This window comes from Crinia signifera, chromosome 1 (genome assembly GCF_055691185.1).
Source record: "Crinia signifera chromosome 1, ASM5569118v1, whole genome shotgun sequence".
Lineage (NCBI taxonomy): Eukaryota > Metazoa > Chordata > Amphibia > Anura > Myobatrachidae > Crinia > Crinia signifera.
In genome coordinates this window covers 256,700,159-256,914,896 of record NC_139217.1, presented here as the reverse complement: position 1 = coordinate 256,914,896, position 214,738 = coordinate 256,700,159, and the positions used below count along the sequence as shown (strand labels likewise).

Below are 214,738 nucleotides of genomic sequence, written 5' to 3'. Positions count from 1 at the left end.
AAAGTGATGGCTTCCCAATCAATGCCACCTCAGAAGATGCAGGGAAATCCCTCTTCATCAGGAATGTAAACCTAAATACCTAATATCCAGCATTAGCGCTCCATTAAATATCTCATCTCACAGTCTGAAAGCTTGGTATCAAGCGCAGTACAAGAAGAATGACTATAGTTCCACTGCACTCAACAGGCTATGGGAGAAATGTAATAGGCTGAGATATTCAAAAAGTGAGAGATTTGGTAAGAAATCTCCAGGTTTTTTTTTAAGTGGCAATCATTTACACTACAAAACCAGTTTGATTTTGCAGTGTATATGATTGCCGCTTAAAAAAAAACCCTGGAGATTTCTTACCAAATCTCTCACTTTTTGAATCTCTCATCCTATTACATTTCACCCTATGCTACTCATTTATTGCTAGCAACTTGTTCTTAAAACTCATTGAGCTATTTAGAAACAGAGGCACATTCAGACAAATAACTGTACACACATGGTTTACAACATATAACACAAAACCATTGTTTAGTTACCTGAAAGATCTGCTCTCTTCTTAGAAACTGTGCTCAGTGTAAGAAAACAAAGTACTTAAATATTTCAAAAACCTCACTTTATCTTCATACTGAGCCGGCCCAATGGTATTTGGATATATTTTCGCCCAGGGAAGTTTGGGATTTCAACGTAAAGAAAAAACAATGCAGAAAATAAAACGTTAGTCGTAGAACATGATCATTTTTTTAGTCATAAATTTGGCATGCTGAAGGTACAGTAGCCATAAAAATGTGTACTGTGTTTGTGTACGGGTGACTAAAGTCAGTTTGAGATTCATGTAATATGTGTGACAATATCCCATCTCTATAACAACAAACGTATTCTCTCAGGGACAATATAAATGAGTCTTCTGGGAGCAGGGGAACCTGCTGATCTCTGTTCGCGTGGCTTTGTACACATAGCCCAGAGCCCACATTCTTTTGTATGAGGGGCAGGTTGGACAAGTTATGGTCCGATCAACTTGACTTCGAATACAGTTACCTTATCACCCAGGCAACAGTTTATCATTACACTTACTCCTTGTCTACAAATTCAGTGTAGAAACTACCCTTTAATATATGTATATTGTTCCTTAGCGGTGCCTACAAAAGAAGAATGCAATAATAATGACAGTGAATAAAGGACTTATATATAGCAGAACAGGTGGCACTCAGGATGACTTGCCATCAATAGAACACAGACACTGTAGGTGTATATCCACATTTCCGAACTTGTGTTTAATAGTTCTTTTATCAGGATAATATTGGATAACATAAGCTTACCTTATATACAAATCGCCACATGTGCAGGTGACGGAAGCCCATCACAGATGTCTCAATCAAGTACAAAAACCGTCACCATAGTAACAATATACAACAAGCCTAAAGACAACACAAAGTGTTATGTTAAAGCAGCCTCCAACCAGGATTAGAAACAGTAGAGGTTAGCGGTAACAAAACTGATACAGCCAAACGTACATTTGTAACATCATAAATATTTCACCATTGTTTATATTTAAACTTAGTTTACCACTACAATATAGTAAGAAGTCAGATGCAAGGAAAATATCGCAGGCATGTATAAAGAAATATATAGGGAGAACTAGCAGCTTAATATAAAAATACATTTGTGACAAACAGAACATTATAAGGGGTCAATTTTCTAAAGCTTATAAAAATTAAAAGAGGTCACCCATAGCAACCATACAGAATGATAGAAAGAATCTGATTGGTTGCTATGGAAATCATCACCTTTTTTTTTTTTGGTACTCTTTACCTAGAAGGGCGCCCATCGTGGTGATCGCGGGCATCGCGGGCAGTACATTAACGGCCGCGACGCGATGCCCGCGATCACCGCGATTTCCCATAGGGTTCAATGTTAAATTTTGTGCTGACCGCGATTTTCCATTCAATGCTTCAATGGCCGCGATTTGGCCATAGGAATCAATGTTAAATGGGCTACAGAGCCCAAATAGGCACAATTAACCCTTAAATGTCCCCCCAAATTTGTAACGCCACCCCACGATGCACGCCAACCCGAATCGTGGCGAGCGCAGCGAGCCCGCGAGGGGCGGGCTTCACAGGTGTCCGTGGCCACGCGGACACCTGTGAAGTCCGCGAAGGGATGCGTTTACCTGTGAAGGTATCCGCGTCCCCTCGCGGGGCTCGCTGCGCTCGCCACGCTTCGGGCTCGGTGGCTCGCTGCGCTCGCCACACTATTCTATTCTCAACTCCACGCCGACGTGGATAGTAGGGCATGAAAAGGTCGGAGGACGCGTACCGCCGCCCCTCGCGGGCTCGCTGCGCTCGCCACGCTTCGGGTTGGCGTGGATCGTGGGGTGGCGTTAAAAATTTGGGGGGACATTTAAGGGTTAATTGTGCCTATTTGGGCTCTGTAGCCCATTTAACATTGATTTCTATGGTAAAATCGCGGGCATTGAGGCATTTTACATGAAAATCGCGGTCAATCAGCCTTTTTAACATTGTTCCCTATGGGAAAATCGCGGTCATCGCGGGCAGCCGATTTTTATGTACCCGCGATTTACCCGCGATGCCCGCGATTTTTTACCCCCGACGCCCGCGATTCCAATCGCTGGCGCCCTTCTAGGTAAAGAGTACCTTTTTTTTTTTTTTTCAAAAGCTTTACAAATTTTACCTCTAAAGCATGTAGACCTGGAGTTTCATGTAAACCTCTAGGTGGCAGAGCGGCAAGTTTAAAATCCAACGAGGCTCAAGTTGTAGTAATTTTGTATGATCTTTCACCACCTCTTATTTAGGGAGGAATATGATCAAACAATCCAATGCAATAAAGAGGCTAAACTATATTGAGCCTCTAAAAAGTGGTCACTGTGTTTTTTCAGTAAACACTTCTAATTGCATTCCATGTGCTCTTTAAACATCCTGACAGTTTTACTGTCATAATATAATGACAGGGACAAGTAATAAGATAGATATCAAACTTTTATGCTGTCACACATCAGACCAACTTTCCTCCAAATATCCAACTAGTTGGTTGGATGGAATAAAAAACCTGGTACTGGATAGGAGCAAATGTAATTTGTAATTAAGTCATTTGTTTCCCAAATCTGAAAATGGACAACAACTGTCACTCAATGTACTGCAGTTGGACCTGTTTGATTTTAAACAATTTAACTGAATGTTGTTGACCATTCTCCTTAGTTTGTGAGCAAATTGCTTATTGGCATTTGCCCCCATACAGTACCAGATTTTCAGTCCAACAAACCAACTAGTTGGATGGTTCGAGGAAAGATGGTCTGATGTGTGGCCAACATAAAGAGCTGCAAATCACAAAGGGGCAGATGTATCAATCCGCCTATAACGTTTTGTAAAACATGGGTCCCGCTTCTCCAGCATAACATGGAGTAGTGGGCACCCGTTATGGGCAGATGTATTAACCCCCTCCCAAGCCGATAAGGAGAGCTATTATGCCCAGTGTGAACGGCTCTCCTTATCGGCTCCCCACGGTGATTTGCGCATGCAGCAGTGCGCCCCCCCCCCCACCGGCTGGCTCTAATGGGCATGCGCGACATCTTGCTAAAACCGCGAGCCCAGGGCTAGCGTTGTCCCCACAGTAGGGGATAGGACAATGCTAGCCCTGGGCTGGCGAAGTGGCCGATTTAACACCTGGGCTAAACACTGGGGGGATTACAGGGGACAGCCCCACCGAGCGTAACTCGTCGGGCTGTCACTAGCGCAGGTTAGGTGCGCTAGTGATACATGAGCCTCGACGTAAGCCCCCCCCAGGTAACCAGCGTTAAGTGCATTTCTGCACTTAACGCTGGTCCATACACATGCCCCAAAATGTTTAATTGGAAACACTACATGTTATAGAATGTCTAAAGAAAATTTCACGTACCATTCAGAATGAGCAGGGCCTCTTTTCTCTTGGGATTTTCCTTCTCTTACTTAAACCATCATCAATAGCACCAAATCCTGCCGTTATCTGCCACCCTGATACCTATTTTAGTGTTGTCTGCTGATGTAGCTATCGTTATGGTTATGTATGTATGTGTGGTGGCCTGTGCACGAAGGGAACGGATTCCCCTTACCTTGATACTTCAAGGGCGACTCGGGTTCATCCGTTCTTCGGTGGACGGGAGAGAGACACGTCGAGGAAAGGGGACAACGTTCTGCGGTACAACTCAGGTTTATTATAAGATAAAGACGACCTGTGCCCACTTACCCTCACGGCACAGCAGCACTTGGGACTTAAGGCACATTAACAAGTAACAACAGTTATGAATATGAATCTGGCACTATTAGTATTTACCGAATAGGACAGTAAGGTGTGACAACCTAATCACACTACGCATGTGCCCACTAGGGCTTACAGACTCCACGTGTTCAAGGTACCGTGACGGTTTTCGGGGTCAAACACCCCCGCTTTGTGGTTACTACTGGGTCAACTAGTCTCCACGGCACCATCAACACTGGAGGCTACCTTTGACATATTTACACATTAAACCGTGCCTGGTATACCTCAACAACAATTACAACAGTAGGTAACGATTTAACTGGTGCACCAGTGTAACTCTCTAACTAATAACCAGAGGTGACGTCACCTTAAATATAATTTGGTCCCGATCTACCTGCCTACAGGGTTTAGGAGATACCCTTACAGCCAGGGCGTCTGGTATCCATAACAGTTCTGGTTAAGCTTATATCCTCCTGGTGTGGAAGACTATTTAAATGCAGAGGGCTCACTAAATTTAGACTTCAAAATCCCATTTAATTGTAGCGAGGCAGTACCTCAATTGATCTACAAGATGGCGGTAACTCCACACCAGTCTAGGAAGGGGTCGGTTCAAGGGTGCTGTGAACATGTAGTCCTTCTCCTGGACCTGAACTCCCCAGGGATCCCCCTTTTATAGTTTCCCCTGCAGCTCACTGGGGAAATGTAAACTATCCGGCTTCAGGGAGGGCCAGGATGGAAGGAGTGCTTTTCTGTGGGGCCAGAGCCTAGGCACAGGTGGGTAGGGGTGACTGTCAGCGGGACCAGTAGATTGCAAATACCTGTAGGCGGCTCACTGGTGCAGGCTCCCGCCCGTTACGCGTTGCTGCTCCGGGATCCGCATCCTCCGCTTCAGACCGGCGGCACACTAGTGTGGGCGCCACAGCGGTGGCGTTGCCACACTCCGTGGCCCCTCCGGTCCCCTCTTCTGGCACTGGTAAGGATGGACCAGTGCCCTGCAGACGCCGCCGCGTCTTCCTCCGCGATGACAGGTTCGGGTGACGCGTCACTCGGCGTTCTTCTCCTCAGGCAGCACGCAGGAGCCGACCGACTCCTGGCTCTGCACTCTCCTTCTCCTCCGGCTAGCATGCACTTCGGGTCTGTTCCTCCTCCACTCGGGGGTACGCCGCACTCTGTCCTCGGGTCTCTCGTTTCTCAACCCGCCAGACAGCACCGGGCTCACGTGAGGGTCCTCTCCTTTCTCCGCCCCTCCTTTTTCTCCTCCTATCTCCTTGCTCCCACACCTGCCTGTCACCCCAAGCGTGCGAAAGTCCCGGGGAAATATTAACCCCGTGTGTCCTGCACTGAGGTGCGGGTTACTATTAACCCTTGGTGACCCTGAAGGGGTTTTGGGGGCACCACATTCACCCCTGCTTTTTCGGATGCGTGTCCCCGTGCATCATAACACAATAACTAACCGTCCTTTTATGCTCACATGACATTTATAACGGTAACAATGACAATTTACAATACATACAACAAGTTATGGAAAGGTATCTAATCCTGGTACCGCCGGGGAAGTGTACCTCGAGTACTTCTTTCGGAGCGCCTTAGCTCAGGCTTGGGGGCCACCTCCACGGCCGCGCGAGGCGCGAGTAATTCAACTGGCGGCCTAGGCTGGGCTTGCCATGGCATAGTGGACCAGCCCACTGCCATCAATAGCTCGAGAGGGTCAGTGGGCAGCGGAGGCAAGAGGACTGCTTCAACATCCGGCTCTTCATCCCCATCATCCTTTGATGCCTCTTCTAGCTTTTGATCCGGTCTTGGGAGGAGCCTGCGCTGACTTTGGCGGACCGATGCTGGAAGGACGCTGTCGAGCCTCGAGGTCTGGCTACCCGTAACTTTCAACATGGACTCGACTTCGACTGCGTGCGAGTTCAGCCCCCGCTTGGGGTTCACTTCGGTATGTGACCGCTTATTCTTCATTGGCTCACTCTGCACTCGAACCTGAGAGCTCTGTTGGCCACATCCGTACGCTTTCCCATTACTTCTTCCTACCCCATCTTCTGCTTCCTTGGGGTACATACCATTCCGTTGGGGTGGATCTTTCGGGGGGTAGCATCGTAGATGGATTCTGTGACTTGGGCACTTCCAACAGCGCTTTCTTCTTGCGGCATATTGGGTGCCTCTGACTGGAACGCCACCAGGGCCGGTGACGTTGGCTGCCTGGAGGCCCTTTCCTCCCTTGATGATGTTGAATTCCACCGGCTCCCCGGCCCCAAGACTTCGATAAAAATCTCTTGCATTTTTCTTCTCGATAGCTGTAAAGTGGACGAAGATATCCCTTTCTGTATCAGCACAATTGATAAAACCGTATCCCCGTTGTACATGAAACCAGACCACTCTTCCCTGGTTCTTTATGCGGGCCGAAGGGTAACGATCTGATGTGGCAGGTACTTCACTTGCAGCCATATAGCATTGTCTGCCGTAGCAAGCCTGCCCATCTTCGGGAGCTGGACTTAAGCTTCCTGTCCTCCCCGAGGCTCGGCCCTCGACCTCGGGGCATTGGGGTTTAAATCTTCGCCCTGGTCGCAATCTCTCTCTGTGTGTCCGACCTCCTGGCTTCGGTGGTACATCGGACGTCCCTGCCCATCAAACTGGTCGGGAGGCTGCCGTCCATACTCTCGGGGCGGTCTTTGTCTTTCGGCTCTCCATCTTGGTTTGGCATAGCTCGGTGCCTGTGAACTTGCCATTCGGCGCATTTCTCTCTGCATCTCCGCCATCCTGATGGCCAGTTCCTTCATTTGTTTCTGGAGCGTCTGCATCGCGTCTCTGTCGGGCTGCTGGCCACCTTGCACCGCTAAGTCTTGGGTCCATTTTGCCCTGTCGGTGGTACTGGCTGTGGCTCCAGTTGAGTTCGCTCATTCTTTGAAGCCGATCAGTTCTGGATACTCCTCTTCCCTATTTTTAGGGTTACCAATGATAGCGAGGGCAGCCGTCTTGAAGTCCCGGAAGGTCTTGCCAGGCATCTGCGCCCTCAGCAGCCGTAACTGGATCTTGACATTTTCTTGGGCCACCCCTTTTGAAATTGGACTGTTAGGGCCTCGTCGGCGTTTCGCACCTCTTCCGGGTCCACCGCTCTAATAGCCTTTAACGTCTCCTGTAGGCTCAGGGCGTAGTCCCGTAGGGACACATTTGGCCATTGCTTGCGGGCATACAATTCCATCTTCAGCTCAGGGATGGTCTTCATTTCGAATGTTGTGAAGATTTTCTTTAGCATGTCTGTCGCACTTTTTCTATCTTCCATCGGCCATGAGGCCACTTCTCTGCGTGCAGACCCCGTCAATTGTCCCATTAGTATTTCCACCTTCTGGTGTTCGCTAGGTCTATATAGCCGGAACGTGGATTCTATATTATTCCTGAATTCTGCGAATGGGGTCTTCTGTAATTTGTCGTCGTCTCCACTATAGGTCGGGAGCCACGGAGCTCCGAAATGGTACGGCAGGGTGATGGCCGTGGCCGGTGTTGCATCTTGTGTGTCTTGTTGTTCTTGGTTTTGTGGATTTGCCGGTTGCGCCGCTCCTCCGTCTTGCTGCTGCTCCATTTTTCACTGAGTTCTCGCTCTCCTGATGCACACGGATCCTGTTCGGTTTGACGCCAAAAGAGATGTGGTGGCCGGTGCACGAAGGGAACGGATTCCCCTTACCTTGATACTTCAAGGGCGACTCAGGTTCATCCGTTCTTCGGTTCTTCGGTGGACGGGAGAGAGACACGTCGAGGAAAGGGGACAACGTTCTGCGGTACAACTCAGGTTTATTATAAGATAAAGACGACCTGTGCCCACTGACCCTCATGGCACAGCAGCACTTGGGACTTAAGGCACATTAACAAGTAACAACAGTTATGAATATGAATATGGCACTATTAGTATTTACCGAATAGGACAATAAGGTGTGACAACCTAATCACACTACGCATGTGCCCACTAGGGCTTACAGACTCCACGTGTTCGGGGTCAAACACCCCCGCTTTGAGGTTACTACTGGGTCAACTAGTCGTCACGGCACCATCAACACTGGAGGCTACCTTTGACATATTCACACATTAAACCGTGCCTGGTATACCACAACAACAATTACAAAAGTAGGTAACGATTTAACTGGTGCACCAGTGTAACTCTCTAACTAATAACCAGAGGTGACGTCACCTTAAATATAATTTGGTCCCGATCTACCTGCGCGCAGAGTTTAGGAGATGCCCTTACAGCCAGGGCGTCCGGTATCCATAACAGTTCTGGTTAAGCTTATATCCTCCTGGTGGGGAAGACTATTTAAATGAAGAGGGCTCACTAAATTTAGACTTCAAAATCCCACTTAATTGTAGCGAGGCAGTACCTCAATTGATCCACAAGATGGCGGTAACTCCACACCAGTCTAGGAAGGGGTCGGTTCAAGGGTGCTGTGAACATGTAGTCCTTCTCCTGGACCTGAACTCCCCTGGGGTCCCCCTTTTATAGTTTCCCCTGCAGCTCACTGGAGAAATGTAAACTATCCGGCTTCAGGGAGGGCCAGGATGGAAGGAGTGCTTTTCTGTGGGGCCAGAGCCTAGGCACAGGTGGGTAGGGGTGACTGTCAGCGGGACCAGTAGATTGCAAATACCTGTAGGCGGCTCACTGGTGCAGGCTCCCGCCCGTTATGCGTTGCTGCTCCGGGACCCGCATCCTCCGCTTCAGACCGGCGGCACACTAGTGTGGGCGCCACAGCCGTGGCGTTGCCACACTCCGTGGCCCCTCCGGTCCCCTCTTCTGGCACTGGTAAGGATGGACCAGTGCCCTGCAGACGCCGCCGCGTCTTCCTCCGCGCTGACAGGTTCGGGTGACGCGTCACTCTGCGTCCTTCTCCTCAGGCAGCACGCAGGAGCTGTCCGTCTCCCGGCTCTGCACTCTCCTTCTCCTCCGGCTAGTGTGCACTTCGGGTCTGTTCCTCCTCCACTCGGGGGTACGCCGCACTCTGTCCTTGGGTCTCTCGTTTCTCAACCCGCCACACAGCAACGCGCTCACGTGAGGGTCCTCTCCTCTCTCTGCCCCTCCTTTTTCTACTCCAATCTCCTTGCTCCCACACCTGCCTGTCACCCCAAGCGCGCGAAAGTCCCGGGGAAATATTAACCCCGTGTGTCCTGCACTGAGGTGCGGGTTACTATTAACCCTTGGTGACCCTGAAGGGGTTTTGGGGGCACCACATATATATTTGTCCTCAATTGTATTCAACTGTAAATCACTGTTTCCTGATTTGCTTATTCTTTAATGTACTCTGTAACTGGGCTTGTTTTGCCATATAAACAAGGGCATAACTACCATAGGTGCAAGGGGTGCAGCTGATATGGGGCCCAGAGCTGAAGGGGTGCCATCTTTACTGTCTAAGTAATATGTTTTACATACATATATCACCATCAGTTGCTAAATAGGGGGCCCTTACAAACTTTTGCTATGGGGCCAAGAATATCAAGGTTCACCCGTGCATATAAATAAAGGATGATATGGCTGCCTGGCATAATAGAAGTATATTTAGAAGATTTAAGGCCTGGATCACTGGTAATCATATAGACCATAAATTGTTAATAATGTACTAGCTACAATATAGGCCCTTATTCTGGTCGGTGCGAATATATCCGCGTGCGTTCGGGGCGCCGATGTTTTGTGTCTGCGCATGTGCAGAGGCGTCTCTGCGCATGTGCGAGCGGGGCGTACGGCCAAATCCCGCATGATATGTGGACACTCCGAACAGGGGGTGGAGAGGGGCGTGAAGGGCTATTTGTGCTCATTACCATATGCATATGCCCCGCGTTTCATGGGCGTTCCCATGCAAACTCTGGGCGTACGTATGGTAATGCGGCCGTGACGCACGTGTAGGGGGAGGACATATGACGTCGCCGGATGTCAGCTGCCCGCCCAGATCCCTGCTTTTGGACGGAAAAATGTCCGTGTGGTCTGAGGTTGTGGGAGCTGGTGGAGCACTCGGTCCTGCATTTGATGGTCCGAGACCATCGAATGATGGGGGAGGTTCCCTTAGATGGAGGAGGCGTATTCCGTGTAAAATACACGTGCGGTCCGTTCGGCCAGCTTCTTACCGCGTACGGACGGAGTTGGCGATCCGTATGGAAGGCGGGGTTTCGCACGCACGGTCCTGGCCGCATAATCGGATCCGGCCGCACCGACCAGAATAAGGCCCATAGTGACTGACACAAAGAACATGTGAGATACTTTTGGTATTTTTAGACTTCAAAAGCTGTTCCCACTATGGGTGCACTTGTCGGCAGTCGGGATTCCGACCGCCGGGATTTCATACTGATCTCCTCTAGGTACCTTAAGGGCTCTGCCTCAGTACTGCAAGGAATAGCCTATCTGTTGCAACTTTTTAATCATAAGCTCTAATTGCTCTTATTAACACTTAACTGTGAACTTGATACTGCTAAAAATCCTGGCTACGCAACGACTGCACACATCAAAATCAGAAGACAAATAATCTAAATAACTGGCATATTTATAATATATGCAGTGGTTTAGTGCCTACAGGTCCTGGGGCACCCACACCACACTCCCTGCCGTATGTAATCATAATTTCCTCTCTGATATGTCATAGGCTGACGCTGCAGACAGATTTATGCATGTGTAGTAGAGAAGAATATGGGAAGAGGCATCTCATCTGTGGGTACCGTATAGTCCTTTGGAATTGATATTGTAGTTCTTTGCATATACTGTAATTCTTTAATCTAACTATTCCCAGATTTATCCTGTAGTTCATGGTCTGAGGGCTAGATGTACTAAGCTAGAAAAGTGATAAAATGGAGAGTGATAAACTACCAGCCAATCAGCTCGTAACTGCCATGTCACAGACTGTGTTGGAAAAAAAACAAGTAGGAGCTGATTGGCTGGTGGTTTATCACTCCATTTTATCGCTTTTCAAGCTTAGTACAACTGGCCCAAATTGATTAATGTCCAAGATGACCACACATTAAAACAGGTGTGTGCACTCAACTTCTGGCAGCTTTCATATAAGCAAGTATTTCTGCAATTAGTGGAACACTAGAAGTACTGGACAATTCATTAGGAGAGAGATTGCACCCCAAAAGCTGATGATTTTTCAGTTTGTCCAATCCTACTCATGTAAAAAAAAGTGTGCGTGTGTGCTAATCTTTTTTTTTTTCAAATATTTTATTACCCCTTTTGTTTAACACATTTCTATAAATATCTCAGTTCCGAAGCATAACAGATATAACACCATGTGCACCAAACATTTTATCACTTTCCGTACGTATGTAGGGGATCCATAAATCACATGAATTCCGTGAAAGATACTTCGGGTGAAATCTAATAGGATGAGAGATTCAGAAAGTGAGAGATTTGGTAAGAAATCTCCAGTTTATTTAGCGCCAATCATTTACACTTCAAAATCAAACTAATTGCTGCTTTAAAAAAAACCTTGAGATTTCTTACCAAATCTCTCACTTTCTGAATCTCTCATCCTATTAAATGTCCCCTTTATCTCTATAGGGTCTTCATAATGCTAGGATTTATAAATAGGAAAATATACTTAATAACACAACCAAACGTATGTGCAGTCTAATAAATATAACAATTATCGTCCAAATTTGGCAAATTAGGTTTTACATTTATCATAAAACATTCCAAAATACCAATAAATGTAAAGTTAACAGTGCTTAGCAACATTAGTAATACCATCACTTAAATCACTCCATAACTGTAATACACACACACAGCAACAGTAGTTCTGTTTGCCTGCCTGTCTACTTCAGTGCCACTAAGTACTCTTTCACACCGCACCTCGGACCTGGGATATTGCCGGGTTGCAGTCGTAATGACCCGGATCGAGGTATGGTGTAAAAGTCCTTGTGAATTTCCTCCTTGATCGGGAGTAGTCCTGCAGGCCATGTCACCAGCAAGACTGACACCTCTTCTATCCGAGAGTCATCCGAAGGATCCTGCAGCGCTATGCCTACTACTGCCGCTGCTGCTGCTGTTGTTGCTGGGAGTCGGTCATCATCCCAGAGGGGAAGTTGTAAGTCGTCTACGTCTTTCACTAAGCAATTGACCGTCCAACAGTCGTTTGCCATGAGGACGAAATACGACAGCAGTTATCCTATAGAAAAGCGGATAACTGTGGCCTTGACAGCTATGTTGGTGTAATGGTGCCCACACACGCACCAATCCCGGCTCCCGCGGCACCTCAACGCACAGTACAAAAAGTATGTGCTGCACATACTTTTTGTACTAGCTTTTTATCGCATAGCATCGCATCGCATGCACATCGCATGCACAAGACATACGATGCGATGCTATGTGTGCTAGTTAAGCACAGAATGCACGCCGGGATTGATTTTAGACGTGCGTCTGGTGTCTGCCATCAGTGGAGTGGGATTTAGACGGTTGATGGAGGTATTGTTTCCCAGGTACCAAATCCCATCTAGATTCCACTTTACTAGGCAGGCGATACCCGTCAGAGTGTCCTCAGTGCCCTGAAAAATGCAGCTGTACCCACTGTCCACTTAACTACGGACATGTGGACAAGTGGATCAGGGCAAACTAAGGACTATATGACTGTGACAGCCCACTAGATAGATGCATCGCCTTCCGCAGCAGCTTCTTCCAAGACGGGCTACGCTGTGTATCACCGGTTTCAGGAAGAGGCACAACACCGACAACCTCTTATAGAAACTGAGGGAAATCATCTCCCAGTGGCTTACCAACTTAGACTCTCCTGGGGATTTGTAGTGTCGGACATCGCCAGTAACATTGTGTGGGCATTACACATGGGCAATTTCCAGCATGTGCCATGTTTTGCCCACACAATAAATTTGGTGGTGCAGCATGAATACATCATAAGTGACAGGAGCATGCAGGAGATGCTTGCGGTGTCTCGCAAAATTTGCGGACACTTTCGGCATTCTTCCACTGCCCGCCGAAGGCTGGAGAAGCAGCAAAAACTCCTCAACCTGCCCTGCCATCAGCTTAAACAAGAGGTGTTGACGCACTGGAACTCCACCCTCTATATGCTGCAGAAGATGGAGGAGCAGCAAAAGGCCATTCAAGCCTACACGAACACCTACGACATAGGCAGAGAAGCGGGGCTGCACCTTACTCAAGCGCAGTGGAGGCTGATTTCCGTGTTGTGCAAGGTTCTCCAGCCATTTGAACTTGCCATACGTGAAGTCAGTTCTGACACTGCCAGATTGAGTCAGGTGATTCCCCTGATCAGGCTGTTGCAGAAGCAGCTGGAGAAAGTGAAGGAGGAGCTAAAGCGTTGTGATTCCGCAAAGCATGTAGCTCTTGTGGATGAAGCCCTCCATACGCATTGCCAAGATACGATGGTGGTCAGTCTGTTAAAGTCAGAGAAATACATTCTTGCCACCGTGCTCGATCCTCGGTTTAAAGCGTATGTTGTGTCTCTGTTTCTGGTGGACACAAGTCTACAAAGGTGCAAAGACCTGCTGATCAGGAGATTGTCATCTGAAGGGGACCGTGACACGGCCACAGCTCCTACTTCATTTTCCCCCACACCTGTGGCTGTGAGGAAACAGCTGCGATTTCCCACACAACCCGCTGGCGGGGATGCAGGGCAGGCAGGAGGGAGTTTGGACATCTGATCTAAAGGACCTGCCAATGATTGCTGACATGTCTACTGTCTACTGTTGCTGTATTGGATGCTGTCACCATTGAAAAAAATGATGGAGGATTACTTTGGTGACAGCATCCAAGTAGATATGTCAGACAGCGGCGTTACTATAGCACCGCAGCCCCCGCCACTGCGCGGGGGGGGGGGGCGCTGTGCATGTGGGGGCGCTGGGGGCTGCGGTGCTATAGTTACACCCCCCCCCCAATCTCCCGCAGACTTACCTATCTCGCTGGTCCCGGCGGCTCGGTTCTTCTGCTGAGGACCACCACAAAATGGCCGCCCCCATATAGCATACAGTTCTCTGAAACTGTCTGCTGTATGGGGGCGGCCATTTTGTGGTGGTCCTCAGCAGAAGAAGAACGGAGCCGCCGGTATCAGCGCGATAGGTAAGGCCGCAGGGGATTGGGGGGGGGTTTGCATGGGTGGCGGGGGATTGGGGGTGCTTGGCGGGGCGGCGGGGGGTGCGCCCCCTCCCTAATGGCGGGGGGCGCCCAAATCTTAGTTATGCCACTGATGTCAGACAGTACTTACCTGTACTGGCAGGAAAAAAGGCAGTTTGGAAGCCCCTGTACAAACTGGCTCTATTTTACCTGAGTTGTCCCCCCTCCAGTGTGTACTCCGAGAGAGTTTTTAGTGTAGCGGGAAACCTGGTCAGTGAGCGGCAAAGGAGGTTGCTTCCGCAAAATGTGGAGAAGATGATGTTCATAACAATTAATTATCAATTATTCAATGAAGACCAGGAATTGCTTCCAAAGATTATAAAGAGACCTATTATTGTGGAGTCCAGCGGGGACGAATTGATAATCTGTGAGGATGGGGAAGGGGGTGTGGAATCAGAGGAGGAGGATGACGAGTGACGATGACATCTTGTCTCTGTAGAGCCAGTTTATACAGGGAGATATGAATTGTTTTTTTTGTGTGGGGGCCCAAACAAACCAATCATTTCAGCCACAGTTTTGTAGGCCCTGTCGCTGAAATGTTTGGTTTATTAAAGTGTGCATGTCCTATTTCCGCATAATAAGGGTGGATGGGAGGACCCAAGGACAATTCCATCTTGCATCACCATTCATTAATCCCACTGCTGAGAGTCATTGATATGTAAGATAAGTGGACTCGTCTTTAATCACATACAACTGTTTGCGCTCAAGTGGTAATAATCACAGAGCTGAGCAATCCCACTGCTGAGAGTCATTGATTGCTGCACGAATCGCCCACTGCTCCTCGGCTGGTAGTAAACATGATCAAGCCAGATAGGGGTCTTATTGGATATTAAACTTTGCATGTAAGTCAGGTTGAAAGTCTCGCCTAGCTTGCTATAAAAAAGAAAGTTGATGCAGTTCTGTTGGAACCTCGTAGCAGATCTCATTGCTGCACTAATCGCCCAATGCTCCTCGGCTGGTCGTCGCCTGGTTATATCTGGTCAGTAGGTTCCACTACTTTGCAGCTCCGCAGTGCAGCTATTGCATAGCTGCACGAATCGCCCACTGCTCCTCGGCTGGTGGTAAACACGATCAAGCCAGATAGAGGTCTTTTTGGGGCCTGGTTTTTAAACTGCCATCCTGCCTGCTGCTGCAGTGCCACTCCTAGATGAGCCACATGTTTGTGCCGCACACTTTTCTGGCTTAACATAGTTATCCAGCTACCTCGGTGCAACCTTTTGCCCTAAAAACAATATTGTGAGGTGTAAGGTGTTCAGAATAGACTGTAAATGAGCGTAAATTAATGTTATTGAGGTTAATAATAGCGTAGGAGCAAAAAAAAAATAATAATAATTCTATAATTTTAGCAGTTTCTATGCTTTAAAAAAAAAATCAGAACCCAAAACCTTAAACATTTAGGGGGTGTTTTGGCAAAACCCATTAGAACCCAAAACCTGAAGGTAATCAGAACCCAAAACATGAAAAGTGCCAGTGCACATCCCTAGTATGTACACCCTATTATGCCCCGTACACACAGTTTGATTTGGTCTATATTTCTATTAGATTTTGCTTATATAAGCTAAATCGAATCAAAATCGAATGGACATCAGTTTTCAGCCGCATTCGATACCGATTCGATCACGCATCAGGATCGAATATTTTGAAAAATAGACTGTGCAGGAAGGCTATATAGTACAGATATGTGCTACATAGCCTAAATTGAATGTATTTTGCTTGCCGTTCGATTCGATCCTAATTGAATTGGGATTGAATCGCAAGAAAAATGTGAACACCCCTTTAGATAGACATAGAGATGGAAATAATGTAGTAATTTATCTTGATTTTATATTTTTATTCAAATATAACAAAAAACATGTTCTGATTCAAATAATTATACACTCAAAAATTACACATAACAGCATAATCATTAAGAAACATTAAAATACAAAAAGTAAACATAAGCCATACAGGTGAAAATTGTGGTTATCTCTATTACCTGTCAAACTTTTGTAGGTTCACTTTCTCATGTATACATTTTATATACAAAGAATGTTTCCGATTATCTAATATCATTCTAGAAGTTTTTCGATCAACATCCTCTTTTCAACATAGCTTACATATACCCCTTTCACATCACAAAGCCGAATTGGATCCGGGATCGCAATCCCAGGTCCGACTCGGCTCCGACCTGGGTCGCCCATTATACAGAGGGTGACCCGGATTTAATCCTTCTTATAACCCGGGTCAAATTGCCGAGTTGGTCGACCCGGGTTATACGCTGCAGTGCTTTCACACCACGACCCGGGTCCATATGTCACCAACCTGGCAATGACCCAGGTTCCGAGGTGTGATGTGAAAGGGGTATATAAAATTCACAGTAGATTTTCATGGCATCTACACCTCTATGATGGGAAATTCCATACTCATCTCATAGGACTAGTCATTGGTTTACTAGCTCTCTTCCATGACCGGATCTGCTAGTAATCAGTGCGATCAAGTCTGAATTAGCCCCAATATACAGAATGATTGCTGCTAGGATCAGGCAGGAATGGTTGTGATGTGCTAGAAATGATTCTGCAAACCTAATTAGAAATCATGAAGGTCTCTTCTTGAGATGTGCCCTTCATGAATCTGACCCGTCTGCCCTGAGCCGCCAGTGCTTCACGGTCTCACACATAGTACATTTTTGATCCTCTCCCTGAGATAGCCACACCCGCTCCAAGTACAGGGGCCCAGCAGAGCTGTTGGCAGCCATGCTTGGGCATACACACTTACCAATCTGTCACCTGATATGTTTCACAATAGAGTCAACTGAATATGCTGACACACTTTGACGTTATATTTAATGTCTGCTGCAGCCAAACTATTTTTCAGTCATTAGATAGGCCATGCACACAGCTAGATGTATGCTATATCTGTATAATACACAACCATCTGGCCCATCAGACCTGATTTGTCTGTAAATTATGTAAATCACAGGTATATGGGGGTATACACAAAATATTGTTAATCTATCGGACTAAGAATACATGTGTCTATCCAACCTAAGAGGGCATCAGCTTAAATATTACCTCTTATGTTACTCTGTCCTGCAGGACAGTTCTGCAACGGTCTTATAATTGTAAAAAGTAAATACAGTATTAGATTTAGCAAGATTTATTGAGGGCATATAGATTACATAATACCAGGGTGGTAGCAGACACAGGGCAGTATGCACTAAGATCCGCAGCCCCAGTCCGCCGCACATCGCCGGGTACCGCATAGCTAATTATTGCTTATGCACTAACATATGCGCTAATTATTGCAAAGGATAGCTCTTGTGTTAAGAGCTGCCCTTTGTGTTGCAGTGGCGATGTGCAGCGGGTCCCTGGCAGGTCCCGGCGGCTCCCCGGTGATTCCCCAGCAGCTCCCCCTCCTTCGCTTAGCCGGTGCTGATGCTGCTGCAGGGCGGGCTGTCTTTGTTCTCCCTGTACCCGGAAAAGGATGTACAGTGCAGGGAGGAGGAAGTCACTGGTCCAGGCAGCACAGCACTGTGCTGCCCAGACACAGGTGAGGGGGGGGGGGGGGGTCAGCAGGGGTCCGTGGGAGTTCGGTGTGGTCCGACCTCTGCAACTGGCACGGATGTCCAGTTGTCCAGATGTCCAGAATGGGTCATGTTGGGAGGTATGCACCAGCCATTACAGTAATACTGCTACAGGCACATCTGGTTGGCATATATTTTGTAGGGTAAGTATATCCAAAACATACTCCCCATAAAACCAAGAGCTAGGTTGGATCACATGAAAATAACACACACCCAGCAATAATAAAATAACATAACATAAACCAAACATCCTAAAGTTTTGTACCAGGCGATAATAAAGGTAATTAGGCTACAAGATTAGAATGGGGTCTGCTGCCATCTCTGAGCAGAAAATGGCCGCCTCTGCATTTGTCCCATACGTACAATAACCTCTTCCTCTTCTTCACTGTGTATTGCAGTTCTCACCACAGTAGTTGTTCGTGTTCTCTCATTTATGACATTTATCTGATAAATCAGAACTACAGCCAAAAAGGTCCCCAAAAGCTAGTAAAAAAGATGAATGTATTATTGCTACGTATAGAACAGATTTAAAATATGCATTTTCAGAAATGTAGTAAATGTGAGTGTGCATGTTTCTGGCATACTTATACCCCTTTCAGACATACGCAAAAATCCCAGGATTTTTTCACTTGCATGCACATAATCCCGGGACTAGCGTATGTCTGAATGGCTCTACCCAGGATTTTAGTAGACTAAAATCCCAGGTCCTGTTCCCCTGCAATCGACCCAGGATTTTTAAAAACCTGGTATTTTACCGGGATTAAAATCCTGGGTGTTATGTCTGAAAGGGGTATGATATAAACAAGGAGTTCCATTTTTATTTGACACTATTTACCATAGGGTTACCACCCGTCCGGTATTATTTAGGACAGTCTGGCACTTAAGACAGGCATCCGGAGGGGTAGCATTCTAGCTGCCTATTCCCGGACATTGTACAGTTCGGGAACACCCCCCCTCCGGACCGGTCTTAATTTCCCAGACGAGTGGTGGTAACCCTAGGTTACCAGCCTGTCTAAATGACAGAAAAAAAACCAGTAAGGACAGCACGGGCGGCTGTGCACACCTGAACAGAGCAACAATTGAATTGCTCAGTCAGGCTCCATATAGTCCATGTAGACTCCAATCTTTCAAACAAGGGGCCCATGCAAGTATGGAAGTGATGTGATAAAATATGCCTTCCTCCCATTTATGGAAACTTACATTTTTCAGGGGTGATATTGGTGGTGATCACATATAATAATAGGCATTACCAGGGACATACTGGAGCTGTGAAGCAGCTCTGGCATGTTACTCTGTGTGCACATAATAAGGGGGCATGGCAGTGCATCACAGGGGTGTGGTCACAGCTCACGGGGCATGCCACAAGTGGCATTGTGGAACTTTCCCACTGGGCTTGTACGAGTTCTCACAGAGTTATCATATTCATGTAGTCATTCTGAAAGCAACATATCTGTCATTATAGAAAAATTCATGTTAATGACTTGACTGGTCTTGGTCCCAGGACAAGTTTAGAAAACTTAACTGGAAAAAAGGGGGACCTTGTACAAGGGCGCTAGAAAAGACTGAATACGTCTTTTATGGGGCACTCTTTATTAAATTGATTGGTTGTATGTACATTGGGTGCCCCCAAATACATCACCAAATGGAGCGTGGTTTACCAGGGGAAGTCCCCTATAACCTCACTCCGGGGGCATGCAGCTCCTTCTCAATGATGGAGCCGGTTGCTGCAAGTAAATGTCACACTGCAGCACCCAGGTCCTGTCACTGTGGAGGAGTCAGCAGCACCCAATGGAAGGGTGACACCTGGTGCAGCCACACAAATATACTAATGAGGAAATTCAATTTGCAGACAATGACAGCAGTGTAGACACCACAAGGAAGAGGTTCTCCTGGGAAAGGGCCTGGCGTTAAAGACCTACTGTATAAGCAGACCAGAGGAATAATTAACGCTTATTTTTGCTTGGACCCCACACTACAATTTAACCAATAAATACCACGAATAGCCCCATTTAAAATATCTAGTTATGTATTAGTTAATCGAGCAAACAACATAGTCATTTACCTCTAGAAGGATCAGTCCCATTGCAATGCCTCCAAGGAACAACAGGTTCCCCCGACACCATCCTGCAATCTTGTGTAAGCAGCCTTCCACATAGATGCGATCTTCCACGTGCCAGCTCCTAAGGTTTTGTGTGTTATACCCACACATTGTATTAATAACGATCTGGAGAAAGACAGAAATACTTGGAAAGGGAGGTAGTTTATGATCAGCAGGATTAGGATCTGTAATATTTGTCACAGGGTTGCACAAGCACATGTTACGACCACTGTAAGATGACAGCGGGACAATATGTCCTAACTACCTTCTAACATTTGACCTCCTATGTAATAAAGTTAAAAGTTTAACTTTTTGTCATAGAAATGTTTTTTTTTCTACTTTTTTTCAAGTATTAACTCTTTTATTTTACCTACAATGAGTTATCAAACATTGAACATGTTTCTTAAGGGCCCTTTTACCCTAGGATTACATTTGCAATGGGATCTGGGCGGGGTCTACCTCCCAGGATCGCTTTGCAATATGCAATTCTATCGACTGGGCAGACGGAGGGACGGCGGCTCTGAAAGGAGCCCGTCCCTGCAAGCTTCTCAACCGGGTGCTGGGGGTCTGTGCATGCGCGGTTAGCGCTGACTCCCAGCTGACCTGAGCTGACCACCCTGACGGAAGTGCGGTCTGTAGCTCATAGGCTACAAAGGGCTACCACCGTCCCTGAATGGCGGCAGCCGCTGCAATGCTGCCCAATGTTGATACATTGGGCAGCATCACATCCCACATAGAAACCTATGGGGTATGCGACCGCGAGCGAGGCAGGTGGGATCTTCGATCCTTGCTGCGGTGCCTAGTACATACATTTGGGGAATACCTAATATTTGTGGCTAATTCCTAAACAAACAGGTGTTTAAGGAGAATTAGCTGCTAATATGCAACAGTAAAAGGACCCCTTAGCCACTGAGTCTCCATCCTTAGGGCACTTTGAGGTGGTTTGGGAATGGGATACGGCAGATCCACTTGATGAAGAGGGGTGGTCATTCATAAGACAATGTATCGCAAAAATTATCTGTAATACCGCATTATGGAAAACTCCATAAAGATATATACAAAGTGGTGCTAAGGGGACGGGCATTGTGCAGGCAGCGGGCGGCTGTACATGGTTTGCTAAATAGCCTTCCTTCCTCTTAAAAACTCTTTTGGAGGCAATGTGGTTGAGTTGTTACTATCTGGCATGTGTGGCAGGATTCTCCATGGGTCTGTTAGGTCTCCAATCATATATGCAAGGTCCTTGTGCTAGTACTGACTTATTGGTTTTATCATACTTAGGAAATATAACAAAAAACTGGTACAACATATTTGCACTGCTGCAAGATTTCAAATAGCGGACGTTTGGAAAGCTTCTAAGTCATCATGTTATAAGTTAGTGATTTGCATTTTGCGATTTAGCATTTTGCCTCATATGCCTACAGGCTACGATAACTAGTGCAATCTGCAAATGTGGACCGCATTTACATGGCAGTTTTCTGCAAGTTCTTATCTATGAAGGATATATTTGTTATCCTTTATTACAACTGTAATATATTGTCCCAATGCTAAAAGTTCAGAAAAATACATTTGGAAATAGTAGTTTCTGTATGATGTCTGGAACAAATCACAAAGATTAAGAGGCCACAATGGGGGAAATTTACTAAGAATACGAATACAAATAATTGTATTCGTATTCTTGCTACGAATTAATACGACAGCATACCTCGTATGCAAAGTTGTGTTCCGGAGGGTTATTTACAAAGCAGTCAAATATGACTGCTTTGTAACCCTCCGATGTCGTATTAATTCGTATTAGCTGGCCGTATATATGGCCGCTAATACGAATTCGTACAGGCAGTCTGCATGGATCAGTCAGATCCGTGCAGGCTGCAAGGTGTAAAAAAATATATAAAAATAAATAAATAAATGAAAAAAATCAGAGTGGGGTCCCCCCCACAGCCATAACCAGCACCAGGCAGAAAATTAAAAATCAGGGAACCCGACAAATAGGGGTTCCCCGACTTTTAACAACCAGCCCCAGGCTCCAGGTCCGGGGCTGGTTCCCAAAATACGGGGGACAAAATGAGTAGGGGTCCCCCATATTTTAAGAACCAGCCCCAGGCACAACCAGCCAGCAGGGTAATGCCACAGCCGGGGGACACTTATTATGTAAGGTCCCGCGGCCAAAGCATTAACCCTACCGACCAGTCAGCCTGGCCACAGGTACCCCTTTGGATTACAGCGGATCCTGGACTCTTCAGCCCTGGAGCCCCGGACCCGGACCAGCCCCGGAACCAAGCCACCGGAACCAAGCCACCGGACCGGACCCAGGGACCTACCGACGGGCTCAAGATAGGTAAGTATCAGTGTGTTTGTCTAATGTATGTATTAAACTTTTATTTTTCTGGGGTGTCAGTGTGTTTATTTAACTATTTCTTGTACTGTGGAACTACAAGACCCAGCGGGCCCTTTAATGCCCGCATGCTGGGACTTGTGGTTCTCCAAGTCCCAGCATGCGGGGGAGGCTTGCTGGGACTCATAGTTCCACGGTATAAGACAATAGTTTTTAATCTTTTTTTTTACACCATTTTATCAGCCCGGTGGCCACCGCACAGGGCCACCGGGGACAGCACCAGGCTTCAGCCTGGTCAGGTAAGTTCTGGAGGGGGGGACCCCTTTATTGGGGGGGTCCCCACTCCCCCAGGACCCCTGGCCAGGCTGACTGGTCAGTAGGGTTAATGCTTTGGCCGCGGGACCTTATATAATAAGTGTCCCCCGGCTGTGGCATTACCCTGCTGGCTGGTTGTGCCTGGGGCTGGTTCTTAAAATACGGGGGACCCCTACTCATTTTGTCCCCCGTATTTTGGGAACCAGCCTCGGACCTGGAGCCTGAGGCTGGTTTTAAAAGTCGGGGAACCCCTATTTGTCGGGTTCCCTGATTTTTAATTACCGCCCCGGCTCTTTCAGCCTGGTGCTGGTTACAGCTGTGGGGGGACCCCATGCTGATTTTTTTCATTTATTTATTTATTTATTTATTTTTACACTAAAGCCTGCACGGATCTGACGGACCCTTTTTGTTCTTATATAATGTTTGGAGAATGGACATAAGCGCTGCCTGTATTCAAATGAAAATGTATTTTGTGTGTGTGGTGGTAAAATTTGGGAAAAGTGAGCTGTTCTAATGGTCAGTTCTGGGAGGTTTGATGGTTCCTCTTAATTGGTGTTTTATTCACACCTATATGGGGTTCCCCTTAGTAGGGAAATTTTCATCACATTGGGGTTCAGGTGGTCTGTACTAGACTCCTTTACACTCCCATAGGAATTTATTTCTCTGTGGCCTATGGTCTCCCGTGACTTGTGATGAAAATGATAATGGCATAAAATTTAATAGTTTGTTTTTATAGTCAAGTGTTGACACGTAGGAGGGGAGCCTTAGGGGTTTAGGGCGATTCACTATAAACCCCTTCACAATCCCATAGACTCTAGGTGAGCCTATGTCCTCTCCTGGCTGTGCCTATGTCTCCCTTTTTGAAAAAGACTGTTACAGCTGAAATGTGTTGGTGTTATATACACCAAAGTAAGGCACCAACTCATAAACCATATCGCATTCATCAGTGCACATATAAGAACACGCCAGGGAGAAGGGGCTGCGGCCACCACCTGTTCCCTCAACACTCGCGAGAGCTACGAACAGCAGCCCACAAGTCACAGATGGAAGTACAGCAAACAGGGACAACGGCACAGACCAGCTAACCAGCACCTGGCCAGTGTCAGATGCTGGAAAACAGCCATCCGCCCGCCAAACGAGGTCTGCACTAAAGACCCACGGAGGCAAACGCAGGGCCAGATGGACTGACCCCAGCCAGAGGCTACAAACCGTGAGTGCCAAACAGACTGCCCACCACTACCTGCCCAGTGGGACTCCGCAGGCAGGAACAGTAACTGAACAGGGAGACATAGGCACAGCCAGGAGAGGACATAGGCTCACCTAGAGTCTATGGGATTATAAAGGGGTTCATAGTGAATTGCCCTAAGCCCCTAAGGCTCCGCTTCTACGTGTCAACACTTGATTATAAAAACTAACTATTAACTTTTATGGCATTCACATTTTTATCACAAGTCACAGAGGGAGACCATTGGCCACAGAGAAAAGACCTACGGGAGTGTAAAGGAGTCTAATACAGACCACTTGAACCCCAATAGGGAATCTCCCCACAGTGATACTGTTACGTAAATTTCCCTACTAAGGGGAACCCCATATAGGTGTGAATAAAACACCAATTAAGAGGAACCATCAAACTTCCCAGAACTGACCATTATAACAGCTCACTTTTGCCAACTTTTACCACCACACACTCAAAATACATTTTCATTTGAATACAGGCAGTGCTTATGTCCATTCTCCAAACATTATACATCTGAGAGGAATCTTTTAAATTGACTTATATCCAAATGTAGATGAGCCCCAAAGCAGTAAGCAACAGCTACTATACTTGCTAAAGTCACTGATACGTGTGAGGGATTGTTCATCTATTGTGTTTTACACGTGTTTCCATATATTGTTTTATCACCAATGGTGGGAACGGCGCTGATCAGGGCTGCCATCATGAATCTTGGGGCCCAGGATTAATTTCCAGTCCGGGCCCCACCTCCTCACTACTTACCATAACCCTGCTCCTTCCACTGAGCTGCAGCCGGAGGCCCCAGCTTCAACTCAGGATGCCAGCAGTCAATTAAAATGCAGCACCGGCTGGTGAGCCAATCAGAGCTTGCGTACTGGCAGCCACTCTGATTGGTTCAATAGTTGGTGCAACAATTTAATTGGATGCCGACATCCTGGGTTGAATAAGCCTGCGCTCCGGGACCTGCTTTGTTCAGAGCACTGAGCAGCGGAGGCAGTCAGGGGGATTGCGGTGGGCAAAATGAGCTGCCGGTGCTCTTCCAGAGGCCGGGCCCCGGGACAGCTGTACCCACAGCTCCCCCCTATTGGCGGCCCTGGCGCTGATGATTCAGTGTAAACGTATCTATCTCTCATTCCTTTTTTTCCCAAAAAATGGAACAGCTGCATAATGTGGGCTAGGTGAAATGAGGGAGATTGCTAGACTAATCAGAGAGAGAGAGAGAGAGATTGCTACTATTTCAGGGAGTTTTCTATGTAGCGCATAGTAGCAGTGAATTTCAGTTTTTTTTTTACCTGTCTTTCTTCCTTGACACAACAGGAGTATGGCACCCCACACCTCTCCTGACTTGGATTTGTGTCTTTACAGGAGAAGTATATATTCTGGGACCAGTTTTGGTAGTTGTCAACTCCACAGCATTCAAACTACAATTGAAAATCAATGAAACAATTAAGTTAGCCAATTAATAAATACATTTGCAACTTTACATTGTTTTTGCTTTGCATCATGCATTTGAATGAAGTATGAAATGAAGGTACAGTAGTACGGTACTGTAATGTAGATGTTGCACTGTACACGTGCAGAGGAACCAGTGACAGATAAGATTGTGGAATAGTAATAATAGATTAATAATAGTAATAATAGAAATCATCGGCATTTGCAGCGCTAGCCATGTAAAGCAGTAGGGGGCCATGTAGAGCAGTAGGGGGCCATTTATCATATTTAAACATACATGTGATCAGGCATGTAATATATGTGTTGGATGGTTCCCCCAGGGATTGGCAGCATTGAATACAGCCTAACCATAATCTTTCCCTGTCTAGTACCTAAACCTAACCTGTCCCGTATACTGGCAGTCGAGAAACTGGCGCTTGCACCCTTACTGATGCCAGAATTCCAGGGGAAGTCTTCCCCCCTAGTATTTATCAGCACTCAGACGCTGTCACAGATCCCTGCTGCAGTGTGCGGTGGGTCTGTCACTTACCTGTCTGCGCACTACCTATCTCCATGCTGGAGAGTGGCAATAGCTGGCAAAGAGTGCGGCTGAAGTCGCGAAGAGTGCAGGGAACTTACGCACATGTCTGATTCATATGGTGCTGCAGTCTTGGTTCCATTATTTGGGAGTAGGGCAGGTGCGTCTTCCAATCAGGAGAACAGTCTTCTTACAGTGTTTTTTGGGTCTTATCTGGTAACACTGGTGTTCTGCGCTATTGTGTATAATTGGCTTCTCCTCTCCGCAGTACTTCTGGATCCATTCTGCTCTGCTGATCAGTTTAAGTCCCCTCTTAGACACAGCAAGGTTGACATGCTGTGTTGTTTTAGGGGTGCAGCAGGGACTATTCTACAGAATGTTTTGTAGGTGTGCCAAGCCCAGGCTCCGCATCTTTGGATGCAGATTTTCTGAGCTGGGCAGAAGAGTTCTGGCAGACAATCTCAGTAAGCTGAGGCTTACTCAGATGGCTGAAGACTGTGCCCATTGCAATGGATGGTCTTGAAGGCTTACATCGCCCATACCAGAAGCATGCGGGTTAATATCATAGCCCACACCCAGATTTGTCAGCAGGATAACCAGAAATAAGAAAATAAAATATGGGCCTTGCTCTCTAAGGGCCCCCTAGCCATTGATTACAGCTGCAGAGCAACATCACACTGCACGACTTCTTTAGAAGTTTAGAGGTGAATTTACTAAGATCGGAATGATGATGGGATGTTGCCCATAGCAACCAATCAGATTATACTTCTCATTTACTTAGCACCTTCTAGAAGATAATAGATATAGGGCGGGATGTTCTAACATCCGCTGCCCTGTATCGACGGGCACCGCATTCTTAATAACCACATATGCTTTAAGATATGCGGTTATTAACGCAAGGGACAAGAGCGATAAGAGCTGTCCCTTGCGATGCGGCTCAGGCGCTGTACTTCCGGGTCTGAGATCCGGGTGTCCCTCTGCGCATGTGCAGAGTGCCAGGTCCGGCCTGCTGGGAGGGATCCGTGACAGATCCCTCACACAGTGCTGCGGTAAGAAGCCAACAGCGCTGGCACTGCGGAGGTGCGATAGAGAATACAGAAATGCAGTAAAAAACACAGATAACGGGGTTTTTACAGCATTTCTGCTTTAGAGAATCCCGCCCATAATCTGGACAAGCGTACAGCTCCAGAGCTGGGGCTACAGCCCAGTCCAAAATTCAAACAGGGGAGCCACACCAACTGACTGTAGGTCAATTCAAAATGGCAGTTGGTGGCAGTTGCTGTAGCTCCCCTATTTGAATTTTGAACTGCACTGCAGCCCCCCTCTGGAGCCGCCCCTGGTCTACATTATGATGACTATGAATAGAAAAGGTCCAAATGCACAATACAAGCCAACAAGGAAACTGGTAGTTGGAGAGTGAGACAAAGCATGCAATGGCCAAAGCAAGGCTGTAGTGTATGAGAATGCTTTATATAGACTTGAAGGCTTCTGCAAAGACAATACAATGAGTCACAACTGGAGCTCATTATCAGTCAGGTGTCAGCAGGTAGCCAGAAGAATGTGGGGTACATTAATCTGTGTTGTAAGAATTCCTGGTAAAAGTGAGGAAATGCAATCACCACAGGCATGCATGAACATAGCTGCAACATTCATTCTACATACACAGAGAAGCTAAGCCTTATGGCAGGAAAGTTCTCATCACGGTAATACCAAGCTGCTGTGTGAGTGTTACTTCATGACCTTAAAGCTAGTTGTTTTCTGATACGATGTGCTATATTTCTGAGTGCCTACACCTAATTTAGGACAATATCAAGCCCAGTTTCCCTCTATAGATCTTAACAGTACCAAAGTTAGTGAGTGCAAGTGGCTCCCCCATCTTCACAGTGATATTTGGGAAGAAGGCAAATGCACACAGTGTCAGAGCCTTTGCTTTCAATGTGAGGTGCCATCTTACTGAAGATGTCACTGGGAGGATGGCGCCATGGAGTAGGAGGGACCCATGTGTCGGCAAACAAGGTAAATATAATGTGGGTTAGGCGAGTGTTATATATATGGCTGTGCACCCTTTCTAAATGTTTCCGGGTCTCATTATAATGTAAGGGTTTGTGTAAAATCTAAAAGTTTAAAAGAAGTAAGGAAACAAACAGTAGTGTAACCAGACATCCCTTCCCACATACCTATCAAATGCACCTTAGCCCTCTGGAAATACCCATTTCATGCCTCATATGGCAGAAAACCAGCCCACAGTCCCCTTAAATGTACCTCAGGCAAATACAATAAGCCACTGAAGGGACCTTCTGGAAAAAAGTATTTTTATACAGACACTTTACTGTGGGTCTGAACTGTGGTGCACCTTGTTGATAATGATTAGAAATTTTCTCAAGAGAGGGGATGATTACCAGGAATCTGTGGCTCCTTGAGGGTGCAGGGGATGTAAATCCTATGGGGCCTGGCCACTTGGACGCCCCAAGGCCCAGCAGGCAACTCCGCTGTACTCTTCATTTTTTCATTTTTGGTTCAGAGCCTGGAATTTTACTTCCTGGAGGGAGAGAGGCTGTCCGCAGTCACTTTTTGTAGACTACAGAGAAAGACCCAGATACACAGCAGCACTGCACTCTGTCTGTCTACTCCGCCCGTCTGTCTATGCTCATCCCTCATCCATCTGACCATATATTCCCCCATATGCTGCTCTGTCCATCTGTGCCCCCATCAGTCTGTCCATCTATGCCTGCTCCTGTCCGTCTGTCCATCTATGCACCCATATGTTGCTCTGTCTGTCCACCTATATGACCATACATCTGTCTGTCAGTCCGAGCAACCACTTGGTGCTCTATTCACCCATCTATGCCCCTCACTGTCGGTTTGTACATCTATGCCTGCTCCCTGTGCGTTGGTCCACATGTTCCCTTAGATGGCACCATGTCTGTCTCCATCCATGTCTGTCTATGTCCGTTCCACCATTTTCTGTCTATGAACCCCCTTCTGTTCTGTGCTGTAGTGAGGTAGTGTCTCTCCTGCTTGCTACCCATCCCTCTCTTTATGTTCCCGCTCTCTCTCTCCCTGACACACACACCTCTTTCTGACAACCTCTCTCACTCACTCTCTCTTACACTCTACCACTCTCTCACTGGCACTGTCTCTTTCTCTCCCTGACACTATGACTCTCTCCTTCTCTCCCTCTCTGATAGTGTCTCTCACTCTCTCTCTCCATGGCTGACACTCTCTTGCTCCCCTTTCGCTCTCCCTCCCTCCCGGGCTCTCTCTCTCTTGCACCCACAAATTCAGGGCTCAAACTTCCCCCAGGCACAACATTGTCTGCCTCCCTCCCATCATGTCACTGCTACCTTCCTGCAAAATACAATGGGAGACAAACCTCAGAACTACGCCTTGAGCAGCAGTTAGAAAACACACCAAAGGAAAGGTCACCAAACCTCCCGATAAACAATTATACAGAAAAAACAATGGTACTTGTTTCCTAGAACGGCCACAATCGGGGGTAATCGTGTACCTTAACTTAAGGTACACGATTACCCCCGATGGACCCGATTTCCTTTGAAATCAGGTCCATTTTGCCGGCAAAGTCAAAATCGGGTCCATCGCGTCGGTCGTGTGCATTAACATGGCACGCGACCGACGCGATGGACCCGATTTTGCCATAGGGTTCAATGTTAAAATAGTTTTAACATTGTAATCGGGAAAATAATGGGAAATGGGGCAATATGGGCCATTTCTCATTGTATATGGCCCCTTACCATTGTGAACGTCACCCCACGATTGACGCCAACCCGAAGCATGGCGAGCGTGGCGAGCATAGCGGTACACGGCCTCCAACCTTTTCATACCCCTACTATCCATGTCGGCGTGGAGTTGAGAATATAAAGTGTGGCAAGCGGACGCGTATACCTGTGAAGTTATACTTCCCCCATATTGGAAATATTTTACTTTTGTAAACATACTACACTATATTCCCTCTTTTTCTTTCTTGGTTTTATATATCCTCGAGGAACCAAAGAGAGGAAGAAAAGAAGAAGGAGGAAAAATTCATTTATCCTTTTATTCATATTGTGGACAGTAAAGTAAATAGGAGCGCAATTGGAGTAACCATCATACTGTTTTTTTCTGTATAACTGCTACCTTCCTGTTGGGACATAGCAGCACCAAACTCACTTCCCCATCACCACCACATTTAAGTGACCATTGCACCCTCTTCCCTAGCCATTGTAAGAGAAATTAGTTCCACAACCTCTCAAGGACCTCTTTAAGGGCCAGATGTATCAAGCTTCAAAAAGTGATAAAGTGGAGAGTGATAAACAGCCAGCCAATCAGCTCCTACGTGCCACATTACAGGAGCTGATTGGCTGGTTGTTTATCACTCTCCATGTTATCACTTTTTAAAGCTTGATACATCTGGCCCTAAGCCCTGTATATATATGCCCAATGTTTAAAACAATGAATTCCCCTCCTAAATATTGAAACTACAATATTATCTTAGGGCCTGATTCAGACTGGACTGCTAATTGATTTTCGAAGCACATGCATACCGTTAACATCACGCATATGCGATGGTGAATAGCTACAGAAAATGCATATGGATCATAAGAGAAACCCCTTGTAATTTGGCTGACAGGAAACTGGCGTTGGAGTTGGAAACCTGGTAATTTCTTGGTATTTAAGAAAAACACAGGCATGCCCAGGTGTTTTTAATGAGGGTCTGTGACATTAACGATGACCACTTCCACCCTGTCTCAGTGGCAGATTAGTGAAAGTCTCAGATTGCCAAAAACAGTTTGATGGTTCCAGAATTGCGCATGGATTTGTGTAAAAGTAGTACACACCACCATATTTCGGGGTAAACAGTGGCTGCATGTGATGTCCCGCAGCTGCCCCAATAAAGGTCAGGACACACCTGTGCTGTCCGAACGTTACCCCATAAATGCAGTGTCACATACTTTTGGGATGCAATCACATGTTTACACTTTATGCCCTGCCGGCACTGCACATTCAATTACGAAAATTGTCAGATTTAATGTTTTATATAAAGACATATGGGCCAGATTCTCTAAGCTTCAAAAGTGATAAAATTGAGAGTGATAAACAGCCAGCCAATCAGCTCCTACCTGCCATGTCACAGATTGTGTTTGACAAATGTCAGACAGGAGCTGATTGGCTGGCTGTTTATCACTCTCCATTATATCACTTTTGAAGCTTAGAGAATCTGGCCCATATCCTTCAACATGACCCATTCCATTAGGTACAAAATGCTCTGCTCCTGGACTTCCCTGCCATTGGCAGCTACAGATGTGAGGCTCCAGCACAGTCCAAAATTTAAAGAGGGGGAGTCACATCAAATGCCAGTGAGTCCAGGACAGTGATGTTTGGGGTGGTTCCCCTTTTTAAATATTGGAATGTGCTACAGCCCCACCTCTGCCATTGGCAAGGAAGTCCAGAAACAGATCATTTTTGTACCTAATGGAATGGGTCATGTTGGAGGGTATGTAAAGACTTAAAATATGTGATGCTTCTTCATGTATATAAGGATGCAATTCTGTTCTAATGACTGCTGAATAGTCAACTTTAAACGGAGGATGGCTGCCATGACCATCTGCAATTAGAGCTGCCACACACAGCACAGTTGACAAAAACGCTTGGCTCTCTGTTGCCAGGATACAGGAGAGCAGTGACAGGTTTGTGTCCAGTAGTCAATCACTGTCCAGACACGCCTTGATTGGCAAAAGCTGCTTCCTTCCCAGTATCAGCATATGGTCAACTGGAAGCTGCAAGTAGCACCTCACCATCACTTGTGTCCTTTCACCAGTTCCATGATGGGGGTAATGTGAGGGACATGAAGGATATATCTGTATATCCATATCTATACACTTTGTCTGGATTGCCCTAAAAGATTGTTAACATATAATTTGACAGCAGATAATTACTTGGGCCTATTCTAGTCTGTCCATGTACATTTGGGTTATTTTTTTGTTGCGAGCCCATTAACCTACTGTATGTGTATATTTTTGAAATGTGGAAGTACCCATGTAAGTTTGGGCAGAATATACACACTCCACACAGTATGGTGGTAATCAAAACCATGGCCTCGGTGCTTTGATACAGTAATTATAATAATTACACCATCCATACAGTTGGTGTGCAGCACAGACCGTGTTTGTGTGCAGGGAGGTATAGGGGTGTGCGGGAAAGCATATTGGTGTAGAGGTGGAGGCTTTTGGTGTGCAATGCTACATGTTTGGGTGCAAGGGTCCATGTTTTGTGTAGGGGGACATATTTTGATGTGTACATAAAATGTAATTACTTCCATGCAAAAGGAAACTGCCAATACTTAATCTTATAGCAGATAAGGATTGGTATGTCTTTATAACATCATCTCACCTTTTTTTGGATATAATCAATAAAGTTTTGCAAATCCAAATTTTCTCGATAATGAATAATCGCCCGTGACATCACAGAAGTGGCTTTTTCTAAAACCTGTAAGTACAAGGAATGTTAACATTTCCTACAATGTAACAATAGCTTTTGTTTAAAGTTTAATTAAAATGAGATCCACTGAGACTTAACAAGGATTTGCACCCGTGCCTTTTTACAATTTTCATTATTGTCCATTTCATATGCAGAGATGTATGTGGTATAACAATTTTAATGTTAAGTACGTACCATTCCTGAGAAAATAAAACCGAGAACTGCTGCCACAAATTGAAGAACCATAACTAGAATTAACATGCTGGCAAACTGCAAAATGATAAGACAGCCAAATGAGATTTGCTGAACAAATGTTCTAATTAAAACTGAGTATTTACAATAAATCACAATAATACATCACACGAATCATAGAGAAATATGAAACATTGAAAAAAGCGTAAAGACTTTAGAACGGACACCACGGCGAAATGTAATAGGGTACATTTTTTTTAGACAGCTAAAAAATTGCACCAAATCTTTCGTCAAAAAATCGCACATGTAAGACAAAGGGACAGATGTATCAAGCTTCAAAAAGTGATGAAGTGGAGAGTGATAAACAACCAGTCAATCAGCTTCTACCTGTCATTTTTCAAACTAAGACTAACATGGCAGTTAGGGGCTGATTGACTGGATGTTTATCACTGTCCATTTTATCACCTTTTTAAGCTTGATACATCTGGCCCAACGTCAGAAATCTCTCTCGATTTCTGACAGTTTTTTTGTAGCGGGAAAGTGCAATTTTTCGTAAAGATTCAATTTTTTTTAAATGATATTGTGAATTTTTTTAAGTAACAGGAGTGTACAGGTTTTTTTGGTCAAATAAAAAAAAATTATGCACAGCATTCTCTGCCACTATGTGGGGAGGGGGTGCCAGTGGTGGTGGTAGTGGCGATATCAGCACAGCATGGCATCGGGGGTATATTTTCTGACAAATACCCCAATAGTGTCATCAGAGGGACAGAGTTTTTTCGAAAACTCTGTCCCTGCATTTGATAACAGATACAGCCGTGAGATGTAGTCATTTATCTCATCGTGTATCTAGCTGATTTTATCACATCAAACTGAGAAAGTGGATGGTGATTATCATTTTTTTTATTGTTACTTTTAAAGGCACCTAACCCAAGGTCTCTGCCACCATCATATTTATTTCAGTGTCCTATCCCCGATACAACTATTTTTATATATCATGTACTTGTCCAAAAATGTGTTTTACTGTAAAGCCCCATACACATATGGCAGGCATTCCCAACCACGGTCCTCAAGGCACAAAAACAGTGCAGGTTTTAGTGATATCCAGGCTTCAGCACAGATGGTTTAATCAGAATCCCTCAGATACTAATTAAGTCACCTGTGCTCAAGCCTGGATATCTACAAAACCTGTACTGTTGGTGTGCCTTGAGGACCGTGGTTGGGAATGCCTGACATGGCGATACCCAATGACATTGATATTGGTGGCAGCGGGGACCTGACAGTGGTACATACACACTTGCGATGCTGGTGGGCAGCATGGCTATTGTTAATGAGGACCTCCTTCATCTGTACATGCAGGACAAGAAAGGGGATCATTAACAATGCATGCGATTGCATATTCACACTAGACGAGATAGTAAAAGATATTGCTCAGAACAGCCCTTCTGTTCGATATCTTTTACTATATTATTTAATGTGTTTGGGACTTAGGTCACTGTTTTCTTGTTTTTGCTCATTTATATGTTCTGTTAGTCACTGTGGTACCTCATATAAAAAAACCAATAAGGTACATGTTTCCTAGCACGGCCACCCCGATTTCCATCGGGGTGGTCGTGTCGGAAAAATCGCGTCGGTCGCATCGCATGCGACCAAAATTGCATGCGATGCGACCGACGCGACCGACCCGATTTTTAAATTGAATAAAATGTGAATAGGGCCCCTGGGACCCGATTTTACATTGGATTCAATGTAAAATATTCCCTAGACCCCCAATTTTACACCCTGAACCCCACGCCATGATTGACGCCAACCCGAAGCGTGGCAAGCGCAGCGAGCCGGCGAGGGGCGGCGGTGCGCGTCCTCCGACCTTTTCATTCCCCTACTATCCACGTAGCGAGCCCCGCGAGGGGACGCGCATAACTTCACAGGTATACGCGTCCCCTCGCGGGGCACGCTGCGCTCGCCACGCTTCGGGCTCGGTGGCTCGCTGCGCTCGCCACACTTTATATTCTCAACTCCACGCCGACGTGGATAGTAGGGGAATGAAAAGGTCGGAGGACGCGCACCGCCACCCCTCGCGAGCTCGCTGCGCTCGCCACGCTTCGGGTTCGCGTCAATCGTGGGGTGACGACGGGGCCATATATAATGTGAAATGGGTCATATTTGCCCATTCCACATTGTTTCTTATGTGAGATAGACTTAATCAAGTCCATCTCATCTTGTGCCATTATAATGGCACAAGACCGACGCGATGCTCCCGATTTCAATGTTAAAAATTATTTTAACATTGAAGCCTATGGAAAAATCGCGGGCATCGTGTCGGTCGCGTCGGGGCAATGTTAATGGTCGCGACCGACGCGATGCCCGCGATTTCGCCTTTGCTGGCAAAATGGACCTGATTTCAAAGGAAATTGGGTCCATCGCGGGCATCGTGTACCTTAACTTTAAGGTACATGATGCCCGCGATTGTGGCCGTGCTAGGAAACAAGTACCAACAATAATAATAATAATAGGTCTAATAATTTCATGTGTCCGTAATTCCTCCAGAAAGTCAAGTTAATGTTGGAAAACACCATGTTGAGTTTATCAGGGGGATAGAATACCACCACTAATACAGCTTGTAAGCTATCTCTTTAAATGAGATTGATATCCTACTTACAATTTTGAGCAGTAAGTGCAAGTCTCTCAAGGCTCCCATACATCCAAGAAAGGTTATGATGCTCATGAGTGTTCCCACTACAATTAATATGATGGCCGGGTCTGCGGTAAGGGATTCTACAACACCTGACAAACAAGAAAAATACATTAGCAGCATACATTAGCATACAGCTGTTCTCATACAATTGGCTAAACCACCATTTTTCTCAGTTATGATTTCATTTAATTAATTTGCTTCTTCAACTCATTATATTTTCATATTTCAGATCTTTAGCAGTATAATTAGATTACATGATAGATTTTCCTAATGTAATAATTGTATTACTTTGCGTTTCATTTTACCGGTTGAGTAGCAGAACTGTTATTTACATGGAGATTACTTGCCTTAGTAAATTACATTTAGCTCTAAATGAATAAATACATAAACAAACAAGTGACTGTAAAATGGTATTTTTCATAATTATGGGCTATTGTTTCTTAGCAAAAAAATAATAATAATTTCAATGTTAACAATATGAAAGTATACTCAATTTTACAATATGGACAATGCAAAGGGCAGGGACATTTTAAGGGAGCAGGAGGCCCATGTGCAGAAAGAGTCATTTTTACAAAGGGCTTCCCAGCCATGTGAAACAAGTCATTACTTTGCACATTCTCTAGATTCCACCAGGAAGACTTGCAGAAGAAAAGAGTGAGGCAAGGTGAATCCAGGTGTCAAAGAAAAGTAGTTTTAGAAAAGCCCAAAGTATTGCTGCAGACGTAGTTGCTCATGTAGACGTGGACTTATTATGTTTTTTTGGGGATTTATTTGTAGCAATGTTTACAAATTCCTACACTTAAAGAGATATGGAACATTACTGGGAAGAGGCCTGGAAGAGTAGGCTGATTACAATAAAGGCATACCCTCCAACATTTTTAGGGCAGAAATCGGTACACATACGGAAAGGGGGCGTGACCATGGATAAAGGGGGCATGGTCACGTCTCCTTTCCGAATGTATACTGGCCATTTTTTCAGATATATGTATTTAAAATGCAGGAGAAGAGGGGGAGCCAAGCCATGTTGGAGGGTATGCACACGATGGAATGAAGAGGATAGAAGAGGATGAGGAGATTTAAAATATTATTGAATAAGTGCAGTCACCTTACTTGCTGCAGTGTAGTGAGTCAGTGCTGGCTTCATGTGCTTCTGAGGCTCCGACAAGGATTATCTGATGTGATGACCCCCAGTCACGCGCTGGCCACCGCACCCCATGCTGAGCAGCTCAGCCTCAGGCAGCTTCACGCCCAGAAGATGCTTACTTCACATGCGGAGAGTGCTGAGACAGTCCTTTATCCCGAGTGCGCCCGTCTGCAGTGCCAGCGCTTGACGTTATTACGCTGGCATGGGACCCGCAATGCACTCTTGAGAACAGGTGCTGGGCCAGGTCACACTGAGCGGAGGAGCCAGGAGGAGGACAGAGTCAGGAAATATTGGAGAGGGCACCAGTCGGCGACTGACAGGAGCCGAGGGTAGCAGCCAAATAATCGGTACATTTGGTACAATCTTTATTTGCCGGTACAGACTGTTAAAAACCGGTACTGTAGCGGCAAATTTGGTACAGTTGGAGGGTATGTAAAGGATATGCTCCATAAGTGTGACTAGTCCAAAACTGATAATTATGACAATGACAAAGACAATCAACAGCTGTTTCTAACTGGTTGATTTTAACTGCATTCCTTCTACAAATGATGTGGGCAGCACAGACGGTGTGATGGTTAGCATTACTGCCTCACAACACTGAGGTTATGGGTTTGATATTATTTTACATGGTAAATGCATTTTCTAAATGTATTAATAACAATGCTCAGATATTTATTCTGTCCTATGTAAATTACACTTTATTACGGTATTATATTGTATTAGTTAACAGCCTGTCAAAATAACAGAACTACATAACAGTGATGTCAGCTCTGAACAGAGCAACTTTTTAATTGCTGCCTTGGGTGCCATCAAGTGGCCGCCAGTGTGCAGTGGTGAATATGTTTCATGTCAGTGTTTGCAAATGTATATGAGTGTCTGTGCATGTGTGTGTGTGTGATCCGCAATGCGTGTGACCCTCCTAATGTAGTGTTATCCCCTGGAGCTGGCCACTGGGAGTGCTACATCTCCCAGCAGCCCTTGTACCTCCCAGCACATCCAGGATTCCCAGCAGCCTGCTCTCCAGTAGGAAGATAGAGGGGAGACCAGTAGAGCACACCAGCAGGTTAGTATTATTTATTTATTTCACTAGTGCTCCCCCCCCCAACCATTAAAAAAATAATAATAATACTGTGGGTTTTAGAAGCACAGATGCCTGTAGCTAATCTAAAATTAGGTGTAAGTTACACAAGGTTACTTCTGTTGCTAAATCTTGCTCTCAACTGAATTTCCCACCTAATGGTGCTGTTACATGTATGGAAAAATGGGCATAAAAGTAGGGGTCTCTCTAGAAGCATTGGAACAGGGTAATAGTGTAACTATAGCACCACAGTCCAAGTGGTGGTGTGGGCGCATGATCTTTGCAGATTCCATTCGGTCTGGCCATCCCCATGGAATCTGCTAAATGACTGCCGCAATCTTGGAGACAGATGCTAGAGGTCCTACTGAACTTCTAGTGTCTGTCAGGGGAGAACAGCACTTACAGCAAGTGGCATAAGTTCATCCCAGTTGCTCAGAGGCTAGTTGGAATTTGGTGTTGTCTCCCCTTAAAAAAAAGGTGGGTACTTGTGTAATATCTGGGCGCCCGGTTTTTTCATTGTATTGCATCGCATCGCATGCAATATAGTGGCATACAATTCATGCGATGCGATATTTCATTGTAAAGACCCGATTTTTAATTGTATAGTCACCCATGGGTGATTTCATACCCCCACTATCCAACTATGCATGGAGTTGAATTCCGAGCCCGAAGCATGGCGAGCGGACGCAGAATACATGTAAAGTAATCCACGTCCCCTCGCGGGGCTCGCTGCCCTCACCACGCTTTGGGCTCGGTGGCTCGCTGCGCTCGCCACACTATATAAAATCAACTCCAAGTGTAGATGGATAGTGGGGGTATGAAATCACCCATGGGTGACTATACAATTAAAAATCAGGTCTTTACAATGAAAAATCTCATCGCCTCGCATGCCTTAAGTAGTGGCATGCGATGAAAAAATCGGGCGCCCAGATAATACATAAGTACCAAAAGGTGTGACAATGGTCTGTGAGTCTAGGTCAGACTCACAAGATTCATCTATGCAGCATGAATTACACCAACAGCGGTGGGTGCACAAGTGCTTGCTGTAGTACAGGCTGAGCATTACCAGGCAGGAGTCATCTTGCTTCATATTGGAGTTGTTGGCAGGTTCCTGGGACAGAGTTGATTAACACAAAGCTCCAATGGAAGAGCTGCGGTCACACTTGGAACCCGCTGTGAACTACACAGGTGCTGTTATATACATGCGAGCAAGAAACCCCTTGCAACGAGCATGTAGGTAAAAACAATATATATAATTAATGTATTACAGTTCTGGTGGCGCCACAAAGTTTTTGGGCAGCTGTGAGTGTGAGGGTACGAGTTCCTCAATCACTCAGACACCGAGCAGATGAAACCAAAATATGGTTTATTTTCCACAGCACGCACAAATAGACAATAAACAGTGGCAAATGTAAATTGCAGAGTAGAAAGATATTCAGGTAGCAGGCCCAAACAGACAGTCCTTGTATAGTCACAGTCCCAGATCAGTTCCACAGGGCAAACTATCACTTATCCACACAGCAGTGATAGCAGAAAACTGTATAAGTCCACACAACACAGACGCTCCACACCAGAGCTTGGTAGGATGCCCCCTTCCCGGGCAAACGATGTGTTCCACAAGATCCAGTGAAGGGTAGGACCCCTGAGACCGGATTGCGACTAACATACTGAGCTGGCAGGTGTACAAGTCATTTTAAAAACTTCCAATTTCCCACGCTTCTCCATACCATCAGTGGGCTTGCACTCAATCCCTATTGGTGGATTCAAGTCAGGTTTATCCCCCCTCCCAGGTACTGCTGCTGCCCATCTGCTTCTGCCCCCTGCTGGGGTCGGTTCCAGAAAGTCTGGAACGCTTCTCCATACCATCAGTGGGCTTGCACTCAATCCCTATTGGTGGATTCAAGTCAGGTTTATCCCCCCTCCCAGGTACTGCTGCTGCCCATCTGCTTCTGCCCCCTGCTGGGGTCGGTTCCAGAAAGTCTGGAAGTAGCCAAGATATGCATAGCAGAGTCAACACAAGATACAAAACACAGTCTGATTACATTATGTGGTGGTCACCCCCTGTGGACAACCTTCCTGTTGATAGTAGGGGAATTTGATCACCCCCTGTGGTGATTGTCCTTCAGCTATCCCCCTCATGTAAACAGCAGGAACAATAATCGGCTGATTACATTATGGGCTGATCACCCCCTGTGGTGGCCGGTTCCACAAAGTCTGCTAGAGCCCAGAGGTTTACAAAGAATTGTAAACCCCCCTGTGGAGATTGCCAATGGTACAATGCTTACATGAATAAAGTCCTGGGAAATACAGACATTACATTTGAGGTGGGATTATACAGCCTAATAATATATGATCTGGAACTACACACACATATAGGGGGTATATAGACATATATGGAGAACAAGAGGGTACCGACGGACTAAAATAGTACATTAATTACTACACCTAATAAAATATAGTAATTACAGATTTCCAGTAAATCTGATAACCTCACATTCCTTCCCCTACTATTGTAGTCCCGGTACCAAGCTGTTCAGGAACCAATAACAACCTGGAATAGCGGGATGCAGAGCCGAGAATCTGGGGTTTGGATATACCACCTGAGTCCCACAGGGTGACATCATACCAAACCCATCTTGTAAAAGGCGGCTGGTTTGCAGAACCAGCAAGGGCATGATTACAGTCTAAGTCATACATTGGAACTAACAAGGGATGTAGCGATTCCTCTTCTTCGGATTCTGGGTACCCCCCCCCTCTGCAACATTGTAACCTACTAATACTTTTGCCTCGGGCACAATGGGGCAGGGACCACTTTCCACCTCCCCCTCTTGCCCAAGGAACAGGGGCCAAACAGCAGGCCAATATAGGGGCTCTGGCCCTGGCACTTCCACCACCCCGTCATGTCCTTCCTCCCCCACACCCAAACTAGGGGCATGGCAAATTTCAGTCCAGCATTTGGTCTCAATGTCCAGGGCTGAGGAGGGACCCTCCATCACAAACAATTCCGCTGGTGGCTGCAGGACAGGCTGTGTCAGCTCTGTCCCCTTAAAAGCCAGATGCTCACCTGCAGCTACTTCTGCGCACAGCTCCTTCTCCGCGATAGCCTCCTTCCCCAGCTGAGTATGCTGGGCAGCCCGAAACACGACGTCATCTGTGACTGGTGGGCTGGTGGCCTGGATGTTGTCGGATACTCCTCTAACCACGGTGATCTCCTCCTGGACGCAGTCCTCATAGATCCCCTGGCAGCAGGTTAATAATTCTGCATCTCCCACCTCAGCAAAAGGGAAGCTGTAGCGCAGCTCCTCCTGAATAACCTCCTTCACTTTGGGGATAACCTCCCCCTGCAGAGAACACTGAGCAGCTTCCTCCCTAGGATGGGGGAGAAGCAATTGCAAACGGTGCCTTTCATCACGCCCCCTGCGACACTGATCTTGCCATGCTGGGGTATCCAGGAGCCCCCGATCAATCGCCTCTTCCTCTGCCACCACGAAGCACTCCTCCAGACACTGCAATTGTTCCCACACACTCAACTGTGCACCGAAATGGAGAATCCATGCTCGGTAATCAGCAAATGCATTTGTAGGATCTCCCTGATCGTGAAGGATCTGCTGAAGGATTTCCCCGCGAGTGCAGGATCGGATGGGTATCCCTCGCAGCTGACCTTCTGCTATCAGCTCCTCCATACTCATTTCTTCAAGGGCAGTTAGGGGCCCCCCTGACAACGACCCTTCTCTTGCAGTAACAATTAATTCTGTGGCAGACCCCTCGGTTGTCTGCCCAGATTGCAGTAGCCCCCTTCTAGACCTTTCCTCTGGTTCTATCTGGGGCATCAATGTATTCTGGACTTGTCCTTCAGCCTCAGAATATTGTCCTCTTTGTAGCATCTGGGTAACTGTGGCAATCACTTCCTCTGTAAATTCTACAAACTCTGGCTCTCCCAGCAGATTCCAAGAGGTGGCCTCACCTTTACAGTGCAGGAAGGCATCCCCCAGGTAACACAACTTGTCCTGTATGCTGGATACTCTCCACCCGCTGACCATCTGCTGAGCGTCTTCCCAGTACTTCCAGATATACTGCATTTTCCTGATAATAAATAACAGATCCGGCTTCCCAGCCTGCCGATACACTGAAGAACCTCCATCCCTGAGCTCCTCTGCTACAGGGGTCTTGAGGCATCGATTTTCTTTCCTTGGAAACATTTTCCCTTTCCACAGGAATGACACTTGCTCACTTGCTGAACATCACCTTATTGCATTTTCCGTTTCCTTACATATGGTCTGATCCTCTGTTCTCTGTGCTTTCTGTGCTCGAAGGTTGGTGTCTGAATGATCCCACTGCTGCCACCAAATGTGAGGGTACGAGTTCCTCAATCACTCAGACACCGAGCAGATGAAACCAAAATATGGTTTATTTTCCACAGCACGCACAAATAGACAATAAACAGTGGCAAATGTAAATTGCAGAGTAGAAAGATATTCAGGTAGCAGGCCCAAACAGACAGTCCTTGTATAGTCACAGTCCCAGATCAGTTCCACAGGGCAAACTATCACTTATCCACACAGCAGTGATAGCAGAAAACTGTATAAGTCCACACAACACAGACGCTCCACACCAGAGCTTGGTAGGATGCCCCCTTCCCGGGCAAACGATGTGTTCCACAAGATCCAGTGAAGGGTAGGACCCCTGAGACCGGATTGCGACTAACATACTGAGCTGGCAGGTGTACAAGTCATTTTAAAAACTTCCAATTTCCCACGCTTCTCCATACCATCAGTGGGCTTGCACTCAATCCCTATTGGTGGATTCAAGTCAGGTTTATCCCCCCTCCCAGGTACTGCTGCTGCCCATCTGCTTCTGCCCCCTGCTGGGGTCGGTTCCAGAAAGTCTGGAAGTAGCCAAGATATGCATAGCAGAGTCAACACAAGATACAAAACACAGTCTGATTACATTATGTGGTGGTCACCCCCTGTGGACAACCTTCCTGTTGATAGTAGGGGAATTTGATCACCCCCTGTGGTGATTGTCCTTCAGCTATCCCCCTCATGTAAACAGCAGGAACAATAATCGGCTGATTACATTATGGGCTGATCACCCCCTGTGGTGGCCGGTTCCACAAAGTCTGCTAGAGCCCAGAGGTTTACAAAGAATTGTAAACCCCCCTGTGGAGATTGCCAATGGTACAATGCTTACATGAATAAAGTCCTGGGAAATACAGACATTACATTTGAGGTGGGATTATACAGCCTAATAATATATGATCTGGAACTACACACACATATAGGGGGTATATAGACATATATGGAGAACAAGAGGGTACCGACGGACTAAAATAGTACATTAATTAACCAAAATGTGAGGGTACGAGTTCCTCAATCACTCAGACACCGAGCAGATGAAACCAAAATATGGTTTATTTTCCACAGCACGCACAAATAGACAATAAACAGTGGCAAATGTAAATTGCAGAGTAGAAAGATATTCAGGTAGCAGGCCCAAACAGACAGTCCTTGTATAGTCACAGTCCCAGATCAGTTCCACAGGGCAAACTATCACTTATCCACACAGCAGTGATAGCAGAAAACTGTATAAGTCCACACAACACAGACGCTCCACACCAGAGCTTGGTAGGATGCCCCCTTCCCGGGCAAACGATGTGTTCCACAAGATCCAGTGAAGGGTAGGACCCCTGAGACCGGATTGCGACTAACATACTGAGCTGGCAGGTGTACAAGTCATTTTAAAAACTTCCAATTTCCCACGCTTCTCCATACCATCAGTGGGCTTGCACTCAATCCCTATTGGTGGATTCAAGTCAGGTTTATCCCCCCTCCCAGGTACTGCTGCTGCCCATCTGCTTCTGCCCCCTGCTGGGGTCGGTTCCAGAAAGTCTGGAAGTAGCCAAGATATGCATAGCAGAGTCAACACAAGATACAAAACACAGTCTGATTACATTATGTGGTGGTCACCCCCTGTGGACAACCTTCCTGTTGATAGTAGGGGAATTTGATCACCCCCTGTGGTGATTGTCCTTCAGCTATCCCCCTCATGTAAACAGCAGGAACAATAATCGGCTGATTACATTATGGGCTGATCACCCCCTGTGGTGGCCGGTTCCACAAAGTCTGCTAGAGCCCAGAGGTTTACAAAGAATTGTAAACCCCCCTGTGGAGATTGCCAATGGTACAATGCTTACATGAATAAAGTCCTGGGAAATACAGACATTACATTTGAGGTGGGATTATACAGCCTAATAATATATGATCTGGAACTACACACACATATAGGGGGTATATAGACATATATGGAGAACAAGAGGGTACCGACGGACTAAAATAGTACATTAATTACTACACCTAATAAAATATAGTAATTACAGATTTCCAGTAAATCTGATAACCTCACAGTGAGCAAAATGTGTAGTTACACCCCAGGGACAATGCTCCCTCAAATTATTGCTATGGGGTCTACAAAGTTATGGTTATGGCAGTGCATAAGGACTCTATAGTGAATATAAACTGGTGCAAAATAAATCTTATACTTTACTTCATTATCTGCATTTTAATGACATCATATTTTAACAATGCATACTTACCTGTCTCTTTGCAGAGTTTAGCATACAGTCCAACTGCAATCATTAAGCCACTGGCCACCTGGAAAAGTGTTGTGAGATTGAGGTCACATGGCTATTTATCAACTTCTTGTTTGCAAGATGATGTCTGTCATAATTTGTATATCTCATTCTGTAATGATTTCTGTAATGATTTCCAACTTGCTAAAGTTTGAGCAGCTATTTTATCTGACTACCTGTTTCACAGTCAGGTACATTTCCACTTATAGTCAGAGTAGCATGAATCAAATCACAAGACTTCGGGATACTGGCTAATGTGTTCCACAGCAGACGCTGATAAACTGGCCATGGATTGCTACTCTATGTTTGGTCCCATGGATTCTTCATAGAACTGAGATTGGTGACTGACCCGATCACTGCATTAAGATGTCCCTTCTTGTATCAGATATCTCAGTGATTGCCAAAAATACACCCAACTGATTGGGATGATGTTTGAAGGGCAAGTATGTTGTTTGAAGGGACAACTATTCTATAAATTGTATTCTCATTTATCTATCAAAGGTCCTTTTGTATCTGTTAACAAGAGTGGTGGTGGGGTATTAAGACCACACATTTTCCAAAAGTCACTATCACTTATTCCTGCCTTCTTACCCTTGTAATGCCTGCATAGGGCAACAAAGAAGGAAAGAAATATGGACCATAGGGCAAGAGAGGGTTAGGGTCTGGGCAGTTATGCGTGTCCCCTCGCGGGGCTCGCTACGCTCGCCACGCTTCGGGCTCAGTGGCTCGCTGCGCTCGCCTCACTTTATAAAATCAACACCACGACGTGGATAGTGAGGGTATGAAAAGGTCGTAGGACGCGTACCGCCACCCCTCGCGGCCTCCCTGCGCTCGCCATGCTTCGGGTTCACGTTTATAGTGGGGGGTGGCGTGGGGGTGCATTTAACATTGTAAGCACCCATTAGGGTGCATTTAACATTGTATACAATACAATTTTTAATCGCATCCCATCGCATTGTATGGCATTGTATGCCATATACAATGCCATACAATTTTTTAATTGTATGACATAGTACAACATCGCGCAATATCGCATCGCATACCATCGTATGCCTTATGGTATACGATGCGATGGGCACCGTGATAATACACAAGTGCCCAAATATACATACTCACCTCTCCACGCTCCTACACAGGTCTGTCTTCTTCTCCAGTAGCACGCCAGATAAAATCACAACCGCTATACCCGACAATGCACAGTGTATACCCAAATGCCGCTTTTCCCTGATATTGAGAAACTCCCCTCAACCAATCAGGGCTGAGCTCAGCCCTTATTGGATGTAGCCATCTCCATGGAAATTACATCCAATCATTTCCTTTTTGATTTTACACAAAAACAATCAGCCCGGCACCCACAGTCCAGGTAAAAGATTGGCTTTGTCAAAAGGTCAGCATGTACAAGCTTGACATTGACAACAGGGTCCACAGAAGCAATAAGTTAAAATATCAATGGTTGATACATGAGTTCCATGTCATGAACTGCAATTGAGAATGGAAAACTAAACATGGCAAGCGAAGCGAAGGTACTCATTAGACTAATTGTGGCTCCATGTTGATAGATGTCGACATACAGTAGACACACAAAAAAACATGAAAAACTAATGGCAACCTTTTCCTGTGTAGACCATTTCCTTATTGACGTATTGCTTGTGCCCACCTTTTGTCAATGTCGACCTTGTGGATAATGATATTTTTTCATGTGTCAACCTGTTCACTGTCGACCATTTATGATCCCCCTAATGACTGTCAACCTAGTAATCCACACCCGCTATTACTTGCCTGCTGCACCTGGAGGCAGTACCCCTGATATGATGTTGGGACAACATCTAATACTTGCACACCGTAGTAAACTTAAAGTGTTCAACAAGTGCATACAGCTACTAACACCATAGTGTAATAGCAAATGACATTCCCTTCATGGAACCAGTTCACAAACAATGCTAATCTAAAACAGGTACATAATCATAGATAAAGCTTTGTACTCACCCAAAATATATAGCAGGATACAAACAAACAATATTTCACTACCTGACTGGTCCTCATTGCCCTGTTTATGACTAGTGAGTGGTCTCCAAATACTGATATGGCTGCAGTGAGGGTGTATGGAACGACATGAGTATTATGTGTGTACTATATACTGTATGTGTGTGTGTGAGAAAGGGAGGAATGAGGAAACTTACAGACGTGTACAGTCTTGTCATATATACTTTATTCATCTTGACTGTGCTACATGACCACGCTCCATAACTCACCACTTGCTCTGCTGCCAAGTTCTAACATTGTTTAATAATTTGTTTCTTGTGAAAACAATAATACAGTAGTTATTTTTTTTTATTTTTTATAACCATGTATAAGAGTAGACAACTGTATAATACACACAGTGTGCTCATAGTGTGTATATATATCTAACTAAATACTAGGACATAACTTTTTATTGGAGACAAAAGTTATGTATTTACTGAAAATAATGTTTAGGGGAAAATTAGCAGAAAAAGATGTAATGCAGGGTACACACCTGGACGACCCGCTCACGATGCACATCGTGCGTGGGTCGTCAGTGCTTCTTCCGACCTGCTCACGATGACGCGGGGGGGGGGCACGACCCACTCACCATGTGCACTGTGAGCAGGTCCGATCCGATGGTGACCCGCACCCGGGAGTATGGTTGTTATTCAGATCCTACATGCTGCAGGTAGGATCTGAAGAACGACCGACCGACCTGTGGGGCCGCGCATCGGATCGGTATCGGACCACACCAGGACAGAAAAGGGCCCAATCACCACACAATCTACATCCAATCGGTCAGAATTTGATCTCGATTGATGGGATCGGACCCTTGACGTCCTGGTGTGTACCCTGCATAACTGCATAACACTAAGTATATAAAATGCAAAAGCAATGCACCATCCTATAACTACAAGAATTCTATCTATCGATCTACAGTATCTATCTATCTATCTATCTATCTATCTATCTATCTATCTATGGTATTTATGAATTCAAAGTATGTAAATGTGTTTGTTCTTCAAAAGCTCCTTAATAGCTTGATCGATCAGAACAAAATTTGGTACAAATAACCTTCATTGTCCAACTTAAAATACTGGTTGAAAAGTGAAAAATGACACCCCTCTGCCGCAAATACAAATATGTTATATATACAATGCATTGTCTGTCCAGCCTATCTGTAAAGCCTATCTGTGATGCAGTGGCATAACTATAATATGTGTATCTGTGATGCAGTGGCATAACTATAATATATGCCCCCCGGCTGATAATTTGGCACCACTTTAATGAAAGCAGGTGTGGCTTACAGGCACAGCCATTGTCACAGAGAAGGATGCTCTTACACCTGGCCAGGGCCTGTTGGAAGGGCCCGGGTCCCCCTAACCCCTCTCCTAACTGTCGCTGCTGCAGCAGCCTCTCTCCCCAGCTCTGCCCATGCTCAGTGCTGTTTACTGAGCCTGTCCTCTCCCTACCTGCATGGGGGTGAGATCATACCCACACCCAGGGGCGGATCCAGGATAAAATGACAGGGTGGGCACCATGATAAAAGAGGGTTTAGGTGGGGCAGGGGCGGTGTTAGTGGTGCCAGTGTACATGCGGCAGAGAGAGGGTGGGAATGGGATTAAAAATAGGCCCTGGCATTTAAAGTACGCAGGCCCACCATGGCGACAAAAGTGAAGGATGTAGTTGTGCGCTCGCCGAAGGCGCGCTCCGGAAAAGGGTGTGTGGCCACTCAACAGGGGGCGCGTCCTTGAGTGTAGTGTACAACACCATATACAACTGCTACACATTATGCAACAAAATACTAGACCCCATTATACTTGCCCCTTACACATGATGCCAAATAGAATGAGCCAAAATTCACATAATGCCACACGGATTGAGCCAAAATTCACATAATGCCACATGGATTGTGCCAAAATTCACATAATGCCACATGGATTGTGCCAAAATTCACATAATGCCACATGGATTGTATCAAAATTCACATAATGCCACATGGATTGAGACAGAATTCACATAATGCCACACAGATTAAGCCAAAATTCACAATACGCTTCATAAACAGGGACATTGTCCACCAAAGGCGCGCATTAAACGTTTACACCATAATGTCCATTACACGTTAAGTTACACGCCATTATGTCCATTATGTATTATGCCGAACACCATAATGCCTATTAAAAATTATGCTACATAAGTGCTGCTTATCTACATGCTCATTGCCAGAGGTTCCATGCTCATTGCCATGTGGGATTACATGCTCATTGCCAAGGGGGAATACATGCTCGCGGTAAATGGGGTACAGCCACCGCCAGGCAGAAGTGATAGTCACTGACAGTGGCAGAGCCTGGCTGTATTCAGAGCACTGCAGGTCCCGGCTATTTGAAATAATACCCCTTTCACACCAGAAAATGCATTCCCAGGTTGGCCCCATTTACACCAGCCTAGTCCTTGCATTTTCCGGTGTGAGGGGGAGAGAAAACCACCCCTCCCCCCTTTAACCAGTTATCTCACATAACCGGCTATATCTTCGGAACCAACGGACCCATTTACATGAGACAAGTATCATATTGAAGAACTTTTGAGTGGGCTTTGAATGATTTTGGTCCATTGAAACTGGAATGTTTGGTTCCAGAGTAATCTGCCCTCAAAGAACATGAACAGCTATGAAATTACATTTCAAAAATAAAAAAAATCGGTTTACATGCAATATCTCTGGAACTGATTGACCGATATGGACTAGCCTGATATCATATTGAAGGCCCAGCGATTTGGAATTGAATGAGATCAACCACAAGCTTCTGTGATGCTAGGGGGGGGAACTGGCAGCCGTCAGAACTGGGTGGGGGTCGGAATTGACGGGTCCCATATTATCCTATGGAGAAAAAACGTTACAGCTTTGCCAGGCGATAACTCCGGTTCCCGGGGGGCTAGAGACACAGGGCTGGGCTCGTTGGAAAGCCCTGGTCCTCAGCTACAAAATGAAATGACAGGGGGGGCATGTGCCCAGGTGCCCCCCCCCGAATCCGCCACTGCCCACACCCCACTGCGCCGCATTAGAGATCAGCAACCCCCCACACTCTCATTTTACTGGGGCTCAGCAGAACTGTCAGCGTCCCTGGGCATAGCATGAACCAGCATGAACCACAAGGCCGTGCTATAAACTCAAACACAATATCCCCTTGTAGCCGCATGGACAAAATGGTCACTACGGCACTAAAAAGTTGAACCCTGTGCCGCAGCACCATCTTTGAAGGGACCAATTAATTAGCTCCCAATGCCCTAGCACTGCAGGAGTGCTGCAGTCGGGACTGACCCTAATGGCTGCAGCTATTTGGTCTGTTATCCCCAGTGCACTACACTGCACTAAAGAGAGAGCCCCAACAAACCTAGACTGAAGGGCTTGGGGAGCAGAGTGTTGGGCAGTGAATAGAATCAAAAGTTAAATGTTTTAAGTAAACCATAAAAATGTGTTTTAAATATATGTGCAGCACTGATGCAGTGCTGCCGGTGGCTAAAGTAGCCCAAAGTATATGTATTTAAGTGTATTTTAAAATGTATTTTAAATGTATAAAAATGTACTGACTTGTCTGGTTGTCTAGGGGGAATCCTGAGCTGCTGGGTCTCCCTGACCACCTTCCATGGCCAGCAGAATTTGCCCGGGATGTTGGCTGCCCATCTCAGGAGCCCGGATTCAGGCTAAAGAGGGTCATCTGGGTATGGATCATTGGGTAGACAGCAATTTAGTCAACAAGCATTAGGTCACCACCACTAGGTCGACATGCATTAAGGACAACATGACTCAAGGTTGACATGGAGGAAGGTTGACAAGACTGAAGGTTGGCATGGGTTAGGGTGACAGGGTCATTAGGTCAACAAAAGCATTAGCTCAACATGGGGAGTTAACAGTCAAAAGGTCAACATTGAGATTTTCACTGAAACGTAGCACTGCATCCCCTCGCATGGTCGCATGGCTCGCTGTGATCGCCATGCTTCGGTCACAGTGCCTCGCTTTGCCCGGCACACTATTTTATTCTCCCCCCAGGCCCTAGTGGATGGTAGGGCATGAAATACCGCCCTGTTGACCCCCCAATAAAACCCAGCGGCGAGGGGTCGTGCTCATTAGAACGCCCAGCGTTTCATGAGCGTTCCCATGAAAACGCTGGGAGTTTCCATATAAATGGACCTGTGACATGGGTGCGGGGGGCGTGCAGCTGCCCGCCTGCTTCCCGCACAAGGTCTCCCGCAGATGTAAGACATGAGGGGTGAAATTTAATAGGATGAGAGATTTAGAAAGTGAGAAATATCCACTTCTTTTTAAAGTGGCATTCATTTAGATTTCAAAATCAAACTGGTTTTGCAGTGTAAATGATTGCCGCTTAAAAAAAACCTGGAGATTTCTTACTTTCTGAATCTCTCATCCTATTAAATTTCACTCAAGGTGTCTTACATCTGCAAGAGCTGTAGAAATCATTTGATGGTCGGCGACCATTGAATGATTTCTTCCCCACACGCAAACTGTGAATTGATGTTTATGCTGGGATGTGTAGCTCAACAACAGCTGGAGGGCCAAAAGGTTTCCCATCATTGCTCTAGCACAGGCATGTCCAACGTTGGCCCTCCAGATGTTGTGAACCTATACATCCCAGCATACTTTGCCACAGTTTTGCTGTTAGAGAATGCTAAAACTATTGCAAAGCATGCTGGGATGTGTAGTTTCAAAACATCTGGAGGGCCAACGTTGGACATGCCTGCTCTAGCACAATGATCAATGGACTAGTCTAGTGGTTCTCAAACTTGGTCCTTTAGGACCCCACACAGTTCATGTTTTCCAGCTCACCCGGTAGTGACACATTTTAAAAGATCCACAGGTGGAGCTTATTATTTCACTTAGACCTGAAAAACATGCACTGTGTGGGGTCCTGAGGACTGAGTTTAAGAACCTGTGGACTAGTCTTTAAGACTTTTTGAGGAAATAAACATTTTGACCTTAAGTCGACTGTTCGTCATCTAGCGACTTCCAGGAAAACGAGTAGTCCCATTCCCAGTGCCTGATTAACCAGCAGGCTGATTAGGCTGTATCCTAGGGCACCAGGACTGGGGTGGGGGCACCCCAGGCCAATATTGACGGGCGAAGAATAAAAAAAAAAGCTTCATTTATTCCAAGCATGTGCCAAGGGGGGGGGGGGTAAAGTTCTTAAGGTGCCTGCAAGATGGCTGAGCCAATGTAACTTACTGATGGAACTATTACTTTATGTACAGTGTGCTACAGTGCCAGGCAGGCAGCCTAAAGCCTTCTTCCAATGCCACAAGCATTAGATTCTACATGCAAGTTGTATAACATGCATACACATGGGCAGTATGAATGACTAGTCCCGGAGCACCCGTACATATGTGTTTAGAAACATTACAAGGGGAGCTACATGTGTATTAGCCTTGGAACCTTTAATCTGGCCCTGCCCGTTCCTCACCAGTCCTGGTTTTAGCCCAGCATCTCCAAGCTCTCCCCTTGGTAAGCTACCAATGCAGAGCCTGGTCAATAATCAGTTACAAGTGGGAGCCAACCAACGCCAGTCAAGAAGTGTGTCAGCAATGCACAAATGCATAAACAGCAGTAAAGCGATTTCAGTTATCCCGACATTGACAGCTACCACTCTGCCTGTATCCTTAGTCAGGCACGGGATTGGTTTTCCGTTACATCCCCCAAACCCTGGGTCCTTATAGAAATATCCTTTGCAGGAAAATACAACCTTACTGACCTACTGTTACTCCCCAAGAGGGCCCTGGTGTTGCAATTAGGACTATTTTGCGAGCCTGGCATGCTGTCATCTCTGCAGACCCTGACGTGTCCCTACCGGCCCCCAGCCTCCCAATTAAAACTCTTGCCAACCTCATCCCCGATCTCCGATTAGACCCTTGGATGGAGAAAGGCATTACTTGTTTGAAGGATATTTTTGGTACAGATTCCTTACTTCCCTTTTCCCAACTACAGTCTCAATTTGATATCCCTAAAGGCGATTTTTTTTAAATATCTACAAATACGCCACTGGCTATCTGCCTATATGGTTAAACCATCTACTGTCCTATGTCTACCTGCTGTTATGCATTTTAGATTGACCTCACCTAACCACAGAGGTGGTATATCTCGGTGGTACCAGCATATTGTCTTGTTTGGTAAGAAGGGTAAATTAGCATCTCAATCTAAATGGGAAAGAGATTTGTCTAGAGTGTTTCAGGATACGGAGTGGGATTCGATCTCGTTATCCTGTTTTAAGGTATCAAAATGCCTCCAACACTGTGAAATGTTCTATAAGCTATGCCATAGGGCCTACTTTACCCCACAGCGGCTGCACCTTATCTGGCCCTCGGCATCCTGTCTCTGCTGGAGAAACTGTGGATGCAATGGGACAATTCTACATATTTTCTGGGATTGCCCAGCTCTGCAGCCGCTGTGGATCGAAGTATTCTCCCTCATAAACGACGTTCTTAGGATGTCTGTCCCTTTCGACCCTGTAGTGGCTCTGTTCCACCACACCCAAGTTCCTCTCCTAAGCTGCGACAGATACATCATGGGACATATTCTGATCTCCACCAAGGCAGCCATTGGACAACTGTGGAAATCCCAGTCTATTCCCAGTATACAAACTATTATTAATAACACTCACAAGCATTTTATATTTGAGACGGCTGGTTGTAGATACTCCTCCTCCACCTCCTAAATTCATATAAAATGGTATAAATGGAGTGAATACCGAGAGAGACAAGGTCAATCTACCATGAGTAGCGACCATGTTGATGTATTGGCTTTACAGTCGCCTGAGCCTGGCAATTCCTCTTGATCATTTTTGATGACAGTAGGAAGTGTGTGATATTTGTTTGTGTCCCCCTGTCCTTGTTATACCCTTCTGTGTCCGTGTTGTCTTGTCCCGTTTTGTATGGTTTTCTTTTTCACCTTCTATATACAGGTTTTGAGTTTTGAAGGGCTACACGTATAGATATCGTTCTATAATTTTCAGTATTTCGTTGTTTCATTCCTATATGTGTTTACCATATAAGCTATTACTGTTGTATGTATATTCATACTTCTATATGTTTTGTAATCAATAAAAATTTAATATTTAAAAAAAAAAAGTGATTTCAGGGCCATTGGTGGCAGCATCATACCTGGAGTCAGTAACAGGCATTACTAGCTGTAAGAGGGAATCCCTTATTGGCAAGGTCCCATGAGACCCAAACCCAGCCTGCGATCGCTTGAGGGAAATGGGATTGGCTGCAATATAAGGATTGCCAGATAAAATTTCCCTTTCACCAAGAATAAAATATTGGTGCAATGCTGCTTTGTGGTCGCATCTATTTTGGATCTAAAATCTTACCTAGGGTGCCAAATCAGTCAGGACCAGTCCAGTCATCACTGTGTATTATTGCTCTAGCCCTCCAGCATTTGCAAGACATTCTCCCCTCAAACGGCATATCTGGTGATGCATCTACATCTAATTTTGCTACAATTGCATGAACACACACCTACTGTACTCTGCTTGCACTTACCAGCTCCTTTTCTGCTCATTTTGCATTTGCAGACATATAATAGGACACAAGTCAGTAATACACAATAATCGACATGCAGACATACAGTATACAGTATGTACACACAAAAAGAATATATATGTACTTTATGTAACTGGAGGAAATTCCTGTTTGAATAAATTGTTCAGTAAATGATCAGGTTAATAGATTACAGGTTAATCAAGAACACCGTTTTTGCCAGACAAAAATGTGTGGTTTGTTTCGCCATGCATTTTAAAACACTGGTCAAGCTGTTCAATCACTGTGTTTTTTTTTTATATATTCTTTATTTAAGTTTTTTCAAGTATATAAAACAAATACAAAAGCACAAACACAGACAATACGATCTTACAAAAACTTAGGTGGATACATAGGTTCACTAGGCATATGTGTCAGAGTTTATTACAACATTTTCGTATTAACTTTAATGTGACTCTGCCCTTTCTTCACGCCACATTCTGGCCTTATAGTAAGGAGGAGTAAACTGTTCTGTCATTACAGATGAATTAGGCCTAGAAGGTAGAGTTCTCTGACCACCTTACAATGGTAATTGAATGACTAGATTCGTAAGTCTAGGGGGATTGGGTAGGGGACAAATTAACATAACAGGGAAGTGGGGTGGGAAAGCTAAGGGACAAAGTGGTAATTCCCATGGGAAGGGAGGGAAGTTAATATTGTAATGGCGGACGGGGGTGTCTCAATCTGTCTCATCTCGTCGGATCATCCCAAGTGCATCCTGAGTGTAGGGTCTCCTGTATGTATGAACTCAGAATTAAGAGAATCCTACATCCTCCTAATTTCCAGTAGAGGGGCCGGGGTCTACCTGCTCCTTGTATGTTACTGATGATTTGAAATCGATCCACTGTAACCATGTCGACATATAGTCGATTTGTTTGTCTAGAGCATCGTAGTAAATATCTTCCATGGTGCAATAGAAATCGATTCTGGTAAACCACTCCCAAATTGTTGGGGGTTTCGTGTCCCTCCAGTGTGTCGGAATTACTGCTCTGGCGGCATTGTTCAGGTGTTTCAATCACTGTGTTTTAACCACATTACAATATCTTGAATTTCAACAGAGTCTGGTTTAATTCATAGTTGCCTACCCTCCTGCATTCTGCAGGAGACTCCCTGAAATAGCAGCAATCTCCCTCTCTCCCTCATTAGTCTACCAATCTCCCTTATTTCACCTAGCCCACATTACACTGTTATATTTTTTGGGGAAAAAAGGAATGAGAGACAGATACATTTACATTGAATCATCAGCACCATTTCCCAGCACTTTAGAAAGTATAGTAGCTCTTACTAACTGCATTGGGGCTCATCTACATTTGGATATAAGTTGTCATTTTACTAGATTCCTCTCACCCACGCTTCTAGGTGTCACATTCACAATGTCTTTTCACAATCTCTCCATATATGGAACTAGACACGCCCAATGGGTGGAGCATGACACGCCCCCTCAATGGGGCACATTGAAAATTATGTTACCAACTATAATCTCCCTGAAACTAGTTTTCAAAAGTAGGTAACTATGGTTTAATTTTGTATGATAATCACTTGGGTCAGCTAAATTTACTTTTGGCACCTCATACTCCCTATTCACATAAAAAAGTACCTTTGCTTTATTTTCAGCTATTTGTTTTTGCCAAGACACTTACAGATGGGCATGTTTGTTTAAAATACATGGCACAAGTCTCATTGTATTATCTCCACATCTATTAGCATACGTGTGGGCTACAGACTGTTATTTTACGAGCACAGCCCTCCTGTCATTTTGACTGTCTGTAACTACCGAGTTTGTTTTATACCTATTTCTAATTGTAAAGTGCAATGGAACTTGTTGCACTGTTTAAGAAACTGTTAATAAAAATAAATGTGTATGATGTTAAACAAATTATTCTAAAATACTATGAAACTGTTAAACTTTCAAACTTCTTTAATCAGGCAATAAATATTGGGCAACAAAAACATTTAAAAAATTTGTCTAAAGGTGATTAATAACCCCAAAATGTATGAAACACAAAACCAATGGAACAACATTTTTATTCATGTAAATCATTCATCTCCATGCAGATAAGTACACGTTCACCAATTTAACATGAAAAGCTCTTTCAATAAATGGAAAAACAAAGGGAGTCACACCGATGCAGTGCATACATATAAAACAAATTGCATAATTTTTATACTTCCGCTTTATGGCTGACTGAGGCCTGCTGGTAGACAGATCATAATTATAATAATAATAATGCCATTATGATAGACCTATTGTTTTGTGGCGGCCTGGAGTCATAGAACCATCCGCCCTATTGTTATTCTGGCCCTGGTCATACTTCAGAGGGCTGATTATAAAAATGATTTGAATAATACAAAGAAGATATTTATAACTTCGAAATATGACTTTGTATTATTGGGGGTTATTCTAGTCCATTCTTTCTGACAAAATCCTTCTTAGATGGACAAAACCATGTGCACTGCGGGTGGGGCAGATGTAACTTGTGCAGAGAGAATTAGATTTGGGTGGGGTTTTTCTTCAAAGTGAGATCTATATTGAAGTGTAAAATCATGCAGTCAGTATTTTCCCTGCACAGAAACAAAATAACTCACCCAAATCTAATTCTCTCTGCACATGTTACATCTGCCCCCCTGCAGTGCACATGGTTTTGTCCATCTAAGAAGGATTTTGTCAGAAAGAATGAACTAGAATAAACCCCATTATTATTATTATTATTATTATTATTATTATTATCTTTGTATTTTTAAAGAATTCTTGTAGTTAAAAATCATCACAAAATCATATATTATATTTATAAATCTGGCTCTGATACTAGCCACTGCCCCCCAGCCTTGACCTCATCGCACCTCACTGCCTCCACCATGTTTTCAGGCTTTATAAGCACGGAGCAAATCTTAGATCATCTGCTCTTTTTTGTCCAGTGTGGCCATTTATATCTTTATTTATTATTTCCAGAACATAAAATAAACCTAAAATAAATGCTTCTGCCTTATTTAGAAAATAATTTAAACCCTTTAAATAGAAAATTGGATAAGCGATTAGATTGCGAAGCAGTTCAATATTTTTAAATATATTCCTAAAAATAAATATTAAATTATTAAGTTATATTAAAAACACTTTCTATTTTTTAGCAAACCGAAATGATTAGATTTCTTTTAGTTAAGTGTGATCTGCTGCACATATACATTACTACCGGAGGGTCATATCTTTGTTAGGGAAATAGGACTATTCTCATGTACTCAGCCCCACAATAATATGTGTCTCTGCAAGGTACGTTACAATGATCTTGCATCCTTTTGCTGATGGATTGCTTGTAGAAACTATTTGGATATCTTCCGCTCTGGCAGTTCTTTTGAACTTGCGAAATCCAGAATAGTAATTGCGGGAGTTCCATTTACATCATTAAAACCAATTAAAAAAGGAAAAAGAAAAGGCTAAAGTTTTCCATGAAGACTGCTTTGGACAATGCATAGTGCGCTGAGATGTCTCATTTGGGGACCTGTGATCCTCACTCAGCCTTCTTCACTTTCCTTTTGCGAGTACCCTCATTTAGTTCTTCTTTAGATTTTGCCTGTACTGAATGTGACACCTCGTGGTGGTGGTCATCATGATGGTGATGATGGTGGTCATCATGATCATCGTGGTTACCATTTGCAGATCCAAAAAGAATAGGGCAGATGCCGTTCTCTACAGGAGCGAAAGGTGACCCATGGGAGTGAGTGGCTGTCATGAAGATCTACATCAGGAAAAGGCAACACATGCAGAGGGTAGAGAGTCAGAAAGTGGAACATACAATACATTCTATATAACTTCTACTGTGAAATAGGACAGGAACTAACTACTACTGTATATCTCCATTAAGGTAACATATTTATATATGAATCATACAGGTATATTATGGACCTATTATTCTTTCACAAAATGTCTACTGCAGCGCTATTATTGTTCTTATGGAAACATCCAATACCACATCAACAGTTGGTCAGTTATGCTTGCTTTCACATCACTTGCCTTGTATATCCTTTTGCCTATGGGGATTAATCGTTCATACAGAGCCTGTTTATTAAATATAATTAAGCTGGGTACACATTAGGCCAGTGGTTCCCAACCTCATTCCTCAAGTACTAACTTTCCTCCAACCATCCAACTAGTTGGTTGGTTGGACTGAAAATCTGGTACTGTATGGGGGCAAATGCCAATAAGCAATTTGCTTACAAACTCAGGAAAATGGACAAAAACATTCAGCGAAATTGTTTAAATCAAATAGGTCCAACTACAGTACATTGTCTGAGTGACAGTTGTCCATTTTCCGATTTGGTAACAAATGACATTGCTCCTATCCAGTACCAGGTTTCTATTCCATCCACCAACTAGTTGGATGGTTGGAGGAAAGTTGGTCTGATGTGTGGCCAGCATTAGTAATAAATGCACCTGCTGAGTGACTAAAGGTACCCATACATGGTGCGTTTTTCACGATGTGATGCAATGCACGCTCCCATGCACAGCACAGAAAGTCTGTGCAGCCCATGCTTTTAGTACTAGATTGCATCGTATCTAGTACAAAAAGCATGCTGTTGTAGCACATTGTATGCTTTTTGTACTAGATACAATCTAGTACTAAAAGCATGGAGTTCATTGCACCGTGTAGAACATGAACTGTTGGGGGTACTGGAGGACAGATGTTGGGAACCACTGCACTAGGCGATGTGTGTGCCCAGGGAGACTGGACGATGGGACAATAAAGGGGACCATCAGTGACAAGGTGTATACATGTTCAACAATTAGAACATTTTGTATTTGCGACCCATCAGAGTCTACAAAATCATTAAAATAGTGTGCAAAAGTAGTGTAGTGCAGAGCACATTCCAGCCTTCAGCATTATGCATTTTTTTTCACCAGACAAAATGTTCCACTTGCACCTATATTTGTAAACAGAAAATCACAAGTCGTTCACTAATGCTGGTTCCCAGCATCTGTATTGGTATTTCACCTGTCCCTGGCCATCTGCAAATAGTCTGATTTTCCCTGCCATACTGTATATGTATACTTTTTCAGTCTTCATGTGGTTGCAAATCTGTGCTTATTTTACTTGGCCTACATCCTAACGTCCCCATCCCTCCTAATCATGTTTATTCAGGCACAGTCATTTAAATATGTGCTGATTGGCAGGTACTTTGGTTTATGTACTAAGCCTTGGAGAGAGATAAAGTGTATGGGGACTTTCTCTTTCTCAGTTATCTCTCTCCAACCTTAACTAAATCTCCCTCCATGCCCTAACTGAAGTAGAACTCACTCTGAATCAGCCTCTTTATGTCAGTGCTTCAGATGCTTCTCTAAATTAATGAATCCCCCCACATTTTCTTTGGCTGCACTTCCATAGAGAATACAAATCGAACAATAGATACTGTCTCATTTGGGGCCTTTCATAGGTGCTAAAGCACCAACCTGTGCAGATTCTCCAATCCCCTTTCCCTTTATGAATTAACTTTTGGCACCCCTGGGGACGAGTAGGTGCAGACTTTCTTTTACTAAACAAACAACTAAAACAGCAGAGGATTTTATCAGCTGTAAACAATTGCTGAATTGGAATTTTTACATTAGACGGTACAGTTAACCTAGTGGAAGAACACTAGCTTCATACCTTGCAAGCAGCCATGAAGAGGGTAAAGAAGAATATGAGGTTCGCCTTCGAGATAGGCAACCAGTGTGCCTGTTGCAGAGTGAACAAGATAGCGCCGTACAAGCTGGCCTTGGTTGGGCTGCGACAGACATGAGAGACAGAATTAATTAAAACATTTATTATTAAAAAAATCATTTATGTAGCTTTCACATCACATAAAACATTTTGAAACGTTTTGAAAAACTGTAATTTGAAATGGTATTTTAAACGGGTCTAGTGTTCATATTGCAGCAGATTACCATTTAAAAATACCGTTTAAGTTCCATTCACATCACCAGTCAAGCCGTTTAACCTCTGAACACGTTTCTACCCACAGCTTATTTCCTGGTTCAGGGAAGGGACACAAGACAAGGGACAGCCTATCACAGTGCTCTAACCTTTATTTTTTACTAAATACCATTTCAGTGCCATTCAGACAGCACAAAAAACGGCTCTGAATTGGCTTTAAAACGGGTAGGACTCTGCTTTTTAAACGTGTTGAAATACCAGTTAACTTTAAATGGTATTTCAACTATGACACTTTCATGCTGCTTTCAGACCGCATAACTGGCTTTGACCCTGTATTTGGAAACGTTTCCAAAAACGGGTCTGCCAGATAAAACCCCTTTCACACCGCAGCACTTAAACGGTATATTACCGTTTAAGTGCCGATTTTTTGACACTGGCAGACCCGTTTTTGGAAACTTTCCAAATACAGGGTCAAAGCCAGTGCAGCCTTCAGCCCTCCCCTCCGTGCAGCTCCCCCCCCCCTCGCGTGTCGACCGAGAGCATGTCGACGCCCCCCGCGCATGTCGACGCCCCCCGCGCATGTCGACGCCCCCGTGCGTGTCGACGCCCCCACCCCACCCCACCCCGCGTGTCGGCGCCCCCCCCCCCCCCCCCGTGTCGACTTACCCCGTGCCGGTACCTCCGTTGTGGACTGCAGCTCAGTATGCTCGGAAAGCACTTATGAAAAAAGTGTCTTCCAGAAAATGGCTGCCTCATAGGAAACCCTGTTTAAAAAAACTGTCTTCCGTATGGGGGGCAGCCATTTTCTGAAAGACACTTTTTTCATAAGTGCTTTCCGAGCATACTGAGCTGCAGTGCCGGGAACCACAACGGAGATACCGGCACGGGGTAAGTCGACACGGGGGGGGCGCCGACACGCGCGGGGGGGTCGACACGCGGGGGGCCGTCGACACGCGCGGGGGGGCGTCGACACGCGCGCGGGGGGTGTCGACACGCGCGGGGGGGGGCTCCAGTGCTGTGAATACTTAATGAGCGCTCATTAAGTATTCACTGTGCTGAATTTAGGACCCAGCTCATTGGCTGGGTCCTAAATACCGTTTCTGAGCCGATTTTTGCGCTAAAATACCGGTTCAGAAACGGGTAGGACCCTGCATTTTAACCGGTTAGAAAAAACGGCATTTTCTAACCGGTTAAGTGGGACTGGACCTTTCAGACCGCACACATTACCGTTTTAAAACGGTAAAAAAACGGCAATTTACCGTTTTAAAAGTGCGGTCTGAAAGGGGCATCACACTGCAGCCTTAAACGTTTTAAAAAGGCAAAAAAAACGGCAATATACCGTTTTAAAAGTGTGATGTGAAAGCTACATTAATGAGACGGAAAAATTGCTGAAGCTTTGGCCATCTTCCTCAGTTGTCTGGTTAAGAAAGCAGAGAGAGACCTTCCATTTTATATTCTGTAATTTGTCTATTCCTCTCTTATACTACAGCAAGGAGAGAGAAAAGTACGTGAATACCCTCCTTTTTACATAAGTAAAACTGCTACCTGTTCAATGTTTGTTGATTATAATGCCTTGATGACAATGTGTAAGAAATTGTAAAAACGCTCAATCCTTAATAAAAAGTTTATTAAAAATAAAAAAAGAAGAAGAAAGCAGAGAGGCTTGCACCTTCCATGTGATCAGGGGCCAGATTATCCAAGCTTCAAAAAGTGATAAAATGGAGAGTGATAAACAACCAACCAATTAGCTCCTGTCTGACATTTTTCAAACACAGTCTGTGACATGGCAGGTAGGAGCTGATTGGATGGATGTTTATCACTCTCCATTTTATCATTTTGGAAGCTTAGTGCCCCTAGCTACAAATGCTTTTTTTTTTTTTTCAATTTACTTTATATTACAATTAAGACATGAGCAACAGAAATGTTCTGGAATCTACCAACAAGATGCCCATGTTGCGCAGAAACTGCAGTGTGCTTGCACACAACACGGTCAAATCTTTTAGTGAGAACCAACACAAGGCCCAATAAATGTAAAGAGAATACTCACAAGGACATGTTCAAAATTTCATTGGTCTCTGGCTTCCAAACACCACGCAAGAGCTGTTCCAGATTAGACATGAGCGCCACGCCGGAGCCTGCAATAACACAGAAGGGGGAATTAATGAGGTTTAATATAATAAAGGCATACTTAATCATTATTATACTCAATCATTTATATAAAAAAGGAAAACAAAATAGATTTTATTGCAAACAGGACTATACATACAACATGAAATTATCCTTCCATTAGCATTAAATCCTTATCATGGACTTTGACAGCAGATAAGAACCGCTTGGTCTATCTAGTCTGAGATCTCCCATTCTTTTTTCTGAGAGATGACTTCAAGCTGTCATTGATGTTAAAGGAGGCATTACAAAGTATTAAGAACTGGGGTATGCACACTTTTGATCAGGGTCATTTGGGTAGTTTCTGTTGTTATTATGATTTAAAAAGAGTAAACACAGTTGTTAGACAATAAATGGCTTCACCCAACCACTAACCATGAGTGAAAAAAAAGTTTGTGAGTTATCATTCATATTCTCATTTTCCTGCTCACTGTTTATACCTCTCAGGCACTCCGGACCTATACTGCTGCCTATTCTACTCCTTTTCAAGGCCCCCTTGGCAACAAGCTATTTCAGTACCCCTTGGCAACAAGCTATTTCAGTCCCCCTTGGCATCGAGCATTAAGCCCCTTAGCATGGAGCATGAAGCCCCTGGCATCGAGCATGAAGTTCCTAGCGATGAGCATGTAGGTAAGTGGCACTTATGTGTCAGATGTGTAATGGGCATCACGGTGTGTTATATAGTATGTAATGGGCGTTACGGTGTGTTATATAGTATGTAATGGACATCACGGTGTGTTATATAGTATGTAATGGGCGTTACGGTGTGTTATATAGTATGTAATGGGCATTACGGTGTGTTACATAGTATGTAATGGGCATTACGGTGTGTTATATAGTATGTAATGGGCATTACGGTGTGTTATATAGTATGTAATGGGCATTACGGTGTGTTATATAGTATGTAATGGACATCACGGTGTGTTATATAGTATGTAATGGGCGTTACGGTGTGTTATATAGTATGTAATGGGCATTACGGTGTGTTATATAGTATGTAATGGACATTACGGTGTGTTATATAGTATGTAATGGGCATTACGGTGTGTTATATAGTATGTAATGGGCATTACGGTGTGTTATATAGTATGTAATGGGCATTACGGTGTGTTATATAGTATGTAATGGGCATTACAGTGTGTTATATATATAGAGTCCAATATAAAGAGCACTCACCAGTCTTCCAACTTCAATGCCAATAAAAATGTAATACATCACCAGGTTTTCAAAGCAGAATGTCGACGTTTCGAGCCACTGCGGGCCCTTTGTCAAGACAAGTGATGAATGGGTCACAGCCCCAGAAGTACATACCACCATATCCCCTTACACAGTATATATACATACCAGAGGCCGGAAGTGCCCGCCAATCGCCAATTATTCAATTATGTACTCATAGTACATGTATTACCAATGCATACCATCACCCTTGTATTTGTAACTATATGCCGCTTAGTAAACATCAACATCTGTTACTCACCCTGCGTTCATAGTTGTACGCTGTCAGATATCGCCACATAAAAGATATCACCGGCGTGCGTTCCACGGCTTTGGAACGCACACACCGGAAGGCGCTATTCGCGCCTCAGCCCTGCGCGTCATCACTTAGTGACGCGCATCAGAACATAGCGTGTGTGCTATGTCTGAAGTCCCCCGGGTAGCAGCATCTTAATGCAATAGTTCCTACCGCCTTGAGGACCTACTTTCAGAGTTAGTAACCAGGCTTGCGTTTCACATCATAGCTGTGAAACGCACGGCCATTTTGGATGGTTTATAACGTGTTTGGTACTGGGACAGTTGTAACGTATTGGGTGACAATATAAGGCTATCTAAGAACCCACTTAGGAACAGTGCACTTTTAGAAAGAATACATTTTAAGAACAAAGGGTAATGGTAGAAAAAAAGATTTTTTTGAAAAAATGTATAAACCGGCGATCGGCTAGGTCCACTCACTGCCTCTAGCTTACATATCATCAAAACACCAGAATGTATCAAAATAGGACAGACAACATGTACACACAATAAAAACTGAGCGATGGGGTCAAGGGGCAACACACCAGGCTACAAAGTTACCCAGAGTATGGTACCCCGGCTCCAAGGCTCCTGTTAAAAACAAATAACCTATCACCAACTGGGTCCTATAGACATTATTTTTTAGATTCTGTTTTTTAGAACATATTCAACATACTGTTTCTATAAACAAATTAATGCCAGATATCCATAGCTCCCAGATTCAATATTCACTGTGTGGAGTGTGTTATTATATTTGTATATTTAGTATCTTGCTAAGTACAGACTAAGGGTCTGTCTAACTGTGACTACTGATCTTGTACTGTCACAGAAAGATATTCATGTGAGTCTTTTCATTAAGGCCTCGGGGCCATACTGTGTCCAAGCGGTGGATCCACTGGGCTTCTTTTTTCAGAAGCATAAGACCCCTATCACCTCCACGTGGGGGAGGGGGAGTCCAGTCTATGGCCATGTATCTCAAGGTGGACAGTTGATGTTTCTCTTTTACGAAATGTGCTGCCACAGGTTTATCGGTGGAACCAGTAGAGTAGGCAAACCGGATCGAAGATCTGTGCTGGTTAATTCTTTCCCGTAGGGTTCGAATGGTTTTGCCCACGTACATTAGTCCACATGGGCAAATGAAGTAATAAACCACGTGATCAAGCAGGCAATACAGACGATGTTTTAAATATATTTTCGTGCCATTGTGCGGGTGGCAGAAAAACGTGCCAGTGATGAGTGCCCGGCAGGTTGCACATCCAAGGCACTAGTAGCACCCATTCTTCTTAGTAAGCCATCGATCTTGATCAGCTTTTGCTGGTTTCATGTTTGGTCTCAGTAGATGATCTTTAAGGTTAGGTCCTCTATTCACACTTAGAAGTGGAGGAGCATTACCCAGCTTTTTGAACGCCTGGTCTGAAGTGATCAAAGGCCACTGCTTTTTGATAACACGTTGAGTGTTTTTAAAGTTGGTATCGCAGTGGGTATTGATGATCATTCTTGCGTTCGGGGTTGTACCCTTAGTGATCATACTTTGTTCATGGTACCTTCTCTTGGCTTTGGTGAGGCTCTTATTAACGGTTTTGAGACTGTACCCCCTATCCAGAAATCTTTGTTTGCATTCAGACAATTGCCTTGTCATGGCCGACTCTTCAGAGTTGTTACGCATAACCCGAAGGAATTGCGAAATGGGTAGGTTGGACTTAAGGGAGTCCGGGTGGTGACTCGTGGCCCAAAGAAGGGTGTTCCTGTCGGTCACTTTCTGGTAGAGAGTATAGCCCAGAAATGCTCCATTTTTTAGGATAGTTATATCCAGAAAGTTCATAGAGTTGGAGTCACATGCATACGTGAATCTCACCGGAGTTGCCAAACCATTCAGTGTATTAACCATCTCAACAAAAGATACTTCGTCACCCAACCAAATGAGAAAGACGTCATCAATATATCTCTTTAGATATTTGATCTGCCCAGAGTAATGCGGAAAAATAAATTTCTGTTCATAAAAATGCATAAACAAATTGGCGAAGGCCGGGGCCACATTGGACTCCATAGCGGTCCCCGCCAATTGCATATAATACTTCTCCTGATAAAGGAAGTGATTATACTTCAATACCATGTCCAAAGCATTCAACAAAAATTCAATAGGTGGACTCTCGTAAGGCCCTTCCAAAAGTGCAGCTTTCACTGCTTCACTGCCTTCTTTGTGAGGTGTAATCGTGTACAATGAATTGACATCCATTGTACACAGTAAACACTCAGGCTCAAGGACACCTAACCCTCTAATCTCTTCAAGAAATTGTGAAGTATCCCTGAGGTAAGTGGGAGTGGCCTGGACAAGTGGTTGTAGGTGGTAGTCCAACCACTTTGCAAGCGGTTGTAGAAGAGAACAGTGGAACACCCGGTATGCCCGATAATATATACGCTACCGAAGATCCATAAGTCCCTCGTCAACCCACCTGGTCGCCCAATCATCTCAGCGAGGGGTTCTCTTCTACAACCGCTTGCAAAGTGGTTGGACTACCACCTACAACCACTTGTCCAGGCCACTCCCACTTACCTCAGGGATACTTCACAATTTCTTGAAGAGATTAGAGGGTTAGGTGTCCTTGAGCCTGAGTGTTTACTGTGTACAATGGATGTCAATTCATTGTACACGATTATCCCTCACAAAGAAGGCAGTGAAGCAGTGAAAGCTGCACTTTTGGAAGGGCCTTACGAGGGTCCACCTATTGAATTTTTGTTGAATGCTTTGGACATGGTATTGAAGTATAATCACTTCCTTTATCAGGAGAAGTATTATATGCAATTGGCGGGGACCGCTATGGGGTCCAATGTGGCCCCGGCCTTTGCCAATTTGTTTATGCATTTTTATGAACAGAAATTTATTTTTCCGCATTACTCTGGGCAGATCAAATATCTAAAGAGATATATTGATGACGTCTTTCTCATTTGGTTGGGTGACGAAGTATCTTTTGTTGAGATGGTTAATACACTGAATGGTTTGGCAACTCCGGTGAGATTCACGTATGCATGTGACTCCAACTCTATGAACTTTCTGGATATAACTATCCTAAAAAATGGAGCATTTCTGGGCTATACTCTCTACCAGAAAGTGACCGACAGGAACACCCTTCTTTGGGCCACGAGTCACCACCCGGACTCCCTTAAGTCCAACCTACCCATTTCGCAATTCCTTCGGGTTATGCGTAACAACTCTGAAGAGTCGGCCATGACAAGGCAATTGTCTGAAGTGTGAATAGAGGACCTAACCTTAAAGATCATCTACTGAGACCTAACATGAAACCAGCAAAAGCTGATCAAGATCGATGGCTTACTAAGAAGAATGGGTGCTACAAGTGCCTTGGATGTGCAACCTGCCGGGCACTCATCACTGGCACGTTTTTCTGCCACCCGCACAATGGCACGGAAATATATTTAAAACATCGTCTGTATTGCCTGCTTGATCACGTGGTTTATTACCTCATTTGCCCATGTGGACTAATGTACGTGGGCAAAACCATTCGAACCCTACGGGAAAGAATTAACCAGCACAGATCTTCGATCCGGTTTGCCTACTCTACTGGTTCCACCGATAAACCTGTGGCAGCACATTTCGTAAAAGAGAAACATCAACTGTCCACCTTGAGATACATGGCCATAGACTGGACTCCCCCTCCCCCACGTGGAGGTGATAGGGGTCTTATGCTTCTGAAAAAAGAAGCCCAGTGGATCCACCGCTTGGACACAGTATGGCCCCGAGGCCTTAATGAAAAGACTCACATGAATATCTTTCTGTGACAGTACAAGATCAGTAGTCACAGTTAGACAGACCCTTAGTCTGTACTTAGCAAGATACTAAATATACAAATATAATAACACACTCCACACAGTGAATATTGAATCTGGGAGCTATGGATATCTGGCATTAATTTGTTTATAGAAACAGTATGTTGAATATGTTCTAAAAAACAGAATCTAAAAAATAATGTCTATAGGACCCAGTTGGTGATAGGTTATTTGTTTTTAACAGGAGCCTTGGAGCCGGGGTACCATACTCTGGGTAACTTTGTAGCCTGGTGTGTTGCCCCTTGACCCCATCGCTCAGTTTTTATTGTGTGTACATGTTGTCTGTCCTATTTTGATACATTCTGGTGTTTTGATGATATGTAAGCTAGAGGCAGTGAGTGGACCTAGCCGATCGCCGGTTTATACATTTTTTCAAAAAAATCTTTTTTTCTACCATTACCCTTTGTTCTTAAAATGTATTCTTTCTAAAAGTGCACTGTTCCTAAGTGGGTTCTTAGATAACCTTATATTGTCACCCAATACGTTACAACTGTCCCAGTACCAAACACGTTATAAACCATCCAAAATGGCTGTGCGTTTCACAGCTATGATGTGAAACGCAAGCCTGGTTACTAACTCTGAAAGTAGGTCCTCAAGGCGGTAGGAACTATTGCATTAAGATGCTGCTACCCGGGGGACTTCAGACATAGCACACACGCTATGTTCTGATGCGCGTCACTAAGTGATGACGCGCAGGGCTGAGGCGCGAATAGCGCCTTCCGGTGTGTGCGTTCCAAAGCCGTGGAGCGCACGCCGGTGATATCTTTTATGTGGCGATATCTGACAGCGTACAACTATGAACGCAGGGTGAGTAACAGATGTTGATGTTTACTAAGCGGCATATAGTTACAAATACAAGGGTGATGGTATGCATTGGTAATACATGTACTATGAGTACATAATTGAATAATTGGCGATTGGCGGGCACTTCCGGCCTCTGGTATGTATATATACTGTGTAAGGGGATATGGTGGTATGTACTTCTGGGGCTGTGACCCATTCATCACTTGTCTTGACAAAGGGCCCGCAGTGGCTCGAAACGTCGACATTCTGCTTTGAAAACCTGGTGATGTATTACATTTTTATTGGCATTGAAGTTGGAAGACTGGTGAGTGCTCTTTATATTGGACTCTATATTTGGCTGTACCCCTGGGACTACAAGCCTATGTTGGCACCCCAGCTGCTGATATTTGAAGTTTGTGTGTGCCGGTTCTACAAATACACATATATATATATATATATATATATATAGAGAGAGAGAGAGAGAGAGAGAGATATAGAGATATAGATAGATAGATACAGAAAGACAAGGGAAGTCAGCGCCAAGTATATAGTGAGACAGGACAGAGCGGGAAATTAATTAACAATTCTTGACAGATTACTCCCCCTATATATGTGGGGTGTCTGCACAGGTCCTGTGAAGGCGGTGGTGTACCGTCTCTAAGGAAATAGTTATTTGTAAAAGACGATTAGTACCCGGCGACAATAGTAACATACTAAGAATCAATAAGTTATGAAATATAGACAAAATTAATTTTTACATAAGTACAGATAGAAATATATGAGGATAAATAAAATATATGTACACGCACGTGAATGGGAATAAAAACACACACTAAGGGGAAGTCCTTTGTGACGAAACATGTCAGGCAGCTTCTGAAATCCTATTCTCTGCACTAAATTAAGCTATTCCATCATTTCCACTTTTTACCCTTATCATACACTGTACTCATAATCTGCTGTAAACTGCACTTTATTCCACGTGCATATTTTTAGCATCATCTTGATAAAATTTTATATCTTTTTTATATATATATTTTTTATACCTAGCAGCTGCTCTCAGTGTGTGTTTTTATTCCCATTCGCGTGCGTGTACATATATTTTATTTATCCTCATATATTTCTATCTGTACTTATGTAAAAATAAATTTTGTCTATATTTCATAACTTATTGATTCTTAGTATATTACTATAGTCGCCGGGTCCTAATCTTCTTTTACAAATATATATATATATATATATATATATATATATATATATATATATATATATAAATAAAAGGTCTGATACCAATGTGGATTAAATAATTGAGATGTATTTCAGTATAGCTAAGGCAGGTATGTCCAAACTGTGGCCCTCTAGCTGTTGTGAAACTCCAAGTCCCATCATGCCTTGCCACAGTTTTGGTATTAGGGAATGATGAAACGGTACTTGTTTCCTAGCACGGCCACAATCTTGTGGATCGTGTACCTTTAAGTTAAGGTACACGATCCACACGATGGACCCGATTTCCTTTGAAATCAGGTCCATTTTGCCGGCAAAGGTACAAAATCGGGGGCATCGCGTCGGTCGGGACCATTAACATTGGTCCCGACGCGACCGACGCGATGCCCCCGATTTCCCCATAGGCTTCAATGTTAAAATATTTTTTAACATTGAAATCGCGAGGATCGCGTCGGTCTTGTGCCATTATAATGGCACAAGATGAGATGGACTTGATTAAGTCCATCTCACCTTTAAAAAAATGTGAAAAATGTGAAATGGGCCAATATGACCCATTTCGCATTATAGATGTCCCCGTCGTCACCCCACGATAGACGGCAACCCGAAGCGTGGCGAGCGCAGCGAGCCCGCGAGGGGCGGCGGTGCGCGTCCTCCGACCTTTTCATTCCCCTACTATCCACGTCGGCGTGGAGTTGAGAATAGAATAGTGTGGCGAGCGCAGCGAGCCACCGAGCCCGAAGCGTGGCGAGCATAGCGAGCCCCGCGAGGGGACGCGTATAACTTCACAGGTATACGCGTCCCCTCGCGGGGCTCGGTGGCTCGCTGCGCTCGCCACACTATTCTATTCTCAACTCCACGCCGACGTGGATAGTAGGGGAATGAAAAGGTCGGAGGACGCGCACCGCCGCCCCTCGCGGGCTCGCTGCGCTCGCCACGCTTCGGGTTGCCGTCTATCGTGGGGTGGGGTTTACGTCGTTAAATTTGGGGGTCTAGGGAATATTTTACATTGAATCCAATGTAAAATCGGGTCCCAGGGACCCGATTTACATTTCATTCAATCAAAAAATCGGGTCGAAAATCGGGTCGGTCGCGTCGATCGCATCGCATGCGACCAAATCGCATGCGATGCGATCGACCCGATTTTTCCAACACGACCACCCCGATGTAAATCGGTGTGGCCGTGCTAGGAAACAAGTACCGATGAAACTATGGCAAGGAATGCTGGTGGGTGTGGCTTTACAACAGCTGGAGGGCCACAGTTTGTACATGCCTGAGCCATTGTATTCACTATTACTTTTTTACTACCTCTGAGACAGAATTACAGAATTTGGACAAACTTAGCTTTAGTCATTTGCTGTTGCATAAGTGTTCAGTACACCAGGATTCCACATAAATTATCACTATTGTTCACGTGAATAAAATAACCACGTCTCCTGAAACTAAGAGGCAAACCTGTAGAATATAAGCGCTCACAAGCTCTTCTCAAATGTAAATTTCCTTCACTTATTTAAACCATCTTTGATGGCACCATATCCTGCAGTTTTCTGCCACACTGATACTTATTCCAGTTTCCTCTGCTGATGCAGATATGTGTATGTGCCCTATTGTGTATGTGTATGTGTCCTCTATTGTATTCACCTGTAAATCACTGTTTTGCTTATTCATTTATGTACTTTGTAATTGGGTGCTGTGGTTCCCTTGTGGTGCCATATAAATGAAGGATAAAAATAATAATAATAATAATAATGATGGGCGGGATTCTCCAATAACCCCTGCAGCACATCGCCGGCATTCACATTGTTAATAATCGCATATGCAGTAACATATGCGATTATTATAGCAAAGGCGATGGCCAGCGATGTGCTGCGGGTCCCACCTCCCTCCCTGACCCCTCAGCCGGCTGTGAGAGGGCTCCTCTTCCTCCTCCCTGCACTCAGAAGCGGTGCAGGGAGGAGGGGATCACTGGTCCAGGCAGCACAGCAGGTGGCTGCCCGGACACAGGTGAGGGGGGTGCATCGCGATCGGCGGGGGGTGCGCGGGGTGGTGGGGGATGCGAAGGGAAGCCCATAGGCTACCATGGGGTTACGAAAAAAGTCCGCTTCACTAGAAAGCAGTATCGGGCGCCTGTTATATGAGGTGTCTCTCCTAGCAGCTGCTGGGGCACAGGGGTAGTCACTCCCTGTGATGTTTACAAAAAGAATTGTTGAATCAATTTTCAAAGAAGCAGCGCTGGTGTCACAATGAATAGATTGAACAACTTTATGATGAAAAAAAGCAATTTATATCACAAGATAAATAAAAACTTTACATACATTTGCACATGACAATATCACACAATAAAAAAATTAAAAAGAAGGTCTCACTCTTTGACTGGATAAGGATCCGTAAGGGCCAATGCCCTATTGAGTATCAGTCCAGATTGGAAAGTGCACTTAACCAATGGTGTATCAGCCGACTGGGAAGATGAATGGGGAAAAGATTTTGGGGGACAATTCACTGGTCCTCTCTATGTTCACGGATGGATGGTATTAGCCGCTGGAGGAATCAATTTGGAGAAATGTCCGTATTTTATCCCTTAAGGACCTCTGTTGACTTTCAACGAAGTTGGTATTCAATACCCCACTTGGGTACCTCCCATGTACGAAATTGCAGTGAATAATATAGGCATTGAAGGAGGGTGGGCAGGAGTTCTCCAATCTGGACTAGGTTTGATAAAGGGGGGGATGGCAGAACCTCTAACAGGTGGCTATGATGGTGTTGGCACACCTGGAGGAAAGGCTGCTGGTTGCCCCTGGTCACTATTATGGTGGAGAGTTATCAGTCCCACTTGAGGTGTTTGATGAGGGACCACTGTCTCATACAGGTGGCTATGGATGGCGGGGCTCACCTGGAGTTCAGTGTCCTGTAGAGGTCTTGGAGGGTGGATAAGAATTGAAGTTCCCAAAGGTAGGCAGACGATGGACTGGATGGTATTTTGGGTCCAATCTGTAGGAGTGAGAGGCTGCACCTGACGCGTTTCGCCACTAGCTTGTGGCTTTTTCAAAGGTGACTTCTGGTATGGTGGCTAGGGGTATATATACCCATACCAATGAGTAGCCAATAAACATTCAATCAAGGTAATAATACATTACAATCATAATTTCAATACTTAATCATAAAGTGAGAGACAAACATACTAATTTAATAGGTATGATACCATAAAAAAAGGCCACAAATATGATGGAAGCTTTCCACACCTGTGGATACCCCAAACAATTAACAGAAGGGGCATATAAATCCACCAGAGAAAGGGATAGACTGTCCCTTCTACAAAATAAGACCAAAACGACAAACACAGAGAACCGGAATATTGCGTTTATATCCACATTTAACAGTCAATACCAAGACATACAGAAAATTATTCGCAAAAATTATAGTATCTTGAAGCAGGATAGAGTATTGAAGGATATAATACCCTCTGACCCCTGCTTCATTTTCCGTAAAAATAAATCTTTGAAGAACCTACTTGCTCCAAGTTTCCTAAAAACCATTGAGAATGTTGAAAGTATGTCCAACCAAAATTCCAGCTGGTTAAAACAACAACATGTAGGATGCTTTAAATGTGGTAAAACAAGATGCATCACCTGTGGATACATAACAAACAAACAAACTAACCATTATTGAATTATCCCAAGAGTCACTTAAAATCAGGGGCTTTATCAATTGCGAGACAGCATACGTTATCTACATGCTGTCCTGCAGCTGCAATTTAAAATATGTGGGTCGAACCACTAGACCCCTCAAAATTCGGTTCCTGGAACATCGCAGGAAAATTTTGAGGGGCTATCAAATGCATAGTGTCTCAAAACACTATGCAGAGAGTCACAATAATGACCCAACTTGCCTAAAAATAACGGGTCTCGAAAGCATACCCCCGACAAAACGTGGAGGGGATAGGTATCGTGTTCTCTGCAAACAAGAAATATATTGGACATTCAAAATCGATTGTCTGCATCCCAGAGGCCTCAACGAGGCAATGGAACTAAATATAGTATTATAGAACAATTACTGCTCCCCTTGTCTGGTTCTGTATCTTTGAATGGATTATACTATGTGACTATATGTAGGTGTCGTAGATAATAATACGCTTATGAAGGACAACAACGGCCCTTCTCCAATATAAAGATTGATAAAACTCCCTTTTCTTCATTATCAGTTTGAATCTACCACCCCCCCCCCCCCCCTCCCCTCCTATTCCCTTCCCCCTTCCCTCCCCCATTTTTTCTATATAATATCATCCTGGATAAACCACCACAAAAGTCATATGGTGATAAATTATAAAAAGAATCTCTCCATAATGTATACATATGTATATATAAAAATTATGAATTATGTCTTTATACACCTACCAATTATTTTGCAAATAATAAAATAAAATATCATTTATACGTTGGGTATACATATGTATATTATTATTATTATAATAATTTTTTATCCATATTATTATTTTAACATTATTATTTTTATTTATTATCATTATTATTTATATTAGTGCATCTCTATCTATACAGAATAGGTTGATATGTGAAGCCCAGTAAATTCACCCTCTTTACCTCGTCAAACATTACTATCTCTCTCTCTTTTTTATACACAATGTATTTATTCTTACCACCATGACCCTGTTGTGTATACATACAAAAGTATTTATTAATAATGTTTCTCAGAAAAATAATGATTTTCTCTTTCTATTATAGATAAGGGTTAATAGTGAAACGATATTCGAGTGCAACATCCATGTGTTAAAATAAAGTTATTTTTGTTCAAACAAAGGGGCAGCCCTTACACTGCGCTCATTTATGATAAACAAATTCCGTCTCCATGATGACTGGCTCCGCTTCCCCGGAAGTGACGCATATCGCATCATCTAAGGATGCGATGGCGTGGGTATGTAGCGTCATCGCATCTAGACGAATTAAGGCCTCCCAAGCCTAAACCACGTGTGGATACACGTGTCATATGGCCGAATTCCGGCCAATCCTACTACTCAACTTCCGGCGGAAGCGGGAAGTCACTCCCGATAGGTGGAACGCATATGCGTTCCACCTACATATTACTATGAATCTAAGCCTACAAATATCGTTTTAGTAAAAAATAATACTGAGGCAGCTATTTGAGGATCCGTCTCTTAACCTGGAGTGTTAATCTAAGTATCAAACGTCCTCCCCTCTATCCATAACTGTGTCACTTGCGGGGAACAAAATGACCTCTTGACCCGGAAGTGTTAACTATTAACACAATATATTTTCATGATTTAACAGATATTTATTGGGATTATTAAATGTTTTATGGTATCATACATATTAAATTAGTATGTTTGTCTCTCACTTTATGATTAAGTATTGAAATTATGATTGTAATGTATTATTACCTTGATTGAATGTTTATTGGCTACTCATTAGTATGGGTATATATACAGTACCCCTAGCCACCATACCAGAAGTCACCTTTGAAAAAGCCACAAGCTAGTGGCGAAACGCGTCAGGTGCAGCCTCTCACTCCTACAGATTGGACCCAAAATACCATCCAGTCCATCGTCTGCCTACCTTTGGGAACTTCAATTCTTATCCACCCTCCAAGACCTCTACAGGACACTGAACTCCAGGTGAGCCCCGCCATCCATAGCCACCTGTATGAGACAGTGGTCCCTCATCAAACACCTCAAGTGGGACTGATAACTCTCCACCATAATAGTGACCAGGGGCAACCAGCAGCCTTTCCTCCAGGTGTGCCAACACCATCATAGCCACCTGTTAGAGGTTCTGCCATCCCCCCCTTTATCAAACCTAGTCCAGATTGGAGAACTCCTGCCCACCCTCCTTCAATGCCTATATTATTCACTGCAATTTCGTACATGGGAGGTACCCAAGTGGGGTATTGAATACCAACTTCGTTGAAAGTCAACAGAGGTCCTTAAGGGATAAAATACGGACATTTCTCCAAATTGATTCCTCCAGCGGCTAATACCATCCATCCGTGAACATAGAGAGGACCAGTGAATTGTCCCCCAAAATCTTTTCCCCATTCATCTTCCCAGTCGGCTGATACACCATTGGTTAAGTGCACTTTCCAATCTGGACTGATACTCAATAGGGCATTGGCCCTTACAGATCCTTATCCAGTCAAAGAGTGAGACCTTCTTTTTACATTTTTTATTGTGTGATATTGTCATGTGCAAATGTATGTAAAGTTTTTATTTATCTTGTGATATAAATTGCTTTTTTTCATCATAAAGTTGTTCAATCTATTCATTGTGACACCAGCGCTGCTTCTTTGAAAATTGATTCCATGGGGTTACGCCATCTAGAACTGGCGTAACCCCCCCGCAGCGAAGCCCCGGCGGTGGGGCTTTGCTGCATATGAAAATGCGGTAAAGACCCCGAAAACAGGGTTTTTACAGCATTTTTAGTTTGGTGAATCTCGCCCAATGTCACTATTTCTAAATGTTATATATTCCACTAAGATGACCTAACTCAGTGAGGGGCAGATGTATTAAGCCTTAACAAGAGATAAATGCAAGGGTGATAAGGAGAGATAAATGTCCAGCCAATCTGCTCCTTACTGACTTTTTTCAAACACAGGCTGTAACATGGCAGTTAGCAGATGATTGGCTGAACGTTTATCTCTCCTTATCACCCTTGCATTTATCTCGTTAAAGCTTAATACATCTGCCCCAGAAGCTGGAACTGTCCTATGAATCCTCTGGCTATGGTGACACCTAGTGGTATAAGAATAGTTCCACTTCTGATGTCAGTTTAAGGCATTAAGGAGAATTATATAATATTGGTTATGGTTAATATTATCGGACCTACACACGTAGTGACCCACTGAGCATTTTGAGCGATGCTGGATCGCTCAGCATGATCGCTCAACACACATGAGCCATGTGCCAACGTTTTGTGTACTGAGCGATCTGTCAGGATCAGTGTTCTCTGGGGAGAACACTGCACCCGAATGATTAATATATAGCATGCTGGTTATTTTTCACCGGGAGATACTGACGCACAGGGCCGCGCATCGCTATCGCTAGGGTCCCTAAACACACAGTGATGTAGTGGCATTTTCTGAGCAATGTAGTTAAATTAAGTAACATCGCTCAGAACATGCCTGTATATCATACGTGTGTAGGACCCATTAGACTTGCTATTTTTTAAAGCACATGAAAATTCGTTTAGTATTACAGACGTTTCATCCAAAAGTATTATTCAGTATCTTAGGAAGCCCACAATGTTACTCTTAACCCATATGCACTGGTTCATGTTGAGCTGAAAGTAGCTCACTTTTGGTGTTTCAACCTACTTCCAACTCTAAATCCCCGACAATGGCCCTTATTCTGATCGGTGCGGCCGGAGCCGATTATGCGGCCAGGACCGTGCGTGCGAAACCCCGCCTTCCATACGGATCGCCAACTCTGTCCGTATGCGGTAAGAAGCTGGCCGAACGGACCGCACGTGTATTTTTCACGGAATACGCCTCCTCCATCTAAGGGAACCTCCCCCATCATTCGATGGTCACAGACCATCGAATGCAGGACCGAGTGCTCCACCAGCTCCCGCAACCTCAGACCACACGGACATTTTTCCGTGCAAAAGCAGGGATCTGGGCGGGCAGCTGACATCCGGTGATGTCATATGTCCGCCCCCTACACGTGCGTCACGGCCGCATTACCATACGTACGCCCAGCGTTTTCATGGGAACTCCCATGAAACGCGGGGCGTATGCATATGGTAATGAGCCCAAATAGCCCTTCACGCCCCTCTCCACCCCCTGTTCGGAGTGTTCACATATCATGCGGGATTTGGCCGTACGCCCCGCTCGCACATGCGCAGAGACGCCTCTGCACATGCGCAGACACAAAACATCGGCGGGCCGAACGCACGCGGATATATCCGCACCGATCAGAATAAGGGCCAATGAGCAGTGAACGCTGATGCGCAATATCGCATCATTGCCATGGCTGGCAATGTACATAGTGTCAGGGTGTATGCATTGACAATTTTTTTTCTGTCCCATTATATTAGTATTTACTAATCAGTTGCCAATCTTACATTACAAATTATGCTACATGTCTTCATTGCATTATAATAGTTTCAGTCTTGTACATGTACATTTGTGTACCTTTATATTTATGTAAAAATGAGATTCACTAAAGATGGACACACACTGGACCTTATTCTGGACCGCTAGCAGCCAGCGCTCATTTGCACGGGGACCGATGTTTGGCGTATGCGCATTTCTGCACATGTGCACACGTGACATGTCACGTCGGGTGCATGCTGCCATGGCGAACAGGCCGTGGCGGGGGGGGCGGGGGTGGATAGTCACGTCCATGGGAACATCCACAAGCTGCAAATTAATGTTTATGTTAAACATCCATTCGCAGGCCCTGCATGCGAACACACACTGCGGGGGTGGGGGGATGGGTCAGGTGTACCATCATTCGCATTTGTACTGGCAAGTGGACAATTGCCATGATATTGTACTTTGTTATTAGTGCCAGTAGATTTGGTATGTTCCGTTGGGAGTCTCCCACAGCTTCAGGGAGGGTAGGCAAGTATGTTTACCCTTAAAGTTTAAGCATATATTGTCTCAACTCATCATGACCACTAATAGGCTATATATTTCCTGCTGGAAAGATTTGTTTTATATCCTTTATGAGAACCCTAAACTAGAAGAGAGAAACTGCAATATATTTCTATGAATTATAAATTATAGGGAGCAGGGGAGGAACTAGAACTTTGTAGGCCCCAGTAATATTTTTAAGGGGCCCTTCAACTCAGGTCTGCACCAAAGGGGGTATGACATCTGGCATCAACTTTTTAGCCATGAGGTCTGTCAGCTGGGCTGAAGAAGTGCTGAGCCTTTCATGCCAGGGTGCATCTGAAACCCTCCACACCATCACAGGAAGTGCTTAGTGCTAATGTCTATAGTAAAACAGGGCATGTATCCTAAAACACACAGACATCGTAGCTCTCATGTACTATAATGAACGTATTGCACATAAGCATCAAAGGTTACATTTATTCTGTATAATTAGTGGCACAATAACTTATTATTAACAGTATAGTATATTAAAAACTCTGGAACTTGTGTATTTTCACGGTGCCGTGAAAATACACAAGTACCAAAAACTCTTTGGACTGCATAAAATATGCACGTCCAATGAATTTAGCGGGAAAACAGGAATCACACTAGCTTTTGTCAAACTCTATTAATTATGTAAAGCTCACCTTTAACCCATCCAACCAGTACCATTATAACCCATCCATGATGGTAGTGGTGGTGGGCGTGGTGGATTCCAATGGCGATTTTGCGCACACGTACCACCTCCTTCATGCCAACAAGGACAAGTTTCACCGGCAGGAAGCTAACACACTTGTAGAAGAGATTCAGTGGACAGAAAAACATCAAGTACCTGCAATAATGCGAAGACAGGGAGAGAAGACATGCTTATTCTTATGAGTCACTCTAAAACATCTCTGCCAAGTGGCAGATTCAAGGAGAAGGGGGAGACTGGCAGACACACTTCTAATCTGCCATCATATTGTTTCTTAAGGTCCCAATACACGCTGCGATAGCAGCGTGCAATGCGATGCGTGATCAGGCGTATTGCATCGCAACTCATGCATTTTGCATGTGATTTGCGTGCGATGCGATCCGCAGGCAGTACAAAAAGTATGTGCAGAACATACTTTTTGTACTGCGATTCGCAGCGTGTATGGGGACCTTTAGCCTTGCCAATTCACTGTGGGTTCCAGTCCCTCTAGACTGGCCGAGAGACCTATTTCCCTTCTTTTCTTTTCTTTAGCGTGGAAGGCACCTCCGAGTGATTGGGATTAAGTTATGCCTCTGTCAGTAACTCAAATAATTAAGAATAATCCTTTAAGAAATTAGGTAATTTATTTCTTACAGAAACAAGCACTGGTACCCCTTATGTAACCTGGTGCATATTCTATTCATGTACAGCCAGATCATGAGGTGTAAAAAGGAACAAACAGTAAGCATGCATTTTCTATAAGACCGTTGTGTTACAGACATACTGTACTTACCAAACTGCAGATGCCAGAAGTATATTGGCATTATTGCTGAAATAGCTAATGGGAGAGTCTCCAAGCAAGACGTCTGCGAGTATGTAGCTGCCAAAGCAGTAAAGCATTGCGCACAGCCAGGAGGCGACAGGACTGCGGCGAGAAAAAGCTACAGCACCTTCACAAGAGAGAGGAGAGAAGAGAGATTTGTCATTTACAAAGTAAACTGACAAACGCACCTGAACTCCTGATATACAGCACTGGCACATAACAATATACAGCACAAAATACAGAGTACACAACAATGGACTTGGAATCCACTTGAAACTTCATTGTATCAGTATCATCTTTTTTCAACAATGTCATTGTTATTTCTGTTTAAAAATGTATTGAAAATTAGTAATTTATTAGCAATTACCAATTAAAACTAGCAACAAGTACTTTCAATAGATGACAATAATACATTTAAATCTACTAATACCCATTTTTCACTAGCAAAAATAAACCGGGATTTTGCGTGGGGAAGCGCATTGACCCAGGTTTTTTGCTATTGGAAACGCGTCCTGAGGAAATATCCCGGGCCGTGTGTCCCGGCTATCCAACCCAGGTAATAATTGTTTGAGAAATATTGCACTGGTAGGCTTCCTCATACTCTCCAGCCATTGTGCATAGCTCCGAACACAACCGTCTCCAGGAGGGACAGAATGCTCTATTCCTGGACTTCACTCTTTATGTATGATTGCGGTCACCTGCGTAGAAACACCTTTCCATTAACCTGTTTAAAACAGATGACGGTAATCATACAGTAAGAGAGAAGTCCAGAAACAGATCATTGTGTCCCTCCTGGATGGGACACAATTGGGAGGTATACATTGTGTATATATATATATATATACACAAGACCCAACAAACCATAGGCGTTGATGTACTAATAGGTCGTACACATGGCTCAATTTCATCTATTATTTCTATTCGATTTTGCTTAAATATTTACATTCAATTTGGATACAATTCCGAAATTAAATAGAAAAATAGACTGTGCAGGCAAGACTATATAGTACAGATCTGTACTATATAGTCCAAATGAAATGTGTACACCGCGCCATGCAATTTGATCCCGATCAAATCGAGATCAAATAGTAGGTAAATTGCCCCATGTGTACCCCTCTTAAGAATTGGTGACAGATAAAGTGCAACTAATCAGCTCCTGTCATTTTTCCAACACAGCCTGTAACAAGGCAGTTAGGGGGAAATTTACTAAAGGAAATTTGTAAAAAATAGGTGTATTTGTATCCAGAAATACACTTATTTTTGACATTTACTATCCCGAAAATACGGCCATTCGTATTCGTATTGATAGCACATCAATACGACTACGAATTGCCGTATTTTCGGGATAGTAAATGTCAAAAATAAGTGTATTTCTGGATACAAATACACCTATTTTTTTTACAAATTTCCTTTAGCAAATTTCCCCCTTAGTTACTAATTGGCTGGTACTTTATTGCAGTCCACTTCATCTCTCTCCAAGGCTTAGTACATAGACTTCTAAGTCTTTGGGGTGTGTTGGGTATTGTAGTTCTATAATAACCACCAAACAACCAACAGCTTGCATGTCTTCTGCATTCAGCTAACATGAAAGAGATACATATTACATAAGAGATATGTAATGGTCCAGATACAAGGATTATTGCACAGTGTACATATTGCGGAACTCGGGGAGACAACGTAGGCTCCCATCCCATGCCACAAAGCTCTGAAGGGGCCACTTCCCACCTGTTTAAGCATCTAAAGCCTACAACTTTCAGTTTTGAGGCATGGACTGCTGTACTATTTCCAGCCGTGGCACCTGTCAGGAACAAAGGTGTGAGGATGCAAGGCTTCCTTGACCTGCCTATACCTCCACTTCCCCTGCTTGCGGTTTATGGGTAACGCGACTTAACGCATTTAACCATGTGTCAGTAGCAGTATGTTACTGGATAGAGGCCTGTCGCTAAAGAGCACACGTCAAAACTGCAGAGCACCTGGACCCAGCTCTCCCCACCCACCTGTAAAACCCGGTACTGTATTTTCTCCTTTATCCTGCCCAGGCCCGGCGACAGGGGGGGTCAAGGGGAATAAGTGTGACGGGCCCCGGCAAACTGAAGGGCCCCAGATCCCGGCCGCGGCCCATCTGTAAGCTGTATTAGCTTTCACCCCTGCAGCCCGTCTACTTTGTGTGCCACCTGTGTTTGTGGACTCGCTACTGCCTGCTGAATCTCAGCGCCAAGGTGACCGCGCAGCAGGGGACACTGTAGTGGGAGCAGTCCACGAGGGGGGAGGGGGGTTACAGGTTGTTGTCCCCCCTGCCGCAGATGGGGCGGCAGACAGCCGACTCAGGTTAGGATTGCCGCCTCCCCCCTTGCAGACTGCTCCCGCTGAAGTGTCCCCCTGCTGCGCAGTCACCGCGGCACTGACTGCTATCAGGCGCTACTGTATGTGCAGAGGCACACCACGCAGGCTTCTCAAAACCCTCCGGTTGTCTCCAGCTATTTCAAGAAAGGAAGCAAGGGTTGGAGAAGCTTGCCCTCTGCTCTCCCGAGTCCTCCCTTCAATGATCAGAACAGAAGCAGCTGCAGTGAGCGGCGGTGAGAGAGCACTACAGGGGGCATTATGAATGGAAGTGGCACTACCAGGGGGCATTAAGGAAATATGAGGCACTACAGGGGTCTCTATGGATAAAAGCAGCACTACAGGGAAAATTAAGGAAATAAGCGGCACTACAGAGAGAACTATAGCAGCACGGTATGTTTCCCCATGGTAACGAGCATGCGAATCTTGACATCAAGCTAGAAACCCCTTACAATGAGCATGTAACTACTGGCAAAAAGCATGTAGGCAAGCGTGGTGCGTGGCATAATATGTTATTGGCATTACAGCATGTGGTATAATATGTATAGTGTATAGCATTATGTTTAATGGGCATTACAGTGTGAGGCATATCTAATAGGCATTACGTGTGCGGTATAATGTGTAACAGGCATTATGGTGTGCAGAATAAAGTGTAATGGACATTATAGTGTGTGGTATAATGTGTAATAGGCTTTACGCCGCATGGTATAGTTTGTAATAGGCATTACTATTAAACAGTTTATATTGATATAAGTAGCCTGACACTGTTTGGGCTTGTGAAGCCTACTGAGTCACTGTGTGGGCCTACATGTTTTTATGTCACTGCAAGGCCTTCAGCCAACCAATTTAAACATGGCAGTGACCATTCCTGTGGTATCCAATGTCTGGACACACAGGTTGCAAAAGTGGGGTGGAAGGAATTTATTTTTCTTGCTAGGTCATGCCTTTTTTGCTCTGTGACAAATTATGGGGGGGGGGGGGGGATTTTTAACTGTTCGCACTGGGAGCTAAATTGTCGAGAAACAGCCCTGATGGACAGCCTTACTTATTGTGCATGCGCGGCACCCCATGTCATCTGCTCCTGTGCCCTGCCTTCTCGCCACAGCAGGAGTTATGGTCACCAAGTTTATTGGGGTTGCCTTCAAAGAAGAATCAGATATAGCATGGGTTCAAAACAAAGGTTAACATTGTGAATTACCGTAGACAATGCTGCTGAAACAAAGGGCCCTGGATTCTCAAAGTATAGGTGGGGAGGTGGGGCGGGCGGGGGGGGGGGGGGGGGGAGGTTGCAGATACAGTATATCAGTGTACAGGGCCCCAAGATTTCTGTTGCCAGCCCTGATCCTGCCTATTCATCTTTACCTGCCATTGCTGTTTATATAGATAGATAGATAGATAGATAGATAGATAGATAGATAGATAGATAGATAGATATTGAAGACCTGTTGTCCCACAGCCTCGATACATTCAGCTACCAAAGGCATTAAGCATATGTATGTTATATGGTGATGCATTCAGCATCCTGGCTGTCTGGTTCTAGGAGACCAACACCAGAATGCAGAGATCAATAGAGAAACCGGTGTCAGAATCCTGTGCTGAACTTAAAGTATGCCGGGTGGGTTAGATAGGCTGCCGGTGGGGGGAGGGGGATAAGGTTAGGGTTAGGCTGTGGGGAGGGAGGGCTATATACTTAGAAGCAGTGCTGGATTAACAACGGGCCAGATGGAGCTGCAGCTCCAGGCCCCCCATCAAAATAGGCCCATAGCACCTCCAGTGCTGCTACTGTAAACAGAAGGTCCTGCATCGGTCTATGATCTCCTCCCTCCCCTCCTGTTCTGTTGCATATGGTGACCGAACACCCACACAGCAGTCAGTAGTAGCACTACGCCGCACATACCCCAGTTTTCCAGAATGGCGGGCGTTCTGCAAGCCATGGCCAAAGCACTCAACAGCCAGAGGCGCATCTAGGCAGCAGGCGTGCGTACGTGCATAGCAGTGGCACTGCACTCACGCAACGCAGTCTACTCATACAGCCTGCTGCCTCCCTATCAGCCCCTGGGGAGAGGCGAGCCTGCTGCTGCTGCTATACCCTATGGTGCTTCTGTGAGCCGGAGCCTAATGGGATTAGTGTTTGTATATATTTATGTGTGCTGTCATAGTGTATATGTGCTGTCATTGTGTTTGTATGTGTGCTCTCAGTGTGGATGAGAGTGCATATGACAAGTGTCGGGGGTTATGTGGGCAGGAGGGGCGTGTATTGTGTGCTGTTAGTGTATATGGGCCAGATTCTCTAAGCTTAAAAAGTGATAAAATGAAGAGTGATAAACAGCCAACCAATCAGCACCTGCCAGACATTTCTCAAACACAGTCTGTGACATGGCAGGTAGGAGCTGATTGGCTGGCTGTTTATCACTCTTCATTTTATCACTTTTGAAGCTTAGAGAATCTGGCCCATAGTGAGATGTGTCAGACGGGGGGATTTTTTTTACATTTGCTAGTATGAGTATGAACTATTTAATGTTTGGCAGCCAGGACCACAGAGATCATCAACTGATGGCAGCAGCAATGACAGTTGAGCACACACATATGCCCCATACAGAGCCAGATTAAGGTCTAAATGGGCCTGGAGCTGAAAAATATCAAGGGCCTATTAAGTGCAACAATAGGGGTTGTGGCCAACACCTAATAATGTGTGTGTGTGGGGGGGGGGGTTTCTGGTTGGGTGGTCTGCTCATGGTGTGTCTTTATTTGTGTAAATACTTTCAACTAATTAAACATGCCTGGAAAAGGCAGGGGGCTGGCATAGGAAAAATGCAGGGAGATATATTGGCTGGTGCACCCCAAAGATCAGGGCCGGTGCTAGGGTGTCCTGCACCCTCCTGCAAACCATACATTTTGCGCCCTTTCACATTGCCATTGCAACAAGCTGCAGCCCAATTATGGGAGTGTATGCAACATGTGATCCTACTGTATGGAGGATCTCGGGTGCATGTACAGTACATGTATACGGCAATTCGTATACATAATCATATTGATGTACTATCAATACGAATACGAATTGCTGTATTTTCGGGATAGTAAATGTCAAAAATAAGTGTATTTCTGGATACAAATACACCTACTGTATTTTTTACAAATTTCCTTTAGTAAATTTCCCCCGACATGTCATCCAGGCATTCACAGACAGCGCTACATGCCTCAGCACAAGTGTCTGTGAGGAAGAGGGGGCAGGTCGCATGAGGAGGACAGTGTGTGCGGGGTGCAGGGAGCTGCTCAGCCTCTCCATACTGCCACCAGCTGTCAGACAGGCGTGCAGGTGGCAGTGACAGTGAGGGCTGAGGCAGCTTTAGCAGAGCAGGCAGGGAGACAGCGCCTTTTCAGCATGGCGCCTCCCTGCTTTGCAGGAGCTGCTGAGTGGGTAGCGCCGGCCCTGCCAAAGATGTACCCGCAGGATGCCGATGTCCTAAGATACTTGCGGGGTGAGGCGGCACTCCAGTCATAAAAAAAAATACTGAAAGCCGAAACTTGGTAGACAACATTTCAGCGCCTTTTATGTGGTCACCTAAGTTTACCACACCATATACCCCTTATACAAATCACGCAATACAATAGTAACCCCCTTATACTGTACTTGCCTCTTACACATTATGCCACATGGAATGAGCCAAAATTCACACTGACTGAGCCAAGATTCACGTTATGCCACACAGATTAAGGCAAAATTCACACTTTGACACATGGATTGAGCCAAAATACACACTATACCAAACAAAGGGGCAGATTTATTATAGCGGCACTTATGGTGCCGCTATAATACTTCATGCTTCGACTCATTAGCAAGGCGAAGCAGGAGGGAAGATCGACAAGATGTATTAACATCTTGTCTGCTGAAGCGGGGGAGCGCTAACTCCCCCCTCCGGCGATGTCTCCTCCTGGAGATAGCGCATCAGTTTACACTGATGCGCTGTCTCCTTTCCCCCGGCCGAATGGACTTGACATGTGCTACTCATGCAAGACCCCCAGTGCAGCCCAGAGCTAACAGCAGGGACAGAGCTGTCCCTGCTGTTTAGATAGGGCTTTGCCAGTCTGCTGATGGCAAACACCATAATCATAATGACTATTAAAAATTATTCTACATAAGTGCTGCTTACCTACATGCTCATTGCCAGGGGTTCCATGCTCATTGCCAGGGGTTCCATGCTCATTGCCAAGTGGGATTACATGCTCATTGCCAAGGGGGGATACATGCTCGCGGTAACTGGGGGACAGCCGCCACTGGGCAGAAATGACAGCCATTGACAGCCGGGCAGAGAGCAGGGGGCTGTATTCAGAGCACTGCAGGTTCTGGCTATTTGAAATAATACCCTTTCACACCAGAAAATGCAGGGACTGGTCCCTTTTACACCAGCCTAGTCCCTGCATATTCTGGTGTGAGAGGGAGAAACCCCCCCTCCCCCTTTAAACAACCAGCTATATCTTCGGAACCAACTGACCCATGTACATGATCATATTGAAGAACTTTTAAGTGGGCTTCAAATGATTTTGCTCCCGTGAAACTGGGCCGTTTGGTTCCAGAGAAATCTGTCCTCAAACAACATGAACAGCCATGAAATTACATTTCAGAAATGAAAAAAATGGTTTACCCGGAATATCTCTAGAACCAATGAACCCATATGGACCAGCCTGGTATCAGATTGAAGGCCCAGCAATTTGGATTCGACTGAGATCAACCTCGAGCTTCTGTGATGCTGGAGGGGGACCTGACAGCCATTGGAACCAGGTGGGGGTCTGAATTAGCGTGTCCCATGTTATGGGGAAAACATTTCAGGTTTGCCTGGCGGTATCTCTGGTTCCCGGGGGGCTAGCGACGCAGGGCCGGGCTCGTTGGAAAGCCCTGGCCCTCAGCTACCTATTTGTAGAGTGGGCCTGGAGCTGTAGCTCCATCAGGTCCATTGTTAATCCGGCCCTGGCCCCATACCACCCTGTTCTTAGTTTAATGACTCCTCAGCACTAACATGCCATTTCCCACTGATTTCCCACAGGTCCCCCTGTGTAATAGCAGTGGGAAGAGGATGATGTGGAGTATACTGTAGATGTGATGTGCCGCATGACCATCACCAAATGCCGCCCACATGCCACATTTGAATAATCCATGGTATAAAGCCTCAGCACTGGCATTTCCCGGGTAGAAGCTGCTGCACACACAGGAGAAAAGACCTCCCAAGGAAGATCAGGTTGTTTCACCACCACCGATACAACAGTGACAGGATCTCCACACATAGGGCCAGATTCTCTAAGCTTCAAAAGTGATAAAATGGAGAGTGATAAACAGCCAGCCAATCAGCTCCTGTCTGACATTTTTCAAACACAGTCTGTGACAAGGCAGGTAGGAGCTGATTGGCTGGCTGTTTATCACTCTCCATTTTATCACTTTTTAAGCTTAGAGAATCTAGCCCATAATCACATCTGTGCTTTTTCTTTCCATTTGTGCAGACATATTCACCAGCTACAATGAGCCGAAGGGAGTTAGCCCAGCTGCTTGGAAGCAACAGACCAACCCAGAACACCAGGGCGACATGGCTGAGGTCAGGACGCCACAGACCATCCCATGGCAGTCGATTAGGAAGAAGTTCTGGACCATCATCGGGAAGAGGAGGACATGAGCCCAGTGCCAACTCATGCAGTCCATCATGCCCTGTCTCCCCACCTACAGCAGGCGCCAGGGGCGGGCTGGGCCGGGGGGCAGAGTGGCGGGCTGCGGGCCGCGGCCGCCTTACCATTGTTGTTCTGCCGGCGGCCATGTTCCTGTAGCCTTTTAAAATATGAGTCTGCGGCCACAGGAACATGTTCCTGCGGCCGCCTGTTCCCTCTCTCTTCCAAGCAGTGCCAGACGCTGGGTGTGGACGTCATGACGATGACGCCTCCCACCCATGCGACTGCACAGGAAGTGGAGCTAGGCACTGAGGAGTGAGGACTCAGGAGGCACTCTGCATACTGGACGGCGGGCTGACCTGGGGCCGCAAATCTAGAAAATCAGGGAGCAGCAGGTCTGCAGGAGGGAGAAAAGTTAGTGACAATAGAACTCACAAATTAAAAAAAATATATTTATGCTGTTTCCTGTATAATAATGCCATGACACCACAGGCTGCTCCCCCTGTATAATAATTTGTGTCATGGCATTACTATTATTATATTATACAGGGGGAGCAGTCTGTGGTGTCATGGCATTATTATTATACAGGGGGAGCAGCCTGTGGGGTCATGGTATTATGCCATGACCCCACAGGCTGCTCCCCCTGTATAATAATAATGCCATGACATTATTATTATTATTATACAGAGGGAGCAGCCTGTGGTGTCATGGCATTACTTTTATATTATACAGGGGGAGCAGCATGTGGTGTCATGGCATTATTGCATTATGCCATGACACCACAGGCTGCTCCCCCTGTATAATAATAATGCCATGACACCACATGCTGCTCCGCCTGTATAATATAAAAGTAATGCCATGACACCACAGGCTGCTCCCTCTGTATAATAATAATAATAATAATGCCATGACACCACAGGCTGCTCCCCCTGTATAATAATAATGCCATGACACCACATGCTGCTCCGCCTGTATAATATAAAAGTAATGCCATGACACCACAGGCTGCTCCACCCTGTATAATATAATAAAAGTAATGCCATGACACAAATTATTATACAGGGGGAGCAGCCTGTGGTGTCATGGCATTTTATTATTATTATACAGGGGGAGCAGCCTGTGGTGTCATGGCATTACTTTTATTATACAGGGAGAGTGGCCTGTAATGTCACGGCATGATTATTATACAGGGGGAGCAGCCTGTCGTGTCCTGTCTTTTACGCAATGGAGCAGCCTGTGGTGTCCTGTTTTTTTTACGCAAGGGTGTAGCCTGTGGTGCTGTGTTCTTTACGCAGGAGAGCAGCCTGTGGGGTCCTGTTATTTATTTATGCAAGAGAGCAGCCTGTGGTGTCATGGCATTATTATTATACAGAGGGAGCAGCCTGTGGTGTCATGGCATTACTTTTATATTATACAGGGGGAGCAGCATGTGGTGTCCTGGCATTATTGCATTATGCCATGACACCACAGGCTGCTCCCCCTGTATAATAATAATGCCATGACACCACAGGCTGCTCCCTCTGTATAATAATAATGCCATGACACCACAGGCTGCTCTCTTGCATAAATAAATAACAGGACACCACAGGCTGCTCTCTTGCGTAAAGAACACGGCACCACAGGCTACACCCTTGCGTAAAAAAACAGGACACCACAGGCTGCTCCATTGCGTTGCATGCGCTACTTATGGGCCAGTGCTCTGGACTTGCCCCCCAGGCTAAAATTTGCCAGCCAGCCCCTGGCAGGCGCACTATTGCGGAAGAAGAGGAACCACAGTACTCAAAGCTGGCCCTAGCCTAAATGACGCCCTAGGCAAGATTTTGGCTGGTGCCCTCTAGCACCGCCACTAGTTCCGCCTCTGACCCTTCTCCCCTTTCCCAGCACCATCAACCCTCATCATAGCAGTCATCATTTTGGTGCTCCTACCCGCAATATTTTAAATAGAAACAGTGCACACATTTGGTGCGCAGCCCAAACAGGGGTGTGTTCTTGATGGGAAGGGGCATGGCCACACAATAGTACCCCCAATTCAAATTAGGCCACACAGTAGTGCAACTTTATTCATATTATATCATGCGATGTGTCCCTTATTCACGTTACATCACACAGTAGTATCACTTTACCTTATATACATTACTCCTCACATTATTCACATTATAACCTTAGAAAAAAATCCTGAGAAAGTATTTTAAGCACCTCCATGGCCACACTGCAACCCAGCACAAAGCAGTGTGTGCTGGGCAGAGGAGAAGAGCTGCAGCTGCTGTCACTTAAGGGGAGGGGGCCCGGGGCCCCCACTGGGCCCTTCCATCAGACTTTGGCCTGGGTAATTTGTACCCCCTACCCCTTTCTCTCGGCACCCCTGATAATACCACACAGTAATGCCCCTTACACATAACACACATTATTAATGTCCTTATAACCATAATGCCCCTTACACATTATGCCAACCTTTATTAATGCCCTTCATACGGGATGCGGTTAATTTCCCGGCGGTCGGGATCCCGGCGGTCGGAATCCCGACACTGGAATCCCGACCGCCGAAATCCCGAAACTTTCTCCCTCCGTGGGTGTCCACGACACCCATAGAGGGAGAATATAATAGCGTGCCGAGCGTAGCGAGGCACCGGGCCCGCTGCGTGGCGAGCGCAGCGAGCCCGCAAGGGGGGGCGATCCATGTCCCCCCCTTGTCGGGATTTCGGCGGTCGGGATTCCAGTGTCGGGATTCCGACCGCCGGGATCCCGACCGCCGGGATATCATATCGGATCCCTTCATACACATAAAGACACACATAATGCCCCTTACACATATGTTGCACATTATTAATGCCCTTATACACATGACACACATAATGCCCATTACACATATGTTGCACATTATTAATGCCCTTATACACGATACACATAATGCCTGTTACATATATGTTGCACATTATTAATGCCCTTATACACATGACACACATAATGCCTGTTACACATACGTCACGCATTATTAATGCATTTATACATGACACACATAATGTCCCTTACACATATGCTGAACACTATCGCACAAGCAACCCACCCACAGACAGCACTCGCACAGCCGCTAACACTGTGACCTCTGCCTCTGCTTGGATACAGATGTTTCCTCATACACCTTGACTCAATAGGCCATGCAGCCAGTTCTGGTAACGTTGGGTGCTTTTTTTGCTGAAAATTTGTCTTATTTGCATTGTTATGACCAGCACACACGAGGAGCTTCCGATGATTAAAATGATATGTGGCATGAATATATTCTGTGTGCGACTGTGGCTGTACCTGCATACTGAATGCTATGTTACACTATTTCATATGCAGATACAGCCTCACTCACACACAGAATATAGGCATGCTGCATATCATTTTAATCAGCAGAAGCTGCTGATGCCCCTAGGCATTCCAAATGCCCTAGGCAATTGCCCAGTTTTCCTATGCCTAAGGCCGGCTCTGGCAGTACTGCACCATCTGCATCTCGGACATTGAGGTAGGTACAGAAATGGCTGTATCACAATGTCACCACACCTTCCATGTTCCCTGTCTTACAGAATGGCTGCAGGACAACAACACCTGCCCTCTGTGCCGCACAGCACTCTTCGACCTGGACGTTTTCTCCCACCTTAACTGACAGCTACCCAGCACAAAGCAAAAGAACGAAATGTACGATCAGTGGTCCAAAGCAGTGAGTATGTTTTTTTTTTTTTTTTTAAAGTTCAAAAGTTTTTACACTTTTACTCATTTAAATTTTTTGTATTTTTCATATGATTAAGAAGACTTGTCACTGATCCCTCCAGTTCCAACAATCATTGCTACACATTTATAGTGTTTTTCTTTTACTTTATTTTCTGTTTTAAATCTGGAGGGAATTGACGAGAACAAGCTGGGGATTAGGGCTACTGGCGACACCCCACAAAAACAAACGACATTGAGCAGCCACCTCATGGGTGTGTTTTAAGAGCTGCTAATCAACATGAAAATGTTGCCAGTTGAATCCAACTCATTTAAGGGGCGATTGAGACCCATTCGTTTGGGTCCAGATTTGTAAACAGAAATGAGCTAATCGTTTCAGGCTGGGAGGGACGGGGGCGAGCAGGGGGCAGCAGTAGGGCATCTTATGGGCGGGGTGATTTCCGCTCGGGGCGAGTGGCTGACATCACTTGACGAATTTGTCGAAAAGCGGCTGGAATAACAATCAGTCTAGACTGACATTTATTATTGAAGGGGAGAACAATCATTTGATGGTCGGTGACCATCAAATGATTTATCTCCCATTCGGCTGCTGGGACAACCCCTTAGCGGCACTGGACAACCCCCGCCCCTGGAAACCACCACCCCCCCCCCCGTGGAACCAGACATCGCCACCCCCCCGCAATACCCGTCAAACACCCCCCATGTGGAGCGGCAGGTCTGCAGCCACCCCACCCGGCACCCCCCCCCCCCCCCCCGTGTGAAGCAGCCGCATACCCGGCGGGTGTTGCCTGTGGCCCATATCCCATTCAATTGGGAGAAAAGGGCTATATCATTTATGTTGTTTCAGGTGCCGACCTCATTTGAAATACATCAAAGATCATTACCTGGTTAAAAGATACGTAATATTTATCTTGTGTACCTTAATACAGGGTTTAGCGCTAAGTGGTGTCATCAATCCTCTTCTCATTATGCTGCCCCACTACCCGTGTGCACACCATTTGTTGCTGCACCCTGCACATCAATGTACTATCATAAACACCTCACCAAATTTGTACTTCAACACAAACTTTATTTTACAACACCAACTATAATACAATGCCACTGCTCCATCCCCATTGAAAAAAGCATTGTAGCTTTCACGCACCTGTTTGGCCCTAGCAGAGCCCCGTAAGGATACTGCAGGAGCTGACAGAGATTAAATCTGCATTTGCTCCATTGGCTGGTTCGGGCTTTCGGGTCCTGCTGGGAGCAAAGTCATTCTGATGGTAGCCTTGCGACAGAGCATGTTGTGCAGTAGACAGCATGCTGTTACTACATAGTTTATTTTGTCCAGCCACATGTTGATGGGTCGGTGGAAGATCCTGAACCGGTTGCTGAGAATGGCAAATGCATTCTCCACCACCCTGCATGCCCTAAAAAGGTGGTAATTAAATATGCGCCTCTCGTGGTTCAGGACTCTTTGGGGGTAGGGCTTCATTATGTGTTCATGCAGTGCAAAGGCCTCATCTGCCACAAACACAAAATCCCAGGCCATTCTTTGTTCACTCAGGAGGCAGCAAGTGAACAGAGTTGGTGGTCATCCGATCGTAGAAGCGGGTATTTCTTAGAGACCCGCCATCTGAGCATCGGCCATTTTTCCCCACATCCAGGAAAATAAATTCATAGTTGGCGTTGCTGAAGTAGCTATTGTAGGGTTTGGTGATGCGCACATGTTTCCCATCTATGGCACCACCGCAGTTTGTGAAATTCCAGCGCCAGTCAAATTCCTCTGTGATGTCTTGCTATTCTTCAACGGTTGTAGGGAACTGTAAAACAAAACAAAAAAACATGTTTTAAATGACATTTTTGTTTTTTCCACTACAGTCACAAGATCTATTTCAATCACCTGAAGACCTTGCTCGTACCCCTGACCTTAACGAGCTATCTTTTGAGGAAACGTCGCCACCGCAACAGGATACCAGGAAGAAGCCTCGCAGAAGCAAATTTGGCGAGGACCCACTACTACAGGAGGCACAGTCTCACCTGCTCCGTAAACACGACTTTGCATCGTACGTAGTGAAAACCATGCGCAAATTAACACCGCAGCAGCATGTAGAGTGCCAGCACTTGATGAACAAGCTTTTATACAAGACACTCACTCCAAGTAACACCAGAATGGAACCTCAATGGCCCACCACCCCAAGCACCTGCTCCGCATATCCCTTTCACTTACACCACGCCACCCACCACCTACCCTTCCACCGGTACTCATCCACAGCAACAGCCCATGTACCATTTGGGTTATGCCCAATCAACGGCCTCCACTTACCAACCGCCTCCTCACACCCCTCCTCAAATCAACCACCCTACCCGTTTCCGCCATCACCCACCCTCATCCATTCACCCTTCCACCACTCTGCAGTCTTCTCCTCAAATCCAATCTCCCCCCAAACCAGCTAACCACCCCGAACCAGCCACACATCCACCGTCACCTCAGCAATATACACATCTATGATGGCAGATCAGGATGAGGTGGAGGAGCCATGTGGTGCATTCTGCAGCTCAGGCATTTCAGTCACATCACTTTCAGGTGAACAATGCACACATGCAGCTTGGGAAGGAAGATGGTAGCGGGGAACCATCTTCCTACCCAAGCTGCATGTGTGCAATGCACTCCTGAAAGCGAAGTCACTCAACACCAGAGCCGCAGGCTGCACGACATCTGTTGGTATTTAATAATTGATGTTGCACTTTATGTAGATTGCAGTAGTTCTGCTGGACTGTGATATGGCATTTAAGTGACATCGCTTTCAGGTGGACAATGCACACATGCAGCTTGGGGAAGGAAGATGGTAGCGGGGAACCATCTTCCTGACCCAAACTGCATGTGTGCAATGCACCCCTGAAAACGAAATCACTCAACGCCAGTGCCGCAGGCTGCACCACATCTGGTGATATTTAATAATTGATGTTGCACTTTTTATAGATTGCAATATAGTTTTATGCTACTTAATCACATGTAACCTTTTAAACATATAGAGTGCTGTCCTATTTTCACTTGTTTGGGCTTCTCAGCCATGTTAGGCACATATTTTAAAAAGGTCATGTTTTAAAGCTATAAAAAAATAAAAAAATACTTTCAAATACAGTTTTTCAATAAAACTTTTTTTTCTTACCTTACAATACATGTACTGTAGAACCTCGATAATGGCCTTGCAGGTTTCAGGGATGATGTGTCCCAAATCCTGCGCAGAGACGCGTGTCCCAAATTTCAGGTCCTCAAAGGACTGCCCAGTAGCCAGGAATCGTAGGGTAGTCACGAGCCTCTCCTCAGGTGAGATAAGAACCCTCCATCTGGTCACCCGCTTCTCAATATAGGGGGTCACCAGACCCAGCAATTCCTGGAAGGTGTCGTCATCCATGCGCAAAAAAATTCTGAAATCATCAGGATTATTTTTCCGGATATGATCCAGGAGGGGCATGTAGGAGCAATCAGGCCTTTGCAGTAACCAGGACCTCATCCAGCATGATCTCTCTCTCTCCTCCTTTGCTGGGCCCTCTCCCTGTCTCCCCTCATATTAAGCACAGTGTAGCTCACCAGAGCTTGAAATCTTGCAGAATCCATCTCTAGACAGAGCAGGATAGATGCACTTTGTAATATCAGGCAGAACAAAGCAGTAGCAATGTGGAACGAGCAGCAGGTATAAACCAAACTTCTCTAGTCCCAAAGCAAACAGGAGTGCATGGAGTTAAAATGGCTGCCTGTTTATATATCCCCCAGATAGGCCAGCCCTCTATTTACATTTTTAAAGATCTGTTCGATAATCTGGTGTGCTTTTTAGCGCATTCGATCATGCGATCCCGCCAATTTTTTTTATCGAACGGTGCATTCGATGAATCGCATGATTGAATGCAAAATCTAATGCACAAACCCGAAATCGCATCGAATGCAATCGCACAAGTGTATGGGTAGCATTAGGGTGAGGCCGTATGGTCAGCTCCATGGTTACATGATTTTTCATGTGCACACCTCCTCCATCTGTCGGAACCTCCCCCATCTATTGATGGTCGCCAACTATCGAATGCTGGACTGAGTGGTCAGGCAGCACCGAATGCTCCAGACCACTCGGGCATTTCTCTGTGCAAAAGCAGGGATATGGGCGGGCTGCTGGCATCCGACTATGTCATATGTCCGCCCCCCACACGTGTGTCACGGCCGCATTACCATACGTATGCCCAGCGTTTTCATGGGAACGCCCATGAAACGCGGTGTGTACACATATGGTAATGAGCCCAAATAGCCCTTAACGCCCCTCTCCACCCCCTGTTCGGATTGCTACAACCGATCGTTTTCTGCACAGAATTCACGCCGTATTCGGATGTGCGCGGCGTTCGCACATGCGCAGATAAGCCTCTGCACATGCGCAAACACCAACCATCGGCCATCCGTCCGCATTCGGAACCATCCGACTCAACCAGAATAAGGCCCTATGTACAGACCACACAATAAAATTCTCTATAAGATTTTTATAAAATAACAGTTTTGTTTTTTTAATCTGTAAGTTTTTTTATTATTATTTCTTAATCACTCTTCATTTAATCACTTTTGAAGCTTAGTGCATCTGGCACAATATCTGGTCGCTTTTTATCTTTTGGAGTAATATTTTGCTGCTTGCATAATTGCTAGTCGGGCTTAAATTTGTTGTACGAAGTGTGTATGTGTGGGGGTGCCAACATGTAATTTTGATGAAGTTATGCCACTGTTGCTGTAATCAGAGCCGGCCCTAGGCATAGGCAAACTAGGCAATTGCCTAGGGCGTTTGGAATGCCTAGGGGCATCAGCAGATTCTGCTGATTAAAATGATATGCAGCATGCCTATATTCTATGTGTGAGTGAGGCTGTATCTGCATATGAAATAGTGTATTCATGGAAACCACTGTAACATAGCATTCCATATGCAGGTACAGCCACAGTTGCACACAGAATATAGGCATGCCACATATCATTTTAATCATCGGAAGCTCCTTGTGTGTGCTGGTCATAACAATGCAAATAAGATGAATTTTCAGCAAAAAAGGCACCCAACGTTAGCAGAACTGGCCAGGAGCTGCATGGCCTATTAAGGCAAGATGTATGCGGAAACATCTGTATCCAAGCAGAGGCAGAGGTCACAGTGGTAGCGGATGTGCAAGTGCTATCTGCGGGTGGGTTGCTTGTGCAAAAGTGTTCGGCATATGTGTAAGGGGCATTATGTGTGTCATGTATAAATGCATTAATAATGTGCGACATATGTGTAACAGGCATTATGTGTGTCATGTGTATAAGGGCATTAACAATGTGCAACATATGTGCAAGGGGCATTATGTGTGTCATGTGTATAAGGGCATTAACAATTTGCAACACATGTGAAAGGGACATTATGTGTGTCATTATGTGTATGAAGGGCATTAATAAAGGTTGGCATAATGTGTGAGGGGAATTATGTTTATAAGGACATTAATAATGTGTGTCATGTGTAAGGGGCATTACTGTGTGGTATTATCAGGGGTGCCGAGAGAAAGGGGTAGGGGGTACAAATTACCCAGGCAAAAGTCTGATGGAAGTGCCCAGTGGGGACCCCAGGCCCCCTCCCCTTAAGTGACAGCAGCAGCTGCAGCTCTTCTCCTCTGCCCAGCACACACTGCTTTGTGCTGGTCTACAGTGTGGCCATGGAGGTGCTTAAAATACAATATTTTCTCAGGATTTTTTTTCCAAGGGTATAATGTGAATAATGTGAGGAGTAATGTACATAAGGTAAAGTGGTACTACTGTGTGATGTAACGTGAATAAGGGACACTATAACATGATATAATGTGAATAAAGTTGCACTACTGTGTGGCATAATTTGAATTGGGGGTACTATTGTGTGGCCATGCCCCTTCCCAGGAAGAACACACCCCTGTTTGGGCTGCGCACCGAATGTGTGCACTGTTTCTATTTAAAATATTGCGGGTAGGAGCACCGAAATGACGACTGCTATGATGAGGGTTGATGGTGCTGGGAAAGGGGAGCAGGGTCAGAGGCGGAACTAGTGGCGGTGCTAGGGGGCACCAGCCAAAATCTTGCCTAGGGCGTCATTTAGGCTAGGGCCGGCTCTGCCTAAACTTACTACATACCTTCCCCACTACCTAACCACTCCCATCCCCCACCTCCTCCTAGTGTGAGGCAAAAAAACGAATAACCCTGTGTCAGGATACCCCTAGCTCTCCCACAAAATATGAAGAACGAGTGCAGATAGCACAAGTGGCTATAAACTTCTAGGTGGGAGGGTTGAGTGATTCTTGCATAGTTCAGCTAGGTAGTGAAACAGTTAAACAGGCTTAGGCTGTAGGTGATTTAAATAAGGGGTGGGTCAGGGAGGAGTTAGGCAGACATTTTGTGGAATGCAAGAGAACATTCCATCTCTTTCTCAGGAATTTTTTCCCCACCCACCCTCCCCAAGTCACCTTTTTTTTCCCCACCCGTTTTTTCTTTTTCTTTGCCGGTTGGGGTTTGTCAACCGATATTTGTGGCGGGAAAGAACGGCAGTAACAGTGGCTATTGCGCTGCTGTTTTTTGGGGTGCGCTCTTTGCCCAATACATTGTATAAAGTGGCTTTCCTACTGGGGGCCATTGGGGTTTGGCTGTCTGGCCGGCTCTGTTATGATGTATTGGGGAGAGAGTTGGAGACCTGACATTGGTTGGCGTTGCCAACAAATTTAAAGAAGATCATGTCGTTGACATGTATGACGGCATTAAGTCGTAAAGTCACTGTGGGTCTGGCCGTTCTTTCTTATCGCCACCATATCTAGTTTAAAGATTTAAATAAATGTTGGTTGACCAATGTTAAAGGCATTTCAGTTGTCCGTGTGATTATTTCTAGTTATAATAGTTAAGTTAGTGTTAAGTTTAAGATGCAATGATGTCGCACAACACACATCTACCAATAGAAAGTTTATTAATTAAAGCAGCCCCCCCTCCATAGAAGGGTCAGAATAGACAAGCAGGATGTCTCAAAGACAAGCAGGATAAATGACAATACTAGACAGGTAGTAGAAATTGGAAACACAAGCAGGATATATGGTTATAAATCAGCTAACGGACAATTATACATCAACATGCAGGTAAATAAAAATAATAAACTTGGTGGGAAATGGCAGCATCATGAGTACAGAGTTGAAAAGTGTCAGTCCGGCCAGCTCTCGACATCCCCGACCTAAAATGGAGAAAGTACCAAGTTTGCTCCAGGGCCCTCCAGAACCAGAATAAGAAGTGTACCATACCGTAGGCATAAATATCAAGTCCCAAAATCCAAAGGCATCCAGCAAGAGCACAGGAGAAGTCTTTGAGGAGTCTGCGGCATCTTCACAGTAGCTAGATACAGTATGCAGTGACTAGAATCTGCACAGTTAGGCAGTAGCGTGTCCAGAATAGAATCAGCTAGGTATAGGCCCAGATGTATCAAGCTTCAAAAAGTGATAAAATTGAGAGTAATAAACAGCCAGCCAATCAGCTTATACCTGTCATGTTACAGGCTGGGTTTGAAAAATAACAGGTAGGAGCTGATTGGCTGGTTGATTATCAATCTCCATTTGATCACTTTTGAAGCTTGATACATCTGGCCGATTGTGAGAATGGAAGGCTCAAAAGATATAGGTATATCTATTTTAAACTCTGCCACAGTGGTGTAAGAGGAGGAAGAGTTATCCACTGTATGTTCACCAAATATTTTGAGCAACCTGTGAGTAGAGGCATGTCTATCCTCAAGATGGTGTACATAGTGAGGCATGATGTATGCGAATGATACGTAGGAGATTTCCAGCACAATAACGAGGCCAAGCAACCCTTTCAGGGATGACCCACAGGAAGGTGACGGTGGCTAGCACACAACCCAGCAAAGTAGGATATCCGATAAGTGTGAAGTTGCAGGCCATAGGGTAGCTGAGGACCTCATTCCATGAAGGTCCAAGATGGCAGCGGTCACACCCCAGACAATCTCGCCACCGAAGGTCAGGTTTTGCTCATGCGCAAGATGAGAGAAGGCCCTGCTCGTGAGCGCATACATTTTAAAAGATAGTGACACAGTCAGGTATGAGTGACACAGATGGGGGAAGACAGTGGCCCTTATTCAGACCTGATCGCAGTAAAAATTTGTTCCCAAAACGGGCAAAACCATGTGCACGGCAGGTGGGGCAGATGTAACATGTATAGTTAGCAATCTAACAATATCGCATAGAGGGGAGTCAGTATAACCAATTAGCCTTCGGCAGCTATCCATTCTATAGCTTACAGGTAACTCCACTATTGAGCCCTTCTGTCTAGGCCACACACAGTAACCTATCACTGTTACCATAACAACACAACAGAGACGTTCTGCTAATGCGCATTTCACTTTAATGGCTTTATCAAGGTCGCACATGACCAGTAGCGGTGCCCGAACTGCCCTTCTGAGAGCACAGAGGCTGAAGCAGCACTGAAAGACCCCTACCCAAACTTTAGTATAGTACTTGGAAAGGCCTGATCCCATTCACAGCATTAAGACATGTTACATTGGTATAAAAAAAAAACGCCCCAATCTGCATAGCTCCACCCAATTTGTTAATAATTTTGCGCCTTTCATGGTTGTAAATTAAGGCAGGTAGGAGATATGCTATTCTGCCCTTGCTTATACGTACACACAGTCTAATACTTTATTTTATACATATATTTGCCTGTATGGCTGCTGCTAATACCTATGTGATGACATCACAATGGTTCTATGATGTCACAATGCCTGGTGAGCCAGGACGGAACACTAGGAGTCATTCTGTTGCCTGGTCCCGACTTGTGCAGTCAGAGCTTTTGAATGTGCCTGAGTATTCAGCATTTTCAATTCTTATATTGATTTTGGAGAGGAGCAAGGAGAGAGAGGAGGAAGGAGGAGACAAACGGGAGCAGCCGTGCGCTGCGTCCCGTTCTATAGTGGCAAGGTAAGTAAGTGTGCTCTTATTTCTATTTGTACTTTGTTGTTTGAGCAATTAGGGTTCTTCATGGATTTCTTAAGGGGCGAGGCTAATCTGAAAGTGAGGTAAACTCCAGCCCACCAAAGGCACGCCCACCCCGCCACCCAAATACCCAACACTATGCTGTCACGTGTACGCTTACACATTCACGCGTATGCGCCCGCACACTGGAAAGATCGTTCGATGGTTAATCACCATTGACTGATTTTTCCTCTGTTCATTGTGAAAAGTCAGGATTTACTTTTCAGATGAACGCTTTCATTTGGGGGCAGGCGCTGAAATCAAGTGACCTCATCCGCCCGTCCCGATCACGCAGGGTCATGACTGCATGTGCTAGTCTCTACCCAGCATTTCTATGGGCCTGCCCACTGTTTTCACATGCGCATTATTGAGCAGACCCCCACCATCGGGGACCTGATAAAAGTAATGGGCACAATGTGAACACTCCTGCTGAAATGCCTGCGCCAGCAGTTGGTCGCACTACAAATGGGAAAACAATTCAGTAGCACCTTTTGGGAGCCAATTACTGTGCCGGCGCTGAAAACAACTACATTCCGTCCATTATGACTAGAAGGAATATTTGTGTATAGCTTATTTGTTATTTACTATTTTTATTTAATCTTTAATTAAGGTGATGCAGAGTGTGTCCAAACTACCACTAGAGAGAGAAATGGCCCAATTAACATCAATGGGCCAAGCCAAGCAAGAGCCCCGGGAGAGGCAGATGCCCCCGGCACCGCGGGTAAGACAGGCTCCACCACCTCCCCGCGCGAGAAAGGTCCCACCACCTCCTCGCGAGAGAAAGGACACGCCGACTCCTCGCGAGAGAAAGGCCCCACCAGCCCCGCGGGAGAGACAGGCCCCACCGGCACCGCGGGAGAGACAAGCCCCACCGCCTCCCCGCGCGAGAAAAACTCCCTCACCATTGAGGAATTCGCCGCCGTCAACATCCACGGAAAGGCAAGAGCCCCCGATACCAACCACGGAAAGGCAAGAACCACCGTTACCAACTACAGAGTGGTGGTCACCCCCGTTATCAACCACGGAGCGGGAAGACATCCCATTTTCAACCATGGAATGGAAAGAGTCCACGTTACCAACCACAGAGTGGCAAGTGGACGTGTTACCAACTACCGAGTGGTGGTCACCCCCGTTATCAACCACGGAGCGGGAAGAGATTCCATTTTCAACCATGGAATGGCGAGAGTCCACGTTACCAACCACGGAGTGGCAAGTGGACGTGTTACCAACCACGGATCGGTATTCACCCCCGTCAACATCTACCGAGTGGGAAGAGTCCCATTCAATGTCCACGGAGTGGCAAGAGTCCCCGTCAACATCCACAAAGTGGTATACACCCTATGTCACCACCCACGGAGTGGCATGTGCCCCAGTCACCATCCACGGAGTGGCATGCGCCCAAGTCACCATTTACGGAGTGGCAAGTGTCCCTGTCACTGGAGTGGCATACACCCCCTTCACCACCCAAGGAGTGTTATGCACCCCTGTCACCATCACCGAGTGGCATACGCTCCCAATGTAGAGTCGTCGCACTACATCTTATCTAATAGATACAGACTACTTATTTATTTAGTATTGTCTAGGAGATACAACCTGATTGGTTGTTATGGGCAACATCCCATCTTCAATACATCTCCCATCTTAGTAAATTCACCCCATAATGTGCGATTTCCAACACCAATTTGTGTAATAAAATGAGTGGTGAATAATACTATCTCTCTGTGGTTATTTCCTCAATTGGAGCATCTCCATGCTGGGTGAATGCTTGGGGGCTACAGTGTCAGAATATGTCAAATAAAACGTGGAAATTTACAGTACTTTTTGAAATAGGCCTACACACATTTCAAAGGGTTCCTTGGTCTATGAGGAGACATGGCAATTACCTATGATTCTCCGGTACTTATGTAGTATCTGGGCGTCCGATTTTGTGATTGTATGCCTTACCTTAAGGCATACAATCAGATGCGATGCGATGCGATGCGATGCGATTTTGCATAGGATTCAATGTTAAGAAGGTCCTGTTCATTTCCCCACTATCCAAGTGGGCATAGAGTTGATTTTATATAGCGTGGCGAGGGCAGCGAGCCACCGAGCCCGAAGCGTTGAGAGCGAAGCGAGCCCCGCGAGGGGACGCATATTTCTTAAAAAGTATTCTGTGTCCCCTCGCGGGGCTCGCTACGCTCGCCACAGGTTTATATCCAACTCCATGCCCACTTGGATAGTGTGGAAAGGAAAAGGACCCCTTTTTCCCATTGAATTCTATGTTAAAATGGACTCAGACCATTTTAACATTGAATCCTATGGAAAAATCTTGACCATCGCATCGCATACGATTTGGTCGCATGCGATGCGATCCGATCCGATTTCTAAATCGGACGCCCAGATACTACATAAGTACCGATTCTCCTGTCTACACACATCTCAGATGGTTCCTTAGTCTATGAGGAGACATAGCCATTACCCGATTATTGTACTATCTTTTTTTTTTTTTTTTATTTAATATTTTTTATCGATTTTTTGCATAAGAAGACATAAAAGAAAAACAAAAAACTAAACACCAAGTACAGCACACCACAAGGTACTAAATCATATCATGATAGGCAAAATTGGTATATATGAGGAGTGTTAGCACAGTTGCAAAGTGGAATAAAAGAAAGTGTAGGAAGGAGATACATCATAGATATAAGGATGAGAGGATTCATAAAATAACAGTATAGCCTCACAGGTTCCTGTAGACGCCATACGGGCACCAAGAGACACACACATCTGAATAAATGGATCAAACACAGGACAATTCTGCCGTACCCAACTAAAGCCTTGGTAACTAAATAGGTGCCCAGAATAAAATAAAATATATATATCAAACTCAACACAAAAGAGAAATCCCAAAGCAACCCTCCCTGTATAATCGATCCCCAACTCAGGCATACTTGGATGCCTAAACTCAGAGCCGGCCCTAGGCATAGGCAAACTAGGCAATTGCCTAGGGCGTTTGGAATGCCTAGGGGCATCAGCAGATTCTGCTGATTAAAATGATATGCAGCATGCCTATATTCTATGTGTGAGTGAGGCTGTATCTGCATATGAAATAGTGTATTCATGGAAACCACTGTAACATAGCATTCCGTATGCAGGTACAGCCACAGTTGCACACAGAATATAGGCATGCCACATATCATTTTAATCATCGGAAGCTCCTTGTGTGTGCTGGTCATAACAATGCAAATAAGATGAATTTTCAGCAAAAAAGGCACCCAACGTTAGCAGAACTGGCCAGGAGCTGCATGGCCTATTGAGGCAAGATGTATGCGGAAACATCTGTATCCAAGCAGAGGCAGAGGTCACAGTGTTAGCGGATGTGCAAGTGCTATCTGCGGGTGGGTTGCTTGTGCAAAAGTGTTCGGCATATGTGTAAGGGGCATTATGTGTGTCATGTATAAATGCATTAATAATGTGCGACATATGTGTAACAGGCATTATGTGTGTCATGTGTATAAGGGCATTAACAATGTGCAACATATGTGCAAGGGGCATTATGTGTGTCATGTGTATAAGGGCATTAATAATTTGCAACACATGTGAAAGGGACATTATGTGTGTCATTATGTGTATGAAGGGCATTAATAAAGGTTGGCATAATGTGTAAGGGGAATTATGTTTATAAGGACATTATTAATGTGTGTCATGTGTAAGGGGCATTACAGTGTGGTATTATCAGGGGTGCCGAGAGAAAGGGGTAGGGGGTACAAATTACCCAGGCAAAAGTCTGATGGAAGTGCCCAGTGTGGACCCCAGGCCCCCTCCCCTTAAGTGACAGCAGCAGCTGCAGCTCTTCTCCTCTGCCCAGCACACACTGCTTTGTGCTGGTCTACAGTGTGGCCATGGAGGTGCTTAAAATACAATATTTTCTCAGGATTTTTTTTTCCAAGGGTATAATGTGAATAATGTGAGGAGTAATGTACATAAGGTAAAGTGGTACTACTGTGTGATGTAACGTGAATAAGGGACACTATAACATGATATAATGTGAATAAAGTTGCACTACTGTGTGGCATAATTTGAATTGGGGGTACTATTGTGTGGCCATGCCCCTTCCCAGGAAGAACACACCCCTGTTTGGGCTGCGCACCGAATGTGTGCACTGTTTCTATTTAAAATATTGCGGGTAGGAGCACCGAAATGACGACTGCTATGATGAGGGTTGATGGTGCTGGGAAAGGGGAGCAGGGTCAGAGGCGGAACTAGTGGCGGTGCTAGGGGGCACCAGCCAAAATCTTGCCTAGGGCGTCATTTAGGCTAGGGCCGGCTCTGCTGTACATGGTTACATCAAGCTAAATATAAAAGCAACTATCAAAACAGAAAAAAATTTAATGACGTACAGAGATGCAAGCTTCACACTGAGAACATATATACTCTTTGCAAATTCACAGTAGTGTTCCTTCCACGGTGTGGGGTGGTGGAATGGGAAGACAGACAGCTGATCCTTCAATGCAGAACTAAATATAGCCGAGGGGTCAGCAGAAGACCAAAGGCGAAGAGACACCTGTCAGAGGCAGTCTAAGCCATTAATGAAGTAAGTGAGAGCAAGTACTGTATACAAAGTCATAAAATTACATGATGGGATGTAGTGGTTACTGAAGCCGATTCAGAGATCTACGCAAATCTGATGTTTTGTGTATAGCGGTTACTGATCATGAAAATAAGGTAACCGATCCCTGCTGATTTGTACTTTTTTGTAGTGTAATGTTGTGTAAGTTTGCTAAGAATGCCTTCCATGTGCACTAATTGTACCTGTTGAGTTTACAGGGTAAGGCATTCATTACACTTTAAATAATTACAATAACCATGTCAAACAGCCCAGCCTCCAGATACTACGTAACCTATGGCAATACAACGCCCTCTCACAGCTGTTTACCTTTAGGGTGGCCACTGATATGAATATAATCTTAGTAGGAGCAAATGTAAATAGTACTTGCTGCATGTACAGTAGATCAGCCGTTCTACTCTGACAGACAACCATGCACAACCAGACACAATACATTATAAACTAGTAATTGTACAGTGCACCCCAAATTCCAGTGTCACCTAAAACCCCCTCTTTTTTTTGGCAAAGTAATGGGTGATCAGTCGGTACTTGTTTCCTAGCACGGCGCCCATCTCGTTGATTGTATGCCTTAACTTTAAGGCACTTAAGGCATACAATCAACGCGATGGACCCGATTTTGTGTCAATCACCAGCTAATTTGCTGGTGAAAGACAAAATCGGGTTGATCGCGTCCATCGCAGCCTTTTCATACCCCTACTATCCACGTCGGCATGGAGTTGACTTTATATAGTGTGGCGAGCGCAGCTGCGCTCGCCACGCTTCGGGTTGGCGTCAATAGTGGGGTGGCGTTAACAATGGGGGGGGGGGGCATTTGAAACATGAGGGGGGGTTGGTATTAAAATGGTGGGTTTTGGGGCTTTTTACATTGAAATCAATGTAAAATCGGGTCTCAGGGACCATTTTACATTGATTCCAATGTAAAAATCGGGTCGATAGCATTGATCAGTCTAAACCAAGTAGCACAAAAGGAAAATACAAGGCATTGTCCATGAGCATTATTGTCACAAAAAGGGCCTGATTTACACCTCTTTGCAGGACTGCCAATTTTGCAGTCCTGACGATTATCGATAGACCACGCTTGCAATCGATACGCTGTGCGCTTGCATGAGGCCCCGCTGGGAACGAAGCCAGTGATGGCTGGCCATTTGTAAGATGATTTGTTTGTAGGCAGCACTCCAGCGTTTTTTGTGAGGGCTGCTGAAAACCGCAGATGGGCACGGCCGCTGGGAGTGAGGGCCACTGGCGTCATCAGCGACACCAATCTCCCCACGGCCCTTGCAGTGCCAAGTCTACTTACTAGGCGACTGCACACGGGTGGAAATCCATTTGATGGTGAGTGATTGCACATGGATGTCTCCCTGTTTGCACGGCTGTGGACGCATTTGCAGCCATGCACAGGGGCCAGAAAATAATCTGATGGGGCGGTGTTTAACTGATCCCTGGACTCCGTAGATTCAAAGCCCAGCAATCATGTCTGAATTGCATCCAAATTCCATATATTGTATTTTTTTTAACATATACACAATCTGGAGTGCTCTCATATTTGCATTTGTAATACAGGTTGAGTATCAGTTATCCAAATTATTCCGAAAACCATACATTACAGAAAATGGAAAAAAAAATTCTTGTGGAGACATCTATAACAGCACTACTGGGGACATGATATGTAACTGGCACTAAACATGTGCAAGGCAATGATAGCTTGGCATTTCAATTCAGTACCCGAGATTGTACACAAACTTTGTTTCATGTGCTGAAACTTTGCTTTATGCACAAATAAAATATATTTTGTGTATTTCATGGGTGACATTTAATAGGAGTAATTTCAGTTTTTTTGCGATATTTTCGCTTAAAAACGGCGATTTCGCATTTTTTGGCCAAATTGCATATTTAATAGGGTGCGCAACGGCCCGTTTTTCGCATATTTCTGTCGATAAATCGCACTTTCTAAAAGTGCGTTAAAAAAAATCGCACTTAATTCGCATCCAGATATTTTCGCAAAGAAAAGTATACAAATCGCTTATTGAATAGCATGCGCAAACGGAAAATCGCACGTTTTTGGTCGATTGAGTCCGAAGAGTCCAGGGTCCTGGATCCGAAGAAATCCATGGGGGACCTGTGGAAGGAAATCCTACTTTCCTACCTGTGGAAGGAAATCCTACTCACCCAGGTCCTCTGGCGAACATCCCGATATCTTCTCTGTCTCCGTCGCTGGTACACGATTGGAATGAGAGGCGCAGAGATGTTTCATCTTCTGCGCCTCTCATCCAAATGATTCTATTGGCCGCCTAGCGGCCAATCAGGAGACGACTTTGGCGGCTCCTGATTGGCCGATACGTGGCCAATAGAATCATTCGGACCGTGTACCGGCGGCGGAGATGGAGAAGATGTCGGGATGTTCGCCAGAGGACCTGGGTGAGTATGATTTCCTTCCACAGGTCCCCCCATGGATTTCTTCGGATCCAGGACCCCGGACTCTTCAGCCCTGGAGCCCCGGACCCGGACCAGCCCCGGAACCAAGCCACCCGACTGGACCCAGGGACCTACCGACGGGCTCAAGATAGGTAAGTATCAGTATGTGTGGGCTTTGTATGTATTAAAGTTTTATTTTAAATGGGTGTGTTTATTTAACTATTTCTTTTACTGTGGAACTACAAGTGCCAGCGGGCCCTTTAATGCCCTGCATGCTGGGACTTGTGATTCTCCAAGTCCCAGTATGCGGGGGAGGCTTGCATAGTTCCACGGTATAAGATAATAGTTTTTAATCTATTTTTTTACACCATTTATCAAAGCTCGATGCCCACCGCCCAGGGGCATCGAGGACAGCCCCGGGCTTCAGCATGGGCAGGTAAGTTCTGGAGGGGGGGACCCCTTCTTTTGGGGGGGGGGGAGGGCCCACTCCCCCAGGACCCCTGCCCATGCTGACCGGTCAGGGGGATGAATGCTTTGGCCGTGGGGGATTTGTACAAAAAGTCTCCCCCCAGCTGTGGCATTACCCTGCTGGCTGGTTGGGCCCGGTGCTGGTTCTTGAAATACGGGACGGGGGAACCCTACTCATTTTGTCCCCCGTATTTTGGGAACCAGGACGACCCTTGAGCCTGGTGCTGGTTTTATAAAATCAAGGGGAACCCTATTTGTTTTTCCCCGTGATTTTATGAAACCAGGACCGGCTCTTTGAGCCCGGGGCTGGTTATGCTCAGGAGGGGGGACCTCACAACGTTTTTGTTACCAGAAATCGCAAGTTTTGAAATGTGCACATTTCCATGACTTAAAATCGCCACAAATCGCACCATATCGCACTTTTTATCCGATTATGTGCATCCCATTATATATGCGATTTACACATGAAAACTGCGGGGAAAAAAGTGCAATTTGCGGCGATATGGTGCGATTTTAAAAAGTGTGAAAAACTCTCATTCTATTAAATGTCACCCCATGTGTTTGATGTGTTTATACAACATAAATGCAAGATACATCATTGAAATATAAAAATATTCTGAAATATGAAATAATCCATTATCCAAAATTCTTCTGGTCCTGAGCATTTTGGATAACCTGTATTAACATTGGAATGCTACCTCCTTAGCTATTTACAACCCAGAAATGTATGAAATCCATGTAACTCTCAGTCATAGGTCATAATAGACTCATATGTATGGTTATCTTGATGTTCTTCTTAAAACATAATGGTGCTGATTCATTGGGCCTGATTCAGACCATCTCACTAGGCAGTGTACACTCGCCCTGATGACGCGCATGTGCAAACCCCAAACATCGTGGAAGGGACGAATTTGGCCCGCTAGTTATGCCAGCTGCATATTCTGCACCTAACACCTGCACGTCTCAGGATAGAATTATAGTGTTTAGCTTTAGCTTGCAGTACATTGCATTGTACACACATACTGACTAAACATTTCCTTTATGCTGCATTTCATAGTTGGACCAGGCAGCCATTCCCGCAGAACTTTAAAAAGGTACAGGTCGGTAGATTCTAGTATTGTTTTCTCCGATTATATGCAAAAGGCTAAACACTATTCTCTATTGTGCATGGAACATTTTATTACATTGGGATACCGTCATTGAGTCACCAGCATGTTTGTCGACAGTCATTAAGTCAACACCATTAGGTCAACATGCATTTAGGTCGACATGGGTCGAGTTCGACATGCAGGAAAGTCGACATGGTTAGGTCGACAGTCAAAAGGTCGACATGGGGTTTTTATATTACCCACACCTGCAAACTTTCTGGATGTCCCCTCTGGGAGGGGGCAGACAGGTCGGCATAGTGGTGGATATGGAACAGTATAATTGGGTGGTTCCGGGAAAGAGTGACAGCGCAATTGTGTCATCCTGGCCCCGTCCTGGTTTAAAATACTACTTACCGGCACTGTAAAGTAATGGGCGTGGCTACAATGATACCAATCATGCACAAGGAATGCGCTAATGAAATATAACAATTTGTTTGATACAAAGTAATATTTTTACTGTCAATAAATTAAAACATGTATAGGAACAAATACAATAAAGATGTACAATAAAAATAAAATAATGAATTGATAAAATTCACGCCACAGGATGGTGGATGAAGTGTGGATTGGCACAAAGAAGAAAAGGGGAATGGGGGGTACAGTAGGTCACAGGTAAGTGCACTTTACTGATTGAGTAGGTGACCTTTTGGTAATCACAGACAGCTGGAGCGCCTCTCCGCCGGCACCCACATGATCCCCTCTCCGTCGGCGTCCGCCAGCGTAGGGGATCTGCCGGTTATTGGCGCTGTGTGCGCTCACTAGGCTTGGCATGGACTTTGGGGACAGAGCCATGGATGCCGGGGACAGAGCCTGGCTGCCGCGGAGTCACTACGCTAACTACGCTAGGCAGCCGTTGGACTACGCAGACAGAGTAGCTTACCCTACGCCTGCGTACGTATGCTAATTGGGCGCCCGGCAAATGCACAAGTACCCAAAGCCCAAAGTGGGAATAGCATGTGGGCAGATTTGTTGTACATAAATGTATTGTTTGGACTGAAACACTGTCAGTCAGAGATGTCACAGCAAATGGTCCTAGCTTTTTGAACTGCATGAGTTCCCATAAGTAAATATCCTAATAATGTTTTGGTTTAAACAAGTGTAAAGGCTCCCATACACTGCGGCGACTTTTCCTGAACCTGACCTTCCCAGGCAGCAGGAACAGATGCAATATATTGCATGTGATTCTTCTGCGTGCAATATGTCGCAAGCAATCTCCGCCGAGCCTGGCCAGAGCAGGAAGAAATTCTGCAGATTGCTTCTCTGGTGCGATGTGCACGGGACCGCACATTGCATTGGACCTGCTGTCAGTCACCTGCAATTTGGGCTCTTTTCCTGCGATTGATTGCTTAGGTCACAGAAAAAGAGCCCAAATTGCAGTGAATGGGGGCCTTAAGAGAGAGTGATTTTTTTCTTCTTTTTTTTTATTAGAGGATGCTTGAATTTATTTAGCTATAAATAATTTTTTTAGCAACTTCTCTAGAATTTATTTTTAGTACATGCATGTATCCAGCAGAAATACTAATGGATTTATTTACTAAGCGACGGCATGCAAAAGCCTTGGGTTCTTGCTTGGTATGTTTAAGCTAAAAATTTAAAAGGATAAAGTTTTTCATAGCAAAACAATGTGTCAACAGTGACTACATAAAGTTCACCTTATCAGTAAAGCAGATTTTAGAAGCATTTTGCATGAATTCAATATGAGTTCCAATGCAAATGCATGCAAACCTGTATCTAAATGCTGCACAAATAGAACCAAACTAGACCATGTAATAGGAGTTGGAGATACATTGTTCTCCAGTCATCGGTCTAAAGGTGGTCATACATCAGGAAGACCGATCTTGAGGCCCCCATACATGATTGTCCGAGCAGCTCCCGGGGAGAGATCACATGTGATGGCACTTCATGTGCCAAGTTTTGCATGTGATAAATTGCATGCGATTTATCACATGCAACTCCTGGGGAGCTGCAGGCGGCGGACGCTGGCGAGAGGACCAGGGAGCAGGGGGTGGTAGCGGGTGGTATGCCCGCGTCCAGAGAGCCGGGCGGAGGGAGCAGGGGGGGGGGTGGGCGGCGCAGCTAGCCGGGCAGGGGAGGAAGCCACTGTAATCAGCGGGAGCAGGGGGGCGGCGCAGGGAGCCGGGCAGGAGAAGAAGCTGCTGGGTAGCGGCAGGAGCAGAGCACTTAAAAAAAAAAAAAAAAGCCCATACAAACGAACAGGAAGCCATTGATTGGCTGAGGCCGCTCAAATATATATATATTTTTTAAGTGCTCTGCTCCCCCCCGCTGGTGCTGCACCGCTGCAGCATCTTCTCCTGCCCGGTTCCCTGTGCCACCCCCCTGCTCACAGGCAGCGACTTCCTCCCCTGCCCGGCTCCCTACGTCGCCCCCCCCCCTCCGCCAGGCTCTGGTAGCAGTCATCCGCCACCAGCTGCAGTCCCCCACACGGATCCAGGCCAGGGCCGTCTTTTCGTATGGGCTTAATGGGCACTTGCCCAGGGGCCCCAGGTGTATAAGGGCCCTTTTCTGATAGCTGAGGATCCCCTTTTTCCAGGGATACCAGAATTTTGAAAATCGGCCCTGGGGAACTGGAGATATCCAACTTCAAAGCAGCAGTCCACATTAACTTCTGCTAATTACTCATTTACTTCCCAGTCATATTTCTCAGGTTCTCTCTGACTTGGTTTTTCTGAGAGTATAGTCCAAAAGCTGGGACTCTCCTCTTTCTGTCAACACTAGCGGCTTGTCTCTATCTTTTATCAGAACCAGAGATATCAGCCTTCCAGCAGCCGGTCCCTGCTCCAGCTTCAAACGTCTGGTGTACAGTTTTATATTTTTGTCAATGGATTGCTCTGGCTCCTGATCTCTGATCCCCAAGTCCCCAGCACCTCCTGAAAGGTGGGACTCTAGGTTTTTATACTATTGAAGGCTAAGAAATCTATTTACAGATAATTGCCAATATCTGCAGTCAAACAAGCTGCCTTTCCACCGGAAAATGACAAATATTAAGCCCACTCCATTATCCAACCCTCCTCTGCATATAAAACACCTCCTACCTCCCTGGAAGTCATTTACAAGGGACCCTTTATTCAGCTCAGTGCCCCTTCCACACGTTAGTGTTCACCCTCCCACCACCTGTGCAGTAAAGGAGTAATTAGCAGAAGTTACTGCTCCAGGTCCTACATGTTGAATGGAATATAGAGCACCCCTGCCACCCGTGGGACATCAAAGCTGCTGCTAATAGCACCCCCCACCCCTAGGAGGGGAGAATGGGTAAGGGCCCCAGTGCATTGCTTTACCCAGGGGCCCACACTGCTGTTAAGATGGCCCTGATGGTGCCCCCCTGTCATTTTCTCCTGGATCCGCCCCTGTATGAACATATACATATATATACACACACATACAGTACAGCGGCACTCACAAGGTTGTGTAGGGAGGGGCCCCGCTGGACTGCTTTGCCCGGGGGCCCATAATGCTGTTAAGATGGCCCTGATCCAGGCAGCACATAAGATTTAGCAAATCTTATGTGCAGCCCGTCCGACTCTGATCCAATGTGCACGGGACCGCGCATTGGGTCGGAGGGGATGTCTACGTATGCAATTTGGGTCGATTTCACGGCCTGATTCGTCCGAATCGGTGGGAATCGTGCCAAATCGCATAGTGTATGGGGACCTTTACAATCATTATTGTGTCCAATTTCCCTTAAACTCCCCGGCAGTCCTTGGTAGTTTTTCGACACACAATGTATTCACAATCTGTCATACAATCCATCTGTTGCATGATTGAAGCTTCATTTCAATAGGGGGCTGGCCTACTAGGATCAAAAGGATAGGAGTACCAAAAATCCATTTATTTACAGTATTTTTTTAATTTACAGGTTGCCAGCAACTACCAATCTGCTCACATCTGCTGTGTTATGACATTATTAAATAGCCCAAATGAAGCAATCCTCTGAAAACGGTTTTCAGAGTGGTGACAGAATTGAGAAAAAGGACGTCCACCGCTCTCTTCAGCCGCCCGCCCGTCTGATGCTTGAAAACGTCAGCGTTTCCCAGCGTCTTCACTGCCGTGGGCCGCCCGGAAGCTGCACCTCTCTTCTCTGCTAGTCAGGGAGGGAGTGTCAAATGACTCCGGTTGTATGAGCCATCTAATGACAGATTGCATGTGCTTAAAAGCACATGCAATCTGCTCCCAATCCCAACTGTTCTGACATGCAGCACGTCAGATCAGAGGACCAATCCTCCAATCTCCCGGGGCCGCCACTGTATGAGTGTGTGCACACAATCTATTTTACAATCTATTGAGATTGTATGATTGGGTACAATGTCTTTCTAATGTATGGTCACCTTTAGATTGACTTTCCATAGGCATCAGTAGTCCCTTAAAGATTAATTTTAACTGGATTCACTGCTAAATGAACAGACAATAGTAGTTTTCAGGCAGCAAGCACCGGTCCTTAGGTTGACAGTGTCTACGTCGACATGTGTTTTTATTCTTTTTACTTTTTCATACTTTACCATCCAAGTGGACTCAGACTGGGAAATGTGTAGTGTGCCAAGTGCAGCCTGAGAATAAAAAGTGTGGCGAGCGCAGCGAGCCACCGAGCCCGAAGCGTGGCGAGCGTAGCGAGCCCCGCGAGGGGACGCGGATACCTGTGAAGCCTGCGATGGGCTGCGATACCTGTGAAGGTATCCGCGTCCGCTCGCCATGCTTCGGGTTAGCGTCTATAGCGGGGTGGCGTTAAAATTGGGGGCCATTTAAAACATCAGGGGGGGTTTCTATACAAATGGGGTGTTTTGGGGCATTTCACATTAAAATCAATGGAAAATCACGTCGATCGCATCGCATGCGATTTGGTTGGCATGCAATGCGATCGACGCAATTTTTTCCGACGCGATGCTCACAATCAAAATCGGTGAGGCCGTGCTAGGAAACAAGTACCCAAACATCTTGTCAATAGTGGTTAAACCCTCTCCAATGTTTTCCGAATAGCCTTTTTGGTTGTAATTAGACTACAAACCACCATATATACTTTAAAAATATGTAGAAGACTACCACAGCTGCATTTATGGGCAAGTGGGCGGTGTTTCTGTTGCCTTAAATGCTGATGGGCTGATACCAAAAAACTTTTAACCTTTTTTGGCAAGAACCCAAATAAATCATGTATTGTGAAGCAGCATCCAGACACATTGTTTCCTGATATTGCACACACAGTGCACAGCAGAACGCGCACCGCACAGTGCACACCTGGAAAGCAAACAGTGCACAGCAGCAGGCAAACAGAGCACAGCTGGAGTGCAAACAATGCACAGCAGCACACAAACTGCACAGCAGAGTGCAAATATAGTACACAGCAGCACGCAAGCAGTGCACTTTGAATGAATACATAATACACAGATCTACTGTAGGTTCTCATAGAGCTACTATTCTAATAGATACAAGTTGGTGTAATTATAAATACTAAACAAATGATTTCTAATTACACTGAAATCAGTACTAAGCTGTGCCAGAGAGATCACCACCAATACTGCTAGAAATATTTACATAGGCAAGTATTTTCCCTCATGTACATTATTCTTCCTTGATCACTCTTGCAGCATGGGAAAACAATTGTTCATTCATTGTCTTGCTGTAACATCTACCATCTACAGTACATCCTTACAAGGAAAATAGACAGCTGAGACCTAATCAGCTAAAAATGGTATGTCTATGTTAGTTAACTCCTTCAGTACCAGTCATGTATTCAGAGTACATGCACAGCAGCAGTGCTGCATGAGCATGGAGAGGCAATATGAATGAAACGATCTCATATAAGAGATTAAACTGCATTTTATATAACCAAAGCAATATCCCAACTCCATTATATTGGCAAGTACGCACCTGGCTCATACTTAAGGTACAGGATGGAGATAATATAATAAGCCACATCGAAAACAGGGAAGACAGGTAGTTTGGAGAAAGACACAGCCAGGTCTTCCAGGCTGAGAGATGTTAGCACGTCCATGGTGGCTCAGTGTCCCGGGCTGTCCTTGCTGATATGGCACGCAGCGCTGTACAGCGGACTACGGGGAACAGGCTACTGGCAGGGGTATGATGAGGATCGTGTGGGATTCCCTCTCCCCACGCCCACCCCTTCTACAGAGAAATAAACTCTTGGTTGTGCCTGCTATATTTAGCTGTCTACCGTAGATGTGACTGCTCCTCCCCTGTGCTGGGAGGGAGGGGACAGTGTTTAGAGAAGAAATACGAGGATTATTACAATATACAAATTGCTGAGGTTATTTGTCCTCTGCTCTGTAAGGGGTATGTTTAATAAACATTAGAGAGAGATAAAGTAGTTAGAGCTAGGGCCAGATGTACTAAACCTTGGAGAGGGATAAAGTGGAGAGTCTTAAAGTACCAGCTCCTAACCTAAAGGTGTCCACACACAGGGCCTTATTCTAGTTCACTCTTTCTGACAAAATCCTTCTTAGATGGACAAAACCATGTGCACTGCAGGTGGGGCAGATGTTACTTGTGCAGAGAGAATTAGATTTGGGTGGGTTTTTACTTAAGTAAAAATAAAGCAGCCAGTATTTACCCTGCACAGAAACAAAATAACTCACCCAAATCTAATTCTCTCTGCACATTTTACATCTGCCCCCCTGCAGTGCACATGGCTTTGTCCATCTAAGAAGGATTTTGTCGGAAAGAGTGAACTAGAATAAGGCCCACAGTGCATCAATTCTAGCTCAAATCGCATGTGATAAGATAAAGCAGCGTGGAATTTGAACAAGATGAGATCTACCTGTAGTACAGAAACTACCGACTGCACATTCTTTTTGGCATGCAATGTGAACTACGCGGTAGTGCACTTTGCAAGCCAAAATAAACTATTTGAACTACAAGCGATGCTTTTTGCACCAAAAAGTAAAAAACGCATCTGAAAATCGCACCCTAAGTGCAATGTTACAGACTGTGAAGTGGATCCTATTAAACCACTTTTACACCAGAACACTGGGTCGTACCTGGGTTTTTGGACCCAGCTTCAACCCAGGTGCGACCCGGTGTTTGTTACCTTTTACACCTGTGTTTTACCCCCTACCCCCCTGGCGGAGGCGGTTCCTGAGCTGCCGCTTGGAGATTACATAATTTCCAAGTGCCGAGACCGCAGATTGCCGTGCCCAATACCGCTGTGTTGGGGGCAAGCCCAGCACCAAGGTAAGCTGCCCACATACACCTCCCCCAGGGCCTGTCTACGAGGTGAATGGATGGCTCACACAGGCATCAATTCAACTCCTCCCTGCCTCCGCTGCTGTCTGCACAGTACAGCAGCAGAGGCTGTGTGCACTCCTCTTGTTAAACCTGCAGATGTTGCGGTCCGGAGGTTGGGCTTCCCCCATTGATAACTCGGCGTACCCATTTACACTGCCCTCTACCCAGGACCTGACTGTGTTCAACCCAGGTCAGGACCTGGGAAGGAGTCCCATGTAAATGGACACGGGATGACCCATTTACACCACCGCTGACTCGGGTCTGACCTGCCGCTGACCAGGGCTTTGCGGTGGTGTAAAAGCGGTATTAGCCATGATTAATTTGCAAGTGTGAATCACACGGCATTTACGGCAGACAAAGCCAGGCCTCGGCCACAGTTCCGCCACCAAACTAAACAAAAAAAACCCTACCTAGAACACAACCAGTCAAACAAATCATCTAGCAAGATAATCATGCCCTCGGTCCTAAGTTGAACTCCGTCACTCCGGTAAAGATATTCTTGCTGAAACCTGGTGCCGTTATGGTAAACGATGCCCCCATTATTCGCCAGCAAATACGTTCCCCTCCCCCGCACATATAGGGGCCCATTTAATATTTGCAGCTAAATCCAAAAGAACAACTGCGGCTAACCACGCATGTTCAGACCCCCCAGCACAACCAGCACCAGGTATGAATTTATTTGTAAGAACAGCATGTTCTAAGCATAAGCTCATGCACTATCTTCCAAAATGGATTATGTTGCTACTATGTATACAAAATACAAAAATATAAGCTTCTCTTGTTAAGCTTTTCAGTGTCATTTTCTATATTTAGTGAACTAATCTTTATTATGCAAATGTCTGCCAAAGTGTATGTGTGTCTCTGCTCTCATAAGAAAGTGCATGTCTGTAGTTTCTATTTTGGCCACTTGAAAAATGTTGGTATGTTTGGTAGAACAAGGAGACAGCTTGTAGGTCATATGAAAGATCAAAAATGTCTCAAAGTCATGCAAAAAATATAGCATGAAGAATGTAAAATATTTTTCCAGTATACCTGAGTAGTGGCGGTTCTTGTATGAACAGCTGTGAAAGTTATTCTCATCTTTGGTAATCTTGGAATACACCAGTCATCAAAAATAGTCAGAACTAATGTGGTGGTATACGGTTGTTACGTTAGGGTCCACATGCATTGGGTCGACCACTAAAGGGCTTAGGTCGAAACATGAAAAAAGGTTGACATGGCTATGGTCGACAGGTTCAAAAGGTCGATACTTGGAAGGTCAACAGTCAAAAGGGCGACATGAGTATTTCACCTTTTTTTGTGCCGACAGGCGGTATTTCATGCCATACCATTCACTAGGGTGGGGTTGGAGAATATAAGCATTCGAGGGGACACCGTGCACGTTTTCGATGTCCATGTTGATATCTGGGACAATTGTTAAAAAAAAAAAAAAAAAAAACTGTCGACCTTGTGATTGTCGACCTTCCCATTGTCGACCTAATGCTTGTGTCGACCTTTTGACCCTTACAACCTTTTTTATGTGTCAAACTAAGCCCTGTCAAGCTTCTGTGGTCGACCCAATGCATGTCGACCTAAATTTGGTTGACCCAATGACCCATACCAATTGTGGCAATGTAATAAGCATAACTATAATTCATATTTATTTATATGCTGTTTTTATACATTACTATGATTTTTATTACATAACTCCCTCCATCACATGACCTCGCAAACAGCTGTGTGAATGGGCACCTTTCTTCATTAACGATCTCTGCAAGGTGGTTTTGCATCATACTCCAGTTAGTGCTTGTGTTTGGGGATACAGTGCTCAGTAGAGATATTCCATTAACCGTAATGTGCGAATGGCGCAGAATAAGACTGCATTGGCAAAAACCACACAGCAACACAAAAGCTGCCAAACACAAGTGCAAATGCTAGTGGGTATGGCTTCAGAGGATTTTGAGACTGGGAACTTCAGGTACAGAGGCTCAGTATGAGGCTGCGCCCAAAAAAATTTTTCAGGAAGGAAATACATTAACCAAGACCCAGGGGGCAGAAGAGAAGGAACAACAAAGAGGAAGGAAAACAATTTTCACTAATAAAAACAAACCATAAATCATAAGCAAGCATGCAGTGCTCTCCTACCTTTTTTGTCTATATAAGTAAATAATAATAAACTAGTTAATACTGCTTTCACATTGCAGAAATGGGTAATGACACGGTATTCTTAAATGGGACTTTAAAACGGGTCTGAGCCTTGAGACCTTTCACATTGCAGGTGAAAACCGTTTTAAAAATCATTTAATACCATTCAAACATTCAACCCGTTTAACCCCCAAGGGACACGTTTCAAGCCATTGAAATAGAGCTGTTCAAACTGCCAAAAAAAGGCTTTAAAACGTGTAGGACTCTGCTTTTTAACCGTGTTGAAATACCGGTTAACTTTAACCGGTAAATCAACTCTGGCACTTTCACATTGCAGCCTTAAACGTTTTAAAATGGAAAAAAAACTGCAATATACCGTTTTAAAAGTGCGATGTGAAAGGGGTATTAAAGACTGCCAAAATGACAGCTTCTGCAATGTACTTTCACTTTGAGCTGTGACAGTAAAGCCCACAAACTCTATACCCCTCTACATTTAATATCTGTCTCCACAGCTCCCTCTCTCCATATCCAGCAAGTTTAAAACAGATCAGTGTCACCTACACACCTTGACAAAGGGGTGTGCCAGCCCCGAAACGTTGGTTTTTCATCTTTTGCAATACAGCACCTTTGTAAAGACCTCTGAGTGCCATCCTTCTTTCCACATTAAGGGCCTTATTCTAGTTTACTCTTTCTGACAAAATCCTTCTTAGATGGACAAAACCATGTGCACTGCAGGGGGGCAAATGTAACAGGTGCAGATAGAATTAGATTTGGGTGAGTTATTTTGTTTCTGTGCAGGGAAAATACTGACTGCTTTATTTTTACACTGCAATATATATCTCACTTTGAAGTAAAACCGCACCCAAATCTAATTCTATCTGCACCTGTTACATCTGCCCCCCCCTGCAGTGCACATGGTTTTGTCCATCTAAGAAGGATTTTGTCAGAAAGAATGAACTAGAATAAGGCCCTATATCTCTTATATATTTAGCCATATCTGTCACTCATCCCCTGTGTGTATAACGTTCCCGCCCAGCGTTCTATACAAATCCGCCCCCCCTAGGGAAAAGACCAGTGTGATACACAACACCACCTACTTGACATAAACTCCCCCAGCCCAGCCAAGGCTACAGACCCCCGCGACCCCCCCTCCCGCGATTCGCTAAGCCCCCCTCCCGTGATTCGCGCCCCCCCATGATGCGCAGACCCCCCTCCCGCGATTCACACCCCCCCCTCCCGCAATTGGCAGCGTGCCCCCACTCCTGCAATTTTGGGCCCGGCGATTCGCAGCAGACACCCTGCACACACCCTGCGACCCCCCCACCCACCCACGATTCGCGCCCCCCCTCCCACGATTCACGGTCCCCCACAACCCCCCCTCCCGCAATTCGCGGACCTCCGCGACCCCCCATTCACGCCCGCCACACACCCCGCACCACCCCTCTTGCGATTCACGGTGCCCCCCTCCAGCAATTCGTCGCGCCCCCTCCCACGATTAATGGCCCCCAACGACCCCCCTCCCGCGATTCACGGACCCCCACAAACCCCCTCTTGCAATTTGCATAGCTCCACACCCCCCCACACCCGGAAGTCCCGCCACTGAGTTCTGATTGACCCACGGCCTACTAAGTAATATAATGGATGACCATCGATAGCTACAACAATCGATGGTTATCCAAGTAATATTTTACTACTATCGATGGCAGGGTGCAAAATCGCCATCAATGCCAACCATCGATGGCGTCTGCACCAATGGCCATCCCTACTCTGCAACAGCCAAAAACCTTTACTACCCATCATGTCCACACACCCCTATCACTGCCCTGCCTCCTGTTCTCCTGTCCCGTAACTTCTGCCAGTGGGGACATGCTCACCCTGTGTTGCCCACATTCCCCTATCAAGCTTTACCACCCAGCCTCCTGCTCTCATGCACCCTAACTCCCACCCAGTAGGAGGAGACACTGACTCAGGGGCACCGTCCTGTACTCCTGCGCTGGCATGCTGGATGCTCACCCACTGGCTGGAGCTGCACAGTGTCCCCCACCCTCCTCTTTAGTCCCCCTTATGCCCACACCCCCCTATCACTACCCAGCCTCCTGTTTTCCTGTGTCGTGACCTCCGCCAGTGGGGAGCCGCTGACTCAGAAACACCCTACTATACTATTGCACACACACACCTAAACAACATGCACACACGCCCCCCCCCCCCCCACAAATGTCACTGTACCCTCCACACTATCAATGTACATCTTACTCTGTAGCCGCATTTTAATTAATAAAAAAACAATACACACACCCTTCCAAATCATATGCTCTCTATTTAACACATTTCACCTATAACTCAAGTTGCAATACAGGGCATCTTTCATACAATTCTAACCATATTTCACACAATACAAAAGTTCACAAATTAAGGGGCCGCAGCCCCTTACGACGGTGTGAAGAGCGTCTGTAGGACCCGATGAATCGCCTAGTATATATATATATATATATATTAAAACAAAATACAAAACACAAAATTCCTAGATTTGCGCTAATTTCTCAATTACACAAATGGTTGCTTATAACACTTAGGGTGACATTTAGTAGGAGTCGATTTCTGTGTTTTTTTTGCGATGTTTTCGCATAAAAACTGTGATTTCTCTTTTTTTCGCATTTTTAGGCCAAATCGCACATTTAATAGGGTGCGCAACGGCCCGTTTTTCGCATTTGTTTGTCGATAAATCGCACTTTCTAAAAGTGCGTAAAAAAATTGCACTTAATTCGCATCCAGATGTTTTCGCACAGAAAAGTATACAAATCGCTTATTTAACCCCTTCCCGACATTTGACGTACATTTACGTCATGGTCGGGAAGTACTTCCCGACACATGGCGTAAATGTACGTCATGGCTTGTAACTGTCACCGCGTCTATAGACGCGGTGACAGTTTCAACATGTCTGCTGTCCCTGACAGCAGACATGTCCCTGCATGCCCAGGGGGGGCTGCGATGCCGCCCCCCCGTCGGCGATCGCTGTGATTGGCTGTTCAGTGTGAACAGCCAATTACAGCGTTTTCTGTGTCACCGGCGAATAACGTTCGCCGGTGACACGCGATCGGAGGTGATTGGTGCTGTAAAGTACAGCACCAATCACCGCGGGGTGTAAGGGTGACACAGGTGTCACCCCACCTCACCCCGCCCGCCCCCAAAGGCCGTGATTGGTTCGTCGGACCGACGGACCAATCACAGCCAAGGAGGGGGATTTAAACTAACGGTGACTGCACTGCAGACGCCATTCCGGTCTGGAATTGCGTGCAGTGCGGTCACCGTGCCTAGCTGCCGCAGTATACTGAACTGAACCGAGCAAAATACTTACCTGATCACTGCTTCATCACTGCTTGTAGTGTGCTGGATGCTTCCTGGATCCTGTACTTGTGACTTCCTGTGTTGTGAACTTGTGCTGCTGCAGTGTAATAGCGTTAGATAGAGAGAGAGATAGATAGAGAGAGATAGAGAGAGATAGTGTCAGAGAGTGCTATATTTTGTGCTGCTGCAGTGTGATATAGTTATAGATAGAGAGATAGAGAGAGAGAGATAGAGAGAGATAGAGAGATAGTGACAGATTGTGCTATATATTTTTTATATAACTGACTGCTGCCCCCCCTTTTGTGCTGATCAGTATAAATTAACTGATCAGCAACTTTTTGGGGGCGCAGGTTTTTTTTATATATATATATATACCTGTCAGTGCTGCTGCTGCAGTGTTATAGAGTGATAGATAGTGAGAGATAGAGAGATAGAGAGAGATAGTGACAGAGAGTGATAGAGACTGCTATATTTTGTGTCTGCTGCCCCCATTTTGTGCACCCCCAGCAACTTTTTGGGGGTGCAGGGGTTATTTTTCATATATATAACTGTCAGTGCTGCTGCTGCAGTGTCATAGAGTGATAGATAGTGAGAGATAGAGAGATAGAGAGAGATAGTGACAGAGAGTGATAGAGAGTGCTAAATTTTGTGTCTGCTGCCCCCGCCTTTTGTGCTGATCACTATATCTGAGGTGATCAGCAACTTTTTGGGGGTGCAGAGGTTTTTTTTTTTTATATATACCTGCCAGTTGCTGCCAGTTGCACTGTCAGTTGCACCAAAGGTTGTGCACCTGCTGCCCCTCACTGGTTATCAGTGTCGCATCACTGATCACCTTTTTTTTTTTTTGAGGCTGCTGTGGGGTCTTTTTTTAATTTTTTTTTTACACACACTGTGATTTTGTGGGTGTCCTGTGGCCACTGTGCGCTGATCAGTGACGTACATCACTGATCAGCTTTTTCGGCACAGGGTTGATCTTTTTTTTTTTTTTTTGATCAAATTCCTGTTGCCTTTGAGCGCTGTTCAGTGACGGACGTTACTGACCAACATCTGTGCTCAATTTTTGGCGCAGGACCTTTTTTTTTTTTTTTTAACCCCTTCAATTTTTTTTTTTAACCCCTTCAATTTTTTTTTTTTTTAACCCCTTCAATTTTTTTTTTTTGTATAAAGTATTTTTTTTTTTCTGCACTACATACACACTACACACTACATACCCCCCGGGTTGAAATAAAGTTTGTACCCCCCCCTACACTATACACGTGTTGAAACATTTCACTACCAGTAACACAAAAATAAAAATGGCATCCCAAATGTCATCCCAAATGTCATCCCAAATGTCATCCCAGTCATCCAGAAGAATGTATTCAGCGGAGGAGGCATATGCCATGCTTGCCTCTGACTCTGACACAGCCAGTGATGCAAGCGGGGAATTTGAAGGCTTCGTCTTAAGCTCCTCTTCCTCCTCTAGTGATGAGGGACCCCCTCAAAGACGCCCCCGTAGAGCAGCTGAGACCCCCCCCCCAATAATTGATCTCGTATGGACCCCACCACCAGACAATTTTGAGCCCCAGGTTCCTGAGTTTTTGGCCATGCCAGGAATCCAATTTGATTCCACAGGTCTCAGAGAAATTGACTTTTTTAAATTATTTTTCTCTGATGATTTTATAAATTTAATGGTGGACCAAACTAATTTATATGCCCAGCAGTTTATTGCTCAAAACCCCACGTCATCATTTGCTAGGTGGACCCCTGTAGATGCAGTAGAGATGATGACGTTTTGGGGTCTGGTGTTTCATATGGGCATAGTAAAAAAGCCAGAAATTAGGCAATATTGGAGTACAGATGTTCTGTACAGCACCCCATTTTACCGTATAACCATGCCCCGGGCTCGATTTGAGACGATCCTTAAATTTTTGCATTACAACGATAATGCACAGTGCCCACCCAGAGATGATCCCACCTTTGACCGGCTATTCAAAGTCAGGCCGGTCATTGATCATTTCAGTGCCAAATTTGAAGAGATGTACATCCCAGATAAATTCATTTGCATAGACGAGTCCCTTATACATTTTAAAGGAAGGGTTAAATTCCGCCAGTACCTTCCCAGTAAGAGGGCAAGGTATGGCATAAAAATGTATAAGCTGTGTGAAAGCACCTCAGGGTACACCCACAGGTTTAGGGTATATGAAGGGAAGGATTCAAGAATTGAACCGCCAGAATGCCCCCCCTCCCTCGTAGGTGTTAGTGGAAAAATTGTCTGGGATTTAGTGCACCCCTTCCTGGATAAAGGTTATCATCTCTATGTGGATAACTTTTACACCAGCATCCCCCTGTTTAAGGCCCTTGGTTCAAGAGGTACAGCAGCTTGCGGTACTGTGCGCAAGAACCAAAGAGGCCTCCCAAAAACGCACATTGCCCAAGTAATGAGAAGGGGTGAAAGCAGGGGATTATGCACCGAAAATATGTTGTTGGTCAAATATAAGGACAAGAGGGATGTCCTTATACTGACAACAATTCACGGAGACAGTACCACCTCCGTCCCTGTACGAGGTACTAGTACCCACACCTCAAAACCTAATTGTATCCTGGATTACAATAGGTACATGGGCGGAGTGGATCTTTCAGATCAGGTACTGAAGCCGTACAGTGCCCTGCGGAAAACAAAAATCTGGTACAAGAAGCTGGCCGTGTATATCATCCAGATGGCACTGTATAACGCTTACGTGCTATTCCGTTCTACCGGCCAGAGGGGGACATTTATGCACTTTCAAGAGGAAGTCATAAAGGGCCTAGTATTTGGGAACCAGCAGGCAGAGGGCCCCAGTACTTCTAGTACTGGCCCCCGTATTGTACCAGGGCAGCATTTTCCTGATAAAATCCCCTCCACTGGAAAAAAGGGCAGGACACAAAAAAGGTGCAAAGTTTGCTATAAAAAGGGAATAAGAAAGCAAACTATTTTCCAGTGTGACACTTGCCCCGACAAACCCGGCCTATGTATAAAGGAGCGTTTTAAAATATACCACACATCTATGGATTTTTAGGTTCATCATTTCACCGTGCTTCGGGGGTCTTGCTAATGCCACATAGCACCCACCATTCATTCCACCAGAATCTGAGCCGCAAAATCCAAAAATCACTCCTTCCCTTCTGAGTCCTGCCATGCACCCAACTGGCATTTTTTGGTCACATGTGAGGCATTGCCGTACTCGGGAGAAATTGGGGCACAGATTTTGGGGTGCTTTTTCTCCTTCATACCTTCTGAAAATGAAAAATTTTGAGCCAGAACTGCATTTTTGTGTAAAAAAATGTAATTTTTCATTTTCACTGCCCAGTTGTATCAAAATTAGTGAAACCCCTGGGGGTTTGAAATGTACACTATACCCCTAGATGAATTCCCTGAGGTGTGTAGTTTGCAAAATGGGGTCACTTGTGGGGGGGTTCCACTGTATTGGTGCTTTGGGGGTCTTGCTAATGCGACATAGCACCCACCAACATTCCACCAGAATTTGTGCTGCAAAATCCAAATATCACTCCTTCCCTTCTGAGTCCTGCCACTTTTTGGTCACACATGAGGCATTGCCGTACTCGGGAGAAATTGGGGCACAGATTTTGGGGTGCTTTTTCTCCTTCATACCTTCTGAAAATGAAAAATTTTGAGCCAGAACTGCATTTTTGTGTAAAAAAATGTAATTTTTCATTTTCACTGCCCAGTTGTATCAAAATTGGTGAAACCCCTGGGGGTTTGAAATGTACACTATACCCCTAGATGAATTCCCTGAGGGGTGTAGTTTGCAAAATGGGGTCACTTGTGGGGGGGTTCCACTGTATTGGTGCTTTGGGGGTCTTGCTAATGCGACATAGCACCCACCAACATTCCACCAGAATTTGTGCTGCAAAATCCAAATATCACTCCTTCCCTTCTGAGTCCTGCCACTTTTTGGTCACACATGAGGCATTGCCGTACTCGGGAGAAATTGGGGCACAGATTTTGGGGTGCTTTTTCTCCTTCATACCTTCTGAAAATGAAAAATTTTGAGCCAGAACTGCATTTTTGTGTAAAAAAATGTAATTTTTCATTTTCACTGCCCAGTTGTATCAAAATTGGTGAAACCCCTGGGGGTTTGAAATGTACACTATACCCCTAGATGAATTCCCTGAGGGGTGTAGTTTGCAAAATGGGGTCACTTGTGGGGGGGTTCCACTGTATTGGTGCTTGGGGGGTCTTGCTAATGCAACATAGCACCCACCAACATTCCACCAGAATCTGAGCTGCAAAATCCAAAAATCACTCCTTCCTTTCTGAGTCCTGCCATGCACCCAAATGGTATTTTTTGGTCACATGTGAGGCATTGCCGTACTCGGGAGAAATTGGGGCACAGATTTTGGGGTGCTTTGTCTCCTTTATTCCTTGTGAAAATGAAAAATTTTGAGCCAGAACTGCATTTTTGTGTAAAAAATGTAATTTTGCATTTGCACAGCCCAGTTGTATCAAAATTGGTGAAACCCCTGGGGGTTTGAAATGTACACTATACCCCTAGATGAATTCCCTGAGGGGTGTAGTTTGCAAAATGGGGTCACTTGTGGGGGGGTTCCACTGTATTGGTGCTTGGGGGGTCTTGCTAATGCGACATAGCACCCACCAAAATTCCACCAGAATCTGAGCTGCAAAATCCAAAAATCACTCCTTCCCTTCTGAGTCCTGCCATGCGCCCAAATGGTATTTTTTGGTCACATGTGAGGCATTGCCGTACTCGGGAGAAATTGGGGCACAGATTTTGGGGTGCTTTTTCTCCTTCATACCTTCTGAAAATGAAAAATTTTGAGCCAGAACTGCATTTTTGTGTAAAAAAATGTAATTTTTCATTTTCACTGCCCAGTTGTATCAAAATTGGTGAAACCCCTGGGGGTTTGAAATGTACACTATACCCCTAGATGAATTCCCTGAGGGGTGTAGTTTGCAAAATGGGGTCACTTGTGGGGGGGTTCCACTGTATTGGTGCTTTGGGGGTCTTGCTAATGCGACATAGCACCCACCAACATTCCACCACCAAAAATCACTCCTTCCCTTCTGAGTCCTGCCATGTACCCAACTGGTATTTTTTGGTCACATATGAGGCATTGCCATACTCGGGAGAAATTGGGGCACAGATTTTAGGGTGCTTTTTCTCCTTCATACCTTCTGAAAATGAAAAATTTTGAGCCAGAACTGCATTTTTGTGTAAAAAAATGTAATTTTTCATTTTCACTGCCCAGTTGTATCAAAATTGGTGAAACCCCTGGGGGTTTGAAATGTACACTATACCCCTAGATGAATTCCCTGAGGGGTGTAGTTTGCAAAATGGGGTCACTTGTGGGGGGGTTCCACTGTATTGGTGCTTGGGGGGTCTTGCTAATGCAACATAGCACCCACCAACATTCCACCAGAATCTGAGCTGCAAAATCCAAAAATCACTCCTTCCTTTCTGAGTCCTGCCATGCACCCAAATGGTATTTTTTGGTCACATGTGAGGCATTGCCGTACTCGGGAGAAATTGGGGCACAGATTTTGGGGTGCTTTTTCTCCTTCATACCTTCTGAAAATGAAAAATTTTGAGCCAGAACTGCATTTTTGTGTAAAAAATTTAATTTTTCATTTTCACTGCCCAGTTGTACCACAATTGGTGAAACCCCTGGGGGTTTGAAATGTACACTATACCCCTAGATGAATTCCCTGAGGTGTGTAGTTTGCAAAATGGGGTCACTTGTGGGGGGTTTCCTAAATTTTAGCATCTTATGGTGCCTAGAAACCTACATGGTGCCTAAAAAATAATCTCATAAAAAGGAGGCTCCAAAATCAAGTAGGTGCTCCTTCTATTATGAAGCCTGTGGTTTGGTCAACGTGCACACTAGGGCCACATATAGGATATTTATGAAAACAAAAGAATTGGGGGAATCAATTTTTAGTCACATTTCTCTAGTAAAATGTACTGTGTTCCTTAGAAAAATGTATTAAAATTGCAAATCTGCAAAAAAAATGAAATTTTGAAATTTCACCTACACTTTGTTTTAATTCCTGTGAAACACCTAAAGGGTTAACAAACTTCCAAAATGCTGTTTTGAATACTGTGAGGGGTGCAGTTTTTGAAATGGTATCATTTATGGGGGTGTCTCACATACAAGTCCCTCAAAGTCACATCAGAACTGAACTGGTCCCTAAAAAAATCAGTGTTTGAAATTTTCTTGAAAATTTGAGAATTTGCTATTCATATTGTAAGCCTCCTAGTGTCCAAAAAAATTAAAAGGAAGTTGAAATAATGATGGAAACATAAAGTAGACATATGGTCTATGTTAGTTATTAACTATTTTGAGTGGTATGATTATTTGTCTCACAAGCAGAAAATTTAACATTTTGCAAATTGCAAAATTTTCCATTTTTTCACGACATTTTGGTATTTTTCACAAAAAAACACAGACTGTATCGACCCAAATTTACCACTAATTTGAAGTACAATGTGTCACGAAAAAACAATCTCAAAATCACTGGGATAAGTAAAAGCAAAAAAAAGTTATCCCCACTTAAGTGATACATGTCAGATTTGAAAAAAAGGGCTCTGTCAGGAACGCAAAAACTGGCTCTGTCAGGAAGGGGTTAATGGCATGCGCAAACAGAAATCGCATTTTTTTGGTCGATATAAATCACACTTTTTTCAGACCAGGTTCTGATTGGCGATTTGGCCCACAACTAACTTTGGTCAAGTGCACTAATGGTTAATTTGATCACAGGTTACCTCATTTTTAATCAGAAACTCCCCCACATATACCCCAACATCATTAAGGACACCTGTGAGGGTTTCAGAGATGGAGATTTTGCAGAGTAGTTTGGAGTTGGCTCTATGTGATTATGCCCATTTGGAGGAGCTGCGCAGGAGGTGGGAGGAAGCTGCGCGCCAGATCCAGGTACCCCGACTACTGCGTGCTTCATGTATGTATCGTGCTAGGCTGTACCTGGACTCCCTCTCGGATCAACAGGTTGTGGGGATGTTTAGGCTGAACTGCATTAACCTGTTGGACTTATATGAGCAGGTGAGAGATGATTTGGACCCTTACGGGGGGGGGGCAACTATGCACTGTATATATATATATATATATATATATATATATATATATATTAGATAAACATTAATGTAAGTGTAACAAGCGCAGAAAAGGGACGCCACCCAGTGGAATTCTTGAAAAAGATTTAAAGTAAGATAATTACAAATTTCCCATTTTCTCCATTATCCAACTGTTAGAAGACACTGGAGTGGAGACCTCGACTAAGCGATGTGATGTACTAGGCATAAAAAATACCATCCTTGCATATAGTACTAGCACATTAAACCTATCAAACTTTAACAACCACAAACACTTTAAAAATAATTAAATGAGAGTCTGCACCCTGATACCCAAAAAATCAGCCTTCCAAAGTAATTTGAGCAATGATCTGCTAAGAAAACAGTCAAACCTCTCATGATCAGCCTAGAGCAGTGGTTCCCAAACGGTGTGCCCAGGCACCCTGGGGTGCCTCAGGACTAGGGAAGCCAATCCCAGGGCATTTTTTCAATCCCGGAATTCGGGATTGAAAAATGCCCAATCCCGGGATTCCCGGGATCCCGGGATTGGCTTCCCTAATTAAAAAAAACCCGCCCCGGCCGCCCCGCATATTTACTTACATGTGCAATTGTGCAGTGCGGCCGGGCGGGTGTTTGGTGACGCTGGGAGGGTGGGCGGTCCATTACTGGAGCCGGGCGGGAGGCGGCCACTTTAGTTCCAGAGCCGGGCAGGGAGGTGTGCGGGCGGCCGGGCGATGACAGGACGGTGCTGCGCAGCGTGACCTCTGGCCTCGTCACGCTGCGCAGAGCCACAACGCCGGGACGGGAGTAGCTGGGCAGCGTCTGAGCACTTGCTCAGACGCTGCCGGCATTAGACTGCGCATGCGCAGTCTAATCCCGAAATCCCGGGATTGGAAACTCCAATCCCGGGATTGAAATCCCGGCGTTTTAGGGGCCAAATCCCGGGATCCCGCCGATCCCGATCCCGGGATTGGCCACCCTACTCAGGACACTTGCAGGGGAGCCTTGGGTTGGTGGACCAAGATCAATTCATATTATCTATGGTCAATGTACCAGGCAATACCAGTGCTGGGGGCTGCCAATCATAACATACTGTATGTGGACAAACAGGAGCAAATCCTGTCCCTCACCAGATAACTGTGACCTATAAACACAATGCACTTAATTTAATATTTTTTTTTTCAGATTTTATCGATAAGAAGCATTTTGCCTAGGGGTGCATTGAAAATATTTTGATGCTCTAGGGTGCCGTTATTCAAAAAAGTTTGGGAACCACTGGCCTAGAGGACCAAAAAGTAATCCTTCCTGCATGTGATGAATCCTATGAAAACAGATCCACAATGTGATTTCTTAATCTGGAATCACAACATTTTGATAAAAAAAAAAAAAAGAACTAGTCTGAGTGACCCGAGTGTCACCCGTCGAGGGATGACACCAAACTGCTGGTTCCATTACTCACTGACAAGAGCCAGGAAATTGGCAGAGAGCTATTTCCAGGCTACAACTGTAGTACAAGTATATATTTATAATGTGTGTGTTTCTTCCCATCAAATTATGTGCTATGTATGACAGCGAGGAACAGCCATCTCCAGCAGAGGAGAGAAATTGACCTCTGCTCTTGCACTTATGAAGAGACTGGGTATTTTTTTGTTCATTCTTATTGACAAAAACAGGTGCATGGATCAAAATACACTTAGGCAAGGATAGGATAAGCTTAAGTGTTCTGCAGAGGGCAGCACCAGACACTGAGAGACTGGACACATGGTAGCCAAGTTGTGTTATGTAATGCAGGTCTTTCAAGCTAACTGAAATAAAGTACCAGTACACTTAATTTTTTTTGCGTAGCCTTACTTATATAATCAATAAACATTTGCCCTTAGTGCATGGCCCCATAAATTCTGCTGTGCCAGTTTAGATTACTTCAACATATCATTATCTAGCAGTAATCTTGCAAAACTACATTTTTAAATTGCACATGTATAAGTCTGTAATCTGTAGGCCATTCATGCCTGGTCCACGCTTCGGGCTCGGTGGCTCGCTGCGCTCGCCACACTATATAAATTCAACTCCATGCCGACGTGGATAGTGGGGGTATCAAAAGGTCGGAGGACGCGTACCGCCGCCCCTCGCAGGCACGCTGCGTTCGCCACGCTTCGGGTTGGCGTTGATAGTGGCAGTGGCGTGGGGGTTCATTTAACATTGTAAGCACCTATTATGGTGCTTATACAATTAAAGATTGTATATACAATTTAAAATCGCATCTCATTGCATTGTATGCCATTGTATGCCATATACAATGGTATACAAATTTAAATGGAATACAATGCCATACGACTGAATATCGTGGGCGCCGTGATAATACACAAGTACCCGATATTCTTTTAAAAGAAGAGCCCATCATTCAATTATGTGTGTTTTGCATTGTTAATTGTACTAGACCATTGTCATATCACTACATATCTGTGTCATCCATATGTTTCCAAATTTATTTGCATGCACTGTTACACAGAGTCATTAGAAGATTAAAACTGAAATAGGCAGGAGGTTATGGTGTGGCTGAGAGGTGTTTTATATTGTATCGAGTGCGAATTGCTGATGGTAGACATGCCTGATTGGGGATGTAGTTTAAATCCTGGCCGTCGGGATCCCGGCATTCAGAATCCCGACGCTGGAATCCCAACCACCAAAATCCCGACACTTTCTCCCTCCGTGGGTGTCCACGACACCCCTGGAGGGAGAATAAATTAGCGTGCCGAGCGTAGCGAGGCACCGGGCCCGCTGCGTGGCGAGCGCAGCGAGCCCGCAAGGGGGGGCGATCCACATCCCCCCCTTGTCGGGTTTTCGGCAGTCGGGATTCCGGCGTCGGGATTTTGATGCCGGGATCCCGACCGCCGGGATTTCATACTGAATCCCCTGATTGGTGGTGTTAGACGCACCCAATGGGTGTTGTTAGACATGCACAATCGATTGTGCACCCCATAATAAAATGTGCTGCGCACACCTATGAATGTCAGATCTGATGACCCAATCCCTAATATTTTTCCCCCGTTTATAACAGGGTCGGATTCTGGTTCTCTTTAAACATTTTAGATCTTTATCATTCTGTATTATGGGTCATAAGTTCTGAGTGATCTTATTAGTTTGTTTGTAAGCCACATCATAATTGCGAACCCAATTGATCACGTCTACCTTAGTATGATCAGTGATTTTGGGTTTGAGGATTTCATCTCTAGTTAATCTGTCTACCTTTCTTTTAGCTGTTAGTAAGGTATCTTCTTGATAGCCTCGTGACCTGAATTTGTCCATCATTATCTGCATTTGGGCTTCACATTCAGACTCATCGCTATTTATCCTTTTGACTGAGTAGTTGTGAGTATGGTAGGCTGTCAAGAGTAGAATGGGGATGAAAGCTGTCTGCCCTGAGTAGTGTATTGCGGTCTGTGGGTTTGGTGTAGAGACTAGTTATTATTCTGTTGTCCACCAATCGTATGCTGATATCCAGAAAGGACACACGTTCTCTACTCATTTCAAAAGTTAATTTAATGGGACTTTCCCTGCCATTGATGGAGAGCATGAGTTCATGAAATTCTTCATAACTCCCGGACCATAATAGGAATAGGTCGTCGATAAATCTCCTGAAAAACAGGATCCTATCTCTGACCTCCCTATTAAAAAATAGATATTTTTCCATTATTGCCATATAGGCATTGGCATAAGTTGGAGCGTTGTGAGAACCCATCGCCACTCCGGTTAGCTGGGCATAATATTTACCATTAAAGTGAAAATAGTTACACTCCAATATCAACCTCAACAGTTTAAGGAACCATTTAATGTCAGGACCTTTATATAAAGCGTTATCCACCAACAATTTTTCTACAGCCAGTATGCCACCATCATGCGGTATAGTGGTGTATAGAATTGCAATGTCAAGGGTTACCAACCACACATTTTGGGGAAGCTCCCCCAACTCTTGAAGACAAACCAATTAAATCAGATGTATCCTTAATATAAGTGTTCTCCGCCTGTACACACGGCTGCAAGTAAAAATCTAGATATTGGGATACATTGCTATACAAGGCATCACGCGCAGATATAATTGGTCTACCTGGCGGATTTGATTTATTCTTGTGAATTTTAGGCAGGGTGTACAGGAGGGGAACTCTTGGATACTCAATTGTCAGGAAATGCAAAGTTTCTTCATTGATCACCCCACTATTATGCATACTTTTCAATATATTATCAAGCTCTATTTTATACCTGTTAGTGGGATCTCTGATCAAGTTCATGTAAGTACTTTCAACATTTAATTGACTGTATATTTCATGCATATACTTATCGACATCCTGAATAACCACCCCACCCCCTTTCTCTGCTGCTCGAAACACAACATCACGATATGAGCCCAGATCTTTCAGAGCCCTCCATTCATCAGGGTTTAGATTGTTCTTATAAACCTGCCGGGTTTTGGTTGCCTCTAGTATTTGGTTGTCAACTGCTCTTGTAAATCCCTGGATTGCCATATTATTTGATACAGGGTCAAATTTGGATTTTCTCAGAAATTTAGGTGTCTCTTGTTCTAAGGGAGCTCTATCCGCATTCCCAAAGAACTCTCTCAGTCTTAAAGTTCTATTGAATTTATAGTGGTCGACATGCCAATCAAACGTCTCAAAAGGATTTGTCGGTACATATCCTAGTCCTTTATTAAGAACTGAGATTTCGGAATCAGAGAATTCCCTCTTAGACAAATTAAACACTAAGGTTTCTTCCTTCCCCCGGCTCTGTTTCTCCTGCCAACGATTACATTGGCCTCCTCTTCTGACTCAATGTTTTTTTGTTCCTCACCCTTTCCTCGTGGTTACCCCTAAAGGGGGTCTCTGGGCAGAATTCGGTCTCCTGGCTTGTTGATCAGAATCATCTGATTAATTTTGGTAGTCACTAGACACTGCGGGGGAAATTTACTAAAGGAAATTTGTAAAAAATAGGTGTATTTGTATCCAGAAATACACTTATTTTTGACATTTACTATCCCGAAAATACGGCAATTCGTATTCGTATTGATGTGCTATCAATACGAATACGAATTGCCGTATTTTCGGGATAGTAAATGTCAAAAATAAGTGTATTTCTGGATACAAATACACCTATTTTTTACAAATTTCCTTTAGTAAATTTCCCCCTGCATCTCTTCTCCCTCTCCATGTTTGCTGGGATACGATTGTTGATTTTCCGATCCCCCTGACAACCATCGGTAGACTTTTAACTCTTGGTAATCTCTATCCACTATTTCAAATTTCTTCTTTTTGAAGGTCACAAATTCCTTCTTATAAGAGGCTATCTGGGTTTATAGTTTTTCAAATAGTGCGGTGTCCACTGTGGGTTGTTTTATGTTTTATTTGGTATTCGTCAATTTTCTTCCTGATCACAGCTAGCTCTCGGGTTGATTCTTCTACCACAAGTATCATGAGATCTATTGAACATTTGTTCATGAACGCTATCCAGCACCGTGCAAACTCCTTATTATATCTCCCTGTGGGTGAATTCTTCACCCGAAACACTCTTGGGATTTTTTTCTCTCTTATATATTTGGATAGTGTTACCCCATGAAGTAAAAAATCCACCTCTTTTTTCTTGAATTTGAGTAAGGTGTTAAAGAATTCCTCCTTATCTGTTGTTTTTGTGGGATCTCGGAGCCTTTCTTTAAATAACACGGCTTCAGTTTCACTCTCTGATAAACTCAGAGTCTCGCCCAGTGGTATCTCATTCCAATTGTGGGGGGTATTCAATCGGTGTCGTGCTCCCGCAGCCATCTCCCGACGGGGGAGATGGCTGCGGGGCCCTATTCAATGCTGTCTTCCCCGACAGCATTGAACAGGGGTTCTCAGCAGAACGTGCCCGACATCACAAGCTGTCGGGCTCATTCTGCCGAGAAAAGCGGGAAATAGGCGAGCTCCCGGCCGGAGCTTGTCTATTTCCGTCCTCAGCTCGCAGCCACGCCCCCTTTTCGCTGCCGGTGGCCAGGACATTGAATCCCGACTGCTGAGCTCCAGGCGAGCAAAGCGAGAAATGGGACAGGGGCACGGCTGTCGCGCTAGCTCGACAGCCGTGCCCCTGACATTGAATACCCCCCTAAATCCGCTTGATCCGTCCATTTTCAATGTAGCTGGCTCTAACCCTGCACTCAAATGTGAAGAGTAGGGAGCCTTTACTTCTGGATCAGCAGCTTGATCGCGTTATCACTGGTTCTGACCGTACACTCAAATTGAGTAGGGAACCCTCTTTCCAGAGAATACATACTGACAACAGAATAATGCAGTCACAGTAATCATCAATCTTACTGCACACTCGGTGCAGACTAGGTGTTGTACAGGTGAAGACCATAGCACATATACGTATTGACTCTCGGGTTGAATTTTACAGCAGTGCACAGACTTTCAATGGAGATAACTTGGCTGATTCTCCAATCATATATAATGGGATTAGCCGGCACTTGCTCTCAACAGCTGCTGGCGGTGCAACGGATAAGTAAAGGAAGTATATATAGGCGAACTCCGGCACTCATCTCAAAAAAGAATTTCACAGCATCAGGATTGCAGTTTGCAATGTTTCGAGCCTTTTATTGGCCCGTTGTCAGGCAGTACAGTATCAAAAGATAAGAGTTACAACACATAACTTTATACCCAGAGTGATCTCAAACTTCGCGCTGTCCCGGGCCGTGGTTTCCGCCCATCAACCGGAAGTTCAGAGCGCATCTCACTCACATTCCCCCCCGTGAACTTGACGCATCACCATGGTTACCCAGCGCGTTCGGAATGAGGATATACATACAATGTTACCTTCACCTACAACAAAAAATATGTTACATATATATATTTACAAATTTACAAGTATTATACATGGAAGAATACTAGTGCATTACCAATATAATTCAAAGAAAGAAGAAGGCTGTCATGAGTGCGGCACAAAACATACATGGGTAGAAGACAAGTTAAAGATCCTTTTTATCTTTACCTTGTCTTCTACCCATGTATGTTTTGTCTTTTATATGTCGCCATTTTAAGATATAAAATTAAAAGTTACTTTTTATTGTACAATCTTCTCTTTTTCAAGTGCGCTGCACTCATGACAGCCTTCTTCTTTCTTTAAAAATTATGTCCAATTTCTGTCTCAGTGGCAGCACACCCCACCACAAAAAACTCAGTGAGTTCTAAAAATTAAACAAGGGGTTATTCTATATATATATATATATATATATATATATATATATATATATATATATATATATATATATATATATATATATATATATAATCATTATCTACCTGTGCGATTGGGAAAAAGTTATTTGTGTGCCCGCATTACCAATATATACTTCCTTTACTTATCCGTTGCACCGCCAGCAGCTGTTGAGAGCAAGTGCCGGCTAATCGCAATACCATCGGCCGCTACGACCCAGCGTTTTGCAAGCGCTGGGTAGCAATTCTAAACAAGTGCTCACTAGATCTGATGGTTCTAGTGATAGACCAGTCCACCAAAGAAAAAGAAAAAATGAAAATAAAAATCAAAGAATTTGAGGATAAACACACAACCACGCTAGTCATTGACCTCATCTCCATTCATACACCCTCCCGCCCTCTACGGTCAGCTGACGACTGTCGTCTCTCCTCCACCCTGATCACTGCTTCCCATGCTAGAGTACAGGACTTTGCCCGTGCTGCACCCCTTCAGTGGAACGCACTCCCTCGCTCCATTAGACTCTCCCCGACCTTGCAAAGCTTCAAACGGGCACTGAAAACTCACCTATTCATCAAAGCGTACCCTTCCACTGCATAAACCAGCTGGTTCTCCGACCCCTTGCCTGTTTCCTGTTTACATCCTGCTATCTAACCACCACCCCCTCGCTTGCACCTCTTGTAATCTGTCTGTCTCCCCTTCCTACTAGATTGTAAGCTCCTCCGAGTAGGGCCCTCTTCCCTCCTGTTGTCAAAGCCCACTTCTCTTCACATTTCACTCACAGCTCTCCTTTACTCCAACACTCAGTGACCATCTTCATACTCATCTCCATCATTGGCCTCAAGCCTCTAGTTGTATGTTGATTGGGTCCTCACTACTTACATTTAAGCTGTAATGTGTATTGAACTGTGGTGCTCTTTATTTGTACTGTATTTTTGTTATTTATTCAATGTTATGCCAAGTTTTTGTCTCCCTGTATTGTTCCTTTGTACGGCGCTGCGAAACACTTGTGGCGCCTTATAAATAAAATTATAATAATAATAATAATAAACAGACTGGCTTGATAAATTAAAAACTCAAATAGCCGAATACAAGAAAGAGCTGATAAAGTTTAAAAAGGAGAAAAGCCTGAAGGTGGATTTAGACTACGAGAGACATACCGTGTACAGATGGCTGTCGGATCCCCAATCAACTGAACGTAAAAAACCATTCTTTAGGAGAAATAGAAAATGGAACAACCGGTTTGATACTGATACTTCAGATGAGTCGGCTAATTCATCAGCAGACACCGCAGACAAATCGAAAGGCCCTTTAGGGGTGGCCACCAGGACGAATATCGCAGGCAAAAACGCCCCTACACCCGGAGGGGACAGCAAGCCCGCAGGCAGAGGAAGGGTGGGAAGACCCCCCAAGCCTCCGAGGGGGTAATCTTCAACCTTTCGTCATATGAACTGTCCTCCAGCGAGCATCGATTATTGAGCAAAGGGTTATCATTCATACCATCGGTCCCCTTTGACTCTTTGCAATGGAATATCGAAAGACAAGCATTCCATAGAAAATTGAAATTGAAAGAATATTTTCACTCTAAACCGTCCACACAGAAAGAAACTGAATCATCGATTCCTCAACAATTGGCACCGTATAAAATTAAATCTACCTTCGAACCCATTTCCATGAATGCCAGCATCAAATCCTATATGAGGATGGTAGATGAAAATGTTGCCAGCATCACACCTCGTTCCTCACATCCCAACCTCACGCCGCTAGAGAGAACGGCATTAAACAACTTAGCCAGCAATAAACAGTTAATTATCCGTGCAGCGGACAAGGGGGGCGGCATCGTTTTGCAAGATGTGCAAGATTATAAAAAAGAAGCCATGCGCCAGTTGAAAGACACTGCTGTGTACCGCACGCTGCCGGCAGATCCTACAGCACAGTGTAAAAAATCACTTATGAGGATACTGCAAGATGGAGTACACTGTGGTCTCATACCGCAAGAGATACATAAAATTCTGGTACCCCAGTTTCCCATCACTCCCATCTTCTATACTACGCCGAAAATTCATAAAAGCATCATAGACCCTCCCGGGCGTCCTATCATTGCTGCCAAAGGATCATTGTTGCAACCAACAGCTGCTTATATTGATTAATTGCTTCAACCATTGATCCAAAAGGAACCAAGTTATCTGATGGACACTGGCACTTTTCTTAATAAATTGAATGATATCCCCCAGATACTACCAAACAGCTGGCTGGTGGGTATAGATGTTGTAAGCTTATACACATCCATCCCCCACGGGTATGGACTTAATTTGGTTCGACGGTTTCTACATCAGAAAAGCACCTTTCCAGAAGATCATCAGGAAATCATTGTCAATCTTCTAGAGCTAATACTCACCAACAATTTCTTCACATTCGATGGACAATATTATCTTCAACTTCAAGGCTGTGCTATGGGGTCTTCGGCAGCTCCTAGCTACGCCAACATTGTGATGTACGGGATTGAGAATATTATATTCTATGATAATCCAGAATGTATAAAAGATATCGGCATGCTTTGTCGCTTCATAGACGATCTTTTCATTGTGTGGAACAATACCCAAAAATCGCTGGTCGACATACTCGAGAAACATAACCAAAGTGAGAACCCCATTAAATTTACTTACACTTTTAGCCAAACAGAAGTACATTTCCTTGATGTTAAAGTATCTAAAAAAGGCACTAGGATTGATACTTCCTTATATTCGAAGCCGACCGATCGTAATTTAATTCTGCAGGCCACCAGCTGCCATTCCAAGAGCTTAATTTGTGGACTCCCCTACTCCCAAATGGTAAGGGTGATGCGGATTAACAGTGACAAGGCTACGGCACTTTTGCAACTTGATGAACTCATAAAAAAATTTGTTGTCAGGGGCTATTCTATGAAAGATCTACAGGCCTCCAAAGAAAAGGCCATTAAGTTAGACAGAGTCACCTTACTTCAGCCATCACGGAGCAATTCGATGCCCAAGGCTCCCAGAATTCCATGGGTAACAAGGTACAATGTGAACTCCCAACAAATCAATACTATCACAAAAAAATACTGGCCTATAGTTAACACCGATGCGGCCCTTGGTTTGGAGAACACCCTGATAATGCCTAGTTATACTCGAGGCAGAAATTTGAAGGACATTTTAGTCGAATCTGATATAACTAAATACAAAACCATTGCATCCAAGGAAACATTCCTACAAACACCTAAAATGGGGTGTAGCAAATGCGGATGTACTACATGTCAATTTCTCATGCCTGGAGACTGCTTCTATCATCCTCATACGGGACGGAAATACCTTATTAGACACAGATTCAATTGCGATAGCACCCACGTAGTCTATCAGATACTTTGCCCGTGTGGGCTTGCCTACATAGGCAAAACTGACTGCAAATTTAAGGACAGAATGACGGCACATCGGTCAGCCATTCGTAAAGCATTGGCATCAGGAAAGGCAGAACAACCGGTTGCCAGACATTTTCTGGAGTTTGGCCACCCGTTAAATTCATTAAGATATCGGATGATCGACACGGTACCTCCATTGCCACGAGGTGGTAACAGATCGTTGAAGCTTATCCAATTGGAAACCAGATGGATCATGACCATGGATGTTATTGCACCTAAAGGACTCAATGAGAACATTTCATTCATATCGCATTGAGTTGGTTATCTACTGCTGTACTTATGTCCATTCTCCTACTTCTTTTCCTTTTTCGCTCTTCTAGCATTTAGCTTCATTGTTATCTTTATTGTTTTTTTTAAATGTCATATTATCCCCTTCATTATTCTCTAGCCAGCACATCATTTTCATTCATCTTGTGCATGGCTTTACTCAGGTCGACACTAGCATGTCGACAGTTAGTAGTTGTGTTACTTATTGTTATGTCCATCCCCTTTATCACCCGTACAGCCACCGTAGCTTAGTATTTATAGCCCAGTACAGCTTACGTTATTGTGCTACCTGCTTATTTATTGTTGTGTATTTGTTATGGTACACAGGACGGCTGCCGCGCGGTTTGTTTATATGTTTCCTTGGTTACGGGCTCTCTCCACACACTGAGCGTCACGCGCCACGTTAGGCGTGATGACGTCATCAGACTGCGACAACCCTGGACGGGTGCGAGGTCCCGGTCCCAGCCTGCCGCGCTTACACATTGGGTGAATGTACTATAAAGGTAAGATGCTTATCATTGTTTTTTGTACACTTGAAAAAAGTTCTAATGAACTGAAACGTTGTGGAAATTTCCCGATTACGAGTCTTCATTTATACCAGGAGTGCCGCACCTCTGCACGTCTATATTATTTACTTGTGAGGGCACCCGGGACATTGCTGTTTTCATTATTAGGAGTGCCAGACCACCGATGTATATATATATTATATATATATATATATATATATATATAGTATTGTGCAGGGTCCGGCACTCCCCATTCATACAAACAAATGCTTTGCCCAGGTGCCCATCCAGAGGAACAACTTCCACCATATACGTTTCAAATAAAGATGTCACTCCGGGTCTTTCTTTGTGTAAAAAGGTGCTTTACTGCTGCCTACGGCGTTTTGGGACTAGCCCGTATGTCCTGAAGACGGGCTAGTCCTGAAACGCCGTAGGTACCAGTAAAGCACCTTTTTTGCACAAAGAAAGACCCGGAGTGACATCTTTATTTGAAACGTGTATATATATATATATATATATATATATATATATATATATATATATATATATATATATATATATATATATACATACACACTCACACACACACAATAGAAAGAAGAGAACACAGCATTTGGGACTTAGATAAAACAAATCAACACGTAGCCAAACTAACTTTGTTGATGTTTCAGCCTTTACTTCTGCTTTTTTCAAAACATCTTACAAGTTAGTTTGGCTACATGTTCATTTGTTTTATCTAAGTCCCGAGTGCCGCAGTCTCTTCTTTCTTTTGTGTATGGAGCACAGCCACGGCTTGCCTCACAGGGAGGGCACCGGGCTTTTAAAGAAACAGGAGTTGAGTGCCAGCATCTAGACGCATATATATATCTGCTTTATATACTGTGTTTGTTTTATTGTGCACTTGTATGTCCTTGAGAACGGGTAAAATTCCCGAAACGCCGTCGGATTAAAGGCTTTTTTACTTCAGCTTACTGAGACTAATGAGTGCCGCCTTCTTCACATACTCTATATTGGGGCATCCTGTTGCTACCTGGGAATGCACCACAGCACCTACTCTAAAGGAGACCAACGAGTGCCGGGCCTACAACCTACAAATATATTGGACTCTTGTGGCTGCATAGCCTAGATAGGGTCATGCCAAGGCACCATACTACTTACAAAAGGATAATCCAGCATACCCAGATCGGTCAATCTGACATCTACAAGACCCAGTACCACAGCAAGGTTGGTACTGTTCTATTCGGACTTTATATCATTGCTGAGTCCATTGGGCAATTATGTCTTCTGCAAGTCAAGCCTTAGATGAGGCTGCAGAATTCATGCAGTTGGATGTACGTGAGATGATTTCCTTTAGTGAAGCAGAAGCTGATAAAATCTTATCCAGTCGGCGATTGGATGATGACGGACCAAGTATGTGGACTGATATGCTGTTTAAACAACTTATAAAGCTCAAGCAACGTGAATGTGATTTTTTATATCACGCTATTACACTTTCTGATTATTATAGACTGAAGCAAATTCCATGCGGCTTCCGCGTTAAAAACTGCCCCACTATCGGGAAATGCAACATCAGCTTTTGCCGTTGTTGGATGGCAGTCCTAAATAAATGCTCAATGGACTTGATTTTACTGGTAGTGGAGGAGGCAACACGCGAGCAGAAAGCTTTTGAGCAAATAATCTTGGAGTTCGAAACCCTACATAGAGATACCCTGACTAAAGATGCGGGCACCGATTGGATGGACCGCATACAAGTACAAATGGAAAAATATAGGAAAGATCTCATAGCTTTCAAAAGAGAAAAAATGAGGAAGGTCCAGGCTGATTACGATCAAAAGCAAGTTTACAATTGGATTAACCCTTTACAACAACAGGGTAATGAAAGAGGCAAATTCTTTCGTCATAAGCGTAGGGGGCCAATTCGACCACAAGATACCAGCACCTCCCAGAGTGAGAACGAATCCCTTCCGTCAAGTGTGGGTGAAGCGAGTGGCCCTTTAGGGGTCGATCCCCGCATGAAATCAGTCCCACCAAGAGGAAGAGGACGAGGAGGGCGGGACAGAACCGCAGACAAAACAAGGTACTGTCCTCCTCGCAAATTAAAGAACTGATCTTTAACCTGTCTAAAGTTCCACTCACTACATTAGAGGAACAGGTGCTGTCATTAGGACTTTTATTCCTACAACCAAGATGGATCCTTTTAGATGGCAAGTAGACACCTTTAAGTTCAATAGAACGTTAAAATTAAAGGAATACTTCAGGAAACAGACATCCAATCCAAGGAATCTCCACGAGAAGGACATGTTACCACACCAATTAAGAAAAATTATGCCTGCGTCCAAGTTTGTACCTATGTCCACCAGTCCCTCCATAAAAACTTATACCCGTTTATTACAACAGATGGGGGAGCCGATGTCGTCACCGGAGCCGTGACGATTTAATTTATCTGCACAACAACAAACTGCTCTTAAAGATTTGTCTGCAAGGAAAGACATTCTTATTAGAAGCGCAGACAAGGGGGGGGGGGGGGGGGGCTGTGGTTATACAGGACTTGGACCATTACAAAAGTGAGTGTTACAAGCAGTTAACTGATATTGATGTTTACAAGCGTCTCTTAAAAGATCCTACTGTAGAGTACAAAAGTGAACTGGATGCTATTTTGGCATGTGCTGTTAGTGAGGGTGTAGTATCTAGGGCAGTGGTTCCCAAACTGTGTGCCGTGGCTCCCTGGGGTGCCTCGGGACACATGCAGGGGTGCCGCGGCTTGGTGGTCCAGGACCAACTCAACTTATTAATGGTTAATTATTTAGGAGCAAAACCAGTGCTGGTGGCTGCCAATCATAGAATGTGTACAAACAGAAGCAAATCCTGCCCTTTACCACATAACTGCCGCTAAGAATCGCATATAAACCCAATCTAATTAATTTTTTTGGACCTAGGGGTGCCGTGAAAAAAATTCTGATTCTCTAGGGTGCCGTGAATCAAAAAAGATTGGGAACCTCTGATCTAGGGAATTATGTGATGCCTAAAGAGTTGATTACCCTGTTGTGCCTCTGTTCTACACCTTGCCTAAGGTACATAAGGACCTACAACATCCACCGGGCCGGCCTATCATCTCGGCCCGAGGGTCCTTATATCATCCTGTTTCAGTGAACCTTGATAGTATCCTGAATCCATTGGTACAAACCATGCCGGGATATCTTAAAGATACTACAGGTTGAGTATCCCGTATCCAAAATGCTCGGGACCAGGAGAATTTTGGATAACGGATTATTCCGTATTTCGGAATATTTTAATATTTCAATTATGTATTTTGAAGTATCTTGCATTTATGCTGTATAAACACATCAAACACATGAAATGCACACAAATATATTTTATTTGTTCAAAAAACAAGGTTTCAAAAAATGAAACAAAATGTGTGTACTATCTCAGATATTGAATTTGAAAGCCAAGCAACCATTTTCTTGTACATATATAGTGCCAGTTACATATCATGTCCTCAGTAGTGCTGTTACAAATGTCCCCAGTGAGTTTTTAGCAAAAAAAAAAAAATTTGTTAACTTTCTGGAATGTATGGTTTTCGGAATAATTCGGATAACGGATATTCGGATACGGGATACTCAACCTGTACCACCTTATTGGCTGATTTGGAGGCACTGCAGGGTGGTGATCGGTTGAAATCTTTCCATTGTGTATGTACAGCTGACGTTACTAGCCTCTACACCTGTATCCCACACGATGCAGGTGTGGAGGCAGTGCGTATTTTCATGGAATCTAGTCTTGAATATAGTGGACCACCGGTGATGTTCATTGTACAACTGCTCAGTCTCATCCTAACCCACAATTATTTTATTTTTGACAGTAAATATTATTTACAGATGTCTGGCTGCGCTATGGGGTCCTCAGTGGCCCTGGCGTATGCCAACATTTTTATGCATCACGTTGAGCAAGGCTTATTTTTTCATCAGAATAACCTAAAACCAGAAGTCTTATTTTATCGTCGTTTTATCAACGATTTATTGATTTTTTGGGGTGATGAGCCTGGGCAGTTGATGGAACTTTTGTCGGCACACAATCTGACCACTAGTGTGGTCAAATTCACACACAATGTACACCCTTCCACGGTAAACATCGAGATCACTGATTCCTTAATTCAGACCAATTTATTCATCAAACCCACTGACCGCAATACAGTATTGCGGAATTAAAGTTTTCATCCTGTGGCAACCCGCAAGGGTTTACCTTACTCTCAATTTTTGAGAGTGAGGCGTATTACCTCAGATGTTACCAAGGTCGAGCCAGCCTTGGATGCCATGATGGCTAGATTCATTGATAGGGGTTACCAGCGAAAAAAATTATTGGCCCTTAAAAAGAAGGTTCTTGACATCCCACGTAGTGAATTACTCAAAGGAAAAAAACATAAGGATACAGTTGTTAACAACAAAATACCATGGGTTAACCAGTTCTCCACTAGGAGTAAAAATAACATCATGAAAGCTAAACAATTTTGGCCAGCAGTTTCAACTGATGAAGACCTGCCCCTCCTGGCTAACACTAGGTTACTACCTAGCCTTACTAGAGGTAAAAATATCAAAGACCAGGTTGTCAAATTAGACATATCTGGGTGGGATAAACTGCCGGGGCCCACTTTCCTCGGGAGAAAAAATGGTTGCTACCGCTGCCTGGGCTGTATCACTTGCAGGTCCATGGCAAGGTGCTACCTTTAATCACCCCCATCCGGGGAAACGTATCCCCATTAAATTTCCTTTGTCATGCCATTCATCATACGTCGTGTATCTTCTTACCTGTCCCTGTGGCCTGACCTATGTGGGGAAAACTCAACGTACGTTCAAAGAACGGATGGCCCTACATAGGTCAGGGATTCACCAGGGATTATCATGTGGATATAGTGATCAGCCAGTGGCACGCCACTGCATAAAATTTGGGCATAGCGTGGCAAGTATGAGGTCGATGATCATAGACCATGTACCAGCTTCCCTTTGAGGCGGCAACAGAAACAAAAAACGGTACTTATGTATTATCTGGGCTCCCATGTTAAATGCACCCCATTTTTTCATACCCCTACTATCCAACTACGCATGGAGTTGATTTTGTATAGTGTGGCGAGCGCAGCGAGCCACCGTGCCCGAAGCGTGGTGAGCGCAGCGAGCCCCGCGAGGGGACACGGTCTCATAAGAAAAACGGGAGCCCAGATATTACATAAGTACCCAAAAAACTATTGCAGTTAGAATGCAAATGGATTTTCTATTTGCAGACACTTGCCCCTAAAGGTTTAAATGAACAGTGGGGATTACAATGTTATCTCTGATTATTGGATTTGATGAATCTATTGTTAACTTACTGCTTACTTATTAATTAATTGTTTGTGGTTCCTTTCTTCTCTTGATCTAAATAGATTTTTATTGTAAATTCTTTCCTTATCTATGTACATATCACTGACATACGCACATCATGTGGTGGTTTACTGCCGCATGTAGTTAATATGTATTTTGCCTAACAGTGGATGACAGTTTGATATGAAGTTCTTTTTAAGATGTTTTTATCTTATATTGTTATATTTTTTATGTCATAATGTCATATTCCCTTTTTTGTTATTGTTTGTAGGTTGCTTGGTAACGCGGGTGATGCCGGGACGCAGCAGAGTGACGTGCGGCTATGATCAGCTGACCGGGAGCGAGTCGTCCTCGCCACGGAGAATAGCAGAGTGACGTCAGCACACTGTAACAGCGTGATGCGTCACTCGGGGGCGATGTGGTGAATGGGGACTCGTTCCTAGACGCAATCTACTGCAGCCGCTTGCAGTGATACCGGTAAGCTCAGGTGATGCCTGATTGATTTGGGGGTGGGACTTATCTGCTTTATATACTGTGTTTGTTTTATTGTGCACTTGTATGTCCTTGAGAATGGGTTAAATTCCCGAAACGCCGTCGGATTAAAGGCTTTTTTACTTCACCTTACTGAGACTGATGCCGCCTTCTTCACATACTCTATATTGGGGCATCCTGTTGCTATCTGGGAAGGCACCACAGCACCTACTCTAAAGGAGACCAACGAGTGCCGGGCCTACAACCTACAAATATATATATATATATATATATATATGGATGTATACGGTGGTACTAGCGCTGGTAGTCCCCTGATCTTTGGATGTTAAAGGTTCTTCACACCAATTTGTGTTAGGCCTTATATACACTTCCCTCTTTCCTTTAGGGTGGCAGCACCTCTCCTATGGGTTCTCGTTCTCGTGAACCCTATGTGTAGAAAATCTGAAAAAAGGGTGAGATGGGCGCCTATAGTGTAGTATTTTCTGAACCAGTTTCGTCTCCCTTCACCACATGTAGACAGACCAACACCCCCAATCTTAAAGGTGTACCGTATAGGGTGGTTTTCCACCACTGTTCTATGCGCGTCTTATCAAGAAAGTCCCAGCGACTACTCGACAGCTTTCAAGGAATTCCAAAGCCTCCCTTCTTAATCCACTCCAGTAAATCCTTTTCTTGGAGTCCGTATGGGATATTGGGGATTCGTCAGAACGTATGTGAGAAGAGTGGTATCCGCAGGAGACAGGCACATAAAAGCTCTTTGACTGGGTGTACTGGCTCCTCCCCTCTACTTCCTTCCCACAAGCCAGTTAACATGAAAACTCAGAGATTCCCGCTCAGCACTCTCCGGTCTCGTCCTGTGACCGCGCTGCGCACGCCCGGCCAGTCAGGAGCCGCGCACGGGGAGGAGACTGGGCGGGGAGACAAGAGCCGGGGAGGATGGTGGGCGGGAATCCACAGGAGGAGCTCCTCCTGTGGATTCCCGCAGTCAAAGAGCTTTTATGTGCCTGTCTCCTGCGGATACCTCTCTTCTAACATACGTTCTGACGAATCCCCAATATCCCATACGGACTCCAAGAAAAGGATTTACTGGAGTGGATTAAGAAGGGCGGAAAACCACCCTATATGGTACACCTTTAAGATTGGGGGTGTTGGTCTGTCTACATGTGGTGAAGGGAGACGAAACTGGTTCAGAAAATACTACACTATAGGCGCCCATCTCACCCTTTTTTTCATATATATATATATATATATATATATATATATATAGATCTCCAATAAACCACCACGCTCTCGATTTTAGGTCGATTATAATCAGATAAGATTGGCTGCCTCACCACAGTGTCCCCCGAGGGTTAAGGGACCAAAACAGACAATATGAAATACAATTGTGGTGTTGCGCCTATACTTTTTAAACAATGTCCATAAATTGAGTGATCCGCTGTCAAGTGAAGCAAATGCAGACAATTCATCCAATTTCTTATTTATTAAGTTAATCTTGTTGTCATAGGTAACGTGTACAATAGTCCCTAGGAGATGGGGACAATTGTACATGTTACCTATGTGTACAATAGCTCACCCTGCATGGTGTATAGTGGGAAGAGGGGTCAGAGACCATATTCGGGTCGAGCGTGAGTGCGCAAGTTTCACATTGTATAATGGGGGGACTGGCTACACAGTGCGTTGTGGGGGGGCGGGAGTGGCGGCCCAGTGTATAATGGGGTAATACAGTGTACAGTGGGGGCACATGGCACATATTTAGGGGGGTGAGTACTAACCCTGCACCTTGAACAGTGGTCCCAGTGGCAGTGGGCTGGCGTCTTGCACATGGCAAGCTGAGGAAGATTAAGCAGGCAGGACAGAAGGTAGGAGATCCGATTCTAAATATTTAGCTGTAAATTAGCTGGCAGGTTTATTGCGGCTCTCTCCCCGGTCATCTCCCCGGGACCTGGCTGGCTGACTGGCTGGCTGGCTCTTTACCTCCTGAATGTGTGCTGGGTCCCCCTGTCTGTGGCCCTCACCATGTGCAGGCTGCTCAGTGTGTGCTGAGCTGCGCACTGGCACCACCACTCCAGCGTCTGAGGATTTGGCTGTGGTTGCAAGGGGATAGGCAGCTCCCAGAGGGGCTGTGGTGCACAGTATTGATCATCCTGCGAGCTGGTTGGGGAGAACGGGGACAGCACATGCTAAATGTGAGCCGCTGCACAATATGACTGCCGCCGATGATCTTCATGCCGCAGGCTCCTCAGTTGCTGTGCACGGGTGATGTCATGACGTCACCCGTGCACTGCATCACTGGGAACGCTGAAGCCTCTGAGAACCTCTCAGAGGCTTCAGCAGATATTTACTTGGGAGAACGGTACTTGATTACGATCTACCAGCGGGAGCTACGTGATCGACTGGTAGATCACGATCGACCTTTTGGCCAGCCCTGCTCAAGGCTCTCTAGGTCACAGTTCTTAAGTTGCATAATGAAGGGTACATGTGACTTTCAATGATGTCTATTTTCCCCTTAATCCCACTCAAAGTCTGCCGCTGCATCACACTAAACTGCCCTTATCTTTGTCCAGTCACTAACCGTATGTGAATAGCTTTTCCGGTAATATTGCCTACTTATGGTGAGATGTGTGTTGCCAGGGGATACGGTCATTAGATCTACAACAACTAGGTCGACAAGCATTGGGTCGACACCACTAGGTCAACATGCAACAAGGTCGACATGGGTTAATATCGACATGGGTCAATGTCGACATGACATTAGGTCAACACAAGCATACTGTCGACGTGGGCTAGGTCGACAGTCAAAAGGTCGACATGGGGTTTTTCACTGATTTTTGAGCCGACATATGCCAACAGGTGGTATTTCATGCCCTACCATCCACTAGGGCTTGGTGGGAGAGTAAAATAGTGCAGTGAGCCTAGCAAAACACTGTGCCCGAAGCGAGTGATTAGAGGGGATGCGGTGCACTTCAAACTGTGCCCATGTCGACATTCTGGTAAAAATGGCGACCTAGTTCCATGTCGACCTTGCTGCATGTTGACCTAGTGGTGGTGACCCAATGCTTGTCGACCTAGTTGTTGTAGACCAAATGATCCACACCTGTTAACAGGGCTCTCTGGAGGGCCATAAGAGGGAGAGGGCAGTGTGCTGTGTCCCTCCTGTAACCTAACTCCCAATCCCCAATCGAAATCATGCTCAGAGACAGTATGTGGGATTGAATCATTGGCCACAGTTAATTTACAACACCCTAGTTACATTTGCAGGGTAGGGACAGAGGGCCGCATTTCTCAAATAATATTTGCGGCTAAATCCCTGAAAACACCTGTTTTGGGGGGTTAACCGCAAATATTAAGTATCCCCCTAATGTATCACAGGGGAAAGCAGCAGGAATCTCCAATCCCTGCTGCGATCCCCCCCTGCAACGCCGCCGGCCGCATCCCCCATAGGTTTCTATGGGGGATGCGAAGCTGCCCGATGTATCAACAAGTAGATTTCCGGCTTGCGCATAACGGTGCATGAGCTGACCCCCCGGCTTCCGGCTCTGGGCAGAGACGGGCTCTTTTCGGAACCCTGTCCCAGCCCCCTGGCCGGTAATACATTGGGGTGAAATGATTGCATTTTACAATGCGATTCTGGGCAGTAATATTCCGCCCAGATCGCATTGTAAATGCGATCAATGGTAAATGGGGGCCAGAGAACGGTGGGCACGGCAAGCAACCTGACAATGGCCTTCATTGATTTATGATGTGTCCCCTGCCTATGCTGTAGGACCTCGGTTATTCCCCCTTACCCATCTGCTGCCCTACTCTGCTCATGCTGAATGCTGCCTCCCCCACCGGCTTGGCCATTTAACCCCCTCCCGGCCGAACTTCACCCCGCTTCTCCTAATTGCTGGCTGGAGTTCCAGGTGTGAAAAGGGGGTCAGGCATACCTCACTGTTCCCTGCCCTTCCTGCCGATCGGACTTCGGTCCACCACTGCCCTGCCCCACTATGCCCCTCCGGGCACCATCTTGGCTACCTGTGCTCCCTTGAGACAACACTTTTGTTGGTAAGCTGCTCAATCAGAGGTGTGTCATTCAGGTGCCAAAAGGGAGGGGTAATTCTGTCTAGGAAAAAAACCATTTTGGATCCCAATTGCACACTGAGTGAGAAAATAACTACATCTTAATCAGATAATACAGAGATCTTGGTTGCATATATCTGCAGATATAGGGCTAAGCCCCCAGGCCGTACGTCAAGGCCTCTCTGTCACTGGGAGTCCCTAATACTGGGTATGGGTCTGAGGTGTGGGCCCCCAACATGCCGACACAGGCTGAGTACTCCAGGGCAGCACACAAATGAAAATTAGTAAGGGTTAATAAGAAGCACATAAGTGCTATGGGAAGTGAAGGTGTGATTAAAATACAAAATATATACAATGTGATAGGAAAAAATAAGTGTTAATAAAGTGTTAGGGTGTGCTAACCTGGAGCAGACCAGCCCTACCAACACAGGGGGGCCTTGAGACAAGGCAGCAGCAACAGCAAAACCCTGGTTTAGTCAGTTGTCACCATTGGTGGATTCAGGGGGGGGAGGGGCACCCAGGCACGTGACCCCCTGTCATTTTGTAGCTGAGGACCGGGGCTTTCCAACGAGCCCAGCCCCTCTAGCCCCCCGGGAACCGGAGATATCTCCTGGCAAAGCTGTAACGTTTTTCCCCATAGGATAATATGGGACCCGTTAATTCCGACTCCCACCCGGTGAATTTTGGCTCAATCCGTGTGGCATTATGTGAATTTTGACACAATCCATGTGGCATTATGTGAATTTTGGCTCAATCCATGTGGCATTATGTGAATTTTGGCTCAATCCATGTGGCATTATGTGAATTTTGGCTCATTCCATTTGGCATCATGTGTAATGGGCAAGTTTAATGGGGTCTAGTATTTTGTTGCATAATGTGTAGAAGTTGTATACGGTGTGGTACACTACACTCCCTGTAGTGTGGCCACACCCCCTTTTCCAGAGCTCGCATTTGGCGTGCGCACAACTACATGCTTCACTTTTGTCGCCATGGTGGGCCTGCATACTTTAAATGCCAGGGCCTATTTTTAATCCCATTCCCACCCTCTCTCTGCCGCTATCTTAGCATGTACTCTGGCACCACTAACACCGCCCCTCCCCCAACAAAACCATCTTTTATCATGGTGCCCCCCCCTGTCATTTTATCCTGGATCCTCCCTGGTTGTCACCATTATGACATTAATGACATCACAGCATGAACTGACAGACAGATTGGACAGACACAGAAACAGACAGACCAATGTATTTTCTATATGGATTCGGTATGAAATCCCAACGGTCAAAATCCCGAAAGGGTCAAAATACCAACATGGACAAAATCCCAACATGGACAAAATCCCGACATTTAAAATCCCGACAGGGTCAAAATCCCGACACATAGAATGTACTGGTGAAACAGTCTACATGCCTTTCGGTCGACAGGTGCGAGGTCAACATGGGTTCTTTCAGGTTTTTTTTCCGAATGTCGACACAGTCGCAAGTGAACCGCAGCCCCTCGCATCGCTCGATTCGCTCGCTATGCTTCGGGCACGGTGCCGCGCTGTGCTCGGCACACTATTTTATTCTCCCACCACGCCGTAGTGGATGGTAGGGCATGAAATACCGCCTGTCAGCACATGTCGGTTCAAAAAACAGTGAATAAACCCATGTTGACCTCGCACCTGTCGACCGAAAGGCATGTATTCTATATGTCGGGATTTTGACCCTGTCGGGATTTTATATGTCGGGATTTTGACCCTGTCGGGATTTTGTCCTTGTCGGTATTTTGACCCATTCGGGATTTTGACCGTCGGGATTTTGACTGCATCCCATTTTAATGATTAAGGCCCTGGCCCCCCACAAGTTTTTTTTACTTAAAACCCCACTTATATTTTAGTGCCACTAGAACTACATTACTGAATTACCCTAGAAACCAACACTGAACAGCCTCACTGTACGGTCACATGGCACACTGATGTCACTGTTGTGAGTCTGGTCACATGACTGTACCGTCATGTCGGTCTCGGCCGAATAGGAAGTGGCTGCTGCATCCTGGCGGCGGCTGATGTGGCAGGATGATCGGGGACCTGCTGTTGTTCGGGTGAGAGTTTGGGGCCGAAGGGATCGTGATGTGAGCAGTACAGCCGCGCCCCCCGCCGGCCTGATCTGTCACCTGTGCGCAATAGCGGCGCTAGTGCTGTGGTAGTGATGCGGGCAGTGTCCCTGTTAAGCGCTACCGGCACCCAAACAGCGCTGGGCTCCGGTACAGGTGTGCCCCTTCCTCCTCTCTGCCCTTACCGAGGGGTCGGTGCAGCTGAGCTAACCCTTTTTAAAAAAAATTTAAAGTATTGTTAGTTAAGCAGCTCACCGGATAATCATAACATTAGAGTCCTAAATCAGCTTAAAGCTGTGTACACGGTCACTATGTGATTTTTGAAAACAGTATGTATGATTATATATCGTAAACAATATTAGCGTACATCTCGTCTAGGGTTTAATTATGCAATAGCCTTAATAATATGTGCTCCGGCGGCTGAGCATGCAGTCAAATCTGCCTATATCATAAATGATTTCATGTTCAGTGGGGGCTGTGTGACATCAACAATATCGTTCACTGTGTGTATGCCAGGGATGGAGAACCTTTGACCCTCCAGCTGTTGTTTAAATGCACATCCCAGCATTCCCTGCAACAGTTTTAGCATGGCCAAATAGCGAAACTGTAGCTGGGCATGATGGAAATATTCCCAATCTCAAGGTATGCCCTCTATTGTTTGTCCATAAGCACTGCTGATATCTGTAATGATATTTGCGGTGCTGCAAGTCGCATAGTGTGTAAACATGTTTACCAGGGATTGCTTCAGCATGCTGCCAGCAGTCGAAATCCTGGCACCAGAATCTCTACTGGTGGCCACAACACTGGAAATGCCAACGCCAGAATCCTGACAACCAACATCCTGATAATAGGTATGCTAGGGATGTTTAGCATTATTCCATGGGAGTGGGAGGCCCCCCACCCCGGCCTTCTGGCTGGGGTCCTCTTTATTATTTATTTCTCTTCTTCTCACGTTCGTGCACTTTTCACGTTTTCTGTAGTTTGTCACGTTTTTTTTGGGTAGTGTGGTCGACCCTTACGGGCCTTCCATTTCCCCAACGTGCCAAAGCTCTCGCCTTTTAGGGAGAGCTGCGGTCCCCCCGAGGACGACCACGAGCCGCAAGGCGGAGGGAAGTCCACTGAGGGTCTCTCCAAACCTTCGGGTGCGGAGGACCCACCGTCCTAACCCTTCCGGGGGTTGAGGAAAGAGAGTGTCTCTCTAAGCTTCGGCGAAGAGGACCCACTGTTCCCTATTTTCCCCTCTTCGGCCTTATGGTTGAGAGGGGTTAGGGGAAAAACGGGGCCCGTCTCCTTCGGGAGATAAGCCCATTCGATCGCACGGCCCCCTTTGCACGTGTTTAGGCACAGCACTGGTGGTAGGGAGCACATCTCGGGCTCCTGAGTTTCTTCAAACTCGTGGGAGAATTAGGCAATTAAAATGGGTGGTTAAGGTTAGACTGCGGAAGGGTGCGGGTTATGCAGTATTGATGTAGGGGGAAAGGGTATTTATGCTTATTCAAATTACCGCACACACACAACCAGTGCTGTATTTACATAAATGCATCTGTCAGGTCCTAAAATGGCATCTGAAATATTTTGTGATATGAATATAATTAAATTCACAAATAATGTTGCAAAGTTTAGGGGAAAAAATGACAAATTACAGCATGTGTTTTGCACTATCCAATGCAGTAGAAATGTTATCCGATGAAGATTAGGATTGACAATGTCAAATAAATTATTAGTCACTGTTTTGGTCGTTTTTCTACAGACCAGTTTTCTTGTTGATTTCCCCCCCCCCCCCCCCCCCCCTCATTGAATGTGCATAATGTGAATATTAAGAGATGGATTTGTTAAATTTTCTTATTGTTGGACTTGACTAGTCTACTGTTTATAATACTAGTGAGTCATGTTGCAAAACACCATTCATTCTTCAGCCATTATTTCCATTTTTCTTCCCCATACTTGCTTTATCTAGTGTTCATTCTAGCACCCGCTATCTTTGAAAACCCATGCAGTTCCTCTTCCCTGCCTGGGGTGTCGCTGTCTGCTGTGGTGTTTCTAGCACAGGTCTGGTTTGAAAATCAGTGCTGATATACAGACCACACTGTGCTAGAAGCACTACAGCAGACAGCGACACCACAGGCAGGGAAGAGGAACTGTAAAACAAGACATTTTTTCCTCAGCACACTTGCTCAGTGTGCTGAGGAAAAAATGTCTTGTTTTACTTACCCAGTAATTAACCCCTCCCTCATGCACCTGGGAAATGCTACTGAACTAATTGAGCATCTACCACTATCTGTATGTATGAGGGAAGAGGAACTGCATGGGTTTTCAAAGATAGAGGTGCTAGAATGAACACTATTATCATCTTACAGGTCTGTCCTATTACTGTAATAATTGCATATTGTGCTTTGCAACTCTCAGGTGCTCTTCTCTGGGAACTAGGTGAGACCATAGGGGTTGGGATCATTTGGTCTATTGCATTATGGTAGAAAGTCATTAGGTCGAATCCATTAGGTCGACATGCTAAAAGGTCGACATGATTCTAGGTCGACATGATTCTAGGTCGAAAGGTCATTAGTTCGACAGGTCATTAGTTCGACAAGGTCATTAGTTCGACATTGTCTATGTCGACGTTCACAAGGTCGACATGGGGTTTTTCACTGTTTTTTTTACCTGAATGTCAACACAGTCGACATGGACACAGTTTAAAGTGCACTGCATCCCCTCGCATCGCTCGCTGCGCTCGCAATGCGTCGGGCACGGTGCCTCGCTGCGCTCGGCACACTATTTTATTCTCCCACCACGCCCTAGTGGATGGTAGGGCATGAAATACCGCCTGTCAGCACATGTTGGCTCAAAAAACAGTGAAAAACTCCATGTCGACCTTGTGAATGTCGACATAGACAATGTCGAACTAATGACCTTGTCGAACTAATGACCTTGTCGAACTAATGACCTTGTCGAACTAATGACCTGTCGAACTAATGACCTTTCGAACTAGAATCATGTCGACCTTTTCCCATGTCGACCTAGAGTCATGTCGACCTTTTAGCATGTCGACCTAATGGATTCGACCTAATGACTTTCTACCATAATGCAGTAGACCAAATGACCGCATCCCGACCATAGGGCCTAGATCAGCATGGATCACTAATTATGCCCCTTTCAGACCGCATTTAAAAACCTGTATTTTGCAGATTTTTAACCGTTTTAAAACGGTAATCTGTGCGGTCTGAAAGGTGCAGAACCACTTTACCGTTTTAACAAAGCCGTTTTTGTAAAATGGTTAAAATGGAGGGTCCTACCCGTTTCAGACCCGGTATTTTGGCATCAAAATCGGGTCTGAAACGGTATTTAGGACCCAGCCAATGAGCTGGGTCCTAAATTCAACGCAGTGAATATTTAATGAGCGCTCATTAAATATTCATAGCACTGAAACGAGTTTCCTGCATTAGCCGCGGGTCTCGCTGTTTTGGGGAATTCTTGCCTTCCTTTGACGGCGAGGATTTCCCCAGAACATTGAATAGAGCAAGCAGCCGGCGCGGGGGTTAAACAGCGAGGATCGCTGGTTTTCTGCAATCCTCGCTGTTTAACCCCCTCGCTGGCTGCTCGCCGCGGCATTGAATACACCCCATTGCCTGGATCTTTGTATCGGAAACAGATTAGAAATGAAGCACAAATTGCTCTGTATGTATCACCAGCTCAGAGCTTATGTGCATGCAGTTAAAATCTAGTTAGAATGTCAGGAGGATTATCCATTGCGCTAGATGACAGTATTGCTCTCGCTGTAATTTTGAGGCATATGGTCAGATATAAAAGGGTCTGAATTTAAATAGTACAGAATTTATTTTATTTTGCTATGGAATTTAATTTGGCTTTTTTTTTTTTTTTTTTTTAATTATTGCTGTTTTACATCCTGCAGCAAATTCGAATAAAGTTCAGCACATTTTTAATCCAACCCAATTACATCTAGCTCCTGGTGAGAAGTGTTTTTTTATTGTTATGTGAAAGACATTGTCCTGCTTTCACTTACAGGAAGTGAAGTTATTTGTATGTTGGCACAGATAGCTGGCAGGAAATTAAAATTACAATGGATTTTGTATAATGACTTTATTGTGTCAAACTTGAAAACAGGGAATCCACATGAATAGTAAGTAGGGTATAGACTTTTTTATTGTTAAGTGACAGGAAAATTATTTATTTCTAAATTTTCAGAACAGATTGCATCAGTCAGCAACAGCATGGGCACATCATGCTAGATATGTTAAACGTGTAAAACACCTCAGTGATATAATTTTCATATACATGCACTGTCCATACCTATTTAGATGTATACCCCTATTGAGAAAATTAACTTGTCTATTTTCGAATCAGCCACCACTTTTTTGTGGGTTTCATGTTAAAATTGTGTGAGGGTATGACTTATATGGAAAGCTGCCCACTCCATCGCACGTCTGCTGGTAATACCAATAGATGAGCTGCGCCGGAGCTCGCATCAGCACTCATCGCCTGGCCATACACACTAGCGGCTCAAATGGTAAAAGTGAGCTGCTTTCAGCTCAAAATCGCCCACTTTGCATCAGCCTTTACACTCGAGATGAGAACTACCACTGCATAAACGTAAATCTTGAGCGAAGGATGTATAATTTTCTAGAATGCAGTAAAGAAATCTAAAGGTCCATACACACTGGGCGACTATGCCCAGCGTGTATGGACAGCAATGATAGCATTCATCGCTGTTAGGAAAGCCGCGCAGTACATACACACTGAGCGGCTTTCCTCCTGCCCGGTGCCGACGGAGGGAGGGAGGATGGCGTTGCATAGTGTAGTGCTATGCAAAACCGTCCTCAAAGCTGCTCATCTGCTGGTGTAACCAGCAGATGAGCGGCTTTCCCGGCAATGATGCGTGAGCGTGCAGCACCGCTCATCGCTGGGGCATACACACTGGGCGGCTTTGAGCTGAAAGCAGCTCAAACAGGCTGTTTTGAGCGACTTTCAGCTCAAAGTCGCCCAGTGTGTATTGGCCTTAAGAATTTTATTAGTTGCTATGGGCAACTTTTTCTGTTTTAGATGTATCAGTAAAGGCCTCCATAAATGTAGCCACGATTCCCTTCATGACCGGAACCGATTTACAATCTGTGGTCCATCAGGGAGGTTATTTATGTTAAACATACCCAATTTTGAAAATGTTGGATAGAGGAATCAAGATTTTGTAAAATTGTTGAATATTCCTGATTTCCTGACCCATGTGTCACGGGGTCCGGAAATTGTGCAAATTTGTTGCAGATGTATGGAGGGTTATTAATCTACCCCCTCAATCTTTATCAATATTTAGTATGAATGGTCTTGCTATTTTAAAACATTTTTTATTTATTTTTCTACAGTTTTGTACGTACAATGCCTTGGTTATTCCTTATATGTTTTCTTTCATTTCTCTATGACAGGACACTGCTGGTGAATGCTGGAGCAGTTTTAAACTTTAAACTGTAAGTTTCCGATCTACTTCTTCCACTTTAATATTCTTCTAGATCAGTTTTTGTGAAATCTAGAATTCTGTTATCCTGGCTGGATTATTTTGCACAGCTTTATCTATTTTGTATAGCTGTGTTAGTAGTACACCACCGCAAAAGCTTTTGCCTCTTTGACCCGGGTTAGCGGTGACGTAAATGGGGCAGCTGAAAAAAATAACGGGTGGTGGGGCAGTGTAAACGGGTATGCTGGGTTATCCGACCCGGCTCCCATTTACACCAATGGGGGAGCCCAACCTCCCAACCATAGCGTCCTGTAGTCAGTATGGAGGTTGGGGGGCGCACACACTCAGCCTCCGCTGCTGTCTGCTTATACTGTGCAGACAGCAGCGGAGCCAGGGAGTAGGTGAATGAATGCCTGTGTGCGGCATCCATTCACCTTGCGGACAGGGGCTTATGGGTGCATGGAGGCTGGGGGCTTTCCTTGGTGCTGGGCATGCCCCCAGCGCGGCGATCAGCATTCCCGGTGCTTGGAGATGATATGATCTCCAAGCGCCACCCCCCTGGGTCGGCACTGCAGTGTAAACAGGGAAAATCCCGGATCCGGGGTTTTGGTGTAAAAGTGGTATAAGTATCCCACTGTGCTATTTGTGCATACATTCAGAATGCCACAAACATTGTATATTTGTTTGTATCTTGAATTTTTATTTATGGCTTTTTAAGTGTTGCATTCATGTTTTAACTATGCATGCTGGTAACATTGTTGCATACAGGTTTGCAATGACAGGATCAAATGATAAATGGGAGAAACCTTTCACGTTAATTCATATTTACAGACTTTCATTTCCTTTATATTCCCAGGAAGAAAAGAGAGTCCCAAGGGTTTGGAGATGATCCTGCTGAAGCTACCACAGGTATGTAAGGAAATATTGTTGGAGACCATGAATCACTAATTTGCTTTGTGTGCCAAAAGATGTTATAAAAGAAAGTGAAAGTGTTTTTGCAGGGACACTGATCTTTTTCTAACTTGCTTGATATTTAGAGATGGTACTGTGAGGACAGATATTGGAGGTTGGAGCAGATTAGGACTGGGGGTGGGGTGGAGAGTTTGTGGGCTAAAAACTATCTTCGCTCAAAGAGAAAGTAAAAACTGTCACAGCTCAAAGTAAATAATTGAAGCTGGCATTTTGATGGGTTTTTAGCTAGTTTAAATATACAGCAGAAGAATTTGTTTCTATTCTGTGTTCAAGGTTTTGTTGTACATACAGTACTGTTTATTTTCCATAAAGGCCCCAATACACTAGTTGGACCAAATTCCCCTTGAGCTCCCGGGAGGCTCACTTAAGATTTGGCACTTGATGTGCCATTTATATATACGGTGAGCAGGGGAGCAGGCAGTGGCTGGCACACACCTACGGATTGGACCCAATACATTGTAGTTGCTAAAAAGCACCCACGATGTGCCGCTGATGGGTCTAATCTGATAGATTTTATGTGCAAGTTGTTCAATCACCAGGGTCTGACCCGATGCACCCACCCACCAGGGTCTGACCCGACCACGCATCAGGTCGAATGGGGCGTTAAACACATCCTATTTGGTCCGATTTCTGGGCTCGATCTGTTGGTATCGGGTGAAATCGCCCCAAATCTTTCTAGTGTATGGGCACCTTAACACTCATCTGTTTATTTGTCCTTATTACATAAAGCTAAGCACAGCATGCTTGATAGTGAGAGATGTTGCCCAAAGCAACCCAACAGATCCTCAAAAAGGTGCTACATAAATGAGTAGAATTGGAATTGGTGCTATAGGCAACATATCTCACTTCTAAAAACGTACACTTTAGTCAATTTACCCCCTAAGAATTGATCTTCATGGTATTGAAGTATCAAAACCAAGAGAACAATGAGTTATTCAGGTCCAGCCGCTGCTCCATCCTGCCCCACAAACTAACAATGTTTGCAAGCGCAGGGCCCGTTCTGTCATGAAACAAGCCGACCCACATCAGGCTGTGATTGACAGTCTTCCTGACATTTTGTGGGTGGGAATGGGTCGACAACAAAGTGTTACCGTGCATGCAAAAATATTACTTGGCCTCTGCCATGAGTAGCTTGCATGTCCCCATGGGTGCAACTATTCACCCTAGGGTGTCACAGAGAAATGATTCTGCGTCCTAGGATGTTAAGTTGAATCCCTACTTCAGCAGGAAGCGTCTACTTTTAGTAGATGCCTCCTGCTGTGTTACCATAGAGAGGAAGCTGCAGTGATAGCAACTCCAACCACATCTGACTTGGGACCAATGGTTGGTACCTTTGTTTATAGTCTACTAGAATGGTTGGCAGAAAAGGGATACAATTGAGGGGCAATTTTGGATATTTCTGCTGAGGTATTTAGAATAGAATAGAATTAACTTTATTGGCCATGTATGCTTGCGCACACTAGGAATTTTTTGTGGATTTGTTGTAGACTTGTTTGCACCAATATTCGAAAAAGGGTGTCAACCGACTTTGGTTTATTGCAAATAGTCTTCAAAATGGAAAGGGCATCGAGCGAATTTGGACAATATTGATCAACTTTGAATCAGACACAATGTTGCTGACAATGCATGCTCCTGAACGTCATCGGCAACATCCTCTGTCGTTGGAAATTTGATAGCTAGCAAGTGCTTGAAAGGGAGGGGTGATCTTGAGTTTAAAAAAATAAAATAAAAAGCAAACTTGGTTTCCCTCAGCACATTGGCCCTGATTTAGCTTGGTTTGCAAGCAGTGAAGATGCTTACCAAGCGCTGAAACGCCTCACCACATCCCCTCATATGACTCCGCTAGCAGGAAAAATCATTTGATTGTCGTCAACCATCTAATGAATTCTCCTGCCCTTGGAAATACATTTTTTCCTCTGCAAATCGCTGAAGGCATCGGCCCGCCTGCGTTCCCTTCTAAATGCCCAGCTCTTTCATGGAGACGCCCATAAAAACGCTGAGCTTTCCCGTTTCTGCCCCTGGCACTCCCTCCACACAACGACTGACCTGACGCGTGTGTAACTTGCCGAAGCCATTTGTTCAAGGGTCTGCAAAATTTTGCATACGTAGAGCCCCCACCATTGTATCGTTACGAATGGTGCTGGATCACCCTCATTGTGCGATATTGGTAACCAGATTTAAATCGACATGATAATATAATTCACAGAGCTTGGTTACATATATTTGCAAGGGAAGCCCCCAAGCGATCGTCAAGGCCTCTCTGAGTATTGGGGGTCCCTATTATTATATCTAAGTTTGAGGTGCGGCACCCCAAAATAAAATCAGCATTAACCAGATAGTCCAAAGCAGCGCTCCGGTGAAAAATCCAAAGTGTTAATAAGTGTTAGCGTTAAGATGCCGAAGCTGTGTACAGAAAGTGATACAAAAGTGATGAACAGGAGCACCAAACCCCAAATCTATCTATATGAGTGAGAAACAGTGCTCTGTGTTGTAGTAGGTTGTCATCCAAGTTTTTGGGATAAACGTAATGTGTGTACAGTGTATAAAAGAATCAAGTGCTTGTCAGATCATAATCTTTATGGGTCCTCTCATGGGTGATCGGAATTACCAAGATGTACCCTGATGGTGCTGTGAGGTGTAATCCTCCAAAGTAAGAAAGTAAACTCCAATTTAAAATAATTCGAAAAGTTTAAGTGACAATAAAAATAATAAGGTAGCTTACATAAACATGGTTCTGGTGCCAGAATTAGAATTTTCCTCACTCACGCCAATCGTTTTGGGCAGGACTTCATCAGGAGAGTACGAAATACTCTCCTGATGAAGTCCTGCCTAAAACGGTCCAGAACCCAAAGGCATTACCATCTACAGGGTGTATCTATCTGTCTCTATCTATATAGATAGTGATATATATAGATATATAATTTTTCTGTTTTAATTAAAACTTTTGCCCCCTGCATTAAAAAAAACCATGTCACATCAGCATAAAAACACTACATACCTGTCCCACAGAATTTAACCCATTTTTATGTTTTTTATTTATTTTTTTGGGAGAAAATCAGCCAACAATGACATCTTTGTTGACCAAAGTTTGGGGTTTGCAGTTTTGCAACTTATGGGTATAAGTTGCAAAACTGCAAACCCCAAACTTTGGTCAACAAAGATGTCATTGTTGGCTGATTTTTACACCAAGGAATAACCCAGGTTGGTCCCAGTTCAGCGTTGGTGTAAAAGGGGTCAACCCACGTCCAGTAACACTGGTCTTCTACCCAGGTCCTGACCAGTGTTGAACACTGGTTGGACCTGGGTCGTGGGTTATATAATTTTTTTGGGGGGGGGAGCACATGGGAGATTCGGGCTGCAGGGGAAGGGGCTGGGGAGAGCTCATGGATGATGCTGCACTTTTATGCCGCTATGTGTGTTTGAGCAATGAATAAAACTTTTTGAACATTTTACTAAATAAACAAACCAACATTTTTCAATGCTAACTTCTCTGGTCTTTTAATTCTTATTTTAAATCATTGAGGGAAAGTTGGATGGCAGTTTATCCTAAAATGGACATTTTTAATGTCATCCATGGGGAAAAGCAGTGCTGACCCAGGTTCAGTGTAAACAGCGCAGACCTGGGTCACAGTGCTGTGTAAATGCGGTATGAAGCTGGGTCCAACCCTGGAAACTCCCATGTTCAAAGACCAGGGTCCGACCAGGGATTTTGGTGTAAAAGGGGTATTACTAAACTGTATGTCCGCATAGATGTGCAAAGGTGTTTTTCTTTTCTATGCATCATTAAGAGGATATTCTTGATAAGATGTAAGCATGCTTAACATAATCCTATTGGGAAAATATCCTGTCGGCTCATGAGGGATAGTACTAATTTCATGTTTGTAGTACAGTGCTACTACCCAGAGATAACTCCTTTTGTGCATCATTTTTTCTTACAATCTGTCTTTGTATAGGGTAACAGAAATTAGCACTGTTACATGTGTTAATTACTTTGAAGTTGGGACCTGCAAACTTTTAAAGAGCAGAAACACTGCAGCCTTCCTCCATGAAATACTGAAGAATGGCTATTTTAACTAACTAGTAGTGTGCTATTGCTGAGTGATGCATCATTAAAAAGTCATAAGCCTGTAAAACATTTTATTTGCCATTTAGTATTCTGTAACCTGCAGGTACATCTATTTGCACATTTGTCATTGAGAAGATCTATTGATCCACCAAATGTTTTTCTAAGAGAGGAAGTCCGACTGTGATCTACAAGCTACAATAAAGTACTCGCTGGAAGCTACCTCTATGGCCATGATGAAAATTAATGCTATCCGTCTAATCTCCCAACCTTTTGCCCTGTTCCCTCTATCTCACTAGGGGCCAGATGCACTAAGCTTCAAAAGTGATAAAATGGAGAATGATAAACAACCAATCTGCTCAAGCATGACATTTTTCAAACACAGTCTGTGACATGACACTTGGGAGCTGATTGGCTGGCTGTTTATTACTCTCCATTTTATCTCTTTATGAAGTGTAGTGCATCTGGCTCTGGGTATGTTATAGCTCACAGAGGGCCAAATGTATCAAGCTTCAAAAAGTGATGAAGTGCAGAGAGATAAATCACCAGCCAATCAACACCTACATGTCATTTTTCCAACCAGGCCTGCTACATGGCAGTTAGGAGCTGATTGGCTGGCTGTTTATCACTCTCCATTTTGTCTTATTTTAAAGCTTGATACATCTAGGCCAGAAAATGTTCAGTCAATAGGTCGACACCAAAATGTAGACATGCATCAGTTAGACATTGACAAAAGTAAGTCATGCATTAGTCCTGCAGTGTAAAAGTACGGATGCAAAATGTCTGATCTCGGGATTGACTTCCATAATAAAAATAAAACAAAACATTACCTTAATGGCAGGGTGCGGGCGGGAGCAGCCGGGATCTGGATGCCGGGTAACTGAAGGCGCGTCTGATAGCCGGGCCATGCAGTGCGGCTGTGGACGGGCAGAGTGGCTGTGCATCCTTCGGCAATGTGGCTAATCAGCCTGCGCAGCATGACCTCTGACCGTCATGCTGCATAGTGCTGCAGGCCGGGCATCGGGAACAGCCGGGCAGCGAGTGCTCAGATGCTGCCCAGCATTAGACTGCGCATGCGCAATCTAATCCCCGAAATCCTTGAAATACCAGCATTTTTGGGGCCAAATCGTGGGATTCTGCAGATCCCGATCCTGGGATTGACCACTCTAGTCAAAAGTAATGACACAAGTAAAATGTCTAAATGGAAAATCAGTATGTGTACATGGACACCTTATAAGTGTGCATGGCTCTCGTGCTTCGGGCATGTTAGAGGTGTTCCCCCATCCTGAACCTTCTGTGAGGGGATTCTAACAACTGCCTGTCCTTAGTCTCCGGGATTTGATCAATAACCTGTGTTGCTTTACTGCTAGCAGGAGAATAATCAAATAGACACACACACACTGGAGTGTCAAAGAGATGTTCTGAAGTTTATTAGTCTATGCTTACATTTATTCGTTTTCTTATCTATTACAGAATAGGTTTCACACATATAATTGCATTCCATAACATAAATCTCTTCTTGCCTATACACAATTCACTAATTGACACACCAGCTTGCTCACATCACTACTGAGATTTGGTACCCCCACATCTCCTGGGCGTACAGCCAGAAACACAGATAAACGTTGTGCCCCTTATAAAAGATTTACGAGTCTCCTTCAAGGAAACAAAACTTAAGTTACACAATTAATTATAATGAGAAAACACCGTCTATTACATATATGATGCATACAAAATGGCGTATATGGAGCTACATAGAATAACCAGCAATCTGCCTCTCACAGGCACGGTGCCTTGCTGTGCTCGGCACACTATTCTATTTTTTCTCTCTGCCCACTAGGATGGTAAAGTATGAGCAAGTTGGGATATTGGGTGCACTTCTGTCAAAATCTAAATCAGTGGTTCCCAAACTTTATGAATCATGGAGCCCTAGGGTATCAGAATTTTCTTCAAAGTGCCCCTAGCCCAAAAGTTTCTTATTGAGAAATTTTGAAAAATATAAAATATATGAAGTGTTTATATGTCAACCTTAGTGTCAGTTATGTGGTGAGGTGCAGTATTCACTTCTGTTTGTCCACATATGTTATGATTGAAAGCCACAAGCACTAGTTTTGCATATTACTTGACCATAAATAATTTGAATTGGTCCAGGACCATCAACCAAGGGCACCCCTGCAAGTGTCCCAGATGGATCAGGGGAATTTTGCCCCTCATGTGAGTCTGTGCCCAGTGGAGCACAAGCCCAGAGGCCTGAGCAGTCTGAACCTGCGTGGGCAGCTGCATTGGGGATGTCTATGAATGCCCTAGTGAAGGCTTTAAATAGTCAGAGAGATGACCTAGTTAAATCTCCTGGCCTTTTTGCATCCTCACAGACTTCTGGGGGTTCTGTGGCCCCATCTCAGGGGGACCCTTTAATGTTACAGGTCATGCAGGATACTGCTCAGAGCGTCCATACAATGAATGCATTTATGAAACAGTTTGCCAGGTCCTCTGAAAATAATTCTCCTAGACACCCTTTATCCACACCTCCCCTGTTAAATTTAGACTCAGATGACGACGGGGTGTGTGCATACGATACCATTTGGGACCAGTCAGAGGAAGTTGAAGCCTCTGTTCCTGGAATTGAGGATTTGATTATTGCAGTTAAACAGACATTGAACTTGTCTGAGGAGGATAGAGTGCCTACACACTGTGTCTTTAAGAAAGGTCGCCGGGATACTGTGACGTTTCCCTCGGATAAGGGCATGGTTTCCTTGCTAGGTGAGGCATTGAAATCTCCTGACAAAAAGCTCCTTATTTCAAAGAGGTTTTCTAACATGTATCCAATGCCGGAGGAACATGTAAAATTATTGGAGAAAGTCCCTTTAGTAGATGCACCTGTGGCCAGGCTGTGAAAAGCCATGGTATTACCTATTCAAGGCGGTGCAGCCTTTAAGGATCCAGTGGACAAAAAGGTGGAAGGATGCCTTAAGGCGGTATTTGAAGGGGCAGCGTTTACGCTTCCCAACCATTATTGCTTCTGCTTGAGTATCCAAGGCCATGATTAAATGGACTGAGGCCCTAGGTAATCAGCTCCAGCTTGATTCAGAAGCCTTCACACTGGCTGAAAAGCTTAGGTGTGCGGCAGAATATATCTGTGAGGCTGGGGAAGAAAAGGCTAGGTTGGCCTCAAAAGTGTCGGCCACTATCTGCAAGGAGAGCCCTCTGGCTTAAAGCTTGGGAGGCAGAAAGCGAATCCAAGAAGTCTCTTGAGACATTGGCCTTTACGGGAGAGCTCCTTTTTGGATCAGAATTAGAATCCATCATAAAGCAGGCCACGGGAGGGAAGAGTACTTTTCTTCCCACTACTTCAAAACATTCAGGAACCAAGTTTGGGGCCTTTAAGCCATCCTTTCGCTCCTCCATTGGGGGCGGGGGGGGGAGGGGGGTTGTTGTTTCTAACAGAGGACAGGCAGGAAGAGGAAAGTTTCCAGCCAGTAAGGGAAGGGTCCCCAGATCCTGTTTCGGGGCCTTTGCTAAGAAACGTGTCCACAGGAGAGGACGGGGCGGAGACTCCCCATTCTGGCCTCAGAGTGGGGGTCGCCTCTTGCAGTTTCGGGACAAGGGGAATCTTGCCACTACGGACCCCTGGGTTTATTCCATCATCTCCCAGGGTAACAAGATAAATCTCGGGCGGAAGATTTCTCCCTACTCCTTTACCGCGAGAAGCTTGCATGTGACAATCTCTTTTGGGGGCGGCATGTCCCTCTTGGAGAAAGGGGTAGTGGTCCCGGTACCTCAGGAGAAAAGGAAGAAAGGATTTTATTCAATTATTTTTCTGGTTCCCAAACCTGATGGATCATTTCGACCCATTCTAAATTTAAAATCTTTAAACCTGCATCTTTGGGTGGACCATTTTCGCATGGAGTGTCTTCGGTCTGTGCTGTTCAGCATAGAATCTGGAGAATTTCTGGCATTGGTGGACATCCAAGATGCTTATTTGCATGTACCTATCTTCAAGGAACATCATTCATTGCTAAGGTTCGTGATAGGGGAGACCCATTTGCAGTTCCATGCTCTACCCTTTGGTCTGGCCACAGAGACGAGTCTTCACAAAAATGATGGCTGTCATGGCAGCGGCCCTCAGGCTGAAAGGAATAGTAATTATACCTTACCTGGACAACCTCCTGTTCAAAGCGAAGTCAGCGGAGATGTTGCAGGAACATTTGGCCAGTGCTGGTTGTTGAACCTCCCGAAGTCTCATTTGACACCCACGCAGAGACTTCAGTTTCTGGGGGTGATTTTGGACACACACTTTCTGTGTTCCTACCAGAATCCAAGGAAGTGGACATTCGTCACTTGGTACTGTTAATCCTCCAGTCCCCAAACCCGACAGTTTGGCAGGGTGTGAACCTGCTCGGCAAGATGGTGGCAACCTTCGAGACACTGCAGTTTACAAGGTTTCACTCAAGGATTTTTCAGTGGAACATTCTCTCATGTTGGTCAGGGAATTCAGAGTCCATGAAGCAAGAAAGGTTGTTACTGTCTCTGGAGACAAGGTAGTCCTTGATCTGGTGGACGGATCTGGAGACTCTGCAGTTGGGGCGTTCCCTTCGCTCGTGGGAGTGGCTGGTTGTCACAACTGACACCATTCTCAGGGGCTGGGGGGCGGTGGCCCTACATCTAAGGTTGCAGGGTCTGTGGTCCAGGGAAGAATCCAGACTGCCAATCAACATATTGGAACTCCGTGCAGTTTGGAACACCTTTCTACCAGCGGAGGATATCCTGAAGGGTTCACCAGTGCCTGTACAGTCGGACAATGCCACGGCTGTGGCTTACCTAAATTATCAGGGAGGGACTTGCAGCAGGATGGCAATGCTGGAGGTCTCGAAGATTTTTAGGTGGGCAGAGTTGAACATTCCTGCTCTGCCGGCTGTGTTCATTCCGGAGATCCCGAATATAGAAGCGGATTTCCTTAGCAGGGAGGAGCTGCTGGAGGGAGAGTGGGCACTTCATCAGGTAGTCTTTCAGGAGATAGTATCTTGCTGGGGGCTCCCAGAGATAGACCTGATGGCGTTCAGGAACAACTGTCAGGTTCCCAGGTTCTGCTCTCGGGCCAGGGATCTGACTTCTTGGGCAGTGGATGCCATGACAGTTCCATGGCATTTCAACCTGGCTTATGTACAGTATTTCCTCCATTCCCCATGATTCCACGGGTATTGAAGAGAGTGAGGTCCCAGAACGTGCCAACCATTCTGATTGCATCGGACTGGCCCAGGAGGTCATGGTATTCAGACATACTGCGGTTGTCGACGGAATCTTGGCGCCTTCCTTTTCGACCGGACTTACTCAATCAAGGGCCATTTCTACACCTGGACCTAGCTTGTCTAAATTTGACGGCCTGGCTTATGAAACCTCCCTATAAACCCAGATCCCATTCAAAATATGGAGGTGGTCAGCGCCAAGTGCTGCCTCCTCCCCCAGCCCTCAACGACACGCCATCACTCCATCCTGCCCTTGTGTGATGTCACAAACATGACAATAAGCCAGGTCAGCGTCAGAACTTGTAGGCTGCAAATGCCGGGTCGCTCATGGAATGGTGCGAGCCTGGCAAATGCTGTATGAAATGGGTATTAAATAAGTGTCATGTTCTCCTTGTTCCTAAAGAATGCCTGGGGAAAAGGTGCACATTATATTTGTAGGAACCATGTAACCAGTCATACTGGTCTGTGCTGCTGCAAAAAGATTAATACAGACCATAAGTTATCTTGACTGTGTGTTGCTCTACATTCCACAACCTTGCTGACATACCATATTCTTGTTTAAAGTTCAGAGTTGCTCAAGAAGCTTCTATTGGTCACAAAGCCTGTGTGTGATAGTTATTGTTTATATAGTGACTCCAATGTACACAGCACTGTACAGAGAAGTCCATGCTTAAACGGGGTGCACATACAAACACCACACAGAGAGGGCGTTGGTTGTTAATTGAACTTATAATACCAGGCAGTAATGCTACTTTGAAGCTGTATTGCCCATAAATAGTACTGTAGTAAATTTGCAAACTGATACTACAACACTGAGAGATTATCAACAGTAAAAGCTATAGAAAAATATGGAAAAAGAACATTTTTTTTAAGACATTCATTCCCCCCAAGTAAGGTGGTAGTGGATGGGGGCACAGGATCTTATAAATTGGTGCATTACTACCTTATAACCATAATGGTCCCCTCTTGGCTTCTCTTCATGCACAGTCAAGTATGCAGATTATCCCTTCACATACAGTAGTGATATTGTGCAGTGACTGTTGAAAAGAAGCAAAGTTGCAGTGACTTGCAGCATAACTGTCAGTAGCTATCCCCAGTAATATTGTGAACCACGTTGAATCGATCCCACCCATTTTAAAGGAAGGATTCAGTATTACAGGTGCACCGGGGTTAGCTCTTATATTTGGTGAGGGAGAATAGACCACACTTATTAAACTCCTCCAGTCCAATGTACTATTGAGCCCAATCTGTATTCTCAATTATAATATTCATGTGGAATATTGGATTGCACCTGTATGTTACATGATGTGTACAGAGTTATTTGCACTAACTTATTTGCAAAACTACACAGGACTCCACAGTTGGTGAAATTAACATTTTGCGTGCATGGGCTCGTAAGTTCTTATACCTAGTAACTCATTGATTGTGCACTAAGCCACATCAAGTGGGGAATGTTGTATATGATTCTTTGCAAGGCATATAGAACAATAGAGTAGAAGTGATCTACTCTCCTTGATTTATTAAGCCCCATTTTACTTAAGTCATGTAAAATGTTTCCACGTCACTTGACGTTTTGAGGAAATGTTGCTATAGCCTAATGTGGAATAGCAGTCCCTATTATTCTTCATGCGGACAGTGTCTGATTCCTGTTTACCAAGTACTGCAAAAAAAATACCACTACAGTTCTTGCTTCTAATGGTTGACACAACTGCACAAAAGTACAAAGCAGTGTTGTGCCTCCGCAAGATTTGGCAAAATGGCACTGAGAGAGCGTGATCTTGCAATGGTTGATCTGCTAGAGCATTTTCATACATAGGACTGCTAATTAAGTCAAACATGGTGTTAAATGTGTTTCTCTTTCGTCCATCCTGATGACACAGCTTGACCTTGGTATGTAGGAGGGTCCACCAGGAGCCAGGCACCTATGCTAACATCTTTGAGAGGCAGGCTTCTCCCTTCTGCATCCCAGCATTCCTCAGTTCAACTGCAAAAGCACACTGGAATACATTACTCAGTACAATGCCCAACATATTAATATGCACAATCAGAACATAACACCTGAAACGGTATCACTCAGAGAAAGGGGTTAGAACGGTAAGTTCTTACAAAAATCCCCTTTTCTCTTTCGTCCATCCTGGTGACACAGCTTGACCTTGGAACATTCAAGAGCCGGTCCTTTGAGAGGGTACGCTCAGGTTTGCAGTTCTCATCACTGCTTGCCCAAATGAAGTGTCCTCGGACGCAAACTCATGGAACCTGTGAAATTTGGTAAATGTGTAAACAGAGGACCACGTGGAGGCCCTGCACAATTGTTCTGCCGTAGCCCCATGCCCAAGAGAATGCAACCAATCTGGTGGTATGGGCATTAATCCTGAAGGGAACTGGCCTGCCCACTTTAGTGTAAGCAAAGGCAATGACTAACCTCAACCACCTAGCAATGGTCTGCTTAGAAGCTGGCCACCCTCTCTTATGTACATCATAAAGAATGAACAAGAAGTCAGATTTTCTAAAATCCTTCACTCTGTCCAAATAAATGTGCAAAGCGCGAACGACATCCAACTTTTTAAATTGGTCCCTATTTCTATCCTCTTCCGGAGGATGAAACACTGGCAGTACAATCTCCTGGTTCAAATGGAACCCCGACAGGACTTTTGGTAAAAATGTCTTAAGGACGGTCCTGTCTTCATGAAAACCAGAAAAGGTACCTTACAAGATAAGGCACCCAATTGCCATAAGAAAATCCAACTTCCAGAAAAGGAACTTCAGGTCAGCTGACCGTAAAGGTTCAAAAGGAGGTTTCTGGAGCATGGACAACACCAAAGAGATCCCAAGGAGCCACTGGCTGTCTATACAGAGGTTTCAGACGTATCACCCCCTGTAGAAAAGTCTGAACTTCAGGTAATAATGCCACTCTTTTTCTGGAAAAATATAGACAAAGCAGATAACTGAACCTTCAGCGACTAAAGGCTTATGCTGCCCATACACGCTGCTATGCATGCTGTTCCGATGTGTGCTTTGAGGTGCGCGCTCCCGCGGCACCTCATCGCACAGTACAAAAAGTATGTGCTTGCACATACTTTTTGTACTTATGTTTCATCACATTGCATCGCATTGCATGCACAACGTGTGCACAGGCAATGCAATGTGATCCGTGCTAGTACAGCACGGAAAGCACGCCATCATAGCAGCGTGTATGGGCTGCTTTGGACCTGCTGAAAAGACATCCTGGAGAAAATCCAGAAGTCTATTCACTTTAAATCTAGATGTGTGAACCCTTTGTCTCTCATACCATCTGATATAGATTTTCCACACTCTATGATAATTTGCGGCTGAGACAGGCTTGCGAGCAAGGAGCATGGTCTGAATCGCTGAATCTGAGAACCCCTTCTTTTTTAACTGTCGGTACCACCCACTTGATTTTGTAGATTTTTACCTCCTTCATATTTCGTCTCCTCGTCTCTATGAAACCAGTAATGAAAAGTAGGAAAGTATGCACTTACACATACCAGAGAGAGGGTTTAAAGGATAACCCTATGCAATATGAAAATGTACAATTTGGGTGGAGCAGAGCAAGATAAATAACAAAAGTACACTTCACTCTGTTTCCCTTATATTTCCACTCTGATTGGGTATCCTGATAGTCTTAGCAGGTTATCCTGTTGGTATGAATTGGTAAGAATTTCTGCTCGAATTTGGGAAAACACCCGTCCCAAGCAGGAGAGTCACATGCCCAATACTGCTGTAATACAGTATGATTACGGTATAGTAGATCTACAGTCAAAAGGTCAACAGGGTCAAAAGGTTGATATGAGTTTTTCATTTTTTTGGTGTCTATGTTGATATAGGTCAGTGCTCGCTTTTTGCGAGCTGTGACAGCAGTGTTGCCAGCAGTATTCAACAGACCCCATGCACACTGCGTTTCCCCTTCTTTAGGTTTTTGGAACGAGGGGGAAATGGTGTATGCGGCTGCTAAAACAGTGAGGCTCGCGGCTAAATGCAGTGGGCTCCCTGCATTAGCCGTGAGCCTTGCTGTTTGGGGGAATCCTTGCCAACATCTGACAGCGTGGATTTTCCCCGGTGTGTTGAATAGGGTGAGCAGCCAGCGTGGGGGTTAATCGTCGAGGATCGCTTGTTTTCGGCGATCCCCACCGTTTAACCCCCTCAATGGCCGCATTGAATATGGCCCTATGTGTACAGCACCCCATCGTATGGCTCGCAATGCTTTGGGCACGGTGCATCTCTGCGCTCGGCACACTATTATATTCTCCCTCCGTGCCGTAGCGGATGGTAGGGTATGAGATACTGGCTGTTGACACATGTCGGCTTAAAAAAAAAGTTAAAAACCTCATGTCGACCTTTTGACCACGTCAACCTTTCGATTGTCGACCTAGACACTGCAGATCTTATGACTGCATACCTACAGTATTAGGGAAGTGTAGGTGATATAAGTGCATTTTACTTCACTGTAAACATTTTTATTTTTGTGTGTACATATGGGTTGAATGACTTGGGTGTTTTTGTCACTATACATACCTATATGCAGATGATATTTGTGTACTCATCACATTTGATATTGGCAAGTGCATTTATAGTGGTTCAATGAAACAGAAATATTCAAACATACAAAGGAGTCCTATAGATCTGATAAATAATGAAAGGCTTTAATGAAGCTAGAAGCTGTGTCTCAGGAAGGGGATGCAATCTAATGAATGGTATTCTCCTGAAGCTGTAATAGTCAGCACTGTTTTTTACTTTCCAATGTATGCAATGATTGATTTAATGGTGCAATATGGGCATGTATCCACATGTGCTTGAAGTAGATTCCTTTTAGTCCCCAGACAACCTAAAACGTTTGTTCCTTCCATTGTAGGTGACAATATTCGGGAGTTTCTGCTCAGCCTTCGGTACTTCAGGATTTTTATCGCTCTGTGGAACATTTTTATGATGTTTTGTATGATTGTGTAAGTATGAGTAGATGTTATATTTGAAGATGTTACTCTCTACGAAAGAATAACTGTGGTAATTGTGTTGCAAACTCTTAATATACAGTATTTAGATACATGGGTGTGATTCCGCACCAAATGACCACATTAAACATATTTACCAGCATATGAGGAGTAATGTAATGTTGATGACCTGAAATAACTGAATAGTGCACAAAGTGTTATTTGGTGCACTTCTAAAGTTGTGGGGCTCACTCTTAACCTTTGCGTGCCAACATCTCTGTAAAAGATGTGCAAAATATCCGCGTCGCTCACATTTGTTATACAAGTTCAAATAAAAAATGTGGTAAAAAAAAGATTTATATTTCCTATATAAGGTAAACCTTTCAGGTTTTTATGATGAATACAAATGTTTGCTTGTCAATTTTCACACCTATTTGACAAATTCTCTTGGCACTCAAAGGGTTATTTAGAGAACTTAATCATAAATGAAAACATAGCTTTTAATGTATCATCCTATAATATATTAAAAGCTATATTTTAATCTTTGATTTTGTAATCATTAGGAGTGACACAGAATCTTTCTTTGAGTCACCTCTAGCAAAAATTCTCTTGTTTTGAACACTAAATATTCTCATTTGTCTTTACATCACATTGTATATCATTAAATGGTTTTTCGCAAGTCTTAATAACTTTAAAACCAAGCCCAAAAATAATTTAAACCCCCCCCCCCCCCCCCCCAAAATCCTTTTAAGGGGTCAATCTAATTAGCTGCGTTGAATTCGCTGGTGCGGGTCATTCAGGGCAGCAGCTGCACTTTATGCTCGCTGTGTGCTCGCTGCCCTATAGGGCTCTGAACATTTTAACCCCTCGAGGAGTGTGAGTTCAGGTACCAATTGCCAACTTTAAAATGTCATGTCAATAGCACATAGCACTCTTTGCATAGGATAGGATTGACCTAAAAGTACCAAAATAACAATTGCTGGTAATAAAGAATCAAAATGCTAATTAATATAAGAAGCTGTTTATGATCAGCTTAAAGAAATGTTGCAAGTTAGATGTTGATTTTTTTTGCTACATAAGTAACTAAAAAACATAGACTGATTTTATCAACACTATGGGGGGTATTCAATCCACCGCCACTATTCCTGACTGAGGCGGCGGGGCCCTAGTCAATGCTGTCTTTCCCGATAGCATTGAACAGGGATCTTGGCAGAACGTATCTGACTTTAGAAGCAGTCGGGCTCGTTCTGCTTAGAACGGCTGTGGATTGTTGAGCTCCTGGCTATAGCTCACTGATCCACGGCCGTATCTCGCAGCCATGCCCCCTTTTTCAGCATTCAGCAGGCGTGACATTGAATCCTGCCTGCGGATTCTTAGTCAAGCCGGCCGAGAACAGGATTGGGTCCTTCTATAGCTGATCTTGTCTCACTTCATGTAAAACACTGGTTGGTGCTAGTGCTGATTTTAAAATGACAGGAACATATTTCAAAACTTTTCAATTTCATTAAAGCCTTAATTATGTGTGTTCTGTAGGAGAAAACAGCTGACACATATGACAGTATGACATGTTAGATTACAAATTTTAGGGAATATATTTCCTTAAAGGTTTGCTGATAGCAACCAATCAGATTCTAGCTCTCAGTTTCTAGACCAGCGGTAGCCAACTCCAGTCCTCGAGAGCTACCAACAGTTCATGTTTTCCAGACCACCTAGCAGGTGCACAGTTACTCACTGACAATTTACAAAAGATCCACAGGTAGAGATAATTACTTAACTTGTGATTCTGTGAGGAGACCTGGAAAATGTGAACTGTTGGTAGCTCTCGAGGACTGGAATTGGCTACCCCTGTTCTAGACTGTATTAAATACATTGTAGCTGGAATGTGAGTCTTATTTTATTTAACATTTTTTACTTGAATCTGTATAACATATGAGCGACACTGGCATTATTAGAGGCTATTTTGCGTATCTCTGAGATGTTGGCACTCAAAGGGTTAAAGATCACATATCTGTTTTTGAGAAATAATTAATAATTTAAAAAATAAAAGAGAAAAAAAATGGAATGTATGGAAACAATATATTGAACGTGGGGAATGCCTTCTGGGAGGTCATAAACAAACACTGATGTTTATAAATGTGCCGTTAAATATACTGCAAAGGGCTTGTTCTCGTGAACAAAAATAATCTCTTGAAAATCTTTCTGTAATGAACTGAACCCTGATACGATGAGATGATGGAAATATGAAGGTACAGTATGAATGTAGATAGAATGTTAGACTGTTATGTGAGGGAGTATTATGTCTTGTAGTAAATGTAATGTATGTTATCCATGTAGATATGTAAGAGATATTAAACATATCTGTTGTATGTTTTTGAGAAATAATAAAAGAAAAAGAAGAAAAAAAAGGGTTAAAGATCCATTTTTTTTATGATGAGAAAACTAGTGTGATTTCTAAAATAGTAAAAATAGACAATAAAACTGCTAGCCCTCGTCTCACAAAATGACGAGAACATAGGGAGGGTTGTAATAGTGTGTTAGAATCAAAGAGAGATTTGGTATGAATTCTCCAGGGTTTATTTTTTTTTTTTTTAAAGTGGCAATCGTTTACACAACAAAATCAACCTGTTTTTTTTTGTAAATAATTACCGCTTTAAAAAAAACAAACTGAAGAATTCTCACCAAATCTCTCACTTTCTGATTCTCGGACCCCATAGGGTCAATAGTACCAGTTGGGTTTATAGTACCAGACTGAGCTATTTCAAGGGCAATAGTAATTTACTAAGATGCACTATATACCACTAACATTTTTTTATTATAGAGTGTCAATATGCTCTGTATTGTTTTACATTGAGCAGATCACGATACAAATAAATCACATGACACCATAGGATAAAGGTGAAGTTAAAATGAAGGCCTGGTATTGCTTCTCCCTTTCATTAGCAAATATTTATGGAGTTATGGGACATAGCCAAAAGGCACTTACAGTAGGAAAACTACGAATACCACCCTATGAGAGGCGGTGTGAAGTATTTTTGTAATGGCAATTACATACAAATACTGTGTATTCCATAATGCTAGCAATGGGTAACCTTCAGATATATATATATATATATATATATATATATATATATATATATATATATATATGTGGTGGGGGTGAATCGGCGGCACTCGCAAATAAATCAGACCACACCAAGTGGATAACCCATGGTTATCCACTTGGTGTGGTCTGATTTATTTGCGAGTGCCGCCGATTCACCCCCACCACGTATTGACAGCCCAGAGCTGCCGTTGGAAGGGCACCGCGTTATTTATTCATCCCTGGATACTTGTATTGGTGCTTGGAGTGCCGCCCCCCCCCCCAGAACTGTGTATATATGTGTATATATATATATATATATATATATATATATATATATATATATATATATGACTCACTATATTACATATACAATGAATAACCATTTTGAGTGCCAACATCTTTAGGAGAGTAGTTGAAAATATCCACTAACAAGGGCAGCGTCGCTCACATTTCTTTTTATAAATGAAAATAAATAATGTGTAAAATAACGATTTTTTTTATATAAGGTAAACATTACATGTCATTAAGATGAATAAAAATGTTCGCTTCTGCAATTTTTGCACCTATTTTGACAAATCCGCTTAGCACTCAAAGGGTTAAACATCGTTTCACAAAAACTTTAGAAAAGTCCATAGCATGAAATTCACTTACCTGTAAAACTCATTGTCCCGATTACCCTTTATTGATATGATAATGTAACATACATCCTTTTTAGCTAGAGAACATGCTATAAGCCTTGCATGTTACATGAACACGTAAGTCATACCTGTTTAACATGACACTCTTTCTTCTATACGTTTTGTACATGCCTATGTTAATCATCTTCTGTCCTTCCTTTCAGGTTATTTGGTTCCTGAACATACTTTGTGGACCCCATGAATAATTCTCTTTTGGCTATGCTGATTTTCTAAACCACGGTCGTCTTCAACTACACTTTGTGAAAATCAGTTTTTTATTTCTATAGTGGACACCAAGGCCTAGTTATTTCCAGATTCTGGCAATCTTGTTTAAAGCAGTTTTTTTTTGGTTTGCACAATTGTCTAGCAGCAGAAAGGTTCCTACATATGACTTCTGAATAAGAGCAGGAATGTTTAATAGAATTGTAGAAATGCAAAATTACTTTTACTCTAAAAAATATTACAATGCCTGAAAACGACCCGCTTCTCTCATTGAATTTTCCATGTTATCACTAAATTGTACTGTTACTAGGGTATGCTTTGTTCTTCAAAGACAGGGACCACAAAACAGAACACTGTCTCTCATGTTAACATGTCTATGTGTGTGAGATTAATTTGTAGGCATCTGTAAAGCACATTGGTAAACAAAGTTCCATGTATGTTCTCTGCCTGATTTATTTTTGGTAAATTTGATACCCATTTAATGCTGTCCCCATATCTTGGTGTCTTTGCTATGCATTATCTACAAGTAGTACATAGCAAGCAGAATTCAAACAGGAAAAACTGTTTAGAATTGCTATCTTTCTTTAGGTTACAAGGGCAGCTTTATGCAGTACCCCCCTCCCCTTCCTTATCCTTTACACTGAACTCCTTCCCATATACTGTACAGGTATCTACAATTTTTGACAGTAAGTCGGATATTGGCATTCTCCCTAGCTGGTTGATAGTGAGTCATTTAATCTGAGTGCTATTTTGTTGTTTCAACATCCCATTAAGTAATCAATATTTCTCCTTAGATTACATCCTCACCCTCACTATACATTACTTATCGGTAATTATCTCACATGTTCTTATACAACTTTTTATGTGTTATTCATAGTGCAATTTATAAATTAGATGATAATCTAGGGCTAATCAATTAAGGAGTGTTATACACAGATATGTTCACAGAGAACCTGATATCTCTGTGACTTTTGATCGTGTTATTGATCATGTAGTTTAGTGCACTATTTATTTTGAATTCTTTGGAAGTAATAAAAGTTACATTTTGAGACCTCATAATACACGAAGAGAGTTCCGCTCCCAAGAAGTATTTTTTTTTTTTCAGTCTTTGGGGGGTATTCAATGTTACTATTCCATGGGAAAATGGTGAAATAGCATCCGTGTCTACAAATAATAGATGGCATTTGCATTCCATCTTTTCAGGGGGGGGGGGGGGGTCGGATTGTTTACAGAAAACGGAAGGTAATTTTGGAAATTTAGCATCTGTTTAGCATCTGTTTTCGAAAATGCAGATTTGGCTTTTTTAAAGACCCAAATCTGCAAATGAGAATCCCAGGGAATAGTCAAATCATACCCCCCCTATGACCTTTAACCCTTTCAAGTCCAACGCCTAGTCAGGCTCAACAACCCTAGCGCTAGTAGCAGATAAAATGGTGAGCCACTTTAAAATAAGAACATTATCCTTTGCAGTCCATTTTTTTTTTATTCAAAAATGGTCTACATTTAATGTTGAACAATGTTAATGTTCTTATTTTAAAGTGGCTCCCCATTGGATCTGCTATTAGGGCTAGGGCTGTTGAGCCTGACTACACATCATTCAACTGTAAATGCAGACCATTTTTTAATAATAATAAAATATATATATATATATATATATATATATATGTATGTATGTGTGTGTGTGTGTAGTAGAAATAAGTGGCACTCGGAGACTTGGTCTGGTGCAAAAGATTTTATCCAATCAACATGGTGCAAATAAATTTGATGTTTCGGGGGTGTGATGTCCCCGTTTTCAAGGTGCAGAACAAGTGTATGAACATGCATTTAAACGGGGTCATCTCACCCTCGAAACGTTGGATTTGCACCAGACCAAGTGTCCGAGTGCCACTTATTTCTACTACTTTAAAAATGCCAGCTGGAGGCACCGGAACCCTTTAAGAAACGGCAAGAGCGAGTGCCAGTCCATCACGGATAGATATAGAGATATATATCTCTAATATATATATATATATATATATATATAAATTTTTTATTAATTTAAACATTTAAATCAGACTGTTTGAATTGCAAAAAAAACCCTTGGACTCCAAAAGGTTAAATATATTTATTCTATGCCGTGGATACTTTATATTGCTTCTTTTATGTATATATGATGCTTTACTTCTGTAATACTCTTTTAGATTTTTATGTTCTCTTTGTCCCTGAATTGGTGGGTCAGTTGTTGTTCAGCCCATTTCAGCTATAATGTCATAATAGTTTGGTTATTAATTAATACACTGATACCAGGACTTTTATTTAAAATAAATAATTTGGAAAAGGGCATAATTCACTACGTTCAAAAAGACATGGATGGTATTTCACTGGGCATTTCTCTACATGGCCTAAGATTACTCATTGAGTATTAAAATTGTTAGTATACAGTACAATTTAGCTCAATATGTATCTAAGATGACACAAAGGTATGCAACAGGGTAGCTCCAGAAGGATTTAACTACATTAGAGACTGTACAAAGAAGGACAACTAAAATGGTGCATGGCCTACATCACAAAACATACCAGGAAAAACTAAAATATCTCAATATGTATAGGTTAGAGCAGAGAAGGGAAATGGGGGACATGATAGAAACTTTCAAATAAATCAAGGGTTTTAACAAGGTACAGGTGGGAGACATTCTTCACAGGAAGCAACAGAACATGAGGACATGCACTGACACTAGAGGGAGGAAGATTCAGGCAAATTTGAGGATGAATTACTTCACAGAAAGAGTAGTGGATAAGTGGAATAGCCTCCCATCAGAGGTGGTAGACGCAAATACAGTAGAACAATTTAAACATGCTTGGGATAAGCATATAGTTATCATTACAAAAATATAAGGATCAAATATGGTTTGAGGTAACATGTTTAAAAAAGGGGGCAGACTAGATGGGCCAAGTGGTTCTTATCTGCCGTCAAATTCTATGTTTCTATGTAACACAAAATGGATAGCTTTAATAAAAGGATGATCTATTAAAAACATTGACTACATATGGCTCTTCTTGTCTCATATGTTTTGCTGCTATCAGAAATTCTTCCCAGCAACATAGGTGACTTGGCCACTCAGGATCTGCATACTATATCAATACCTTTTGATTGACATGGTGGAAAGGTTGATATGGCTATGTTTTTTTGGGGGGGGGTTTTAGGGATTTTTTTCATTTTTTTTTTAAATTTTTCATACTTACCCATTCACGTGGACAACTGATAACGGTGTGTAAAGTGTGCCAAGTGCAGCGTGGCACCTGGTCCGAAGTATTGCGTGTAAAGCCGTACATTAATTGGAGTCCATGTGCTCAGTAGACGTTGCCACCACAAAAATAAGAAAAACTCCTGTTAAACATGTCATTGTCGACACCCGGCCAGACCTTACTATTGCAGAACAGATATTTGCAGATTATGCACTACCTATTGCAGCTTCAATGTACTTGCAAAGCGTGTTTACAAGTAGAAGTAACTAAATGGTAGTTATACCACTGTCATCTAAAATAAAAGTCCTCTTGCTGAGTCTGATATAGCTGTTAAAGCAGTTAAGTTGTGCTGTCTCTAAAGGCAACAAATCGAAATCATCTAATAAATGTTATCTGAAGGATACTTTAACAGTCAAATGTCACCCAGATTGTGTGCTATTGCAATATAGAAATACCTCTTCCTTGTCTTCAGTGTAAATACATCACTATAGTGCTTGCATATGTTGGAAGTATAGCATTTTGCCAACACAAATGAATTAGCAATTTAAAGAAGCAGCACTTCAATGTAGTATAACTGTTTGATGATCCATGATTAGTAAAAGAGTGGTTCTTTTTTTTAAACTAGGTACAAAAACAAGTTTAAAAGTATAGCCATAATTATATTTAAAGGGACTGGTTATTGGATTCCTCCATTTTGAAATTGTTGCCTGAAAATTACCTGGTGTTTTGTGTGTATTTCTAATTTCTGCCTTTCCCCTATAGTTGCGCTATATAAGAAACGTAATAAAAAAATAATATAGGGAAAATAAGATGTTGGCTAACCTCTTTAATGTTCTACAAAATGATAGTTAGAACTTAATTTTTTGTTATGGATCACCCTTCTAACTTTACTCCCAAGAGGGAATCCAATTAGCCATGGGCTTTGCGGCACAGAGAAATACAACCGGTTTAACACCCAGAACTATGCAATAAAACTGACCCTGGGTTATTGATTATGTATAAAATGCTTAATCAATGGGTTTTCTCTTGTGTTAAATCCCTGAAGGAGTTTTTTTTCGCATAGCCTTTTCCTTTCAGCTGTGGGGCAAAAAACAATTCTGTCTCTTACTGCGAGAAAGTAAACTCCACTAATTGTATCGGCCTACATGGGTAATTGTTATCCCAGAAGCTAATTGCATTCTTCTAGTGCATGGGTCTTCAAACTGTGGCCCTCCAGATGTTGTGAAACTACATGTTCCAGCATGCATTGCCACATTTTTCCTATAAGAGCATGCCAAAACTGTCATGGCATACTGGGACATGTAGTTCCACAATATCTGGATAGCCACAGTTTGAAGACACATGTTCTAGTGCTGGGGTAGCCAACCCTAGTCCTCGAGAGCTACCAACAGTGCATGTTTTGCAGGTCTCCTCACAAGTGATACATCATCTGTGTATCTTTTAAAATGTGTCAGCTAGTAATGAGTGCACCTGTGCAGCAGCTAGGTTGTCTGGAAAATGTGAACTGTTGGTAGCTCTCGAGGGCTAGGGTTGGCTACCACTGTTCTAGTGTTTCCGAATATGACATCTACTTCAAGCCTTCTTCAAATAAATCCCTTATGGGGCCTAAAAATATGTGATATGGTTGTTGTTTTTTTTTAAATTGTTCATACAATGGCGAAAAACCATGTGTACACCACTTACAGCAACCTCGGGGTAAATCATTTAAAAAAACAAAAACATTTAAATGTCTTGATTAAAACACAAACAAAATATATCTGCTACTTGAATAAAATAAATTTGAAAAAAGTATATTTTACACCCAATGAGTGGATCATTTGGTTGTACTGTAGTTGGATTATGATGGGAGCAGTTTTATAATGGTATAATACTTTCAATTAAAAATCATTTTATTTGTGGTTTAATATTTTATATAATTGGTGAAATTTATATGTTGTTATTATTTGGTATTTTAGTGTATTAAACAATTTATTTCCAGAAATGATACTGATCACAAGAAAAAAAAAGAGGAAGATGGGTGTGCTACTATCTGCAGCTGGTACAGAGGTTGTCAGCCCCAAATATAATGTCATTTGGGGCTGTTAGACTATATGAAATTATATAAAATTGAATACAATAGGAGTGGTTTATTTGACAAACATATTTTAATTTTAGGATTAAAATAAAAATATATGGAATTCCATATTAAAATGAACATGTACAAGTGCACTTAAAAAATGTAGAATGATAATCAAAATCACATAAAGCACAAGACTATGAAATCTATATAGACTGGATTAGGACATTTCAAATGATGTAATCATGTATACACAGGATATAGATTTTAAAGTGCAATAATGGATTTTAAATGATTGAATCAGAGCTAGGACTCCGACGCGGTCCCTCATAGAAGTTACAGGACACCGGTGAGCAGCGTGGGCAGGGAGAGAGTATCAGGCCACAATGTGGAGCACGAGGCAGATGACAAGACCCTGACAGCACAAGGGCTCACCCACTGTGTATGGGCCAGATCCCCCGCTTTCCGGCGATAATTAGAATCACATAAAGCACAAGACTATGAAATCTGTATACACAGGATATAGATTTTAAAGTGTAATAATGGATTTTAAATTATTCCATGCAAGTACTCTAAAAGCTGGAAATGTATTTTAATGAAGGATAAATGTAACTAACTCCACTACCTATACATTTGAAGGCTAGCTGTGAAAAAGTTATGATGTGACTACCTGACCAGGATGCATAAAAAATTAATGTTAAAGATTAAAACAGCACCAAAAACTGTCTAATGGGGATAATAATTTGACATAATGGGCAGGATGTAATGCAGTCCAAAATCTCTGGACATGTTGGATGCTGGCCGATCTTGAATATTTTTTTTTTTAAAGAGGCAATCATTTACAAGTATGGTTTTGCATTGTAAAGTATTGCTTATTTAAAAAAACATCCGAGATCAGTTGGCATCCCGCACATCCATAAATCTCCAGAGACTATATTTTAAGGTTGCTATGAGGTAATGGTGGCATGCATAAAAAGATGAGAGGGCAGGGTGAGCTACATGAAACCTTCTAAACATGGTTACCCATATCAGTCAGATTCTACCTCTCATTTTGTAAATGTGTACATCCCCTCCCTCCCTTCCTTCCTTCTCATTTTTGAGATTTTTATTTAATCCTTTAACCATACCTTTTGCATGTTATTGTATAATAGGTACAGTCACATAAGGTGTATAAATAAATGACATTCTACAATTGTCCCTGCAGCGCAAGAGCTTGCTCTCTGACCATGTTACTAGGCCCCACACGGATGTATATAGCGCCTGTGTGTGAGTGAGTGGCTGCTGCCCAGCAGCACAGACAGTCAGAACAGACTGAACCTTGACAGCTCTCTATGCTATAATGCTACAGCTCTTGACACTTCCGCTTTGGGGGAGGGGGCTTACGTGCAAACGTCTGTGCGTGACGTGCGTGCTGCCCAAAGGAATTGTGACGCAAGGACGTCGCCTCTGTGGCGTCACAAAGCGTGCGGCGGCGGATTTCCCGTCGTGCCTCGGGGCTCCCGGTCGCTCCACTCCAGCTGGAGAGACGCGTCTGGGAGTCTCCGGTATCCAGGACTCCCGGTACCCGCCGGGCAACTGTGTCCCTCCCTCTCCGGGAACATGCCGCGCCGCCCTCCGCAGTGATCCCCGGACAGAGGCAATGACAGCGGCTCCGGTATCCCCGCGGGAGATCAGGGAGAGGCTGCTGCAGGCCATCGATCCGCACAGCAATGTGAGTGGCGGGCCGGGGTGCTGGGCGGGCGGGTGGCTGCCAGCTGTGGGGGACCGGGAAGCCGCAGAGCGATGTAGCGGGATAGGGCATCTCACCACCCAGCGGCCGGCTATGGTCCCGTGGCAGGGGACCGGTAACGTCCGGTCACTCTCTTCTCAGCCCCGTGACAGCCTGGCGCGGTGACATAGCCGCGCGTGACACCGGGCAGCGGCGAGTGACAGCAGGTGTCAGGCATGTGCGGGGCCGGCCTGGAGACCTGTTGCTGGGGGGTGAGTGTACACGAGCAGCACCGCCGGGAAGCGGAGGATCCGGCCCGTACACAGCACGGACACTGTGACAGTGGGTAAGCCCTTGTGCTGCCAGTGCCGGGGGTCTTGTAATCTGCCTCGTGCTCAACATGGTGGCCCGTTACCCGCTCCCTGCCCGCGCCCGTCACTGGTGTTCTGTAACTTCTAGGAAAGACCGCGGTTGAGGCCTAGCTCCTGCCGGTCAGATTCAGCTTGCCCTTGGAGGAGGAGCTCAGCTGGCAGGGAGCAGGATGATGATTGTAGTCCGTGTGCCCGGTATGTGTACAGACTGAGTCGCTGCTGCGGCGTGTGTTCCCTTCCTGTATACTGGCTGCCTGACCCCCGCATGACTGTGTCATCATGTACCCGGTGTGTGCAGGGTCAGTGCTGTATGCGAGTCACCCCCAGGAATGTGTCTTCTAACGTGTAGATGAGGAAAGCTTTATATACCTTGGTCCAAGCGCCGTAGGTATGCTGAGCATGACCACTGTGTGTCCGTGACAGTCACTACTTCTGTAGGTCAGGTGCCCGGCATATTTTCCTCATTGACATCTGTGTAGTCACTTAGAGCACAGTGTCCTGATTGTCCAAACGTCATGCCTCCATTTATTTAGTTTTTTATTTCTATGCCATTTGATGTTGAAGCCATGGTGTTCCAAGCCTTCGCTCTGAATCCTGTTCTGCAAAGCTTACTTTGGATAACTGGAGATAATCAAGTACTTGGACCCCTTGCATGGGTTTTTTATTTGTTTAGGGTCTTCATATTTAGGCAGGCAAGATCAATGTGCATTGATATTAATATGAAACACTTATTTGTGTGGCTTTAAACCATCAAGATTAAATCTGTGGGGTAAATTTACTGAAACACGAGTACTGTTGCCCATAGCAACCAATCACCTTCTACTTATTTTGCACCTTCTAGAAGATAAAATATAGCATTTGATTGGTTACTATGGGCAACATCCCATCTTAGTAAATGTACCCTTTACTGCCAGTTAGCATACTCAGTACCCAATATAACTCATACTTGTTGATAGACATTACAACATATGACAGCAGAATAGTAATACTGGCCACTAGACTGATTCTGAAGACTATCCAAAACAAAATCAAGGGGAGGATCAATGGAAGATGATGTTCATTGACCATGTATCGGCACTAGACAATTTCATAGCATGGACTCGGCTGAAAAATGATCGGATAGTGTTACAAATTTAAACTTTCAACCGTTTTCTTTATTCTGTGAAAGATTTTCATGTCTATACACTGATTATTCTGAATGGTTTATACCTCATAGTATCGAAATGATTATCATTCATTGTATGAGCCGTTAACCTATAGGAATTTGGCGACATTTAGTTAGGTCTCTGAAGATCTGTGAAGGCAAAAAATGTAGTGTATGTTTGCTGAATATTACTTATTTTTATAGTGACATCTTTTCTTCTATTGACATTGTCAATCGTTAAGCTGTATATTAAAGAAATGGTAATGTACCATATATTAACTTACTGTTACTGATACATCTTTTAAGGTGGGTAAACATGGGCATAAAATCGCTGGCAATATGGTCGACCATATTGCCAGCAATTGGAGTGTGCACCGGCGATAAATCGCCGGGTGTGCGCTCCCGGTTTCAGTCCCCTAATGGTAGCTGGTCGGAGAGACCAGTGACTTCCCCTGCCTTTTTTCCCAGCAGTGTTTCATTTTAATCAGCGACCATCTCTGGTCGCTGCTGAATACAGAAAACACTGAGCATTATGATTGCTATATTGCCAGTGATCATATTGCTCCGTGTGTACACAGCAAAAGGTGCTGAATAAAGACAAACTGCAAATCTGGAGTTACTGTTCTCACTTGCTTTATCTCATCTTTGGTCCACCCGTATACAGTGCTGGTAACCCAGGCCAGAGACTGCTCTTACTGCAGATTTCTGCTTGCATCCTCCTGGGGTGTAACAGTGAACTCTATTTTGGGTGCTAGTGCCAGTCTTGCCTTTTAAGCTGGGTACAATCTAGACATCATGAAAACTATTGTTGCTCACAATTTCCCTTGAACTAGACAATCGATTAAAGTGCGGACACTGAGGGATTTTACCAGCACCAATTAAGTCAAGCCTTGGAAGCTGTGAACAGGGGGGAAAGATTAGATGGTGAGTAATTGTGAATTGTTTTCCGCCTGGGTGTACGGCTGCAAATGAATTCACAGCTGTGCACAGAAGCAGTGATAGACTAGGGCGGCGATTCCCTGATCCCTAGGCTCCGAATAATCACAGCTAAGCAATCTGGTGTGAATCAGGCCCCTAATGTGAACACACTGGCCGACAAACACGAAAACGTAATTAAAGTGCACAATATTTAAAATGTCGTCTAGTGCAGTGGGTCCCGACCTCAGCATGGGGTCGTGACTCTATGTTGCTGACCATCAGGCTGATGACTTTTCTAATCTGTCAGTGATTTCAAGGAGTCTGTTGGATTGTCTCATTTTGTGCCTCCACAATGCTGCCATGCATGTGCTGTCTGCTGACTACACATGTGATGCCCTTTGCAGTAACTTGCTGGGGTCTTGTCATTTTTATTGTCTTATGGGGTCCCAGAGCAAAATATTTTGAGAACCCCTGGTCTAGTGTTTGCTAAGGGCACCAAATATAATTAATTGCCCCTGATATTTGCTATCTTTATGGATATGCACAACCTCAGTGTGTTGCACATTAAAGAATCTGTGCTCTACCAAGCATAATGGCAATTGAAATAAGGTAAAATATTGGATGTATACCATTAGATCATTTTTAAGGTGCTATAAAGCTTGCTAATTTGGCGGTGAAAGAGAAAATCACGTTGATCGCGGCTCATTACAATGGGCCGCGATGCGACCGACGCGATCAACGCGATTTTCCCATAGAGAATAATGTTAAATTATTTTTTCAAGTCAAAATCGGGTTGGTCGCGGCCCATTATAATGGGCCGCGATGCGATCAACACGATTTTACATAGGGAACAATGGGAAATGGGCCTATATGGCCAATTTCTCATTGAGTATGTTGATAAAGTATGGTTAATGCCCCCCCCCCCCCCCCCCCACTACTATTGACGTGAACCCGAAGCATGGCGAGGGCGGTGGTACGCGTCCAACGACCTTTTCATACCCCCACTATCCACGTCGGCGTGGAGTTGATTTTTATAAAGTGTGGCGAGCGCAGCGAACCCCGCGAGGGGACGCGTATACCTGTGAAGTTATGTGCGTCCCCTTGCGGGGCTCGCTGCGCTCGCCACACTTTATAGAATCAACTCCACGCCGACGTGGATAGAGGGGGTATGAAAAGGTCGGAGGACGCGTACCGCTGCGCTCGCCACGCTTCCGGGTGGCATTAACATTGGGGAGGGCATTTAAAACATGAGGGGGGTTTTCTATTAAAATGGGGGATTTTGGGGGTTTTACATTATAATCAATGTAAAATCGGGTCTCGGGGACCATTTTACATTGATTCCAATGTAAAAATCGGGTCGATCGCATTGCATTTGATTTGGTTGGCATGTGATGCGATCGCCGCAATTTTTCCGACCCGATCAATACAATCAAAATCGCGGGCGCCGTGCTAGGAAATAAGTACCATATGTTTATAATAAGAGCGGCATGGAATTCCATATGTCATGGGTCACTTTATAGCCCACTAGCCACCAATGTTTGTATAATGCACCCTCCCTACAGCCTACACGTATTGCAGCGTGTAAAATATAGCGTACATGAACGCTGTATCATACCATGTGCAATACGTGTAAGCTATACTTTGTCAGTAGTGTGTAAAATACACCATACATGTAGGCTATATTTTACAAGCTGCAATACATGAGGCAGTCGGCGTGTAAAATACAGCCTACACATATTGCACCTTGTAAAATACAGCGTACATGTACGCAACATTTTACATGCTGCCGCCAAAGTATAGCTAACATGTATGGCAGTGTGTAAAATATAGCCTACATGTATATTGGCTAGCCCTTTTATTGAAATTTCAGGGTTTCAAATCAGGCCATTATTTAAATATGCAGTCACTGGCGTGTCTCGGAAGATTTGTGCCAATATATTTTGTCTTTCATTAAAATCTTTCATTGTGTATTTAAGATATCTTTCCTGCTCAGCTCAAGGGAAATTGTTCACCAATATGTTTTCATATCTTCTAGTGTGTATGGGCCTTTATTTTCCCTTGAGGAGTGAGGTTGGGAAAGCCTGGAGTAGTGTTTACCCAGCTTTAGTAATGAATATACCAGTGCACCAGCTTGCATATCTGGGAAATGTGAACTGTTATGGGTTCTGATGTGAATTTTTATGTTTGTTCATAGCAGACTTTACTTGAATCGCAGCATTTGTTTTCACTGCACCCCATAGAAATGTTTCTTATACCCACTTCTAAATTAAGCTAATTTCCCAGGTTATTGCCAGTGGGCTGAACAGGAGTGACTGTGTTCAGGGGCAGTGTAAAATGGTAACCAGGGTCATCAGACCCAGGACCCGTTTACATCAATGGATGAGCCCATCCCGCCTGACTTCAGCATCCTGCATTCAATCCAGAGGCTGGGACAGGGCACATGTAGCCCCTACTGCTGTACTATGGAGACAGCAGTGGTGCTGGGGAGGAGGTGAATGGATGCCTGTGTTCAGGGTCCATTTGCCGCACAGATGTTCTGGTGCCAGTGAATTCACTTACTGCTTGCCGCAGACTTTACCCGGCACTCTCCTTTTTCAGCCTCACCTGTCATGCTAGACTCCTGAGCTTTTTGTTCAGGGGAAAAACAGGAGGGGGAAAGAATCCTGAGCTGCCTGCTCGTGACAGCTCTCCACTACACAACATCCGGAGCCTGCTGGTATCCGGATCCCTCCAGAGTGAGGTTGAGTAGCCGGACACTTCACAAACTCTGACCGCACAGTGGTACATGCATCTTGGACCAGGCTGAGGGCTGTCGATCAGGGGCAGATGAGACACTGCTATTTGTGCTGGAAAAACCGCAGCACATTTACAAGCTTGTATTAACTGTGCCCTGGTAACTTCTACCAATTGTGCTAGCTGACAGCACACTTCTCTGGAGAGACTCCCTTTTATAGGGAATTTGGGGCACATCACCAGGTTATGCTGAGGAGTACATATGCTATACTTGTGAATAAAATTGGACACTAAATTACAGAACTTGGGCAAATATTTCTGAGGGAAACTCTGCAGGCTATGTTATCTGAAATTTTTACAAATTACGGACTTTGATCCCCTTCTTTTGAGGCATATATGCACCAGAATTGCCATTAATGACCAGTTTGTGGTTTTAAATGTTTCTTTAAGTATTTGTATTGTTGAGAGAGATCATTTTCCTTTATTTTAATTTTTTTATATAATTTTTTTTTTATTTTTTTTTGAATAGCGCTCTTTCTTCTTAACTATTCATGGGAGGTTGGAAGTCCAGCAGCTTTCTTGAGTGCTGGGTTTTCCTTCAGTGTGACATAAGTACTACAAGGGTCCCAGTCTGAGGCTTTCCACGGCTGTGTGAACAATGCAATCCCTGGTATATCCCAGGTTGATGCAGTGAATCCCGAATCCGATCCAGACTGGAAAAGTGTTTTCAAATAGTCTGATCTGGGATATTGCTGTAAAAGTAGCATTATTGAGAATAAATAGTATGTCAGGGCTTGACAAATTTCTTAAAAATCTTGGAGCCAGGATGAAAGTTTAGGAGCCAGAAAAAAAAGATAGGGACAGTGTCTGCCAAAAATCCCCGCCTGCGTGCGAATGGATGCTTATTATAAACATCCATTCGCAGCTTGCATGCAGGGAGGCAATCATTCGATGGTCACCTACCATCGAATGATTTCTGCAGTGCTCACTGATCTGAGACACCTCTCTGGTGTTTCACATCTATGAGCGCCCTGCACGGTAAGCAGGTGGGCAGCTGACACCTGTTGATGTCAGATGCCCGCCCCCCGCACCACTGGGCCATTTGCATGGAAAAGCCCATAAAACGCTGGGCGTTCCTATGGGCTCTGCCCCCCACCCGCACTACTAGGTACTAGCGGGACCTTGAACAGGCAGTCCGCCATGCCCGCTTGCAACAGGCGTCTGCATATGCACATACGATAAAAATGTAATCAGAATTACATTAGTAGAAGTCTGAGGTCTGGCAGAAGCTGGGGGGGGGGGGGAGAATCAGCTTTAGTTAGATAAAAGGGACAGTGGACTCACCAGATTGGCAGGTAGAGGGAGTCCTAAGAGCACCTGACTGAACCTCACAGACAGCAGGTCCACTCTCTTGGTGCAATACAGTGGCAGCAGAGCAGGCAGGAGGGCAGCACCTGCCTCAAGGTGCAGCAGCCAGTTCTTAGAGCCCTCGCCTGGGAGCCATTGTTCAGCTGCTGTCACACATTGCTGACCAGCCAGCAGTCCCTGCCCCACAGGGAGTGGACGGCGGCTAGCTCCAGCACCCCCGGCTGCCTGGGAACTGCAGACAGTGAAGGAGTCAGCGGGAGTCCCAGTGTGAAGGCAGCAGGGGACCTGGTGTGCAGGCCGCCGGGATACGGCAGCTGGTACCCGGAAGACAGATCAGACGCAGCGGGCCAGCGGGGATCAGCACGCAGGAGCTCAGTGCAGTGGTGCACAGTGATTAGGCCACGCCCCCGCCGGCTCGAGTATTGTAATAGCCACGGTGGACCTGCAGTGCTCTGCTCTCTCATACAGCCGGGTGAGTTGTGGCTGTTACCGCAAGTGCACCCGGCCGGCCATGACCAGATTCTGCTTCCTCCCCCCAAAAAAAATCTTGTCGCCAGGAAGCAGAATCTGGTCGCCGTGGCGACCTGGGGTTTGTCGAGCCCTGGTATAAGTAAATTGTGTTTAATCACACTTGGTTCAGTTATGTGGTGGTGGTCAGAGTTCAGCTTTAAGCCTATACATATATTATGATTGGCAGCCACCAGCACTGATTTTTGTCTCACATTAGCCATAAATAACTTAATTTGGTCCCTGACCAGCAACTTGTAAGTGCCTTGCAGCACCCAGTTTTGTATCCCCTAATTTAGAATATAGGGCCCCTTACACTTGTGAGATTTTGTGAGATTTGACCCAATTCAGGTGGATTGAGTCAATTTATCTTAAAAAATCTGATGTGTAGGACACAATGCACAATATTGTGCCATTGGGTATAACCAAGAGATTGATCCTCCTGCATATAGGATAAATCTCGAGTCAATCAGGTCCAACTTGTTGGACAAGTGTAAAGGGGCCTAAGGTTTTGGACCCTTTCAGAAAGTGTCATTTGTGTCTACTCTCTGTTTTGTGTGTGTGCATTGTCAAGTTCTTATGCATAATGTGAGGATAGTTTGTGTGTGTGTGTGTATGTATATGTGTATATATATATATATATATATATATATATATATTTCTTATTTTAATACAGGAAGAATAGTGTTGCATACAGCCCTGGAGTGTTGTATTTAATTACAACCTTGGCTATTTGTGTATTCTCTCCTTTTGCGTGGGTTTCTTCTAAGTTCTCTGGTTTCCCCTTCTAGTACAAAAACATAATATTGTGCTAAGTTGTCTGTGACAAAATGTGTGCTAGAAATGTAGGAACCTTAGATTGTGGTTTCTAGTTTGACGGGCATTGATTGTAAATGATTGTATACTCTTTGTACAGCTGTGCTTAATGAATGGTGTTATATAAATTGGCATTTAATGTTGGGCAGGGATAATTCCATGAGTGACAAGGCGCAGTGGTCTAGTTGTATCCCATTTCTCTCTGAGGACCTCATTCTCAACAAATGATAGTGTCTTGAAGATCCTCAGACCCCTGGGTATCCTTTTAGTTTTGATATATTTTTGTAGGGTAATCTTATCCCACCAGTAGCGGGTTTCTGCTTTTAACCCCTTCCTGACGCAGCATGTTTTTGCCTTCCTGACAGAGCCCTTTTTTTCAAATCTGACATGTATCACTTTATGTGGGGATAACTTTTTTTTGCTTTTTCTTATCCCAGTGATTTTGAGATTGTTTTCTCGTGACACATTGTACTTCAAATTAGTGGTAAATTTGGGTCGATACAGTCTGTGTTTTTTTGTGAAAAATGCCAAAATGTCGTAAAAAAATGGAAAATTTAGCAATTTTCAAAATGTTAAATTTTCTGCTTGTGAGACAAATAATCATACCACTCAAAATAGTTAATAACTAACATAGACCATATGTCTACTTTATGTTTCCATCATTATTTCAGCCTCCTTTTAATTTTTTTGGACACTAGGAGGCTTAAAATATGAATAGCAAATTCTCAAATTTTCAAGAAAATTTCAAACACTGATTTTTTTTTAGGGACCAGTTCAGTTCTGATGTGACTTTGAGGGACTTGTATGTGAGACACCCCCATAAATGATGCCATTTCAAAAACTGCACCCCTCACAGTATTCAAAACAGCATTTTGGAAGTTTGTTAACCCTTTAGGTGTTTCACAGGAATTAAAACAAAGTGTAGGTGAAATTTCAAAATTTCATTTTTTTTGCAGATTTGCAATTTTAATACATTTTTCTAAGGAACACAGTAGATTTTACTAGAGAAATGTGACTAAAAATTGATTCCCCCAATTCTTTTGTTTTCATAAATATCCTATATGTGGCCCTAGTGTGCACGTTGACCAAACCACAGGCTTCATAATAGAAGGAGCACCTACTTGATTTTGGAGCCTCCTTTTTATGAGATTATTTTTTAGGCACCATGTAGGTTTCTAGGCACCATAAGATGCTAAAAGTTAGGAACCCCCCCACAAGTGACCCCATTTTGCAAACTACACCCCTCAGGGAATTCAACTAGGGGTATAGTGTACATTTCAAACCCCCAGGGGTTTCACCAATTGTGGTACAACTGGGCAGTGAAAATGAAAAATTAAATTTTTTACACAAAAATGCAGTTCTGGCTCAAAATTTTTCATTTTCACAAGGAATGAAGGAGACAAAGCACCCCAAAATCTGTGCCCCAATTTCTCCCGAGTACGGCAATGCCTCATGTGTGACCAAAAAATGGCAGGACTCAGAAGGGAAGGAGTGATATTTGGATTTTGCAGCACAGATTCTGGTGGAATGTTGGTGGGTGCTATGTCACATTAGCAAGACCCCCGAAGCACCAATACAGTGGAACCCCCCCACAAGTGACCCCATTTTGCAAACTACACCCCTCAGGGAATTCAACTAGGGGTATAGTGTACATTTCAAACCCCCAGGGTTTTCACCAATTTTGATACAACTGGGCTGTGCAAATGAAAAATTAAATTTTTTACACAAAAATGCAGTTCTGGCTCAAAATTTTTCATTTTCATAAGGTATGAAGGAGAAAAAGCACCCCAAAATCTGTGCCCCAATTTCTCCCGAGTATGGCAATGCCTCATATGTGACCAAAAAATACCAGTTGGGTGCATGGCAGAACTCAGAAGGGAAGGAGTGATTTTTGGATTTTGCAGCTCAGATTCTGGTGGAATGAATGGTGGGTGCTATGTGGCATTAGCAAGACCCCAGGGTATATATAAAAAAAAAAAATCCTGCACCCCCAAAAAGTTGCTGATCAGTTAATTTATACTGATCAGCACAAAAGGGGGGGCAGCAGTCAGTTGCACAGGCAGCACAACCTTTGGTGCAACTGACAGGTATATATATAAAAAAAAAAAAAACCAAAAAGTTGCTGATCAGCACAGATATACTGATCAGCACAAAAGGGGTGCAGCAGACACAAAATATAGCACTCTCTGTCACTCTCTGTCACTCTCTGTCACTATCTCTCACGATCTGTGACTCTATGACACTGCAGCAGCAGGACACAGGAAGTCACAAGATCCAGGAAGCATCCAGCTGCTGGCAGCACGCTACCAGCAGTGATCAGGTAAGTATCAGGCAAGGTTCAGGTATGTATAGCACGACAGAGTGGCCGGTGACCGCTCTGCACGCAATTCCAGACCGGAATGGCGTCTGCAGCGCAGTCACCGTTAGTTTAAATCACGCGCCATGGCTGTGATTGGTCCGTCGGTCCGACAGACCAATCACAGCCTTGGGGGCAGGTGGGGTGAGGTGTGGTCATCACCGGTGACCCCCTCACACCCGGCGGTGATTGATCCCTGTGTTACCGAGCGTCTGATTCGCCGGTAACACAGGAAAACACTGCGATTGGTTGTTCACATTGAACAGCCAATCGCAGCGATCGCCGAAGGGGGGGAGGCATCGCCGCCCCCCCTGGGCATGCTGGGACATGTCTGCTGTCAGGGACAGCAGACATCGTCCCTCTGTCACCGCGTCCCTAGACGCGGTGACAGTTTAAAGTCATGACGTATATATACGTCATGTGTCGGGAAGGGGTTAAAAGATCTAAATTGAAGAATAGTCTCTATCAATACCTTTTTTTGAGGTTATTAACTGTTCAAATTTCACTTGATGCTTCTGTCTCCTTACTCTTTCAGAAAAAACATGTAAAGTCTGCCATCTTATATGTTCTGTCTGGTATGTAGATAGCCCTTAAAAGAATCCTAACTAGCAAATAATAGCAGCCCTAGTAACACAGAAAACAGGCTATACAAAACAGTATAAATAAACACAAAGATATGCAACAGATTAGACACACCAGGAGGGGTAAATCAAATGACTGATGATCTAGGTAAACTTGAGAATTGGTCAAGAGAATGGCAACTACAGTTTAATGCTAAAAAATGCAAAATTATGCACTTGGGACTCAAAAACCCAAAGGCTCAATAAAGTATCAAGGGTACTATAATGGAAACTACTGAGGAGGAAAGAGATCTGAGTCACTATTTCAAGTGACTTAAAGACAGGAAAGCAATGAGGAAAGCTAGTCAGATACTTGGTTGCATAGGGAGAGGAATCAGTAATAGAAAAAACTTAATAATGCCACTTTTATAGGTCATTGGTACGGTCTCATCTGGAATACTGTGTCCAGTTTTGAAGACCATGGGGGAAATTTACTAAGATGTGAAATACACTTCATGTTGCTATGGGCAACCAGTCAGAATCTACTTATTTCTTTTTCACCCTCTAGAAGATAGTAGACCGGATCTGATTGGTTGCTCATAGCAACATGACCTGTGAAGTGTATTTCACATCTTAGTAAATTTCCCCCCATATCTTCAGAAGGATATAAATACATTGGAGAGTGTACAAAGAAGGGCAACTAAAATGGTGCATGACCTCCATGTATAGTTTGGAGAAGGGAAAGTGGGGACCATGATAGAAATATTCAAATATATCAAGGGTTTTAACATGGTACAGGAGGGAAATTTTCTTAAAAGGAAAAGAAGTAATAGAACACGAGGACATGCACTGAAGCTGGAGGGAGGTAGGTTCAGGGGAAATGTTAGAAAGAATTACTTCACCGAACGGGTAGTGGAATAGCCTCCCGTCAGAGGTAGTAGAGGCTAAGACAGTAGAACAATTTAAACATGCTTGGGATAGGCATATGAATATCCTTACAAAGAAATAAGGATTAAAAAGGGTTGAGATTACCTGAAGGATAAAAAAGGGGCAGACTAGATGGGCCAAATGGTTCTTATGTGCCGTCAAATTCTATGTAAACCAAAAACGAAGGCGCTTAAATGAGGTATTCTTTGTAATAAAAATCTGTAAGTGCAATTAATTATATCCATAAGTCTTGGGCTCACTGCAGCTGTCCGGGGCAGCCTGTGTTGATTACCCAGGGCTAGAAAGAAAGCCATTTTGGTTTAAAGAGACTGCACAGGTGTGCCCTAGGCTTGTGGATCACAAAGACTTAATTACAATGCAAAGGTAAATCTAGATGAGTTTAATGTAATATGCGTGTGTGTGTGTGTGTATATGTATATATATATATATATATATATATATATATATATATATATATATATATATATATATATATATATATATATATATATATATATATATATATATATATATATAATAAATTAATAGAAAATAATAAATCCTTGTTTTACTGGGCATCCCCAGCAAGGCGGGATCTGTTGTCCCATCCATCCATCCTCCAACAGATTTGTAAAATCTTGTGGTTGAAGTTTCGATACGACCATTTTGAAAATGAGAAAAGCATGGCGAGGTAGGAGATGGAAGCTTTGCATAGCTTCATCAAACGTTAGTGGGATATTAGAAGTATTTAGTTAGTGTCGTAAACACAGACTTCCAGAAGAATGCCACATCGTAAAGGGGACATAGCTTTGGTTCCAAACTAACAGTAGGGATAATGAATAGAAGTGTTGTAAATAAAGAGATTTTCAAGCCCATCACCAGGCATATATGGTAGAGGATAATAGATTATCGGGTTGGCCCAATTTTAGTTGATTGAGACGTGTGAGTAAAAAAGCGAAGTGACAGGGAAGTGCATAACAGTGACTCTAGGGCCATTTCAGTGAAGACAGCAGAATCATTGATCCAGTCCACTGCAAAACGGACTGGATCAATGATTATACAACTGCTGGACGGTTTGCATCAATTTATGAAGACTAATTCTAGGCCTTTTAGCGTTCCAAATAAACTTGGAGTGAAGGAAGGATAAGTCCGATTTAGAAGATGGAAGTATTTTGCAGAACATATAGCAATGCATCGGCCCAATAAATTAAGGGGAAAGTTCAGTTTGAATTTTATGTATAATTGGAGTGATATTATATGCATATAAGTTATGGGGGTGGGGCGGAAGATATTTTGGGTTCTTTAATATTATAAAGTTTATTCTGAGCAGTATAAATTTTACATAAATATAGTATGCTCCAGTATTGGTATACTATAATGTAGAGCAGGCATTCCCAACCATGGTCCTCAAGGCACACCAACAGTGCAGGTTTTAGTTATATCTAGGCTTCAGCAGATGGTTTAATCAGAATCCCTCAGATACAAATTAAGTCACCTGTGCTCAAGCCTGGATATCTACAAAACCTGCACTGTTGGTGTGCCTTGAGGACCGTGGTTGGGAATGCGTGATGTAGAGAGCAAAATGTAAATAATCATGCCAATAAATGGATGGATATATTTTTTACAAGCAGTAGTAGCCCCTCATAAACAAGTTGTAAAACGCATTGGACTATTTCAATATTCTATCTGCTAAATCCAATTAGATGTGAAGGGTGCTACGTTTCCCTTGTTTTTAAAAGTCCAGTGTTTACACCTCTCACGGCCTGAGTTCACTCAAAAGTTGCAGAGAATTGCAGCTATTGCCACCCTAACTTGCAGATATGAGATACTTATGCCGTGTTCATAATGCCAGTGTGAACAACACAGCTTTTACCCAGTATTTTTTTGCCGGGGACTGCAGTGCCGGACACTGTTCTCACTGCTAAGGCAAATTCCTGTGAGAAGTAGTTGTACCTGGTCATTTGCCTTTTAACACAGATTTTTTTTTTTTCAGTGTGAACGGGTCGGGTTTGGATGACACAGTTAGGTCGACATGACTGATGGTCGACAAAAGCATTAGGTCGACATGGGGGAGGTTGACAGTCAAAAGATCAACGTGGTTTTTTTTTTATTATTATTATTTTTTTTTACCCGAATTTCGACAGTCGACATGGACACCAACACATAGGACCTCATCCCCTCGCATGGCTTACTATGCTTCAGGCACGGTGCCTCGCTGCGGGACACTTTTTATTTTATTCTCCCACCAGGCCCTAGTGGATGGCAGGACATGAAATACCGCCTGTCTGCTCAAAAAAAAGTGAAAACCCCCATGTCAACCTTCCTGCTTTTTAACCCAATTACCATATCCCGAATGGGTCAACCCATGTCTGCATACCTGAGTCTCTAATGTCATGGGTTGAACCGTTCACACTGAAAAAAAACCTGTAACCTGTGTTATAAGGCAATTTACCGGGTTGACAGGCTTGACCTGGGAATTTGCCTAGCAGTGAGAACGAGATATTGGCCATGTTACTTCCTGAAATTTCCTCTTCAGGTCTGAACACAAGTTTTCTATGGCATTTAGGGTGAAACTGAAACCATTTCATTGGTTTCAGCTGTAGAACATCAGTGACAAACTGCTCTGTATCCTAATATAAGGTTCATCTCTGTGTGCTTCCATTTAATTCTATCATCTGACCATAGCACCTGGTTACAAACATAGAAACTTAAAATTTGATAGCAGGAAGAGAGAGGTCCATTCTGTCTGCCCTTTTTGGGGACTGGGGATGTGTTTTTATTTTTTATTTTTTTTATATTCCTTTAAAAAAAAGAAATGTTACTGCTTACAATCTTGAGCTTGGCAAGCACCATTCTACATTTGTTCTTTAATACTTTCTAATAACACGGCAACGTCTTATGGTTTATTTGGACAAGTCTGAGATGTACCCGTGTGTAGGGATGCCAATCCCGGGGCATTTTTTCAATCCCGGGATTCGGGATTGAAAAATGGTCAATCCCGGGATTCCCGGGATTGGCATCCCTAGTGCAGACAGACGCCTGAAATATGGCTATTTAATGGGAAATGCATCCATTATACCACCTACACGCATAGCGCTATTATTAGCTGCCTAAAACGCCCTGGCCGCCCACTATTTACTTACATTTTGCAGGGTGCTGCCGGGAGCAGGGTTGGGAGAGCTGTTGGGTTGGAGGCGGGGTGCTGGCCAGGAGCCGGGGCGGATGGGCGGGCTGTGCCCTGCGCAGCGTGACCTCGTCACGCTGTGCAGTGCTACGTTTCCGGGTATCGGAGAAGCCGGGCAGTGTCTGAGCGAGTGCTCAGACGCTGCCCGGAATTAGACGGCGCATGCGCCGTCTAATCCCGAAATCCCGGGATTGGAAACTCCAATCCCGGGATTGAAATCCCGGCGTTTTGGGGGCCAAATCCCGGGATCCCGCCGATCCCGGGATTGGCCACCCTACCCGTGTGCAATTGTTGCCCAAATGTGACGCTTTACGGATTGGCTATTTTATCCTCTCAATCTTCCATACAGTCATGTATATAAGATAACCGACTTTGACGGCATATAAGACCCACTTGGCCCATCTAGTCTGCCCCTTAAGAAATAGATTAATATGAGAATATTTATTACTTCAAGAACTGCAATAGGTGAAATCTTTTTCCATTTCTGACTCTCAATTAGTGTCCGTTCTAAGTGTTGAACCCACCCATTGCTGTATTACCTTTATATTCCAGCTCCTCATATGAAATGGGCACATACCGTGGGTCTGCCTCTATGGTACATTCATGGCAAATAGAGACCAGTCATCACTACATTCATTTTGTATATGACCCATGAACCCACCTTGTTGTGTTTATGTATGTCCATTTTTTTCCCTTTGTTTAGTTAGGAAAAGTAGAAAGTATAGACTGAAACATATTTGTTTTCATGTTTAACTTTATTTATTTTTTTGTCACTTAATGATTTGTATATTGATGGGCCAGATTATCTATCTTCATTTGCCAGGCATGGTTCTCTCCTTATTCAACATTGAAGTTATGTGGTGTTTTTATTTTTTTACCATCTTGCAATGACTTTGATTGGGTTTTAGATTATTATTATTATTATTATTGGCACCACAAGTGGTACGCAGCACCGTACATATAGAACACATTATAACAGTACAGGTTACATAGAACTAGACATAACAGTGACAGAAAAACATAAACAGAGCCCAATTAACAGCACAAATCTTGGTACACAATACGGGTGAGATATAGCGACGTGAATGAGAATAGATGCAAGTATAGATTGTAGGTGAGTTAAGAGAGCTGTAATTGAAAGGCAAGAAGAGTGCTGTGAGAACAGGAGGGAGGAGGGCCCTGCTCTAAGGAGCTTACAATCTAGAAGGAGGGGGAGACAGACGTGACATGAGGTGCGGGTAAGGAGACCTGAGGCAAGGAGCATGGTCAGGCCATGAGGCAGCAGGTAAATAGAATGGACAAATTTGTCCTCTCCCTCCTCCTATCCTCCTCTCTCACCTGCACCCTTGACCCCTAACCGCTTTGCACAGTGGCCCATGCCACAACACACCCTGCTAGATAAAGGGTAGTTATTGTGGGGAGATCGTTTACTTTCAGAATGTCAGGTCTCGCATTTAGCGCTCTTCCTACTAGTTCTTAAGTACCCCACGATTTTAATGTTTGAACATTTTTCTCAGTGCAATAATTGGCTAGATAAAATAATGTCTGAATGAATCTCTCGTGCGTGTGTGTTTGGGGGGGGCTTAAGCAAAATCAAATGGACATTGATTGGATTGCATCCGCATTTGATGCCAATTCGATCCAGCTGCATTGAAGTTGCATAGAAATATAGACACCGCAGGCAAGACTATAAAGTACAGATCTATACTATATAGTCCAAATCGAATGCTTTCTGATCCCGATTCGATCCCAATCAAATCGGGATGAAATGGCAAGCAAAATTGCATTGTGTGAACATCCCTTTAAGGTGCCCATACATCTCATCGCACAGCTCAAAAAGTATGTGCTGCAGATGCTTTTTGTACTACTGTAGATCTCATCTCCTTATTGCAAAACCTATGAGATGTGATTATTGTATACAATAATTGTACCGTGTATGGGCACCTTTTAGACGTGCTCTCTGGCAGTTTTGAAATGTTTGTAGATGTGTTGCCAACTGTAGTCTCTCAAACTGCACTATGCTGCACAATATCTGGCTCATGGGTGTAATACAACATTTCAGGTTCATATTACTTCATAACTTTGAATTCATCTTTCACATAAAACCAATTATCAACTGAACATTTGTTTCATTTGTCGTTTTTGTGCTGCTTTCTCTGTTCTCCTTTGGTTGTTTCTGAATCTGACCAATTTACAAGGTCTGCAAAACTGGCCGCATGGAGTTAGTACCCATGTTTTCTTTGGAGTGGTATGGGGCTCTGACAGTGGGGATCCCGACGTCTGGATCCCGACTGCCGGTGCTCCGACAGGGGGCGAGCGCAAAGATGCCCCTTGCGGGCTCAGTGTCTTGCCACAGGTTCTATTCTGCCTCTATGGGGGTCGTGGACTCCCACAAGGGAGAAAAGCCCCTGTGAGTTGGGATACCCCCTGTCGGAGCATCATCCAGCACCCTTTTTCTTCTAGTGCATTGGAGAAGGTTAGATTGTAGTGCAGGTATTCAGCATTAATAGTGTCTGTGTCACACTAGTATTCCACAATCTGTGACTCTTCTAAAAAGAACATAAACAGCTGTTCTATGGCACTTTGACTGACAGATGTACTGTTAGATCATTATGATTATGCATATGTTTGCATCCTTGTATATGAAGTTATGGGTGTTTTTTAGTATGCGGTAACCCCCACATTTTCATATCTTTGTGAATGTTCAGTGATAAACTTTATGGCCTGCGGTATTGCGCAAACAACTCATACAATGAGGGATTTTACCACTGTAAAGCATTTTTACTGTACATATGCCTTTCCATCCCTTATTAGATGGACATCACAAGCTCTTATGTACTGTCCCTTGTCACTGGTTTGTTCTAATCAGTTATAACTTGATCGGTCCTATAAATAGCCTTCAGCTCACTATTTATAGAGGACTGACCCAGGGCATTATGGGACAGCAGCCCTGAACTGTAAACAGACTAAGGTGCAGTATTATGTAGATAGTTAACCCATTCTGAACCTGGATTACAAGGTTCTACATTAGTCTTTTGTGGGTAGGTTTTCCTTGTGATGTAACCTTTCCCTGAAATTATTGTAAAGTAATCATTGTTTTTTCATATTTGGAATGACTGGTTGAATTTTTTATTTATTTAAATATACCACCACCCTAAATTGCCTAACCCAGCGGTTCTCAAACATTTGAGCCATGGCGCCCTAGCGAATCAAACTTTGCAAACTATGCAAAAAAATAAATCGTTAAGGGCAATTCCAACAAAAAGTGGACATGGGTCATGGAAAAAAAAAAGTTCGGATATTCAAAATATGAATTTCCCGTTGCATCAGTCATAGTATTTAAAAAAAAAAAAAAAATTGGTTGATAAGTGTGTCACAGGAAATGTGCCATTTTTGTCTTAATGGTTACAGACACTGATTGTGACCACCGATTATCTATTGCTGTTTTCTGAAACAAAGGGTAAGAAACTTGGATTATTGTAGTATGACACAAGTTAAGGACATGTGCTTTCAGTAACTACCGTATAAATCGACCCGAATATAAGCCGAGGCACCTAATTTTACAACAAAAAACTAGGAAAACTCATTGGGCAGTATTCAATGAAAAAAATTTGCGGTGCATGGCACTCGCCCTGTTCCGGAGGGCTCGCTGTCACTCCTGCTCCCTGTATTCAATGTGGTTAAGACTCGCCGCCACTTGCGGCGAGTCTTAACCCCTGCAGCGGACGAGCGTCCGCGGCAGGGAGCCGTGGGACGGTGGCAGCCAGAGAGATTAAAGTCTCCCTGGCTGCTCCAGAACATATGGGGAGGGGAGGTGGGCTCCCCGGGACCCAGGCAGCACAAGCTGCCCCCCCTATAGCCAGCGGGGGACCCAGTATTCACTGCACCCGATCGTGCATATGTAATGATCGGATGCAGTGAATATATGAATATCTAATAAGGGGCTTGAGAGCTCCGGCCCCCTGCTGGCTGGTCTGTGTAAAAAAAAAAAATAATTAAAAAAATATTTTTTAATGAAATATATATTCATGTGCTATAAGCACATGAATAAAAATAACATGCCCCTTCACAGAAAAAAAATCCTGATTTTTTTTTTTTGACACCAAAATTTAAAAAAAAAAACACCTTTTAGTTTAAAAGTTCACATTCCAGCTCTCCATGAAAAGATGGAGAATTGCTACACGGCGAGAGACGGCGAAAATCACTTAGAAAGACGGCGAATATTTCACATTGAATAGGGTTGCTCGCTTTTGGAGAGCAAAATGCTCCGTCCAAGGCAAAAAAAGCACAAATTCGCCATAAAACAGGGCAAATTTTTCTCATTGAATACTGCCCATTGACTAAAGTGGGACCCTCACTCAAGTATAAGCCGAGGGGGGCTTTTTCAGCATAAAAAATGGGTACTCTTTACCTAGCACGGCGCCCACGATTTTGATCGTGGGCATCGCAGGTAAAAAAATCGCGGGCATCGCGGCCATTGAATGCACTAAAAATCGGGTGCGACGCGATGCCCGCGATTTCCCATAGGGAACAATGTTAAATTTCTCAATTGACCCGATTTTACTGTTCAATGCCTCAATTGACATGATTTTTCCATAGGAAACAATGTTAAATGTCCCACAGAGGCCAAATAGCCACCCTGAAGTGTGAAATGGCCCCCACAATTGGTAACGCCACCCCACGATCAACGTCAACCCGAAGCGTGGCGAGCGCAGCGGTATGCGTCCTACGACCTTTTCATACCCCCACTATCCACGTCGGCGTGGAGTTGAGAATAGAATAGTGTGGCGAGCGTAGCGAGGCGAGGGGACGCGGATACCTTCACAGGTAAACGCGTCCCTTCGCGGTCTTCACAGGTATCCGCGGCCCCTCGCGGGGCTCGCGCTCACCACGCTTCGGGCTCGGTGACTCGCTGCGCTCGCCACACTATTCTATTCTCAACTCCACGCCGACGTGGATAGTGGGGGTATGAAAAGGTCGTAGGACGCCTACCGCCGCCCCTCGCGGGCTCGCTGCACTCGCCACGCTTCGGGTTGACGTTGATCGTGGGGTGGCGTTAACAATTGTGGGGGCCATTTCACACTTCAGGGGGGGTATTTCGCCTCTGTGGGCCATTTAACATTGTTTCCTATGGAAAAATCGTGTCAATTGAACAGTAAAATCGGGTCAATTGAGAAATTTAACATTGTCGCACCCGATTTTTTAGTGCATTCAATGCCCGCGATGACCACGATGGGCGCCGTGCTAGGTAAAGAGTACCAAAAAATGTTCTGAAAAAGTAGGCTTATACTCGAGTATATTATGGTATGCTGATAATTTCATGTGGTTTTATGTTAGTGAAAGAATTACATGTGGCACATATTTGGTATTACATTTTTTTCCATATTTTGGTTAAAAAGATAAGTCAATGCATGATATTTAACAGATCTCTAATGTTTTAAGAGATTTAAAAATCTCTTTTCCGTTTGTACTGTAACCTATGTAACATGCTTAATGTAATGGATGTAACATAGTTTGTTACATGTGTTACATCAACAACATATGCCCGTTCGCTGTTATTAGGAGTTGGCTTTTTTTATACCAGATGGACAATATGCAAGAGAGAAATACAAAGAAGGAAGCTATGACACCTGCAGAAAGAATGATACAATACAGAGCCAGACTGAACACAGAAAAGGCTGCAGAAATAAAGAAGAAAATGCAGAAGACCAGAAAAAAAGGAGGTCAGAATGGACTCGTGTCAGAAGGGGAGCAGAAGCAGTCAAATCAAGAAACAGAATGACAGAAATGCGAAAACACAAAACAGAAGGTGTTAATCATCAGGCAATAATTGACAAGAGTCCCTCACACTCACTTGTGTCACCACAATCCTTCCAGTATTAGCTGCTTAACAAAAACAGTAAAAGCCTCACAAACAGTACATGTGATGGACACCTTGCAGGTGTCATGTCTTCCTTCTTTGTATTTCTCTTGCATATTTTCCACCTGGGATTAGAAAGTTAACTTGTAATAACAATAACGGGTATATGTTGCTGATGTTACAAACTGTTAGGTCCATTATGTTTAGCATGTTACATAGGTTACAGTACAGAACTGCCAAAGGAAATCGGTTGTGAACAAATGGCAAAGGAATTTTTAGTCCTTTCATTAACCATTAGAGATCTGGTAAATATCATGTATTTACTTATCTTTTTAACTAAAATATGGGGAAAAAATAGTAAACATAATGGATGAAAAGCCAAATATGTGCCACATGTAACTCTTTCACTAACATAAGACCACATGAAATACTGATTATCAACATATATGTGTTTGACAGTACATGTCTTCAACTTGTGTTATATACTACTACAATCCAAGTTTCTTACCCTTGTTTTCGGGAAAACAGCAATAGATAATTAGTGGTCACAATTAGTGTCTGCCATATAACCATTACTGAATAAGACCAATGGCAGCATGTCATGTGACACTTACCAACTGACTTTTTTTTTTAATTACTATAGATTATGAGTGATGCACTTGGAAATACATATTTTGAATAGCCCAACTATTTTTCATAACCCAACCCTCTTTTTTTTTTTTTTTTTTCATAACCATGTTTAACTTTAACATAAGTTGAACTAGATGGATGCAAGTCTTTATTTAGCCTCACCTATGTAACTATATATGTACCTTTTTTTTTTTTTTTTTTTTTGTGGGGCTATCACGGATCTAAATGAGAATGGAGATGTCTGTGTGCGGGTGATGCATCCAGCCATAGGTGGGTGGTTTTGGCCAAAACCAGATCTATGGTCCCAATCTGCAAACATTGTTAGAAAGGTAAATCTGTACCAGTTAATGCAAGGGGCCTTTTTTAATTTCCTGATTAATGTATCTGATGGTTACATCCGTGACTATTTTATGGTTGCATCCGTTACGCATACATTCCTTTCAATATTGTCAAGGTAATAAGAAAAACTTTCCTGAAAAATGTACTAAAACAATCAAGTATGGAATAAATTTGTTGTAGTTTCAGAGAAATCCGACTTGTTTTATTTCAGAAATTTCCATGTCCTATTCTGGTTACATTTAAACAATGAATTGATTATAGCAGACAAGGCTTGTTCACGCTTCATATTTTTATTCACCAGTGGTAGATACAATTGTGGTTAAAAAAAAGATAAACAAAAGTAGTTGCGCTAAATTACAAAAAGTTGCTTCTTTCTCCCTCGGCCAGCAGGGGACACTGCAGTCATGACATGTGGGATAGTGTTGGTGCTCTGAGGAGTCGGCACTTTAAGAAAATTTAGAAATGGCTGGCTCCTCCCCCCACTATCCCCACCAGACCCCAGTCTTAGTAAAAGTGCCCGGAGGAGTCGGTCTCCTGGGCAAGGGTCTCCCTGGGGAGACTCGTTTTTTTTTTTTTTTTACATTTTTTTTTTTTTTTTTTTTACATTTTTTTTTTTTTTTTTTTTTTACATTTTTACGAGGACAGGCAGTCTGCCTGCTACGTGGGACCTGGAGGGGTCCGGTCGACACTGCACGCAGTGTTTCCTCCGGCACCCAAGCCGCCAGAGCCTCCGCTCTGGGGACCCGCCGCAGCTGCACGCGGCTTAGTGTTACGGGTCCAGGGCTTCTCCCCCGCACTCCAGGAGCTGCCTGTGGGTAAGCGGCGCTGTGCGCCATACAGAGGGGGGCGGCTGTAAGGAGCGCTTCAGCCGCAGCATGAGGTGACAGTCAGGCCGCAGCATCCGGTGCTAGCGGCGCTGACAAGGCTGGGAGCAGGACAAGCTGATTGTGGGTGTCCTCACTCCTCTCTGCCGGCGCCATTGTACGGATCAGCTCCAGCAGTCTCTCTTCTTGGTGACCTGCAGTCCTGGTTCTCCAGCACCTGCTCGGTCAGCGCTCTCCCCTGCGATCACAGGGTCACTGTGAGTCTTAAGGGGGCATACTGTGATATATATATTTGTATATATCTTAAATTGATTGGGAGGGTAGTGGCTCATCTCTCCCTATCTAAACACAGGCTTCATCTCTATTGTGTGTGTGTGTGTGTGTGTGTGTGTGTGTGTGTGTGTGTGTGCGTGTGTGTGTGTGCGCGTGCGTGCGCTGTGAACTGTTAACCACTAATATCTTTTGTTGGGTCAGAAGTATGGCAGGGCGTGCTACTTCTTCTAAGGCAGCCCAAAAGGTATACACCTGCAAGGCTTGCAAGGTTCATTATACGCAGCATGTGAAAGTGAGTCATGTTCTGTGTCTTCACAGGGGCCCTCTATCATTTAGTCCCCGGTAGTTCAGTCCCCTTCACAATCCCCAGATGCTTGGCAGGCCATTCTAGCCAACCTTACGACTGAGCTAGCAGCATCCAAGAGGGACAGAGAGGTGTTTCAGTCGCAGTTGACTCAGATTTCCTCTACGGTTGTTTCCTTACAGCAGTCTGTGGCGACCTCTGCGCAGGCTAGGCCAGCCTCACCAGGAGCTGGGAAGAGGAAGGCTTTCTCTATTTTTTTTCACCCCTGATGATGCTCAGGGAGAGCCAGATATTGTAATTGACCCCTCTTAGGATCCCCCAGCAGACGATCCAGATGAGCTGGATGTTCAAGACGCCCAGGGCGTCGAGGGACTGATAAGGGAGATTCGGTCTACCCTTAACATAGCCGATACCTCAGTACCTTCTCAGGTATCTATTTTTGGTCGGGTGCAGAAGCAACCTATTAATTTCCCTGACTCCGAGGAATTAGATGGTCCCTTGATTAAGGTCTGGAAGAATCCTGACCGGAAATTTCAAATGTCTAAGAGGTTCAATGCGTTATACCCTTTTTCTGCAGGGTCCAGAGCTAAGTGGGAGACTCCCCCCACGCCGGACGTTTCTTTATCGCGTCTGTCAAAAAAGACCACTCTTCCCATTCCGGGAGCGGTTTCCCTTAAAGAGGCGCCGGATAGACGTCTAGATAGTTCTCTAAAGAACATTTACTCTACAGTGGGTGTTATTTTGAGACCAGCTCTCGCCTCGTCATGGGTGGCGAGGGCTATGGAATCCTGGGCTGATGATTTGATCAAGGGCCTTGAGCAGAATTCACCAAAGGATGATTTGCTATCCTTGGCAGAGTGTATCAAGGACGCTTCTACGTATATAGGCGAAGCAGCCTCTTATGTCTCTACCTTAGCAGCAAAGGCCTCTGCATCGGCTTTTCTGGCTAGGCGTACAGTTTGGCTGCGCTCTTGGCAGGCTGAGCCAGAAATCAAGAAAGCGGTGGAGGCCCTTCCTTACACAGGAGATGTGTTGTTTGGTCCTGAATTGGACAAGCTTATTGCTCAGGCCACAGGGGGGAAATCTACGTTTCTGCCTTCCTCAGCGCCTGCTCCGAAGAAGCCGTTTGTAGGTTCTACTTTTCGTTCCTTTCGGGGTAACGCAAGTTTCAGGGGTCGCGCAAGAGGTGGTTTCTCCTCTTTCAGGGGTCGCAGAGGGAGAGGTGCCAGAACAGGCCTCTGCCGCTCCTTCTCACAACCCCAAGGCCACTGAGAAGTCAGTGGCATGACGGTCTTCCGGCTCACTTGGGGGATCCCAAGGTGGGCGCCAGACTGTTGCTCTTTGCGGAAGAATGGAGGACACACTGCACAGATGCATGGGTTCTCCAGATAGTCTCCCAAGGCTACAAGCTGGAGTTCTCCACTCAGCCTTTAAACAAATTTTTTCCAATACAGTAGGTCTTCCTTCTTCCGCCGAGTCAAGATTGGCTCTGTGTGGCGCCATACAGACTCTTCTAGAGTCTGGAGTTATTATCCCAGTGCCGGTCCACAAGCAGGGCAAGGGATACTACTCAAGCATTTTTGTGGTCCCAAAACCAGACGGCTCTGTCAGGCCGATTCTAAATTTAAAACCGCTGAACGAGTTTGTTCGCTACCACAGATTCAAGATGGAATCTATTCGGTCAGTGATTGCATCATTGGAAAAGGGAGAATTTCTCCTTTCCTTGGATATAAAGGATGCGCATCTGCACGTTCCGATTTGGGAGCCTCATCAAAGGTTTCTGAGGTTTGCGTGCAGGGTCGTCATTTTAAGTTCTACATGGATAGTGGGGGTATGAAAAGGTCGGAGGACGCTTACCGCCGCCCATCGCAGACTCGCCGCACTTCGGGGTGTGGGGGTGTTGCGTTAAACCTATTTTGGGGACATACAATCATATTATTGTATACTTAATGTCATGGCATCGCACACCCTATAAAATCGCATGCGATTTTGCGGCACATGCGATGGCCCGGGGCAGAAAGCAGTGAATAAATTACATAGGAAAATTGCTTCGCATCGCATGCACTAAAATGTTGGGGTGTGTGTGTCAAGGGGCTAGTCGCCGAAACGTTGGATATTGAAATACACCTTTTTTATTTTTTTTTTATTTTATTTTTTTTAAACCCCATTGAGTGCCGCTGCTTGTATACAACTCTATTGTTTATTGGACCCGGACGGCACCTTGGAATTTGTCTTTTGAGCTGGAGTGCCCAACCGCCACAAAACTTCTATCTATATATCTGTATCACTCACTCTTTATCTCTATCATATATATATATATATATATATATATATATATATATATATATATATATATATATATATATATATATATATATATATATATATATATATATATATATATATATATATATAGCAGCGAGGTTCTGTTGTTGAACTACACATTCCAGCATGCCCTGCAACCGTTTTGTGTATGTAATATGTGTGTGTCAGTGCTTCCTTTTTTACATTTTTATTCTAGTTGCAGCTTTAGGAATAACTTAGCACTGTAACTTTTTGTTCAAAATTGGTTAGTAGGAATTGTAAATTGATCTGTTACTACAACAAATTTGACTGAGTCTTCCCCAAAAAATTGTAGTGGTGATGTGCTGATTTGGAATTACACGCTACAAAATATTTATTACACCCAAGTACTTTCCATTGTAGTTTACAGTTTCAAATTTGTGGGTGAGATATATCGGTCTAGCTTTGTATTTTAGGTTTATGGATGGAATTCAGGACATCCACAAGAAAACCTGCACACTTGCATTTTAATGCCCATGAAAAAATATTGGGCCCGGCATTTATTACTACATCTTAGGTCTGTGTGCATACAGCCAACAGTTCAATGGTTGGCTTAGGCACATTTGCTACACCAGTCTGCAATTTTTAATTAACGATCTATCATGCATTAAAATCTAGTGCGTACCCACTATATCATTAACGATATGCGTTCCTGTGGTTTTGGGGTTTTTTTCTCAGCCGCCCCCACCCCTGTCATCTTTACTTGCAGCTCAGTTTTCAGTATCTTGTCAACAACCGCATGCTGAGTGTGGCCAGTATAGTTCAGCGTGTATGCACCATATAGTTTTTTAGATAGAGGAAACTGTTCAGGTGGCAATTGTTAACTATGTTGTCCAGTGTGTACCCAGCTATGGTTTAAAAAAAAGAAAAAAGTTATTTCAATTTGTTAAGGTTACTAATCAAACCTTAGACATTAACTGATGTTTTCTAGCCTTTCTGCTGGTTTGGAACTCTAGTCCTGCGAAGAGCATCACACCTACAATAGGTCTTATAAAGACTTATCATTGAACTGGTTTCTGCACACTAGTAGCTGTATGTATACAATTTGTGAATAGAATGTCCCCTTTGGTTTGAGGTTTTTTTTTTTTTTATATGCCCATCATGCTGCCTATTTAGTCCTAGGGAATTTATTTTGCAGGTTACTCTAAAGGACCCCATACACTTGTCCGATTTGGGCCTGATTTCACCCGATTCAGGCGGCTCAAGCCTAAATCGGATGGGTCTCACACCTTAGCTGATGCACGGTCCCGTGCGCGTTGGATCATAGGCAGACTGCACATAAGATAAATTGTATATGTAGCGGTCAGTGGCTGAAAAACACGCACAATGTATCACATCCGATCCCCGAGCGGGGAACCGCTTTTCCGTAAAAACGCTTTGCATTAACAAACAGCGGACTGCAGTAGAATTTAAAAAAATAAATCGGAAGAATGGGAAGCCGCTAATTGGCTGAGAGGTGTGTCTCAGCCAATCCGCGACTTTCCTTTTTTTTTTTTTTTTTTTTTTTTTTTTTTTAATGCTCCTGCCTTCAGCTCCCCGAAACTAATACATGTGACAAATCGCATGTATAAATGGAACATTGTGCCATATCATATGAGAGCCCTCCTGGGGAGCTCCCTAATGGAAGCTCCAGGGGAAATTGGGTCTGACCTGTCCTAAGGGCAAGAGTATGGTGGCCTTTAGTGTAATTGTCTTTGAATCCCATTATTAAGAAGACTGATGCCCATGTACAGGTCTAGCAAATGAATGAAATCTGATGTTTTTGTGCTAACAAAGTTGCTACTTAATCTTCCCAGGTTCCTAACAAGAACTGGTGTTTGATATATCTGGTTATTACTTTTGTGCTAACTATGAGCAAATGTACTGTTCTCATCTCCTCAGTAATGCTACACAAATTTACCACTAGGTGAGATAACTAGTGCTGGCCTTAAAATTACTTGTAGTCCTTTTGCAAATAGATTTTCATTCATAAATTACTTAATATGTACATTAGACAAAATACACAATAAAAACATAAACTGTATCCCTTTTTTCTGCTGTTTCTGCTTTTTGCATAATTATGCAATAATTATAGGCTGCTAGGCTTTTTACTCTCCCTGCAATCAGAACACACATGTATGATTTTTAAACCTCAGCAGGGTGCCATTGTTTTGAAAACCATGTTATTCAAGAATGATTTGCTCCATTTTATCTAAATTTCTGAACTAGTCTATTATCTTTTTCTTTCTACAGATACGTAACATGGTGGCTGTGTTAGAAGTGATCTCCAGTTTGGAGAAGTATCCCATTACCAAAGAGGCACTGGAGGTGTGTTTGGCATTTGGACATTCCTATATGTATAGGCCATTGTATTCCAAGCTTTGGTGAGCGTGTTTAGATTGAATTCTGAGTACTACAGATACCTGCGCGATACCTGTTTTTCAAATGCATAATAGTATATGGCCTTTTCATGCAGATATTCAATTAAATCTCATTTAAGGTGTTTAACTTTTTTTTCTATTTTATTCTTTAGGAAACGCGACTAGGAAAATTGATCAACGATGTCCGGAAAAAGACCAGCAATGAGGAGCTTGCCAAACGTGCAAAGAAATTGCTGCGTAGCTGGCAAAAGCTCATAGAGCCAGTTCAACAGAATGAGCAGTCTGCCAGGGGCACTTCTAATCCACCAGGTTCGGCCAATGGAGGTGGTTCCCATAACTGTAAGGTGGAGCCAAATGCAACTGTACTGTTAAGTGGGAAGCCTATTCTGGACCTCAAGGTCAGAAATGAAATCCAGAAGGCGCTCTCTCCCAAGACTGAAAAGGTGGCCAGTCGAAAAAGGAAGGGAGTTCTTAAAGATGGTACCCAAGGGCCTGCTTGTAAAGTGGTCAAGACCAGTCATGAACTGTTCCAAAACTCCTCACCCCTACCAACAAATGGTATTGGAGGAAGTCCCCCTGAAAGCCTTCTTAGTCCGCTTGATGGCGGCTCACAGACTAACCGATTGGAGACGGCTGAAAATGATAAGCATGGCAAAATACCAATAAATGCTGTCCGGCCTCACACGAACTCCCCTGGACTTGTAAAACACCCAAGCACTTCCTCTTTGTTAAAAGTGGCCGTCCTACAGCAGCACAGTGTAGGGTTGGAGGATAGCCATTCTCTTCAACCACGGAGTCCCCGCTGCTCTTCCTTCAGCCCTCGTGGCACTAGAGCAGAACTAGTGGCACGACAGCACACCACATATGCACCAAAGGGTTCTGCACCCAGCCCTTCCCACAGGCTGCCGGCTGTAGACACTGCACATACACCCTCTTACCAATCCCCTGTGCACCCTTCAACACCCCCTGCCATAGCAAAAAGACTTGAGTCTCCCAGAAGAGATATAGCAGTCTCTTCACCTCACAGATCTGTGGAGCAGCTACTCCCAACTGACTGCCACCACCAGCAGTCTCCCAGAATACCACCACAGCACACCCCACATGGACCTCGCAGCAGTCATCTCCATAATGACCCTCAGACACCCCGCAGTGGCTTTTCAGAAGAGCCCTCAAAAATGGACAGCGATGATGCAGCATCTGGTTCAGACAGCCAAAAGAAAAAAAGATCTCGTAATCGGGGTGAGCAAGAAGGGTATTCAGTAGATGGGACTGGCAAGCAGACACGATTAAAAAAGGATCGTAAGTTGAAATTTAATGTCAATACTAGGGAAATAAAGCCCTTAACTCACAAAGATCCAGCCCACGCTGAAAGTTCTGCCCCCTCAGAACAGCACAGGACTGAGACGGACAAACAGGACCCCAAATTAGGACTGCCGAGTCCCTTTGAACAGACAAACTGGAAAGAGTTGTCTCGAAATGAGATCATTCAGTCCTATCTCAACCGTCAGAGCAGCTTGTTGTCTTCCTCTGGTGTACAAACACAGAGTGCACATTACTATATGTCAGAATATTTAAAACAGGAGGAATGCACTAAGCGAGAAGCTAGAAAGACTCATGTTTTAGTGCCACTTGCCCTCCCCAGTGAGCTGCCTGGAAGAAACAGGGAAGTAACTAGTGCTGACTTAGAAAGACTACATGATCAACATTGGCCAGGTGTTAATGGCTGTCATGATACACAAGGCAACTGGTATGATTGGACGCAGTGCATCTCTTTGGACCCTCATGGTGATAATGGTAGATTAAACATCTTGCCTTATGTCTGCCTAGACTGAGCACCTGTCCCAAATCTGCTTTTTCATATCTGCGGTTTTCACTGCAAACCATAGGTTGCCTAGCGACCGCTGCTCAAAACAGAAGATTTAAATGAGGAGTTCCCTGTCCTGGGATGTGGAGGGTGGGGTTGTAGAGAAGCTTTGGGTTCACTACACCCTGGGAATTACCTCCTCCTGCCGGCGCTCCCCCTGTGTCTGTCACACCCGTTCTTTTGTGCTAAATGCTGCTACCGGTTAACTCAAAGGAATACAGAAGGGGTAAAGAAATGCAATGGAAGGGTGTACATGGGGAGTAAATTTGGCGTTTTGAATCTACTATAGCAAGTGAGCTATAATAAAATACATGAAAATTCAAGTGTTAAGTTTAAACCTACCCTCAAATTGCAAAAAAAGTGAATATTTCCGGTACCTGGAAAAAGGGCTGGAATAAAATAAAAAAATTTATATATATATATATGACAGGTACCTAAAACTTATGTGAAAGAGGATTTAATTAAGTTGAGAATAAGTTACCATAAGAGTATGTATTTATTTGAATTAATGGTTTTTCCTTTTTTCAGATTTTATTTCCATTTGAAAATTTGACAGCAAAGCGTCTTGACAAGAGGCGCAAAATATTAATGTATAATTCCAAGCATCACAACTGGTCCCTGTATTGTTACTAGGGGAAGACTATTAGAAATCATTTGCGAGACCCCCCCCAAGCTAGTTTTTTTTCCCCTTTACAGTTCTATTGTACACTTACCTTCTAAAGTGCAACCATATAAGAACAGATCCCTAAGCTGCTGCTAATCACTACTTAATATGTTTAGAAATCACTATCTAAACTTTTTTTTTTTTTTTTTTTTTTTTTTTTAGTTAAACATATCCTTCATTTTTTTGCCATCTTTCAGTGTTTTCAGCACCCAGAACCCTAACATGAGCTGTATTTATTCTACTCCAAATGACACAATTTCTCAAATGACCTTCACCTCTAAAACTGCAACAGATGGTGCTACCAGCTTCTAGATAGTCCAGACACAAAACAGGGCCGGTTTGTATGCTGGGAGAAAAACATAAACTAAACTTAAAACTACTTGCTACCATTCCTCTAGATGTAATTTGCCTTATGGGATCTCCATCATAAACGCGATTTTTTTTTTTTTTGTTTGTTTTTTGCAGAAAAATAAAACATCAAAAAAAAAAAAATAACCTAAAAAAAACAAAGCCTTAGTTGAATGTACAGTAAAACTTCTGTATTTCTCATATGCAGAAGGGAGCAACTTTGCTAACTTTGGTCCTCTCCGTGGACAAATTGTGATATAAATGTGGAAACCATAATAAAAAAAAAAAATTACAATGTGTAGTTTGATGTTTTATTCAAAGGTCCATAGACAAAATTACAGTTACTAAAATATGGGATTTATTCTCGCGTTTTCAAAAAGTGAAATTTTAACCCAGGTACATTTCTTGGACGGAATACTTGCATCGTGTGGTTATTTCTGTTGCTGATTGAAAGAAAAAAATTATTTAAATCAATGCGTGTAACTGCATAGTAGGGTCTATTTTAATTCCTTTACTATTTAAAAAAAACTGCTAAGAAATGGTTTAAATAAAAGATCTTAGAATATTGAATAAAGTGTAAACTGGAACAACATTGGTTGTATCC

General features: G+C 44.2%; 4 protein-coding genes across 7 annotated transcripts; 2 read left to right on the top strand and 2 right to left on the bottom strand.

Moving 5' to 3' along the window:
- Positions 1-18,200: 18,200 nt before the first annotated feature.
- On the bottom strand, positions 18,201-46,102 carry LOC146069949 (tetraspanin-33-like). Its single transcript, XM_083179339.1, has 8 exons — positions 46,046-46,102; positions 44,024-44,081; positions 35,174-35,298; positions 32,521-32,595; positions 32,239-32,334; positions 25,175-25,303; positions 19,966-20,127; positions 18,201-18,386 (listed from the first exon to the last, which is right to left on the bottom strand). Exons 1-8 carry the CDS (start codon positions 46,100-46,102, stop codon positions 18,201-18,203), a joined length of 888 nt encoding a protein of 295 aa, XP_083035465.1.
- A 10,188-nt stretch (positions 46,103-56,290) lies between these two features.
- Positions 56,291-151,794, bottom strand: TMEM38A (transmembrane protein 38A). Of its 3 annotated transcripts, none has more exons than XM_083180784.1 (6): positions 151,602-151,794; positions 79,158-79,314; positions 78,339-78,523; positions 61,598-61,685; positions 59,284-59,401; positions 56,291-57,378 (listed from the first exon to the last, which is right to left on the bottom strand). In XM_083180784.1, exons 2-6 carry the CDS (start codon positions 79,262-79,264, stop codon positions 57,151-57,153), a joined length of 726 nt encoding a protein of 241 aa, XP_083036910.1. In that variant the 5' UTR covers positions 79,265-79,314; positions 151,602-151,794; the 3' UTR covers positions 56,291-57,150. The 3 variants fall into 3 exon arrangements, with proteins under 3 accessions (XP_083036910.1, XP_083036893.1, XP_083036902.1); XM_083180767.1 differs by lacking the exon at positions 151,602-151,794 and adding an exon at positions 114,421-114,728; XM_083180776.1 differs by lacking the exon at positions 151,602-151,794 and adding an exon at positions 92,033-92,153.
- SMIM7 (small integral membrane protein 7) lies at positions 151,636-177,523 on the top strand. The gene is made up of 5 exons (XM_083180800.1): positions 151,636-151,777; positions 157,219-157,260; positions 158,104-158,156; positions 172,396-172,486; positions 176,395-177,523. The coding sequence occupies exons 1-5, from the start codon at positions 151,752-151,754 to the stop codon at positions 176,408-176,410; spliced, it is 228 nt and encodes a 75-aa protein (XP_083036926.1). The 5' UTR covers positions 151,636-151,751; the 3' UTR covers positions 176,411-177,523.
- Positions 177,524-183,162: 5,639 nt separating this feature from the next.
- Positions 183,163-214,281, top strand: MED26 (mediator complex subunit 26). Of its 2 annotated transcripts, none has more exons than XM_083180736.1 (3): positions 183,163-183,444; positions 211,131-211,205; positions 211,411-214,281. In XM_083180736.1, exons 1-3 carry the CDS (start codon positions 183,373-183,375, stop codon positions 213,088-213,090), a joined length of 1,827 nt encoding a protein of 608 aa, XP_083036862.1. In that variant the 5' UTR covers positions 183,163-183,372; the 3' UTR covers positions 213,091-214,281. The 2 variants fall into 2 exon arrangements, with proteins under 2 accessions (XP_083036862.1, XP_083036872.1); XM_083180746.1 differs by lacking the exon at positions 183,163-183,444 and adding an exon at positions 183,564-183,787.
- The last annotated feature ends 457 nt before the right edge of the window (positions 214,282-214,738 follow it).

What these genes read in the sequence shown, in the direction of transcription:
- LOC146069949 (XM_083179339.1), bottom strand. Translation starts at nt 46,102, where the DNA reads ATGAGGACCAGTCAGGTAGTGAAATATTGTTTGTTTGTATCCTGCTAT. An exon ending in TGCACTTACTGCTCAAAATT is followed by an intron (nt 32,596 to 35,173) that starts GTAAGTAGGATA and finishes ATCATTTTGCAG; the next exon opens with TTTGCCAGCATGTTAATTCT. An exon ending in GTGTCAAGGAAGAAAGACAG is followed by an intron (nt 20,128 to 25,174) that starts GTAAAAAAAAAA and finishes GTCTTTCTCCAG; the next exon opens with ATCGTTATTAATACAATGTG.
- TMEM38A (XM_083180767.1), bottom strand. Translation starts at nt 114,544, where the DNA reads ATGGACGTGCTAACATCTCTCAGCCTGGAAGACCTGGCTGTGTCTTTC. An exon ending in CTTCTGGCATCTGCAGTTTG is followed by an intron (nt 78,524 to 79,157) that starts GTAAGTACAGTA and finishes GCATTATTGCAG; the next exon opens with GTACTTGATGTTTTTCTGTC. An exon ending in TCTTCATGGCTGCTTGCAAG is followed by an intron (nt 57,379 to 59,283) that starts GTATGAAGCTAG and finishes TTCCTGATGTAG; the next exon opens with ATCTTCATGACAGCCACTCA.
- SMIM7 (XM_083180800.1), top strand. Translation starts at nt 151,752, where the DNA reads ATGATCGGGGACCTGCTGTTGTTCGG. An exon ending in GGGGACCTGCTGTTGTTCGG is followed by an intron (nt 151,778 to 157,218) that starts GTGAGAGTTTGG and finishes TCTCTATGACAG; the next exon opens with GACACTGCTGGTGAATGCTG. An exon ending in GCAGTTTTAAACTTTAAACT is followed by an intron (nt 157,261 to 158,103) that starts GTAAGTTTCCGA and finishes TTATATTCCCAG; the next exon opens with GAAGAAAAGAGAGTCCCAAG.
- MED26 (XM_083180736.1), top strand. Translation starts at nt 183,373, where the DNA reads ATGACAGCGGCTCCGGTATCCCCGCGGGAGATCAGGGAGAGGCTGCTG. An exon ending in CCATCGATCCGCACAGCAAT is followed by an intron (nt 183,445 to 211,130) that starts GTGAGTGGCGGG and finishes TTCTTTCTACAG; the next exon opens with ATACGTAACATGGTGGCTGT. An exon ending in TTACCAAAGAGGCACTGGAG is followed by an intron (nt 211,206 to 211,410) that starts GTGTGTTTGGCA and finishes TTTATTCTTTAG; the next exon opens with GAAACGCGACTAGGAAAATT.